Below are 247,653 nucleotides of genomic sequence, written 5' to 3'. Positions count from 1 at the left end.
TGTGCCTCAGCCACCTTTCCCAGATAAGGTAGCAGGGATATGGGGCGGTAATTAATTGGGGAGGAGGGGTCAGCCCCAGATTTCTTCAGAATGGGGATGATGGTGGCAGATTTGAGCACAGTGGGAACCAGGCCATTAGAGAAAATGTCATTTATTACTGTGAGGGCAGGAGTAGGGCAGGTCAAAAACACCTGAGCCAGAATGTGAGCAGGACACACATCTGACGGAGACCCAGATTTTATGCGCTTGAGAAGTGGAGGCAAAGACTCACTAGTTAGCTCAGGTATGTGAGTAATAGACTGGGTATTTTGTGGGGAGGGACAGTCCAGGAATGACTTTGACGGGGGCGGAATATGTGCTTTTATTTGTGCAACTTTGTCAATGAAAAAATCATTTAGAGAGTTGCACAGTAACTGGGAGGGGATATTCACAGGTGAGGGCCTGTCTGACGTTGCCAGTTCATGAACAGTTGCAAAGATTTCACGAGGCTGGCACTCTGCTGTCAGTATACGTTGTGAAAAAAAAGCCTTCTTAGCCTCTAGGATGGCTGTTTTATATTTAGATAGTGAGGTGGTATAATTAACCTTGCTAATCGGGCTATATTTTAACCTCCAAGCCCGTTCAGCCTGGCGGACCGCTAATTTAAGTACCTTCAGTGCAGGAGTAAACCACTTATTAGCATGGTGATGATGATTAATGGTAACCTTCTTTAAAGGGGCCTTTTCGTCACGAAGGTGAATTAACCAGCTGTCCAAAGTGGCCAACTGAAATTGAGATGGTGTATCAGTAAGATCAGGGCAAGTGGCGATTAATGATTCACAGAACGCGGGGACGTCAACACGGCTCCAGCTTCTGGCCCATAGCGTTTTAGAGCGACAAGAAGCATTTCGTAAGGGTAGGTCCAAGGAGAAAGACAGAAGATAATGATCAGACCATACACAAGGAACAATGGACAAATTAGTAGTGGATAAGTTAAGAGTCCATATTTGATCTAAAATATGTCCCCGGGTGTGTGTAGGGGTTTGGACATGCTGGATAAAATTTAAACTCGATAGTAATGAGGTAAAGTCCTTCGAGGTAGTGTCTTCTGCAGGATCGCTGGGCCAGAAATTAAAATCACCAAGTACAAGTACCGTGGCATTGTTAATCACCAGGGGGGCCAGCAGCTCTTGGAAGGCAAGAACAAACTGAGAGGGGGTTTGGGGAGGACGATAAACCAACACACAGGTTACAGGAGATTTCGGTGAGCCAGACCGTGCAACCAGACAATCCGCCACAGGTAAAGGAGGAGATGTCAATATTTGAAACCTAAGGCTGTCGCGAAAGATTAAAGCGACCCCACCACCTGTTTTGCCATCAGAGCGGTCAGCTCGTAAGATGGAGTAAGAAGGAGGAAGAGCCGCCAAAATACTGGGCTGGGAATCAGGGCGATACCATGTCTCCGTTAGGCACAATATATCAGGGCTGTCGCTGTCGAGGAGATTGAATATCTCCTGCTGATGCGCGACTGCCGACCTGGTATTTAATAGAGTTATAGTTTACTCTATGGAGAGTAAACTAGTTTACCGTAAAGCTCTTAAAGAGTACCGGAACCTGATTGTCAAATACAAAAGAGTTTTTTTAGCTGAGATTGACAAAGCCAGCAATGCTCCGCGAGAAATCTTCTCAATTGTCAGATCATTTACAGACCCCCAAGCTCTGATTAGACAGCAGCCTGTGTCCCAAGAACTCTGTACTCAGCTCTCTGAATTCTTTGAGGATAAGATTGCTCAGATTTACGCTTCCTTTCCCATTAGTGACAGTAATGATTCCCCTATGGAACAGTTGGAATTTAACAATCAAAGCCCAGTTATTTCAGAATTTACAGAAATACCAGAAGATTCTTCCCTTCGGGAATTATTAAAATGCAGGTCAGGATCTCCGAGTGACCCCAGGCCTGCAAAACAATATAAAGCGTTAGCATCTTTCCTCAATCCATTTCTCAACCCTATATGGAATTCTTCTTTAAGTACAGGCGTTTACCCGGAAACATGGAAACATGCCTTTTAGTCCCGATCCTAAAAAAGCCCAATGCGGACCCAGAAAATCCGGCCAACTATAGGCCGATATCACTTCTACCCGCTCCGGCCAAGATTCTGGAGAAATTAGCCCACCAGCAAATTGCCGGTTTCATTGAAGACCATGGTCTCTTTCACGACTCCCAACATGGCTTTCGTAGAGGCTATAGCACAGAGTCAGCCCTCATTGAGATGGCGGATTCAGTCCGTTGGACACTGGATCGGGGTCTAGGGCGGTGTTGGTGGTGCTGGATTTATCAGCAGCATTCGACACCGTCTCTCATTCCATACTGCTGGAAAGACTGAGGGCTATAGGAATTCAGGGTAAGGTCCTTAAATGGATTAGTTCGTTTTTGTCAAACCGTAGGCAACAGGTTCACCCCCCCCCCCCCCTTTGCTTCTACAGCTAGGCCATTGAAATGGGGTGTTCCCCAAGGCTGCTCATTAAGCCCCCTCTTATTTAATGTGTATTTCTCTCCTCTAGCTGATATGATTTCTCGGTCAGGCTTTAAAACAATGTCTTATGCCGACGACATTCAGCTGCTTTTTACTTTTGAGGAGCCCTGCCCTGCTACTTTTGACCCCCTTAAAACCTGCCTCAGAGAGATCGCCAAATGGATGGATCTCAATTTTTTAAAACTGAACGCAGGTAAAACTGAAGTGCTTTTTTTCAACCAGCTTTCCCCACTAAATTCGAATTTATGGTGGCCGGAAGATCTGAGCCAAGCCCCTACCCCCAAGGACTCCGTTAGAAACCTCGGAGTCCGTTGGGACCATCAGCTATCATTTGAGTGTCAGGTCCAATCAGTCTCGGCAGCCTGTTTCTCTAAGATTAAAATCTTGAAAAAACTCCTAAATTATCTGCCCTCCGCTAACAGGAAAACGATAGTCCATGCGTTAATAATCTCTCATCTGGACTATGCCAATGGACTTTATCTAGGGTTATCCATTGGCCTTTGCCACAAACTCCAAAGGGTACAAAATGCCGCTGCTCGCCTGATTGGGGGTCTCCCACGTAGGCAGCACCTCTCCCCATATCTGCGTGAATTGCACTGGCTACCCGTGAGCAAACGAATTGAGTTTAAAGCAATGACACTAGCGTATCGAACCACGCAGGTCAACGGGTCTGCCCACCTTAGATCCATTCTCCGCCCCTATTGCAATGCGAGAGCCCTTCGATCTAACACTAAATCTTTACTGGCTACCCCCAGATTCAAAAAAGCTCGCCCAGGAGGCAAAACTTTTGAATTACGTGCTGCCCAAAGATGGAACAAACTGCCGCTTGACTTGCGCATGAGTAAGACAGAACCCGAATACCGTCGTGCTCTAAAAACTTTCCTATTTCGCCTGTAATTCTATGCTTTGAGAGACCCTTCTGTTAAATCAATTAGCACCGGGACACCCCGTTGGGGTGGCTGCGCGCTTTATAAAAGACACAATAATAATATCCAGAGGTGTTACCAAACCGCTGTGCCTCTTCCTCAACAATCTTAATTGCCACTTTAGGATCGGTGGTGACTAGAGCTATATCATCCGCATAGGCTAGAATTTTTGTTTCATGATTATTAATCAGAATAGGTGGAACTAGAGGATTGCTATCAAGTTTGTGAATAAAGGAATCGATATACACAGCAAATAAGAGAGGTGAACAGGGGCACCCCTGTCCAGTTCCCCTCGTAATCATAAAGCTCTCTGACATAGTCCCATTTATCACAACCCTAGCACTCGGGTTGACATAAAGTCCATGGATAGCCTTAATAAATGCTCTGGTTATTCCACGGTTCCCCATGGCTGCCCATAAGAACTTCCAGGAGACCCTATCAAATGCCTTTTCCGTGTCCAATAGAATAAGGGCCATAGGGTCTCCTGTCGTGTCTACATGGTCGAATAGAGAAATCACTCTTTGTATATGATCGGTTGTCGATCTGCCGGGGATAAACCCATGTTGATGGGTTGAGACAATCTTATGGATAATCGGTGCTAATCGCCCTGCTAGGAATTTAGAATAAATCTTTGAGTCCCCATTAATCAAGGTTATGGGGCGGTAGGAGCCCATTTTCAGGGGGTTCTTATTTTTCTTCAGGAAGACCATAATCTTTGCGATGGACGAAGATGGTGGTGGATTCCCACCCTGGAGTATCGATTTAAAGAGCTCAATCATGATTGTTTTAAGTTGGTCTGAGAATTTCACAAAGAACTCGGTTGGAATCCCATCCACCCCTGCTGCTTTGCCTGCTGCCAATGAATTTAAGGATAACAATATTTCATCCCAGCTAAGGGGGCAGTCCAACCCAACTTGATCCTCTTGCTCAAGGCAAACACCCAAGTCTTGAGCTAAATATTCCTCGGGGTCCTCTTGATCCCTTTCTGGCTCCTTAAACAATGCTTGGTAATACCTCTGAAAAGCAGCTCTAATTTCCGATGCCTCTATTCTCAGCCCACCGTCAATATCTTTAATAGACTTGACCATATTAGCTGTCATCTCCTCCCTTGTGCGCACTGCTAGCTGGTGGCCCACTTGTTCACTCAGCTCATACGCTTTTTCTTTATAAATGCTAGCTTTAGTAATAGCTTTCTCCGTAAAGATCTCTGAGATCCTGTTTCTAGCAATGACTACTCGCGCTAACTCCTCCGTAACCTGTCCTGTTTGTACGGCTACTATCAGATCTGCCTCTGCTCTAATCAAGTTCTGTTGGAGCATGGCTACCTGTTGTTTGCCTTTTCTGTTAGTCCTGACAGAAAATTGAAGTGTCTCACCTCTAATACCGGCCTTCATCGCATCCCAGACTACCTCAATAGATGCGCTACCCACATTTATTGATAAAAAACGATTGTAGCCAAGCTCTCATATGTCGGCAGTACTCCTCATTTTTTTAGGAAAGCTCTTTCAAATGTCCAAGACCTTAAAGGGGGAGTTCCGCCGCTGTATGCTATATTTAGTTCTAATGGGTTATGATCTGATAGTACCCTCGGATGCTTCCTTACGGTACATGTGTCCTTTACCGAATTCGAGATGAGTATATAATCCAGCCGGGCATGACGTGAGTGTGGATGAGAGAAGTATGTGTATCCAGATTCATCGACAATTAATGGTGGTGTGTCTGAATAAATTGTTTCATTGATAAAACCATGGTAAAAGAATTTAAACTGCAGGTGTACATATTATAAATATTTAGTTTAGTTTTAGACACTCCGCTATGATTCAGCAGCTCTCCTTTGATTTACACCAATCCATGAAGTAGAGAGAAAGTATGTATGAGTGACTCGCAGTGTTATGGGCCCCACTGATAAGTATATGTATGGAAAGGTGATGAGGTTTTAAAGACATTTCCGGAGTAGCGCTGCATCAGTAGCTCAAACTTGTAAATGCAAGATCTATTCAAAAAAGTGGCCACCATTTTCCCCGGCTGCTCGGAAAGTGGAAGCATGCATGGCGTGTTAAATTTAGCAGGAAAGCATTTCGTGCCTGCAACAGGAGAAACTCATTAAAGAAAATAGTGCTTATAGACTAAACAAGACGCACGGTGTAACAAGTGAAGTAAAAGAGCCAGTCCTCATGGGAGGTTGCAAATGAAAACAAGGTAGCACTAAGGGGGGACTAACAAGCCTATTAACGAATCAAAAGCCAACATTTACGAAGGACAATGACACAAATGACAAATATGAGCAGAGAGGTGGGCAGGGCTTTTATTCCATACTCCAATAAAGCATGCCGCAGAGCAGAGGCGCAACTAGAGTCAAATTTCGGGGGGGCTAAGAAGAAATTTCAGGAGGGGCTGAATCTTTAGGCAATCGGCAGAGTCGAGCTGCAGGGGCTCTTAGAAGGGGTGAAACAACCACAAAGCCCCATTAACATGCACAAGGTCTTTTAAAGACCTGTGAAGTGCTCTGGTGCGGCTGTAAGCAGGCCTGAGAAGTGTCTCATCCCAGGCTGCCGCACACGACGGTGTGGGCTGAAGCCCTTTGAGGCCAATGGGTGTTGCGCGCCTGCCGCAGAGCAGCGCATGCGCTGCCCAGGCTCGATCTGAAAAGACATACTGTGTAAGGTTACAAATGAAGACAAGGCAGTACTAAGGAGCCTATTAACGAATCAGAAGCCAACATTTATGAAGGTCTATGACACAAGCCAATGACAAATATGGGCGAAGAGTGGGTGGGGCTTCGGTGCCATACTCCAATACAGCATGCGGCAGAGCAAGCATTGCCCAGGCTCGACCTAAAAAAAGTAATTGTAAAATAAATATTTGCTTAGGCTCACACAATTTCAGACCAGTTAACAGGTCAAGTACATTACCTTTTGGTCAAGTACATTATTAAAGTCACTAGACCTGCTAGTAAAGTTATGGATTTTCGAGGGCTGGGAGTATTTCATCAGCACCTACATTACTCTAAACAAACGCTTGGGACAACACGTGAACCATAAAATGACGCACAGAACAACTGTGATTTTCCTATCTCTACGTTCCTCGATGCAGCACCGGAGCAGCAATACTACATACCGCGCGGCACCCACTGTAGGTCAATAAACGACATCCATCAGCGGCACGAAATTTGCAGTGCAATGCTGTTCCTAGGTCGCAGTGCAGCTGCGCCGGCGCCACCCGAAGACACAGACGTTGCCAGGAAACAAATATTGATGTCACTTTTACCCGAATGAAACTTTCGAAGTCGAAGAAACGAATCCGGTCTCAGAATTTCTTTTTCGATGGGTAACACTTAGTCAACATATCGCCATGACAGCTTAAACATTATTATTAAGATTAGAAACCGTGATTTTTTCTCAGAAACTGCAGGAGTATGTTATTTCAATTTTAACTGTAAATCCAGGAAGTCATTGAGTCTTTCTTGTAGGTCTGACTATTCAGTTTCTGTGTCTAGATTATGTTGTGCCAGGTACCTTAATGTACACGCTCCTTTCCAAGATGGCGATCAGAAGCTCTCGTTAGTAGTCCCTTCTTTGTGTCGATTGCTCGCCAATGCTGTCTCCGAAGTGCCTCCTGATCAGCGAGAAGCTGATGCGTGCGGTCTCTGTGCTTCCTCGCTGAAGTGCAGGAACTATCCCCGTTCGTTCTATCCCCAGGAGCGGCCAAGGAGCTTCTTTCGTGAAAGGGGGAAATATCATTGACATCTTCAGCATCAAGATGGCATCGGTGAGCGAGGTAGGAGCAGGGGGTTGCCGTGTAGTCTCTTGAAGCTTGATCTGCATGTGTAGCTGCTTAAATTGTCACAATTGGTTTAGATCTCCCCAGGATATGAGACTAAAAATCCCATTCAAACTTAGAAAGATCATGTGAGCTACTTACCTGGACTGCTGTGATACATGTGGTAGTAAGCAACGTAATATCATGGTTTTTCATGGCTAAATAAGTAGTAGTGTTCTCCACCAGATGCCATTCATGTACGTTGTGCAACCATGACGTTAAACTGTCTAGCAGTATAACGCATAGCTAGTATTGGGCATTTCTGTAAAGGGAAAAACGTGGTAATTGCAATATAATAAATGGGATTCTGCACTCCCTGTATAAAAACCCGCCTCCAAATTTCTTTGCTATGTATAAAGGTAGATGAGCCAACACGTTAACAGACAGAGCCGAGCTAATGCTCTGGCTTGGCTTTATGATTCTGAGCACGAGCCAAGTCCTGAGAATGTTTGCCATGTAAATCATAGAACAAATATCACATACAATTTGATGAACTCTCTTCAAAATGAAAACAACTTGCAGAAGCTTAGACATTAATATGTCACATTACAACACTGCACTGAGAAGTACTTATTGAAAGTGATAGTTCTTGAACATAAACTTAAAACCATTCCTGCCTGGTGAGAGTACCATGATACGTGAACCAAGAGGTTAGACAGTTGTCATGGAAACCCTGTTTGTGGCTCACATTAGTATAGAACAACATTATAGCTAATGAACACAATAGGTTTTTGTACCATTGTTCTCAAATCACATATATGAAAGTGCTTTCATACCAGATGTGAAGAAAGGGAATTGTGTTAAAATATATCTGCCTATGGTCACACAATTTAAGCAGGCTATCTGCGATTTATCCAGGGTTTCTGTTTCACTTTGTACAAATTCAGCAACTAAATGGGTTATTGCTGTTGAGTTCTGACATCACAGGGCCTGCTGCCAGAGCCAGGTCATGGAGCATAATTAAAGCAGCTGTTTAAAAAACTAAAATGAAATGTTCCTTTCTTTGGCTCTGTTTTTCCAGTTGTACAGTGACAAGCAGAAAGTAGATATTTATGACAACATGTTTATTTATTGCAAGCTGGAGCACTGTGTTGCGATCTTTTTAATTGAAGAGCAGCGCTATAATGGGTCGGGCCAGCGCGACCGGCAGGGGAAGCAGATCCAACACATGATATGCTCTCTCAATCGAGAAAAGAAGTGTAAAAGATGTCACCCCAAACAGCTGGTTCAACATGTTCTCCATATATTCCTCCATTCGACCCACATTTATGGTTTCCGCAACTCCAATTATGCGGAGGTGGTTTCTGCTTGACCGTTCCTCGAGGTCTTCATTATTGGCTTGGATTGCATCTAGGATTTATTCCATATGAAGGACTTTTCCACTATGTCCTTTCGTTGTGTCCTCCGCATCAGACATGGACTGCACAAGTTGGCCAATACGGTCTCCGTGCGCGCCAGCGCATTCTTTAACTATGTCTTTGTGGTCTGTGAGGTGTTTTGTTTTTGAGTTAATTTTTGATAAGCTTTGCTTCATTTCCAAAGCAAATGCCATAGGTCTGGTTTGACATCCTTCTCGGCTGAAGGCTTGCCTGCCATGGTATGAGCAGTTTGCGTCTGGGCAGCTGCTCGCCTACTTAGAAACACCATCTTGAATTATGTGCCCTCATGCTTTCCCATGTTGTTGGTGTAGTAAATGGGAAATGCAGCTCTGTTCACACTGGCTGTAAATTGTGGCTAGCTGATCTTATTGCAATCACCCACGGTTCACAGGTGGTTCCGCCTTACCCCAACTGTTGTCCGTTTCTCTGCTGATGGCACAAACAGACCCCTAGATCAACAGTGTCGTCCTTCTCCTGCGGAAGTAGATACTCCTGCCAGAGTTCCAGGTAGGCCAAGCTGCACTGATCAAACTTCTATTTGGATGTTCGTTGTGGCCTCCTTACTGGCGTGTTGCAATCCATGTGTGGACCCACTTCTTCCTTGGCATCTAATGTTCTACCTCTAGGAGACACAGACAGACCTTCAATCCGGCAGCCATACCCCACTCTTGGTTGCACAGTCACCCCTGCCAGGGGGTACCAAGATAGCAATTCTTGCATAACCAGCTGACGCACAGCTCCTCCTCGTGGCCTCTCCACAGCCGGCACACCAGGTAGGCCCTCTCGCCAATACCACTCCTCTTCCCAATAAAGCATTTTGCCTTCAGTCGCCGGGGCCATCTTCAGTGTGGCGTCCCAATGGAGGGCAGGTGTCACCTCGCCACCTCCCATAGCTTATCTTACATGTGGTTGCACTCGGTCACCCCAGTAATTTCCCGCTGCGGTAATCCCACCCTAGGCAGCATGCTTTCCTAACGGCTGACTTGGACGCGCACCCCTCTTACTGGCAGTTTGTAAAATCCAGAAAAGAGACTGACAGGAATATCTTGGAAGGTAGTTTATTTTCCTTGCAGCACAGTACCCTGGTACAACACCAACTGCCTTGGTAGAGAATTTTATTTATTTATTGTTTTATAGAGCGCAAACCAGACCCGTGAGGGTATCAGAGCGCTTTACAGTAGTATCGGGTGGGATAACAGGACAAAAAGGGGAGGGAGAGTTGCAGGGATAGGGAAAACATAGAAAGATACAGTACATGGCAAGACAAACAATCATAATATCCGACTACCTATTGGGATAGGAACAAAATGAAACAATAAGCTAGAAAAGCAGTCTCAGCACCCTGGAAGATTGTTCGGAAGGACATAGGGCATGACAGTACTAAACTGTGGATGTAACACACCTTTTCCCTATATAAATTAAAAAGATAAAGCAAAACTATTTACAAAGAGCATACAATACCCAAAAAAGAAATGAAAACTAATGATAAAAGAGCGTAAAGAATTATACAAAATCAGCATATCTGGTAGGACAACGATTGCCACGCGTTCCCAACTTAACTCTAGATGCTACAGACTCTTCAGCAAGGTATTCTCTAGAGTTCTCAACATCAGGTACATTTGAACCCAAAAAAGAGTAGTTTTGTGTCAGATCAGTTTCACAAAAACCAGAGTCAAATTGTTCTCCCAAATTCATTCCCAGGAAAGATCCATCATTAAAGTTTTCATTGATTTCTGGATTACACTTAGCCAAACGTCTTACATTCCAGACTTTCCCATCCTGAGTCGCAATACTCTTACCAAAAACTTTAATGATCTTCATAGCTCAGCCAAATCTTTGCATACTCTTTGTGCACACACCAGGTTTCTTCACTTTCACCCAATCACCCACAACAAATGAATGACACCTGGTTTTCCATTTTTCGTCTTACAATTGCTTAACCTTATCTTGCTTCATCTGGACTCTCTCCTTGATCTCTTGAACATTCACCCCACCTTGAAATTTGGTCTGTTCCTTCATGAACCTCCATGGACACAAACTCTGATATGGGTGGTCTACCTTTCAACAGTCTAAAAGGACAGACCTATACAATACCACCAGAGCTTTTTCCTCAATTTGTCCTTCCACAAACAACCAAAATCACGTGCCCAAACAATACCCCCCTTAAGGACTCTATTAAACCTTTCAACTGGTCCATTACCTTGTGGTTCATACAGAGCAGTGATTGCATGTTTAATATTACTAAAAGAGAAAACACTTTGCATTTCTTTGGAGACAAGTTGAGTACCATTATCAGATATAACCATTTCAGGATAACCCTCTTTGGCAAAAACTTCTTTGAAAAACTCAATAATAGCAGAAGAAGTGGCATGAGGCACCAATTTCACCTCCAGCAATTTCGAATGGTAATCAACTAGTACCAAAGCAAAACGACAATCACACGGAGGTGCCTAAAAAGGTCCAGAAATATACAACCCCACCTTCTGCCAAGGAGGGGTAGGCCAAGGTATAGGTTGAAGGGGAGCTGGAACAGCTTTCAACGTTTTGTAATTATTGACACACACAGGACATTCCCTCACCACTTTTTCTGCCATTCTGTCCAAACCAGGCCACCAAAACATCGTGCGTTTAGCCTCTTCATTGAAGACATACCTGCATGTCCTTCATGAGCCAATATCAAAATATCATTCAGCATACCTTTTGGAGGAATGCATTTTCCACTTTTAAAAACGAGTCCATTTTCTACAACCAATTCTTCCGCCATTATAAGGAAGTGAACAAGTTCTTCATGCACTTTCCTCCTTCCAGGCCATCCTTCTTCAACAAACCTTTTCACCTGACACAGAAGCTGATCATCCATATCAGCTCTCACCCACTTGTATTTCTGGAACCCCTTAAATTCATCAGAAACATAATCAGACACAGCAAGTACAAGGTCCTCCTCGACAACAGTTAAATGATTTGCTATGTCAGATAAGGTTAGACATAACAAACATTCAGCTATTACATTGCTTCGTCCTGGTACATACTCCACATCAAAACAATACGCTTTTTTTTTTCTTACCTTCTTTATGGAGAACTACAATAGTTGCTAGTCTCTGGTCGACACAAAACAAAACTCTGGAAGTTTCGAGACAAGTCTAGCAATCCGAGCAGTGGCATTCCGACCCCCACCCGGTGAAAGAATCCCTACAAGGGGCTTGTGATTAGTTTTGAGAATAAATCATGACCCCCCAGATGAAATTACGGAAATGTTCAATTGCCCAAACACAAGCCAACAACTCCTTCTCTATAACAGCATATCTTCGCTCCTCATCCGACAAGGTGCGTGAAGCAAAGGTAATATTCCATTCTTCCCTACCACATCTTTGTGACAATACGCCACCAATTTCCTACATACTTGCGCCCACAGTTACAATTCATTGTACACCCATCCTCAAAAGTTTAAGTGTAGAAGCATGGGCAGTCTCTTTCTTAATCTCCTCAAAAGCAGTTTTTGTCTTTCAGTCCATAAATATTCCACACTTTTCCTCGTGAGTTCACGGAGAGGTTCCATTTTGGAAGCAAAATTAACAATGAACTTGCAATAATACTCACAAAGTCCCGCAAAAGACAATAACTTCTCCCTATTGTCAGGAGCCAGAGCTTTAAGAATGGCATCAACTAGGCATTTCTTAGGGACAACACCATCCTTGGATCCTGTGTGACCCAGGTACTCAACAGATTTACAAAAGAAATGACATTTGTTACCTTTTAGTGTCAAACCATTTTTCCTCAAAATGCCACACACTTCCCTAAGATGCTTCTCATGTTCCCCATCATCTTTTGAGAAAATCAAGATATCATCTTGGAAACGTTTGACACATTTTTCCATATCCTTGAAAAGATGAAACATAGACATTTGGAAAACAGACGCCGCAGAGGCTAATCCAAAAGGCATATGTTTAAATTGAAATAGCCCCTGCGGTGTAATGAACGCAGTCAAATGACGAGAATCCTCAGTCAGCTCAATCTGATGGTATGCTGACCTCAAGTCTAGAGTAGACTGGGGTTAAGAATGATGCCAAGCTTCCATTGATCTTTCCAACCAAGAACATTCCCACCCTTAGGTGGCACATACAAATTAATTACTGCTTCTCTGACTTTAAAATGAATGTCAGTGTTAACATATCCCACTATGTCAATGACACTACCATTAATACCAGCAATAATGTCAGATGGAATCAAACATTCCATTTTCCATAAATGTCCTCAATTTTGAAGATAGTAGTCCGGGGTAACAATCGTCCATGGCGATCCAGAATCAGCCATGCGTTCTAAATCAACTCAATTTTTGTTCACAACACATTTAGGAGAACTTTTGACACCTTCTTCTCCGGTCTTATCCTCTAAAGCCTCCCAGATGGAAACAACAAAACCTTTAATTTTCTCAGTATCTTCCGAATGACAAATATGCACAGTGTTTCCCTCATCACTACTAGCTCCAGTAACCAGATACAACACTTTATTCTTGTTGTTCACATTTGTTGGAAAGGCGACCCCAGGGGAGACAGAAGGTGTCTGACTGTCCGCCCCGAGGCCCACCTCTCTGTATGGAATAGGCCGAGCGCCGTAGGGAGGCCTCCTTGGCGAGGCTCCTCGCCTACAATCGTAACAGCAGAGCAATCACACTACTTACAGATAGACACTACACAGGAAGGATGTTCACAAGAATCTTTATATAAGTACTCAAAGCAAGTTCTTGGCAGGGTAGCGGCAAGGATCGAGGGATCCGTAATATCGTGGTCTCGGGGGAAGGGGGTAGCGGGACAGTCTTGGCACCCACTGGTGCGTGGATAGTTCAAGGGTTCAGGCCGCGACAGCGTCAGCAGGGCCTCGAAGGTGGTTCAGCTTGGTCAGGCCGCGACAGCGTCAGCAGGGCCTCGAAGGTGGTTCAGCTTGGTCAGGCCGCGACAGCGTCAGCAGGGCCTCGGAGGTGGTTCAGCTTGGTCAGGCCGCGACAGCGTCAGCAGGGCCTCGAAGGTGGTTCAGCTTGGTCAGGCCGCGACAGCGTCAGCAGGGCCTCGGAGGTGGTTGAGCTTGGTCAGGCCGCGACAGCGTCAGCAGGGCCTCGGAGGTGGTTCAGCTTGGTCAGGCCGCGACAGCGTCAGCAGGGCCTCGGAGGTAGTTCCAGGTGCAAGAGTTAGGATCAGGATCAGCCGCAACGAGGTCAGCAGGGCTTCGACTCCAGATACAACTGCTGTCTTGATCCGGGGCTGGCCCAGATATAGGACTGGAGGGCTTTGATGTCCGGACCCTCGCGCCTGGGGGTCAGAGGGGCCGGGATGAAGGGGTCCAGACACCCAGCAGGGGGGCGGAGCCAGCGCCCAGGGAGCCGGGAGAGCGATCGATACCAGGCGTCCGGGGGCGGTGGAAGGCCCATCGAGACTCTCCTCCTCCGGGGTCTGGTCGAGTGGCCACTTTACCACCTGGTAGGATCCTGGTGCCTCAATGTCTGGGCTTCGCTGGGGCCGGGCCCAGGATGGCTGCGGCCACGTGTCCGGGCCGTGAGGGTCCCAAGATGGAGTCGGGCCGGAAAGGGTGGCCTGGTCAGGGTGCCAGGCTGGCAGCGTTGGCGAGCAGGTTCTGCCGGGGTACCCGGGAGGGGGAGAGCTGCAGGTGGCCGGGGAGGCTGCTCGCGCCGATGGTTCGTGAATGTGCGTGTCAGGGGGGTCAATAGTAGGTAAATGGAGGGCCGATGTCGTCCCGGGCCCTCCATGCGGATGGGGTCGGACCACGCCACGAGGCCGTGTCCAACACACGTCCCCTCCAGCTGAAGGCGGGGAGAGTCACCCATCTTCCTGGGGGCTCTCCTCGTCGAGGCGGAAAAACCGGGACAGGCCGTCAGCGTTGGCGTGGTCACTGCCAGGGCGATGCTCCACAGTAAAATCCATGCCTTGGAGGGAGATGGACCATCGCAGCAGTTTGGGATTTTCGCCACGCATGTGCATCAGCCACCTTAGGGGCCGGTGGTCAGTCTGCACCCGGAAGTGGGTGCCGGAGAGGTAGGGCCTGAGTTTCTTGAGGGCCCACACGACAGCGAAGGCTTCTCTCTCGATGGTGCTCCAGCGCTGCTCTCGGGCCAGCAGCCGCCGGCTGATGAAGGCCACAGGATGGTCAGTTCCCGCGGAGTCCATTTGCGATAGGACCGCCCCGATGCCGTGTTCCGAGGCGTCGGTCTGGACCACAAACTCTCGGCTGTAGTCGGGGGCCTGGAGCACAGGGGCGGTACACATGGCTGCTTTCAAGGTCTCGAAGGCCACCTGACACGCGGGTGTCCACTGCACTTTCTGTGGCCGGTTCTTCGAGGTCAGTTCCGTGAGGGGCCCCACAATGCTCCCATAGTTCTTGATAAAACGCCGATAGTACCCCGTGAGCCCCAGGAAGGCTTGGACGGCGGTCTGGTTGACCGGGGGTTCCCAGGCTAGGATGGCGTCGATCTTGGGTTGGAGGGGAGCCACTTGGCCGCTCCCCACTTGGTGTCCCAGATAGGTCACGGACCCTTGGCCTATCTGGCATTTGCTGGCTTTCACAGTTAGCCCGGCCCGGCGGAGGGCGGCCAGGACTTCCCAGAGGTGTTTCAGGTGCTCAGCCCAGTGGAGGCTGTAGACCGCAATGTCGTCTAGGTAGGCGGCACTAAACTCTTCTAGCCCCGCCAGTACTTTGTTTACTAGTCTCTGGAAGGTGGCCGGGGCGTTTTTCATGCCGAAGGGCATCACCTTGAACTGGAAGTGGCCGTCGGGCGTGGAGAAGGCGGAGCGCTCCTGGGCGCCAGGGGTGAGGCCGATCTGCCAATACCCGGCGGTGAGGTCGAAGGTACTGAGGTACTTGGCGGACCCCAGGCGGTCGATCAGTTCATCGGCCCGGGGGATGGGATGTGCGTCGGTTCTCGTAACAGCATTCAGTCCCCGGTAGTCGACGCAAAACCGGAGTTCTGGCGGGGTGCCAGGTGCGGCGGCCTTGGGGACCAGAACCACTGGGCTGGCCCAGGGACTGTCGGAGGGTTCGACTACCCCCAGGGCCAGCATCTTGGTGACTTCCGTATGGATGCAGGCCCGAACTCGGTCGGGGACCCGGTAGGCCCGGTGTCGTACTGGCTGACTGTCCCCGGTGTCGACATCGTGGACACACCATTGGGTAACCCCGGGGGTGAGGGAGAACAGATCGGTGAATTGTCCCAACAGCTCTTGACAGTCCCGGCGCTGTGCGGGGGTCAGGTCGGGGGAGAGAGAGATCCCTTCGACGGAGCCGTCCTTCTCCGTGCACTTTAGGAGGTCGGGCAAGGGCTCGGAGTCGTCTTCGGCCCCATCGTCGGTAGCGAGGAGTAGGCTCAGTTCGGTGCGGGCAAAATGAGGTTTGAGCCGGTTGGCGTGCAGAACCCGGAGGGGGTTCCGGGGAGACTCCATATCCACGAGGTAAGTGACGGGGCTCTTGCGCTCGATCACCTTGAAGGGCCCCGACCATTTGTCCTGGAGGGCACATGGTTCGACCGGGGACATGACCCAGACCCGCTGGCCCGGCTCGAACTCGATGGAGGAGGAGTGCTGGTCGTACCCGCGTTTCATGTCCTCCTGACTGGCCTCCAGGTTGGCCTCTGCAAGGGCCCGGAACTTCCGAGTCTGGTTTCGGAGGGTCAGGAGGTACCGGTAGACATCCGGTGGTGCGCTTTGGACGGTAGTTTCCCAGCCCTCTTTGACTAGGCTGAGCGGACCTCGGACAGGGTGTCCGTACAAGAGTTCAAAGGGGCTAAACCCCAGGGACTTCTGTGGTACCTCCCGATAGGCAAACAGGAGGCAGGGCAGCAGGACATCCCATTTGCGTCGTAGTGGCTCTTCTAGGCCCTGGATCATTCCCTTGAGTGTCCGGTTGAACCGCTCCACAAGTCCATTCCCTTGGGGATGATACGGGGTGGTGAACTTGTATGTGACCCCGCACTGTTGCCACAGGGACCGCATATGCCTAGATATAAAGTTCGTGCCCCGATCGCTCACGACCTCCCGGGGGAATCCTACTCGGGAGAAGATCCCCATCAAGGCTCGCCCCACCACGGGAGCGGTGATGGTTCGGAGGGGGATGGCCTCAGGATAGCGGGTGGCGTGGTCCACTAGGACAAGTATGAAGCGATGCCCTTGCGAGGTTTGAGGGTCCAGGGGCCCCACAATGTCTATTCCCACTCGCTCGAAGGGGGTGGTCACTACTGGAAAAGGTTGGAGCGGGGCCTTCACCTTCCCCCCGCTCTTTCCGCTGGCTTGGCATGTCGAGCAGGTGCGGCAGTGGTTATGTACATCGTTGCGCATTCTGGGCCAGTAGAAATGGGTCACCAGGCGGCTGTAAGTTTTGTCCTGCCCAAGGTGCCCTGCGAGGGGCACATCGTGCGCCAGGTTCAAAAGGAAGTCTCTGAATCGCAGGGGAACCACTAGCACTCGGCTGGCCCCCAGCTCGGCAATTTTCTGTTCACTATATAGGAGGTCGTGGTCCCAGTAGACCCAGTGGGACCCTGAGGTGTCCCCGGTAGCTTGGGCAGCGGCTTGTTGGCGGGTCCCCTCGATGGAAGGGCAGGTCTTCTGTTCCTGCCGAAACTGTTCTCGGGTGGGACCACCCTCTTGGCGCCATTGGGCGAGTTCGGGGATGTCACTGAGCTCGTGGTGGTTTCCGGGCTCCGAGGGCCTGGTCTCGGAGTCGCATTCTTCATGGACGGCAGAGGGTGGTGGCTCGGGCCACTCCGGCTCTTCGGTCGGGGCGGCCTCGGTCGCTGCCGGGGCTCGGGCCGCCATAGATCGGGTCGTCGCACAGACCCACTCTGGTAATCCCATCATTCCTAGGTGCTCTCTCCGCTCGACTTGGGCCCAGGGAGAGCTCTCGAGGTCGTTCCCAAGGAGGCAGTCCACGGGGGCGTCGTCCCGGACGGTCACCTTGAGGGTGCCCGACACTCCCCCCCCATTCGAAGGGAATTCGGGCCATCTGGCATAGAGTTTCGGAGTTGTCGGCGGCCCTCACGGGGCAGCGTACGTTCGGGATGATCTGTTCGGGGGTCACCAAGTGGCAGCGGACGGCCGTCACACTGGCTCCCGTGTCTCGGAGGGCCTCGGTCCGTCGTCCATTGATGTGGACCCACTGACGGTATTTTCGAGTGTTGCTCGGTAGTGGGGCCTGGGGGACCAGATCTCTATTGCCCAGGCAGGCTAGGGCCATGGCGGCCGGTTCATACTCGATTTGATCTTCCTCGTAGACTTCTTCGTCTTCTTCTCTCTCTTCTCCCAGAGCTGCAGCAGCGAACTGGCGGGTCGGAGGCCCAGTGGTGCCGGGACGCTGGTTCATGGGGCAGAGGGGGTCACTGGCATAGTGACCGGTCCGCTGGCATCTGTGGCAAGTAATGTTCGGGGGGGGCCCTGGCCGTGCTGGGGGGTCCCTCTTCCGGGACGGCGAAGTGTTACTCGGGGGGTTCCCTGGAGGGGGACCCCGGCCCGAGGCCGGCGGGAAGCTTCGGCTCTGGTTCTGTCCTCCTCCGCCCCCCCGTTGGCGGGGGTGCCCCCAGCCGCCCTGACCGGTTTCTCCAATCGGTGTTCGGGGGACCCGGGTGCTCACCCATCGATCTGCCTCGACGGCGAGTTTCCGGGGCTCGGTTAGCTTGCTGTCGAGTAGATGCTGTCGGAGCTCGACAAAGCAGTTGTTGGAGAGGTGCTCCCAAACGATGAGGTCGAACAGCTGCTCGTAGGTGGACACTTTGCTGCCCTTTATCCATCCTTCTAGGGCCCTGCTATAAAAGTTCACGTACTCGACCCACGTGGTACCGGGGATTTTCTTGCAGTCTCTGAATCTCTGCCGGTACATCTCGGGGGTGAGGCCATACCGGACAAGCAGGGCGTCCTTCATGTGGTCATAGGAGGACATTACGTCGTCGGCCAGCTCCAGCAGGGTGTCTCTTCCTTCGCTGACGAATCTCCCCCATAAGCCGGCACCCCAGTCTGTTCGCGGGATGCGGTGCGCGGTCATGGCCACTTCGTACGCCTTGAACCATTGCTGGATATCGTCATTCTTGTAGTACTCCTTGACGATATCCTTCGGGATGTGGACCTTTGGGTCGGCAGGAGGTGAGGGGTTCCGGGCTACCGTGGCGCCAGCTTCTTCGAGTTTGGCTTTGATTTCGAGTTCTTTGAGGCCACGCTCGTGTTCGTATGCGAGTTTTTTTTCTTCCAATTCTCTTTGCCGCCGCTTCTCTTCCAGATCTCCCTCTAATCGCAGTTGTTCAAGGGCCATTTTCTTTTCTGCTAATTGGAGTTCTCCGTCCAGCCGTAGTCGGGCGAGCTCTAGTTCATGGAGCCGACTCCTCTCTCGCTCCCGGGCATCTTCGTGGGAGAGGCCCGGGTCCCAATTGGCGGTTCTTTCCTCTATGGGGGCTATGACGGTACTCACGGGTACTTCTCGGACAATGTCATCGTTCGTTTGGGGTGGGGTCTCTCTGGTCTCCACCCAGGTTTGCAGCGCTTCTTTGAAATCGTCCTTTGTGCTTAGTCCAGTGGTAGCGATACCCAAGTCTTTGCAAAATTGTTTAAGTTCTTTATGGGTATACTCCTCTAACAGGTCTTTCTGGAATTCTGCGGTCGTTCCGGCTTCCTTAGTAGTCATCGTGGCTGTGGGTCTCTGTCAGTAGTGACGTGTTACTCGCTGTACGATTTGCGTGGGCTCGGATCTCGTCGCTTGCCACCAATGTTGGAAAGGCGACCCCTAGGGGAGACAGAAGGTGTCTGACTGTCCGCCCGAGGCCCACCTCTCTGTATGGAATAGGCCGAGCGCCGTAGGGAGGCCTCCTTGGCGAGGCTCCTCGCCTACAATCGTAACAGCAGAGCAATCACACTACTTACAGATAGACACTACACAGGAAGGATGTTCACAAGAATCTTTATATAAGTACTCAAAGCAAGTTCTTGGCAGGGTAGCGGCAAGGATCGAGGGATCCGTAATATCGTGGTCTCGGGGGAAGGGGGTAGCGGGACAGTCTTGGCACCCACTGGTGCGTGGATAGTTCAAGGGTTCAGGCCGCGCCAGCGTCAGCAGGGCCTCGAAGATAGTTCAGCTTGGTCAGGCCGCGACCGCGTCAGCAGGGCCTCGAAGGTGGTTCAGCTTGGACAGGCCGCGACAGCGTCAGCAGGGCCTCGGAGGTGGTTCAGCTTGGACAGGCCGCAACAGCGTCAGCAGGGCCTCGGAGGTGGTTCAGTTTGGACAGGCCGCGACAGCGTCAGCAGGGCCTCGAAGGTGGTTCAGCTTGGTCAGGCCGCGACAGCGTCAGCAGGGCCTCGGAGGTGGTTCAGCTTGGTCAGGCCGCGACAGCGTCAGCAGGGCCTCGGAGGTAGTTCCAGGTGCAAGAGTTAGGATCAGGATCAGCCGCGACGAGGTCAGCAGGGCTTCGACTCCAGATACAACTGCCGTCTTGATCCGGGGCTGGCCCAGATATAGGACTGGAGGGCTTTGATGTCCGGACCCTCGCGCCTGGGGTTCAGAGGGGCCGGGATGAAGGGGTCCAGACACCCAGCAGGGGGGCGGAGCCAGCGCCCAGGGAGCCGGGAGAGCGATCGATACCAGGCGTCCGGGGGCGGTGGAAGGCCCATCGAGACTCTCCTCCTCCGGGGTCTGGTCGAGTGGCCACTTTACCACCTGGTAGGATCCTGGTGCCTCAATGTCTGGGCTTCGCTGGGGCCGGGCCCGGGATGGCTGCGGCCACGTGTCCGGGCCGTGAGGGTCCCAAGATGGAGTCGGGCCGGAAAGGGTGGCCTGGTCAGGGTGCCAGGCTGGCAGCGTTGGCGAGCAGGTTCTGCCGGGGTACCCGGGAGGGGGAGAGCTGCAGGTGGCCGGGGAGCCTGCTCGCGCCGATGGTTCGTGAATGTGCGTGTCAGGGGGGTCGATAGTAGGTAAATGGAGGGCCGATGTCGTCCCGGGCCCTCCATGCGGATGGGGTCGGACCACGCCACGAGGCCGTGTCCAACAACATTACTATTTCTCCTCAGATCACGACAAACCTTTGCAAAATGCCAATTTCTACAACATTTCGTACACGTCCTCCCAATGGCAGGACAACGAGGTGAGGGAGCAATGTGATACACACTCCCACAGCGATAAAATACAAACTTGTCCTCCCTAACAAATCTGTTCTCTTCAGACTTGTTGAATCTTCCAGAAAAATTCTTATTATAATCACCAAATCTCTTTTTAAAGACATCAACCCTTAGAATTACCATCTCCACCAACTGCTAGCCTAAAAGTGCTTCAGCGCCTCGTCAGGGGAAGTAAGTGCTATATAAATGTACTTTTTTCCAGTTTAAATTAATTTATTATCATTTTATTAACACATGTACATCAGTAAGTTTTGTTGTCGTTTGTGTGCCGCTCGCCATTTTGTTTTAAACCATTGTGTTTCTCCTTAACCACCAACAGGTGGAAACCTCTGGACTAGAAGCTTAGAGGTTGCCGTATTATTTATAGATGAACCTGATAATAGTAAACTCGTGTCAACTAGTAATGGGATGATATAGGAGACTCCTATAACATAATGTGCAACTCTAAAAAGGAAGTGAGATCTAGTAGGCAATAAAAGGGATTGTCATTTACCATACCAATAGGTCAAACTTTGCCAAAAGCGAGACCTATTGTATTGCAGAGCACGGTGTCCGTTAAGCGCATGCCACGCTTCCCATTAAAGTAAAGCAGACGCTGCGCTGAGCAGTACAGTAAAAAAAAAAAAAGGAACAGAGTGTGGTGTCCCTGAAGCAGGCACCGCGCTCACTAGTGAAGTAAAAAAAAAAAATTAAACTGAGCACGGTGTCCCCAAATAAGGCACTGCGCTCAGCAGGCAATTTTATTAAATAAATAAAGGTAAAAGAAAGTGCGGCGTCCTAGAAGCAGACGTCGCATTCTTCTTAAAAGTAATTTTAAACAAGCATTAGAAATGCAATCGGGCTCGGATTTATTTGAGTTTGAGCTAATGGCATTGTAAATGCCAATGTCTTTTTGCCATGTGTTATGGAGTGTGTGCATGTGGTGTGTAGTGGAAGTATGTTGGTTGAATTGTAATTTTACCAATGGTGGCATGCTGTGCTTTATATGAATATGTTTAAAAGTAAAGTGTACCATACTGCGATTGCTTGGTGGAAAAGTGCACTGCCGGCTGGAGGTGTGTGTGCCTGGTGGAAGGGTGCACTGACGGCTGGTGGGTGTGTGCTTGGTACTCACTGTCACTCTGCACTCACTGTCACTCTCTGTCACTCACTGTCACTCTGCACTCACTGTCACTCTGCACTCACTGTCACTCTGCACTCACTGTCACTCTGCTGTCACTCTGCACTCACTGTCACTCTGCTGTCACTCTGCACTCACTGTCACTCTGCTGTCACTCTGCACTCTGCTGTCACTCTGCACTCTGCTGTCACTCTGCACTCACTGTCACTCTGCACTCACTGTCACTCTGCACTCACTGTCACTCTGCACTCACTCTGCACTCACTGTCACTCTGCACTCACTGTCACTCTGCACTCACTGTCACTCTGCACTCACTGTCACTCTGCACTCACTGTCACTCAGCACTCACTCTGCACTCACTGTCACTCTGCACTCACTGTCACTCTGCACTCACTGTCACTCTGCACCCCCACTCTGCACCCCCACTCTGCACCCCCACTCTGCACCCCCACTCTGCACCCCCACTCTGCACCGCCACTCGCCACTCTGCACCGCCACTCTGCACCGCCACTCTGCACCGCCACTCTGCACCGCCACTCTGCACTGCCACTCTGCACTGCCACTCTGCACTGCCACTCTGCACCACCGCACCGCCACTCTGCACCGCCACTCTGCACCGCCACTCTGCACTCTGCACCGCCACTCTGCACCGCCGCACTGCCACTCTGCACCGCCACTCTGCACCGCCACTCTGCAACGCCACTCTGCACTCTGCACCGCCACGGCACCGCCACTCTGCACTGCCACTCTGCACTGCCACTCTGCACCGCCACTCTGCACCGCCACTCTGCACCGCCACTCTGCACCGCCACTCTGCACCACTGCACCAACATTGCACTGCACCGCCACTCTGCACCGCCACTCTGCACCAACATTGCACTGCACCGCCACTCTGCACCGCCATTCTGCACTCTGCACCGCCACTCTGCACCGCCACTCTGCACTCTGCACCGCCACTCTGCACCCCCACTCTGCACCCCACTCTGCACTCTGCACCGCCACTCTGCACTCTGCACCGCCACTCTGCACCCCCACTCTGCACCCCCACTCTGCACTCTGCACCGCCACTCTGCACCGCCACTCTAAATGACAATGACTTATATTTATGTTTTGGTTTTAAAGACACAAATAAAAAGGCATTGCCATTTACAATGCCAATAGCTTAAACTCACATAAATGCGAGACCTTTTGCATTGTAACTTATTTCCCCCCCCAATCAGGCGCCCAGATCTACAAAGCAACACTTCAAGATAAAGTCCAGAGCTGGGCTGTCCCCTAAAGCAGGAAGCAGCTATTAACGCGTTTCATGGTAAAATCAGGTTTCCCCAGACTAAGCATCTTGGTTTAGAAAGATACCCAAAGGTCATACCCCTGCTCACAAGGTTATGGTGACTGCCAGCTCTAAGTACCTGGTCTGACTGAACGAATTCAATATAAAGGATTCAGTCGAACTCAGATAGCTCAGTCGGGGTAAACACCCGCTGCCGAGGTCTGTGTTAAACATAGGTGCCCAAAATAGTTAAAATACATGTCCGATTTTCACTGTTTAGAATAATATATATGTGAAACAATGAACCCGAATGGAGCGCATATATATATATATATATATATATATATATATATATATATATATATATATATATATATATATATATATATATATATATATATATATATATGTTAATCAGTTATAGAGCTACTCACTCAGCAAGTCTAGCCATAGTGCAGTCCTCCTGGACTTATGTTGGACGTCCCTGGAGTACACTTTGCAAGTTACATTGACCGAACCCACAATAACACTTCAGTAGGTTTAAGCTACAGTTTAGAGCTTTCTATGTAATGTGTTGGTTACATGATCTAATTCAGGAGCGTGATAAAGGCCTCCCAACTCTTCAAGGGCCCCCCCATTCAGTCCAATGTCACTTACAGTCTCTGAGACACTGGAGACTCGGGCACCTCATGACATTCTGCGGGGGAAGAGGGATTTGTTTTGCGTTACGCCGCCGATCCAATTCTAATAAGACAGCTCCGTGGGTTTAGCCTACTCCAAACATCTGTGCAGCCAAGTTGGAGGGTCCGGGATCACATCTTTCAACAAATTTGGGATGTCAAATAAGGGATGTCATCAATAAAAAGTACAATAAAACTAGTGCTGCTTGGTTGAGTGATAATACGTCTGTGCTGCTCTTAAAAGCATCGGCACAGAGGCCAAGGATTGCATGAGCATAGACCCTGAAACACTGCCTACGCATGAAATTAAGACCCCAGCTGGCAGCTGCTCGGATGGTGTGGGTTTACAAAATCAGATGTATAAAAGTGATTAGAAAGGGGACGAGATAGTGCTGTGCCTATACAAAGCCCGGGTTCTGGTTTACAATGATTTTACTACCATGGAGCAGGTTACCATCCCGGAGTCCTCTTTCCGAGCATCAGTGCCAACAGCTAAAGTGGCGTACATAAAACGCTGCCTGGTAGGCACCAAATCGCCCTTCACCAATCAGAAGACGGTGTTGTGCACCACAGAGAAGGGGCTGCTTTTGCCAGAGAGGTCGCCTCAACACCAGTGATACTTACTCCCCATTCCTCCGGAGCGGCACCTCTGAGACTGGCTGCTCACACCGCAAAACTCCTCTTTGAGGCAACGCCTATGAAGGCGACGGTTAAGAAGGCCGTTTATGTCAGTCACTTCGGGCCGCACTGCAGAGGTGCTGTCTTGCAGTATGATGGTGGCCGAAACCCGAATAGGACGAGGGGCGTGTGGAAGTGTGCGGATAGGATGGCGGAGCCGAGAAGGGCCGCGTAGAGACCCTGAAGGATGTTGGCGGGGAGGCAGCCGAATACTGGAGTGTGAGCGACAGTGGGCGCTGTAAGAAAAAGAAGCGTCCACGGGACCACTGTAATGAATGTGAAAAGGGAGGGGCAACCTCTCACAAAGAGGTTTGCCAGAGCTTAAAAATCGAGAAAGAACCCAACGTCAAAAGCTTTCGGGAACACCAGAAAGCTTTACCTACTACTTTTTTGTGGCAACGGAGGTGCGATTCAGCCCGCGATTCAGCCAGTCAAGCAGGAAGGAAAAGGAAACTAGTTGAGAAAAGCCTAGTATTGCAGGAAAAACACCGGGCGCCAATCATGATGGGAATTGTAGTTTGTAGAATGACGTACAGAGCCACGGTTCGCGGCTGCTATAGGTATGCAGCTCTGGGGAAATAATACCAAAACGCAACTTTACTACATCAATAATAGTGAGTATTCAACATCTATTGAATCAAGCCCAGCAATCAAATATGACGCAGTGCACTCTCTCGAATTCTTACAAAGTGAAGTGAGGCTGATGAAGCCCTTTCCCGGCCTGGCCTGCAGCAGCTGCGCGCTGAGCGCTGCTGAATGGTGAACGCGCCCGGCCATCTGGATTCACTTACGGAGGCACCCTGACAGCTCCTAATTATAATTAATGTACTTCTTTGCGCGAGCACGAACGAAATATGCCCAAGATGGCGGAACAAAACTACATTTACCCTATCACTTCAAGCCTATTAAAACGACAACACAACGAAGACGAATCACTGGCCAGATGACAGAACACGCAAAGGAATGTGTGGAATTTGTCTCGGCCAAAGCCCTAGGAGATACTTCTTTTTTTTCTTCTTTAACATTAGTTCTCGAAACTCCTCCCACTTTCAGTGGGGAGGAGTCCGAGCCCTAAAAAAAGTGTTGCCATTGTACTGTGGAAGCAGGGGGCAGGCACTTTTTAATTTTTTTGAAAGATAAGCTAAATAGGTGGCCGTATAGTTAAAAAATGTTTTTTAATAAATTCTTTATTAACGTTTTCTTAAACCAAAGAGACATAAGTAGCATACAGTACATTGGCAGTGTTGTGCAATCATCGCGTATAAATTACAATATCACAGCCTGTCTGGCCAACATGTAATCATAGTTGTCTGCTTTCCCCACAGTACATTATGTTTAATACAACAATACTTCCATCTCTTTTCCCTTATTCCAGGGCACTTTTCACCTCCTCAACCTGCTAATGCAACAGGGTCTGACGCTCAGTCAGACGATACACAATGGTCTTGTTAGGCAGACTTCCCACAATAGCGCCCACCCTCGCGCGCATTAGCCCTCTTCCCCGTGTGCAGGAGTGGCCTCGCTCTCAGCGTCCTTTTCTTTAGTCAATAGATATGTCTTGTGCAGTGCCCAGAAGTATTTAGGTCGGCTGCTTGGCTGGAGAAGCTCACTATAGTTCTCAGTCTGCATACTACAATACATCATGTCCTTTGACCAACTTGCGATCGTAGGGGTCGGGCCACTTGCCCAGCTTATCCCTACTCTGCGCCTGGCTAACAGCAGACCCATGTCCACCAGTCTTCTAACTGCCTTTGATGTGGGCTAAGAGTACCCTAACAATGCTAATGTTGGATCAGGGACAAATGTTATATCTATGATCTCTCCTATTTCTTTAAAGACTCCCACCCAAAAACTGGCGATGCCTGGGCATAGCCAGGCCAGGTGAAAGTCCGCAATGCATTCGCCGCAACGCTCACACTCCGCAGTGTTACATAGCCCATATCTACACAGTCTCAGTGGCGTATAGTACACCCTATTCAAGTATTTAAAATGTATCAACCTGTGTCTGCCATTCTTAGAGATACGCTTTGTACTCTCGAAACAGGATTTCCATGTTGAGTCGTCAAGGTCCCTGCCCAAGTCAGTTTGCACCAAGCAAGTCGAACTTTTGTATAGAAGTGTTCCCGGTACATCAGACACTGTTTGCAAATCTTAGACGCTATTTGAGTTGGGGAGTCGGCTTTGAGCACATATGTGAGGGGAGCTAGTTCAGTCGGTTCTGCTAAATCACTTCCTAGGATGACCAGCAGGGTGTGTCTAACTCTATGGAACTGGCATCTGTGAAGCAGAGTGGCGTTCTCAGCGGCGGCTCCTACATCTTCCCATTTCTTTGCGGTACCCTCTGAGAACATATCACCTATTTTCTGGACGTTGAGAGTGAAGAGTGCCTGAGTTACCCCCTTTTCCCTGCACCGAGGCAGCTAGTGGCACCATTCTAACGGAGTCAACGGGGAGTACAAAATCGCTCCAGCTTGCAATTTCAGCAGGTGCTGCCAAGCCTGTGTAGTCGCATTGACAGAGTCCAGAATTCCCGTTCTGCGGTCCGGCGGTTTAAACAACTGTGCCGGCAGTTCGTGCAGGGGGGCAGGCACTTTTAAAGTTAGAGCGCCATAGCGCTCAATACGAAAGTGTCTGCCATTTTCCTGTGTAGGCGTGCTGCAAATACAACAAAAAGCAGTTGCCATTGTCCTCATTATACAGCATGAAAAAGTGGGGAACCAAATGGAGGCTTGGGTAATGTATGTACTAGCTGGTAAATATGCCTACAAGGGATTTCTTTCTATGCACTCAGTTTAACAATTGAACAAATTGAATTACTGATTGTTTCACTGTAGGTTACCAGTTGGAACCTATATGCATTGTTGTATGTTTTAATTATTAAACTGACTGCGTAGAAAGAAATCCCTTGTAGGCACATTTACCTGCTAATTGTCCCCATTAGTCAGTAATTAACTAAATAGTGCTCACCTACTTATAACCCACACTGTGTAACAAGCCAAGTAAAAGGGCCAGTTTCCATTGGAGGTTACAAATGAAGACAAGGCTGTACTAAGGAGGGACTAACAAGCCTTTTTAAGAATCAGATCCAGCATTCACGAAGGGCAATGGCACAAGTCAATGAAAAATATGGGCGGAGAGTGGGCAGGGCTTCAAATGCATACTCCAATACAGCATGCCTCGCACAGCAGCGCATGCACGCTGACTCTAGGCTCGACCTAAAAAGCATGGGTATTTTCTGTCTACATAAAATTCAGTCTTTCTGACCCTGCTGACCATTTAGACCCGATTTATGGTTTTGAATGTTGAAGTTATTTGTTGTACATTCGTATTAATAGTCAACAAATTTCTTGATTTTCTTTTTCAATTATAAGATATTCATTTGGGTACCTGTTGCTCAGGCTTTTTACACATCCTACTGCAGGGCTAGGGGAAACTTGGGGGCAAGGAATTGTGATGGAAGTTGACTTCCATTCTCAGGTACAACTGTTCAGTTTTGCAGGAGGCCTACATGTTGATTGACTGCAGGTAGCATAGGGCTCGAAAACTCATAAAAAGTTCACTAGACCTGCATGTCTGGTAAGTTGAATAATCTTCTCAACCTACCTGTTATGTACTTGACTCGTGAACTGGTCTCCACGCGATTGTCACATAGTTCACCTTACAAAAAACTCTCTAACTTCAGTCACGGAAATAAAAGTAAATGTAGGAAGACAAACTGACTTATGACCTCTGTCTCTGAAACACGAGCAAATGTGACAAGATAACAAGATTTAAAGGCATCTTTATTGTTCATTCATGTTGTGAGCAAGCAGAGCACCTGTTATCAGCTGCCAGAAAGGGTGCCTAGCCCCTAAAAAGAACTCTTCCTGATTAATTCTGGCTTGCTATAGCAAGTGGACTGAGGCAAATAATTGTAGGAATGGTTTGAGTGGATCTATTATTGTCTACTGATTTTGTTTGTACATTTATTTATGGACATATCTTGGGTTCCTCATTTTAGGAACCTTCTAAATGCTCTCAAATGCTTGAATATAAAATATAAACCTGTTGGCAAAGGTGGGAGATTGCGTATTTTTGCCATAATTTGCATAATTACAATTTTAATTTTGTGACTTTGTTTTCAGAGCATAGATGATGTAGCAAAGTTGGTGGAAAGGAAGGCAAACATCAAGAGTGATGAAGGGAAACACAAATTTGTTCTCAAAACACCAAAGGTGAGTTTCTCAGTTCTTTTTTTAATAAAATATGAATGTGCCAAGGAGTTTTCGATAAGGTTTGAATAATAATTCCCACAGAGCAGCTGATTTGTACTGGAGTGCAAAGGCACTGATGGTTCTAGAATTAAATCATCTTTGTTGTCACTGCTCCGAATTTGGGTTACAGATTATGACTCTGGCTTTGGAAGATGCTTTAGTTTGTGGTAATGTAGTTTTTTACAGTTTGAAGTAGCGCATTGCACAAAACATAAGATTTGATTGTAGATGGTTATGACTAGTGTCAGCCAATCCGGGGTGAGCACCTGACTCCCCAGACCCTAATAGGACTCCAGTTTTACCACGGGTCTGCAAGTATAATTTTCCCCTAACTCTGACCAAGGACTTTTTTTTAATCAAGTCTAGATGTTTTTGTCTACTTCATTTCTGCTGGAAAGTTATGCTCTCTATATTTACCACTCTTTTCATGAAGGTAAATATTTCCTTCTCCTACCCCTGTTCTGTACTGTTTCAGGTAAGGTTGACAGGGTACTGTTTTGCATCTCTTGGCAAGATATTGCTGAACATGACCCTCTTTGTGCAAAATGTTAAATCATGTGTTGTTTCCATTACCTTTCAAAGTGGTAGCATGTTTGTCCTCTTCCTATTGATTGCTGGGCCCAGTCTGTGGGTCAGGATCAAACACCCTCTTTGGATTACATACAATATGCATTCTACTTCTATTTTCAAACTATCGTTCTTTATTCTGTATAGTCTCAAATAGTCTCCTAGATTAAATTGCAAACAAATATAAAAGCTTACAGTAATTTGCCACTGAATTCTGTCAGTTTTTCTTGTTAGAATGTTGGCTTGTTCTACACCTTCAATTGCAGCTCTTATCACCTTGGCAGTTCTGAACCACCATTTAAACTGAGATTGGTCCCAAAAACTCGGTAACGTCTGCAGCCCTCACCATGAAATGGCAGCTCTTCAGAGGTGGAGTAGTTGGCATTCTCTTCTACAAACCCATTAAGACTGCCCCCATCTTTACACCTATGACCCCACCATTCTCCTCCGAATACCATTTAACAGTACTATGCTCCACATTCAAGGCTAATTTGCTGACTCTTGGCCACCTCGAGTACTTTAGTGTCTGACATTTGTACTCAGTATTCTCAACATCATAGTTTGAGACTTTTATCTGAATCTCAGAAATCAAATTGAGTATACGTTTTGCCCATGGATAACTCTAAATCTGCCTACTTTCAAAACACCATCACCTATCTTCAACGTTTATGACTGACATAGACAACAATTTTGTTTCTTCATTTTGGTGGACAATAATCTGTCTGTCTAGTCTCTCTGCAATATGCTTTGCATTGTACTTCTCTTCATATGATCAGACTAACCATAAATGTGCTGCTGACCGCTTCAGCCTCTCCTCTTACATCCCTACGACTCCACAACTGCCCTCTGTTGTGCTAGACGACTTTGCCTCTACTTCACCCAGAGAACTCATTCCAGTACTCAACGTGCCCACCCAAAATTTATAATCTCGAATTTATAAAACCTCTGTATTCAACCTATAAGGTATTACTGTATATGACCTCTTTATTCAAACCCTGACACCTAATTGATATTATCTCTTATGCTTTAAAACCGCAGTGGTTCTATTGTTCCTTTAAAATGAAAAATAAAATAAAAAAGGCTGATTCCACCTGGCCCTCAAATTAATGCCCAGTGTCTCAACCTTATTTCTTTCCCAAAATACGCGAAAACCTGATCTTCAGCCACCCGAATCTCTATCTCGGTTCTAGTGTGATGATGCCTTCTTATCCGCCTTCTGTGTAAAAGTCATCACTTTGGCTCATCCCTCCTCATACTCCCTTTTCTGTCCTCAGCGTTTGGCACTGCCAACCAGTCTACTTGACTGTGTAGCATTAAAATCCCTTGGGATTGCTGGCTCCATTCCAGACTGCTTTTCCTGCTACCTGTCTGGCGGACTCTCTGTTATATGTATCTATGTGGTATTTCTATATAGTATGAACCTTAACACAGGGCAGCGAAGCGCTGCACATGGTGAAAGGAAAGCATAAACTCATTGGGTAATGGGAGAAGAAGATGGGTTGTGGGTGGTTAATGTATTGTGATGTAGTGTTGTTTAAAGAGGTAAGTCTTCAACTCTTTCCTAAATTAGAGTAGCGGTGGGGCAGTCCTGATGAATGCAGAGTTGTTGTTCCTGATCCTGGGTGCATTGATGGAAAAGGCCTGCTGCTGTCTTGTTTTTTTTGTTGTTTTTTTACACTTTTGTCTACAGTCTGATGTTGTATTGGTTGTGGGTGTGCTGAGATAGTGAGCTTGTCTTGTACGCAAGATGAGCCGTGTGCTGGTCGTGTTGGCTTTTAAAATGATGCAACTTGTTTTGACAATGGTGTGGGCCATCATGGGGAGCCAATGGAGTTCCCTCAGGATGGAGGTGATCATATTTCTTCAGTCCCTAAATGATAGGGCTGCAACATTTAGGATGCCCTTAAGGGGTGCCAATGTTTAGTCTGGAAAGCTACGGAGTAGAAAATTTACACCGTCCAAATTCAAGAAAATGAAGGCTTCAACAGCAGTTCTGAAGTCACTTACTGGAAGAAACAGTTTGACTTTATTTGGATTATAGAGCTGGTACCAGCCTGTCTGTTTTTTGGGGGGAAATGTTTCCTGAGGATGAGGTTGGTGCCAAGGGGCAATTCAGATGACTTGGCATTCAGTGAAAGTTGGGGTTCATAGACGTCATAGTTCATGTGATTGAGCCAGGTTTGTACTCTATCTTGTTTGCTGTTCCAGGAATTCTATCTTGTTTGGGTTCACCTTCAGAAAAGAGGTCTGGATAATGCGCAAGCAGTGTTTGAGGCGGGCAGATCATCTCACCCTCCATTACCTGTTAATAACCCAAAGACTTTGGTCTGGTCTCTTTCCCCTACTTTCTCACTATACCACTTCCCTCAGTGACATCATCACTTCTTTATTGATTATTTTACCACATATGTATGACAGTCTTATTGCCATTTGTTGGCCATACACATCCTCAAGTTGAGTTCATCAAGGTCCTGTACTCCTCTGTGACTAACATTACTTGTAGCTCTGTCAAATTTCAGCAGTACACACTGATATTTGCAACATGTGCTGAAAAATCTGGGTATTATGTTTAATCACTCCGTGCTGTTATAGACTTTCATTACCACCATGGCCACTGCAGCCTGATAGCAAGTCCCAAATATACACAAAATACATCCTTTTATACTCTTCCGTACTGCCTACATACTGATTAACTCATCGGTTATTAAACCGGACTGTTCAAATATTCTTGTAGTGGGCCTACCTTACCACTCCTTCACCCCACTTGTTACAGTCATAAACTTCACCACTAGAGCTTTATAGTATTGCTCCTTCATCACCACATTGCTATCAAGCCACTGGTTTTCCACTTGCAATACAACCGGTTTCAAACTTCTAACACTAGTTTTAAAGCCATTAATGGGACATCCCCGAGGTACCTCTCTGATACTTGATAAAGATACATCCCCTCACCCAACACAAGATCAGACAATCAGCACTTCCTAGCTAAACCAAAACCACTGTGATGTTGTCTGGATTCCAGCATTTTGGCCTTCTTGGACTTAGAATGGGAAGCTTCTGACTATCGGAGATAACCCAACACAGCAGCAGTTTAAAACAGCAATCAAAGCTTCCCTCTAGAAGCTTGAATGGCACAGTAGTTAACTATTTGCACAGAATGTTCCTTCTAGTTTTGATTTTTTGTAAGGTTTTAGTTAGGACTCCACTCACTCCATCTATTCGCCTGTGTACAGAAATGAAAACCTGTCTTAATGTGCAACATTATTGATATAAATGTTGCTATCTATTAATTAATTAAACCAGCTCCATGATAAGAGTCGGTTCTCAGGCTACATGGCTCTCAGTAACTCTAGGAAACCTAATAATTAGGGGGTATAATGTTTTTTACCATGCACACACTGCAACTACAATAGTTTCTTGCTGTTCCTAAGTTTCTACCCAACTAAAACCACTTTCATGTTCACTCTCTTAGCCAATATTTGTAAGATAAGGACAAAACAAAGAGACCGGCATAGAAGCTGTTAGTCTCAAACAAACGGATGCTCCATGTTCTGAATATCTTTGTTACACGGGACAAAATGGAAATCTGTTTTATAACTCTTTGCCCTGCATTCCCCTGTTAAGGTGACCCACACAGGGGAGCTCACTGTCCCAGCTTTCAACCGGGCGGTGTGCTCAATTACTTGGTGTTAGTCACAAATGCCTCTTTATTTAGCATCATTATTTTAATGTTGAACGATGAAGCTTTTACTTTTATTTTCCTCAAAAGCATGAACTTGGTAACATAATTATAGAAACATAGTTTAAATGACATAGGCAAATGAAAACCCATTCCATCATCTTAATATTTTACATGTTTACACTGTAGCTATAAGCAGTTTTATAAGTGTGAGCAAACAATTATGACTTGCCCAGTGAGTTGGTTCCTAAATTTATCATTTTACTTCATTCAGTGTTTTTACATATAGTGGGCTTGTAGAGGATTTAGTGTGGAACTTAAACCGAGACCCTAGCCATTTATTTACTAAGAAACTCACTAAGAAGTCTTCACGTTCCCGAGATGAGTCTTTAAAAACCTCCTGATGTTGATTTCCTTATAGTAGCTGACTTCCATGGTAAAGTGCTCAATTGTGTTATGTCCTGGTTATGGACCAAACAAGACCCTATTAAAGTCTGCATGGGGCTGTTGATGCTGACCGGGGATAGAGCACTCCCTGAGGTGTCATTCGCACAATAATGCTCGAGTGAAAATTGATGTTTCTCTGCTACGTACCTATCGGACAGTCCAAATAAATTGCTTCCTACTGTTCTTTTCTGAATTGAACTTGCTTTATTTATTAGCAGTTCTGCATGTTTCTGGGATTGCCATAGGATTAGTATGGCTAAGATCCTCCAATATCTTATCACTGCTTTCTTGAAAACAACAAATAATCTAGGGTTGGTGTCAGATGCCAGCTTCAATTTTGAAGCACATATGTGGATCCTGATCCACAGAGCCCTACTCGTTCTAAAGCAAACATTACTCTATTTTGAATAATGTTGGTTTTCATCATTGAAGCCAGTGACATTCAGATCTGCTCAACTGCTATTTAAGTAACGGAAGGGAAATGTCCAATCTCTCTACGGGAGAAAATCATAGCATTGACTGATACAGTTGCTGCATTTGGGCAGACAGAAACTTCTGAGAACTCCCAAGAACCATGTTTTATTGGAAATGGTCCTGCAGATTGCTGTCTTGCATCTATTAATATTGAATTCCATTCCGGAAGAGATTAAATGTGAAGCCCACTCCATTGTTCACTTCCTAAATAAGTAAAATAAAGAAGGTTCTGGGTCCCTTTAAAAAAGCGCCCAGGTTTGTGGCGTGTTTCTTTTTTATTGTACAGTGTGAACTACTATATCCAATGGCACAGCAGAGGGTTTAATAGTTGAAATTATGTTACATAGGAAATGTCATCAGTTAGTGGTTTGGTTACATTGAAAAACATCAGCAGTGATTTACTTAAGTGTAATAATTTCATATCGTGGAAGAAAACAAGGTGCTTATTTGCATGATCTATTTTACGTTATTGGGGAGGTTAAGACGAGCAATAAATATGTATTAAAGACAAATTAGCATATAAGAATGTCACAATATTTGAAGGTAAAAATCCAGGCAAGAGAACAAGTTAAAGCATCTAGGTGGGGGATTAGGTTGCAATTACAGGCAGCCCTAAACCTATGGGTGGAGAAGGTGGGTGGAATTCAATTTGCTAGGTATTTGCACAGGACATACTTTTTAGCTTGTGTTTGTTGAGAAGGATTTGGCAAGTCTGATTACAGTTGGAAAAAAGAATTCTGCAGCGTAGGTGTATTGTCAGGTTTCCAGTGGTTCAGAGTAGACTTAAACACCAGGCATACGTGATAAGTATATTTTCTCCCTGAAAGGGAGTTCATTGTAAGACAAGCATTTGCAATGCAATAGGTCTCGCATTAGGAAAGTTTGAGCCATTGGTATTGTAAATTACATTTTTTTTTATTTATGTGTTGGTTGTGAAAATAGCTAAAGTAATAGCTTTGTCATTTACAATGCCAATAGTTTTAACTTTCACAAATGTGACACCTATAGCATTTGTAATGCAATATGTGTTGTATTTTCACGTACATCCAAGAACAGAAGTGAAATATTAACATTTTTTCGTGACATTTATAAGACAGACGTCATTGTTGTTCGAGTACTTTACGTTGGTATTCTGCAGCACAGCACTGTGTTAGCTATGCTGCTCTGAGTGTCAGAGCTGCCTTCCTTGCTCTGGTCCATGCAGTCTTGGCCTGCAGGACTCGGTCTTGCCAGTCACCTACCTAGTGGCCTACCACCTAGCTGCCAGGTGTCCCAAGTCCATGCATGGTAGGATAGGCTAGTCCCAGTATTTCGTTTTAAAATGCTGGGACTTGTAGTCCTCTTTTCTTAGAATGCTTGGACTTGTAGTCCAGGTTTCATCCTGGACACAAGACTAAGGGTGACCAGGCGTCCCAGATCTCCTCGGACATTACCTGTTTTCAAAGGTCTATCCTGGTGTCCCGACACTTTTGTTAATTTTTAATACATGTCCCAGTTTTTAGTAAAGGGGTCAGGTCACCCTGCAAAGCAGAATTTAAAACTAGGATCTCTTTCCGACGCCTAGAAGTCTTTTTTTCGTTTCACAATTCTTTAAGTAGGTTTTCCAAAAAATCCAGAACAAACAACTGTCATATATCAATCCAAAAATAGAAAGACATTATCATGAACAAAATTTACAATAGGAATAAGAAAAACAAAGGAGAGTAAAGTAGAAGATCAAGAAAAAGAGAGAAAAAAAAAGGAATAAAGAACACCAAAAAGCAAAAACAAAATTCAATACCAAGGTCTGAAATAATCTACATTTCTGCTAGGCATCACAGGAGAAGTTTACTGTGTGTTTACCGAAGAGAGGCTTAGTGGGAAGGAGGGGGCGCAAGGTGGCGGTCCAGCTGTTGCTATTTGTAAACATAGGCTAATAAATGTGTATGCGTGTATACAATATTTACCAAGATGATATATATGTACACACACATACATACATACACACACACGCGCGCACGCATATAAATATACACATACATTTACATGGCTGCGCAAAAAAGGGGCAGGCCAGATATACAAGTAAAACTGAAGGCTACTTTAATGTCTGCCATGTCTCAGTTATGCTTCTCCAAATCTGGTCACACTAATAAGACTACAAGTCCCAGAATTCTAAGAAAAAAACCAAGACTGCTCAATTTAGTCAGGCATGGACCCGAGAAACTTGGCAGCTATGCTACCCATCTGCCTTATATGAGCTGATCTTATTTGCATTCTCTCGATTAAGCATTCCACGGCCACTTTCATGACTGTGCAAAGTTTTAGATTTCTAGTTCAAGCATCGACTGGGCGTTACCTTTTGAGTCCGCGTCCTCATGAATACCTGCAGGGTTAATAATCGCTCACTGACTGAAGCTTCACAGGGCTCGTTGTCCAGGTGCCGCCTACAGAGAGTAAAGCAAACAGCAGGGGTCTGTCTCTACACGGGCCTTCGACGCCCATTTAAAATACTCGCTGCAGCGTATGACTTTACACATTTCTGCTGGATGGCTGCCTAGACACATTCCAAGGGGGCTAGACAGGTGCCCTGTGCGGCTTCATCGTGGATTAGCACAGGAATCACCTGTGCAGCCTGGAGCCAGGCACCCCAGACGGAACTCGCCGCAAGGGCTCTTTGACAGCAGCAGATCTAACAGTCAACTGTACTTACATTCTAGCACATACCATGAGACTTTATGGGTACCTCCTTCAGATGTTTTATTTTTCGTTTATGTAGCGCTGGCATGAAAGTTGTTTCATAGCGCTCGAGTACCACAAAATACTGTAGCAGCACAGCAGGAGAGTTTTCATGAATTGAACGCTGTCCTCATTTCTAAGAGAGCCGGTCGAAATGTGAGCCTGCACAACACAGGTTCACCATAACTTACATGGCATCCCAGAAGCGCAACCGCGCAACGCCGCCGGCCTGCGACCAGGAAGTCAGGCAGGCCGGGCGGGACAACCGGAAACAGGAAGTAGGAGGGCGGGAGCCTACCCCGCCTCCCACGGAAGAGCCGCGATTGTTTGCAGCACCGGAGCAGGCAGGAGCCTACCCTGCGCCCCGGTGCCGAGGAAGAGTCCTGCTGCCGGTGAGTGGGGCTTCGCTTTGTGGCTGGCCTGCGAGGGCGGGGGGCATGTGTGTGCGCGGCGGCGGGCTGTGTATGTGTGTGAGCGTGCGTGCGTGCGTCTTGGAGTCTGTGTGTATGCGTGTGTGACTGTGGGGGAGGAGGAGGGGGTTGCCTGTCTGGGTGCCTGCGTGTCTGTGTAAGTGTAAGTGCGTGTGCGTGCGTGTGTGTGTGTGTGTGTGTCTGTCTGTCTGTCTGTCTGTCTGTCTGTGTGCATGCATGCGCGTTAGGCTGGGAGTATGGGAGGGCGGCGCAGGACGGAACGTGCGCGTTCGCGCACACGAATCCAGCCTGAAAAAGCTTGTGCACCCTCTTGTCCTCCTTCCCCCGTAACAGATCGCTATTGGTCTCCAGCTGGACAAATGCATCCTTGCGGATGCATTGCCAGCGAGACCCAAAAACAGCTGCTACCTAAGATATTAAATGTTGAAGGTGAGAACTGAAATAGTGTCACTGGTGAAGTGGGTCCACTCTGGGAAGGATGTAGGGGTGAATAGGTTATGTAGCCTGGAATTTTAACCTATTCTACTTTTTTGCACATATCAGTCCATCAATCAGCCTTGCACATGTTAGATTGACCACACCAAACAGTCCTGTACATGAAAGAGAACACCTAAAATTGTTATCACAAGGCTCACAGTCTGTGTATGGAATTGTTAAAATGCTATGGACTCTTTCCAGATAATTGTATAGGCTAGGAGGCCATTCTGATTACATTCTGTGCACCTTACAGACACCCATAATATAATAACAAGAAGTTCATCCTCCTTCTGGGGCAACTTGCCCCTCTGTGCCCGAAGAACAAAGGAATATATGCTGATGGCAACTGCCTCATGTGGTAGGATTTGTGTGCTGGTGAATTTTGGGCTTTTCACCCCTAGTAACAAAGTGAATTAAAAAATAAGTAAATCTTTTCTTTTTCATTTTCCCCTATAGGGTACAAGGGATTACAACCCAAAACAGATGGCGATCCGAGAGCGTGTCTTTAACACCATAATCAACTGTTTCAAGCGCCACGGAGCAGAGACCATTGACACGCCTGTTTTCGAACTGAAGGTACGTGATTGAATTGTTTAAATTCAGACGTGGCTGACAGACTCCTGATTTAGAGATGCCAATATTACTTCTTCAATATTAAACATGAAATAGCCTTTTTTAATGCATCATTTGTGGCTCAGAGTATACAGCTTCATTTGTCAATCTGTTTCTTCTAATCAGCTATTTTGTTTGTCCTCCGTCTTGGTAATTTCTTTAACATTCATAATTCGTTGAATAATATCTTCTTCATGAATAGGATCCTTAAATTCATTTAATCTGGCACATTTATTTGTCCAAATCATTTTATTTCATCAACCAGGAAATCAGTGGTCATGAATCTTAAATATTCTTAGGAAGCCCTCCTTTATTCCCCCATTAACAACCCTCTTCCTTCATGTACCAAAAACAACCAAATGTATACGATATCATTGAATTTCATATCTGTTTGCCATTTTGAATCACATTGTTCTCTTGGATTCCTCCCTCTTTAGATAATGAGCATTTCCTGCTCACCTGTTTCATTTAGCTGTGGCCCTTCCCCAATCGGAAAAATAACTCCAAAACTCTTAATCTGGAAAATCTGGTTTCCCATTCACATACAATCTACCATTGGTTTCTAGCCCCAGTCAAAATATGACTTTCTCAGTGTTAAGGTATCAGTAATTTGTTTCCTGGCTAAAATAGTCCAGGTGCTGTTGTGCGAAAGATCATGGGTCCAATTTGTGTTTTTGGTTCTATAATTGTTTTAGATGCTGTCATATCAAACTGTCTCAATGTACAGCCTAGTGTTGGGTCCCTCAACCAAACAACACAAAATTATGGAGATCAGAAGGACCAGCATGTCTTTTATGACACTGCCTTTTGATATTTTCAGTTTAAGACATCTCCACCATGTATGCAGTGGGTATCCTAGTGCTCTGCTTTCCTCCATTTTGGGTCTGAGTTTGTCTAGGGTCTCGTACCAGTCATACATTCGTTCATTGTCTACCTCACTAATTTGTGTGCAACTGTAAGAGAGTGGCGCCGTTTTAACTCCTTTTCCTAACCGTTAAGCTGTGCTTCATCAGTTTGTTTCAATAGGCTTGTCCCATGTTCTTCATGTAAACCCATTTAAGGCATGTCATGATGACATACATACTTTAGAACTTGTTTACTTCAGACCCTTGTGTCTGGGGCAGATCAGCAAAGTCGTTATTACTGAAATCTCTATTCACTGCTTCCCTTAGGGATTATTACCAATGTCTCAATTGTACGTAGTGTCATCTTCGTGTTTCTGTAACCTTAAATGATGTTTGAATTGTTTGAATGACTTTCATTCATTTGCAAGTGTATGTCAGCAGGGCCCTTCGACGAAAAGGGACCTTTTGCAAGTTATGTTCGAAAGTCATCTGAGAAATATGTGGGCAAAGATGAAAAAGAGGTCAGACATTTTTGAAAAACACTTTACCCGTCATGTGAGGTATTGTCCTGTGAGGACTAATATAAGCTTTGTTAGATATTTGCTTTTTGTGATACAAGTTGTGCTACAAAGTGTCCACACTGCTATGGCAGGGGCTATATTATTTAGATTTTGTTGTTATACTTTGGGCAGCAGATGTGTCCTCTTCACTTCCAAAAATGATGGTCACTTTTGAGTGTAATTGATTTAAGAAATCTGAGCTTACTGTAACTGGGACAGCTTGAAACAAGTTGAATAGGCAAGGTAAGACATCCATCTTAATGGTATCTATCCTGCCAACTCGGGTCGAAGGTAACTGACCGCACAAATGGAGATCGTTCCTGATGTCAGCAAGAAGAGTATGGAAAATGGCATTACTCAGTGTAAATATTTAGTTATTTTCATCCCTACATAAATTACCTTGTTAGCTGTTATGTTATTAGGGACTTATAAAACGCACAGCTACTCGATTGAGTGTCCCGGCGATACGGAAACTGGGTGTGGGCTAACGGAGCACTCAACTTGCTGATATCGCATTATTGTTGGAATAGCCAGATTTTCAGCAATTTCCTAAAAGGAAGATGATCCTTCATCTGTCTAAGTTCCAGGGGGAGGCTGTTCCAGAGTTTTGCTTCTGGTACCTGGAAGGAGCGACCTCCAATTCGAGCATGAAATGATTTGGGGATGCAGGCTAAGTGGAGTGCTGCCGACCTCGGATCACGACGCGGGTAGTAGAGTTGAATTCTCTTCCTGAGGTATGGTGCCCCCAACCTATGAAGAGATTTGAATTTCAGGACCATGGACTTGAATATAATCAGCTTGCGGATCGGTAGCCAGTGCATGGCTTTCAGGTCCATTACAGTGGGAAAATATGAACCATCTCTATAGACTAAGGGGCAAGGATATATTCCCAGATCTTTACATATGTTTATTTTAAATCCACCTACCTTTCTAAAACATTCACTTGTAAGAGCAGGATCCGTAGTGTCTGATGGGAGTCCAGGATAAGTAGTATGTTGCTTGCAAAAAGTGTGAGCTTATAGATACCTCCCTTTACCCTGGAGCACCACACACTTGGAGCAAATATCATTCCATATCTGCAGGGCTAGTGGATAGGCACCCTGCAGAGTTGGCATCTCTGCAGGGTGCTTCTGCTTAGCTAAATCTACCCAGATGCATAGCCACTAGCATGTTCATAGATGAATTGGCATAGCTAGCCAGCAGCCATTTTCTATACACTTGGCCAAAGATGGCTTTTCCTATAACCTGGATATTAAAAGGTTAATGTACTCTGTTAAAGGCTTTCTAGACATCTGACGATACCAGTGTAGTGAGTGTCTCCTTCCTCTCGACCATATCTGTCCAACCTTGGGCTTAAAGCCAGATTCAGATCACCACCCCAGAAAATGGTTTCTGCTTCTGTCTGTCTCCAAATGTCTAGGATTTTCTCAAATATTTTGGGGTTTTCTTTTAAGGGCTTTAAAGGCTCATACACGTAATACAGTGCCCCAACATAGATCCAACCAACAGTATGTATGTACCTTTGCGGGTAGTCAGGGATCTTTACCATTATAAAGTCTAATGACCTCTTAATGAGTACACATACCCCAGTGAGTGTGGCAAATATCTATCCTGGCCCCATTTTATTGCAAACTGTGTTGGCTGCCTAGGATTCAAATGAGGTTCCTTGAGCATAGCTAGGTCTACATTATGCCTATCTAAAGTACTAGTACTCGATATGCCTTTTGTGGGTTATTAAGGCCCCTGACATACCAGGATAGTTGTGTGCTATTTCTGACTTTATGCTGTGTTATCATGCTGTTTGGGAGATACCGCTATCCATAGTGCCAAAATGTATAATACTCTGTAACATGTCAGCACAGAGAGGTTGTTCATGACAGAAGTAGTAATAGAATTAAATAACACTCACTTCCACCCACACCATTGTCCCTAACCGAACACATGCAGGTGTGGAGGCGCTGCACCATCCCCAGAGCTACATTTGCATCACCATGCATGTGCCTTATTTTATTCCCTGCCAAATTCTCTAGTGATTTATTCCAAAGTGGAAGTGGAAGCTGGAGCATAGCATTTAACCTATTCAACAACCGACTTAACAGGCTTGATGACTCAATTTTGCTTTCCCTATCAGAGGTGTAGGCAGCTAGCATCACCTGGTACAAGCCTCCCTTTCAAGTTTGTTTTGGTGCAGTGCATCCTTTTGCAGGGCCAACCATACCCACTTTCGACATTTTCAAGATGTTGAATGTCTTCGGCCCCTCTAAAACTGGTCTCTGAGGACTGGAGGTGTGTGGGGAATGTACTGCCATGGTAATCCTAGTGTCCATCCACATCTATCACTAAAATTTAGCAGCAGTCACTGTACCAACAATAAAACCAGAGGCAGAAGACTGTCAGGAACAACAAATGGGGTTTCCAGCAACCAGAGAGTGGATGCACAAGAAGTGTTTTGTCATCCTGTTTCCCTTTTTTTATGTGCAACCCCAGTTTTATATATTAATAGCCATGGAGCAGAAGGCTAGTAGAACAAAAGTATTGTTTTCCAACAACCAGACTGAAGGTACACAATAATTGTTTTGGCATCCTGTTTCCCTTCCCTTTGTACATTGCGGTTGTTCTAATTGTCATAGGGTCCAGGGTTAAGGAATGTAATAAAATATCTACTTGTCCATGCTGCATAAATCTACTTGTCCTGTATGGCAGTAATCTAATTATATAAGGGCTCTGATATATCTTTGATGATTAAGCCAGGGCTCATGTCCTAGTAGGGTTTGAATACGAACAATACCCTTATGTTGCCGTGTTTCTTCAGATCTACATATTGGGGCTGAAGGTAGTGGTAAGCAATAGTTCCAGTGTTGGAATGCCATTTTGAATCTGTGCAAACCTACTAGCTTGTATGTTTTAAGGGGTTTCACTTACTCTTATCAAATTTTTTCTCACACTGAGAAAGGTTGGAAATTTACTCTGGACAATGGCTGACGCAAATCTTCTTCCAGTCTAGGAGTACAATTTATTGGCCTACATCTGTGAATTCATGAAAGCCTTATATCTGCACTTACCGCAAAGACATATACCATGGGTACACTTTGAGACTTTCTTTAATAATTGGGCCCCTAATTAGGTCTTGCGTTAACCATGACCTTTTGTGTTGATTAAATCTGTCTCTCGCCTGGTCTATCGGCTGGCTTCGCTGTGTGACAGCCTCCTGCTCTTTCACAAGAGGCATATTGGCACACAAAGTAGTTTTGTTCAGTGCCAGGAATTATTGTGGCAATGTGTGATTTTTGAGACTGAAAACTATTTTTGCTTTTGCCAATGTTTGTTATAATGATGAGGGCCCAGCAGCTCCCACACCAATAAAGCTTTACAAAAACCACGCTAAAACAAGTCAACCAGTGACAAAACCAAAAAGCTGACCACCAATTTGAGACCTATGGGTATGCCACTGCTTGTTTATTTTTATGTTTCCTATAATCTTATTGAAACTGGTTACACATATTTTACATTATGAATATTTTTGGGGAATACTAGCATACATTCCCACATTTTACTAAATGATGCTGCAAAGAAATGGTACCTAAACCTTTACAGTACTTTAGCTAAATGTTTTTTTCTTACACGTGTTTTTTGTGAACATTTTATTGTGAAAGCACATATATTCATCCATCTTGCTTTCAAGCTTCTTCAAATATTTGCATCTTATCCGAGAGCATTCTGGGAGCATTATACATAGCCCCATATTGCTAAACTTTGAAAATGTGTGTACACATTTTATACTGGAACCAGTAAGTAGTCAGTCGGAGCTAACAACATTTACTTAGAGCGCTCAACCTACTTATAAAGGATTTGCATTAATGAACCATAAATACAAGTCTGAACAACATTAACACATGGATACAAATATTACCTTCCTGCAGACAATGCCCTTCCCTGATCCACAATGTGTTACTGTAAACTGGCAGCCAAAGGGTTTGTGCTGTAGGGGTTGGGCCTACTTGTCCCAAGGACAAAATGCACATGAAAACTTGTTGCCCTTGACCCCAAACAATGTGTCCTGGTCGTCGGGCTATAGGAATTCCACATCCCTGCGGGTCATGCTAACATATATGCCTAACACATTTATCTGTAGGACAGGGGGTTACTCGTTCTCTGGTTATGCCACCTTCCATAGCTCATTGTTTGTGTTTTCAACCCCCTCCGCCCTTCCCCACTGACTGAGCCTGCCAATGTGTCCAACAGGGCCACATCCGCCAATGTGTCCAACAGGGCCACATGGTTACATATGCTTTTCTCTGACAATTCCTTAAACGTCCCTCCTGAAGATCTCTTTAAGTAAAACAAAAATACTGTTATATTCTTGCATAGTATACCAGATTCCTCTCAACTCCCTGTTTTCTCTTGCCCATTCTCTGTCTACACCCATAGAGCAGAGAAATAGAGTGTGAGCAACATATATCACTCAGTGACAGACGATAGTACATTGTTTTTTCTTTCATTTGAAATTGCTGTGTACATTCACTACTGTTCAGTATTCATTGCATGATTGTTGGAGTACCATGTACCACGGTACTAATCAGTATGTACTGTAATACAAACTCATGTTTATATGATGCCTTCCACCCTTGAGAAAGCACTACAGATAATGCCACATAGAATGGAACGCATGTTGGCTGAAGCATGTAACGGACCCACCATATGAACTGCATCTCAAGCAAGAAAATAAATAACGTTCTACTGTGGAACTGGAATTTTGTTGTGTTCTAGTAAAAAAAAGACAACAAAAGATATATTTGTATCATCACAACAGTAGTGTTTATGGGTCCTTATACCGAAATCATGACCTTAATGTCTTAAAGTACTTTTGAATTGTTGCATTTCTGTTCTTCATTGCAGTGTTGTATGCCTTACTCATACTACTGTTTGACTGAAGTGCTTTAATCTTTCACTAGCTACACATCCATTCCCTCCTTCCTCTGATGTATATAGAAACAATTCAATGTGTGCTGTAAAAGACAGCTTACTCTAGTACTGGTTGTAGAATTCTGCCTCTGTGCTACCAGCTTTGAGGAAATCACTTTTAGGCCAATCTATCTTTTTGAGTTTGCAAGGTTCATAGATGCTTCTCTTGAATTGATTATATCTTCCTATCTTTGTTTATCAAAGGAGACACTAACTGGCAAATATGGAGAAGACTCAAAACTTATCTACGATCTCAAGGACCAGGGTGGAGAGCTCCTTTCTTTACGCTATGACTTGACTGTATCCTTTAACTGGTTGATATGTACATGCGCTCTGCTTCCACTGTATCACTTCATGCCTGCAATCCATATAATACCTGTAAATCAGAAATACAGTTTGGATGTTAAAAGTGCTTCCATTCAAGGTAAGGTCAATTTTATTTGTTAATAATACCCCTTAATATCACGCACCTCATGTACAATATCTTCTGCGTCTAAGCACAGTGATGACAGGTGTTACTATTATCCTACTGAGTGACTAGAGAACGTTTCTATAAACATGCAAAAGGTTGTTTCTTTGCCCAATAATCAAAGGGGACTTTGTTATCGACATGATTATTTCCTTTGAGGATTTTGTTCTTTCACAACAGATGAACAAATATTTTTCTGACCAGGTATGAAAATAATTCATACCACTAAGATTTGTGACAATTTACCAGTTTTCCAGTTTTCCTTCTACTTTTTTTCTTTGGGGTATCTGTTTAGTTTGCTCACTCTCGGTGTAAAGAATAAGTGAAGGCGAGATCACTACCTAGTGTGGGTAAAAATCCTTTCCCCAACTTTGTGTTTGTCCTTGCTGGTCCACTCTCCACTTACAGTGTGTGGAACACCTCTGAATCTGGACCTCCCTACTGGTTGTCAAGACTCATCACTACTGTGACTGCCTTTGTTATTCCATGTAATCAGAGTCCTTTGTCATCCCTCAGAGATAGGTCCAAAATCCGTTGGTTACAACGAAGCCCACCCTATTACGTGTTGTGTATCTTTTTTTATTTCTATCAGCTATAGTTTTAAGAGTAAGCCTAGCGAAGAGGGTATGTTCCTGAACAGTGCCTCCACACTTCTCCTATGAGGGTGTCTTTTCAGCACAAACATGATGACCTTCCATACTGGATTGAATTAACACCGTACTTTATTTATTTTTGTATCTTCTACCCACTTGGAACAACGTTTAGAGGCCAGCCCGAAGTTGTTTTAGCCACACATTTTCTATTTTCGTTTCTTCCCACACTCACATCACCCTGGTAGAGACCCCCAACCCCCCTCATCTTTCTCAGAAGTTTTGTAGGCCACAATAGCACCCTGGGTGAAGATGGTGTGAGGAAGGGCCATATGATGAAGCATGCCACTGTTGGGTCTTTGAGGACATTTTTCCTTTAATATATTTGACGAACACTACTGAGCCATAAGTTCTCAATTATGACAGTCTACTATCCATTTTTTTTTTAAATTAAAAAATACCTTTATTTAAGAGAAATACAAAATCTAAAGACAGTGCAGGGCCTACATCCTCTAGGGCCGGCCGCTTCAATAATATGTTTCCTTCAGCATTGTTTGTTGGTACACAGCCATAATACCGACAACCCTGAGGTCTGGCGGCGTATCATATCGCTTTGATATATGTTTCAGTCTGGGTTTTGTTGAACAATTTTTAGGTCTTTCATTTTTTATTTTTTATGTTATGAACCATAACTTTAACTGCGGTCAAGATGTATAATCACACAAGTCGACAATTACAATGCCTGCGCCTACCCACTAATTAGATCCATATATGTACAATGAAGCAGCTATGAGGTACGCCCTATTCCTGGTGTTTCCCCGGTTCTCCCCATTAGCCTATATTACAACCCCATCTCTTCCTAGTCACCCTCCTCTTCCTCGTCTGAACTCTGACTGTCATCTTCTGGTAAGGGATCACATAATTCTCCCCTGTAAACATTCCATGCTGACCACACTTTATTCCATTTACGAGGGCAGGACCTAAGCACGTAGACAGCCCTCTCCGTGATACTATCCATTTTTGCATTATTATGATTAGGAGGACATACACCTTGGGTGTTTTGCCCACCTCATTCCCACTGGTAATTACTCTGGTTCGCATTGCAGTCCATTGTCCTATTGGTGCAGACAGGACTAACTTTATACAACAGGTGTCTGTCTAGAAAGGCCAAAAAAGAGTGTCTGGAATGCACCCTTCGTGATCACCAGTGGCTGAAATTCATTCAAGCATTCCTTTCATCTCCTTTTTGTGCGTTTTAGGTTTGTAGCCATTTGTTTGTAGAATGTTACATTGGCAGGTTGAATTTATCTGAAATGTGCAGCAATTTACAATCTCTACAGTTTTATTTGATAATTTCCAAACAATATGGAGATCCAAAAAGTTATCAACCTCCACATTGAGCTGATGGTGCTTCTATCATTCCCCCCCCCCCCCCCATTACCTGGTACATGTGGAAAGAAATGATCTTTTTACTTATTACATGTGTGTTCTGTTTTACTGGCTTTCTATTTTACTTGTCTGTTGCTTGCATTTTACGTGCATTGAAATAGATGTGTTGGCATTCAACCGTTGAAGAGTGTATGTAGGTTTTGAATAATATCAGTTAGGATTGTGCTGAAGTTGTGTTGTTCTGAAAGAGAAAATGCTAAGATGCCTGTTGGTAACCTTCAATACTCTTATTCTGCCTTTTCTTAGTAGGTGTCATCATACCTCCCTCCCAGGAATACTTTAATCACGATCCTCCCCTTCATGCTTGAATTAGTACACAGCATTTGGTAGGGTCTACAAACTTTTCCTTTATGGATACTTCCCAAGTCAGAGGAGCAGCTTTTTGGCAAAGGGAGCGGTCTTGAATAGAAAAAACATTTGGAGCGGGGGGCAACAGGGTGCCTATGGTAGAGCTGCACACAGCTCATAGGAAGTGAAAGGCTTGGAAAGAGACTCAGAGTAATTAACTTTATCAGTAATAATCCAAGCAGTAAGTTTTTCCTCATGTGAAAAAGATGTAGAATTTGACAAGTTATCATGCGCTACATGTTCACTTGTATTCAGACAGTTCTCTCAGTGCCTCACATTAATTACCCTACTCAGTTATCTGTTTTACAAGTCAACTGGAATTGGAGCTGCCGGTTATATGATGTAGCCAGGACCGACTAGTGCCAGCGGGCTAGGTCCACTCTTCAATGCCAGACTGTACTTCATGGTTTCCTTATGAAATGTGGAAGCGGTGTGCCTAGCTATACATTTAGTTTTGTCCATATTACATTTAGACATTTGGCTCGAATGCCAAATCATGGTTGTATGATTTGATTGCCCTATTAGAGTTCAGTGCCAAAAATATGCAGCTGAAAACTCGTCTACCTGTCATAACATTACCAAGTCTTTCGAGAGAAAGTTGTCATTATAAATAAAATTATATCTTCTTCTACAGCATGGCTGGCTTAGTGTTTGTACAGTTCTGTCTATCTCTACTTAAAAAGGTAAATCTTTTCCTTCCCCCGCCATCCGGTGGTGTTTCTTCCTTAACATTTCTGTTCCCAGGTACCCTTTGCACGATACCTTGCTATGAATAAAATCACCAACATCAAACGTTACCACATTGCCAAAGTGTACCGAAGAGATAACCCTGCCATGACAAGGGGCCGCTACAGGGAGTTCTACCAGTGCGTGAGTATCAGCATTTTCATGTCTCTGGGTTAGTCATTTTAGCCGGCAGAATAGCCTAGGCATAATTTCTGACACTTTTTCTGCTTCTCCAGAAATTAGTTTTAGTGATAGATGGCAAAGATACTGTGAATGATTTCTTGCACACAGTGCTGACACTGTGTTGTGTATGAGATGCATCTCACAGACTTACACTTCCTTCATATCTGGGATCAAGGCGCTGTTTCTGCCTTGTGTATAATATGTTACCTATATTGTAACTCATATCTGCTTCTCGGACATTGTGTACTTTTATGGTATATGTACAGTGTAAACATTCTACAAAAACCCTGCTCTTACAGTTGTCATACTTAAAAATATTGTCATGACTAATTTAATCTTTTGTTTTCTATTGTGCTGTTCGGTTATATTAATCATAGGAATTTATGGGATGAGATGTTGCCTATTGGCTAAATAGCTATACATGGGACCTTTTCTCCAGCATTGAATATTTCATATAGTAACGATTTTGAATCATTTTCTTTAGTTAAGCAGGTAATTTTTGGTAGTAAGGTCTGGTCTACAGACACCTTTAAGGTATTTGATGTAGAAAGACCTCATGTGGACCATACCGAAACTTACAGTGGGCTTAGAGTAAGCCTATTGCTTACCATTGGTTGGCTTTCATGTCTCTCACATTTGCGTCCTTCTTATTTCATGGCTTTCTTTCCTCCTCTTCTTTTTGTCTATTGCCTGGAGAATAGCTTCTTTACCATTCCTGTGATTAGATGACACACGCTCACATTCAGGCAACTACTTTTTTCTTTTTCTTTGAGCACTCAGTGAGAGTGCCTGTGTTTTCTGGCGCTTAACCATGTGCTGGTTGCACACCCTAAAGTCACTACCCACAAGCTCTTTGTTTTCCTCAAACCATGCCAGTTTATCTGTAAAAGCACAAAAACAAGGATCTGCGCCTCTGAATGACTAAACAGCAGACTTTAATGTTTGTTTTTGTTTTATCTACTGAATTCCACATATTGCATGAATGTGCAAGCCTTGGGGCACACAGATTTCTATAGCACAGGAAAAGGGACTAACTCCTGCACTCACTCAAATGCTGTTTGAAGCAGAAGGTGTATTTAGCTTGGCTGTAAAAGGCTGTCTCTTTTCCTGAAGGCCCATAAATATGCTCCCTGGGCTACAGCAAGGACTATAAGGCTGGAGAATGTTTTGGCTCCTTGTTCTGTGGATAGTAAGTTACTCCTTCGCAAAAGTAACTGTAGTGGGTTTAGAGAGTACCCATTGTTTCAATTGGTTAGCTTTAAAATCACCTGGTCGTAGCCTCTTTATCGTGTTTTTGATGTGGTGACCTTTGTCATTCCACTGCACTGTTTTAGGGAACTACTTTGTTTGTGGCCTAGTTGTAGATGCACATGTTCTGCATACTCCTGCCATCTAGTGTTGGGCATGGACATGTGCAACTTGTTTTGCTTCGAAGAAATCTTTCGAATCGCGAGGTACAGTGACTCCTACTATGATTGGTAATGTGCATGGGCATTGGCTCCATTGTTAGATTGTTTTCCTTATATCGTCCGGTTTGTTAGTGTATCTTTTGAGATCTGGGTCGACGCCTTCTGGCACTCATTATCGTACTCTTTTGGTTCATCCAGTCCTGTTTATTTGTTTCTTTTTAGGTCGAGCTGGCGTTGGAGCGCGAAGCGCTCCCGCCAGCGAGACTATAGTCACCTTCCTCCCTGTCAAGGGAGTAACAGCTGTGAACGAGCCCGATACAGACCTGGGTACGAGCCGACCCAGGTCTGTGAACGCGCTTCAAGGTTGAGCAGCTTGTGCACGTTTGTTGGATGTCAGGCGCTGCAAGCCCGCCAGACCAATTATCCCAGCATGAAACTCTACTTCCTGAGGCCCCACAAGAACAATTATCCCAGCAGGAGTCTCCACTTCCTCAGGCACCGCAACAATTATCACAGCATGAGACCCACTTATCACAGCATGTCAACAGGCGCCCCAAGCTGCTGGAGCACTCAACTATAATTAATGTGCAGTTGAGTGCTCCAGCAGCTGCATGCTGTGATAATGATCACTTTGGGGCCTCATGCTGTGATAATTAGGGCGGCATGCTCTATTTGCAGCACTGAACATTTTCAAAGAAGGCGAAGCAGTGACATTCATTGGAGACACTCACCCTCACGCCCTCACCCCCTCACCCCCTCACCCCTCACACACCTCCTCACACACCTCCTCACCCTCACACCCTCACCTTCACACCCCCTCACACACACCCTCACATACCCTTACCAGCACCGCAAAACACAACACAACACAGCACAGCAAAACACAACACAGCACAGCAAAACACAACACAGCACAGCACAGCAAAACACAACACAGCACAGCAAAACACAGCACAGCAAAACACAGCACAGCACAGCAAAACACAACACAGCACAGCAAAACACAGCACAGCAAAACACAGCACAGCAAAACATAACACAACACAGCACAGCACAGCAAAACACAACACAGCACAGCAAAACACAGCACAGCAAAGCAAAACACAGCACAGCAAAACACAACACAACACAGCACAGCAAAACACAACACAGCACAGCAAAGCACAGCACAGCAAAACACAACACAGCACAGCAAAACACAATACAGCACAGCAAACCACAGCACAGGACAGCACAGCACAGCAAAACACAGCAAAGCACAGCAAAGCACAGCACAACACAACACAGCACAGCACAACACAGCCCAGCACAGCAAAACACAGCACAGGACAGCACAGCAAAACACAGCAAAGCACAGCACAGCACAGCAAAACACAGCACAGCAAAACACAGCACAACACAGCACAACACAGCACAACACAGCACAGCACAACACAGCAAAACACAACACAGCACAACACAGCAAAACACAGCACAGCAAAGCACAGCACAGCAAAACATAGCACAGCAAAGCACAGCACAGCAAAACACAGCACAGCAAAACACAGCACAGCAAAACACAGCACAACACAGCAAAACACAGCACAGCAAAGCACAGCATAGCAAAACACAGCACAGCATAGCAAAACACAGCACAGCATAGCAAAACACAACACAGCACAGCAAAACACAGCACAGCACAGCAAAACACAGCACAGCAAAGCATAGCACAGCAAAACACAGCACAGCAAAGCACAGCACAGCAAAACACAGCACAGCACAACACAACACAGCACAACACAACACAGCACAGCACAGCACAACACAGCAAAGCACAGCACAGCACAGCAAAACACAGCACAGCAAAACACAGCACAGCAAAACACAGCACAGCACAGCAAAACACAGCACAGCAAAACACAGCACAGCAAAACACAGCACGGCAAAGCAAAGGACAGCACAGCAAAACACAGCACAGCACAGCAAAACACAGCACAGCAAAACACAGCAAAGCACAGCACAGCAAAACACAGCACAGCAAAACACAGCACAGCAAAACACAGCACAGCAAAACACAGCACAGCAAAGCACAGCACAGCAAAACACAGCACAGCAAAACAGCACAGCAAAGCACAGCACAGCAAAACACAACAAAGCAAAGCACAGCACAGCAAAACACAGCATAGCACAGCACAGCAAAACAAAGCACAGCAAAACACGGCACAGCAAAGCACAGCACAGCAAAACACAGCACAGCAAAACACAGCACAGCACAGCAAAACACAGCACAGCAAAGCACAGCACAGCACAGCAAAACACAGCACAGCACAGCAAAACACAGCACAGCAAAACACAGCACAGCAAAGCACAGCAAAGCACAGCACAGCAAAACACAGCACAACACAGCAAAACACAGCATAGCAAAACACAGCACAGCATAGCAAAACACAGCACAGCACAGCAAAACACAGCACAGCAAAACACAGCACAGCACAGCAAAGCACAGCAAAACACAGCACAGCAAAGCACAGCACAACACAGCACAGCAAAGCACAGCAAAACACAGCACAGCATAGCAAAACACAGCACAGCAAAACACAGCACAGCAAAACACAGCACAGCAAAACACAGCACAGCACAGCAAAGCACAGCACAGCAAAACACAGCACAGCAAAACACAGCACAGCAAAACACAGCACAGCAAAACAGCACAGCAAAACAGCACAGCAAAACAGCACAGCAAAACACAGCACGGCACAGCAAAACACAGCACAACACAGCACAGCAAAACACATCACAGCAAAACACAGCACAGCAAAACACAGCAAAGCACAGCACAGCAAAACACAGCAAAACACAGCACAGCACAGCAAAACACAGCACAGCACAGCAAAACACAGCACAGCAAAACACAGCACAGCAAAACACAGCACAGCAAAACACAGCACAGCAAAACACAGCACAGCAAAACAAAGCACAGCAAAACAAAGCACAGCACAGCAAAACAGCACAGCAAAACACAGCACAGCAAAACAGCACAGCATAGCACAGCACAGCAAAACACAGCAAAGCACAGCACAGCAAAACACAGCACAGCAAAACACAGCACAGCACAGCAAAACACAGCACAGCAAAACACAGCACAGCAAAACACAGCACAGCACAGCAAAACACAGCACAGCAAAACACAGCACAGCAAAACACAGCACAGCAAAACAGCACAGCACAGCAAAACACAGCATAGCAAAACACAGCAAAGCACAGCACAGCAAAACACAGCACAGCAAAGCACAGCACAGCAAAACACAGCACAGCAAAGCACAGCAAAACACAGCACAGCAAAACACAGCACAGCAAAACACAGCACAGCAAAACACAGCACAGCAAAACACAGCAAAGCACAGCAAAACACAGCACAGCAAAACACAACACAGCACAGCAAAACACAGCACAACACAGCAAAACACAGCACAACACAGCACAGCAAAGCACAGCACAGCAAAACACAGCAAAGCACAGCAAAACACAGCACAGCAAAGCACAGCAAAACACAGCAAAGCACAGCACAGCAAAACACAGCACAGCAAAACACAGCACAACCAAGCACAGCACAACCAAGCACAGCACAACCAAGCACAGCACAACCAAGCACAGCACAACCAAGCACAGCACAACCAAGCACAGCACAACCAAGCACAGCATAACCAAGCATAGCGTAATAAAGCACAACAAAACATAGCATAACAAAAAATAGCATAACAAAACATAGCATAGCATAACAAAACATAGCATAGCATAACAAAACAAAACATATCATAGCCTAGCAAAACATAGCATACCAAACACAACAAAACATAGCATAACAAAACATAGAAAAACAAAGCATACCACACACACACAACCACACACACACAACCACGCACACATAACCACAACCACACACACAACCACAACCACACACAACCACACACACAACTATCTATCGATCTATCGCCCTCACTCTGTCTATCTATCGCCCTCACTCTATCTATCGGCCTCAGTCTATCTATCTAATCGCCCTCACTCTATCTGTCTATCTATCGCCCTCACTCTATCTATCTTATCGCCCTCACTCTATCTTATCGCCCTCTCTCTATCTATCGCCCTCACTCTATCGCCCTCACTCTATCGCCCTCACTCTCACTCTATCGCCCTCACTCTATCTATCGCCCTCACTCTATCTATCGCCCTCACTCTATCTATCGCCCTCACTCTATCTATCGCCCTCACTCTATCTATCGCCCTCACTCTATCTATCGCCCTCACTCTATCTATCGCCCTCACTCTATCTATCGCCCTCACTCTATCTATCGCCCTCTATCTATCGCCCTCACTCTATCTATCGCCCTCACTCTATCTATCGCCCTCTATCTATCGCCCTCACTCTATCTATCTATCGCCCTCACTCTATCTATCTATCGCCCTCACTCTATCTATCTATCGCCCTCACTCTATCTATCTAATCGCCCTCACTCTATCTATCTAATCGCGCTCAATCTATCTATCGCCCTCACTCTATCTATCTAATCGCCCTCACTCTATCTATCTAATCGCCCTCAATCTATCTATCGCCCTCACGCTATCTATCTATCGCCCTCACGCTATCTATCTATCGCCCTCACTCTATCTATCTATCGCCAGCACTCTATCTATCTGTCTAGCTATCTATCGCCCTCACTCCTATCTATCTATCTATCTATCTATCTCGCTCACTCAATCTCTCTATCGCCCTCTATCTATCGCCCTCCCTCTATCTATCTATCGCCCTCACTCTATCTATCTATCCCACTCACTCTATCTATCGCATCACCACAGCATCACTAAGGGGCACAACAACATCACTATGCGCTACCACAGGATCATTGAATGCCACAGCATCACTAGTCGCCACCACAACATCTCTCAGCCCCACCACAGCATCAATCTGTGCAACCATTTACCAACAACTGGGTCAAATATGATCTCTCAATGTTTCAAGCTTTATTACAAATGTCACAAAAAGAGGTTAGTATTTCACTTCTGTTCTTGGATTTTCGTCACAATAAAATACACTGAACATATTCTTCACAAAAGTTATTTACAAAAGTTTAAGCTATTGCCATTATAAATTACAATAACTTTTATTTAAGTATTAATTATTAAAAAAATTCAAAGCCATTGTTATTTGTAATATCAATACATCTAAGTCACGTGAATACAACACATATTGCATTACAAATGCTATAGGTGTCACAAGTTATAACTATTGGCATTGTAAATGACAAAGCTATTATTTTTGCTATTTTCAAAACCAACACATATATAAAAAATGTGTCATTTACAATACCAATAGCTCAAACTTTCCTAATGCGAGACCTTATGCATTGCAAATGCTTGTTCGTTTAGTACTCCATGAGAGTGCATGTGTTTTCCAGTGTCCCCTCGCCTCCCCCCCCCCGGCTCCTTGTCGCTCTTTCACTCATGTGATGTTTCCCTTACCATTATTCCATTTCACACCTGGTTAATGTTTATTTTATCTCCTTTTCATCCACCCAATCCCCTTTGCCTTCCCCCACGCACTCCTCCATTCCTCGTCCACCCTTTAACACTTTTATTTTTCACACCTTGGATGGAAAATAAATGTTCTTTTTAAACGGCTCTGCGTCATTTAGTAGAGTAGATCATGGATGGTGACGCAGATGTGCATAGATCATCACACATTTGTGCACCTATTGAATGACATGAGCGCTAGTAGTATTATGGAGCATACACGTGCCTCTGCATGATGCTTTTTATAATGTGCACAACGTAGCTGCTGCTGGTCAAACAATATAAAAAGTATGGTGTAAAAGTGTTATAGGTTAGCATATTTGATTTTTTTTAAGTTTGTTAAATTAATAAATGGCTTCTATATTTTAAAAATGTTAGGGATTATTTGATAATGTTGTCAGATTCCTTGATAACGTTTTTGCATATCCGGCTAAGTGTATAAAACATTAATACCATTTGTTTTTTTAATTGCATAACCTGTATAACTTCACCTCCTGTTGGCATTACTCACCTTCTGTCTCCACCCTCCCTCTTTGAACCGCCAAACCTTATTAAGCTTGTTTTTCAGTTGTGCACACAGTAGTACTCTCAAATATGGTAGAAAGTCATCACCCCACACTTTATAATCTCTCTTCTGTCCTCTCGCTCAGTTTATCAGATCTTTTGTCTTAAGATTCATGATCTACGCTAATGATACTCAAGTTTTGGTCTCACTTGACATCGACTTTCATGCTGAATATCAGGACTTTTGTTACTGCATGATTGAGTTCAAGGAATGGATGAGACATAACTATTTGAAACTGAACATAGACAAAATGGATAGTCTCTTGATTTCAGCCAGTAACTCTCCACTCTCTTGCCTTGCGTTTGGCCACCTGAGTTAGGTTGCTCAGTGTGCAATTTGGGCGAACTCTTTGATCGAAATCTTTCGCTCTCAAGCCACGTTTAATAAACTGTCTTCCACCTGCTTTCTTGTAATAAAACTCATCTGCAAGATCTTGACTCCCCCCCCCCCCCCGCCCCTCCCCACCCTCGTCAACTAGTGATCCAGGCCACAATTCAATGGGGGTTATATTATTCTAATTTCCTTTTCCTTGGTTCTTTTGCTTTTATTCTACTTCACCTCCATTTTATCCAAAATTCAGCCCTGCTGCTTCCTAACTGTGCTTCCACCTTCTTTGCTTTGAGAAAACTGCATTGGTTACCTATCACCTAACAAGTCACATGTAAGACTGTGTATAGTGTTTAACACTTCCCCAAGAATGGCTCTATATACCAGCAGAAAGTTGTATTATTATCATTCTGCTTGACTGCTGCTTTCTACTCTAATGCACACCTTGTAAAGATCCCAAGGTTTTGCCTCTCTGAGGCAGGAGGGTGTGCTTGCTCAGTGATAGCAACCAAAATCTGTGACTCTCATCTAGCTCATCATGACCATTTAATCCCCAATCCCCTTCAGCAAAATGTGTTATTTTCAACTTAATCTCCTTGATTTACTTGGTACTCCGAAATCTGTTTAATCCTTCTGTGCCAAGGAACCTTCTAGGTAGCAGTGCTCTGTACAAGTATATTTACATTACCCTACATCTCCTACACTTCAATACATCCTTTGTCAAACACAATGGGGGCTTGCAGGTTGGCCTTGTATGTTCTGCATTAGCTGACTTTTCTGCTTCTTTTCTGCTGAGAAATGATTCTGGTATTCTAATTGTGTTTCAGGATTTTGACATTGCGGGCCAATACGATGCTATGATCCCTGATGCAGAGTGTCTGAAGATTGTGCACGAGATCTTGAGTGAGTTGCAGCTGGGAGACTTTCTAATTAAGGTAGGCCCCTCAATCTACACCTCCTACAAATACTTTAATTCAGAGTTTACTGGAAAGTTTACAGAGGTATTTTCTTTGGGGCATTCAAGAGAGTAACAGTTGGACTCCAGTGTTGCCACTGTTGAACATCTGGAGGTGATAGTATGACAAACCTATCTATTGGTTCTTGTTGCTAGGACTGAAAAAGTTGTCCAACTTTACCTACGCCACTTGGGTATTTTTGTTTTTAACTTTGCCAGCTCAACAAAGTTGTGACAAGGCCACAAACTTCACAACTTTATGAATTTGTGATCCTCATCGAATTCCCCTGGTAGGGGTGGCTCTCTGTGGCCTGTGTGTAGTGAATTTGAAACCGTGTTGAAAGACTTTAATATGCCTTATGACGTACCTTTCTTTTGTAGGTGAATGACAGGCGTATATTGGATGGAATGTTTGCAGTTTGTGGCGTCCCGGACAACAAATTCCGAACCATTTGCTCATCTGTTGACAAACTGGACAAGGTAGCATGTTTATATTTGCTTTTTAAAAATTTGTTTTTAGCTTAATGCTTGAATAGTGACTTAACCATCATGTGTGCTTCGGGGCACATATCGTATTTGCTGCTTTGATAATTCTGCTTTAAAATTCCTGGTGTTCCATATAACTGGGAGCCTAGTTTTACTCTAGAGTTAGGTGCTTAGTTATTGTTCTTTGTGTCCTGAAACTCTGATGTTCGAGGCATGTGGGCTGCTGAATTCATATCTACAGCATAGATCGCCGCCTAGTGTTGGGGTCCGGATGATTGCACATTGTTGTCCTGGAAGAGTCTTCGAAGTATCACGAGATAGGTGGCTCCTCCCCTGGACTACAGTGCGCATGGGCGTCGACTCCATCCCCAGATTGTTTTTTTCCGCCATTGGGTTCGGATGCATATTTGATCACTCAACATCGGAATAGATAGAAACTTTCCTTAAGGCCCAAATGCCTTTTCCTATAGCGTCGGTATTGTCTTGCGTTCGGTGCCCAGCTCTGTTCCGGCTCAGTTCCTGAGTCGGACTTCCAGAGGAGTCGCGTGACTCTTCGGTGCTCGAGGCCCAGTCGACGCAACCAGACTTTCGACGACACATCATGGAACGGAGCCCGTTCAAGAATTGCCCGGTGTGCGGATCGAAGTATCCCCACATCGACGTCCACCCGGTGTGCAACAAGTGCCTGTCGCCGGATCACGACGAAGCCAACTGTATGGCTTGTTCCCGTTTTCGCTCGAAGAAGACGATTCGACTTCGGTGCGTGGCGCGCCAGGAGGCCCGGCAGACGGCCCCGGCACCGGTGGACATTTTCGAAGGGGAAGAAGCGGATGAGCAAGAAGTTCGAGAGCCGCTTTCTACTCCGGCAGTGGAGATCGACTACGACGCAGACGTCGAAGTTATCGATGCAGAAGAAGTCCTCGACGAGGTAGGAGACGACAATGAGGCCTATGGGGCCACGGAAGATAGCTCAGGTGAAGAGCTATGCCCCGATCGAACAATCACTACGGCTCAGGACGAGGGATCGCCACATGGCCTTACCCAAGACCTTACACCTGGATCCACGGTCTCGCCTATGGGCCCGACTTCGGACACTTCTGCGGAGCCGCCATTGGTGAAAACGAAACCGAAAGTGAAAGCTTCGGTATCGACGAAACCGAAAGTGATAGAGACGCCGTCGAAACAGAAGACGTCTGTCGCTCCGGTCGCCTCCTCGTCTTCCGCCATGTCGGGGCAGCCGAAGCAGGGTGTCGATCCGGTTAAGTCGCTCAAAGGCGTCGATCCGAAGTCGCTCAAGGGCGTCGAACCGAAATCGCTCAAGGGCGTCGAGCTCAAACCGCTCAAGGGCGTCGAGCCGAAGACTGGGGCACCAAAACCAATTGTCAAAACCGCCGACCCGAAACCGTCAGCGCCGAAGGCCGTCGTCACAGACGGAGGACATGATGATCCAAAAGCGGCAGTTCCTGCACCTCGGACGGAGAAGGCCAAGAGTTCGACGCTCGAGTCTGCACATGCTGGTAGACCGAGAACGCCTGTCGGCTCGACGAAACCGTCCGCCTCCTTCACGAAGCAGGTGTCGGACTCATTGCAACGCATCAGGAACAAGGCTTCCGCGGTCGATCCGAAGGATACTTCCACCCCGAAGCCCGCTGCAAAAACGCCAAAATCTACGGCGCCGATCCAGTTCACGCTGCCGCCTAAAGTGGCGCCGAAGGCGTTCGCACCCAGGACGGTCGACGACGCGCCCATTAAGGTGTCCACGGGGTCGAAGCCTCCACAGCCAGTGGTGAGCTTGAAGCATCGACAACCCCCAATGGAGGAGCAGTCGGAACATTTTATCGACGCCGATACCGGTAAACTTTCACTCTACAAGAGAAAGATCACGCCGGCACAGCCTATGGAGTCCTACATAATTCCCTTGAAACGCAAAAGGCCTTCTACGGATTCCCCAGATCTGGTGGAGCCGATTGATCCATGGCCTCGGACCATTCCTCCATCCTCACCCACTTATTCAGATGTGGAGGCTGGGAAGGGGGATGATGAGGAGGACAACTTCCCTGCCAACACTGATCCTGAGGATCATCAAGACTCATGGGCAGATGCAGGGGACCCTGATGATCCGCACACTGCCCAGGACACTCAAGTGTACACCGTCAATACCTCCCCCACTGAGGACTCTGCGGCATTCAATGCTCCCATTGAGAGGGCGGCTAAAAATTATGATGTCCAGCTGCATGCTGACCCTGTTGAGGTGGACTTCCTGTTTGATACCTTTTCCACCTCTGAAAAGACTGTCAAGACTCTGTCAATGCTAAAGGGGGTTCTGAAACATGCTGCAGACATTTTTAAGGAACCTTATACAAGAGTGAGAGTTTCCCAGAGACCAGAAAGGACTGGGTACAGAATAGTTAGCAAAAAAAGGTTTCCTTTCTGTGTTATTAGGCTTTCATAATAGTGACCAACAGGCCTACATATCAATTAAATAATTTTTGTTTTTAGACTGTGACATTAAATGTTATCATAACACCACACTAAGTTTTGATTTGAAAATCTCTCAAAATTAATTTTATTAAAACAAAATCATTAGTCTTTAAAACATTTTTAAAATATTTCTGAAGTATAAACGTACAGTGCTCTGGTACAATATTGGCATCTATCTCTAACAATTCCGGGTTACGGTATTCTAGCTCAGAGTCACTATTAATAACAATTCAAGCTTAAATGTTAAATAAGGCAAGCAATTCACAAATTACTCAATCAACATATTTAATATACACAAACAATAAAATAAGTCCTTTGTTTTAATAAAATTAATTTTGAGAGATTTTCAAATCAAAACTTAGTGTGGTGTTATGATAACATTTAGTGTCACAGTCTAAAAACAAAAATTATTTAATTGATATGTAGGCCTGTTGGTCACTATTATGAAAGCCTAATAACACAGAAAGGAAACAACCTTTTTTTGCTAACTAGACATTTTTAAGGAACCCACACGTGCCAGGGTTATAAACCCCAGGATTGAGAAAAAGTATAAGCCGGCACCTGGCGACCCTACCTACATCAAGGGCCAGTTGCCGTTGGGCTCTTTGGTCGTTTCTAATGCCCGGAAGAGGGCAAATTCTCAGACCACTGGTGATGCTCCTCCCCCTGACAAGGAATCGAAAGTGCTAGAAGCATCAGGGAAGAGGGTGGCGGCTCAAGCGTCCAATATCTGGCGTATTTCAAACACTCAGGCACTCCTGGCCAGATATGACAGGGCACACTATGATACACTTGAGACCCTGTTACAGCACTTGCCCGATGAGTATAAAGAGGCAGCGGAGATGCTCATTCAGGAAGGGAAGCTCATCTCTAATGCTTCTATTAAATGTGCTCTGGACGCAGCGGACACCGCGGCCAGAGCCATTAAAACGAGTGTGATGTTGCGACGTCAGGCCTGGCTCAGAATCTCCGGGTTCAAACCAGAGATACAGACCACCATCCTCAATCAGCCTGTAAACCCTGATCATTTATTTGGACCTGAGGTGGATACCAAACTGGAAAAAATAAAGAAAGACACAGAGACTGCAAAGTCCATGGGGGCTCTCCAGTCCCAGCAGTTATGGGGTAGTACTTTTCGTCGCTCAAGCAATAGAGGTGTTTCCAGAGGCCAGATGTCCCAGCAAACACAGTACAATAAAGGTGGGGCGCAGACCTCTTAAAACAAGCAGAGTAGAGGCGGCTATCGTGGCAACAGCACCAAGGGCAGAGGTCGTGGAAACAACAACTCCCGATCCTCCGCCACCAACAAACAGTGACGCCTTGTCACTGCCCCCCGACCATACAACACCTGTCGGGGGGAGACTCCAGCAGTTCCTGCCAGTCTGGAAATCCATCACCACAGACAGGTGGATCAGAAAGCTTATCCAGTACGGTTATTGTCTGGAGTTAACATCCACTTCACCCAACATACCCCCAAAACACCTTCCTATGTCCACAGAGCATTTGCACTTATTGCAGCAGGAGGTACTCGTCATGCTGCAAAAAGGGGCAATCGAGCTCGTGCCGGTGGAAGAAAGAGGCACAGGAGTGTACTCCCTGTACTTCTTAATCTCAAAAAAGGACGGGTCCCTCAGACCCATACTGGACCTCAGACCCCTAAACCAGTACATTCTATCAGAACACTTTCACATGCTAACACTGCAGCAGGTTCTTCCGTTGCTCAATCAGGGAGACTTCCTCGCAACATTAGATCTCAAGGATGCATATTTTCACATTCCTCTACATCCGTCACACAGAAAATACCTCCGATTCACCATTCAGAATCAGCATTATCAATTCAAGGTCCTCCCTTTCGGAGTGACCACAGCGCCCAGGGTGTTCACAAAATGCCTGGCGACTGTGGCTGCGCACCTCAGGAGGCAGAACATACACGTCTACCCTTATCTGGACGACTGGCTTGTCCAAGCAAAGTCGGCCCAGCAGTGCGCTGCCAACATGTCCCACACCATTCACCTTCTTCACGATCTGGGATTCTCACTGAATTATCCAAATTCGCACCTTCAGCCAGCCCATGTGCGGCAGTATCTGGGCGCGACAATAGATACTCTGGCAGCCACGGCTCAGCCAAATTCTGTGAGGATCAACCGCATTCAGTCGCTGATCCAGAAGTTCAGACCGCAGCACTCGCTTCAGGCACGAGTGTTCATGCAGTTGATAGGCATGATGGCCTCCTGCATTTTCATAGTCCCGCACGCGAGACTACATATGCGTCCGCTTCAGGAGTGCTTGGCACATCAGTGGAATCAGGCTCAAGGACAGTTGAAAGACCTAGTGTTGGTGACCGGTCGGGCATACAACTCTCTGCATTGGTGGAATCCACACAACCTTTGCAAGGGCCGACCGTTCCAAGAGCCTGTGCCACAGATTATCCTAACGACGGACCCATCTCTCCAGGGTTGGGGAGCTCATGTACTCCACTACACAGTGCAGGGACTATGGACAACGCAGCAACAGAAGATGCACATCAACTACCTAGAACTGATGGCAGTCTTCATGGCGATGAAGGCATTCAAGGTACATCTATGCAACAAAGTTGTGTTGATCTGGACGGACAACATGACAGCCATGTACTATATTCAAAAGCGGGGGGGTACACACTCTCCACAGTTGTCTCATCTGGCTCAGAGCATGTGGAATTGGGCCATTCAGAGGAACATCTTCCTCATGGCGGAACACCTCCCGGGCAAGGACAATCAGATGGCGGATCTGCTCAGCAGGTACAGCCACCAAATGCACGAGTGGGAGATACATCCATCAGTACTCCGCCCGTACTTCCAGCAGTGGGGTCATCCAGAGATAGACCTGTTCGCCACAAGGGAAAACGCAAAATGCCAAAGCTTTGCCGCCAGGTTCCCTCACCCACAATCGCAGGGCAATGCGATATGGATGAACTGGTCAGGCAGATTTGCGTACGCTTTTCCCCCAGCACCTCTCATACCGCTGGTGGCACGAAAGCTAAAGCAACACTCGATGACCCTCATCCTGGTTGCTCCAACGTGGGCACGCCAACCATGGTACATCACGTTTCTAGAACTCTCTGTGGTACTGCATCAAAGGCTGCACCTCACACCCAGACTTTTGACGCAGAGCCATGGCGACATTCAGCACCCAGATCCGCAGCAGCTCAACCTGGCGATCTGGCCCCTGAGGTCTTAGAATTTGGCTACCTTAACTTGCCTCCTGACTGTATGGATATCATACGGGAGGCAAGAAAGCCCACCAACAGAGCATGCTATGCAGCGAAATGGAAGCGGTTTGTCATTTACTGTGCAGAACACAACATCAACCCGCTAGATGCATCTACTCACAACCTCATTTGTTATTTGTTACATCTTTACAAATGCAATCTAGCATATGCTTCCATTCGGATACACTTATCCGCCTTAGCGGCTTATCTCCAGAACAGGCAGCATCTCTCAGTTTTCAGAGTGCCTGCCATTAAAGCCTTTCTAGAAGGACTGAAACGGGTCATTCCTCCCAGAACCCCGCCAGCTCCTGTATGGAACCTTAATGTGGTCCTCACCAGACTGATGGGTCCACCTTTTGAGCCTCTACATTCATGCGAAATTCAGTTCTTAACATGGAAAGTGGCTTTCCTAATAGCCATTACGTCACTGCGACGTGTTAGAGAGCTCCAGGCGCTCACCGTACAAGAGCCATTCATACAGATTCACTCAAACAGGGTGGTGCTGCGCACTAACCCTAAGTTTCTTCCTAAGGTGGTTTCACAGTTCCATGTCAATCAAACTATTGAACTACCTGTGTTCTTTCAGAATCCAGAGACAGTGGCTGAAAGAATGCTCCACACTCTTGACGTCAAACGAGCTTTAATGTACTACATCGATAGCACCAAAGATTTTAGGAAGACAAAACAACTCTTTGTTGCCTTTTCTGCCCAGCACAAAGGCAACCCCATTTCCAAAGCAGGTATAGCCAGCCGGATCGTTAAGTGTATTCAAATTTGCCATCAAAAGGCTAAGCGCACTTTAACGGTCCCCGCCAGAGCCCACTCCACCCGCAAGTTGGGGGCCTCCATGGCTTTCCTTGGTAATATCCCTTTGGAAGACATTTGTAGAGCAGCCACATGGTCTACCCCACACACATTTACTAAACACTACTGTGTAGATGTGCACTCCAAGCAGCAAGCAGCTGTAGGGCAGGCTGTTCTAAAAACACTTTTTCAAACGTCTGCAGCTGGCACAGGCGGCCGCCGCTAATGGAGGGACTGCTATATATTCTATGCTGTAGATATGAATTCAGCAGCCCACATGCCTCGAACTGAATATGCTACTTACCAGTATGCATCTGTTCTTGGCATGTAGGGCTGCTGACATTCATATCGCCCGCCCTCCTCCCCGGCGCCTGTAGCGGCTGCAGAATTTACACTTACTCTTAGCATGGCCATCACTCACACTGTTACACTCCATCTTCGCCACAATGGCTAAAAACAATCTGGGGATGGAGTTGATGCCCATGCGCACTATAGTCCAGGGGAGGAGCCACCTATCTTGTGATACTTCGAAGACTCTTTTTGTAGACAACATGTGCAATCATCCGGACCCAACACTAGGCGGCGATCTATGCTGTAGATATGAATGTCAGCAGCCCTACATGCCAAGAACAGATGCATACTGGTAATTAGCATATTCATTGTGATTTGCTGTGATCTGGAAATTGTGAATTTGGCTAGCAATGCCAAGTGTTTTGAGCTTTCTTTGCATTTACTCCATTTCTATCATCTCCCTTTCAAGGAGTAGGATTGAGATATAGCTTCAATTTGAGGGGCCATGTTCAGTAAGAGATAACTCTTTCCACTATGTTCCCTAACACTTTAGCAGGATTGTGAACTGGTTTGGCTGTGGAATTTAGAAAATACATTTGGTCCATGATGATCAGTCATTGAACGAGACACATAAAACTATGTGAGTCCAATTTAACTTCAGCTGACCAGGACACTTGCATAACTCCACTGACTGAATGAATTTTTTTTCTAGTGTCACCCAGGTTGTTCCTCGCCTTGAGGCGATGTGAGAATGTGCATATTGTAGTAGAGATTAAAGACGTACTTCATAAGATATATACATAAATATCTGTTGTGCTTATACACAAAATGCATTAGTAATAAAAACCCATATTTCACAGGCCTTTTGGTCTATGATATTGCCAGAATGCCTCTATGGTAATATTAGACCATATTGCACGCAGCCCTGTTATACTTTCTCTCACTCACTCGCTCTTTAGATTATAAATTCAGAATACATGGAATCGGTTGCAAAGTAGAGAGATTGTGGCCTGGAAAGGATGCCTTCTAAAAGAGTACATTTTATTACTGTCTTAGGCAGCCAAGATTGTTTTACTCGTTTGTACTGATAATGGTCTAAGCAAAGGAACCTGTGGATTTTATTGGAAGTGTCTGTCCCTTCTTTGATGGTCATGGCGTTTTCTGACTCTCTAGCTACGACAATGGAAAACAGAAGTCATTTTATATAGCGGGTAGGCTATAATTGTAATTTGTTTTGGGACGTTTGGATGTACTAACTCATAAGGACATTTAAATTTCTTCTTTTGCCTTTTAAGGCCACAGAGATCTTGCTGTATACTTTTACTCTTTTGATTCTGTAAATCTCCTTTCTATTTTCAAATAATGTCCATTTTATGCTGCATACCATTTGATTATTTACTGTGGCAGTCTGTTCTCTTTTATGAACAACTAAAAGTGGGCTGATTCCAATTATGGTCAAAGTGATGTAAATTTCTAGTGCCTGTAAAGGAGCTGTGGTTCTTTGAGGCTTTTAAAAAAAAAAAAAAGTTTTTATAATTTTATTTTACAATAAACAAAAAGAAGAAAACCTATTGGAGTAGCACAATAGCTCTATATTCTGTGTACAATGATGATTACAGATAGCACATTATTTGGAGCATTCAATTATGGAACAGTGGGGATACAGGGAGAGGAGTGACCACACTTCAGGGATATCCAAACAGAAGTACTTTGTACAGCCTAGTGGGAGGCTCCACGAATAAGGGCAAGAGGAGGGGGAAAGCACAGCGAGACACCTCCAGTTCCAACCACAGCAAAGGAGGGTGGAGATCCAACATCTCGACCCCACCAGCTCACGTCCACATGACCCATAATCACCGCTAACTGTACACTTGGCTTGGGTGTGGGTGTGGGTGGGGGGGATGTGTGTGAGGGCACAGACCTTGCACTACGTCAGTTGGTCTTCGATTCAGTCATGTGGAAGGGGAGGATCTATGGTAACTTGGAGTTGGGAGGGTCCTCAGCGGAGTCCTCTGCCTGCCTCTTGGTCACTTCATACTCGGTCCAACATATTGTCCCATCTCACAAGGTCTCTCTCCGCGTGGTTGTCCTGCAGACTCCGTGGAGGCACACCGCTCCCACGACCACCCACTCTAGTACATCCATTTATCATCTGTCATGGGTCAGGGCTTTGCCGACGCCCAGTGAATAGCTCCACTGTATCTGGCTAGCACCAGACCTAGGAGAGCAAATCTATGATTAATTTTTCTGCCTTCATTAGGGAGTGGAAGAAGGCTGATGAGGCAGGGTCGAATTGTCCGGGTCAATCGGAACCCCGTTATCCACGTCACCGATTCAGTGACTTGAGTCTAGTACAGCCGTGGAACCCCGCCACTCCTCATAATTTGATGAGGCTTTAGAATTAGGATATTTTTCTGTGGGAACTCTTTACCCTAATTTCTTCAGTGTTACTGAGTGAAAATAGGGGACTATTTAAGAAGGAAATCTGGCTCCTTTAATTTCCTTTAATTAAATGTCATATATATTGTAGGAGAGTAGGGTCTGCAATCCTATGATCACCCAGATTTTTGCTTTTTGCTTCACTGGTTTACGACTTTCCCTGGCTGTGGGCCTGCTAATCAGACCCACAGCCTAGCTGTTCTCTCTAATCCAAATTGTACCCAGGTACTGAATTGACACTGGGCCCTCTCAAGTCCCTGTACCCAGGGCTGAGGTGCACCCAGAAGTCTCCCAGGGGCTGCAGCATGTATTATGCCACCCCTGGACTGACTAACTAAATCTGACACAACTGGCTGCACGACAGCTGGGGCAAGGTGGTGTAATCACCCCTTGCTGTAGATGTAGTATTCCTATATCTAAACCTAAATGGACACACATATCTCCTATCAGTCACTCCTATGGCAGGCCTTAACAATCCTGAAGGCAGAGTGCTTGGAATCGTGTGAGATGGTGCTCTGGCATGAGCTGAGCCTGTCTGCGGCTTTCGGGATCCATCCCTTAGCCGTTTCCATGATATCGCATACCATATACTCTTAAGTGCATTATAATCCTCGCGGTTATATGCCAACTCTGGTATCGCTTTATCAAAACATGTCGAGTAAGGTGTTATACGAATTGGAATACTAACCCCTCGCCAATTCTGGCGACGGGGTTAGCATTCCACCCTTCTAGAGGGACACGACATGGATGTAACCTGTAACCCCGGTTAAAGTCAAACAGAGCCTTAGCTCCACAAAATGGATGCTGCCACCGAGACACAAGTCTGCCCTCCTGCTGCTGGGAGTCCTCCCAGAGCAGGAGGCAAGGACAAAGGGTTTCCTGCCAGGGGCGGTGCCAGCACCGTCCCAGACAGGATTTTGTGTATCCTAGGTAGGCAGGGCTTCAGAGGAAGGTGACTGCAAGTGGCACCCCGGTGCTCACTGTGCATAGGCCGGCTGAAACCAGTTCCAGGGGCACTCCAGCCCCTGGCCTGGGGAAAGCCCGCCAAAGGAGAGGGGTGTAACCACCCCCCTCCTAGTCCCACCCATAGGGCAGGACTTAGTTGCGTGCCAGCCCCCTTTTTCATGATAAAGGTAGGAACTGGCCCCCTTCCAAATTAGATCAATCTTTGAATCCTGAACCGACCTTCTACTCGAAGAACTCAAGACTCTACTCAAGATTTTCTCCCTTGTGACTAAGGAGTATTCACCCTGCAGCAGCAGGCACCAACCAAGCTTCGCGGTTTGTTGCCAGTCTCTCCTTCGGATCAAGACTGCTTCATCACGACGAGAACCGGCTTCCCTGGCACCTCTGACCTCTACCCACATCATCAGCCCAGCTGTGACCCGTGGGTGCGACGAGACCTCGAGGGACCGGCCATCTTCTGAACTGCACGACGCTTGCACAGCACGACATCCGAGTGACCCTCGACCAAGTGCTTTGGGGTAAGAGAAGCCCCGACCCCGAGCAGCTCCAGCACCGAAGTTCAGCCCCCCTGCATCCACGAGATCTGCGTGGGGCCCTTCTGCTTTTTGCTGCTCACCGCGTTGTCCAGGTCGCTTGCCCGTTGGCTAGTGGCCCCTTCACGACGCTCCACATCGACAAACACTGCTGGTCTGGTTGCTCCAGACTGGCCCTTGCTTCCCTCCATCAGAGAAGTATCCTGGACCCTCCTGGTCCACTCAAGACGCCATTTTAGGTCCACCGCGTGGGCCTTGCATTTGCCAAGACTTGTTGCCCCAATCCTGGGTCCAGCGACGTCGACAGCAAGAACCTTCGTGGGACAGCTCGCACCTCCATCCTGGTCGCCGACAACGCCTCCTGGTCCGAGAGACTGCAGAGCCCAGCAGCGCCCACTCACCTGACTGCGGTGACTTCGCCCGGTGCCATCCTGGTGCCCACTTAATCACTGGCTAGTGATTCAAGAACTTGGTCCCCTCTGCTTTCAGGTTTTCTTCTTCCCTGATCCAGGCTTGGATCTCTTCGAACTTTTCTTCACTGGCCGCCTGCCAGCAACTTCTTCTTCAGGCTCCTGGTCCGTCAACGTGGGTTTCCGACGCAACTTGGACCCTATGCAGCCACAGCCTGGGCTAGGTAAATCCAGCACTCCGGTGCCCCAGCATAGTCCAACACTCCAAGTGTTCGGATCCACTCCTGTTTTCGTCCCAGCTAGTCGGGTTCGCCCGAGAACAGTAACTTTGTGAGTTCTAGCTTCCATAGACTTTTTCCCGCCTTACGCGTGAGAGTTCCCACTCTGCACGTGGCGTCCCTAGGCCTCCTGCTCCTAACCTGAGTGTTCAGTATTGTAGGCCTAGCGTTTCTAAAGTCTCTGAGAATCGTTACTTACCTGCTAGTAATTCGCATTCCACTTTTGTAGTATATGGTTTTTCGTGCCCCTCGGGCATTTGTGTAAATTGTGCGACTTGAAGTATTTTTATAAGAGTTTTGTTGTGTGCTTAGCTCCCTGTCTCATAAAGAGCCAGGGTAGTCTTGTTATAAATAAATACACTGTTTATTTTCATAACAACTTGTGTGGTGTCCTTTCACTGGGTGTTCAAGGGGTAATGTGATGGTAAAACAGCTGGCTTAACACGCCCTCTAGAGTCTTAGCCTTAGACTGCTCGTATCCATGCTACTAGGATAGCTGGTCTATAAGGTTGACTTACAACCAATCATCAATAAGGGTTGTTTGGACTGATACATAGTGATCACTAGAATAGTGAGCACTGCATATCAGGCCAACTTCTCACATATATGCATTGTTTTTTGTAGACCCTTTACTGCTCCATGATTAAGGGAAAATTACCGCCCCACTAATTTCTAAAGGACTGGTAGTATTCCATGATCTTTCTCCTGTCTGGGAAAGTATGGGGATCTTTAATAGAGAGCCATGCCATAAAATTGAGGTTTCAAGGAAAGTAACTTTTTACACAAGTATATTTGAAACAGAGGTATTTTTCACTTTTGTACAATCAGGTGTTCGGGGAGGGAGGGCATGTGGTATTGCCTAAATAGTAGATTTGCTTGAAACCATTCCCGAGTAGATAAAGTATGAAGTATGTAATATTTGAATATATAGTTCTGGGTTTTATCAGATTGTGCCCCTCATTAATAAGGCTGTTCACTTGTTTTTTAGACTCCTTGGCAGGATGTAAAGAATGAAATGGTAGGGGAAAAGGGGCTCCCTCCTGACGTTGCTGACCGGATAGGAGAATACGTTCAAATGAATGGTGAGGCAACTGTTTGCAAATGTGTTTTGGCAGTCCTATTTTTTCTTCCACTCCAATTTTCTGCTCTTCCATTTTCTTATTTTGCAAGTCACATGTTACTACCTCAACTAATACAGAAAAATTGGGGTAAAAATAAGGTCAAGCCTCCTTCCTAGCTCATCTCAGAGAATAGCTGAATGTTACTTTTTCCCCTCAAATTTGCGAGGAGTCAGTACTCTCATCGCTGAACTCTCTCCCTCCATTCTTATTGAGACAGAAGTGAATTGTACCCTGAAGAAGGCTAGATGAATAAAGCAGAGAAATATATATATATATATATATATATATATATATATATATATATTTCTCTGCTTTGGAGCGTGAATATATATATATATATATATATATATATATATATATATATTTATATTATCTTTTTGGCAGAGCCACAGTCCCTCCGTGATAATACACATGGACCGCGCTAGACATCACAATACTTCAACAAATCAAAAAACATAAAAATCCTCTTAATTTACCCCCCGCCCCTCCCCGACACCAGCGAGCGGGATATGGTTACTGAGTCCCAGAGTCATAAAATAGCAACTGCAACATTTTCTCTATGTAGTAGCTAGCTATTAAGATTGCATGCTTTGAACTCTCAGTACTCCGCAAACGTACTGTGGCAAAAACTGAACAAACTAATACCAAATCACAAAAAACACATTCTGGATCAAGACCTACCTTTTTGCCAAATCTGTGTAATCCCATTCAGCCGTTCTGGCTGTAGCGGTGTTTAAAGGTCCTATGGGAAGTTGCATGTGGATGCCTTTTGGGACCAACCCACCTCTATTTCTTTGCCTCGTTTGACAGATCTCCTCAAAATTTTCCAGGAAAGAGCTGAGGTGGATGAACCATTTTATTTGGGGGGGAGTGTTTTATTAAGATTCCTCATACAGCACCATCGGTATTAGCAAACTAAAATAATAATTTCCTGTGGAAACGTAGTTTTAACTATAATTTCACAGTTGCGACTGCCACTGTGTCATATATCACACAGTGGCAGTCGCCACTATGTACTTCTCAACATATGGGTACCTCCAAACGTATATTTTAAGGTTTGGAAACGGGGAAAGAATAGCAGCAATGAAAAATAATACTTCCCACTCACACAGTGGCAGTCGCCTCTAAATCTGCCATTCAGCTTTTTTTTATTTTAAAGTAGATGAGCACCTCATATACCTGTTCTGTCACTATGAGTGGAGAAGTGTGGCTCAAATGGTTAGAGCGGCAGACCCTGATGCAGAGGTCTGGTCTGGGACCAGGGTTCAATACCCGCCTCGGCGGGTCTTGGGCTCAATTTCCTCTGACCTGATAATTCTCGCCTCGGTGCCTATTCTAATCATGGGTCCCACTCTGCAACTCTGGGCAATAGCTTGCTTAATCTCCACAACGGCCCCAACAGCGCTGGGATGCCTGGCTTCACCTTGGGGGTGCCCAGGAGTGGACATTTCTGAGGGAAAAACCAGGAAGGGTTCCTAAGCGGTATACGGACAGCGCCGGGACACTTCCGTTGGAGGTAGCTGTGCCGTTTACAAAATGCTGGCATGACAAGAAAGGAATAATTGGAGATCTTTCACCTGAGCTCATAGGTAGCCGTCCGGTTTGCATTTAAACCCCCAGCCAGGTCAAAGAAGAGTACAGTAGTCCCATTTGAAAGATATGGACTGCAGCAATTTTTCAACCTGGTTTTCATTGTTAAGAAAAGTATTAGATAATTATTCATTTGGTACTGTATTGCAAAATAATTCTATGTTTAATTTATTTTTTACTGTATTTTTCTTTTTCAAAATAACAATATACAAAATACCTCTATAGAACTAACAGACATATGTCTAATTATAATAGCATGTCGCTAGTCAACCATAGATAATGAGTGATTACAATAAAAGTGCACGTAGTGGTAGTCAGCTGATTACATAAGGGATGCAGGTTACCCAGACAGTTGCTCGGGGTGTTGGTCCATCGTCGGCCATATAATGGGTCCAAAAAAAGAGAACATGCTAGACTAAGGGGATACAACCACTAGGGGGAAGGCCCTCCATCAGCTCAATCCATTACATCAGAGTCTAATGTCAACAATAATCGCACAATGGCTGGCATGTATCTTTAGGCTGCAATGCGGAGGATTGTAGTGCAGTGTATACTTCGCTAGTTGTGTCACAATAGATCGTATCCTTCAGCCAGTCGGCATTAGTGGTGCAATGCCTGTACTCAGACGATTTTGGGCGGGCTAGGGGTACCTGCAGTGGACTGCGGTGCTGTATACCTCGGCGATGGCTAGAGTAAAATCGGGCGCGTTTATCTCGCCACAATACTCAGTGGAACGAGGCACGAGACAGGGCTGTTCACTGTCCCCGTTGTTGTTTGCGCTGGCTGTGGAGCCCCTCGCAATGTCAATCCGCACGGGAGCCCATTATGAGGGAATGCGGAGCTTGACGGGCCAACAGTTCATCTCGTTGTACGCTGATGACCGTTTGCTCTTCCTGGAGGATGCTGACAGAGCCCTAGTGAGAGCCGACAACCTGTTGACCACCTTTGGTGAGATTTCTTGTCTCAAAGTAAACTGGTCCAAGACGTGCTTGTTCCCAGTACGCAAAGGAGAGATCCAACCCACCACAATCAGGGCAATCAGGTGGGAACCCAGTTGCCTGAAATATTTAGGAGTCTATATCTACCACTCCCCGTCTGATATACTGGAGGGTAACATTTCCCGCAGTATCAGAGCACTGAAGGGTAGCATGTCCTTCTGGGCCACACTCCCACTATCGGTAGCGGGCCGAATAGCACTGCTAAAAATGGTGGCGCTCCCTCGTCTGTTATATTATTTTAGGACGCTTCCCGTTGGGGTCCCTCCTGCCACCTTCCGGCTCCTGGAATCCTTGATAGTATCCTTTCTCTGGGGAACGGGCCGACGCAGAGTAGCTCTCACAACGCTGATGAGGCCTAAACCGGAAGGGGGGTTAGCTTCCCCCGACTTTGAAGTGTATTACTTAGCGGCCCAATTACAGATATACACCCAGGAGATAGCACGCGAGTTCCGAGGACCGGAGGATAAAAGAGGCCTGGGAATACCTAGACATGTGCTCTCTTATATAGCAATGCAACAAAGATTGGTCCTTCGTGAACTCACGCAGGAGGAACGAACGCTCAGACTGTGCTGGAACCGGACGCAACGCAGAGCGGGCGTATCCCACCCATATGCCCCCGAAATCCCACTGGGAATGCTAAGAGCACTGCCACATGGCGGAGACTGGTCGCAGCTGAAGTCCTGGGAGGAGGCGGGGATCCAAGTTCTGGGAGACCTTTACGAGGACGGAACATTGCTGTCCTTTCAGACGCTCTTGGACCGTTATGACCTGCCTAGGGGGGACTTTCTACTGTATTCGGCACTCACACGCGCAATACAAGCACACTGGAAGAAGGGGCTCGACGAACCAAAAACGACGATGGCCTGCCAATATACCATGATGGCGGCGAGAACGGTCAAAGCAGTCACATGTCTTTACATCAGAATGATTAACGAGGGATTGCCACCTCTAGAGATGCTAAAGAGTAAATGGGAGGCTGACATAGGGAGAGACATTCCCGAGACAGTATGGGCACAACTGCTGCGACGAGCTTGGAAGAGCACGCGCAATGCGCGATTTCAACTAGTCCACTTTTACATCCTTCATAGGGCTTACCTGACCCCGGGAAGGATCAGGAAATACTTTGATGTAGATTCAGCGAGTTGCCCCAGATGTAAGGCAGCTGGTGTAGAGCTTGACCACATGCTATGGACATGTCCTAGTTTGGCCCTTTATTGGAAAACATTGGGTGATACACTTAACGAGGTGACAGAGCGAGACTTGCAATTCGACATGGCTGTTGGGGTCCTCCATTGGTTTCCGCGTACCCCTAAAAATAAGATTACCAGCAAATTCATAGACATGGGGCTCATCCTTGCGAAGCGCGAAATCACGCGCCACTGGAAAGCACAGACGTGTCCAGCGGGTGCTAGATGGTGCAATGAGTTCCTTAAATGGGCTAGTGGGGAAAGCACACTGAGGTTCCAATTGGCACGACGACAGCAGAATGACAAGGCTTTAGAGATGGCACAGGCATGGGAGGCCCTGGTACAAACACTATACAACTATGACACACGACACAACCTGGAGGACTAATACTATGTCTAGACTATACCCCTGTACCGTGACAGGTATATTGCAGGATCCCTTACCTGACGGCTCCTGTGCTTCAGAACCACAATGACTGGACTGTTAACCATGCACCGATGGGGGGAATCGGAGGGGGGGGGGTGTGGGGGGGGGTTAACTTTAGCATCTCCAGGAACTTCCAGAGCAAGTTAAGTAGGACTGCCCTTATTGAGATTTTATACCCATGACCCTGTATAAGCTGGGGGCCACTATTTAGGACTTTATTGTGAAGGCCCACTTACATAAGATTGGGGGATAGGGGAATTGCTACAATTGATGTGTGTTTTTTGTGACAAAAACTCAATAAAATTTGTTTAAAAAAAAAAAAATTAGTGGGGCAATGCCTGCTGCCCTAGTGTAGCTCCAGACCTTGGTTCGCAAGCAATAGCACATAGGTGATGAATCTACGCATGTGTGGCAGGATGGTCTTACGTAGCCCAGTAAGGCCATTGAGGGGTCGGGTATGAGGACGATACCTGTCATGGTGGATAATATCAGGGTGAGGATTTTCTTCCAGTATTTTTGTATACAAGTGCAGGCCCAGGCCAGATGTATGAAATCAACATTATCCCCCTGGCAATTTGGACAGTGGTGTTTTCGTGTAGGGTCAAAAGAGGTGTGGTGGAGACATGTACAATGCAGAAGCTTGTGTCTATGGTTAGAGGAGATAAGCTTTGTTTGGGTGCAGCTATAGTGCCAGTTCTTCTCGGGCAGTAGATGTCCTAGAATAGATCGTGCTCCCATGCCGCCCTGACCTTTCTATCGCATTCTGGCTTTAAGGCAATGCAGAGCTGTCATAGCCTGGAGACCAGGTTCGCCCCCTCTCAAGCGGTGATCACCAAAGTCAATGGGGGGAAAGACTTCTGGCTCCAGTAGATACGAGGGTAACCTAGCCCACAGTGTTATGAAGTCGTTTGAGTATAAAGTGGTCCATATGTGTGGCGTCCCCAAAATCGACAGTGTCTGAGTGCATGATAACATGGCCGTCTGAGAAGAGACCCTCAGCTGTGTGTAAGTTATGGGATGGGATGGTAATGTACGCTGTACTAGTTTCTTTTCCGTAAGAGATACCTAAGGGTTATGCACCAGTGGGAGGACAGGAGAAGAAAGCAAGCCCCTTCCTAGGCAGTGTTTGACCCATGCCCAGCTAATGGAGGATCATTTCTGGATATCAGAGGGGTCTCTTGCTATGCCCAGTGGGAGAATATAGGACAGCAGGTTGCGCCCCGCCTGGTCCCTCTCCGGTTTTGTGTCAGGTAAACGGATATCTGTATGATACCAATAGCATGCAAATTGGCACTGCACTGCCAGGAAATAAACCTGCAAGTCCAGCAAGCCAAAGCCTCCCCACTGAAAAGGGAGCGTTAATGTGTCCCATTTAATTCGACGTCTATGTCCCGCCCAAACCAGACAAAGCATAGGGCTCTTCATAGTGGCGAAATAAGTTTTAGTTGGGGGAATTGGTATGTTCATGAACAGATATATAAAAACGGGGAAAAATTGTTATTTTAATTAATGGCCTGCCATAAACAACGGTAATTTGATACAACGCTCAATTTACATGGTCACCTTGTCAATGGCCGGTCCATAATTCAAGCAAATGACCACTTCCTTCTGCTTCTGCAGTATGATGCCTAAATATTTAGTAGAGTCCTTGCATCAGGAAAGGGGGTGATCCAGTACACATCTTGCTGTAGCTTATGTGAGAGAAAAGAGTTCCGACTTGGCCCTGTCGACAGAGAGACCAGACAGGTCACCAAAGCACTCTTTCAGGGATAGGCAGGTTGCCGCAGAACCCCCGGTCAGACACAGCCCCAGTGAGCAGATGAGTTGATCGTGGGAGGGCCCCCGGGCCGTCCCTCAGCCGCAGGGGAGCAACCCCACATAATCCAGTGGGCCAGACCACCTCGGCAGCAGTAATGTGCTGTACGAGAGCCACGCAGTCGTCCCCCACTAGGCCCAACAGCAAATGCCGTGGGCTCACAGCCACCAATGAGCATTATTCCCCCCCTCCCCCCCCTCCCCCTCCCCCACCCCTCCCCTCATTGCATCTCACTGCATGCACCCAGGTCCTGGCTTCAGGGGCCTGTCAGCACTGTCCTCAGCTGCATCGTGGGCAGTCACAGCATTTCAGATCCTGTCACATCATCAAGGGTGCAGCTGGCCGGGCAACCCAGCGAGGCTCGGCAGCCTCAGGCTCACCTATGGCCCCTGTCGCCTTGGACCCTCTGAGGAACGTACTGGGGTGCACCAGCCAGCTTCCTTGACGAATCCTTCTCGGCACCATCACGCTGCAACCAGAAGTCATAATCAGGACCGCCACCAATCAAGGCATGATTCCTGCCGTCCCTGATGGGCCTGGATGCAATCCCGGCATTTGTGAGCAGCCGGTGCTGGAACTTTACAGCCAGGCAGCCATCTTGTGTCTTTTTATTTACTTTTTTTTACTGCTAGTAGGATTCTTTCTTCCTGAGTCATAAATTCAGCTCCTAATACCCCCATCTTTGCAGCTTGAGCAAATGATTGGAAAATTGTATGTTTTTTTTAAATTAGTTATTGGTTCTGTCCACATTTCCAGCAGTGTAATGATATCATACATCTTCATGAATTCAGAGGTCTCTCCCTGCTCCTAATTGAAAACAAGTTTAAAGTCTGCTATGTTCTAATTAACTGTTTTATGTTTGATTAATTTTCTTAAAAAGTTAATCAAGATATCTTGTGCTAAGCCTGTCAAAACATGGTCATGTATCCGATGCTAGATTAATAAAACCATATTGTGCTCTCCTTTTGCCAAAGATGAAGTACGCTTACCAGCAGAAGTGGTTTCATAATGGCCTTCTTCACCATAAGATCCGCTGGAATATGTCTGTTCCTCCAGAACCACCGATACTGACTTGCAACAATCACTAGTTTCATTTGCGGTGCTGTATAACCCCTCAATGGTTTTAAGGGCAGATAGTCACTTGACTTTATACTTAAATGATTCTTCTTGTTCATCGTGGAAAATCCTAAATGCACTGGACTACATGACTATATGAATTCTTTCTATATTATTATGTTGAGAATCCTTTTTAATTAGAGCACAGTCATGTTTTAGTTGTACATCATACCCATCATTTCTAGCTATGAACTAGGTTAACGGCTAACTCAAGTAATCTATTCTTGCATCTTTGCTTTCGATACGCTCTCCTCAATTAGCATTGTTTTCTGTGGATTTGTGAGCTTGATATGTGTTGAAGGTCGTTCAACAGTCCTTCAGTGGTCATTCAAAGCCTTCAAGTAGGTGGTCCCTGGGAATAACTGTGCCCTGCTTGAATGCAACAAAGTGAAATATCTTCTTTGACAACTGTTAGGGCCCGGTGGACTTGTTCATCCCCGAACATTAATTGTGGTGTACTCAAAACCTTAAAGGGAAAGGGCAGGCCTTCGCTCTTAACAAGTTTTCACATCTACTATGTCCCTCATAACACATTTCACTTTATCTGCACCTGTAATGCACCGATTGCTACCTCATATATTTTTGCCGTTTACAGTGGTATTATATATATTTTTTATATTCCTAATTGTATCTTGCACCGATTGCTACCTCATATATTTTTGCCTTCTACAGTGGTATTGTATTTGTTATAATCCTAACTGTATCTTGCACGTCCCACTTTTTCGTCACCTGTAATGCACCGATGGTTACCACGTATATATTTTTGGGCTGCTCACAAGTGTCACTTGTCTCATGTGACTTTTGTTTGCAATTGGATTTAGCTACTGACTCATGTATCACACATATTTTTGACTACTCACTATTGTCACTTTCGATTCAGGTATTTTTACTGTCTACATAGGTATTTTATTCCAGTATATTATTAGTATTGTACGTCTACTTTATTCTGCATTTGACTTTTGTTTGCAATTGTATTTTGCTACTGACCCATGTACCTCACATATTTTTGACTACTCAATATTGTCACTTTCGATTCAGGTATTTTACTTTCTGCATAGGTATTTTATTTTATTCCAGTATATTATTAGTATTATACGTCTACTTTACTCTGCATTTGTTTTGTAACCCACATCGTATTAACCTTTATTCCTGTAATGTACCAACGAATTTCTCATATAGTTTTGTCACATTGATGTAACCTGCACCCATTACACCGTTCCCTCCAGTACACACTGACTACTACTGCATATATTTTAGTTGCTCTCCGGTGTCGCCCCTGTTCCATGTAACTTATTGTCTGCATCTATATTCCCCTCCTGCTACAATTTTTTTATCCCTGTTTGCGTTGACTACTACCTCATATACTTTGGCTGCTCACTAGTGTCACTTTATTCCCTGCAACCGGCGATTACTGGGCACCATCACGCACCTACCTACTCCGTCATCCCAACATGGAGCTCTTCGGCAAGCACACATATAGAATAATCTACCCACCCGCACTCACCAAAAACGCTGCAAAACGCTTTAAACACAACTTACTGAGGTCCCACCCTGAAACTCCCTTTGCAGACACCTACTTCTCACCGGTCAATGGTGCCGTAAACATTGATATCATCTTCCACACCACACGCAGAGCTCAATGGAGAAAAACGTTCCTCTCTTTACTCACCGTCTCCAATTCCAGGAAATTCGCTCATGGCCGAACACTCACCATCACACCTTCCCAATCCTTCCCGGGCAGAACCACCATCACTATCTATAACAACGGGATTGTCCTAACCCAGTCCACAGACAGGAACCTGGAACTACTAGACAACCTGTTCCCCACTTTCATACAGCACCTCTCCAAACCGCGGACCCCCACTCGCAGCACTCTCAGTCCTATCACCCTTGACCTTACAGCCCCCAACCACAACCTTTCTTCTATCCTAGCTCAGCCCCTAAATGACACGCACCTCTCCTCTACCCCCGGCACCATAGTCATTCATCCACTTACTGTAGCCACCTCACACTCCTCAGTCACAGACTCAGACCTCTCCCCCACATACACCAGCCGCACCCCCTCCCCCCCTCCAACACCTTGACCCCCACTCATACCACTCCCATTCCGCTCACCCCTGACACCTCAGCCCACAACCACAACGCCTCTAACCTAGCTCAGCCCCAAAACGACACGCACCTCTCCTTTACCACCGGCACCTTATTCATGCACCCATCTACTGCTGCTACCCCACACCCCTCAATCACAGACATAGATCTTTCCCCCAAATACACCACCCGTAACCCCTTTCCCCATACACCAGCCCACATTCCCATTCTCTTCACCCATGACATCACAGCTCCCACCCACATCCCGCCTATTCAAGCTCAGCATCAGATCGACACGCACACAGACGAACCCCACCCTTTATTCCCCCCATTCTCAGCCCCCACTTCCACACAATAACCAATCACACAGAACACGCCGCCTCTATCAATTCAACTCCGCCTCCTCAAAAAAGAACCACATACAACCCAACTCCCCCCCCCATTCTCACCCCCCACTACCCTACATGCGCCCCCATCACCACTAACATACGCCCATCCTCCACCCTGCACTCTCCGCCTACCACCAATACCCTCTTCCTTACCAACAACCTCCCCCCTATGTCATCCACCCCCAACCCTCCCATCCCCACCACCAACACATACCCCACACTAGAGCACGTTATGGCCTCCCTCCACCAGCTCAAAGAAGACATTCACATCATCAAACAACTACTCTGCACACACTCCAGTCACTCCTCACCCACCACCCTCCTCAAGCTCAAAGAAGACATTCACATCATCAAACAACTACTCTGCACACATCCCAGACACCGCTCACCTGCCTCCCCCACCAGCACCACCCCTCCCAACAGGACCTCCACCCGGTCGGCTGACTCTCCTACTCAACGCCCCTCACACTGGACCTCAATCCCCGTTCGCGATCGTGAAAACCGTCCCCACCGCTCCTGCAACCGACTATCGGACCTCGACACAGTCACCCTCATCCGCTCCTACGACCCAGCTCCCCATAACAACACACCCACCACCCTCCGCGCCATTCCAACGATTCATCCAAACCCCCGTAGACCCCCCACACTGAACAACAGAATTTCTATCCTTAGTAACCTGAGAAAAGTCCCCCTCTCGCTAGAACCCCCTTCCACCTTCGACGCACCCCGTCTCAAATGTACCCTCCTCAACTGCAGATCGGCCTCTAGGCACTCCTCCGCTATCGCTGATCTCATCCTAAAACTGGACCTTGACCTAATCATCATGACGGAAACCTGGCTAACTGAATCTTCTACACCTATAATGGACATACTGGTTCCCCCCAACTACCACATCACTAGACTAGACAGGGTTGGTCAAAAAGGTGGTGGTGTCGCATGCATATACAGGAGTAACCTCTCTGTCCTGAAAGTAACCTCCCCTTCCCTACCCTCCCCAACCTCCTATGAATACATATGCCTCGATATTATCAGTGAGGGCAAACCGGTATTCACTCTGCACGGCATTTACCACCCACCAGGGGATAACCGTACCTTCTCGCAACAAATCATGGATTTGATTTCAACCAATTCCGGTCGACAAATCACACAAATATACCTTGGTGACTTCAACCTCCATTGGAACGATCATGATGACGCGGTGGTAAATAGTCTTAAAAATTTCCTCAACGCCCTTGACCTCACCCAAATATGCGACAGCCCGACCCACGAGAAAGGCTCTATCCTTGACCTTATCATCTCCAAAGAAGATTCTATCCAACTTGAATCTATCCAACCCTGTGACTGGTCAGATCATCATATTGTCACATTCTTCGTCAAGGAAAAAGTCAAATTTAACCCGGTTCAATCTATCAAGCCCAAAGACTGGAAAAGAGACCTGAAAAAACTCAATCCAAACTCTCTACCCCCCAACAGCTGCAACCTCCTACTTCCTCCTACCGGCGTCACGGATGTCCAAGCTTTGACTGATCACTATCTCAACGCTATGACCTCAATAGTTAATGAAGCTGCACCTATGCAACTAAAAAGAGCCTCCACAAAAATGTCCAATCCCTGGTACGACGGGAGTCTCAATGACGATAGACAGGCTATGCGAATGGCAGAGCGCACCTGGAGATCAGCTCCCTCCGCACTGCACCTAAAAGCGCTGAAGAAAAAGAGAAATGCTTACTTTAGGAAAATAAAACGGTCTAAATCAGATTTTTTCAGCCGTCAGCTCGACCAAGCCAAAAATCGTCCGAGAAAGCTGTTTGAGCTAATCAGAACACAATGCAAGGAACAACCCCAACCACTCATCACTGTGGACAAAGCACCCTCCTGTGAAGACTTCGCCTCTTTCTTTATCCAAAAAAACGATAACATAAAGAAGGATCTCCTCATTGACGTAAGTATTTACTCCAAACCCCATTGCACAGCACCCACTGAACCAAAAAGCAATGCTACATGGTCATCCTTTGCCACCTACTCGGAAGAAGAAATTGGTAGACTGCTCAGCACTGTGAAACCAGCCAACCACCTCACGGACCCCCTTCCTGCCAACGCTGTCAAAGACCTTACCCCGTCGCTCCTCCCACTCTGGACTAAAATTATCAACAGCTCACTCCAACAAGGGACCATCCCCGACTCCCTCAAAGTTGGACAAGTCACACCACTACTAAAGAAACCTACAGCCGACCCCTCTGATCTAAATAATTACCGTCCCATTACCAATATTCCGACCCTTGCCAAACTGTTGGAAAAATGCGCACAAACTCAATTGACTAGACACATTAATCAGTTTGATCTACTCAACCCTCATCAATCAGGCTTCAGAGCGGACCACAGTACAGAAACTGCTATGATTCACATAATTGACGACGCCCTCCAAATCCTGGATCAAAACGATACCTGCCTCCTTATCCTTCTTGATCTCTCTTCTGCATTCGACACCGTCAAACATGAGAAGTTACTCGAGCTCTTAAACACAAGAATGGGTATATCTGGAACTGTGCTCAAGTGGTTCACGTACTTTCTACACAACAGAACGCAGAAATTCAAGAGTAACAACTTGATGTCTTCTCCTATACCGGTATCGCTAGGCGTCCCACAAGGATCCTCCCTATCCCCAACTTTGTTTAACTTAGTTATGGAACCTCTCACCACCTTGCTACAAGCATCCAATGTTCAATTCCACATTTACGCCGATGACACCCAACTCTATCTCAAAGTACAATCACCCAAAGACATTATGCTCCTGAATTCAACGATCAGAAGCACCCAATCATGGTTGGCCGCTAACCATCTCAAACTCAATGCTCTTAAAAAAGAGTTCCTCCTGATCTCACCTCCTGCGAAGTCCAATACCACTCAAATCTGGCTTAAACACCTAACCGCACTCCATGTTCATCCCACCATCGTGGACTCAGCAAAATCTCTAGGCATAACACTTGACACCAACCTCAACATGCAGGAACACATCAACAAAGCAACTAAGGGGGCGAACTACCAGATCAATACCTTAAGGAAACTCAAACCCTTCCTCCCAGCCAAAGATTTCCAAACTGCGGTACAAGCTCTAGTCATCCTCCGAATAGATTACGGCAGCATCGCCCTCTGCGGTCTCCCACTAACTACCACGGCACCCATAAGAGCTTCTCTAAACGCCACAGCGAGACTCATCACCGGATCAAAAAAACACTCACACATTTCCCCTGACCTGAGAGCCCTGAACTGGCTGCCTTTTGAAGCCAGAATACATCTGAAAATCGCCTGCATCACGCACAAGGCTGTCCACCTGAGTTCACCCGGATACCTCGCCCAGAAGCTGACGATCTCCGGAGGCTCTAGAAAGACCAGAGGCACAAACAATCTCCTGCTAAAGCCCCAAAGATTCCGCAAGGAAACAACGTATAAACGCTCCTTCTCAGGAATGGCACCCAGGATCTGGAACTCACTCCCCCCTGAAATCAGGCTCATCTCCTCTACCATACTTTTTAAGAAAGAAGTAAAAGCTATCCTCATGGCTAAATACACTTGAATTATTATTGGGGATGATTTTACAGACGTTGTACCATTCAGTTATACTGATCTTTTATGCTTTTTTGTATGACTCGTATTATTGACCTGCCTGAGTGTTTACGCTATCAATTATTTGTACCTGTTTCATTAGTGATGTATCTGGCTGACTATGTTCCCACATGTACCTTCCCCACCCCAAGTGTTATTTACTCACACGCTGTTTCCTTTCGTCTGTAAAGCGCTCTGATATCTGCAAAGATCTTGTTCGCGCTATATAAAACTTTCTAAATAAATAAAATAAAAATAAATAAAAATAATGGCTTCACAAAATACAGAAGAGCAATGCAACATGTTTTGGGTGTTGGATGCTTGTGCTACTTTAAATGTCTTAATGTGGCTAGGATGTGCTTCCATGTCATGTGATAGAATATAAATCCACTTTCAGGTACCCTATACTCTATCCTTTGTCTGGTCAAATAGAGTATCCAAGTAATGATTTGAGGGATCCATTTGGCAGCAAAATCCACCTATAGGAACTCTGGTGCTCCTGCGTTACACTGTTCAGCTTATTTTAGATAGTCTCTGAACTAGTAGACACTGATCTTGTGTGAGGTTCATACTCTAGAGTCTTTGCCCTAATTGCATCTACTGACATTAAGGTGGTACTTACCTCAGATATGAGAATGTCCGCTGGAATCACTCATGTTTAACTACCAGAGCCTTTGCAATATTTTGTGCAGACGTTGCCACTTATGGGACTTTCTCCTCATTTTTGTTAAAGGTTCATTCAGATTTTGACATAAACCTGGGACACTTTCTTGCTACATTTTCCTAAATCCTACCTCTGATACTACCCTGGACATCACAAGAGCTCTCAGATTTTAACACTACAGTCCTTGTATAAACCTTTTTGTGTTCTGTGACTCGACACAGGCAAACTGTTCCTAAAGTAGTGTGCTCAGAAGGAAATTTCCTTCATTGAAAGTCCTTGTGACTGGCTTTCAGTGGCCATTGAATGTTATGTTACTAGCATTTGAATAGAGTATATCTGCCATTTGTGAGCCTTCCTAGCACTCTCTGTACAGTTCTAGGCGCTCTCACTGACCAGTCGCATAGTCATTAGGTATCTTTTTGTGAGGGCTGTATATTGCTGAGATAATGAAATACCCCTTTTTGAAGCATTTTGGGAGTCCCAAGGATGACAGCAGGGAATTATTCAAGCCGGTGGATATGACAAAGATACTAGTGCTGGAGAACTATAGTTCTATGTAAGTAATTCATTTATTGCTCATGGCACCTTGAAAAAAAAGCTATGCAGCGTGAACATGGCCTGCCAGAGGAGAGAGAGGTATGCTCTGTCTGATGTGTGAATTGTCACTGCAGTACTGACTTCTCCCCGGACCTTCTGGCTCCTGCAAATGAACTCTTAGGTAGTTGCTTTGTGCATCAGCTCGTTTTCAGTTATGAAGATGCATGGCTGCTCTGGCACAGCGCGGCACAGCTCTGCAGAGAGCGTGCTTGATGAAGGGAAGTATGTATTCATTGCGGATCATCTTTCGGTTTAAAATTGGGCCTACCTCCAAAAGAAGAGAAGAGCCCACTCAAGGTTGTGGCAGTGATCCTGGCCAGGCATCTGGAATTAAGATCCAGTTTGGAGTTTTATGGCACCAAACAGCACCGCCAATTGTGGTTAAGATTTTCCTAAACGCCAAATCTTCACAGCTACTTCTCACTGATTCTGGGCCACAGTGCATGGTACTAGAGTAGAGGCACTTAAACTCACTGCCTGACAGTTCAGATCCTTCCTTGAGCTACAGTGGGCCTATGTGCTGCTTCACCTGCCTAGCTCTTCAATGGCATCGTCTTCTAATAAGCGTTTTCTTTTTGCAGGGAAACCTCCAGTTCGCTCTCAAGCAGTTAGTGAGCCCCTTCCTTTAAGATGATTGCAAGGTAGCTCTTCCTAACAGAAAGGTGAACTTCAAGGTTTCTTGCCAGTCGCTGACCCAAACCCTGGAGCTTCTGAGGTCTTCCCCCATCCCCTTTAGTGAGGGTTACTCATTCATGAGAGATGCTGGCACAAAGACTGTTGCTTTCTGCCCAGCACTTATTCCAAGTTTGCAGCCAGAGGTTTTGTATCCCACAGATCCAGCTCTGCAACCGGTTTCAAACAGGTGCTTACTTTTGCTTATTCCTGCCATATTAGTCAACTCACACTCTTTGTCTTCTAGTGTTTGATGAAAAATGTGAGAGCTTGGAGCTCTCTTGTCAGGGGAGATACAAAATAAAGACAAAAAGACGGAAAAGCTTCCTTACAATCTGTTGGGTTAGGCTCATATGAGGAAGGGCCACGAAATGTCTACCCTTCAAAGGGACTCTATGTTTTTCATTTACTACACCATAGAATTTGGAGAAACTCACATTGCTCTCTCCAGCCTCCATCTTAGGTTCTATTCATGTACAGAAATCAAGATGAATTCTGGGGCTTCCATAGTTAGGACCATCACATATACTCCACCTTATCCTACTACTTATATAGGGTAAACAGACGTGTGCTGTCTACGTCGCACATGCGTTGAGCAAATGTATCGCTTGCAGAGGATCGAGGACTAATTTAAACAGGGGAGGCCAGTAGGCAACTGTTCCCGGATATTGACTGGTCAGAAGGCTTGTCCTGCCACTGTAATCTATTGGTGCATCACTTACAGGCCTCCACTTCAGCGAGGTAACGTTGGACATGCTCAGTAAAGTGGCTGTGCACAAGCAGTGCCCTTCAAAAAGACAACCCACCTCTGAGTGCATTCTGTGTACCAGAGAACGCTCAGCATACATGCATGACTGCTGTGTGCACTGGGGCCAGAAATTAAAAAATCAGCAGGAACTCACTGTGGCCACCTCAAGGCGGGGACGCAAACCCTTCCTAGCCATGCAGGGAGATTTTACATCCAAACTTAAGTAGTGACCTTATTATGCTTCAGTTTGTACTTATTGTGGTGTGTGTTTATGCCTGTGTAAGTGAGCCATATATCTTTGCTGTTTCTCTCATTCCACTGGGAAAAGAGTTGTTTAGTGCCCAACAATATCTGTTGGCGTGTGCTGTTAGGAAATGTCCTGTTTCCAATCATATGGCTTTTGTCTTATATTGTGTGTGCATGGGCATGCAGCATGATCAAACTTGTCATGCTCTCTGGGGGTGAGATCAGTGAATTTTTGCTGGTTGAGAACGCTGATGTGCCCAATATGTGGCAATGGTTTCTATTTAACAGCAGCAGACTGGCACATCTCAAACATGTGCAACAGTTGCAGAAAGACAACTCTGAAATGTGTCCAACATCTCTCAAGGATATGTCAAAATTCTTAGAACCGTAATGCCAGAATAATGGCAGGATGGGATAATTGGATTAAGAAAAGAAAGAATGGGACAAGCTACACAGAATAAGTGAGGAGCATTGCCGGTGGAATAGTCTTTCCTAAAATAACAGCAGTTCACTGGAAATGGAGATTGTGCTTTATTATTAGCAGCCTTTAACTTCAGACCGTCAGGAATGGATACATGTTTTGAGGTGAGAGGGCAAGAGAGATGAGGACAGAGAATTGGTTACGTCTCCGCTGCGCATGCTTGACTGTTAGAGGAAGCAGGGCCTCCCACAGTTAGAAACCATAGTACCCTGATCCAGAGAAACTGGTTAATGCCAAAAGGAGCCGATGGTGGGTCAAGTACTATCTTCTCCTTCTCTTACCACAATATCACAGGAGGGCTTTGGGAGTGAGAACGATATGGTTCTTTATTTTTCGCTTGTGAGAGTCAGGGCACTGCCTCAGGGTCACAATGAGACCAGCTATACAAACCCCTCCCTATTAGGCAAATTAACTTGTAGGCCCACATTTTGAAAGTGCAGGAGCGGAATGAGAGCCAAAACAGAATAGTCATTCTGGTAAGTGCTGGGTACAACAGAAAGTTAGTATCAGGGAGGGAATCTCTAGAGGGTCCTGAAGACATAGCCTGCAACCACTTTCAAGTACTATGGTTGATGAGGGCTGAGGCCTGCATTGGGACATGTTTGAGGCAATTGGCAGCTGCATGATGGAGAATTCTTCTATATGTGCTCTGGAATGTTTGGGATAACTGCAAGAAGGCAGATCACAAGATGTGGGCCTCATGACTAATCAGTTTCTGCCATAATAGTGGGACTACCTTTGCACATCACTGTTTCAAATAAATACCTAACATGCCAGGGAAGTCTAGCTAATGTAAATACAAGGGTTGCTTGTGGTGATATCCAGTTGGGTTTTGTTTGTTCCCTCTAAGGCTGTTTTCTGTTATGTCTCTTCTGGTATCTTGCAACAACTAGCTATGCACCCTCTCCTAATAGATGTTGCATTAAGATCAGCACTTCATAGTCTCCTATACACCTTCCCCCACTCCATCCTTAAAAATGCACCTACATAGTCCTCTAGAGGTATAGCCCTCAAGTTGCGACCTCCTTTCTACAGAGTGACAGTCACATTGTGCCAGGAATTCTCTGCCAAATTGCTTTACATTTCCTTTTGAATGAAAGTGTTGTGGTTGTTACTCATGTGATTGTGATTGGTAAATCAGCTGTATATTCATGCCACATGTGTTTTTTGTTGTGTAGGGCGCATGTCAGCTGTGGATCTAATAGCTCAGTTGTGCTCAATTAGGTCACAAAATACTTCTGACTAGGCTTCTAAAGCCTCTAAGTTAACTTCCTGGCCCATCTTAGCTAATTAAGGCTTTGAAATCCTCCCGTGTGTGTTGGAAAGGGGCTCCTCTATTCAGTAAAGATAGTACTTCTGCCATTGCTGCCTTCTTTCTTCCTGTATGTCTGTTACTGTAAAGTGGGTGCGGACATGGTCTCTTATTCGGCCAGGTTTCTGAATCAGAATTGGACTTAAACTGAAAGCATTAGCCTGTTCCCCTAGGACCAGGACTTCATGTGCCTTTATGTAACCATTACCCAACAAATACCCTGAAATGCATTACAAATCCCGGATTCTGAATCAAATTCTACCAGAAATAAAACCTCCTTAAAAAATATAGAGAACACAAGCCTCCTTGATTGGTCTATAATCTCCCTGAATTTTAGTTTCTTAATAAGGTTGGTGGCATATGTCCCATGCTGTATGGCACAAGGGAAGGCTGGTCAGTAGAGTGGACGGCAGTTTAACTGAACTTGCAGTTGCTTATTCTTTTAATACAAATACCTGATTTTTGCGTGTTTAATAGCTTTGTAGTAGTTGATTATCTAGCTACAGCTTACTGTATCAGTCCCTTGTTTGCACCATGATGTTCACATTTGACTGTAATATCTGCTGAAGTGGTATTCCTTTTTAGGTCGAGACTGGCGTAGGCTGCGCACATGTGCAGACTCACCAGCGAGACTTAATGACTCTGAGTAGCGAGGGTAAACCCCACCCCTCTTCTCCATTGGCTGGGCTCCTAAATGACGGCCAGCCACTGGAGAAGAGGTCTCAGTGTCGTCATTCTCTTGCTGTAAGCCCCTCCTTTCGGATTGGGGGCGTGTTTTTTCGGTTTGTTCTTCCCTCTTCTCCATTGGCTGGAACAGTAAAAAAACACGCCCCCCCGTCTGAAAAAGACGGGGCTTAGCTCTGGGTGGTTGTGAAACAACGTGTTCATGCGGGTGCCTACCCCGCTTAATTGCCGCTTTTATTATTAATTTTGAGGGAGCCTACCCCGTAGTAGCCCCCTAGCGGGTGCCCACCCCGCCAGGGACTGTTGCATTTAAACGGGTGCCTAACCCGTATGGTAACGAAACTCACCGCAGATCGGCCCAGGAGCACCGCGCTGGCTTCCTGCTGATGTCAGAGGGGAGCCGCGCTGTGATTGTTGCTCACGCCGGGAGTGCCCAGCAACAGAGGAAGCGTCCTCAAGGGCGCCCACAATGGCAGCCTAATCGAGGCTGCCGCGTCGGCCCCACGTGCATTAGGTCTGGGTCCCATGTGAACCGCGGCCTATAATAGTGCTGTTGCCCCCCGGGGGCTGAAAGGGCGCTCGAAAGGATGGAGCCGGTACAGATGCGGAGTCACCCGCGTAGGTAAGAGCAGAGCCCGGAAGCCAAACTACATGAACTAACTGCACCGTTAGTATGCAACTGCATAGCCGGAAACGAGTCTTTTACACCACCCCAGTGCAGGTCCTACCAATGTCTGTTCAACAGCCCTTCGGGGCCTGGCTACGCGTGCACATTTCTGCCTTCTTCAAACTGCCGGCGTCCTTAGAGTGCTTTCTGCCACTAAACTCGCGAACTTGCAGGGTCCTCCTACTCAGTCGCTTCCACGTAAAGACTGCCCTGAACACCTTGCCCCATGTTCAGATTTTGCTCTGCTTACTCATTCCATGCCCCTGCCTCGGCTTACTGCCCCTGCAACCCAGCACAATGCTCCTTCCAACCCACACTCCGTCAAATATCCTATACACACTGCTCCAACAACTAACTGACCATCACACATATTCCCCAGCCCAGCACGTACTTTCTAAGCACTGTTTACCTTTCCTTGCACTGTAAGTGCCGCACTTGCCCTACATGCTGTGCCCTGGATCCCTGCAAAACGAATTCCTGTTTAGGTTGCCGCCATACTCAGAGTAACTCTGTGTAGCATCTTTGCCACTAACGTTTTACCCAGACCTTTTAAATAACCTGCCCCAAGTTCCCTACACATACAGTGTCTGCCCAAATCACGTGTATGACGTAAGATTGCCTTGTCCAACTCCCACGGCACATTTTGCTCCATCCCAAATCCTCAGTGCACTGCAACATTTTCAATGTTCATTGTGCCCCAAGGGCTTCCTGTTCGTGCCCCCTCCCTATGTATGCTCTCTTGCCAAGGTCCTCAACGCACTTTCCCCTTGGCCATACACTACCATGGGAGTTTGCTACTCCGCTCTGGCAATCGAATTAAGGTTATTGATATTAAATTAGGGAGTAGGTATGTTTAGAAAAGTGTATGAGGTAATGGGAATGCCCGATGGTCTTGGTAGGCAATAAAGTGATGTTGAGTATGTACAGCTTAATTTGACTTGGTGAGGCCTTCAAGTGAAGGAAGAAGCAAACCACTTTATTGTGGCAGAGTCCAGGCTGGACACTGAATAGAATAAGAATGAACAGCAAAGTGGCACAGCCAATATCAACAAATCTTAATTTGTCACCACAGAAACCTTCATGGACCATCTCTTTTCCATGTGTAGGCCTAAAGCCTGATAGGAGAGATGGTAAAGCCAGTGATATTGATCATAAAGTTTTGAAGTTGTCGTATTATTACCTTCTTTTTCAGTCTGGGTCGAACTGGTAAGTTTGTGACGGCATTAATTGCTTGGTGTCCTAGTATGGTTTCTTTAGTGAAGGTACTACTAGGTCTTTTTTTAAGACTGCTAATCGCGAGCTGATAGGCATATTTTTGAGAATGCAAGCATCTAAAGTGGATATTTTTGGTTTGAAATTGGAAAGTCATTCAAAGGAATTTAGTCATCAATAGGTTTTAAGGAGAGGTGGTGAACCAGCAGTAGTGGGTGTAGTGAAGAAATAAGAGTTACTAAAGAACATGTCTGCTAAAGAAAAGACAATATTATAGTTTCACTTTAGGTTATAATTAATCTTATCTGTGGGTTTGTGATGGTTGCTCCATCTCGCCTATAGTTTGTGGCTGCACCGGGTTTGTTTTTGTTTTTTCTGTTCCCGGTTAAACGGGAGAAAAGAATGAGTTTGATTCTTGACTAGAGTTTATGTACCATGCTTGCCAATGATGTCACACTTAACTGTGGAATTAGTAAATCTAGATAATTGAACCGTTCCTGGCGTTAAGACTTGCAGAGATGAACTGTCATATTAAATGATTACTGGACAATATTATTTCGTTGTCATTGTTGCATGAGTGAGATCTTTTTGGTATACTTTTGTGAATTCAACAAGACATTGATAGGGTGTAATGTTCTATAAGGACAAGACAAAAAAGTGTGCATTCCAGGAGTGACGTTTTACATTAGGTGGTTTTATTTGAATGAATCATTTCCCATATCTGCAAGGATAGATTAATAAAAAATAGGGTAAAGGGTGGTCTGAATTTTTAACCAGAGTTCTCTTATGAGGCAGCAAATGTATGCACAAATCGAACACTGTGCCGTTACAAATTGAATGAGTGTTAAAGATTTGATTAGCACGTGTTGCATGGCCTCCACTGTGATTCAGTGAGTGTGAGTTGCTACCGGCGGTGTGGGCTTGATGTTCTCTTGCAAAACAAGGTGATCTCAGTGACAGAAGCAGGGTGGTCTCCGACTCATGTCGTGCTCTCAACTTTTGTTCCTAATTGGGGAGAGATTGAAAGGGGCTGTTGACGCTTGTTTCCTTCATAAACTCAAGGGTTCTGGACTATGGGGATTAAACATTTAAGGCACTAGTAGTGTTGCTAAATGTCCATTGTAAAGCCATTTGTATGCTATTTTGGGTAAGAGTGTGTGTGTGGCTCTGTGTGTGTGGCTCTGTGTGTGTGGCTCTGTGTGTGTGGCTCTGTGTGTGTGGCTCTGTGTGTGTGGCTCTGTGTGTGTCTGTGTGTGTGTGGCTCTGTGTGTGTGGCTCTGTGTGTGTGGCTCTGTGTGTGTGGCTTTGTGTGTGTGTGGCTCTGTGGCTGTGTGTAGCTCTGTGGCTCTGTGTGTGTGTGTGGCTCTGTGTGTGTGTGTGTGTGTGTGTGTGTGTGTGTGTGTGTGTGTGTGTGTGTGTGTGTGCAAATGCAATAGGTCTCGCATTTGCGAGAGATTAAGCTATTGGCATTGTAAATGACAATGCCATTTATTTATCTGTTTTCAAAACCAACACATAAATAAAAAGTTTGTCATTTACAATGCCAATAGCTCTAACTTTTGCAAAGGCGAGACCGTTGCATTGTAAATGCTTGTTCTGAATAGTAGTACTTCATATCTAAATCATTTGCTGTATGTAGGAAAATCCCACCTATTCTGTGTGGTTGTTCCATAGTGTCCGCCTTTTGCTGGACCTTATATTTTTTGTATACTTTAACCCTGCTCACGAGTGTTCTGCCTGTTCATGTGCTCCCCCTTTTAGCATGATGAAATATATATGCACCTAATTGGCATATTTAACTTACCTATAAGTCCATATGATATGGGACAAAGTGCCTGGAAGGTAAATATTACCAGTGGACTGCAGCACCTAATGTGTCATCCACTCCAGTGGCAGTACAAACATGTTTTCAGGCCTACAAGTTTAGCCAAACTGTAGCAGTGTAAAAAACGAAATTCAACCTGTCCATATAAACCCTTTTGACAGGTCAAAACTTCCCTTTTAAAAATTAATAAGTCACCCTTACATAGGCTTGTCGTCCACAAGGCAGGGTACATGGTATTTAATGCTAACATAGCCTCACAGTGATTAGCACCCAAAAGCTCTTTTTGACTCTAGCAGTACTAGCTGTCCTATGTATAATGCCAGAGTACAGTTTAGAAATCCTAATCCTATACCTCGGGAATGGAACTAGCTAGAAACATAATGAAGCAACTTTTTTAGGTGACGCTGAACCAACGCGCATGTGTTGTTCTGCGAGAGTATAGTAAGGGGGCTTTCAAAAATGCTCCCAAAGTCTGCAGGCGGATCGGGCACAGTGCATGTGCGCCGGGCGTGTGCACCATTTGTCCGCCTACAGCCTTTGGGAGCATTTTCGCGGCAGCGTCGATGTTCTCAGTGAGCCGCGTGGCCACTGAGAACATCAAAGCGGCCGCGAAATGCTCACCATTTGCCACCCCCTCCCTTATCCCACTTCCTGCTTGTTACTTGTTATGTACAGGCTCTGTAACATATCGATGACGCTTTGCAGTGCTGCAGGTCCCACTAGGGTTCTCATCACTCAGATAAAAGCCGATGTCGTTTTTCCATTAATTTAGGTGACTGCAGCTCCTAAGAGATTATTTTTGTAGCCAAACCCCTATACTTTTATTGGCTTCTTATAATACGGTGTTCTGTCCAGTTTAAACAGCGAAGATTACAGTGTTTTAGCAGCTTTTAGAGTTTGCGTGCAATTGATAAGGCACAAGCGCCACCTGCTGGGCAAAATTTAGATTGATTTTACTTTGGAATTCATAGTAAAATCCATCACCATTAGTTTGTTTGGTTGCAGCAGGGTAAACGTTTAGATTTCTCAAGTAAAAGAAGGCTAAAATAGTTTTTTTTATTTGCTCTCCCTGCGCAACCACCCTACCAGTTGCTCTTAGATTCCTGGCATCATTCAAGGTTGCTGTGACCCTGTGATTTAAAGCCAGCAAAACTGTAAGGTATATAACGAAATGCACCCAGGTTTTCTCTGTGCATGAAAAAGAGCTAGGTTCGACTTAGTGGAATATAATACTGCCATAACCGTTTTTCCGAACATATCTGATCTGAACAAGTGTATAGACGTTTACGGAAAGATGCAAGCTTATGTTTTCTCTCAGATGGACAGGCAGCATATTGGACTCATAAATTACAAATTAGAGAGTCTTTGCCAAAGACCATCTCTGTCGGTTTCAGCATTAATCATTCATTATTGCTATATGCAAACCCTAGAATAAAGCACTGATTGTAATCTAGTATCGGTAACAGAGATAAGGAACAATATTTCATTAGATCGCACACAAACTGCAAAAGTACCAAAATCAAGCCATATAAATACATTGCAATTTGTGCTCTTTGACCTGAATGTGAACATCTTTTCTCTGAGGTCTTCACTTGGCTCTCTCTGCTGGCGAGTGGGTCTATGAACCAAACGCTCTCGCTTTACTAAAAATCATTTTTATGTCCAGATTCACTCGGATGGACACACAACCCCACTGCCACACACAACCCCCCCACACACACAACCCCCCACACACACAACCCCCCACACACACAACCCCCCACACACACAACCCCACACGCACACAACCCCCCACGCACACACAACCCCCCACGCACACACAACCCCCCACGCACACACAACCCCCCACACACACACAACCCCCCACACACACACAACCCCACACACACAACCCCCCACACACACAACCCCCCCACACACAACCCCCCCACACACAACCCATACACACACAACCCCCCACACACACACAACCCCCCACACACGCAACCCCCCACACACGCAACCCCACACACATACACAACCCTACACACACAACCCCACACACACAACCCCACACACACACACACACACAACCCCACCCACAACCCTACACACACAACCCCACACACAACCCCACACACACACACACAACCACCCCATGCCACACACAACCACCACACACACACAACCCCACACACAACCCCCCACAACCCCCCCACACACACACATAACCTCACACACAAACCCACACACACACAACCCCACACACACACAACCCCACACACACACACACAACCCCCCCCCACACACACAACCCCCCCACACACACACCCCCCCACACACACAACCCCCCACACACACAACCCCCCACACACACAACCCCCCACACACACAACCCCCCACACACACAACCCCCCACACACAGCCCCCCCCACACACACAACCCCCAAACACTACACACACACACACAACCACACACACACACACACAACCACACAACTACAAGCACACACAACCACTACACCACACAAAACCCCACAACCACACACACAACCACACACACAACCTCACACACTACCACACACACTACCACACACACTACCACACACACAACAACACACACAACCCCACACACACAACCCCACACACACCCAACCCCACACACAACTCCACACACACAACTCCACACACACACACAACTCCACACACACAACTCCACACACACAACTCCACACACACAACTCCACACACACAACTCCACACACACAACTCCACACACACAACTCCACACACACAACCACACACAATCATCTATCTATCTATCTATCTCTATCTATCTCACTCACTATCAATCTCTCTATCTATCTATCTATCTATCTATCTATCGCCCTCACTCTATCTATCGCTTCACCACAGCATCACTCAGCACTACCACAGCATCGCTCAGGGGCACCACAACATCACTATGCGCTACCACAACATCATTGTACGCCACAGCATCACAAGTCGCCACCACAACATCACTCAGTGCCACCACAGCGCCAATCTGTGCAACCATTCAACAACAACTGGTTCAAATGTGTTCTCTCAATGTTTCAAGCTTTATTACAAATGTCACAAAAATATGTTAATATTTCACTTCTGTTCTTGGATTTTTATCACAATAAAATACACTGAACATAATCTTCAAAAAAGTTATTTACAAAAGTTTAAGCTATTGCCATTATAAATTACAATAACTTTTATTTAAGTATTAATTGTTAAAAAAAAAAGCCATTGTTATTTGTAACATATTGCATTACAAATGCTATAGGTGTCACATTTGCGAAAGTTATAACTATTGGCATTGTAAATGACAAAGCTATTAATTTCGCTATTTTCAACACCAACACGTCAATAAAAAAATTGTCATTTACAATACCAATAGCTCAAACTTTCCTAATGCGAGACCTATTGCATTGCAAATGCTTGTTTATTAGTTATTAAAGACCATATTAGATGGTGAAGTCAGATAAAAAAAATACAAAGGAAAAGTAACTTCTAGAAAGTTACCTTTTCCCTGCCTGAAGTTTCTGGAGGCTAATTTGCATTTACTCTCAAAACTTCTCCGAACCACTGATTAGGACTTGGAGAGATGTGAAAAGGTTGTAAAATGCTTCCCAGGAGCAAACAATAGGCTGACCTGAATGGCCAGAGATGACTCCTCTGAACCATACAAATGATATGCAGGGTAGCGGCTGTAAGCATCTTTTTTAATATTACAGGGTCAAATCTTGCATGAGTGTCAAAGCCTGCTTGCCAGGTCTCCTGGGTTTCTGTATATCACGTTGAGGCACACTTGAAAGTCAAAGAACAGGAGACCAAGATAAGTCTTGTGTATCCACTGTCTCGTTGCTGAAAGATCTACATTGTCCAACCAGACTTCTGTCTCTGTGTTTCACATATAACACTGATGGCACACTTGAAAGGAAGGAAAACCTAATGCCCAAACAGTTCTTAAGTACCAACTTTCTGCTTGCTTAAAATCCTACTTTTGCTCTACTAGACATATGTCTTGGTGTACAGTGGCTATCCCAAACTGGACCTTAGTGTTAAATGTGGGAAGGATACTACGACTACCATAGTACAGTCCACACACACACACACACACCCACACCCACACCCACACCCAGCCCTCTGAGTCAAGTTTGGTGTTGTTGAAGACTTTTGCCATCTTGATAAAGCCCTCAGTGGGTAGAATTAGCCCAGGGAACTTTTACTCCATTGGTTAGGTGTGCCCAGGAGTCATTTCCACCCTGTACCTCATCCCAGGCATAAATGTTGCATCCTAGGGCACCTACTTTAGAACACTCTTAGACCTGAAGAAGAACAGAAGAGTACCTGACCTGCTGTCTGTGACCTGAGAGGAGCCATGAAGGATGGGACCTTCTCCCTCGTGTACACAGTATCAAGAAGTAAATTCTAAGGGTCATAAGACTGCCCTCCTGTTCAAGATACAGGTATACGATAAGCTACAAGAGGCTTTTCCTGCAACTGCCCAGCTTACGATTGGCAACTGGACTTAGACCGGACCCTGCTAATGACACTCTCTCCCTGACACCCTGTGAGTATCTAAGTGCCTCACTATTAGAAGTGTACTCCTCCGGTGGATTGGGACTTAAAGACTAAAGTTACACTAGGTTAAACCAGGTTGGTATATCAGACCTGTGTTCCATCGCAGCTAGCCTCTAATTGCCCCGAGGTCCCCATCTGCTACGACCATCGACTTATCATTGGTGCTTTGTGCTTTTTTGTTCTATTTCTATGTAAAGGTAAAAATTCTTATATCCGGTTCCCTTTATTAGATTTTTCTATTTTTTTGAAATTGTACTTTAGTTTTCTAATTTGCTTTGTGATGTTTATGGTTTGTATTTCAACTTTATTACTGTTTTTATATTGCATAAATAAGATACACATTGCCCTAAGTTAAGCATGTCTTCTCTGTGCCATAGCAGCCAGTAGGTTGTGTTCAGGTTAATTTCGTTATTTTGAGAGTTCACCCTGAGAAGGATTATGATTATAAATTGAGATGGGTAGTGACCCCTGCCTCTCCCAAATAATCCAATTACTTACACAGTACAAGCTGCAGATCGTCAAAAAGGAGGCTTGAGCAAGTGAGTTATGCTTTAATTGGATTTCGTTTCATGTGCTACTGGTGGCTCTATGAGGCCCTACGATTGACAGAATGTGTGCACTACAAAACTAATATCAAAGGCTTATGGAAAGGTTATTTGTGTTAAATCATGGGCAAAACATAGTACTTCCACTAATCTGTATTCCTATCTTGTTGTGCTAATAGTCTGCAGCGTGAAATGTCAACATGATCAATGTAGCTGTGCCAGTACCTCTTGTTGATAGGGGTGGTATGGATACAGCCTCACTGTAGGCTTCGCCTACTCCACAGAGTATTCAGTATTTTGGGATATGATTCATATGGTTTTTTTTCGGGAGCTCATAATCCGATCCCAACTGCTCTCTCCCTACTCGGTCTGCTGGGTTCGTGTGTCCTGCTAGTGATGCACGTGTGCTGACACATTAGGACTCTCCAGGGGTAATAGCCTTTACAACGTAGTCTTTACCACGCAGTGCCTTTTCTACGCAGTTAAGTACCACGCAGGTAAGGATTTGTACCTTTACCCCAAATGCCTTTATCACCAGATATGTATTTTTTAAATAACATAAGTATTATGTTACTTAAAATTAAAAAGGGTTTAGGTGAGGGTAGTGGTAAATGAACATAAGGATGATTTTAGAGTTTAGGTTTGGAAGATAGTAAAGGGAGGTAGGGTTAATTATAGGGTTTAGGGCTAGGAAGGGATAAAGAGAAGTAAGGATAATTTTGGAATAATGGGGTGGATAGAGGTAAAGGGAAGTAAGGGTAATTTTAGGGTTAAAGAAGTGGTAAAGAGAGGTAACCGTAATTTCGACTTGAGGGGTTGGTAGTGGTAAATAGAGGTTTTGAGTAAATTAAAAACATGGGAAAATAGATAGTTAGATAAGGGGATTCCCCAAACCCCAATAAAAATCCAGTTATTTAAAAAATGTTTATTATATATACCTGCTATACAAATACTTACCTTATGTGGTAAAGTCTACTATGTGGTAAAGGCTGTGTGGAAAAGGCATCTGTGGTAATTGCATGTATATAAAATCGTACATTCCCCTCCAGTGGTGCTCCACAGGCTGTGTCATCGTGATATCCAGAGGCTCTGCAGCGTACTTCAGCTGTTGGGAATGGAGGGGAATATGTCTTGAAGGAGGTTCTTCTGCCCCGCTGGCAGTGACCAAGGTGGTGGTGGACGCAAATCTTGGAGAACTTGAAATCAAAAGCCTATGGTCACCAGAAGAACAGAGATTGCACATCAATCTGCTGGAACTCCGGCCATCTGCATGGCGCTCAAGCCCTTCCTTCTTATGCCTTAGTGGTCAATCTGTCCACAACTTGATGGACAGTATAACTGCAGTGTAGTATGTCTGCAACCAGGAGGAGTCGGGGGTCTCACCTTCTTGGTCAGGAAGTACAGAGCCTCTGGAGGTTGGTACACCAACAGATGCTGTGGCTTGTAGCCAACCATCCGGCAGGTTCACGCAAGGGAACAGTCAGCCGTCTCAGTTGGTATTATCGTACTGACCCCGAGTGGCACCTCCACCCAAAGGTAGTTCAGGTCATCTTTGATCTGTGGGAAGCGCCTCGTGTTGATCTTTTTGCGGTTTGCCCAAACACTTATTGCCAAAAATCCTATACCCTCCTGCATCCATCGCAGGGTGCCTTGAGGGAAACGATTTGGTTGAAGTGGAAGTTTCTGCTTCTGATTGCATAATCTCCCATATCTTTGATTCCTCAGGTTCTTAGGAAGATCCTCCAGTTCCGGGCCCATGCCATTCTTATCACCCTGTAATGGCTGAGAAGCGTATGGTACACAGACCTTCAACACCTTTCCCTGTGTGATCATCTTTGTGTCCCGCACAAAGTGAACTACCTTTTCTCCCAATCAGGGAGCAAGGTCTAGCACCCCAGCCGCCTAGGATTACGCCTTCATGCGTGTGGATTCAGTGGGGTAATCTGAGCTCTTTTCGGCTTCCATTTGAAGTGGTTGACAAGATTCTGTGAGCTCTTTGCCCCTCATTTAAGTTGGTCTGTTCAGGGAGCTGAAATAAGTTTGTGACATGGCATTCAAATTGATCCTTAGAAAGCATCTCTGGCTAACATTCTTCAGTATGCATTGTGCCTGGTCTAGCAAGGCTATGAAGTTGGTGTAGTCAAGGGGTATATTGTGACTTTGTAGGACATTCTGTGCTCCCAGACTAACCTTCCTTGTTCAAATCCAGTTGTAATCAGATATTGAAAGGGTTTAACAAACTTGTTTCTGCTAGTTCCATTTCTGATATCACAAGGAGACTTTAATTGAGTTTGATGATCTTGATGGGAGCTCTATTCGAGCCCCGGCACAGTTGTCAGTTACAACTACTAACTCTGTGTTCTGTTGCTGTGATCTCAGCTTGTCACACTAGTGAGCTTCTGGCCTTGAGTGTTAGGCCACTCTTCACCTGCTTTTCCTATAGATAAGCTCATACTGGTTTCTTTCCTACCGTGGAGTCCCCATTCCATCTGGGTCAATCTCTCACCTTAACCACCATCTAACTGGTGTTCCTCCTCCTCCTTGAAAGGGAGTGGCTGCATTTAGCTAGACCCCAGGTGGATGGTTAGTTATCATATTGGCCACATGAAGGAGATCCGGTCTGATGACCAGCTCTTTATCGTGCACATGAGCAACAAAAATAGTAAGGCAGGTCAAAATAGAATTGTTTTTTTTTTTAGATCTTGCTGTGCATCAGTTTCTGCTGTACTTTGGCAAGAAAAAACTACGTGAGAGGATCTGAGCCCATTGCGCTAGGTCACAGTCTTCCGTCTCTGTGTTGTCTGAAGGAGTACTGGTGGTAGACCTATCTAAAGGGGTGACATGGGCTTCCCTCCATCTTTCCAAAACACCATTACTTGGATTCTGAGGTGAGAAGAGATGATTGCTTCTGTCCTACAGAATTTTATCATTGGAATGTCATTTAGACCCACCTCTTAGTGTGATATTTCACGGGATCCTTTTCTAATGCAAGTAAACTGTAAGTAGAAATATCCATCATCATAAGGATAGAGTGCCTTCAGTATCTATCTTCCTGGTGGATATTGTATTTAAATGCAAATTCCTTTCCAATCCATTTCCTGAAGGAAAGTTATAGGCCATATAAAAGAGATTCCAGTTTAGTTTGTTGCACTGCAACTGGTTTGTGTAGACTTTTTTTCTTGTCCCCGCCCTGACATGGTGAGGAACAGATGAGAACTGATGTTGGTGCACCAGAGTGGGTGCTATAAGGCTCCAGTGACTTCATCATGACTCCACTTCTGGTATCGAGGCAAAGGCAGTGACCCCCTACTGGCGCCGGAGAGATATGCCATAAATTTCAGATCCAGTTGAAATAGAGTTCTGTACCAGACTCCAATTTTAGATGTACTTAGTGTTAGCCTGACTTTAGTTATTCTCCTTTGTCTGCTTTAAATGAGATATTTACATGTTTTCAAGATCACGAAAGCGCATTCAGCTTGAACAACTAAGTTTTCTTGTTAGTTTATCAGCAGAATAACAGTCATGCGTCTGATTATGATGTCCTAATTATCTATATTTAAGGCCGTCTGCTACACATATGAGATATAATGATGTTTTTTTGCACACAGGTGATTCATGTAAATGATACTGGTTCTCGCTTGATATTTCCACCACGTTTTTGCATCACTTGTCATTCACAATTAGTTGGAATATGCAGTGGTTAGTTTATAATATAAACACTGACATTGGGCAATTCAGGCCTTCACATCCCAGCTGTCCAGAAAAAAGTCAGATTCCAGACTGCTGGTTGCTGTTCTTTTCTGGAACAAGATTGGATACCCATGCAGAATTCAGTGGAGCCATGCTGACAAAGAGCTCTCTCCTCCCTTCCTGCTCGTCCAGCTGAAAGTCTGGTAAAGCAGAGGCCCGCTGTGTTGAAGGTATACAGGTCCAGGTTCTCACTGGCAGGCAAAGATTGTTTACTTTATGCTCTCAGTGTAGGACGTAGGAAGAAACTTGGGGAAACTGGTAAAAATGTTTGTTGTGTTCACTTTCATAGTAACCCTAATACTAACAATCTACAAAAGATTGGTTTCCTGAGTACCACTGCGTCCCTGAGATAGGGACAGTTTTGTTTACCAGAAAGTACTTCTTCCATGTAAAACTGGGCAGAGTGCAGGTTTGCAGTAAACCAGATCTGTCTTTTTCTTACAGGAACACATTGAACTGAGTCCTTGTGTGATAGGGCTAGGGGATCTACACCTGTAGACTTCAGGTATACCCGTAATATACATAATACAGTCAGGCACCCGGGATAATCAAAGGTGAAGAAACTGCACGTAGATAGAGTATCCACAAGGAAGATTCCTAGCGAACAGAAGTAACTTTTTCTTCAGAATTTGTCCAAAATCAGTCAGTGATTGAATTTTCTTCCAAGTAGGCTGCAAAACCATGCAATTTGTGCAGGGGTTTGTTTTCTAAGTGACCATTTGTTAGTTGAAAACTGAATGAAGACCGAAAAGTCGTTTCACAATTTCTGATTACCTTTTTTTCATAAGGGCTTCAGTTATTCTCTTCAACAGAAATTATACCAAAAGCGTTACATGGCACTATCCCCAGAGTGTGCTATAAAAAAACAAGACACCGTTTAATGGGTGGCTAGTGAAACAGTACACCGTGAAACATCGGCCATGTTGTTGTCCTGAGAGTGATCATGATGGATTTTGTCCAAGCAGCGTGGCCTTGGAGGAGAATTTATGTGTAGGTTGGGGTTGAGGGGTGTGGAGGTGTCATCAACTTGGGGGACTGAATTTTCGCTGCTTGACAGTTTTTAAGTATGTTACAGGAGACTGTGATTTAAATTGTGAGATGACCCAGCTTAAGGTTTTTTTTCCTCTTTTCTTTCTCCCTTTCGAAAAATTAATTGTGCTTTCTGAGGGCTGACACACAGGGCAGTGCTTAATTTGCCTTGTGTGAGAGGTTAAACCGCCTCATATTGCGACGCACAAGCTTACGTTGGGTTGGTTCAATAATGGAATCGGACTCCCAGACATACGGAAGTACTATTGGGCATCACACCTCGCGGCGATCAGACAATGTACGTATAGACCACTGGGTGACCCAGCCTTCCAGATCGACAGGTAGCTCCTCCCGGGAGATAGCTTTGAAGGGGCTCTTTATGTACGGTCATTGAAACCCACCCTGACCGGCCCTACTGGGCACGCGGTTTAGGTGTGGAAGGCGGCTACGAAAGGTTTGGGATGGGAAGGGAAAATTACGCAGGCTACACCACTCTGGTATAGCGAGCAATTGGGCAGGTTGATCCGCTTGAGGGGTTTTGATCGGTGGGACCTTATCGGTATATCCAAGGTGGGCGATTTGTGGAAGCCGGGTTATGTGGTCCCTTTCTCTTGGCAACAACAGGAATATGAGCTAGCGCAATCTGAATATTTCTGGTATCTCCAAATTAGACATGCTTTGCTGGCGGTGCTCCCTAAGGGTAGTGAAGTCCCTGATTCCTCCCGCTTGAGGATAGAGTGCCAAATGGTGATCTACCAGAGAAGGCCATATTACTCATCTACAAAAAACTGGTCAACAATATGGCAGACCCCCTGACTCATTTGAGGGTTAAGTGGGACCTCGATGTAGCGGGGTTATATGACGATGAATGGTTGGCAGCGGTGGCATCCCCCGGGAGGTGGCTATATCTTCCAGGCTGCGCCTTGTGCAGCTGAAAATTCTCCATTGAATCTATCTGTCTGGGTCGGTATTGGTACGCATGGGATATGGCACCGGCGGCTACTGTGTAAGGTGGTGTGGACAGGAGGAACCTTTGTTAGCACAATTTGGGAGTGCACGACCATCCAGAGATATTAGGAAGCGGTAGCGAAGCTTATGCAGGAAGTGTTGGGGCAACCGATAGATTGTAACATTAAACTGGCCCTCTTATACATTAGGAGCCGTACGGACCTAAATTCCAGGGAGCGTACTTGGGTCACCTTGGGGCTGATGGTGGTGAAACACAATATTGCAAGATTATGGAGAGCTCAGAGCCCACCGTGTATTGAAGATTGGGGAAACGATATGGACTGGTGCATGGTCACGGAAAAGTCCGTATATGAAGCCAGGGGGTGCCTGAAAAAATGGACGCAGGTATGGGGGCATTGGAACACCCACAGGAGGGAGATATGTGAACCTCCATGATCAAGAGAAAATGTAATAAATGGGGCTTGATTTTAACTCACAGGGGACTCGTGTTGTTGGTGACCGCTGTGTCTTCAGTATCATTTGTGATATATCAATATTGCCATTGTATGTGTACCGTGATTTTATCATTGATCATGCCTTGTTTTCAATAAAAAGATTTATTAAAAAAACAATTTGACTTGTGCTCAGACCAGCATTTATTTGTAAACACCGGCACCTGTCTATGAGAACCTTCACATGGTGGCGCCGTGTGTATAATCGTTAAGCAAAGTTTATTACTGGAGCATTTAACTGTTTAATGTAGCTAAAAAAAATGGTATCACTCACACTTAAACCTGAAGTTTAAGGTGACATGTAGGTTGTGCCAGCTGCAGTGGATCCATGTGAAATACCTTGGGCCCTGGAACTTAATTAAAAACAATTAAGCACTGATGCAGAGCATTTCAAAACCCGTGTAATATAAGGAAGATTTCTAAATAAATGACCAGATGGTATGCAGTCATAGGCCCACAGCCTGTATCATGTTTTCACTGAGGACCTCTATATGAAAATCTCTCTCATCGTAAAAAAAAACATTAAGCCATCCTGCTTCTATGCAATATCTATTGTGTTCAGTTTCCTTCTGTCTTTGGACTTGCAGGTGGGTTAGAGATGATCGAGCAGCTGCTGCAGGACCCACTTCTCTCCCAGAACAAGTTGTCTTTGGATGGGCTCAATGACATGAAGACGCTGTTTGAGTACCTTACGCTCTATGGTGTGACAAGTCAGGTATGGTTGGTTGATTAAGGCTGTCCTACTGTAGGAAACTACTGAGTTCAAGTCTGCTAATGGTGTTTGTATTCTGCAGATTTCCTTTGACCTGAGCCTTGCCCGTGGTTTGGATTATTACACTGGGGTCATCTATGAGGCTGTCCTGTTACAGGACCAGAAGGAGGTCCAGGCTCAGCAGAATGACCACTGTGAGGAAACTCTAAGTGTGGGGAGTGTGGCTGGAGGCGGCCGCTATGACGGACTGGTGGGAATGTTCGATCCAAAGGGCAGGAAAGTGCCATGTGTCGGTGTCAGTATCGGAATAGAGCGGATTTTCTCCATCATGGAACAGAAAGCAGAGGTAGGCTGCCTTTTTTTGTTTTCTTCATGTTCTTACCTCTGGAAAAGAACACTCCATGCTTTGACATTGTGTAAAAAACTGTGATCTCTGTAGCCCTTACTGCAATATTCCATGTTTCTTTAGCCCCTATTTAAAGGTTTAAGAGGATCAGTTAAGAAATCACACCTTTTTGTTTGTTTTGTGGTTCTGCAAGCATTGGCATGCTAGGCAGAAAGAAGTGTATCTGTCAAAACGGAATTCTTTTGTATGATTTTCTTTTTCACTTGGAAGTTCTAAAGGCAATGCAGAAATTATCACTTGGTAAACAAATTAGCCATGTCAAGTTAGGATCCTCCTTCCAAATGGAATCTACTGACTTTGTTTTAAAAGGTCATCCTTGTTTGCAGCATAAAAAGGTGCATTTATTTAATTTAATTTATAGTGCACAGTGTTTTGTGTAGCACAAGAACTACAAGTTGGTATGTGCTCATCACAAATTCATTGAAGATGCATTATAAAAGGTCAAGGGATACAATAGGCCTTTAAAGCTTATCAACCCTCTAATCTCCTTAGAAAAGATCTGATGGCCAACCAGTGATGTGTTAGCGCACTGCACTCCACTCCCCCAGAGGCCACCATACCTCACATTTTCTACTGCACATCTAAAGGAAGGGAGTCCCTTTCTGAACTCTGCTCAGAAACCTTTTTCCTTCTCTTCAGACTGGTTTTATACAATTTACACTGGTTTTCCATGTATCCTAGGACTCTTTCTCTTTGGATATTTCCTGTTTATAGAATTTGACTTGTAGAGTACCTTATTCATAACAGAAATACATAATGTGTTTATTCAGGTCTTTTTCTTCTGTGGCAAAAAGAGCTTATGTACTAATGGTACTCAGTGGAAGTGTATTTACTGTCTTTATTCAAAACATGGCTAACGGTGGTAAGATTTGCTATGCTCTGTCCATAAATTCCACTAATGATCAAGAGAGCCACCTTCTCAGGTGGCTGCAGCAGAAAAATTGTCAGAGTAACCATATCAAGTGTGAAATCTTTCCCCGAGGTAAAGTAATTCCTCGAGAAAGATCTGGAGAGAGGTGAACAGTCTGACGAGGCAATGTCTTACAAACAAATGCCCTCCACTTTTTATACAGTTCTAAAGAGAACTGTATAAAAAGGCTACAAAAAAATCTGATAATCACATTAGCTTTACAAAGCGTCACCTGAGTTGCCTCTTGCATCAAAACAGAAATCCAGGTTATTGTTGACGATGGCCGCCATTGAACCTACCGTGATAACACAACCTGTCGACCCTGCTCATCTGTCTACAGAAAGGTCATAGTCAGCACCTCTAGCGTACACTCAGTTTGTCAATGTGCCATCAATGATAGGACCCTTGTCTTCTATACCGCCTCCGGCATCAATAACTCCTCCTTTAAAAAGAACGTAAATGACGACCATGTTGTCAGTTGCAGTGCTGTCAACGACTCGATCTGGAAAGCTGCTTTTAAAATTTGCTGCCAAGCTTTTTACATCCTTAAATGCTATATTTGTAAGTAAGGTATTCCCCTCTTTGACACTGAATGTGAATCTCAGTGTTGGTTGATTCAGACTACTACCTGGCCTGGCCAGTTTCAGCTTCACATGAAATATCAGGAAGATGATGAGGATCATTATGATCAGAATAGAAATTACAAGGGGCAGCCTGACCAGTACTATGAAGGAGAGGAAAGACGAGAGTCATCTTGGAAATATGGCCTTTCCTAGTGTGACTGATCAGACGATTAATATTATGAAGTGTCACCGTATGGTAGTCAACAAATGGATGAGTGTAATGCATGAACCTCGTCATATGTTCTTAAACTATTGTACACGATTTCTGTCTCTTCCCCCCCCCCCCCCGCCCCCCCAATAGATCTTGCGACTCCCCTGACATTGCAACCCCTAGCATCTCTTTGGCAGCCTCAAATGGCCCCCTTCTATGCCTGATCTTCTAATCCATGCTTATCAACCCTGGCTATGACTATTCTGGTACCACAGCCACCAATTCAGGCAGCTCAGTACTCATCTGATGAGGAATATGAAGAGGAAGGAGAACTGTTAGATCATCATCAGGCTATATTGCATGCACAACTGCAGACCCAACTCCACCCATGTAGCCTCCTTGTCTGATGAATGTCGCCGGTTGAATTCACTAGTGGAGAGAGGGGCTTAAAAAGAGTTCAGTTACCGACCATGGTAAAGTATTGTTTCTTGTATGACTGCTGGAAGCTTTCCAGAAAGTCAATGAAGGCATTCCCTACAGTAGACTTTATCTGGCAGGTGGGAACATGCAAGCTCCGTCTTCTGTTTCAGCTATACTACCTCATCTACTCAAAACAACCCGGCCTGTCTAACTGGACATCCATGTGCTGCTTCTGTCATAATATGAGCTCAGAGTCCCTTCCACAATCCAACCTCTTCTGACATGAAGGAGTGAAAAATGGTCAGTTTTAGTAAAAGAGTATCTACTGTATCTGACTACCACCATTAAAGCAAAGAATGCTCTGTGGTATACGATACTAGGACAGATAGATGTGGGCAGATATTGCCCTTTACCGAGACTTGCTACCCAAGGACAAGAGGCAAAGGAAATCCTACAGGAAGAGAAGAAGGCATTAGAAGCTATGACTTATGGGTCAGTTGGCATGGCTTCCACAGTTGTTTGCTAGATGGAGAGAAAGGTGCCCAGATTAGCTGTGTTCCACTTCTTTTCACCCCCGAGGTACACTTTTCACTGCATCCAAGATATAAACTTCAGTTCGAAAACATTGACAGATAACGTGTACATGAGGCATCACAATCAATATAATAAGACACAGGTAAAGCTCAGTCCCCTGGAATAGTGCAATATAGACTGCATATTCCTTTTTCAGGACAGAAGGGGCAGAGGAAGTACCATTTTATTGAAGCGGTAACCTGCCAGAGCTTTCAGTAGGAGTAACTGCGCAGAAGCCTTATTTTCATCAGTCCTGCTATGCACACCTGCAGCTTTACGCATGTCTGCCTCCTGTACAAAGTAGCAGCCCTGCAAGAGAGGTAGTGACCAGTCCAAGCAACTAAATACATGGGGCTGACATTGACATGCTGCAGACCCTGGCTACTTTCCATTTTTCCTACCTCTCTAAACCTGATGAGTGTGAGAGTTTCCACTTCAATGTGCAGCAATTATGTGGGTATTAGATCTGGTCCTCTATGGACCTAACGCATGACTTTCTAAAGACCAGCTGATGCTGCTGAAGACCATCCGTCAACATCTGCGATTGCTGCAAGTGAAAATTCTTTCTGTGATCACCAAAGGGGCTGTGAAATCTGTTCCCAACCCCCGGATAAATACACGCTTTTATTACAGATTTCTTTCTTATTCAGAAGAAGCTGGATCAGTGGTGGTCTTTGTTAGATTTTCTGCAGTTCAGCAAGTACCTACTGTAATTATCATTGTGAATGATCATGCTTCAGGAGTACTACATATTCTCCAGATCAGAGCACATTGTGTTGCTGAATGCGCAGGATTCCTACTTTCATATTTCAATTCATATAAAACACAAAAAACATCTGCGCTTTGAATAGGTCGGGTGAACACTGTTGGTTCAGGGTACTGTCCTTTGACTTCAGGCAAGCACCAATAATCTTTACAAAGTGTATGGCCCCTGCAGCAACATTGATAAGAAAACAGGTAATCAACTCTTTCCCTTCTTACACAACTGGCTAGCCCTTTGTCTTTCTCTCATTATGGCCAAATTTCATAAATACGCTTCCATAATCAACCCTTTCTTTGGAAGGTATTCTGGGTACAGCTGTAGGGGAGAATTTTCCGTCACAAGAAAGAGTTCAGTATTTGAAAGCCTTAGCTACTTGGATTAAAGAATTAAAGAGTGTTACAGTTTGCGGTTTCTAATCATCGTTGAGCATGATGTCCTCTTGCATTCTGCTGCTTCTTCATCACAAGCTACATATGCATCCTTTACTGGAAGAGTTCGATGTTCTGTGGCTTCTAGGGTCAGGGTGTTTTGCGGCTCAAATTGAGATTCCTCCCAGACTTCAGACTGCATTCAATTGGTGAATTATGACATCCGCCTCGGCAGTAGGCCTATGTTTTCAACTCCAGGTATCTGAAACCTCATGACTATTAACATTCCTATGGACAGATAAATCGCTCACCTGCAGGGTCAAAGGCCATTGGTTGGAGAGTGGAAATCAACTCCATATCAACATTCTAGAGCTCAAGCAGTATTTCTCCCAAGACTGACCAACACCTCAGTTGTTATAAAGGCAGACATCACAATGATATTTTATGTCAACAAGCAAGTACACACCAACCCCTCTGCTCTTTCATAGGAATCCTAACATCGTTAACACTTTGGATCAGTCATAGCATTAATGCTAACAGCAGAGCACTTGTCGAGTCGGTAATACCTGGGCAAAGGAATTCTAGCATTAGTCATGAGAAGGAGCTCGATGAGATGGTCGAGATGATTTTCCATCAATGGGCCATCTAGTGCTGGACAGTGCAACAGTGGAGAATAAGAATTGCCGATCCTTTGCACGCAAGCAGTGGCACCCAGGATTGAGGGAAGGGGGCAGAAGCCCTATCGATGTCCCGGTTGAATACCTTTGCATACACCCTCATTCCACGACTGATCAGTGAGATCAAGAAAGAAAACTCTGCATGCTAATTGTTATGGCTCCAGCATGAGTGCTGGTTCATCATTCTCCTGCCCTTTGCATTCTGTTTGGGCAGGTGACAAAGCCATCTATGTGGAGCAGTAGTAGGTCAGATATTTCACCGCATTCCTTGGTCTCTCAATTTCTACTGAACACATCTCATGGCTAGGCATTCGTACACCTTCCACAATCAAAACTGATCAGACCGGATGGAAGGAGGAGATGTGACTTAACAGCTAGAGTTGCTGACCTTGGAACTGGGGAAAGCAGGTTCAAATCCCGGTCTCAGTTCAAAATCCTGTGATTGTGGATGAATCACTCAAACTTCCTGTGAATATAAATGTGTAATGTCTGGTTCTCATGTAAAGCATTCTAATGCCCTCAGACCAAGTTTGTGCTATGAAAACTAAAGCAGAAAAAGAAATGGAGATTCTACGTCTGGTGCCAATCAAAGTGTTTGCATTATGGATTCTCACAACCACATCAGGTGCTACTGTACCTGTTGAAGCTTGCAAGGTCAGGTCTTAAGCATACTTCCATGAGGGTCCACCAAGCGGAAATTTCAATATTTCTGTTCCTCCGATTCAGTTTCTCTTTTGGCCATAAGAATCATCGAGTTTTTGTATTATTTTTTATAAATCTTTTTATTAAACAAGCGTTGAAACATAAGCAATTTCAAAATTTCACAATATTAATCAAGGCATGACAGTGTGAGACAATAATCAATTACGTTACACACAGTACGGATCATTCAGGGAGGGATCAGATCATCTAATTAAATACTCTGTGGGGGGGGTGCAAATATCTCCACGGTATGAGTTCCATTGTGTCCAAATGCGAGACCACTTTCTAGGACAACCACGGGCAGCATATACAGTCTTTTCCCTGAACATACACCAGTCCACACTCTTTTCCCATGCCTCCAACGTAGGGGGAATCGTCGATCCCCAGGCCTGAGCGATGTTTCTTTTTACTATTGCGAACCCAAGGGTGGCCCAATGCGTTTGATGGGTATTTAAGTCAGTTGGTTCCCATTTGTTCAACAGGCATCTGGTGCTTCAGGGTGAATAGTGATACCAAGGACTGTACTTAAGACTTCATGTACTTCCGTCCAGTATATTTGAATATGCATACATTCCCATATGATGTGCATAAAGGTACCTATCTGTCCACACTTTCTGCGACAGGTTCCTCTTTCCGCTCAGCCCATCTGTGCTAGTCGGGGGCCTGTTATATATAGTTTATGCAGTATTTTAAGTTGAACTAGTCTTAATCGTGCTGGGATAGCCACCACTCGGAGAGAGGACACCCCTTCTCTCCAGTCGTCATCATCCATTTCTATCCCATCCGCCAACCATTTCTGTTGAAGTCCCAATAGGGGGTCAGCCATATTATATATCAACTTATTATAGATCAGTGAGATGGTTTTATATGGAAGGTGCCCATCCAGAATCCTAACCTCTAATGGGGATGACTCTGGAGGGGAGGAGCCCCTTGGGAGGAGTGAGTGTAGTGCATGACAAACCTGCATGTATCGAAAATCTCCGAGTTAGCCAGCTCATATTGACTCTGGACAGTGGCAAATGGTTTTCACCTCCCCTTTATCCCACAGATCTTTAATTTTCAAAATGCTGATCATGTCCCCCCTATCGAACCCTTTTGATGTCCATAAATTGCCTAGTTGTGCAGAATCTCATAGGGGAGTGGCCAGTGTCACTTTGTGCTCCCATCCGTGGGATCTATTCACTGCGTGCCATATCTTAACTGAGTGACTCGTAGCACCCGTTAGTCGTTGCCGGGCGGAATTTGAATAGAGTGATCTATTGGAATTCCCACCAGGGAGGAGCCATTTATCCATACGATAACCTGAGTTTTCAGGGTTACCATAAGTGCTGTGGTTGATAGCCGCTAAGTGTGCGACCCAGTAGTATTTATTTATATCCGGGAGACTGATGCCTCCATCACACCATTTTAACGTGAGCTTACCCAAGGCTATTCACAGCACGCCGGTCCATAATAGGTCCCTCGGAAGGTGTTCGATTTCTTTGAAATATTTCAGTGGAACCGGATCAAGTGAATTTTGAAGGACATAAAGGAAGCGGGGGAGGGACATCATCTTAAAGAGTGCAGCCTTGCCTAATAAAGGAAGGGGAAGAGATTTCCAATTGGCTATGTCTCGTTTCAACCGTTGTAGTGGAGTCAGGAGGATTCACTCATATATAAGTAGAGGGTTCAAAGAGAGAAAAATCCCCAAATATTTGAATCTCGTGGCATTGATTTGGATTGGACAGTTGCGGGGCAGGTCTGGGGGACTCCCCCCCCCCCCCCCCCCCCCCCCCCCGCAGGACATACAGGTGGGACTTAGTCCAGTTAATCGTGAACCCAGAATATCTGCCAAATACCGCAAATATATCTAGAACTGCCGTTAGTGATCGCTTGGGATTGGTTAAGTAGAGCAGCACGTCATCTGCATATAACGCAATACGGTCCTCCCACTCCGGTGCCCTACGCATACCCCACATAACCGGATCCCGTCTGATCCACGCCGCCAGGGGTTCCAATGCCAACGCAAACAGGAGGGGAAAAAGCGAGCATCCCTGACGGGTACCCCGACTCAAATTAAATGTGTCCAATTTTTTTATTATTAACCACGACTAAATGAGGCGAATCCACCGGATAAATTCTTGGCCAAATCCCAGTTTTCGAAGGACCGCTATAAGATAGGGCCACTCCATTGTGTCAAACGCCATGGTGGCATTCAAAGAGACAAGGATAGCCGGTTCCATAATTGTATTCGCTCTACCAATGACCCCATGGACTCGGCGTAGATTTATTGCTGTGTTCCATTATGGTGTAAAACCAGACTGGTCTGGATGCACCAGGTCAGAGATGATTTTGATTAGCCGATTGGCTAATACTTTGGCATGGATCTTTGGTTCGGCATTAAGGAGGGAGATCGGTCGATATGAGGCACAGTCTGTTTTGGATTTGCCTTCTTTATGAATAGTCACTATATTTGCTATTCGTTGATCAATAGGTAGTTCCCCTTTTTCCCTGGTCTCTTCAAACATGGCTTTTAGATAAAAGGCTAGTTTATCAGGGTGAAGTTTATATAATTCAATAGGAATAGCGTTAGGGCCCAGAGCTTTTCCTGATTTCAATGATCTGATCGCCTCCACAATTTCGTCTGTTGTCAAGGGACTATCCATTAATTGCTGGTCTGATGAGGAGAGGGTAGGGAGTGTTATGTCTTTCAGTAATTCAGCCGAGTCGTCTTCGGTGTACGGTGCCACTGTAGTATACACCGCATCAAAATGATTAGCAAAGTGATTTGTAATTTCTTGAGGGTCAGTAATGTCAACACCATCAGCATCTCACAGAACCGGGACAAGTCTGTTACCCATTCACGCTTATCAAGCCACGCTATAAATTTCCCTGCTTTATCTCCCAAGTCATAAAGCCTACCAAGCTTCTCTCTCCCCAGCGCTTTGGCTTTTTCTGTGACTAACGCCCTGTTTAAATCGGAGTAGGTGGAAAGATGCCGGTGTGGTCGTTGTTTCCATGTCCCTCTCTAGGTGGTAGATCTCGTCCTCTATATTAGACACCTCCCTTTGTTGTTCCTTCTTGTGACTAGATATCAATGAGAGCCTCCCCCCCTGACTACCGTTTTAAATGCTTCCCTGAATACATGCGAGGAGTCCACTGTGCCCGAGTTTTCAGTAAAGTAAGTGTCCATAGTTTTGAGAAGACCTTCACGATCGAGTGGTTTGTTAACTGACTTTTCAGAGCATTTCCAGCCAGTGCAGTCGGCGCCACCAGTGTGGTAATTTAACATAGTCTTTACCACCTTTGGGGCCAATACATTCCGAAAACATTTTCTGAATCACAAAATGGTTTATAAACTCATATCAAATCGTAATTTCAAAGGGGCCTGTTAGGGCCTTCTTTCCGATTGTGAGTTGGTCAAGTGTGTATCAATACTTGGTGACTGTAATATCAGTTGCACACCATGGATCTGTTATCGACTCCCAAGTTGGGGCTGTAGCTGATTCGCCAGTAGGTAGCTATAGTTAGGACCTAGCTTATATGTTTGCAGACTAGAGGAGGCTAAAAATGACCCGATTTCTTACATTTTTATTTTAATAAGAAGCCAATTGTATAAAAATGCATTACTATAAAAAGGTGACCATAGACAATTTTTCATGAACCTTTTTAAAAGGAAAAGGAATGGAATATGAGACATTGTTTGCTAATAGGCTGTAAGTCAAAGCATATAATAAACTGGTACTGTGCCTTTAAGAACCTCACAGTACCCTCTGTATCCCATCATGCCTCAAAGGTGACAGGTCAGTTAATTTTTCCGGATCCTGGAAATAGGATCCTGAGGAACTGAGCTCTGTCTTTTTGGCAAAAATCTTTCAGAAATCTTTCCAAATCTTATATTTAGAGTTTTCACTTGACAACGTTTGTCATTTGGGGCCTTTTTCTGACAGAAAAGTTATCTTTTTTTGTTGTAAAAATGCCTTTATGGTTTGTGAAGTGCACTTTGTGTGTGAAAAAGAAGGCACAATCAGACCCTCAAAGACTCTGTATCATGTGTCTTCTGGAAAATAATGTCCAAGATTCCTGTACTCATTATCAATCCTTCTCCAGAAGAACTTTGAAGGCCAGACACAAAGTTAGACTACATGGATTGAAGCAAAGGAAGGAAGAACATACTGCCAGACTTCCTAAAAGCTGTGGACAAGGTCAGTCTTGTACTAGAGCGTTTTCTTCCCACTCCAAGGACTCCCCTAGAGGCCGACCCAAGGAGGAAAGACATCAGTGGAAGAGGCCCCGCTCCTCTTTGACATAAAGGAGCATAGCTTTGAAGACTAGACCCATAACCTGTTCGCTGGCCGCCATCCGTTATGACGTCAAGACACTCGCCGGCTTTAGAACCCAGATGGTCATTGTCGAAAACACCTTCATCGACACTAAGACCACAGTCGTCGATGTCAAAAACACCGCCATCGTCAGTGAATCTACCCCCGTTGACATTGAGACTGACTGTCTTTACCGACGCTGACACCACATCATTCCACGTCAAGGCCACTATGTCGAAGCCAATTCAGTTTAAATCAAGATGATCTCAGTCAATGCTCAAGCCTCCTTCCCCAACGTTAAGACTTCCAACTTAGACTTCCAAGCCATCACAGCCTCCAAAAGGGACATCTAGGGCAAAATCTTTGTCACCATGTATGCTTCGATCTTCTAGATGGCCACAGGATCTTCGACCAGAGAGATCTCCCACTCCAGGTTCTAAATGCTCCCAAACATATTCTCCATCACATCACATGCCAGATAGAATGCTTTCTGGTACAGCTTCACCAAAGGGAGCCACACCACCTAACTTTTCTTTAGGTTCAGTAACATCGCCTAGGCTATCACCTGGAATATCCCCGGCTTCTGCTTCTGTCTTTCAACATCTTCCGTCAGAGATTTTTCTCTGACTCTCTCTAACACACCTCCACCAAGGGTTTCTCCAACTGATGACTTGACAACTTTTTTTGAGGTGCTTGTAAAAGGTGAAACGAAGATGAACATTCCCATGCCAGCTCCCACTGCATCTCTACAACTGTCATCTTTGAGACCTTACATCAAAGAATGTCTGTAAGACTCTCCTCCCTGTGGTCCTTGGTCTTTTTGAGCCATCAATGCAGTTATTCCTGACACCTGCATCTATAAGGTTGGCTTCATTTAGGCTCTTAAAGAAATATAAGCCTCCCAATTCTTTCTTTCTCATGGCAGATCCACCACTGGGTCCAGTAATTGTGGCTGCAACAAGAAGTCACACATAGTAGCACCATCGTCTTCCGTACCACTGGATAAGGAGAGCAAATTAATACTCTTCTGGAAGGAAAATGTGTGGCACTAACCAATTCCACAATGAAGCAGCAAGTGCTGATGCCCTTTTAGAGAGATATGATGGATCACTTTGGGACTCCCTACAAAGGTTTACGGATAACCTTCTTAAGGAAGACTGACAGGATTTTCAGGAGTTAATTATTGAGGGAATGCTGGTATCAAATCAGATCATTGGTTCAGCTGCTGACATTCAAATGTATCCACCCATAATTGTTGCCATGGTATTTGTGCTAGCTTATAGCTTAAGCTAAAAGGTCTAAAACCAGAAGCATAAACTAGAATCCTGAACCTGCCATTCTCAAGAAATAAGCTGTTCGGATCTGGCACAGATGACAAGATATCACAGATAAATCTTTAAATTTCGAAAGAGATACGGGTCTTATGACATGCTCCATTATACTATTCTAAAATCCCACATTTGGTCACCGCACCAGCAGCAGCACCAGCAGAAACAGTCATACCCTCAACGCAGATCCTCCAGAGGAAAAGGGGGCCAACATCAGCAATCTGCAATGGGAAAAACGCCTTCCAAACAATGAGACTTGTCTTCCCCCAGATCAATCAGTCACTCCGGTGGGAGGAAGCATTGTAACACACTTTTCAGAGTGGCTGACAACTGCACACATTTGGGTTCTGAATATTGTGCAGAATGGCAATTTTCTCTGTTTCAAGTCCCTTCCTTCATCTCTTCCTTCAACCAAAACATTGTCTTATCTACAAGAGCTATTACAGAAGGAGGTGAACCTTTTACTACAAAAAAGTGCAGTGATACAGTGAAGGAGGTTCATTCATATCAAAAAGGATTGGGAGTGTGATCCTGATTTTTGATTCAGAAAAAAAGGACTACATCAGGATTTCAGGCTGTTTCTCAACCTCAGGGTACTGAAAACGTACATAAGAAAAGAGTAATTCAGAATGCTCACATTAGATCAGATCTACCTTCAACTACATCAAGGGGACTGGATGTCTCCAATAGATCTTCAAGATGCCTACTTCCACATTCCGATCATAAAAAAGCATCAAACGTTTTTAAGGTACACAGTAGGCTCAAGCATTTTCAAAACAAAGTCCATCCCTCCGGTCTAAAGTCAGCTCCCCAAAGATTTGTGAATTCTATGGCCATCCTCACAGCACATCTGAGAAAACAAAAAAATATTTTCTACCCTTACCTATACGTCTGGCTCATAAAAGGAACATCCTCAATAGAAAACCAGAGCCATTGTCAAACATGTCTCCACACTCTCACCAAGTTAACCTCAGAAAATGCACCAGCGCACCTACACACACGCACGCACACATACAAAGACCCCCCTCCCCCCGCCGCCACCATCGCACACATACATACACACACACACACCAGCACCGGACCCCACTCACCGGCTACGCAAGTTTCTCTTCTCTGGGGCGGCGGTAGCGGGGCTCTCCCGATCCCTGGGAGCCCCGCCCGACAGCGCCTCTGTTCACTTGGGGCGGCGGTAGCGGGGCTCTCCCGATCCCTGGGAGCCCCGCCCGACAGCGCCTCTGTTCACCCGGTCCCCCATCTGGACTCAAGGTGGGGCGGCCCCGGGGCTCTCCCTAGCTCACGGGAGCCCCGGGCCGCGGGAGGACTCGGCCTCTTTGCTCCATCCCGGCGGGCAGCCAATCATAGCCCAGCAGCAGGCGGGACTTCCTTCACTCTTCTGGCCCGGCCCACGTCTTCTCTCCCGTTGCCTGGCTTCCTGCCTCAGGGGTCCGCCAATGGCAGCGCGGCCCCGAGCAGGGAGGCGGGCACAGCGTTTCCTCAGGAATCCCGGGCCCATCGGCGGTGATAATTTATTTGCGGACATTACAAATATTATTAAATAAGTTTTGCGCGCGGTCAATCAGTTGCCTGCCCACAGCTGAACTGTAGTTTTCAAGGACAAGGCGCTGCGTGACAAAGCATTTTTGAGCCGGTCAGGTGAGTGACTCTCTTTGGTGGCGGGCCGTCCGATTCAAAATAAACATTAATTTCAGAACTACTGCGTCACTTAGATCAGCAGAGCCTTGTGTAGCTCGCTGTAACAGCCTGCTAGTGGTGTGATCTGAGGGCCGAGCAGGTAACGTTACGCCGCCCAGGGTATAATCATTTATTTTTATGGCGAGTCAGTCGAGTACTACTCCTTTTTTTATTTAAATAATTATAGCGCTCTGGCTCCCGGCTATAACCTGTATGCCAGCCTCAGGCTTGCCAATCAATGATGTCTGGTGCCCATCTGCGGCGTTCGTTTATCAGCTGTGTTGACTGACACTGTTAATTTGAATATATGCAGCTCATCTGTGCTGCGGGGCAGGTAGTTGTGTGCCGGCCGGGGTTGCCGAATTAGGATATTCATGGGTTAAAGGTAGTTTTTCAAAATAATACACTACAGTACACTGGCTGTTACTGACTGTGTGTGTGCCTGTCAGCCTGAGGCCTGCTCAGTGCCTGACTGACTGCGGCGGCGTCCACGCGTCAGCTGACTTTTATTAACACTTCATTTTAGTGCCCTTCCATTTCTGTGGCTTTGCAGCAGTTTGATCAGCTTCGAGTTTCTCCTTGCTAAAATGGGGAGAATTTGTGAGATTTATGTTTCCTTCCACTTTCTTGCTTGATTTTCCTCGGGACAAAGTGTCACTCATAGTCGTTGAAATGTCACTCATAATTACACTGAAATTATAAAAATGTCACTCGTACAAATCTGAAACCTTGGCAGCTATGGGCTTTCACTGCAGGCAGGCCTGGGGGCCGACTTGAATTACCAGGGCTCAAGCCTCACGCAGCCTTCAGCCAGCTGTAGGCCACAGACATCGCGGCCTGGAGGCCAACTTGAATTGCCACGACCCGCGGTGGCTACAGCCTGCCTTCAGCCACCTGTACACCAGAGTCTCCCTGCAAATATACAACACGAAACTCCAGAAATAGTTTAAGACCATACTTACGAGCGCGGAACCAATCTACTGCTTCTGAAGGTGTACAGTGGACTCTTCAGCAGGCATTTGATGGCAAGATCATTTTTTCTTAAGTTGATATGGTGACGTGCATAGTAAGATGTGCAAACCTATTACTTTGCAAAGGAAAGGTTGCTGTTTTCCCAGAATAGAAATCCCAAATACGGTGACTGTTTCATAAATTAATGTAAAGCAAGATCTGTATTACATTTTATTACCTCTTCTGCTTTTACATTCACAATCCTGAAGCACTATGCACAAGAAACTATTTAAAACAAACAGTGCACATTACATTTTATTCCCCAGCATCAGTCCACAGACCTGCAGGTACCGAAACTAACTTTCTGTCGAGTGCTGCTCTCTTTGATACTCTCTCTGTGATTGACGGTCATGCTGACAGCTCTTACCCCCGCAGCGAAGGGGCTAAGCTATTAGCATTGTAAATGTTTAAAAACAAAAACATAAATAAAAAGCATTGCCATTTACAATGCCAATAGCTCTAACTTTAATAATGCGAGACCTATTGCATTGCAAATGCTTGTTTTATCTAGGAACTATAATAGATACACTGTCCAAAAAAGTGCATCTTTCGGAGGAGTTACTGTTATCAATCCCAGTGAAGTGTTGCTCTCCATTGCAAACTTCTCATCCAACAGCTTGACAGATTTCACCTCTGTTGGGATTGATGGCCTCTTGCATTTTTCTAGTTCTTCATGGCAGTATCCACATGATACCTTTACAGCAAGGTCTGGAGGATCAGTGGAACCATTTCATGAATAGTTGAGGGAAGAAATTGACTCTATCACAGTCAGCCATCCAATCCCGCCATAGTGGACCAAATCAGTAAATATAATGAAAGGGACCTTATTCCGTCAGGATCTCCCAGCTCAGACTATAATCCCAGATGCATCCCTACAAGGGTAGGGAGCACACTTGGACCATTTAAGGACCCAGGCAAATATGGTGACACCAAGTGAAGACTTACCATATCAACCTACTTCAGTTGAGAGCAGTTCATCTGGCTTTAAAAAAGAAATCTTTCGGCAATTAACATTACTTCCCTGATTGTTTAGACGGACAAAACAACAACAATGTCCTACCTGAACAAGCAGGGATGCATTTGAGAGTGAGACCTTTATACATAGAATCACAGGCCAATAGGAAATGGCTTATTGAAAGGAACTGAACAATTACAGCTGTCTATTTCCCAGGTGTTCAAACATGGAAGCGGACACCCTTGATCAAACCTTCCATAAAAAAACTCGTCTATATTCTAAACGACAAAGTTGTTGAAGAAATTTTCCAGGAATGGGAATATTCTCAAATAGACTGAATTACTGACATAAAAAACAAAAATTGCCAAGACTGCGCCTCCAGATATTAGCATCCAGGAACGATAGGGAATGCTCTTTTGATAGACTGGTCGAAGAAATGCATTACTACCAATTCCTCTTATTCCAAAGGTTCTGGCCAAATTTGATATTTCTAAAACCAGGCTGATATTGATTGCTCCATAACACCTTGTCGGTGGTGGTTCACAGACCTTCACCTATCAGAACGACCACACAGGAGCTTGCCGTGCAGACAGGATCTCCTGTACAAGTTTGGGGGCCAGATTCTTTACCCCAACCTTCCATCAATGAACTTAGCGGCATGGCTCATTAAATCAATATGGCAAGAGTGGCTCCTGATCGCTCATCCCGCATGGGAATATCTGGTGCCCTCGTAGGAGGTCCCTCGACAACATAAGTGGCTGGAGTGGGGAACGGTGGAAGAGGTGTGGCGCCGCGGCCAGGGCGATTGACGCTGGAATCTGGGGACCACGGTTCGATCCCCGGCTCCGGCGGCAGGTTAGCCCAGCACCATGTGACTCTGGGCAATAGCTCGCTTAATCTTCCCGACGGCCCCCCAGCGCCTAGAGACCCTTACGGGTGATTGTGCGCTTTACAAATGTGGACTTTACTTTACTTTTCTTTGCCCTGACTGAGCTCCGCTTGCGGCGATCTAAGATGGCGGCTGGGGCCTGACGGAGGTGGGTTACAGCGGCCCGAGAGTCGCGGACTACACCCGAGGAGCAGTTCTGACATCCAAAAGGAGGTTTGCGGACGATCCGCCGTGGGGACAGCGCGCAGAGGGACTAGAGCGCTGCATCGCGTCCCCAAGATGGCGGCCCGTGACGGAGCAGGGGGGCGTACTGAGTGCGGTAAGAGACCGCTGAGCCCTTGTGGGCGGCGGAGTGGGCCCAGTGCCAACACACCACCAGGTACATGCTGGTAACCGGACAGTGTGTGGAACTCCTGCGGGGCAGTGCTTGACTGGCAGGCAGCCCCTGAAATACACCTGGGACACTGCTGTTTGTGGGCAGCTGGGCCTACAAACCTCATTGCTGCATTGGGGGCGAGCTGCGACAGCGTCGGTGGGCTGAAGGGCCTTGTTAAGGAGCATTCTGAAATGCCTATGACAGGGATGTCGCCCTGTCTCCTTCCCGAGTTGCCCTGCTTGGACGGCACTCTTTTCCTTGAGGCGTGACCTATGGAGAGCATTGGGATTGTGGGGGAGTGCTGACCGTCCTGGTTGCTGTGGCGGTGGCGCAGCTTGGGCACGCTTCTAGAGCCCCTGGACTAATTGCCCTCATGGCTGCACCCGACCCCTGCTGACTACTTGAAGGTATGTGGAGCTCTTGCGAGGCGGCGCTCACATAACAGGTGGGCCCTGAAACTCACCCGTGTCACCGGGTGCTGTCTGTGGGCTGCTGGACATCCAAGACTCATTGCTGCATTGGGGGTGAGCTGTGGCAGTGACAGTGGGCTGGAGGACCTTGATGAGGTGCACCCTACACTGCCTGAGACCGGACCATCGCCCTGTCTCCCCCCTGAGTTGCCCTGACTGAGCTGCGCTTCCTTCCTGATGCGCAACCTGTGGCGAGCGTGATAATTCGGTGGGAGTGCGGTCCGTCCTGGTTTCTGGGCTACTTGCCCTTAAGGCTGGGCACCATTGTCCAGCACGCATTTTCTTGGCTGGGGCCCGCTCTACCTCTGCTGATCTGTTTGCTAAGCAGGACCGCGCCAACATTTTGGCACTGCTGCTATTTGCGGAATCCCGGCCTAGGTGGAATACTACGCGGCCTCTAGTGGGCAGTTGTGATGGGGCGCGTATCCAAGAGAAAGGGTTTCGCAACCCTCCAGGAGGAAGACGGGGGACACCAGTCTGGCGATGAGGGTGACGAGAGGCGGAGCTCCAGTGCGGCGGTCCCGGGAAGCCTTACATTGGAGGACATAATGCAGGCCATCACTGCGTCAAGAGAGGCCCTCGAGACAAAAATCGACGTGATTGGGTAAGATCTTGCTCTGCTCAAGGATGACCATAGGAAGCTAAAGGAGCGAGTAAAGGTGACCGAGAAGACATTGGAGGAGGTGCCGGATAAAATGACCACCTTGCAGCAACCACCTTGCAGCACTCCCTGAGGTATAGTGGAGGAAAGAGTTTCAATCTTGGAGATGAAGGTAAAGACAGGGAAGGGCGCTCTCGCAGGAATAACCTCCGCATAGTGGGGGTTCCAGAATGAGCAGAAGGGGACGACGCTGTTAGGTATTTTTGAGGGATGGCTCAGGTCTGAGGTTGCCGCGGAGGGGCTTTCTCAATTTTTTGCCCTTGAGAGAGCCCACAGAGTCCCGGCAAGGCCTCCTAAGCCGGGCGCACCCCCGCAACAAATGGTGGCAAGGCTATTGCACTACCGTGACAGGGACCATCTCCTGCAGCAGCCCGGGAGAAACAGCATCTGCAAATTTAAAACTCCAGGGTGATGCTCTTTCCGGACTACACCAGGGAGGTTCAGAGACAGCCTCCTTTGTTGCTCTCAAACGGAAATTGCGTCAACTCCACATTCCTTACGCCATGCTCTTCCCTGCGTAATTGCGAGTGGTGGACAGCACAGCCACTCTCTTCTTCACCAATCCGCAAGACGCGTGGCAGTGGCTGGAGATGCGTCAGATGAGGTCCAGGCGGAGTTCGGCAGTGAGCAACGCAGAGAGGCAGTCCCCTGAGACTATGAGTCCGTCGAGGGCCCTTACACTACCGGATCTAGCACGCACACTGCATGATCCCTGCAAGACCATTCACGCCACCGCTTTTAAAACGCGAGCGGCGGAGTCAAGGAGGTGCCTCCTTAACGTCTGGGAGCCCACTGATCTTACCTTGGTGCAAACGAAATGGACCACACTGGGCTATATGAGACCGCGAAGAGAAATGTAGCTCAGCTTTGGGGATCCGAGCGTACTCTTGCCCTCGAGGGATGGAAGGAAGACATGGATTGGTGTATGTTTCGTGAAAAGACTGTTTATGTAGCGAGAGGCCGACCTCGAAAGTGGGCATCAGTGTGGGAATCTTGGAACCAATACAGGGGGGAGATCTGTGAGCCACCCAGAGATTCTGTGTTTGATAGTTCCCCATCCCCGTGAATCTTTTGAGTTATATGTATCTTGTTCCCTATCCCTGTCCCCCCCCCCCCCCCATTCCCTCACAAGATGTAAATGTGGTGGGAAAGTGTTTCCTTTGTATTGTGATTTATTTGTGATGCCTTGCGTTAATAAAAAGAAATTTAAAAAAAAACACGAGTGGCGCGAAATACGGTCATTTCCAGGACTCGCCACTAGGAGGGGTTGTAGTTTTGTAAAAAAGCATGACAAAACAAGGATTGAAAAAACAGAATACTGCCAGCCAGACGTATGACTGCCAGTACTTGTTTAAATCGTATTTTGTTGTCAACTACAACTAATAGCAGATTTATTCGGTAAACATAAGCAGTAACCCATTTGTTGCGCAAATGCCTTCGATTAACTCTGAAGCCAGCATCTCTATTTCAGAAGGAAGTTAGACGTTGTAATTAAGTATCCTTTGACCCAGGTCTTTGTACCGTAAAACGTCCTACACAGTTCCCAAATAATTCAACACGTATTCAAGACTGTTAGATCCATCGTGGTGGAATAACCGCTACCAAAAAGCTCAGAACTTCGTCCCTCTTTCCTCACACGGGCTGCTAACACTTTGGCCAAATTGTACCCTTCGGGACTCCTTGACGTATGTATCTCTTGAATACAAACGTTAACTATAGAGATTTTAAGGCACAAAATACAAACCTTAAATATAGAGATTTTAATGAACAAAATGTAAAATGAAAGAAAGGTTAAAAAAATAATTCGTTTGTAAACTAATATAATTGAGAAGAAAAATGCAAAATGAATAAACTCCACTAAATGCGCAGCTTATTCCTCTTGCCGTTAAAGTACAGGTGAGGTAATGAGCGAATCGAGTGATTGTACCAAATCACGTGGAGAGATCGTGTAAACATCGCGGTTTCATGGTTCTGAAGCCATGAATTTAGCCACGGGGAGGAAAAGGTTGAAGAAAAACATACCCTTTCATGTCAGTTTACCGTGGAGTAAGCCCAGTGTGTCTTGCTCAGCAAAAGACGATTCACAGCTCTCTGAGAAGAGAGGATTTCAGTGCCAATGACCCGTCAATCCGCCGCATAGCGAGCAAGCCACTATTAAATATAAGAGAAAGTAAAAATGTAATTCAAATTTGATTTGCGGTGGCCTATGTTTTTAAACACAGTCGAGAAGTCCTAATCCGTGGCCAGCAAGAGATCAATGCGGTGTCAAGGCCGTGTAATGCCAGATCAATTGTAGTGCCTAGAAATAAAGAGCTTGTCGAAATTGGAGATATATTTGTCTGTATCTGAGTGAGGAAATGAGGTCCTAATGACAAACTGGATTTTGGAAAAAAGAAATCTTGTTCTTCCAGGTCGAAGTATGAAGGGGGCATAGCGGATTTATGCTATGCATTAGCGGCTAATGCAAAAATAACAATTTATGGACAGACTGTAGAACAATGTCATACATTCACCCCAGTACAGATATCTGGGACTAAATCCATCGTTTTTTTGCTCACCATGCCATTCCAGTTTGAACCCAGCCATATGTACACCAGCCTTGACCATGCGCCCAATGGGAACAGTCCAGCTCGAACTACCAGGTCAGGTCCTCCCTGGACTAGAAACAAGCATCCGAGGACCAGTTTTGGGCTTTCACTGCTCATCAGCCAGGATAGCTTGACTCCAGTGGCATGGAGAGCACGGGACCCATGTCTGGGCATACCCGTCCCCCAGCGTGTGCGCTGCAATTAAAATGAATACTATTTCAAAGGCCCACATCCGCCTCACAGCCGTGCACTATTAGGAACATTAATGTAGCAAATCTAAAGCACGACGTGTGCTTTCAGGATTCTGAAAACACACATCGTGTTGGTTGACTTTCTGAATTTATTTTCTTAATAGTGCGCTGTTGCGGGTCTGATGTGTGCCTTTGAGATAGTATTTATATTAATTGCAGTGCACACGGGCGCTGCAATTAACATGAATACTATTTTAGAGGCCCAAATCAGCCCCGCAGCCCATAGCTGCCAAGGTTTCCGATTGCTTTGTGTGACGTTTTCATAATTTTAGTGCAATTATGAGTGAACTTTCAACTAATATGAGTGACACTTTTTCGGAAGCAAAATGCACCGAAGACTAGGAAAACAAATATCAGCAATTACCCCCATTTGAGCAACAAGACACTCTAGGAAGGTGTTAAACACTGCTGGAAAGCACCAGAAACTGAAGCACTTGCTTCCCTTCTAAGCTGATCGTACTGTTAAAAAACAGACGAGGAGTCAGATCTGCAAATCTCTCATTGATAGTGTGCGCCACTGCGAACAAAAAACCTTTCTGCAAATTTCAGAAAAGTCAATTATTGTAGTAGGGTCAGATTATCTGTTTTGAAACTCGGCGTAGCGTGCCTGCCACTTGCTCACCTCAAGTAGAGAGAATGCTTAATCTCGCACTTACAATCACCCCTCCCCCCGTACATGCTCTCACAATTGCAGGCAGCAGCCCGGCCCCACCGGCGTCGCAGGTCGGGTCGGGTCCGAGTCGGTTGAATGGTGAGCAGCAGCTCTCTTTTCTTCAGGGCGGCAGCAGGCCCACAACGGCGAGTCAGCAGCCCACAAGGCCGAAGCAGGCCACGGTGGTGCAAGCTGCGGTGTGCGTGTCACCTCACCTACCCCGGTGATATTTGGCACTGCCGCACAAGCGCGGTCTGGTTCCTGGCACACATAGCCTTAATTGCAGTGCACAAAGACCTTTTACTGCCGCACACAGAGGAAAAAAATTAGAGGGAATATTGCCTGTGAGGCAGGGATTCGGATAGGTGGTGCGGGAACTCTGATTGACTCCCTGAGTATTTTAGCGACCGGCGACATGCTTGGGAGGGAGGTTGGGGTGGGGGGGCTATGCTGGGGTGTTTAAGACTCTAGAGGGAGGGTTGGGGTTCGGGAGTTCTTTGTCGATTTACAATATTGGACTGGACCATGGGTGGGACACAGTGGTGTGCTCCTGGGATCCCTGGAAGAGCTCTTTGGATTGCAGTCAACCCTGGGAGACCATACGACTGCTAATGTTTACAATTGTACTGCCTACTACCTTCCCAACTGGTTTTTCATGATGCTCACGGGGCTGTATATATGCTTTTCGAAAATCAATAAAAGTCTCTTTAAAAAAAAAAAAAAAAAAAGACCATTCTAAGAGAAGCCAAAGGTTCTTTCACAAAAAAATCATAGGCTTTCAAGTGGAAGAATTTTTGCATTTTATACTTCCAGAACAGCCACAATCCTTTCTCCTGTCAAGAAGATGCACTGGTACCATAGCTTCTTCATCTAGCAAGGTCTGGCTTGCAGTTTTCTTCTATTAAAGTTCACCATGAGGCTATAACTACCTATAGGAAGTCTCCTCCACAAACCTCTTTTATTTTTTAAATACCTCTGATTAAAGATTTTCCAGAAGGTACTAAAAAGGTTTTTCCACCAGTTAAGTCCATTTCATCTCCTTGGGAACTTAACATTGTTCTCTCTAAATTGATGGAACCCCACCTTTGAACCTGTACACAATGCCACTTTACAACATCTTACACGGAAAGCAGCTTTCCTAGTTGCTATTACCTCTGCACATAGAGTTAGTAAGATTCCCGCTCTATGTGCCACTGAGCCATACACCGTATTCCATAGTGATAGAGTGGTCATGAGAACACATCCCAGTTTTCTCCCTGAGATGGTTTTGGATTTTCACATTAACCAAACTATTTCCTTAACCACTTTTTCACTAATCCATCGGTGCCAGTAGACACATCCCTTATTTTCTGGACGTTAAGAGTCCTGAAATTTTATCTACACTTAACTAAGGATATAAGACAGTCAGACCGTATTTTCATAAACTGTAGTCCAACACGTACAGGCCTGCCACCTTCTAAATAATCTATTTCTAGATGGATTATATCATGCATAATTCTTTCATAAAAGATAGCAAAGAAACCACTACCTGGTAAGCCTTAAGCAGGTACACGGGGGAATGTTGCTACCATAGCTCATCTTAAAAATGTTCACATTTCAGAGCTGTTAGCCAGCTACTTGGAGGTTTGCTCATGCATTTACTAGCCACTGCCTAGATTCAGACTCCAGAGTGAATACTCAAGTAGGGCAGGCTTCTTTGACCCCTTCACTGCAGCGGCTATTCCCCCGCAGTGCTAAGGGGGCGGGGCGGGGCGGCCGCATGCTGGTGACGGAACCGCTCCGTCATCAGCCGCGGTTGGGCTGTGCTCATGACGGAGCGGTTCCGTCATGGCCCCGCCCTCTCAATAGAACGCGCCACGCAGGCGCGAAATCAGCGCCGCGCATGCGCGGCGGCAGGGCCATGACGGAACCGCTCCGTCATCAGCACAGCGCCACCGCAGCTGATGACGGAGCGGTTCCGTCATCAGCGTGCAAAGGGTTAATGTACCTTTGCGGGTAAATGTTGGGGCTGTTTTTATTTTATTTCAACCTGCTTATGGGATAGGCTTGCTATTCTATTCAGTGTTTATGACTATTGGTGAGGATCCCCTGGAACAGAAGTAAATGTTACCCGGCTTTAAGCCTAATTCTCTTCCAACGTAATCCTCATTAAAGGCATAAGCAACCCTCCCACCTCGCTGAACAGGAACTATTACAGCTCTCAACAATCGCTTCACCCAGGATACCTAATTTCAGTGAAAATAACCTGACATAATTGTCCCCTGTGAGGCATGATAGGATACAGGGGGGACTGTTAGGTTCTTAACAGTACAGTACCAGTTTTCTATTCTACTCTTTGCATTGCAGCCTATTAACCAACAATGTCTCAAATTCCCTTTTTTCCCTTTTAAAAAGGTTTCTGAAAGAGTTTCCACAATCCCCTTTTTTATAGTGATGCATTACTATGCAATTAGCTTCTTTTAAAATGAAAACTCAATGAAATCTGGTCATTTGCAGCCTTCTTTAGGCTGCAGAAATACATATAAAGTACTATGGTACACATTCTTGTTATACATATATGTATACGTATTAAAGTGCTCCAGGATCCCCGCACACGGGAAGGACTATTCAGTGATTATGACTTTGATGAGGATTCCCTTGGAAGAGAACTAGGATTACAGGCGAGTAACTTTTCCTACCTTCTTTATTTTTCGTTTTTTAAATGCTTTTTACAGGGATGTTTTCACTAAACTGAACTTTAATATGATTCACTAAGTTAAATTGGCTGCACTGAAAATTATAAAAATGCTGCCTTTACAGATGTATATTATTCATTTTGAACATGAGGGCTTGCGTGCACCATGCAGCATGTTTCGTGGCACGCCAAGGCGTGCAACAAAATACATCAAAATACTATATGAGTGGTATCTCTACACTTATGGCAGACTCAGTCATCTACAATAAAACCATTCCTCTTTACTGAGCCCCAGCTCATCATGCAGGCCCAGGTGAAAGAGGCACTTTGAGCCTCCAGTGTCCTACGTCACTACACAACGAATATTAGGTATTCAGTACCAGCCTCTTCTTCCTCAGAACTCCAAACTCCCTCTCTTGTGGTGATGGCAACTTCATTGAAGGCCAAGATTTCATCATTCACCGTGTTCTCGGAGGCTGTAAGTCCAGAGTTCTGTTGGAAGATGATGTACTGGTTAACATTTATTCGACACCACCTAGATTCCATAAAACACACAGAGGTGAAAATGTGTCTACATTCCAGTCTGTACTACTGGTCAGCAGCAACATGTATTATAACAATCACACTTGCACAAATACTACAACTTCCATGAATGTAGTAGTAGTTTGTAGTTGACTTCGACAAACCCTCTACCAGTCCGCACTCCTCATAGTCCATAATGTATAGATGAGCTCCACCTCTTCCCTTTTTCTATGATGTGCGATAACAATCCCTGAACTTCCACCTGTAACTTAAATGTAACCATCATTGGCATAGATGAAAACTGCTCTTGACTCTTTTTCTCTCATCTCATTTGTTCATTTTGCTGTCTGATTTTCTCCTAAACAAAAACAGTCAAAGATCATCAATCTAGGAGAAGCAGAAAAATCCAGCACCCGATATGCCACGCAGTATAACATAAATGTCAGCTATAAGGCGTAAATTACTCTTATAATTTGTATGCAAGTGACAGTATTCCCTGTCGTGTAATACATTAACAACCTTGATTCCCAAATTTCATTTTTTCTGCTTGGGGGCCATGATAGGTCAATTGTCGCCCAGTGCCTTTAATAGAATCCAGAATTTCTTTAACACTGTCCAGAAAATCATACTCTTGTAGCCTAGTTAAAAGCTTGTTTAAAGCATTACGAGCAAAACTTTCAACTGGTTTAGAATAAACCATCTGCCCAGTCTGCCGCCTTCAATATATCTTTCAAATGTGTACCCACCTGGCACGCCATTGAAGCTGAAGTGCTTCTAACAGCCTCTAACTGCATCAAAATACCCCCTCATCCTTGTTGCATTACCCACTTCAACCAGCACACTAAAGAGGGAAAAGCTACTGGTCCTATGGTTATTTTCTTGCTAATAGTAATTATCTCACACCCATCGGTCCTGGACTCGTGTTCCTTCAAATGAGCTAAATGAACAGCTTTGGTGTGGCTCAGAAGGCTGGTTATGATGCCCTAGAATTTATTTAAGTTCTCCTAGATATAACAAATGTGACACAGAAGTAAAACATCATCTTACCACGTCTAGAGCTCCAATATCTGATGCCCGCTTGCACGATATCAAACATAGGTGGATGTATGACATTACAACGCATGCTTTTACCACGCATGCTTTTACATAGCAAGTTTTACAAGCATGCCTTTACAACGCATAGCGCTTTGGGGTGCTGGATAGTGAATAGTTTAATTTACTATTCCAACTCCAATCCCCGTGGATAGTAGGGAAGGTGTTGGATAGTAAATTAAATCTATTCCCTATCCTAGAGCGCCCCCCAGCGCAATGCGTTGTAATGGTTTGCGTTGTAAAAGTTGCGATGTAAAAGTATTGCGTTGTAAAAGTTGTGTTATAAGTGATGTTTCCCAACATAGGTGCATGTCTAACTTACTTGAAAGCTCTTTCAGGGACAAACCCTCCTTATCAGGCAACATTATGAATAAGTGAAAAACCTTGTTGATATCCCATAAAGACTTATTCTGCAGTCCAATGAGAGGCTGCAGTCACACTCCTTTTAAGAACCTGCACACTAATTGGTGTTCATCCACCAGTGCTCACTCAACATGTGTGTTCCGTCGGAATGGCCGAAGTTTATGAATATATTTTTCCGTAAGCCTTGTGCTATTTTGCCTGACAGAAATTTAGGATATGACTATAGCTGCTGAAGAGGACTGCAGACCCTGTTCCAAATACCAGCCTGATCACCTCTTTCAGGCTTCGCTCAAACTTTGAAAGACCTCCGATACCTCATCTCTTCCTGAAAGACGTCATGCAATAGGAGTTAGAAGATACTAGAGGATGTAGCTCTCTTAATGGATTCTTCAGCATTGTCTTGTGATTTGGTAATAGAACTTACACTGCAGTGGACAACTCCATGAGATCCAGACACCAAACCTGAAAAGTCCAGCACAGAGTGATCAAAACTAATTCTACTTTCTTTCTCCTGACTGTGGAACCCGATCTTGTCAAAACGCATCTGTTGCAGCCACTTATGGTTCAAGCCTCCAGCTGAAACACTGCTGCATCTAAAAAGTTAGTCTGGTTGCAAACAGTTCTTTCGTACACTGTTTTAGTGGAATCTGTAATGTCTGCCTTACACCGAAGCCAATTTCCAACTCGTTCTATCAACAAAATGGTGTGGCTGCCAATTTGCCACCTGGTTTGGCAGACTTGGCAGATCTTCTGCTATCACCAGAATCCAATACTCCATGCAGAAGTGCCAGAATCCTTTTGGTACTGTGCCAGACTCTTTGACATTATACCGCTCAAGTGGTTGCGTAACGTACTGCTAATATGTTGTCCTGTCACAATAGATCAACACTGTATCTGTATTCTGTCATTGGCCAATGTCTTTATTGGAAATGGTGCTGCACGCAACTCCAAATAATTGATATGTAGTTGCAATTCTTGGTCTTACCAACATCCTCCCATTTCCAGAGTTTGACCGCAAGCTCCCGAGCCCATCGGAATCCACCAATCCTCACCCAAGTCTGCATTCTTATTTGCAGGGGAGCTGTCTCTCATTGACTTCTTGGATTGAATACATTCATCCCACCTGAACCCCATTTCTGTCTCCGTGATCCCCTGAAGGCTATTTTATGTTCCTCATAATGCCTTCTGATTCGCCGTGGGATATATAATTATCTCTTCCTAGCTTCTCTGTTTTCTCCTACCTTTAGTGGGAAACTCGTGCAATTCAGAATGACCTCCAAAAAATATTTCCCTTAGTTTATCAACTGGATTGCCCTCCAAAGAGGGTCCTGCCTGCATATCACCATCAGCCCCTGTGTCATAGGCTTCCTCAACTTGTTTGAGCTTTTGGCAGAGCTATTCATAGTGGGGCCTCCTGACGACCCATGCCTCCTTGTATGTAAGCTTCCTCCATTGCGTGCGCTCACCATGCTCTCCAAAACCTTCTACTGACTAGTTCTCTCAAGGTACCCACCAGGAAAACTCAAAGGGCGAGTCACCTATTGTGAAAGGCACTCTAGCATATCTTTGATAGGCTACAGTGCCTCTGACACTGCTTAGCACCCAGTAATGTGTGGCCCCATGACTTGCTTAAAGCTTGGGTGTTAATGATAGATCTCACTCATGACACACCATCCATTTTTGCTGAGTAAGAGTATTAAAGTACACAAAAAGTGATGGATGGAATGCTTGAATTAATCTCAGCCACTGGGAATTACTCGGGTAGCATCCCAACCCATCATTATTTTGCACACCATGCCACCTCCGTTTGGACCTAGTCCTAGCCACTGGAACCAAGTTTTACTCGGCTGATAAGCGCATAACTAGGGTGAAACCAGTCCTGGGTTGCTTATGTTCCGGTTCAGGGAGGCCCTGTCTTGGCGGTTAAGGCCGGACTGTTGTATTGGAGCAGGGCCAAGACTGATTTGCAAACTATTACATCATTCATGGGAGTTGTAGTATTTGTTCAAATGTTATATTACATGTTGCCACTGACGAGTAGTTGAGATTAGAATGTAGGAATATAGATTTTACGGGTTTCTTACTAATCCAGGTTAATGCCAGCGTCTGCATGGCCAGCTACATCTGTAACACGAATTTGACCATTATACCTCTATGCTCATAGGTTGTAATTAACTTAGGGGACAATCATTCAAACAAAAACTGATGGCATGGGGCCCTTTTGACACTGCCTCCAGGACCACAAACACTTTCCTGTGTATTGGGTGATGTTTTTAGCCCTGGAGCCAGAGATCCAGAAAATATTACCCAGACTCCTGTTGTGTGGAAGAACCCTGTTCGACCACTCCACCAGCAAGATCTTCCAGTGACACAAGACTTAAAATCGTGGTTAATTCAATTAGGGCCATTTATGCAGTGCCAGCCAGGTCACAGTTTTCTTTCCAGCTGGTGAAGACTTTCAAGCCTTCTAAAGTAAGAGACTTCTTTTGCTCCAAGACTTATTTTGTCCAGACATGTTGCCCTTCAAACACCTCCTACCCTAGTTCACCAGCTTTAGTTTGGGGGCCCTTTTGCGGAAAGCCTAAGCCCATTCCCCAGATTTTACAAGAAACAGGTAAATATTATTGACTTCCTCAAGGTAACATTATTCTCTTCAGCATCATGCAAGTTGGGGTCAGGGTGTTTTTTTTTACATACTCTGTTATGATGGGGCACGTAAGTATACATCTTTAGTGGTGCAAAACATCTCTGCTTTACAGTTTCGGTGGGAGACTAAACCCAGACAACTTCTTGCTAGAGGTGGGGAGACTTTTTAAAGGAGGCTGGGGTGCTGCTGCCACCAAATCTAGTAAGAAACCGCTTGAATTACTCTGCAAGGCATTCTGGATTTTAATTGGTCTTAACCTGTCCCCCTTCATAGCAGGAAGCGAGTACTACCATAACATGTCTAACAAGATGCTCCCCTTTGGGGTAATCGCAGCTCTGGGTTTTCAGTCCGATCCTGGGCCAGTGGCGCCCTATCTGGATGGCATTCGTAAATCACAGTCTAGAATGGGTCACATAAACTAGAAGCTCTTAGAGGGTATTACACATGATTTTAAGTCATTGACTGATATTCCAAGATACAATGTTATCCTGAGGATCAGACACATGCTCGATTATGCAAACTCCCTTCACAAAGCTCTGATTAGTTAAATACACAGGTTGGCACCTATGTGGCCCATACTTGAGAATTTGAGTAATCAGAGCTTTATGGAGGGGGTCTGCAGACCTCAGCCTTTGTCTGACCCTCAAGACTACATTTTACCTTGGAATTTCAAAAGAGTACCTAAAGTCATGCCTCCTCTCCCAAAGGTAAGACATTCGGTGCTGGGATGGAAGTAAGAGTTCTGCATCCATCATACTTGAGTGGCTGGTTCAGGTGGACATTGACTTTGACCAACTTACTCTCTTCCTTTTTCGAGCTCAAAAGTCTTCAAGCAGAGTCCTTTAGGTTCAAGTTGCAAAGGTTCTCTTTTTTGTCTTTCAAAACCCTATCGATCTGCATGTGTCCATGCTGAACATTGTCATGTTCTACTCCAAACATCTTGCCAAATTTGGTGTGAATGTTGAGAACTGTATGATCGGTCTTTTAGCCTTTGGAACTTATAGGAACATCTGTTGAAATTCTACCCCAAAGTCATTGAGGTTGTCAAATCACATCTGATTAGCCGATTGCGCCTGTTCCTAACAGCCGGTGATGTATTGCAACCTGAAGCAGATTATGTTCAGATTGATGGGCAAACCCTTTGAGCCCATCATCTCCCGTGACTTGAAACTCCAGAAAATATCCTTTCTACCGGCTGCACCGTTGCTTTGGCCATGTGTGTTAGTGAGCATGAGTCTTTTTTTTTTATCTCTGAACTGTACACAATAGTCCATTGGGATGAAGTGGTTCTTGGGAGTTATCACACTGTTGACCCCAAGATGTGAATCACATTTCACTAAGCAATAAAAATGTTCTACTTACTTTTTCACAACAGTTTCTCTCCTTACCTGGGGTAACACAGCACAATCGCAACGGTTTTTGAACTTTGGAGGCAGTGGGATTTACAGCTAAGGTCAATAGTTATGGATGGATCACGTCAATTTTTCTCACCTGTGAAAAAAAGCCTCCATCTGCGAACACTCAGAGAGGCACGACGGCTCCAGCGCCATTCTCCTGAGTCCTGCCCTTCCTTTCAATGAAATACGACATTAACTTCAATCTTGGCATTTCCGAGATTCTTGGCGAAGAAAATAATCTAGAGTCTTGGCTACAGCCTACACAAAGGGGGTTTAATAGCCTACTCTCGTCCGGTTTCACTAGATACACCCCTCCCCCAAGAGGAGAAAAATGTAAACAACCAGCACTTTCCGGCTCCGGCCACTAGATGGCAGAATATGCACAGTATGTGAACCTAGAAGTACTTCATGCTGCAAAACCACCGTAATAGGTAAGTAAATAGTTTCTTTTCGATCATTAGCTTAAATCTTAGTCCCAGAGCAGTGCACATTTTGTCTAGGAGGTTCTCCAGAACTGGTTTGCTGAGGCCTAGGATTCTCACTGTTTCTTGATCCTCGTCCCTCTCTGTGGCAATGTCACCTTTTCTGTTCGGTGGAATCGAATCTACCGATGAGAGCGGTGCAGGCAGGACATTGGAATTCGGTAAAGCTGCTTTTATTGTGACTCTGTTAAACAAAGTCTGCAAGCTCTCTCCTGTTTTCAGCACCTCTCATTCAATAGGCAAAAGAACACCAGTTTGCCCTGTGTTTAAGAAGGGAACTAAACAGAATGGGCACTTCTGTGGCAGAATGGCGACGTGTCTGTCTGCACACGGCATGCAGGCACGTGTATGGTCCCTTGTGCACAACTCCCAACTTTACAGGCATAGAGGCTGTTTTCAGAACCGGTGGTGCTGGTTGAGAATGAAGAGAGAACCTACTACTATGTGTAACAGTCACCAGAAAGGCACCTTTACCCTCGCTTATCCTAAAGGCTTGATTGACCAAGGTTTAAGATTCGTGTAAAGGTTGAGGTTGAACCATAGCTTAAGCTCTTTAATATGGATTCTTTTGTAAACATTTTAATCTCAGTAGGACTCTGAATGAGGCGTAAACATCAATATTTTCCTACTTATTCCTCAGGCTTCTGATGAGAAGATTCGCACAACTGAAACCCAGGTCCTAGTTGCAGCAGCTCAGAAGAAGCTTTTGGAGGAAAGGCTGAAACTAATATCTGAGCTTTGGAACGCTGACATTAAGGTAAATCACATATTGCACCCTTCTGTTGGATATGTTATTGTGTGTGTGTGTGCTTATAACTAAGTTGTCTACAAACGCTACTGGTTATTTGTTGTTTAGGCTTTACTTTATGCAAAGGCCCTTAGATAATGGGTTAGAGAGCCAGTGTTTTATTACAGCGGTTGAGGAAATCATAAAATTGTCCCATCTTACATATACTTGCTTTGATTGTTGGTGTTCCTCACACAGGGCATCATTTACTTCCTGGAGATGCACCACTTTGCTCCACTGGCCCCTCCAGCCAGAGCCAAGCAGTGAGATTATAATCTTTTTAATGTCCACTCTTAAAGCTGTTGTTAACTGCATGGTGCCATGTGTGGGTGCCTTAAAGTCTCTAGCTCTTTCTTGCTTTTGCATCACTCAAGGTCACCTTCTTAGCCATCTGTTTTTCCTTCTCTGCCAGGGTGGAATGTGACTTTTCAACCCCGTCACCTATCTCAATTCTTTTTACGTACCCTCACTGTGAGAACGAGGTTTCTCATGGATAACACATTTCTGATTCTCAACAGAAATTGGAATTAAATTCGTACGTTTGTGTTCTCCCACTCAGACATCTTGCTGTTGATCTCATGGACCATTCCCTCATTTAAGGCATTGTAAGAAGGTGATCTTTTGGGCTGTGTCCCACAGTGCAGTCCAGTGAGTTAAACCGGCCACTGTTGGTGATGTACAGCCTGAACCATTAAAAGAGATAATAGTTTCCATTGCTCGACTCAACGTTACCTAACAAAACCTGCTCTGGAATTGAAGGCTGTTAGCATGAAGTTAGACCCAGAAGTTTGGAAAAATCAAGCTTCCTGTGTATACCTGTGGACAAGTTCTTAATTTCCTAAATAGATGGTAGCACCATAAGGATTGTGAAGCCATGATTTTTCTCTGTTTATTTTGAGCTGGTAAGCAATGGTATGGAGGCCGACTGATTTGATAATATTATAGCGTGGTGGACTGGACTTCCAGCAAGCAAATGCTCTTGTGAAATTGTCCAGGTGTGACTTAACAGTTAAAGTATAAGCATGAAATGCATGGCTGAGATCGTCCCTCCAAATAAGACCCAGATTAACGGGTCATTATATTGCTGCAAATATGTGTACTGTTTTAGCCCACATGCAGATGCCTTTCTCCCTAGGAGCACTTCTAACCAAAGCTCTAAATGATTTTGATCACTCTTACTGATCAGGAAGAACCCAGCCTGCCTGAGTTGATTCTGTTGGGGGATTTATGTGCTCAGTATTTTTAAATTAATTTCTCCTGTATTTGATGTTTATTCGAATGACATGCTTGATTTATTTCAGTTGTCAGGCTGGGAATCTTTGTTAGTCAGTCTTTAAACAGCAGTGTTTATATACACACATTTAACAACGTGTTTTCCATGCACTGTGTTCATTCTTTCCACCTCGTTTTGTGGCCTGAACTATAACCAACAAGGCAAACTCCACTCTTCTCACTGCCTCTTCATCTGTGAGGAAGCAGAATGACATTACTGGTTGACACTCCCTTGGTCTAAGAGGACCTCTTTATCAAAGATCACAACACAATTCAGCTCTCTGTTGATGTATCTATTGACCGCTTCCTTGCCATTGAAGATAATATCACCAGCTCTCTTGCCAGTGGCCCAACCAATGTCAGACCTGAGGACATCACCATTATTGGCAGTACAAAGTATACAAATCAATTGTCAACTAAAGTAACTGTCATAGAAAAGGTACCAATCCCAGCCACCTTTCATTACAGTCTAGAGATTTTCCCATCAATGGTGTTCTCAAATTTCCATTACCGATTCAAGAGAAGGCCTCTTCCACAAAGAACAGCCGAGTACAATGAGGATGATGTGTAAAAAGACCCTCTAGTAGTCTTCAGCAACTAAGGTTGATGATGAACAGGACCATGTGGCAACTAAACCTCTAGAGTTACACATTCACTTTTTGCCTGCTGACACCAAGGCCGAGTGCTGTAAGCATCGCCAATATGAAGATGAGTGCCTTCAGCCTAATCGGCTTTAGTAGAATCGAAAATTCTCAGTGCATCCGCTGGTGCCAAATACTCTCTGTCTGGCTCCACACAGGGTCCAGCATAGATCCCATTTGCTTTTTCACCCCCTACTCTGCTACTCCTCATATACAACCACAGCCTCCAATTCCGTCAGGGCGCCCAAGGCTGAAGAGGGTGGTGACAACACAGATACTGACCATTAAGAATAGAGTGAAGGAGAAGGGGAAAAGTAAGAGCGTGTGAAGAAAGGGATAGAGAATTTATTCCATTTTGTATACGTTATACCATATTCTGTGACAGTTATTTATGGATCGGTGTTCGTTGGAACCTGATTGTAAGAAACTGGCACTATATATACTACACCAAAATGAGGTATAGTGTGTATAGAGTCCAAATGTCCCCAGAGGTAGCCAGAGGTTTAAGTTCGATAGAACCTTACTCTCAAATAGTGGTAGCTTGGTTGAGCAGCAAGGCAATATCATAGGACATTGTTAAGCATTTGATGTACACACTCAGTCAGCATATGAATTCACACACTCAAGAGCTGAACTCTAGGCCAATTGTGTTTGTATAAAAATATACTGTTTATTTCTAGAACCAAGCAAGCATGGTACAGGTAAGCATTAAATACCTTTCAGTAATAAGTTACTGGATATAGAACAGTTTGAAAATGCAATAGAAATTGTACTTTGTTTGATTTACAGGGGAGCAGTAGTATGCAACACTTCGCAAATACAGTACATTGAAATGAATAGGCTTTTTCAGTAAATTACAGGTAAGTTACTTTTTACGTTGCTTTTCTAACTCCGTGCCGGATACCTAGATTCAGCACTGGGACATTTCCTAGAAACGGGTAAGTAATAACGTTTTAGTTATTCGCATGATTTTTAAAGAATATTTTCAGTTTTCAAAACTCCACACTTGGAAACTTTTTGGAGCAGTACATTGAAATGAATGGGCTTCTACAATAAATTGCAGGTATATTACTTTTGATGTTACTTTTCTAACTCAGTGCTGGATACCTAGATTCAACACTGGGACATTTCCTAGGAACAGGTAAGTAAACACGTTTTGGTTATTTGTGCGATTTTTTAAAGAATATTTTTAGGTTTCAAAACTCCACACTTACAAACTTTTTGGAGAAAAAGTGTCAATGTTATCCTATGGAGGGAAAACGGGTTAACGGTTCTCAGTTAAGTAATTGATTGTGGGAGTTAAGGTTCTGGGGTTAGACTCCGGGGCCTCCCATGGTCAGTGATGCACTGTTGTTGCACCATCAGCGGCACTAGGGCGGCCGGGTGCAGAGTGTTGAGGCCCAATGTTATCCTATGGCGGATAGGGGGTCTCCGTTTGGTGGCTGTTGGCAAGCAGGCCACGAGGCTCTGGGAGCAAAGCTCCTAGGGTTTAGCTCAGGGCAAGTTGGGGACCAAAGTAGCACCAAAGGTGCACCCTCAGCGGCAGTAGGGCGGCCGGGTGCAGGGTGCTGTTTTGAGGTCGGGTGCCCTGTTGTTTCCAATGGAGAACCTCCGGGACAAAGAAACACTGCAGGCTCATGGACGAGGATCTTCCAAGTGTGACAGCCACTTCGAGGGGTAAGTTGGGATGTTGAGGATTGGTTAGGCACCGTTGGTTTGGGCACACAAGGCCGCGGGGTGTCGGGTGCAGGGGTGCCTTGGGACGTCCGATATTCTTACCCGCTCTGGTCGTGGTCGGGGGGGTCCTCTGGATTAAGGCTGCAGGCATCGTCAGGAGGCTTGAGGTACGTCAGGGGTCGCCGGATCTCCGGTCAGGATCCCTAGGGGGACCTCCTAGTGGTGTTTTTCCACTCGAACTCGGGCCGGGTTCGGCGGGTGCAGAGTGGGCTGGATTTGCGGTTTTTGGCTGGCACCAGAAGCTGCAGTTTAAACACGTCCGGTGTTCACTAGAGTAACAGTCTGGAAAGTGAAGGCAAGCAGGTCCTCTGGGATTTGTGAGGTTGCTGGCTGCTGGACACGCCAGGATTTCGCAGGAGCAGGTTTGAGGGGAGACAGGCCTGAAGGGCTGGGGCCAAGTCAGTGGTCGTCGTCCTCTTGTTAGCTCTGCACAGCTCTTCGTCCTTCTTCTTTTCTTCTTGTAGGTAGGCTGGATCTGAGGAAGGAATGTTCAGGATGCCTCCTAAATACTACATTTAGGGGTGTTACAGGTAGGTAAAAGGCAGGGACCAATGGGCCCCTTCCCTGGGGTGGGTACACCCCCTATTCTACCACTCTGCAGTGGGAGGGGGCACAAGCCTGTTCCCTGGTTGGCTGGGTCCCCCCCCCCCAATCCTCAAGATGGCGGGGACTCGAGGTTGTGCTTCACCTCGCCTCGACCGCCTGAGGGATGGAGTTGGCAGAGGTGGGTACACCTCTCTTCCTCACTTGTTTTTCCTGCCGGTTCTCCCACCCAAAGTGGGGGGTAGACCCAGTGGAGAGCAGTTGCTGAAAGCAGCAAATGGTAAGGAGAGGCTCACAAAGGCGGCATGCCTTTGAAGCCTCTCATTCGTGAACCCTGCCCAACCTGGGGGAGGAGGCTTGGCACCTCGTCCCAGGATGTGCATTGTTTCATGCCCCCCGAGAGCAGCAGGCTCTCGCCCCAGGGGTCCAGAAACATGTCTGGTGGTGGCAGCCTAAGCAGCCACTCAGTCAGGTCACAAGGAGTTGGTCGAGTTTCAGGGGGCATCTCTAAGATGCCCTCTGTTGTGCATTTTACATTAAATCCCACACTGGCATCACTGTGTGTTTAATGTGCTGGGAAGTTTGATACCAAACTTCCCAGTCTTCAGTGTAGCCATTATGGTGCTGTGCAGTTCATAATGACAAACTCCCAGCACCATATACTCTTAATGGCAGCACTGCACTTACAGTGCCCACAAATGAACGTGGGCACTGTAGGGGTACAGGGGTCATGCTCCTGTACCCTCGTCACTGGCATAGGGCACCCAGCTAGAGGGGTGACTGATGTATGCCAGGGCAGTGATTGGTGGGCATGGCACACAGGGATGCCATGTCGACTCTGGGGAACCTGGTTCTAGACTCTGCATTTGCCCAACGTCTGATGATTCTGAGAAATCTCTAACGTTTGCAGGTTGATTTTCTTCGAAGACGTGTTTCAAGTTATGAGATATAGTGTGGCTCCTCTCATAGTTGGCAATGTGTGGGCGGTGGCCTGGCAGCCATGGAGTGAAGTCGCACTGCTCCTTGACCCGTCTGGTCAATATACCGATTGATTCTGGCTGCCCCAGGAATTTTAGTCCGACGGCCCGCTCACTGACGTTTGTGGCAGTGGCCTAGGAACAGGAGCAGATTGTCTGAACCCGCTGAAGAGCCTCCCAAGAGAACAAAGGCTGGCTGCGAGTACTGACAGTGTGTCGCGGGTTCAAAATTGCTGTAGTTGAGCCCCAGCATAGTCTGGGGGCGAGGAGATGATGGTCGTCAAGCTGCTGCTCTAGCAGGAAAGCCACCTGGGCCCTGCCAAGGAGTTTTGGTGCGGACCCTCTGCAACAGCGGGGGTCCCCTGCAGTGTGAGTTCTGACCTGTTTCTGTAGGTAGTACATGGCAGTCATGTCGTCCGATATGATGACCACTTGCCCTGAATAAGTGGAAGAAAGACTTTGAGGGTGAGGAGCACAAGATAGTTGATGTGGTGCCCCTGTTTATGAGAGTCCCACTCTCACTGTACAGTGATATGGTTGAGATGACCTTGCCGATCAGCTTGAGGGGTGCCCCTCATAATGGTAACTTGTGGAATGAGGTTTAGGAAATGCCTGCCCTGCAACAGATTTCAGAAAGTGATGTGAACTGGCCTTTAACTATAATAGATCTTCAATCTGACCTTCCGCCTATGACCACTGGGCTGAAAGGCACAGGTGCAGTGGGAGCATGTTTAGGCGGGAATGGAGCCCTATGGCAATGCATGAGGCCATCAGACCTAGGAGGCGCATAAAGGTTCTGACTGCATGATGACAAATTGGCTGACAAAGATGTAAGTGCTGCCGCAATGCCAGGATGTTCTGCGAGCTGGGGTAGGCTTTGCCTGTCACTTAGTTCAGTACCTCCCCGAAAAAGGTGCAGCAGGTGCAGTCTTCTTCGTGCAGCCTCTCTTGGCTAATCCCTGCTACAGCAGGACTGTCCTTCATCCAATTCGGTTGAGATCTGAGTTCTGGGTGCTAGGGTGGGGCCTATTTATCTTCAGGAAATGCTCTCAGGGCAGGATGTGATTGGTAGCCAATGGTCTACCAGATTCTCTCTCTCTCCCGGTGACCACTTCCTGGGAAGTATGACATCTGGCTATCCTAGGATGCACCATTCTGCTGACTCCCAAGATGAAGAGACCCCTATCTGGATACTAAGAGCTCCCTAGCCCACCCCTTGAGGTGTGGCTACCAAGGGGCTACATGCTCTTGGAAAAACCGGCTCTACACCTGGCTTCTCCTCTCCTGTCTCAAGTACTAGCCTATCTGCCTAAACAATAGAGCAGCCCCTCTCCAAAGTGTTATCCATGTGCCCCTTAAAGGCGTCTTCTCCTTAGAAGCTCACCTTTTGGGCTAACACCTGTGGGAAACAGCCTTTACAACGAAACTTTTACAACGCACTGCCATTACGACGCAACTTTTACAACGCAAACCATTACAACGCATAGCGCTGGGGGGCGCTCTAGGATAGGGAATGTATTTAATATACTATCCAACACCTTCCCTACTATCCACGGGGACTGGAGTTGGAATAGTAAATTAAATAAATCACTATCCAGCGCCTAAAAGCACTATGCGTTGTAATGGTATGCGATGTAAAAACCGCGTTGTAAAGGCATGCGATGTAAAAGTATGCGTTGTAACGTCATACATCCAACACCTGTGTGCCTTCCTGCTGGAGGAAGGTAACAACTCTCCCCCATGCCGGCCCTTATTGGGTCCTTTCCTGGGAGTCGTTAGTATGTCTCTCTGGGTGTGCTGAAAACTGTCTGCGAGACAAGCCCCTTGTACATCAGTAAATGGACACTGGAAACCTTGCGCCTGTTGCTGTAGTGCCTTGCAGCATAACGGTCACCAGCGGAGGGTCTTTGGGAGGATGTTGTGTTGATCTTGGGCTGCACTCATCACTCTCTGAAGTGTTGAAACATCTGCAACCTTTTGCAGGGATGCCCCTTTCTCGACCCAGTTCCGCAGGTGACTGTCACAACAGATGCTTCCCTCTCCTGGGCAAGGGTAAATTTGCACAAGCTCACTGTCCAGTGTCTGTGGGCACCTCACCAACATGGTCTCCATATCAACTTCCTCAAGCTGTTGGCTATCTAGCTAGTACTCAAGGCCTTCCTCTGTCACATTCGCAACAAAGGAGTCCTCATTCATACTGGCAATATGACCACCACATACTATAGGTAAAGAAATGAGGCGGGACAGATTCACCTCAGTTGTCAGGGCTGGCTCAGGACATTTGGCAGTGGGCACTCTACCGCAGAGTTCATCTAATATTTGATTACGTTCTGGGAGTGGACAGCGACTCTGCAGACCTGTTCAGCGGGATCCAGCAACAAGTCCACAAGTGGGAATGCCACCCACAAGTCTTACTCCCATACTTATGCCATTGGGAGTTTCCCAACATTGTTCTCTTCACCATTGCCGAAAACACAAAATGCCCAAGCTTTCTCTTTAGGTACCCACACCTGCAGTCCCTGGGCAACTGCATTTTGGATTAACTGGTCAGGGATACTTGCCTATGCTTCCCCCTCCCTCCCACTTCTACAGTATGTGGCGCGGAGGCTCCAGCAGATATCTCTGACCCTCATCCTGGTGGCTTCCACTTAGGCCAGGCAGCCCTGCTTCACCACCATCCTTGACCTTTATGTTGCTGCCACGAAAGGCTGCCCAACCGGTCAGACCTCCTCAACCAGAACCACAGGCCTGTCTGGCACCCAAACCCCAGGCAGCTCAATCTTGCGATTGGGCTTAAGGGTTTAGTTACCTTAACCTTCCTCTGGATTGCATTGTCATCCTCAAGGACCCACACAGGCCCACCACCCACGCTTTCTATGCTGCAAAATGGAAAAGGTCTGTGCACTACTGTCTCTTAAGGTGTATAGGCCCCTTGCAGCCGTTCAGGACATCGTCTGCTATCCGCTTCACCTGTACCTGTAGACCACAGGCCTCGCATACACTTCCATTAGGCCTCACTTGACTGCAGTAGCCGCCTCCTTTCAGAACAGGGAACACCTCTCACTCGTCAGGGTCCCCGCCTGTAAGGTTTTAATGAAGGGACTCAAGCGAATCATCACATCTAGGATTCCACCGATCCTGGTGTGACATCTTAATTTTGTCCTTCCAAGTCCGATAGGCCCTCCATTTGAGCTGCTACACTCTTGGTCCTTACAATTTATTTCCTGGAAGGTATCCTTCCTCATGGCCATCACTTTCCTTGGACATGTCAGTGGTCTTCAGCCTTTCTTCCAAGCCATAGGAATGGGGTAGTCCTCAGTAGTGATCTTCAATCTCTCACTAAGCTCAACACTAGAAGTCAGGAGTCTGCACAGCATGCAGATCTGTAGTACTACATTTCACAAACGGATGCTTACAAGGTAAGTAACATTCTCATTTTTTTGTCTTCTGCACTCCACTAGGGTGTGTGTGCTCTTTCCACCTTAACCAGACAACAGAACTAACTGTGTTCTTCCCTTCCCCAGACTGTGCAGCAGGGAGGGCTCTTCAACACGTTATGTCAAAATCTCCTTTTCAAAGCCACAAAAAGGCAGTGCTCTCTCCTAAGGCGGTAGAGCAAGCTGGTTAGTCAAATGTGTTCATATCTGTTACTCCAAAGACAAACAGTGTTTGCCTGTCCCTGTTCGACGCCTCTACCAGTAAGAAAGGAGCTTCTACGGCTTTTATAGGTATCATCCCTATAGCTAACATCTACAATACAGCTACATGGTCTACTTACAAATTTTCACTATGCATTACTGTGTGGACATTCACGCCAACAAGCCAGTGTTGGACAGGCTGTACTCCATACACTTTTCCTGCCCTCTACAACATCCTCTGGCTAGCCACCGCTTAGAGTAGGACTGCTTTACAGCCTATGCACAGCTTATGCATCTACAGCTACACATGCCACACATGAAAAATGTTACTTAACGTGTAAGCATCTCTTAGTGGTATGTAGTGCTGTAGATTAAGATGTACCCAGCATCCTCCCCGGAAGCCTATGGTTGTTGTAAATGCTTTTCTTCCTTTGTTTCTTCGCATTGTCATCTTCTTCTATATCTCTATGTCCTGTTTCCATCCTCACCTGCTGTGTGTAAAAACAATCTAACTATGGAACCGATGCCCATGCGCATTAGCAACTATAGGTGGAGTCACTATACCTCGTGACTCAAAGACTACTTCAAAGAAAAACAAGCTGCACTCATTGGAGAAAAACACTAGATGGCAGGAGGAAGCGACATGTGAATGAATCTACACCACTTCATGTCACAAAGAGATGCTGACAAGGTGAGTAACATTTTCCTTTGTCTTACGCATTCCACAAGAGTGAATGTGTGTTCCAGCTGTCTCCCTAAAGTGATTTTCTTCTCTACACTCACGCTCCATGTTGCTCTAGCTTGTCAATGTGTTTCTCTCCTGCCCACCACCATGGCGGACATCGGCTCGCTTTCGTGTGTTTCTCCCCCCAGTGTTGCTTTCTCACCCATGTACTTCTCAATCCACTCCCCACTCAAACTCCACGATGCTCTCTCTTTCGCCTGTTTGCCAACTCACTGGTACATAAAAAGGAAAAGCAAACAACTGCCTTATTTTGCTTCTCAACTGTCATCCTACACACAAGCAAACAACCTTTTGGATTCTCTCCAATCAGCCTTCTGTCAGGACCACAGCAGTGAAACTGAAATTCTTCAGATTGTGGATGAGGCCCTCCATACCCTAGATTCTGGAAACTCATGCCTTTGTGATCTCTTCGACCGCTGTGCGCAATTTGAGACTGTCAACCACCAAGCTCTGATTTACACTCCGAAAGTAGCGAATGGGATGCAATGGCGTAGTCCTAAACAGGTTCTCCTAGTACCTAACAAATGGCTCCCAAATAGTGGGGAAATCAGGATTTCTACCTCAAAGCATATTGGTGTGCAAAAAGGGGGTTCTTCAGGCTTCGTCCTCTCCAATACCTTTCAACCTCTACCTTGTACCCCTCCATGTGATCCTTAGGAGCTCTGGAATCCTCTTACCCCTGTACGCTGACGATATCCAAATCTACCTGAAATTCATGTCCCAGGGCGACATCCCCCTTCTTTCCATCCCTGACAAAAACTCAACCCTGGATGACAAATCACCACCTCAAACTTAAGCCAACCTCCATTATTCACAATGCCAAGCCACACTGCTTTATTCTCGACAACCATCTCAAGCTCCAGAGCCACATTGCAGCCAGGGCCAAGAGTGCACGGTCCCTCCTAGGCCGCTATGGGCAATCAGGCAAATGATCCCCAAACAGGGCCTAAAATGTGTTGTTAAGGCCCTGGTTCCCTCAAGACTGGACTGCGGGTCGCCCATCTAGCAGGCATCCCCAGGGCCCATCTAGGCCTGCTCGGAGCATTCTTGCATGTGGCAGCTAGCTTTGTGACTGGTCACAGGAAATTCGACCACATGCCTCCTATCCGGTTAACCCTTGAGTGGGCTCCTTTAGCGGCGAGAGTCCAATTCATAACCACGTGCAGCTTCCACAAAGTGCTGTACTCGTCCCCCACTGCTCACCGAGCAGAGAAAATGGACATTTCAGTCGCTGGCTTGAGATCGAGATAGCTCCATCCATTCTCCGGAAGCAAGCCAGCCTGCGACCGTTATTCAGGGACAATTCGTGAGCCAATCATTCTCTGGAAGTGACACGAGAATTGGGAACTTCCTACTCTGCCCCTACGCCCAGCCATATGCCGTGCCACCTTCAGAAGAAATCTCAAATATATATATATGTTCCGCTTCTTGCCTATTCACAGCGTTGGAGCAGGGCGCTCCGCTGTATCTCTCCCCTGCTGCCTGCAACTACAGAAACCTTCATTATCTGCCCAGTAGCTGCTGGCCCTGCCTTGTAGTCCCCCCGCCGCCGCTATTCACAACTAAGCGGCCGCCGAGTGGGGGACTACCTGTTCCAGCAGGCAGAGCGGCAGCGACGCCAGCCACGCGCCAGGAGGCGCCTTAAAACATCGACATCACCCGCGTCGCGGGAGCGCGTGGGAGCGCCCGGGCGAAGCCCGAGCCAAGGGCGGGCCCGTTGTTGCACGTTAGTGACCGGTAAGGACCGAACCGAGCCCCCCCTCTTTGAATTAACTCTAGAAATATCTACCTGAACGGTTGCCAGTCTTATAAATCGAGTAAAATGACTCGTGGAACCAGGAAAAATGCTAAAACTGTCCAAAGTGTAACACAGCTCACTGGTCCAATAGACCAATTCATCTCACGAACAAACGAGGTCATTGACCAGAGTATCACCTTATTGGAGCGGAGAGTCTCCTTAGATCTTATAAATGCCAAACGATCCTCTTTGGGTCTCTTGGCCACCGCGGCATCTCCTATCCACCATGGCCCTACTACTACATCAATATTGACCCTTCCACCTACGACTGCTGCTGAAATCCACACAGTTCCTTGTTCTGTGGATCTTTCAGCAACTCAATCTATATCTGATTTAATCTCGTTGGAGGATCTAGAGACCACCCCCAACCTAGAGCTTTGCCAAACACTGGAAACTTCATTAGACAAGCGTCTTCGGGGGATGAGGGAGGGTACCGTTCCAAAACGGGGAAATGGGAAACAACAACAATATTGTAACTCTCCCAGACCTGAGGCCCCATCGGAGTTAGAGGGGGCTCATTTAATTCAGCTACCCCAATCCACTTCCACTACTAACACTAACGTACAAACTGTCATTAAACCCCCAGTGAATAACATTAATATGGAGAATGAAATTTTTAATACACCAAAAATCTTGCATCCTGAAAGCCTCTGTACAGTTTGCAATACCACTCCATTCCTAATATCAATTATTAGGGAACTCCTTGCTGAGCACCTAAAACCTTTGGAAACTAGTCTGAGGCAGTTAGGAAAGCAGATAGCACAACTATCTATCAATCCACCCACACAGTCTACTGTCGAACACACAAATCAGATGAAGGGGAAAAATATACCCTTAACCAAAGTTCCACAAGTGATCCAATCGGATGCTGGCAGTAAATTATTACCATCAATAAATTCATCTATCATACAATCTAAACATCCTACTCCAATAGCACTTCCCCAGATTACCTCTGCTACAGGTGTGACTTTGACAGGATTTACTCCTGGGTCGTCTCAGGCCGCCCAAAGCACTGTGACTAGTATTAAACAAACTGCAAATACAAAACAGACATTACTACCACCTAAAACGCAGGCAATCAAAGTTCCAGAGACAGTAAAAAGGGGAGCGCGTCCAAGGCGACCCGTATATCTTCCACCTGAGGCTTCTCCTTATGTAGTTATTCTTACTGGTGTCCCCGAACTTTCAGAAGGTACTAATGAATCCTCCTGGTCCCTTAAGAATAAAGTTACACAGTGGTTAAGTTTAAATAGACCTCTACAGCCACATCATTCTAGCGGAATAACTTCAGTTCGTAGAGTAACTTAGATAGGGGAGGAAAGAAAATCCATGCAGGGCGACTGCGTTATAGTGAACTGTGTAGACCCAACGACAGTTAACTATATCTGCTCCTGGCCATTATTGGAAAAAAGGGGAGGCATTGATGCTTGCCACCTCTCTTTTTTCTACCCCCCAAAGAGTACCCATCAATATTTCCCTACTGACAACTGGCAACAACCCTCTGAAGGGCACTGGAACCAGGTGGCTTACAGCCACAGAACCAGGAACAGAGATTGGCACCCACAGAATTGGCAGCCCCAGTATAGGCCCTCAGGAGGGCCCCTTTTCCCTACGGAGAGTTGGCAGGGTTTTCCAACCAGAAATCGTTATGATTGCCTCGAAATGGTGGATTGACCGTTAGCAACTGTCCTAACTACGCCCCAGGTCTCAATAATTCCTGAAGCCCATAATAGTCCCGAATCATTATCATGTAAGGCTGCAGATAAATTTTTCGTCCAACAACCACGTCCCACTCAAACAATAGCCGAAACTGGTCTTTTGTTAGAACCCTCTCGTGCTTACATAAAAACAACGACAGATGAAAGTACGGAGGCTCTGCTTGAGGCTAATGCAACAAACTTACATCAGATTAGAATTACCGACAGCAAGCAGTTCAATCAACCGATTTCCACCGTTTATACGTCTAATCGACATGTAGTTTCCTCAGCCTCCAATATTCTAACAGCCCAGTTACATGATCCATCACCAAGCACAGACCTGACCATCTCTATACTATACTGGAATGTAGCAGGTCTTCGAACCAAAATATCGCTGCAACCATGGTTGGCTACAATCACTAAACATCAGGTACTCTGCTTTCAGGAAACCTGGTCAATCAATTCTCATCACCTAGCTGGTTATAAAACATTTCATATCCCAGCCACCCAGGGAGCCATGGGCAGACCTAAGGGGGGTCTGGCCGTTTATATCGCCAATACTCTGCCTCCAGTAACCATACAAAAGCTTAAAGAAGATCCAAGCTACCAAATACTACGATTAAATTTTAATAAAAACTGCACTTTTATTCTGGTCAATTATTATAATAATTCCGTAATAACGGATTGTATAAAATTGCTTAGCGAAATTACCACTTTTTTAGAAACATTGAAAAATGATCTCCACCCAACTATAGTATATGTGATTTGGGGCGGTGATTTTAATCTTTCACTATGTCCCAATCATAGAAACGGGAATTGTGGATTGTTGGATGAACAAGGTAACCCGCTGTCACATTTTGTACACTCTTCTTGCGGCAACAAATTAAACGAGTCCCTATTCTCATTAGAACTTGAGTTTGCAAACGACTTACTAGAAATTCCAACAGACTTCTCTCCAACATTTCATGGCAGGGGTTGCTCAACTACCATTGACTATATTTTGACCTCGCAGAGCTTAAAGGGCCAAGTGATTAACTTCTACACAGGGTCAGATGTGAGTAGCGACCACTTCCCTATTAGTGTAACAGTCACCCCTAAAAATGTTACCCTTCATTCCACAATTACTAGCCACCTAACGCAAAATCTTCTATCCATGAATAAGACAAATGGGTATACGGTTAAATGGGCTAAAGTTGATCCACATGAAATCACGGAACGGGTTCTTGAGAAAACCAGAACATGGGTTCTTGACTGCCTATCGATTGATTCCTCTCCGCAGAAAATCATGGCCAGTTTCCAGAAAGTTTTAGAGGTTATCAAAGAGGAGTTCCTTGGTAAATCCGGAAATAAAAAATCCAATGCCGAGAGATGGTTTAATGTAAAATGTCGCAAGGCTCTCTCGGATCTAAAGGCTGCTCTCTGTAGACCCCTGAGGGACCCACTGGAAATCTCTAGCTTAAGAAAACTTTATAGCGCAGCCAGATCGGAACGTAAGAGAGAAATTAAGAACAAACTCTGAGCCCAGCTACATCTCAGCTGCCAGAATAAGGACAGTCTTCTTTTCTGGCAAGTAATAAGATCTCCATTTCTGGCTGATACATCGAAGGACCAGCACCTAGATGTAGCTATCACGGCAGACGAATGGGTTTCCTATTTTTCTAAAATCTTCGGATTCCTTCGACCAGATTTTCCTCAAGAACTGCCGAGAAGTGACAATATGTTGGAGAAAAACATCTACCCAATTAATATAACATTTACGCATGCGGAGGTTGTAAAGGCACTTAAGGCATCTAAATCTGGAAAGGCTCCTGGGCCAGATGGTGTTCCTTTGGACTTCTTTTTATACAACTTTGAACTTTGGTCACCTCTCCTCACTCAGGTCCTTTCTGCTGCAACATCAACTGGGCTGATAGAATCATGGTCGAAGTCCATCTTGCTTCCAATCTTTAAAAAGGGTTACCGAAATGATCCTGCCTGTTATAGGCCTATTTCCCTTCTGGACTCCATGGGTAAAGTTGCAGGACGGGTGGTATTGGACCGATTACAAACTTGGGCCCAGACTAATAACATCATGACTGACCTGCAATATGGTTTCCAGAAGGGCCTTGGAACCGTGGAGCAGGCCTTGAATCTTGCCCTTATGATTGGGAAGTACGTTCCAGCAAAAGGAGGCAACATCTTTCTTGTGTATGTTGACCTAAGCGCAGCCTTTGACTGTGTCCTGCACTCCAAACTTTGGACTATCCTTAGTGACCTTAAGGTAGACCCATCACTCATCATTTTTTTGCGAGAACTTTACTCGGACGCAACAGCGTGCGTTAGATTTGGAGTAAATGGCGAATTATCCCCATCTTTTTCCATTCAAAAAGGGGTAAGGCAGGGATGTGTACTGGCGCCCTTCCTGTTCAATCTTTACACCAATGGACTTGAGCTGGCCATGCAAGAAGGGAGCCAGGACTTACCCCAGATCAATCACCGCCCCATACCAACGCTGCTTTATGCATATGACTCAGTCATCATAGCCAGAACACTTGTACAACTACAAAAACAACTTAACAAGTACTGCTCCTTTATGGGCTCGTTAGGCCTAAAAATTAACATAAAAAAAACGTTTACCATGCATATTGGCCCAAAGGTCAAGAACCCTAAAGCAATTTACGTTGAGAAGTCAAGATTGGAAAAAAACCCTGCATACCCATACCTAGGTATCCTGGTGGACGATTCTTTGAGCTGGCGGCAGGCTGTGGCTAGCAGAAAACTACTCTTTCAGCGAGCAACAACAGCTTTGATCTCCTTTTCTAGAAAACGTGGCAAACCGGCACCCCGAGAACTCCTAAAAATTTATTACGCAAAATGCCACAGTGTGGCCACATATGGTGCGGGTGTCTGGGGCTATGGCCCAGTCGGGCCAATTCAAACAGTAGAGAACAAGTTTGTCAAATATTTACTGGCCCTTCCACAAAGCGCTCCCATCTATGCCTCCCATAATGAGCTGGGTATGGACTACATTATTGACTATATACGTTCCCAACCAATTCTTCTATGGCCACGCATATGGTCCAAACCAGAGTGTCATCTGACCCGCTCATTGATTACGGACTGTATGGCTTTAACGAATTGGAGAAAGATACCTTGGCTAGCATACGTGGAGAACTTCTTCAGAGACATTGGCCGTAGCTCATACTTCGACGATCCACCAAGTGTGGAGGACATCTCGAGAAAAGAACTAAAGGAAATAAGCATGGCCCATCTAAGAGAACTCCGTAGTTCAATCGAGATTGTAAAACCTCTCAATGCCCAAATTCAATCATTTCAACCCCTCAGAAACATCCAACCTTATTTACTGTATTATTTGTCAAACTTTGAAAAATACCTGTTAACAAGATTTCGTTTTCACACTTTCTTTCGCCTGGTTTCTTTTCCACGGAAACAGAACTGGTCGCGCGACATTCTGAACTGTCCATGTGATGAACTATCAACTCAATCAACAATGCATATTACCTTTTTCTGTACATACTACAAATCATTGCGAAAAATTTGGATTTTACCGCTTCTACGTTCACTCGGCCTTAGGTCATGCCAGCAAGCATTTTTTTCTTTGCAACTCCTGGACTCAGTTCATTCGGCAAAATGTATAGCCACATTTTTAAAATCCGTCATCAAGCTACGACAAACTTTTGATGGATAATATGTTATTTTGTTTTTGAAAAAATTATTTTTAATTTTTTGTTTGTATATATAATAATTTTTATTTTTCCTACTGTTATTTTATTGTACTTTTTATGGTTGCAAACAAGTGGTAACCGAATAAAAGACTATGAAACTGAAACTGAAATATATATATATATATATATATATATATATATATATATATACATACACACATACATACATACATACATATACGGCCGCACTCGCGTGGTCGGTTTAGCAAATCATACATTTATTTGCACGAAAAACAGGACACGTTTCGGCATACGTGCCTTTTTCCACTGTGTCAACATAAGCAAAAAGCAACCGCCATTTTATACATGTATTTCTCGCGTTACTTGCTCAGAGCCTGCTGGAGCCTTAACATAGAAAGTGGACTGACGTTCGTTATCAATATAGGTGCCATCTTTAAATGTCATATATACAATATTTACAATAGAACAATTACACACATTTGTTCGTTTTTCAAATAACTCAAATTTCATTTTTTGCTACATGACAATTTGATGGCACATAATTGAGCCTTTTATAGGCTAATTAAATCAACACAATTTTATGCTGGAATTAATGTTTTGCATATTTGCTGCAGTTCATTCCGCTAGCTATTTACATATTATGTACATAATTGAGCCCTAAATGGGCTGTATTGCATATATATCCATATATTGCAGTATTACACCTTTAATTGTACTTTGTTTTCTCTTGTAACCTGCACACATGTCACTTTTTCCTCCTGTATTGCACCGTTTGCTACGTCATGTATTTCGTTTGCTCACAATTGTCACTTTTGCCTCATGTAACTTAATGTTTGCTTTTGTAATTTGCTGACTAGTAATTTTCTCCTCATGTATCATAACTGTTCCTATTGTGAAGCGCTCTGACGCCTTTGGGTAAAGTCCGCGCTATATAAAAACGCATAAATAAAAAAAATACTCGTGGATAGGCACTTGAGCTAGTTCCTCCAATCCTTTCGCGCACCTGCGCGTACGTGTAATCTGTTTGAGACTTTGCTAGTCAGGATTGATGTCTTTGTTGTGATCCTTGTGTAATTGTTACCAACAATGTGACCTATGGTCCCTGATCCTGTTGTAGCTGTTATTCGTGCTGTGACTGTTTCGTTAGGGTCCTATTGTAAGTTGTTGTACTGATGCCCTCGGGCCAAGTCCGCGCGTTATAAAATCACGAACATAAGTAAACAAGTCATTCTCTCGGTGCACTCCAGCCGCGAGTCACAGCAGTAATGGGGACGGAACACACACAGACCCATCAATAACACCAGGCCTTCCCTAAGTACACAAGTAAACACCTTCACTAACCCCGATCCTGCTCAGTGTCACGAAAAGAAACCAGTCATTAGCAGTTCGAGAGGTCGGGGCAGGGAGCCTCCATAGAAGGGGTGATTTACTGCCCTCGAGGGGCCTGTCACTTTTATGGGGAGGGCCTGTGAACAAACCCTGTGTAAAGGGACTGTGGGGAGTTTATTTACTCAGCAGGCGTGGGCAATAAATTAAACCAAGTGGTGTATAATAAAAGATCAAAGCTAACAGCCAAAAGGCTATATGAGCTTATTTTGCAATTAGTGCACGAACATGTACTACCCAGAAGCATTATTCAGTCTCTTCAGAAACCATAGTTATGAATCTGTAAACTATTCTGTGCAGAGTATAAACTGTGGTGTTAAGCAGAATATCCGTGGCTTGTGCCAGGGAGAATCGCGCCCATCGCCTATCGCGCATCGTGTGCCTAATGATAAATGAATCATCTCAGTCTTGCGCCCTAAGCACCTGTCAGTGTGCAGAGTGCCAGCTCATCAGGTGCTGTCGCGGAGAATTAAAAAAAAAATCTTGTCAATTCCAATGGCAGATAAAGGTCCCCCGTTACCGTGCCACGGAGTTAGAAGAAGAAAACGGCAGGTAATGAAAACATCGGGGATATGTATTTTCCCTGTTGACTTGTATTGAAGGAGAGGGGATTTCAGGCGGGAGAAACCTAAGATAAACACATTTTAGTTTTTTCTTTTGTTTTTCAAATAGAAAATCGTGAGTCTCCCGCCTGCACCGGGTCTGTTGGCGTGTATGTTCATTACTGTGTCACGGAATGCTTGTATCGAACATACACAACGTGCCAACATATTGAAGTTGATAGTCCCGTCTATTTGCCCCATTTCCTACCTGTTCTTGTCCCTTTCGTTACCTTTCCTCTCTCAGTGCTGTTGTTCTCCTGTGCCTTGCAAGAGGCACGTTTTCACTTTATTAAAGACTGCTGCGAGTTCCACCCTTTCTGCCCATTTCCTGTCTGCTCTTGATACACGGACCCCGCACGGGCTCGAGCATGTGTGCCTTTTCATTGCTATTCTTTGACATGGAAATCTTCTCCATGTGAACTATCCTCATTATTAACACCCTGGCCCTGGTGATCACCTTCTCACATTTACCGCAGCTCGGACCCCTTCCTCAGGGCCAAGGGCTCTCAATAATAAAACCGTTTCAGTTGTGCCCCAGCGAAGCAATTTGCACTGTCCCTGCAGATCTGCCTTTGGAGCCAGCCCAAGGACTAATGGTAACTCTGCCCACATGGAATTTAATTTCAGAGAGTAGTTATGAGATGATAATCCAACCCCAGAGCGCCCCTCTCCGGCCCCTGCAATCCACAGTGGCGTTCATGCTGGAAGGGTCCACCTGCTTCAAGGAGTCTATGTGCAGTAGGAAAAACTCATCACCAGACTTACGGACAGATTCTGGTCTACTCAGCTGTACTATTTTACATATATATATATATATATATAGATAGATAGATAGATATACACATGTGTGTGTTTGTTTGTTTGTGGGTGTTGTGTGTGGGTGTGTAGACATACACACAAACGGGTGAAAATGAAAGTACATCCTCTTAGTATTTTGTGGTTTTACGTATCTGCCCTTCATCTAGTCCTCGTCAAGATTTAACCGTAGACAAGTCTAAACTCTTATTACATGTAACACACCCATTTCACCTTGTCATTATTTATTAAAACACTCAGGAGCCTTCTGTGCCAAACCTGCACCCAGCGATGAGTAAGTGTGCAACCCCCCTTGGGTGCATAACTTGAAGTGAGCAATTCATGTAAGAGTTCCTCCATAACTCACATCGCCTCAGAGAAATTCAGCTCCATTCCTCCTTCCAAAACTGCTTTAAGCTAAGTGATGCTTGATGGTGCTTGTTTAGGTACAGTTTCCTTTAAGAAATATTTATTGTATTTTATCAGACTACATGCATGAAGTTGTCTAAAACACATTGCAATATTACAGCACTTTAACAAAATGGTCGTTTTTATTCATACATAATAGTTTGAAACGGCGTTTATGGTGCGTGGTAAAGCCTGGTCAGTTCAGACGTACTTCTGAACTGTCACCTAGACTAGCTAATAGTGTGAGTAAAATGGTGTTTTTGGGCCTGGGGGTGGTTATTGTATGATGACTAGCTTATTATCCACGTGTCCCAGGACAGTGCTTTTTCTCGGTCTCCTGTTCTAGCACTGATATACCTTAGAGTGCTCCTTTCAGCCTCTGTCCAGGTGACCACATCAGCAGTTCCCTGTTTTATTGCAGGGGTGCTGCTGTATTTCCAGGACATTGCTGTATTGCGTTTGGCTAGCACCATTGCTAGGTCTACAATTTGCAGTGTTAGTTTTTCACCTACCAGGCTGTCATTCATTACAGCCAAACAACTCCACTTGATTTCAGAAGTCCTGATGTTCATTTAAGGGCTGTTTTGGAAACTTAAGTTGTCCAGTGGTGATGCTTTTGGACAGGAATTGTTTCTCATGTCTACTCTTCCACATAAGGCATACCAGTTCATATTTTTCGTAATAGCAGAATCATCAACTCAAATGTTTACCTCATTGCCAGAGGCCTGAAGATCACCAAGTGTCGTTTTGGGGTTCTTTGCTATCCCTAGGAGCATCATTCAATGTGATTTTGCTGGGATGCCCACTCCTTTGTAAATTGTACACTGCCTTTAAGTTTCTCCATTTGCAAAAAAATAAAAATTCCCTGTGAAATGAGGGGCTTCATATTGTTTCAAATATATAATTGTAATGTTTCCCGTTCCGTTGAGCAGCAAGAAATCGATCTCTGAATTGAACACAGAAATCCCTGTCATGTTAGACCCAACATGTTGTGGAACGTAGAATACATTGGTTCCTATCATTGGAACTGTCAGTTGCAGCTGGTTGCTAGCCTCAATTACCACATACTTCCAGTGCTTCTATTGTGTGTAACGGGTGTCTTTTATGTAGCAAATCTACTTTAATCTTTTGCCCGCCGTGCCTCTAGTCTGTCTTGCGCTGCGAAACTAGCAACAAATGGGCCACGAGCAGCAGACATCCCTGTACCTGTGTGAAGGTTCTCTTTCCCTTAGTTACATGCTGCTCGTTGGATCCCTCCTCCTTGAGGGGCATGCTGTTACTGCATTGGCTGTCCGATCCTGTGTTTTGGGCATTGCCTATGACTTTGACTTCTGCACAAGGGTCTTAAAGAAGGCTCTGCAGCACTTCCAAGGTGGGAGCTTCCATTGTCCCCAAAGGATTTCAGGTGCACGGCACATTTTGAAACAGACATGCATCGGTACACCTTCATCAAGGCCTTTATATACATGCCTCGGTTGTGGTGAGTGATGTTCACCTTTAGGGCTTCGGATGCCACACACGGTTTGGCAACACATCTGTGACATGTTTTCATCTCTTCGAGTTAACTTCATATGTTAATGATTTACAAATTGAGGCTGAGACCTTTCTCGCCACACCCAGCATTAAAAGGGGATATAGTGCCAAGTGGTGCTCTGTGAAACTGATTACGGACATTTCGTGCAAAATACATAGAAGAGTAACTGAGATTCCATTGCCAACTTGGGCACGAAACAGCTATGTGGAAGATAGATATTACTGTACATTTAATTTATTTATTTATTTATTATAGTGTTTTCTATAGCGCGAACAAGACCCGTGGGTATCAGAGCGCTTAACATCAAGAATGGTTACACATTGGCAGTACAATAACAATTATAGAATTATAGAACAAAACCTATAAGAGGTAGAAGAACTTATGGCTAAGGGGGGGTGCATAAATATATATATTCCAAACGCATGTGCACTTAACAGTAAAAGGTGGATAAGACATAGCTTATATCCCTATCTATACAGATAAATAAGAAGAGGTAGAGGTTATATAGTTTCTGCTATCACATAGTTATCGGTTCAACTAGTCGGAGATGGCAGTGAGGACAAAGTTCAGTTCAGGTATGTGGGTGGAGACATTCACTCATCGATGATATCGTTCATGAAGATGGCCTCCCTTCATCGGACTAAGAATATTCGACCAAGAGTTCCGTTGGCTTCCCTAATCAAGGTACATCCTCAACATATGGCTTTTCAATTCCCGTTTGAATTGAACAATATTTTGAATCTTCCTGATGCTTGGGGGGAGAGAGTTCCAGACTCTAGGGGCAGCTCCAGAGAATGATCGATCATAAGACTTTTTCTTTCGGAAGATGGCTGGCCGCAGCAATAACTCCTTGGCACTTCTGGTTGGTCTGTTTCCTCCCGATAGCTTGATTTTCTTGGCTAGATATCTTGGTGTGTTATAGTGCACCGCTTTGTGGGTAATGCATGCTATCCTCATTTGAATTCTAGCCTCGTAAGGTAGCCAATTTAGTGCTTTCAGGTGAGGAGAAATATGATCAAATTTCCTAGACCCCGTGATGAGTCTTGCCGCTGCGTTGAGACAGGCTTTTAGAGGTGCTGTAGATGTTTTTGGTAGGCCGGCTAATGTGGAGCAACCATATTCGATCCTTGATATAACTAGTGATTGAATAGCCAATTTTAAATCTGCTTCCGAGATGAATGGTTTTAATTTTCTTAAGTAACTTAGGTGGAAGCGGGCACTTTTCGCCATTGAATTAATATGGGCTAATTGGAACTCCAAGTGCACAAACTAAGATCACAACTGTGTCAACCAAGCTTATCCCCGGCTTGAAAATACTGATCATAAATACTCGGTACAGGGGTGACAATATTGAAAAAAGCCCTGAAGAAGTCTCTAGGAAGAGACGAGATGCTTTGACTACATGTGATCGATAACATATGACAAAAGAACAATATGAATAAAGAGGAAAGATTGTAAAAAGATGTAGAAATATTTTTCCTAATCACATTTGAATGAATGGAGTCTGTGCACTATTTGATTTAAGCTCCTCGGAGTGTACAATCATCTTTGTAAAAGAATAGGCAGTGGGTGCTGATCATTTTGTCAAATTAACTTCTTATGTTGTTAAATTCATATGCTGGCCAAAGCCCACTCTAATTCCTTCTTCCACCACCATAACCCTGGGGCACAGAGCTTAACCCAGTATATAGCTATGCACCTTTTCACCAACACTGTTCCGAATGCCCACATTTTCAGTCTCATTTTACAATATTTTTGTTTCAGGCATATGCCTAGCAAATACGTTTTTATAGACCTAACCCCAACCATAGCCGTCACTGCATTCATTGTTGTTGTGACATCACTCGAGAAGCACACCAATCTTTGGCCCACCCAAGTCATATGCAAGAAGTCTGCCTCCGATGCACTACATCCGACCACTCCGACACAGGCACGGTCCCCTTGGATAAATCAGGCCCACCTTACAGGGCTTTAGGTACGTTTTATGCCAGTAATGACATTGTATTCGTTTGAAACGGGCATTAGGTGATATCTTCCTGCTTACATGCCTTCCTCCACGCACGTCCCGTCAACTCCTTCGAGCAGTCCGCCACTCCGTTACGTAATGATGTATCCCTTTCCACATCCTTAAAAGGCTTAAGAGATCAAATAGTAATTTCCATACCATAAGGGGACCTGCTCACATGTTGGTATTGTTTATATATTCTGTGCACACTCAGATCAGTGACTAGACTCAAGACTGTGGAAAGTACTTTCTTTCTTCCTATTTCAGGATTCTGTACCATCATTGACAAAGACTTTGTAAGGAAACATGCTTTTTGCAGGTTTACCTCGAGTTTTATCCTCTCATTTTGACTACTAGGTACTGGTGTAATGGCTTTAAAATGCCAGGAGCCCTGCTAAACAGGACTCAGTGCATGTGTTCTGACCCTTAAAATGGTGTATTTAATTAGCATATCCCTGGTTGGCATATCCCTGGTTGGCATAGCCTAACTTATTTGTAATTACCTAGGAAATGGTACCTGTGGTGCCCAGGGCCTGTAGGTTAGAGTGTCCCCCCAGTGACTGTAGTACTTGTTGTGCCACCCTGAGTGGAACACGATAAAACCTAACTCCCCGTCTGCCGCTGCAGACTGGCAGTGCAGTTTAAAACTGCCAACAAATCTTTTCCATTTAAAGTAATGGCAAATCCCAAACCTCCCTTTTATTGTATGTAAGTCACACATAAGGCAGGCCTAACGAGCCCTGAGGCAGGGTGCTGTATATTAAAAAGTGGAACATTTACCTTTTATATGTTCCAGCAGTAAAAACGCTGAATTGTGTTTTTCACTGTGAAAGGCTAGTAGCCCCATTGGCGCAAGTACAGCGTTGCAGGTTAGCATCTCAGCCCAGCTAACTCGTAAATGGGACTACTAAGGTTGACACTTATGTATAAAAAAATCAGGTAATTAAATCTGATTTAATGGTTAAATCGAATTTATTGTCATTGGTGGGCAGCATGCAACTTAAAAAGTAGCCACTGAGGTTGCGTAAGGTTTTCAGTGCCCGTTTACTGATGTACATGGTGCTGTTCTGCAGACCGCTATCAGCCGTCCTGGGGAGATGTGCTAACGACTACTAGGAAACAACACAATAGGGGTCTGCATGGGATAGAGGGTTTATATGAACAGAACCATATAGGAAACACAATACAAAAGTGGACTAAATACTTATATGTACACACCCATAGGTGTATATTATTCAAAATTCATTTTGTATTCAATATCTTATGTTAAAAAGAAAGGAAAACAATTTTTATATATATATCTATCTATTATTAAGACACAAAGTCTTGTATCAATCTCTTGTTGCGACGATTATCAAATGATACAATTCCGTCTATACAGTATAGTCAATGATCTATACCTACATCATCTTTTCAATCCAATATCTATATTCATATGTCACATTTACAATGAATATCCCAAAAACAGGGGGGGGAGAAAAGAAAAGATGGAATTCATATACATATATCTTTCATGGCTAGTAATAGAGTCTACGCGCGTTTCGGCCTTGGGACTGCAGGAAACCACACTGGTGTTAGCCCAGAAGGCGAGATTCAAAGGAGAAGCTGCATTTGAAGGGCAAATGGGTAAAACTTTGGAGAGGGGCTGCTCCATTGCTAAGGCAGGCTGTCTGGCACTGGGGACAGGAAAGGACAAGCCAGTTGTCAAACTCCAGGGGCGTGAAGCCCCTTGGTAGTCACACCTCTGGGGTGGGCTAGGGTGCTCTGAGGGTCGAGAGAGTGATCTTGCCATCTTGGGAGTCAGCAGAATGATGCATACCGGGATGGCCAGATGCCACACTTCCTAGTAACTGGTCATCAGGAGAAAGGGAACCAAGTAGCCCATTGGCTACCAACCGCATCTTACCCGAGGGCATTTTCAGAAGATAAATAGGGCACCCAGAACTCAGATCTCGACCGACTTGGAAGAAGGACCAAAGAAGGACTCTCCTGCTGCACCGGGGGACCAGCAGAGAGAGGCTGCACTGACAAGGAGTGCACCTGGTGGCTAGCGAAGAGAGGGTCTGTGCCTGCCGTGTCGTGCTCAGGGAGAAGCTGTCTCTGGAGCCCAACCCAGCCAAGCCAAGAGAACTCCAAGAGCCAGCTGATTGGCCTTCTGTTTGCAGCCTAGGAACACAACTTGTAGATGAAGAAGCCTGCTGGGTCAAGTTGGTAGCCCAAGCCTTCAAGTCACTACCACCTCTGCCATACTGCACAAAGGACAAAGACCAAATGCACAAAGTTGCACCTGAGTTCAATGAGTTGGAGAATGCCGTAGAAGAGTTGCTGGGTCCCTCGGATGGAAAGTTATTTAGTCAGGAAGGATCTGTCTGTTACCGCGACAACGGGCGACAGAGAGGGGCTTCATGGGACATCGACACTGTAACCTGGACCCCCACCATCTTCGTGGACTGAGGATTTCCTTCAGGAAGATCCTGTCAACCGTGTGGCATCCACAGCATCCTTAGAGCATCTGCAGCATTCTTCATCTCCTACATCAGGACCACTCCATAGGAATCCGTTGGTACGTGTATTACACAGTGATGTCGCACAATCACACTATATAATACACCCTATTTCCTCACAGAGTGGTTTCCCTCAGTAACACGCATTTGTCAATTTTCATCCATTCTTTATATATATATTTTTTTGCTTTACTGAAAGCGGTAACCAACTTATTAGTTTTAACTTAATGTTTTGGGATAATTCAGCAAACTCCTTGAATTTCCTGGAAACTTAATTAGAATATAGAAATGACTTCTATTATTTTGGGGTTCATTGAATTGCTATTGCCCTCATATTTACCATTCTATCTAATGTCCAGTATGTTGATGGCACCCCCCCCCCCTCCCCCCCACACACCTGGTAAGCTGTCAGTTGAATAAAAAATACGATTTGTCATGTTCCTAGCATTTGTGGGGGCTTTAGAAGGAGGAGAGTGAGTGTGTACGACATTTTAAACTGTTGCCTCCAGCTTGAACGTACATATTTACGCAGTGAAATAATTACTAGGTATGACCAGAGAATGCATATTATCACAGAACATTTTAAGTTGCACCCAAGGAAGCAAAGTGTGTATGAGTCTATTAGGACTAAAGTGCATTGTCCAGATCTCTGCTGTTAAATTGTGAATTTGAGAAAATTAACTAAGATCAGGTCCTAAGAGACCAAATACTCCTGAAGACCAACAGTGAGGAAATAAAGGAAAGGTTTTGGACAGTGTCTGATGTTAAAGTTTATCAAGCATGCAAAGTTTATTGAGTAAATTAGATGATTGTCCAGGGAGGTGAGTCTAAACATTTGACTGCCTTTGTGACTCCTGAAGGCATGTACCAGCATTAACATACGCCCACTGGGCTCACTAGTGTTGTCTGTTTTTCACAGACTCAGGAAGGAAATATTAGATGTTGAGGGGACAATTATGTTTCAGGATCATAGTCTTTTCTTTAGTTGCATCAATCTTGAGAAAGTTCGCAAGGCGCTTGAGGAGAAGGGGTTTACACTCAAATTGGAAAAGTGCAAACTTAAGTGTGAAGAGTTGGAGTTGAGCGATGGTATTTAAGCCAAAGAAGGGTCATGTGAAAGCAGTTTTAGATGCGTCTAATCCAATTTCTGGAGAACAATTGGTTTATTTTCTCGCTCTCATGGAGTTTAATTCTAAGTTTGTATGTGACTACTCAAGCAAGGTAGAGCTATTGAGGGTTTTGATTAAAAAAATAATAAAACATTTGTTTGGCGCACGAAACCGGAGAAAGCATTTCAGTCTTTGAGGGATGGTACAGGGAACACGCCCTGTTTGAAGCCTTATGTGTTGAGTAAGCAACTGTGGTCTGGGGGCTATATTGCTACAAAACCATTGTCGGAGGGTAGGGATTGTGGATCGGGTCTAGAGCATTAAAGGAGGTCACATATTCAGGCATTGAACTGGAGCTTTATGTATGCACCGTGACCATTGAGCATAATTGTAGGTATTGAAAAGGGGAGTTTGACACTAAGTCAGGAAAGTTCTGGAGACCATAGAGCAGACAAAGAAGCAAAATCATTTAATAATGGGCACCCATACCTACCACAGTTAGGGGAAGGGAGCTCCATATTTCCAGCTCCCGTTTGGTGCAGGATAACAAGGGAGCTATGTTCAGCTTCCACGCCTGCAGCCTGCACTGTCTAATCCATATCCCCAGATATGTCTCCGGCCTATCATAAATTAATCACTGCCCTGATCTTGTCAGGCCTGCCCCCTACTGGAGAATATGTTGATTTGGTCCAATCAACATTTAGGTCTGAGGTTTCTTCATAGATCCATTATATTTATGTTTATCAGGGGAATAGAGGGTTCCGGCTCGATGATATATAAGAGAATTGTCATCCAGATGCTATTCTGTCTTCTTTCATTGTTGAGGAATGCGTTTTCCAACAAGGTAAAAAGCCCCCAAATGCACTCCAGTACTTAAAATTCCGAAATTGAAACCATTTTGTCCTTGATAACTGTGTTTCAGCTTATTTTTTATTCACGTTTCAATCATTAGCAGTTATTTCTCAGAGCATATGTAATATCATCACCTTACATCATCAATACATCCAAAGTTGTACTCGTAAAAAGTGGCCGAATAAAAAATACGTTGAAACACTGTTACCATGGACAAAATGGTTTACATTTCTGAATTTTTACTTCTGGAGTGTAATTGGGGACATTTTTACGTTGTTGGAAAACACATTTCTCAGTAATTATTGCTCTGCACACCTCACCATCAGGAGGTGATACCCAAAAGCACCCTAAGAAGATGAATTGGAATAATTTCCGTAATACAAGGAATGCAATTATCATCTTTCTTCTTTTCTACATTCCTTCATTGTTGTCCACCAGAATCTGTACATTTCTGTGGACCCTCTCCCCAAAGGATCTGATGACCAGGGCGAATAACAAAGTGCAGAGCGGGCATCCCCGAAACCTATCCTGTGCAATAGAGAATGGAGGCAATAATTCCCCGTTCACTCTAACCCAAGCCCATGGAACCATATTTAAAATGTTGGCATATCCTCAAATAAGTGGGCCAAAATGAATTCACTCAAGTAGACGAAGCATAAAGGGCTATTGTCACCAGCTCCTCTTGCACCTGTCTGTGATCTGTTCCCAGTAGTTGGGAATAGTGGAACCAACAACCGCCTTGGAAAATGCACTGTCATCATTTCTTGAGTTTGGTACTGTCTAATGTATTACAGTCTCAAACTCACTTTGCCTATTGGTTTTCAAGAAGCAGTTACGTGAATTGTTGTGGGGCCTCTGTGGATTTTTGAGAGAAGGTTAGATTGGGTACACATAGTCGCCATACATTTTAGGCTAAAGCTCTTACGCAGTTTCTCATTTTCTACCAATAAAATTGAAGTTCAGAAGGTTTGATGATTCTGAAGAGCCTGTACGATGTGAGTATTGGAGTTTGTGCTGGTGGGTACCTTTTTCACATTTAACGATCATGGGAATGGCCTACATTTGGAAGACTGTGTGCTCATTTTGTTGGCATTCTCCTTCCTCGGGAGGGAAGAAAGTGAGGGAGATGGAGTGAGGGAGATGGAGTGAGGGAAGGAAGTGAGGGAAGGGGAGGGAGTAAGGGAGGGAAGGGGAGGGAGGAAAAGGGAGGGAGGGAGTGAGGGAAGGGAGTGAGGGAGGGAAGGGGAGTGAGGAAAAGGGAGGGAGGGAGGGAAGGGGTTGAAGTAAGGGAAGGGGGTGATGGAGGGAGAGAGGGAAGGGGAGTGAGGGAAGGGGAGTGAGGGAGTGAGGGAAGGGGAGTGAGGGATAGGGAAGGGGAGTGAGGGAAGGTGAGGGAGGGAGTGAGGGAAGGGGAGTGAGCGGAGGAGTGAGGGAAGGGGAAGGGGAAGGAGTGAGGGAAGGGGAGGGAGTGAGGGAGAGAGGGAAGGGGAGTGAGGGAGAGAGGGAAGGGGAGGGAGGGGGTGAGGGAGGGGGTGAGGGAGGGGGAGAGAGGGAAGGGGAGGGAGTGAGGGAAGGGGAGTGAGGGAGACAGGGGAGGGAGTGAGGGAAGGGGGTGAGGGAGTGAAGGGAGGGAGGGAGTGAGGGAGGGAGTGAGTGAGTGAGGGAGTGAGTACGGGAGGGAGGGGAGGAGGGCGAGGGGGAAGAGGGGAAGGGGAGTGAGGGAAGGAGAGGGAAGGAGAGGGAGGGAAGGAGAGGGTGGGAGGGAGAGGGAAGGAGAGAAGGAGAGGGAGTGACAGTCAGAGTGAGTGAGACAGAGGGAGACAGGGAGGGAGAGAGAGGGAGATAGAGGGATGGAGGGAGGGAGGCAGATATATATATATATATATATATATATATATATATATATATATATATATATATATATATATATATATATATATATATATATATATATATATATATATATATATATATATATATACATACATACATATATATGAGTGTGAAAATATCTCCTCCAAAGAAAAGAATAGAAGCCGAATTGGGGAAAACAAAGGAGCCGTTTATTTCTCGTGAGTGCATCAGGCAAATGCATTTCGGCCGCAAGGCCTTCTTCAGTGCCCAGTGATGCAGAAATGAGCAAACCCCTTCCTTGAGCTGCTATACAAGTCCTGCTCAGTCCTCATAGGTAGTCCCACATGCCTCCTCCCACTCCGGCCGGAGCGGGATGTCCAACGTGCAGTCCTCGAAAGTTCAACGGCTGCACGTCCCAGAATGCTCGATTCCAGCAGAAGGGATCACAGGGTAGGGAAATGCCACACAGGATGAAATAACTGGCAGGTAAGTCAAGGAACGGAGCGTGTCCTCAAAACTATAGTTTCTGGAGTTAACGGCGCTCCCTCGGGTCCCCAGCCCGCAACAACCTAAATCGCCCAGGTTTCCAATCTGCGAGGTTCCGAATGACAGTGCATCGGGTCCAGGTTGAAGCCGGTTAGCCTCAACATCGCTTCTCCTCTTCCTGGGGTCATGTGGTGGACTCTGGAAATCTGCTGCCACAGAAACGCCAAACAGGCAGCCGGAGCCGCCGCCGCTGCCAATGAAACCAGAGTCACTTATGTTGCGGTGGCTTCTCAACCGTGTCACAGAGAAGGGGAGGGAGTGAGGGAAGGGGTGAGGGAGTGAAGGGAGTGAGGGAAGGGGAGTGAGGGAAGGGGAGTGAGGGAAGGGGAGTGAGGGAAGGGGAGTGAGGAAAGGGGAGTGAGGGAGGGGAGTGAGGGAGGGGAGTGAGGGAGGGAGTGAGGGAGTGAGGGAAGGGGAGTGAGGGATAGGGGAGTGAGGGAAGGTGAGGGAGGGAGTGAGGGAAGGGGAGTGAGAGGAGGAGTGAGGGAAAGGGAAGGAGTGAGGGAAGGGGGGAGGGAGTGAGGGAAGGGGAGGGAGAGAGGGGAGGGAGGGAGTGAGGGAGGGGGTGAGGGAGGGGGTGGGGAAGGGGGAGAGAGGGAAGGGGAGGGAGTGAGGGAAGGGGGTGAGGGAGAGAGGGAAGGGGAGTGAGGGAGAGAGGGAAGGGGAGGGAGGGAGTGAGGGAGGGGGTGAGGGAGGGGGAGAGAGGGAAGGGGAGGGAGTGCGGGAAGGGGGTGAGGGAAGGGGAGTGAGGGAGACAGGGAAGGGGAGGGAGTGAGGGAAGGGGGTGAGGGAGTGAAGGGAGTGAGGGAAGGGGAGTGAGGGAGGGAGGAAGGGGAGGGAGGGAGGAAGGGGAGGGAGGGAGTGAGGGAGGGAGTGAGTGAGGGAGGGAGTGAGTACGGGAGGGAGGGGAGGAGGGCGAGGGGGAAGAGGGGAAGGGGAGTGAGGGAAGGAGAGGGAGGGAAGGAGAGGGTGGGAGGGAGAGGGAAGGAGAGAAGGAGAGGGAGTGACAGTCAGAGTGAGTGAGACAGAGGGAGACATGGAGAGAGAGGGAGATAGAGGGATGTAGGGAGGGAGGCAGATATATATATATATATATATATATATATATATATATATATATATATATATACATACATACATACGTCACACGGTGTAATCACAGGAAAAACAGAAGACTCGCACTCCAGGGTCCGTGTTTGAAAAAAGCGTTTATTGGCGACGCGTTTCGACCAGGCGGTCTTCTTCGTTAGCCATACATACATACATACATACATACATACATACATACACACACACACCGGGTCTGGTAGCTCAGTGGACGAAGGCGTCCGCTGCATGGACCTGTGTTCAACCTCATGGTCACAGTTTTTTTGTTGCTCTAGCCCCGCCCCCTCCCCCACTGACCCCGCCCCCACCGGTGCGGCCCTCGGACAAAAACCACACCGAAAATTTGGCCCCTGAGAGAAAGTTTGTGAGTACCCATGCCTTACATCATCAATACATCCAAAGTTGTACTCGTAAAAAGTGGCCGAATAAAAAATACGTTGAAACACTGTTACCATGGACAAAATGGTTTACATTTCTGAATTTTTACTTCTGGAGTGTAATTGGGGACATTTTTACCTTGTTGGAAAACGCATTTCTCAGTAATTACTGCTCTGCACACCTCACCATCAGGAGGTGATACCCAAAAGCACCCTAAGAAGATTAATTGGAATAATTTCCGTAATACAAGGAATGCAATTATCATCTTTCTTCTTTTCTACATTCCTTCATTGTTGTCCACCAGAATCTGTACATTTCTGTGGACCCTCTCCCCAAAGGATCCGATGACCAGGGCGAATAACAAAGTGCAGAGCGGGCATCCCCGAAACCTATCCTGTGCAATAGAGAATGGAGGCAATAATTCCCCGTTCACTCTAACCCAAGCCCATGGAACCATATTTAAAATGTTGGCATATCCTCAAATAAGTGGGCCAAAATGAATTCACTCAAGTAGACGAAGCATAAAGGGCTATTGCCACCAGCCCCTCTTGCACCTGTCTGTGATTTGTTCCCAGTAGTTGGGAATAGTGGAACCAACAACCGCCTTGGAAAATGCACTGTCATCATTTCTTGAGTTTGGTACTGTCTAATGTATTACAGTCTCAAACTCACTTTGCCTATTGGTTTTCAAGAAGCAGTTACGTGAATTGCTGTGGGGCCTCTGTGGATTTTTGAGAGAAGGTTAGATTGGGTACACATAGTCGCCATACATTTTAGGCTAAAGCTCTTACGCAGTTTCTCATTTTCTACCAATAAAATTGAAGTTCAGAAGGTTTGATGATTCTGAAGAGCCTGTACGATGTGAATATTGGAGTTTGTGCTGGTGGGTACCTTTTTCACATTTAACGATCATGGGAATGGCCTATATTTGGAAGACTGTGTGCTCATTTTGTTGGCATTCTCCTTCCTTGTCTGGTGCCTTATGAATGCAGAGATCCACTATACAGATGTTTCCATGTCTTTGTTTTTCCTCAGGCTGAGATGCTGTACAAGAAGAATCCCAAACTGCTGAACCAATTGCAGTACTGTGAGGAGACTGGGATCCCTCTGGTGGCCATCATTGGGGAGCAGGAGTTGAAGGATGGAGTAGTCAAGCTACGTGTTGTGGCAACACGGGAGGAGGTAAGGGCCACATGCTGAAGCCAGTTTGAAAGCAGTTAATCTAAGTTTGACTACTGTATAATGTATATGTGTCACATGTGACTTGAAAACAAGTTTTGTGTATGTGCTAAGATTTGTATGAAGCTACCTTCAGAGCAATACCTGTGGACTAGAGGCGAGAAGGTGGCACACACTCGTTTTCAGTCATGGCTTGACAGTGCAGCTTTTGCCAGAGCTTATGTGCTCAACAGAAAAATAGATGTAAGAGTTACTGCCGAGTGAGTGGCCTTTGCTCTGCCAATATGTTGATTTGTTTGAGTATACTATTTAATTGGGCAGATGTTGTGAGGATCCATTGAAAAAGAGAGGGCCTAGCCTACCTATTGGGTCCTTCAGGGCTTTCCTTCTCCTAACATGGGCGCCACTGTAAATGTAAAGACATGGCGGCATGTAATGGAACAACAATCCACCATGCTGGCATCCTAGTACCCTCTGACACTCACCTACCCTTCTTTCTTGAAACCCACTTTCTGAGTACAGGATGAGTTGTGTGCCTGAGTCAGTTCAGGGTGAGTGATGTGCCCATGAGAATGCAGGGTGAGTGGTGTGCCTGTGCGAGCGGATCGACATCACTCCTGGCTGAGTGGCTCATCCAAAGACTTGCAGATCTCAGGTTTAAAGTCCTTTGCTTATCCTTCTTTCTTCTCAGTGATCAGATGAGCTTCACCGAGTTTGGTAATATTGACCTTTTTATTACTGCATCAGCATACTGCATTGCTCTTGAAGAGTTAAATAAATAGCTTCAGACACACATTTTCCAGTAGTTCTGATAGACCCAGTTATGTAGTACCGTTATGAAGTTACTTTTGAATTGGTCTACCCCTGTAAGCAGTGCTGCATTTCAAGAACTTGGACTACAGGTTGTGCTTCAAAGAAGTTTGTGCCCGATGAAAAGATTCACATTAAAATATCCATGATAGTCTGTTGTAAAATGTAGCCAGGAAGTTCCCTTTCTCACCTTATTAAACAAGGCACTTACAAAATTAGATTCATCCCTGCTATTGGTGTGGTATAGTTACTAACGAAGTTAGGTAGTTGGGGGAAAAAGCATCAATGAATTGGTCTTGTCAAAGTCTGACACAAATAAACAGACTGTGGATAATGGTCATGAAATAATGGTCTCTGATCATCTTGGATCATCTAAACTTGTGAGTGGTCATTTGGATTGAGGGCAGATAGGCATAACGGATGGCCATTATACAGCAGCAGGGTGTCAGGTTGGCTGTAGTTTGTGGACAGAACTCCGAAGCAACCACAAATAATCCTGCCTTTTTTAACCGCCTTACACGGCATCTTAACTTTTTATGTACTCCTAACGGTGCAACACGTTAAGCTTTCTAAACTGTGGTTATGAATCGGACTTTGGAATACGAAATGCTATATAAATACTACAGTACAATATATTACAGGATTTTGTTAGCCACATAAGTGGAAAGATGACCTCACCTAAGCCTGCACTTCAAAGCAAAATTGTCTGCTTTTTTCCATCGTGGGATCTTCATTGCTATTCATAATATCTCGGTGTAAATGTGGGAACCCGCAACACTTTTTAAACAAATACAAATTTCTCTTTCTAAATAAAACACTGTATGCGTAAACATAATATTCTGTTTGTGCATTCCTCACTTTTATACCCTAAAACTACATCTGTTACAGAAAATCTGAAATAAATTAGAAACAGGCAGGGGCGGCTCCTGATAATGACAGCATGTTATCATTTTATTTTTAAGTATTCCTCTGTTGGTGCGGGCTGGACTGCCCACCGAGTGGGGGGAGGATTGGTGCGCACACTCTAAGTGCACATGACTTTTGGCCAGCCGTCTTGGGCCAGCCAAACTGTCATGCGCACTTGGCTTGTTCTCCACTGAGCTATATTGCACATCCTGGGTGTAAAACATGCCCAGGCTCCCAGTTCCCATCTTAGCGCCGAACCAGATTGTTTCATTTCTGCCAACAGGTCCAGATGTGTGCTTCCATGCTCCAGGTCGGCTCAGTTGTGGTGATAATTATTGAGATTTCTTGTTCCCTTTAGCTCCATCGGTATTGTTTACAATTGCGTTTGCCCCCTTTCTCGCTTATTAGGTCCGCGTTTCCAGTTATCCCCCTGAGCAGTACGCTGATTGACTATGGCCCCCGGTGGGTCCTTGACGATCGGGGCTTCTTTTTCCTTTGGTGCAGTCCACTCTCAATATGTCTTCCCTATGATGGAACGGATGCTTTTTTGATCCTTACCACAGTGTCATGTGAAATACCCCTGTGCCAATTGTAGGAGACTCTTTATTCAATGTACCAAATGAGGTATATGATATACCAAAAATGAGTTATATTGTGCAAAGAGTCCAGGGGTTTCCTTATAAGTGGGCATAGGCTTGCTCTAGCAATCCCAAGGTGCTCTTTTAGGGGGTAGTGTGATGGAGCAGCCTTTGGCTTATCAGAGAGGAGTGTTTGACATCTGCAAACACACATAATAGTCAATAAATGATGCACACCCCTCAATAAGGAGATCTACTCCAATTTATACATATAACGCGTATCTTTATATATGTTAGGCACCAGAATCAATACAATCAGGTAAGTACATTTTGCAAGAGAAATACTTATAGGATTAAAAAGTTGACAGTGCATCTTTCAGAATTTGCAACGTTAGCCTGTGGGAGAAAAAAAAAATCGTACAGTACAGCGACTTACGAGACCAATCTCCTGAACCTAAGGTGAGTATGGGGCAAGGACCAAGGCAACACCAGAAAGTCACCTAGGGCGTCTGGGTGCAGGAGTGCAATACAACATTGGGTGCCCAATGTTAGTTAATGGTGATCAGCCTGTGGGAAAAGAGGCTACAGGTTTTGACTGGGAGGCCAGTCAAGCTGAACCAGCAGGGAGGCTCAGACCTCATGATGCTCAGGGATGTGGGGACACAGTCAGTCCTCTTCTACACAGACCATGGGCGACGGGTGCAGAGGTGACCTTAGGCGTCGGGTCTTTGTCACCGGGGGCGGTCATGGTAGAGGGGGCCTACAAACAGAGGCTGCAGGCATCATCGAAGTCCACAGCGGGGAAACCCAAGGTGGACTTTGAGTCTGGAGTAACTGGGGACAAGTTGACACAGTTCGCCCAGTTCAGGCTGAGCATCTTGGGTGCAGTGGTGTTTGGCGATTGGAAGACCAGCCCACGAACCATTCAGATCGGTCCTTTAGTAATTACAAGAGCAGCTCAATGACCAACAAAAACAGATTGTCATCCGCCCACAAACGGGCCGTATTCTCACAGAGCCTCCAATACCATATCCTGGCCTTGCAAGAGACCACTCCGTTTTGAAGGAGCTCTGGAGTCCCATCCTCTTCAAAAGCTGTGAAAAAACAAGATAAAGCCACCAATACTCTTCTGGACACTGGACTGCGTCCGCCCTCTTAAACTCCACCCAGACCATCACCTTCCCCTCCATCTTCTTTATCTAACCCACTATCCTACACTCCACAGTGGTCACCACACTTCGACACAGGGCCATCCTTGCAGACACTAATCCAGACCTCTACCTCTACCCTGCTTGGACCTTCCCTACTAGATGATACCTCCTCTTACTGTGCTGCTTATCACAACATAGAGATGCATAAGGAGCCCATCGAGGAGGACTTTCGTTTTTGAGACCCCTTCCTCTGTACATCCAATTTATCCAATTTATAAAGCTTTATTCGACATTTGTCATAAAAGCATTCACCTAGCCCTATACAATAAATACTACATATAAAAATACTTCTAAAAATACATATTAAACATTAGACGTCGAATAATACATAGTAAAAAGTACATCAAAATTACAACACATTATTACATTTTAAAAAAAAGTAACATTCCTCTAAGTTAAAAAACAAAGGACAATAGTCCATGTCGCAAAAGCAAGATTAAGGATATTCATAATTTCATTGTAATGCAATAGCCGTTAATGATCGGGTACGGATTAGCCATGACCAAGCCAAAAATTTTGCTACACCAATCACAAACAATGTTGAGCAATCTGTTTCGAGTATCCTAAGGGCTTCGGAATGGCTTCGGGTACCCAACTTTGAGCACACCGGGTTTAACCACTTACGTCTAGGGGACAAGTACAGTGGACAACAAAACAAGAAATGGGAGATGTGTTCAGTTTCTTCGTTACAATGGTGACAATTCTCATCCCATGCCGGGGACCAATGCTTCTTGAACGCATTCAAAGGTAGTGTACCAATGCGAAATTGAAAATAAAGTTTTCTATCGTATGGTTTTTCAATTAGGTCCCAAAAAGGTTCATAAGAGGGGTACATTTTTGTATTTAAAAAGCGAGATGTTAGATTTACGCTTGTGCTGTCACTAAACATTGTAAAATATACCATTTCCCAATATAGATCTTTTAGCTTTTCCTTAGTAGGGAAGCAAGCTAAGTCTTTGTTGTCCCATAAATAGTCCAATTTCAATTTTGTAAGGAGCCCCCGCAACTCCCTTAACCATGGGATAGTATGGAAACGATCAAATTTGATGACATCCATCAATGCTGCTGCATAGTGGCTTAATTCTGGGGTCACCATAACTCGTCTCCAATATAGGAGGGGCCGGAGCCTCGCTATATCCTCAACAGATTTTCTTCCCAGGTCTAATTTTAACGGGATTGTTGGTGTGCTTTGGGGGACCATTGCGATCCCTCTTAAAAACCTATTTTCTGCTCGGCCCAGTTCACTCAAGTTTGAAAAACCCCATAGTTCCGAACCATATAAACAAGCCCCCAGGACTTTCATGGAATAAATTTCCATCACACAGTTTACAGGCTTTGTCAGTGAGATACGGTGTTTTAACGAAATAGCGCCTGCTAGCTGTCTAAACTTTAGTAGGGTTGTGGTTATGTGTTGCTTCCAGCTCATGTTTTCTTGCAGAGTGATACCTAGGTATGAAAAAGAGTCCACTCTTTCTAATGGTGTTCCTTTGTATTTTATTACACCCTTAAAAGAGGACTGCAGATTGAGGCACATGAATTTCGTTTTAGTGGTGTTTAATTCTAGGCCCCTTTCATCACAATATACACCAAAGGCATCAACTACTTTTTGTAACCCACTAGGGGTGCGGGAAAGTAAAAGTGTATCATCCGCAAACATGAGGACTGGCACACGGGAGCCGGCTATTACAGGGGCGTCACTAGCAATCTTCTCTAAGTGTTCAACGATACCATTTATATAAATAGAGAAGAGGGTTGGCGCTAGGACACACCCTTGTCTCACCCCACGTTCAACCGGAAAGGGATCAGTTACATCTCCTTGTTTGCCCCATCGTATCCTTGCAAAATTATTTTCGTGTAGGCGAACAAGGAGTGTGAGCAGTTCCTGGTTTAGGCCTGCGTCCGCCAAGGTCTGCCAGAGTTTTTCCCTGGGGACCAGGTCGAAAGCGGCTTTTAGATCTACAAAAACTGCGTACAATGTCCCCTTCTTCAAGATGACATTTCTCCAATAGATTGTTAGGAAATGGAGGACTTTGTCGACGCTACTAGTTAGGGGCCTAAACCCAGCTTGATAAGATGACAGAATGTTGTTTTCGTCGATCCATTGTTGCAGTTTATTTTGCAGTAATCGGCCCATTAGCTTTTGTGCTGTATCAATCAGGCTAATGGGTCTATAGTTTTTAGCCAGGGATCGGTCACCTTTCTTATATATGGGAATTATTTCGGCTCCCTTCCATGAGGCAGGCACTTTCCCTCCCATAGCCACTGCATTAGCCAGCATTGTAAAGTAGCTGCACCAGGACTTCCGATCAGATAGGAAAATATCAGCCGGAATTCCATCCATGCCTGGTGCTTTCCCCCCTGCTACACAATCCAGTACAATACTCACGTCCCTCTCAGCAAATAAAGGTGCTTTGTAGTAAACTTGTGGAGGAAGACTAACATTATTAAACATGGGGTTACAGGCATACTGTGGTTGAAAGTATTCTATCCAACTGTTTTTTGCGACATTATTAGCAGGCTGGGGTGCTATGCCACCCTTTGCCCATTTTACTGAAGCCCAGAAGCGCTTAGAATCCTTGGAAGCACATACCTCCTTGAGTTCTCGCCAGCAATCCTCGTCCCAACGCTTCTTTGCTAGTTTTTGAACCTGTCTATACTGGTTTCTTGCCAGCCTTACTACTTCTGGCCTTCCTGATCTTAGTTCCCTGCTAAGATTATCTCGTGCTGCCCTACAGCTCTTGTCATACCACCCTCTAGATTCTTGGGCTTTCTTTATTTTATTTGTGGATATTTTTTTAAGAAAAAAACTTTGGATTCTAGAAAAAAGTATCTCATGGGCAGCCATCATATAATCAATAAAATCAGTCTGTCCATAATGAGACTTAATCTTAGCAACTTCGCCCACCACTACTTTCTTTAAAGTTTCTATTTTAGCAATATCTTCTAGGAGCATACTCCACTTCAAATATCGGGTGTTATTTGAGCTTACAAGGTCCCGCGTAACCATGTGATCCTCTATAGGATGTTCTGGTTTGTCGTGGTAGGTATGTAGTGTCATGCACAATGGATTGTGATCACTTTCAATCTTATCCTTCACTTCCATATCTACCAATTTATCCCAGGCCCTTACATCCAGGAGTATATAATCTATCCTACTGGCCGACCGACCATTGTCAAAGGTATTTTTCCCCATAGAATCTGACAATGCCCGACCATTGGCTGCTCTAAGTCCTCTAGAAAGACAAAAACTTTTCAGTTGGATTGCTACCGTGCTCCATTTCCTAATTGCTGGGATATCTAGTTGGGGGATTCCCCACTTGGTATCCTCATCTTCGGCCAGGATCTTATCCTCCTCACCCAAGGGTTCAAAGGTAGTGTTAAAATCCCCGCCTATTATTATATGGGTAGGGTCTGGTAGCAATTCAATATGATTCTCGAGGCACTTTAGGGTCTCTGATGGTTTGCCCCTGGCAACTCCCCTCGAATAGAGATTGAACAGGGCTAATTGTTGACCATTTTGCCAGGTAATATCGAGTGCTAAAATGTCGTTTGAGGGTATAGACCTTTGTTTAACCGAACAATTCAAAGTTTGGCGTACCCAAATTAACAGGCCCCCCGAGGGACGTCCCACTCGATTTCTTAATGCCGGGACGTAAAAGTTCAAATACCCTTGCCTGAAAATTGGTGTAAGCGACCAAGTTTCTTGGAACATGTCAATGTCGTAATAGTTAGTAAAGTCGACCCAGTCTGGGATGTTTAGTTTATTAATAATTCCAGCTATGTTCCATGAAATAATTGATAATTTCGGTTTAGCCTTTTGGGGGTATGTCTGATCAATATCAGGGGTTTTTAATGTTTCTGTAGGATCTATTCCTAGTATTACATTATTACTCAATGTTGGTGACATCTCAATTTCCTCCAATATCCTTTTCTGTTCCACCTGGACCCTATTTACTTCTTCTAGGACGGAGGTACGAAATGCATCTGGGGCTAGTGTAGATTCGTCTAGCATGGAAGTCTTGACATGTCCTTGGCCCAACTGCGTATCTAGGATGACGGGGGAGGCACATGCGAGTCAATCACACTCATTTAGATCAGTTAACACAGAATATTGGTTGTCCAAGTTTAGCCCCCACTCGCATACTGGATTAGACCTGGCCTTTCTATTTCCCACAACTGTCCATTTTGTTCTTAATATGCTCGGTTTGGCTACTAGACCTCTTCTGCTATAGAAGAAATCCAGTGTCAGTGGAACTATTTCAGCTGTCCTACGTTGTGGGGGGAGGATGTTCCGTAGGACATCAGGCAGGACTTCAGGGCCCTTAAAGTTCAAGACCACACAGTCCCCTTGAAATTTCTTCGCCTTAGTACCTATCCACCTAACCCTTCTTGCTGTAAGCAGATCGTCAGATAGTTTTTCCTTGCCCCAGGGAGTTATGTGCATATTACTACTGAGCCACTGGAGAGCCTTGTTTCTTAAGAAATCTGGTGACTCGATCTGTCCAGTTTTCAGCAAGGGTGTGTTTGCTAGTACTAAAATAAGGGGCGAGGCTTCAACAATTAGTTCAACTGGGGCAGTTTCTGGGTTTAGAATCTCAGGGATGGTATTGCCCACTAGTTGGGCTGCATCTGAAACTAGGGCCATGTCAGGAGTGTTATCGAGCATGGAGCTGGCTTGTTGGACTTGCTCAGAAGGAGCTTGTAGGCCAGTATTCATGTTCACCCCGAGTGATTTTCCCGCAGTCTCCAGTTGTTCAAATTTAGTTACTACTAGATTTGATATTTCTCCCACCCCCTCGTTAGTTTTCCTTAACAGGGACTCCAGCTTGTTGACCTTATTAGTTAATTGGTCAACTTTTGATATAAGGGGTTTCATTAATCCTAATAGTTTGGACTCTAATGTACCCATAAGCTTATTTAAGAGGGTGTCCTCCCCTTCTTCATTTTCATACTCTTCTTCCCTTATCCCATCCTCTGTCCCTTTCTTTGTTCGTCTAGGTGGGGTTGCGGGTTTGTTTTTACAAGAACGTAGGCCACCTCTTCTAGGAGGAGCCTTTGTAATCCCTTTTTTGACTCTTGGAGCGTGGACCGGTGTGGGAGGGGTATTACTCTCTATAACTAGCTCCTCAATTGTTACAGATTTATCTTGATCTTCTAAATTGATTAGATCTGTAAAGGGGTCAAGTTGTTGGCCAGTAGAGGCAATGGATACATCAATTGCTGGGTGCTCATTTGGGACCTCAATAAGATCGGAGAAAATGAGATCATCAGCGGTAGACTGAGTTACCCCTGATTGATTGATTTGAGCACAAGGTGGCGAATCCCCAATGCCCAGGGAGGACCTCCGATTATTATTAATTTTTGACACAACCTGGACCAGGTAGTTGTGCATTGTATTCGCCGGGGTGACAGGCGTTTTTTGCTTGGACATAGTGAGCAAACAATAATTAGCAGCGAGACCCTGTAGATTTATATAACAATAATAGACTGGTTACACTGTGGATATAGGTGTGTTTTACCTTGCCAAAGTTCGGTTTAGAAGATGGGAGTAAGAAGGGTGGCCCAGTCCAGTCTCTCACTGTCTAGAACGGGCTAAAACGGGCCCGCCCTTGGCCCGGGCTTCGCCCGGCGTCCCGCGAGACGGGGGTGTCGCGCAATTTGTACGCCTCCTGGCGCATGGATGGCGCGGCGTGCGCCGCTTTGGCTGATGGGAGTTGTGGTTCAGGCAATCCCCCTCGGACCGCGCTCCGCTCGCCTACAGGGCTCAGATGGCACCAGAGCCGGGCAGCGGGAGGCGGGAAGAGGACTGGCAAGGTTTGTTGGGATCCAAAGATTCTCTCCAGCGGACAGGCGATAAGGCAGGTAGGCGGCAGAGATTTCCGCTTCAAAGGGCTTCCCACCCCTCGACCGGGGTGTCGCGCAATTTGTACGCCTCCTGGCGCGTGGATGGCGCGGCGTGCGCCGCTTTGGCTGATGGGAGTTGTGGTTCAGGCAATCCCCCTCGGACCGCGCTCCGCTGGCCTACAGGGCTCAGATGGCACCAGAGCCGGGCAGCGGGAGGCGGGAAGAGGACTGGCAAGGTTTGTTGGGATCCAAAGATTCTCTCCAGCGGACAGGCGATAAGGCAGGTAGGCGGCAGAGATTTCCGCTTCAAAGGGCTTCACTCCATGCAGTATCTGCCTATGCTAAAGTGGATGCTCTCCCCAGCCGCATATATTTTCAAGGAGCTTGTTAAAGCCGAAGTCATTACCCTATGATCCTATTTAAAAAAATACAAGGCCTCCGCTTCAGACCCTCTATATATTAGAAGCCTGCTCTCACCAGCTTCCCTAGTGGTTCATAACGCACGTAAGAGAGCGAATGCTCAGGTCACCGGTGATGCTCCTCCACTGGCAAAGAGTGTAAAAGAATAGATGTGGCTGGTAAACGAGTCTCGGCACAGTCTTCCAACCATTGTCACATCACCACGTCCATTGGTTTACTCTCCAGATATGACTGGGGCCACTGGGACGAAATGACGGAGCTTCTCTAACACCTCCCGGCAGAGCACCGAAACCGGGGCAGGAAGTTGGTCACAGAGGGCAAACTGATTTCTGACACAACCATCAGATGCACCCTAGATGCTGTTGAAACTGCTGCTCAGGGGATCAACTCAAACCTCCTCTTTCGGCATGCCTGTCTCGGGCTTCAAGTGGACTGTCAACAGCATCTCCTGCTCTTTGATGGGGAGCATCTCTTTGACCCTCAGTTTGACGAGGTACTAGAGAAAATTAAAAAAGATACAGAAACAGCAAAAGCCACCTTACAGACGCCGTCCTTACATTATCAGGACTGAGAATATGGCTTTCCTACTATACAACAAAAACGAATTCCGCTTTTAAATGTGGTAAATTGAGATGCATGTATTTAAATTTCCCTTGGTTGCTTCTCTTTGAATTTCTTCCTTTTTTCCGGTTGTATGTTTCAATCGCAGGAGCATGCTCAACTAAATCTTAGTCTTTCTTTAGTGTCAACACACCCCTCACCCAAAATGGCCTCCGTAACTTCACCTGAGATCACGTGTGGTCTTGCACGCTATAAACTCTAAGGTGCATTCTGCCCCTTCGTATCCAAGCCATCGAGCTTATGATCGGAATCTTCCACTATCGGTAAGCGGGTATACCTCGAGACTGATCGTTTCTACACAATCTGATCAGCACTCCCTTTTCCCTAGGTTGACAGTGTAATTTTCGCCCAGACCTAGCAATTACCAGCTAGAGTTCCATAACCTTCTCCCCAATTAAGACTCCATGTGCAAACCGCATTTGTACAAACTCAAGGTAAGCGGTTAAACTGATTTCTGCCGGCGCCCACTGCGGTCAACCTATCCTTCTCACTGCTTTATATATATTTTTTCACCAGGACCGCTCACTGCAGCTAACCCAAAAGGTCCTCCAGAGCGTCCACGCTCTTCCTCAATCCGCCCTTAAATGGCATCAAGGTTAGCAATTCCAAATTACCGCCGCTCTATATTGTTATACTGCACAAAAGCACAGCACTCGCAGCATGTTCCGCTACCTGCCGACCTGGCAATTTCCTTAGGCACAGCGACCGGCTATTTAAATGCACAATTGGTTGCAGCCAGTCTCATATATGCCTTCCTAGCGGTTCAACAAGCACGAGAGCAAGACGTTTTTAGGTTTCGCCTGGCGTCCAGGCGAAATCTTATGTTTTTACCAGTCTGGGGCTTTGTCCCGCCTTCTCTTCCATTGGCTAGCTCCATAAATGGAGGCTAGCCATTGGAAGAGAGATCTGTCCGTCATTGCCGGACCAGATTCGTGGGCGTTCCGGCGATTTTTACTCATCCCGCCCCTTTTAGAACGTCATGCGCCGGTGGGCGGATGTTTTTTTTTTTTTCCAGTGATGTTTTGGCCATTTTGGACGTGTGCTTTGCAGGGGTGGGTTGCGCGATTTCAGTCCTCTCCTTATCAGGTAAGCAGCATTTTGTTTATTTACGTCTTTGCGTGTCTCGTTGCCGTCGTCCTCTGTTCCCGGATTGCCCGCCTCCTGTCGATAGCTCCCAGTGCCATCCAGCTACATTGCCCAATGCCCACCCGTCCAGTATCAACGCTTGTTTAATGTTCCTTTGGGTAATGTCCGCGCTATATAAAAATGCCCTAAATAAAAATAAAAAAATACTGCTGTGCTGGTCCTTTCGGATCTCCGACCCTGCTGCCCTTCCCCTAGTACCTGCGGAAGTCGTTCCTGCCCGTTGCAAAGCCATAAGCTGTCTTTGAGCTGGAGGGGCGCAGTGTGCTCTGGGCCAGTGGTTTTGTGTTACCTGTTTTCGTTACTTTTGGTAGATATGTGTGTGTGTTTGGTGCGTGTGTTTAGTTTGTATTTGGTGTTTTGCCATCCGTGTCTTGTATGCTAAACTGCATTGGTGCGCCTTTGAAAGTTTGTGCTTGCTGCTGTCCTGCCCCCCCCCTGTTCGTGCTTGCTGTCCTGCCTTCCCCCGCCCCCCACTCCCGCTGTCCGTGTCTCCGATCCCACCGCCCCTCCATTGCTTTTTTAATGTTCCTCTGGGTAATGTCCGCGCTATATAAAAATGCCCTAAATAAAAATAAATAAATACTGCTGTGCTGGTCCTTTCGGATCTCCGACCCTGCTGCCCCTCCCCTAGTACCTGCAGAAGTTGTTCCTGTCCGTTGCAAAGCCATAAGCTGTCTTTGAGCTGGAGGGGCGCAGTGTGCTCTGGGCCAGTGGTTTTGTGTTACCTGTTTTCGTTACTTTTGGTAGATATGTGTGTGTGTTTGGTGCGTGTGTTTAGTTTGTATTTGGTGTTTTGCCATACGTGTCTTGTATGCTAAACTGCATTGGTGCGCCTTTGAAAGTTTGTGCTTGCTGCTGTCCTGCCGCCCCCCCTGTTCGTGCTTGCTGTCCTGCCTTCCCCCGCCCCCCTTCCGCTGTCCGTGTCTCCGATCCCACCCCCCCTCCATTGCTTTTTTAATGTTCCTTTGGGTAATGTCCGCGCTATATAAAAATGCCCTAAATAAAAATAAATACTGCTGTGCTGGTCCTTTTGGATCTCCGACCCTGCTGCCCCTCCCCTAGTACCTGCGAAAGTCGTTCCTGTCCGTTGCAAAGCTATAAGCTTTCTTTGAGCTGGAGGGGCGCAGTGTGCTCTGGGCCAGTGGTTTTGTGTTACCTGTTTTCGTTACTTTTGGTAGATATGTGTGTGTGTTTGGTGCGTGTGTTTAGTTTGTATTTAGTGTTTTGCCATACGTGTCTTGTATGCTAAACTGCATTGGTGCGCCATTGAAAGTTTTATAATTGTGTTCAATGTATGTTTGGGTATGTGCACATTTCGTTTTGATATGTACATGTCTATGTGACAAAAGAGTGTTCCGTGTGTGTCGAATGTATGCATTATGTATGAGTGATTGGTTGTGCTTCTATCGCTGTGATTTGTGTTACATATGTTTGTAAGTTTTTGTTTGTGTTTTGTGGTTGTGTGCCTACCCCGAATGCACAGGAGTTTGTATTGTTATAGGCGTGCATGGTTTGATTGCTGTATGTGTGTGCTTCGGTGAAGTATTCCTGTAATTGTGTTTTGGGCTCACACGTCCTTTTGAGTGTGTGTACTTTGAGTGTGCGTGTTTGCGTGAATGTTGGGTGTTCATGCTGGTGTTGTGCTGTTTGAGCGCCTTGCTTCTGTGGCCCTGTTTGTGTGTGCGTGTGTGTGTATGTGGCAGAGAAAGTGACGCGGGAGCAGGGATGAGGTGTGCCTCGGCCCAGGGGCAGCAGAGCTGGCCTTGTTTCTGGCCCTGCAGTCCCCTCGACACCACCCCAGAGCTGACATTACCGTAGGCATTATCTGTGTAATTGGGTTTGCTCAGTCCATCTCAATGGGTTTAAGGAAACGCAATAACAAGGACACAATGGATTGATTATGGAGTGGACCTGGGAACCTTAAGATTAGGGACAGGGGTAATAGGCATCAGGATTTGATTTCATTCCCCTGCAGGCAATGACACTTTGGGAGCTCGGGGTTGACTCCCATGTGGTAATTTGCTTCACACCTCATATTTTCGCAAGGGAAACAGACCCTACAGCTCACACACAAAATTTGGTTTAGTTTATGTTTGCTTCAGTGAGTATGTTAATGGGAGGCCGAATATGCCAGACCACCTAGCTAGAGTGGTCTACGCATTATTCACACATTCAAACTCTAATACACTTGTGCATTCTTCCACAAATGTGCACAGACACACACTTACACGAGTGCACATGCACGAACACACACATACATTTTGGTTTATGATTGCATAGATGAGCAGGAGAATGAGTTGCTGACATTTGTTGCATATTGACACCAGCCCTTCAAGGGCTTTTGCACACTATCTCTCTCTTTCACACACTTACCCTCACACATGCACGAACCACTTTCAACACATTGCCACAGATAAAAACATATGCATTCTGACATTCACTTGCTTTCACTCACACATGCAGTAAACATTGTTTCTGGTCCATGATTGCCTCAGAGGGCATGATGAAAAAATCCTTGCAGACCAACGAACTAGAGTGGCACATACATTTTCATGCCTTGTGGATCCATGCATATGCACACTCACTCACATGCGCACATTCATACACACTCGTGAACGTTCATTCACACAATGATCATGCACACACACCCGTGCACATGTGCATACTCACGTGCACATGCGCACACACACCTACAAACACACACACCATCACTCAGGGAGCTCCTAATTGAATGTGAGCATTGCATGTCAGCAATACACACGTGCACACACACACACACACCTACAAAACACACACCATCACTCAGGGAGCTCCTAATTGTCAGCAAGCTCTTTAATGACTGCAACTTAAGGCAGGGTTTTTGGTCCTTTGATAAGAAGGTTAGTTATTATTAATCATTGTTACTGTTTGCGAGAGATTAAGCTATTGGCATTGTAAATGGCAATGCTATTTATTTATCTGTTTTCAAAACCAACACATAAATAAAAAAATTATCATTTACAATGCCAATAGCTCTAACTTTTACAAAGGCGAAACCGTTGCATTGTAAATGCTTGTTAACTTTATACCAGCACTTCAGTAGATTGTTAAGCTAGTGGGCCGCCAATCCAAGAACAAATTATTCACGGCACTCACGTAGCCTACTCCAACACCAGCACACCACTTTTTACGTAGTAGCACTCACCACCATTATGGTTCCTTGTTCCAAATACCCTAGCCCCATTAAGCCTTTAAATTCAATTTTTCTGCACTTGTCGGACTAAAGCAGTTAAATTCAGCATGCACAGTAGTTTTCACCAGGCTGTCACCTTTAGCTTCTTAAGTACGTGTCTCCTAATATCTTTTCGTTTTCTGCCTTCCTTCCTCGTTTTTCCTTTGTTCCACAGGCAGTGTATAAATTCAGGCTTGTATTATACCCGTCCTGATTATGATCCTAGTAATGGTTTAAAAAGGATTGAAATGTTGTTGACTTAACAGTATGTCTTCGGGGTCTGGCGCAGGGGTATGCAGGTGCAATAACTGGTGCCTAGCCAAGGAGGCGGTGTGCCATTTCGCTATCCACCCTCCCCCCGTGACCCATGGCGCTCAGAATTGTAGCGCCCAATAATAAACTCGGTTCCACTCCAATACTTTGGAATCTTTGAAACCATACAACTTTTTGGATTTTTAACACTAGTAACCCTGGGTCAGGGTGGGCCTTAGCGCGCTCACACCGCCAGGGTTCAGACACAACTTTATCACTCGCATCTGGTCCTGACGAATGCCTGATTAAATTACATCACATAGGCTGAAACATGTTGACCTAAAGCACTACACTTAGGGGTAAATCTGGACTTGTAATTTCGGTCCTTTACCCTCCACTGTTTTTATACTGTCCAATTAGCAAACAAATAAAATACTTTTTTTGACCTACTTGTGACATTTTAAATTTCTCACTTCACTTTCACAAACCAGCTCCACAGTAACTCTGGCGTTGCAGCACACTGGGGTGGCATTCGGCCACTCCCGGTGGGGCCCAATGATGAAGCATGTCACCAACTAGTGGTGAGTGAGGGCCTTCTATAGAAACCTACAAGGTTCTTTCTATATTAGCACACTTGCTGACAAACTTACCTGGTTTTGTCCTAAAAGTCACTTTTGTGACGCTCCTTTGTTGTTTATGTATTATTAAGATAGGGGTATAGGAGCGCCTTTTTTCCTTCCCTCACTCTCTTGTTGGTACAAGTGACTTAACAGTATGCACAGCAATCCAATGTGTTAAAACAAGTGCACTAACAGTTTTTTCTAAATAAAAGCTTGCCCTATTATTCCCATTGGATACAAGCTACTCTTGTCTTGCCTGAAATGTTTTTTGTCCAAATGTAATTGTTTTGTGTTTGTGTAGGACTCAGGACTGTGTCCCACTGTAACATTGTGCTCTTATTCGATTTGCATTCTTTGATTCATTAAGTTGTTTGTCCGGCTGGACATCTTTAATATAGCGCTGATTCCAGTAAATATTTACCGTAATTGTATTGTGTTTTTTAAGGACCTTTGTTTCTGTAAAAAACTGTGAAGAGAAGCGGCTGTCTGTTTTTAGAGTGAAAGTGGGATAATAAATAGAGTGGGTTGTGGGTCCTTGAATAAAATACCCTGCGTGGATCGTTATCGATGACTGCTCTCTTCATAAAGGTGTCAGGAAGTGGCAGACTGAGGGGTTGGAGAGAGGGACATGGGACTGTTGTGATTTGTGTGTTTTGGAAGTGACATCTGAACCTGGTTTTATTGTTCTGACACTTCGTGTGCTTTCCTTTATTGTAGGTAAATATATCCAGGCAAGATCTTGTAGAAGAGATCAGGAGAAGGACCCACTCAGCCTGCTAGACCCTGGCGAGCCCTTTATCTCACAGTGGAAGAACCACCATTGTGGGCTGGATTAGAGGACATCGAAGAAATCCTATGATTGCAAATAATATATGTTCAGAGTTCACTTCAGAGAACACCAGCTCACCATTGTATTGCGAGGCATATTTTTACAGCGATTTCCATTATCGTTGCTTCTGTCTAGAAAAAGGCTGTTGATCCCCATGACTATATTGGAGAAGAGTGGACTCTGCAGCGACCACTTCTATAACCAAGACCATCTGCAGGGCTCTAGTAATGCAGCACCTTTCCAGCGGAGATCGGTGCGGACTGGCTTATGAGGAAATTGGGGGGTTTGTTCGTCGTATACCGAGCCCTAGAATTCCTGGCGAGGCACCAGACTATCTGTCGCCCTGTCGCGTGACTGACCCTGCCCCATCCTTTCCATTCTTTCAGAGTCACAAGCCCATGGAGGATAGTCGTCTCCCTATTTCCTTATACGTCAGTCCTCCTCTGAGATTTAGGGTATTCATGTACGTTGGGCCAACTAGCCTCAAAATATATTTCTCCCAATTATTACTTTGTTTCCGAATGGCTTATCTGCCCATTGGTCGTATTTTCCAAGAGCATGGCGCTCCCTACCGCCTTTTACTTAAGTTATTGATCTAATAAACTTCCAGGAATGTTTAAGCAAGGAGAGTATTTTCTAGTCTTCACAATCAAATGTGTACATGTCGATGGGAAAAAAAAACAAATAAAATGATTGCTTCTATTGAATGAGTGCTCCGGTGGTATAGTATCTCTATGTGGACCTCCTCAGTGGACAGACTGGATTTCTATGTTTTTTCCTGACATCGTCTGTCACCAGCTCTATGGGGCGCTGATGATGTCAAGAGAAGGGCTGTGTCGACTGAGAGTGCTTGTATACTATCTGCATTTTTCCCAATATACCACTTCAAGTTCATTTGGTCCCGCTGCTACAGCAAAGAAGGTGTTCTGGGAAGAATGTTTCGAAGTGCCATTTACATCTGACCTGGCACAAGTTGAGCCATCTAGAGTAGAGGTGACCGACCCAACAAATGTATAGGTGGAGTCGGACCAGGGGTCAGGTTTGGCTCTAAGTGTCCATGCATAACTTGAGCCTTGGAAATATATGGCATATATACTGTGCAACAAACATAGCGTAAAAATATGATAAAGTCTTTTCAACCATCAAAAATGTCGGCTCCCGATCGGGTGCTTTGGAGGACCACAGCGAGCAGGTCGCGGCCACGGTTGGCGGTGGTGCTGGGAGCACCCTTCGCTGGGTCCAGTGGCTCAGTGAACTAACAGCCAGATTCATCAATGTCCCGATTTGCGAGTCCTTAATAGCGATTATTAAGGAATCGCTATTAAAGACTCGCAAAACGGGATTCATGTAGAAATCGCAATGTTATTTGCGATTTCTACAGCTTCCTTATTTGCGATTAGCAAATTGCGCAAATAAGGATGCGATTTCAAGGGTGCCAGGGGTGTCCAAAGGACACCCTGTAGCACCCCTGAAATGTAAATGTAGACTGAAGTGTAGACTAAAGTGCATTTTTCTAAGTTTTCGCTATTTACCACGAGGTCAGACTTCGCGGTAAATAGCGGCCAAAAATAGCGATTTCGCAATTCAAAAATGGTTCATGAATTGCATTTAAGGAATCTCAAATAGAGATTCCTTAAATGCAATTCCTCGCAGTTTAGCGATTTTGCAATTTGCGATTTTGCAATTTGGGGTGATGAATCCCAAATGCAAAAATTGCGCTCGCAAAGTGCTAGATTCTCAGAATCTGGTCCTTTGCGAGCCGATTTTCCGTTGATGAATCTGGCTGTAAGACCGCTCTTGGGAGTCCCTGACACCGGTTCAAATCCCATCGGTGGTACTCTAGCCGGTACTTCAGTAAACATCTGTACGTGCTGCGCCGAGGCTGCAGAATGCCCGTAGGGGAGGGATCACAGACAGTATTTTTTATTTTTTTTTCACTTGTAAAGCGCGGCTGTCACCTGGCAGGTATCCTGGCGCTGAGAAGCTTACTCCTGGGTTAGAAGCGATGGGAGTTGAATAGGGGAGTGGTAGTGGAGGGGGAGAGCTAGGGGAAGAGCCATGTTTTTATTCGTTTCCGGAAAGGCAGGAGCTGTGAAGTTTGGCGAATGTCGGCAGGCAGACTGTTCCAAAGCTTAGCAGCAGCTACTCTGAACGATCTTCCCCCGATCCTGGCTTTCTTAAATCTGGGTACTGTTACAAGGCAGGCAGTCGCGGATCGCAAAGTTCTGGTTGGGATATACCAAGTAAACATTAGTTGTAGGGGTCTTGGTCCTGATCCGTGTAATGCCTTGAAGACCAAGCAAAGGGCCTTGAAGGCAATTCGTTGCTTCAAGGGAAGCCAATGTAGCTCGGCTAAGGCAGCAGTGGCCGAGGATCTCCTGGTCCATCCAAGGGCCAATTTGGCTGCTGCCGACTGGACTCGTTGGAGTCTGTCCAGCAGTACCGTAGGAGAGTCGAGCAGGAGGGCATTGCAATAGTCAAGGCGACTAAGAATAGTGCACCTGACTATCAATGCTCGAGCCGGAGGTGGTAGTAATGGCAGGATTTTACGTAATGAGCGCATAAGGGCCGAGCAGGTAGCGACTGTTCTTGTTACCTGTGTTTCCATGCTAAGTTTGTTATTTAGCATGACGCCCAGATTGCGAACACTGGCAACAGGTAGCGGATTATCTGGGTTTTCCGGGGGCCAGAACTCCACAGGCAGAAGGCGAGGAATTCGGCTCGCAGGACAGAACAAAACCTCGGTTTTAGAGGAGTTGAATTGGAGAGAGTTGCGGTGTAACCAGCCTGCAGTGTCTTTCAGGCAGTCGTGGAAGGCTTCTAAGGTGATGGAATCTTCCCCCTCCCAAGAGAAAATGAGCTGGGTGTCGTCCGCATAGTTTACTGTAGTCATATTATGGGTTTTGATTAAAGTGACCAGTGGTTTTAAGTAAACATTGAAAAGGATCGGACTGATAGAGGAACCCTGGGGTACACCGTGGGGGACTGGGGAGAAGGCAGATTGGAAAGGGGGGAGAGATACAGCCTGTTTCCTATCACTGAGGTAAGAGTGGAACCAGAGCAGGGCTGTGCCGTCAACCCCAGCCTCTCTCAACCTCTTTAGCAGGATCACGTGGTTGACCGTATCGAATGCGGCAGACAGGTCCAGTAGGATCAAGGCCACAGCTTGGCCCCTGTCTGCCCGCACTCGAAGTTCTTCAATGGCAGTAAGTACTGCTGTTTCGGTGCCATGGGCTGGACGAAATCCGAATTGGAAGTCGTCCAGAACGTGATTCTGCTCAAGGTGAGTTGATAGGCAAGTGCTGACCCATCGTTCCACCACTTTCGCCGGAAAGGGCAGAAGTGATATGGGGCGAAAGTTGGAAAGGCATTCTGGATTCAGAGATGGTTTTTTCAGTAGCGGGGTGATGAGAGCTTGCTTCCAGGGGTTGGGAACGAGTCCACTGCAGAGAGATTGATTACAAATCCTCCGAAGGGTGTGGAATAGCTCGTTCCCACATGCTTTCCAGGTTTTCGGGGGCAATGGGTCAAGGGGAGACCCGGAGGTGATGCCCAGTGCCAGTCTCTCAAATTCTGCTTCGGGGATCTGGGGAAAGGCCAGGAGACTTTCCCTGGGAGGGCATACTAAACTGGGATAAAGGTTGGTAGAAACAGCTCCTGGGGAGGTTAGAGTGTTTTGCGATGGGGGGGTTGCCAGGTTGTTAATGATGGTCTTGATTTTGTCCATGAAGAACTGTGCGAGATTGTCACAGAGGATCTGAGATGGGGGGATAGTTTTCTTGGCACAGTCAGGGTGTATGAGATTCTCTAGGATCTGGAATATGCTTTTTGAACTATTAGCTGCGTTAACTATAGTGGAGCAGTAGTAGGCCGATTTGCTCTCTGCAATAGCAGATTTGTATTCACGGAGCTTGTTTTTCCAGAGGGTTTTATTGTTATCACAATATCCATGTCTCCACTTCCTCTCAGCCTGTTTGCAAGCTGACTTGAGAGTTTTCAGGGAGCCATTGTACCAGGGCGCAGGTGCTCTGCCTTTAGGATTACAATGTTTTAATGGGACAATAGAGTCCGTGATGGATGTTATCCTCATACTGAAAGCTCTATAGTTGTTTTCCACCGAGCTAGTGGAAGAAAAACTATCTTCCACATCGAAGACTTTGGTGGTGGAGCTGAGCTTTTCTAGGGCTTTCCAGTTTCGGTACGTAAATTCTGATGGAAAGGTATTTTTGGGCTTTCTTGTTGTGGTGCTGGTGATGTAGAATTTAATAAGTGAGTGGTCCGTCCAGCTCATAGGCAAAATGTCGCCTACTTGTGTTAGATCAGGACTCGAGAAAATAAGATCTAGTCGATTGCCTGCAGAGTGGGTGGGTTGCTTAACCAATTGGTGAAGCCCCATACTGTCACAGGATAACAGGAGGTTGTCTAGTCCTGTATCTAGGCTGCCATTTGGCCAGAGATTAAAGTCTCCTAAAATAACTAATTTGTTATGGGAAGTTGCCATGTTTGTAAAAGTAGTGAGAAGTGCTTGCTGTTGTGGGATGGAAAATGCCCCTGGAGGACGGTAGCAAATGATCACCGTGAAGATATCTCCTAGGTGGCGATTAATGGCCAGACCAAAGAGCTCAATCCCGGGCACTGGGTCTATGTCTATGGTATTTATTTGCCAGGAGGCTCGGAAGATAATGCCAACTCCGCCACCGCGGCCTTTGGGTCTGGGGAAATGCAGGATATTGAAGTTTAGAGGGCAGGCGGATGCTAGATCAATATCGCAGTCGGCCTGTGTCCAAGTCTCAGTTAGGAGAAGGACATCAAGATGGTGTGATTCTATAAGGAGGTTGATTTCGGCAGCGTGCTTAGGTAGAGATCTGACGTTCTGCACTGCCAGCCCTGCACTGGCATCTGAGATGTAGCTAAATCGATAGCAGCCTACTCACTCATCCCGTACCAAAACTGGTTCGATCTCTGGTGGGCCCTTGAAGCAGGATACTACTCAATGCAGCATTCTCACCTGAACACGGAGCGGGTGCGATTGCGTGAGTTTTGAAAGATGCTAGTTTACGACTGTGACGCCATTACAGGCTGGGTGGGCTGCAAACCAGCACACTGCCCGCACAGAAGTTAGTGGCCATGCCGCCACCCAATTGTAGGGCTGAGTGCAGTCTTCCGGGATCCCTCAACAATCATGAATTTGCAGTGTGTTGCAGCTGGTGTGCGGGGAAACCGTGGGCACGCTTGCATCGGGCGCCGCGTGGTCTTTGCCAGCATCAGGGTTCGCCCCCCCCCCAGTGATAGCCAGCAGAGGGGGTGCCTGGGCCCAGCACAATTGGGGGGCACCGTGTACAGTTCACCGGCCGTGGGTGTGACCGTGCAGCATGCCTGATGCGGTCCAGGGCTCACCTTTATTTAAATAAATAAAATGAAAAACCTAGGAGCTACGAGGTTTATTATATTAGCTCACAGGGGTTTTCATCCTTGTTTGTTTCTGGAGGACTCAGGTTTGAGTCGTGCTGGCTTCCCTCGAACGTTAGCAGGGGTCTGCAACATTAGCGCTGCTGGGCCCCACCCTGCCTTGGAATGGTGCGCGCTTGCTTTGCCATGTTTCATGCTGCACTGTCTTTGGCTTTCAGCTGACTACCCTCGCCTTCTGATGCACTGCTACAAGCCTTTAGTTGCCTATTGAAGGGGTGGGGGAGCCTGGTACCGAGCACGGCGTCTGCCGCACCTGTGATCTTGGGCTGGACGCATTGTGCTTGTCGCGTGCGTGACACAGAGTGGTGTAGTGGCAGGGGCCAGGAGACTGCGTCTATAATTGCGATTGGGGAGCCCAGAGCGACCCCCCCCCCATTTGGTAGGCTTGCTATTGCCTCCTGGCAACCATCTTTATTCTGGTGGCGCCGGTTTTCAAGGCTGCCCGGGGCACGTGAGCTGGCGTATTACTGAGAGTAGTGTCCTGGCCTGCAGGAGTTTACATAGCAGTGGTGTAGGCTATCTCCTCCCTGTTCGCCACTCGTGACTCGTCCCACCTGGGGGAACGGATTTAAGGGGGCGTTGTTGATCTAATGCGCGCTTTTCGGAAAATGCCCCAGATGGAGTGACTGGTGCACGCCTTTCCCTGGGTTTTGTGCGGGTTTGGGGGGCGGTGGATTCAGGGATGCGAGGAGACTGCAGTGAGCGCGTGGCTCCTGCCCCCCTGTGCGAAGCACTGGGCCCACCGCGCAGCCTCCTGGCTCCAGTTCCGGAGACAGATTCCCTTGTTGGAAGGTGGCACGCTCCTTGCAGCGACAACGCCGGTTTCGCAGGACCATGATGCATGGGGTGACAGTGTTGTAACCTGTTATGTCAGCCATGGATTGTGGAGCACTGTGCCTAGTGCGTTCCACATTCTCCATGGGCTGATGGTTCTATCTCCTGGCAGTTGAGAGCTGACCAGCCAGAGAGGAGGCCACTGACTTTTCCACTCGAAGACTATCCTTGAATAAAGCTCCTACCTCTTTACAGTTATTCTCCGTCTACCTTACTTCATTTTGGCGACGTTCTGGCTGTGGTCTTCGCAGTGGAAGTGGCCAGAATCCAGCGTGCTGCAGCAGTATCCATTTTCCCAGAAGAGCGTATGGATAGATTGGGCAGTTTTTTACAGCAGCAGTGACCTGCAGCGCAGTGACTTTTCAACGACCCGTGAGTCACATTTTATTGATAATTCCAGCTTGTTCCTCACCCAAAATTGTAGCCAGCCAACTGATAGCGCGAGCGCATTCACGCGCGAACAATCCGTTTAAAACAGCGCGAGGGCCGAAGATAACAAGAGGGCTGAAAGGAGCGCGAGGGCTGAAGGAAGCGCGAGAGCACGAAGACTTGAACATAACACTGCGCCCAACTCACTTTGAAAACAAAACGCTAGCGCGTCATCACGCTGCTAAAATAAGACCCATCTTCCATAGAAAAAACGTACAAACAACGTGGTGGCCATTTTAATTCACCGCAAATCGGCTTCTGACAGGAAATTTACCGATCAGCACCAAAGCATCAATCTCACATCAGGACATACTACAGTGTGAAGCATTTAAAAGGTATTTTGTATTCCCTCTTACTTCTTGATCATTTCCCAATTATTTTAGTCCAAAGTGGGAAATAACAAAAAAAAAAAAAAAAAAATTTTTTTGGTTTTGTCTTAAAATTGCTACAATTCACACTTAGTGTTGTGAGACATCTATAAAACGACTATGGCAACTCAAAGTTCAGTAGTCACTCCACCTATATTTTTAGCCTCTCCAGGACCACTTGCAATAGAATGGGAGGACTGGTTGCCTATGTTTGAGACTTATCTTGATGCAATAGATGGATCAAAATTCAGTGCTGATAGGAAAAAAGCCTTATTGTTGAATAATCTGGGAAAAGAAGGACAGCGCATTTTTAAATACTTACCGACAGCAACCCTACCTAATGGTAATGCCATAGAGAATATTTTTGATGAAGCAAAAAAACGATTGGAGGTAAGATTTGCCAAGGAAATTAATTTAGTGATGAATCGTCATCAATTCTACACTCACAAACAAGGTGAGAATCAATCTATTGACGAATTTGTGTCCAAATTAAGAGAACTTTCCTTGAAGTGTAAATTCGGTGCCATGACAGACGAAATGGTGCGCGATCAGCTAATTGTACAGTGCAGGTGTAGGAAGACCCAAGAAAGACTATGGGCAGCCAAGAATCCGACCTTGAAAGACGCCATAGAGATAGCGAAAGTTGTTGAACATTCACAGATTTGTATGCGTGAGATGAGTAAGAAAGAAGATGTAGCTCACGCCAACGTTTCTTCAATACAAAATATGGAATCTGAAGTTGCGGCCATATCAAAACCTGGAAGATATTTCCAAAAGACAAATTTTCAGAGAGGAAGACAGCAACATAGGTCATGTTACAAATGTGGAGGATCTCATAATCCTGACTATTATAAATGTCCAGCCTCAGATAAAAATTGCTTAAAATGTGGACGGAAAGGCCACTTTTCTAACATGTGTAGGAAATCTTTCAAACAGAGAGTTGCGACCATTGACAATGACAATAATACTACATTTGATGACATTGAAGGTGCTTTTGTACCCTCAGATAAAATCTTGTGTGTAGATGACCCTAAAGACCAGGTTGGTAGAAGAAATAGACCCAAAGCAGAATTTAAAGTCAATGGAGTTAACGTAGACTTGATGGTAGATTGTGGTTCAATGTATACTATTATTCCTAAATGCACATTTACTAAATTATGGCCTAATCAGAAATTGCTTCCTAGAGACATTAATCCAGGTGGATACCAAGGAGAAACCATTGACATAATTGGATTCATGGAGTCTACCATTGAGTTTAAAGGAAGAACAATTGATGGTAAAGTTTATGTATCAAGAGATGGACCACCAATTCTAGGGTGGGTGCACCAGTTTGATTTATATATTATTATAAATCCTAGAGCACCTACACAAGTGTTAGTGGTAGAAGATCCTTCATTAGAAGACATTTTAAATGAAGCTAAAGAGGTGTTCAGAGAAAACTTGGGTTGTTTCAAGGGTTATGTGCATAAAATATTGTTGAAGCCCAACGCTGTTCCTGTACAGCACAAGGTGCGCAGAACACCATTAGTAGCTAAAGAGGCAGTTAAAAAAATGCTCCAGGACATGCTTGATTCTGGAGTGATTGAACCAGTTGAGAGTTCTTCATGGGTTTCACCTGTAGTTATCACGGAGAAATCCGATGGCAAATTCAGGGTTTGCATTGATCTCAGGTCTCTTAACCAGAATGTGATTGTAGACACGTACCCTCTCCCCAATATCAATGAATTAGTTTTAGCATTAAGTGGTGGAAAATTTTTCTCGAAGTTGGACCTTAAAAACGCTTACCACCAGATAAAGTTACATAATGATTCCAAGTCATTGATAGCATTCATAACCACAGAAGGTATCTTTCAATGTGTCAGAATGCCTTTTGGTCTATGCTCTGCTGCGAGTATATTTCAGAGAATGATGAATGTGTTGTTTAAGGGACTTAAGAACATCATCTTCTTTCAAGATGATATATTGATATTTGGGGACACAGAGGAACAACACAATCACACACTTCGAGAAGCGTTATTTAAAATCAGAGAATCGGGTCTCACACTTAAGCGAGAGAAGTGCAAGTTTTTAGTAGATAAGGTGGATTATTTAGGGTATGAGATCTCAGAACAAGGTGTCAAACCCAAACAGAATCTCCTGGATGCTATTCGATTGGCCCCTGTTCCGTTAGATAAGGATAGATTGAGATCCTTTTTGGGGTTAATCGAATACTATTCCAAGTTCATCAAAGATTTTTCCACAAAAACAGCTGATTTAAGATCTCTATTGAAAAAAGGAGTTAATTTCACATGGGAGAAGGCCCAACAAACCTGTTTTGAAAATATTAAAAAAGATATTTGCAGTGCAGAAGTCCTTACACCGTTTAATACGAAGCTAAAGTCCATACTTACAGTAGATGCAAGTGCTACTGGTCTGGGAGCAGTTTTGGCCCAAGTTCATGATGGTGTAGACAGAACTGTAGCATTTGCATCAAGAACGTTAACTCCCACAGAGACCAACTATTCTGTTATAGAACGCGAAACCCTAGCAGCTGCTTGGGCCTGTGAGTATTTTAGAACTTATCTCTGGGGAACCAAATTCACACTTAAGACGGATCATAAACCCCTTATAAGAGTGTTGTTACTAGGAGGTGATGCAAAATGCTCAGCTAGATTAGCTAGGCTAGCCTCCCGTCTCCAGGAGTTTTGTTATAAAATTGAACACATCCCTGGTTGGAGAAACATCCAGGCTGATTGTCTTTCAAGATTGTCATTAGATTGGGAATCTGTTGACAAAGATGCTGTACTTAAAAAAGAAAACGAAGGTGCTGTTGCTTTTGTTCGGGATGTTTTGAACTTGTGTGAACCTCAAGCTTTAGACAAGGAAGTGTGGATTAATGCCATGCTTGCTGATAGTGCCATGGTGGAACTCAAGGATATGATAAAGAAAGGGTGTAAAAGAGAGAGTACTGTTTCAGTTACGAATAGACCTTTTGTTAAAATTCTTGATGAGTTATCGATTTGTGAAGACAAAGTAATTATGAGAGGGGATACTTTTGTTCCTCCTGTGTCTCTCAGACGGAATTGGATCACTATAGCTCATGAGGGACATTTAGGGCAGACTCGTACCAAACAGAGGTTAAGAATGAACTGGTGGTGGCCAGGCATGGATTCTGATGTGGATCTCTTCATTACGAATTGTTTAATATGCAAGGATGGTGAGAAACGATTAAAAGTTGGGTCGCAGACCTTCCATGGTCATATATCTGATCCTGGTGTACCCTGGCACACGGTGTGTGTTGACTTTATAGGTCCGATGAATTGTTTGAAAGAAAGTCTACGCTTTGGCATGGTATTAGTAGATGTACACACGAAATGGTTGATAGTGAAGTTTTTGAGGGATATAACTACTTCAACTACTATAAAAATCTTAAGAGAGGTTTGGAAAGATGAAGGCTTACCTTCTGTTTTGTTGACTGATAACGGCACACAGCTGACATCCTTAGAGATGAAAGAGTTTTTGTCTTCATGTGGCATTAAGCATACCCGCACGTCCCTCTATAATCCACAAGGGAACGGAATTGTTGAGAGGGCAAACCGTTTAGTCAAGGGCGTAATTCAGATGGCTATTTCTAGTAGTCAGGATGTAAGTCTTATGGTGTCAGACATGGTTTGGGCTTATAGGTCCAGTGTACATAGTGTAACCAACAAAACACCCTTTGAGATGATGCGTGGGAGACTTCCTAACACAAAATTAGTTCCCACGTGGTTGAAAGAACTTGTAAGCAGAGATGTTTTGCCTAATCCATCTCCAACTCACGTGCAGAGTAAAGTGAGTAGTGAGAAGGTCTTGTCAAGGATGATCTGCCCAGGGGACTGGGTAAAAATACGGACTGGAAGACCTGGGGTATCTTTTAAGAAATTTTTGGGTCCATTTAGAGTGAGGCTTACGTTACCTTACTGTGTAGTTCTAGAGAATGGTGAGAGGTGGAACTACAGGCGGGTAGCACTGTACCAGAAAGGAAATCAACAATCAACAAACTTAGATAAGAGCTGGGTAAAACATGGTAGCAATGGTAGCAATAGTAATGTATATTTGTCTATGGCTGATCGTGATTTGACTCATGATGATGGATCTCATGACCTACACTTCTCTGATAGTGTATTACAGGGGGGAGGTGATGCATCCGCTTCAGCTCTCATTTCTACTTCTACTTCAGCTTCTGCTTCTACTTCTACTCTCACTCCTGTCTCTGTAAATTCCAACATCGTGAGTCAACCCAGTCGGGAGGTAAGAGTGTTTAGAAACCGTTTTCCTCCTGGTTATCTTAAAGATTACGTATGCAAATAAATGTACATGCATATTTCTAATCTGCTTTATGCCCAAAGTGTTTCCAAATGATCACATTGTCTTTTTGTTTAAGTTTATTTCCACTGTATTGTTTTCTGTAATTTTAATTTATTAAAGAGAGAGGATATGTTGTAACCTGTTATGTCAGCCATGGATTGTGGAGCACTGTGCCTAGTGCGTTCCACATTCTCCATGGGCTGATGGTTCTATCTCCTGGCAGTTGAGAGCTGACCAGCCAGAGAGGAGGCCACTGACTTTTCCACTCGAAGACTATCCTTGAATAAAGCTCCTACCTCTTTACAGTTATTCTCCGTCTACCTTACTTCAGACAGCAGAGGGTGAGGGGCATGGTTTCGGGAGGAAACAACTGCGCTCCTGAGAAGAAAGGCCTCATTTCAAGTTGCAGACTCTCTGCTGCATGTCCCCTGTGCACATCATCTCCGGTTGGGGAATGTGCATCGCCTCGGGTCGGCCCGGGAGACGTGATCAAGGGATCCACGGTCCTGGTGATTGGAGGGGGGGGGGGGGCAGTCCGAGCACCAATGGGGGATCGCGAGCTTGCTGCTTGTGATGCCCCTGGTCATGGGAGGCTTCAGTTTGCGTCGGAGTGGGGCTTTTGTGGAACGTAGATGCCTTAGGAAATATTTGATGGATTCATTCATGACCCTTACGTATGTATCACATTTACAGTGAATTGTTGGTCATTTTGCCCTACTACACAGGCATATCCAGACAACTCCATACTAAACAAAGCAGTGGGCAGGAGGATTGAGAAGTAGCTACTTGGCTTCCTGGTTGTACTGCGTGGAGACGTTACTGTGTACTAGCAGGAGGAACATAGGAAGGGTGCTTGTTAACCATTCTTTGTCTATGCTGTCTCAGTGAAGAGGGGACGATGGCTAATAGTTAAAACACGTGGCACGAGTCCCTTGGCTTAGTGTTTGTTAATGACTCATCTTTTAGATGGATGGGATGAGTTGCCTAATAGCGGTTATGACCCTTCTAGTACATTTTGAGTTTTATACTCAGTCATGCCCAGCTTGTTGCAGTTAGGCTGGACGAGTTTCTGTATCCGGGCAAGTGAGTTGGGATCGTCAATGCTTTTATTTTAAAGAACTATTTTCGCCTGAATATCCCAAAGTATCACTTGTATGTTAATGTCACAAACATGCACACAGGCTCAAATGTACACCCCTAACTCAAAAATGTCGCACAAAAAGCAGCCTTAAACGTTGGTCTTCTTAGCGTTCTCGATGGTCCAAGGGGTGAAATTACGGATATCGGTATGTCTCCCTCATCTTCATGGATGTGGCTCTTCCGAGGTATATTACGCCACCTATTAGATTATGAGACAAATGGCAATAACAAGCCAGAGACGGTCTCTATTAGAGAGATGGAGGATGCCTTTTGAGTGTATTCAAGGCACTCGGTGTCATTTGGGCCAATAATTGTTTTAAAAATTTGATAAGGACTTAGGGGTTTGCCCACATGAAAGAATTTACAGTTCCAACATTCACTCACGTGGACCATGCCTTTCTCCGGTGTGAAACGCACTGTGGAGGTTGTAATGTAGGCAAATTCAGATATTTGGGGGGGGTTGGTGGTGAACTGCCACCTACACAACAGGTCTTGGCTGTTCCCTTGGGTCACGTAAGTATGATTGAGTAAAAAAGATGGTCATGTTAATGCCAAACTGTCTACCAAAGGTTGACTATGGTTAGCTCCATGCCAGATATTCAGGATATCCACATAAAAAAATTACTTACTTGAAACTCATTTATGTGTTACATGGTTATCCATTTGCGTGTTCTGCGGTTATCATGAAAATCTGGTGTGGATGCAACTATCATTGACACTACTCAGGATGCCACTGTCTCAAAAAGACTGTTTTCGAATGACTACTGCATGAAAAATGCTTCGCTCACCATTGTGAAGTTGGGAAGTATATTTGCTGTGCTTTACAAGACAAGTGTTCAATTATTCAGTCATTCGCAGAGCAGTCCTTGTTTTTTGTCATGTGATGGAGTGACTCCGGTACCTCATGGCCTAATCACTGCGCACCGGCCACTTCCAATGCAAACGGGGCGCAGATGTTGCAAGGGGCTGTCTGCTTCCAGGGGCTCCAGTGCCCCCAAGCCGGGCGAGGACACTCCTGCCCCCTCCTGCTTGTGCCCCCACCATTCCCCCTTCCTTCCAGGGTGTCTTGCAGCTCCTCTAACCCCGTCACCAAACCAAACGCTGCCTCTTCCCTAGGCACTCAAGCCAGTGCCCCCCCCACCGCTCCCGCTTGCACGCCCCTTCTCCCTCCCACCCCAGTCCCGCTGCGACCACGCCAGACCCACGGCACCAACAAATCCCGCTCCCCCTGCAAGACTTCACCAAGGGGGGGTGAGGAGGGGGGGCAGTGTGAGGCTAGCTGAGGACCGCTGATCATGGCCTGCAGAGAGACGCGTTCCCATTTCTTAAGCTGGTGAGACAACAAACTAGGTGAGCAGGAACGTAATGTGAATCCGCAGCAGTGGTGGAAGGTGAAAGAGGACTCCAGTGCTGGTTATTGTTAGCAGGTCAAGCAGCGATGCACCTTTTGGGTAACACAAGTAATAATAACTTTCTTTAGAGTTTTGTGATTTAGAGGTGCTGGCACCACACTTTCTCACTGCCCCCCTCAGTGCACAATACCTCCTTACTGCCCCCACAATGCACAATACCGCCTCACTGCCCCCCCCTCAGTGCACAATACCTCCTCACTGAACCCTCAATGCACAATACCTCCTCACTGTCCCCCTCAACGTACAATACTTCCTCACTGCCCCTCTCAGTGCAAATGCCTCCTTACTGTCCCTCTCAGTGCACAATACATTCTCGCATTTGCAAGATTAAGCTATTGGCATTGTAAATAACAATGCCATTTATTTTTCTGTTTTCAAAACCAACACATAAATAAAAATTTTGTCATTTACAATGCCAATAGCTCTAACATTTGCAAAGGCGAGACCGTTGCATTGTAAATGCTTGTTTAACCATACCGACCGGAGATAGCAATAAAATAGAGTATACCTACCAGCCAGGTATTTTTAAACTACACCACCACCCCCACTGCCCCCCCCCCTTTAACGCCATCATTGTATAAGGAAAATAGTGTGCCCACGCAATTCATAGGTCGCAGCATGCCCCAATCTGTAGCGGATCAGGATTGGACCCAATGATGAAGCATGTCACCAAGGGGTAATCCTGGTGGGTGAGGGTTTTACAAGAAAAACTTAGTTTTTTCTTTCTAGTGGAGAGTTATTATCTTTGTTCATGACAGAATTGAGTTTCTTTAAAATTTATTACACAGGGAGCAACATTATCCTCTAAAACACTACACATCCCAAACTTACATATTAGTAGCTACTTTTATGTGTGATGATAATGAAGAAAAAGGAGGCTTGGTGAAATAAAATATTTGCCTACAATCACACAATTTGGTTAAGCCGTTACACAGGATTGATCACAGTTTTTCTGGTTTCACTTTATGCAGTTCAGTCACTAAAATAGGTATCTGTTTCTCTTTCATCAAAGGTTAAAACTTTGTCTTTAATTCTTAGTGCATGAAGTTAGAGCATGGTGGCAGGCAGAAGTCATATGTATGCTTGGCTCTTTTTGGGTTCGAGGTGGCATGTGGGCCTCTAGCTGAGTTTGAGCTAAAGCCAGGCATCTAGCTGGAGCTTTCAGTGGATCACCCACCTCTCCCTTAGATAAGCTCTGTGTGTCCAAAAATCTGCAAAAAATAACTACTCAGGTGGAACACCACAGACATCCTCTAACTACCCTCCCCTTCTTAAGCAAAATAAATAATAATCCTTCTTCCTAGTTGCTACAACTGAGCCCCAAGTTGAGTCCCCTTACATTTGTAATTGTCGCCTAGGTAAAGGGCCCGACACATGAACTAGAACCCCATAGCGGGAGGAACACCCTACTACAGAACTAAGAGTGATTCCGGTGTAGTGTAGTTCCTATTATCCCAATAGGCTCTGCGCATTGGAATAATACCTCCAATAGTATAGACCTAGACCAGACGTTAACTAGGTCTTCTACTGTCGATATTAGACTTAAAGTTTTGGGTTTGCCAGCTAGCTCAGAGTTCACTAGAAACTTTCTCGAATAGGCAAGGAGTTGAACCTCCCTGGATAGACAAGAAGGGATTTAGTTTCTGACAACCATAGAACATGACAACTTTGCTCTCCCCTAATCAATAGTGTATCTCTAGAGTCGTGTGAAAACAAAAGACAACTTATTTTACTCAGTCAGTACGTGCATTCTTAGTTTCACCAGATTGTAGAGAAAAGGAAGAGACGGGCGTGTTCAATAAAAGATGTTATTTATTGATCAGTCTCTTTTCTCGTACAAGAGAAATGGATCGATATTATCGCAATACTTATGGTTAAGTAAAGTGCATACAATAAAAGCAGAATTATAAAATAATACTGTAAAAACATTGATATGGTTTCTAAGCCATACGTTACTTAAAATGGATAAAATAGATACATACATATAAACATTTGACTAATCGTACTCAACTGGTGCTTCTAACTACGCCTACCCCAGTGTACCTGACCTAAGCCTAATACGTGGGCGGGGATAGAAAGTAGCAGTTTAAGTTAAGTTTGTTTTGCCAAGTGACTGACTCAAGAATTCTCTGCAAGGGGTTATTCAGCTCTGTACCGGAGATCTAGGATGGTTGAGGGATAGTATCTCTCGTCTGAGGTCTCGATATTCCAAGCTGCCTGCGAGGGCTGCTCGGAAGCGCCGGAGCTGGATTTCTCGGCAGGAGAAAGCAGCGTCTCGTTCTCAGCGCGTCAGGAAGGCGGGGCAGCGCCAGTGGGCTTCGCTCTCTGCTGGGCTTCGGCAAGTCTCGCTGCTCCGATCTCGTCACCACCGCGTGTGTTTGCTTAAGGCAATATCGGTAATATTTATACCTGTAAGGTGCCGAGATTGACGTAAGGATGGACATAGATACGTCAATAAGGATGTCATACGAGCTGGTCGTTAGCACATTCTTTTACTGAAGTTCTCGGTGAAATCAAAACAATGGCCGCAGGGTTTTTCCCAGGTTGTCATAGGTTTGATTTGTTTTGAGAACTCCGTATGCCTTATCAGGGGCTGGAGGAATATTGCTTTTGCCTAATTAGATGGCAAGCGTTATGACCTAATCAGATAACGCGCTCCTGTGCCGTGGTCTGGCGTAATCAGATAACGGTTTCTGCATCATGGGATGGCTGCTAGTTAACTTGTTAACCAGAATAGGGTCAGGAATAGGGGGATCGATACAGAACCTATAGGAATACATCACACCCACTCCACGCTAACTATGGCCATATTTACGAATCTAGGCATAGTAAAACATACTGTAGAGTATCGTGTATACCTTACCACCCCAAAATACATATAATGCATTTCGAAATTATGTAATATACGGGAAAAAAATAGTCACATGTACTACATTAAGCAGTAGAATAATGCTAAATTAATCACGCATATGTATACATTATTAGTAATCGAATATGAGAATTACACATGAAATGGCTCTTAATACAGAAGAAAAGTTCGAGACCACTTCATCACAGTTCAAGAAAAAAAAAAATATTTATGAACATACCAGCGGGCAGCTAATGTCTATGAAGTTTCTAAAAACAGAAATTATTTCTCCAAGAATAGTTCCTACTTTAAGCAGAAGAAAAGTGTCCCGTAAAATTAAAAAAAAATATTTTGGGGCTGCTAAAAAAATTGCTGTCCGTGGACTGGAGGAAAAGTTGATCTTGCTACTTTATTATTAAAGTTGAAGGCCAAATTCAAGGTGTCTGGAACGCCGTGTGCTAGCTTGTTCAAGAGTCATTATTTCTGCTCTGGTGAGAACATCATATCATTGAGACTGCTGAAAAAGCTGTCAACAGCTTCCTGTGAGAGTTCCACTAACTCGGAAAAGGATGTAACCATGCATTCATGTGCATGATTGTCTCCATTGACGTTTTGAGTAGTATTGCTGACAGAAGGTTGTACCTGATCGATGCTGCTTTCATCTTGATCTTCACTACCCCTTAATCGTAGTGGTGAAGTTTCCACGAATGCCGTCATCAGGATTGGCAGCCGTTGAGGGCAGCACAATGCATGAGCCTTTACCGGACCCAACAATGTTTCTGCATCCATTGGCGCATCCGATTGTAGCGTCGGACAGGTGTCCAACACGCATTCTTCTCCGCACAGCATGCACCTTAATACAGGTAAAACACATCTTTGCCATATCGGCCGAAATGAAAGAAACCAAGTCATGTTCAGGTCTCTAAGCCGGGTTAGTCCCAGGATTTTTGATATCCGGTCCCGGTATCCAATGGCTCGGATTGTTTCTTCCCTTGTCGCGGGTGTTTTGTCTGTGACATGGTTTGCCATAACGAAATATAAGGACCAAGAATAGGATTCCTGCAATTAGTCCCAAAATGAGGGGAACTCCTCCAAAAATCGAATGGACGAAGTCTGGAAAAATACCCAGTATGGCTTTGAATGGTGTTAATGCCATCGAAAATACTGTCTTAAATACATTTGAGACTCCACTGGTATCAGAAATATTTAAGATTTCATTCAGGATTTCTGCGAAATGTATGGGGGAATTAGTTGATAACAATGAGTGAATCTCTGCAGTCGTCCTTGCGACTAGGAGATCATACGTTTCTTTTGATGACGTGAGCCTGGTCGGCGTCTGAAGAAGCACTGTTTTCATTCTGCTTAAAGTATCAACTCGAATAGAAGTAATTTTCAAGTTAGGCCATGCCCTTGTCTCCCTGTCTGGAAAGGAGCTGGGGAACAATAAGCGTCCACAGCACATGACCTTCGCAGTCGTACTAACGAGATAAGGAACCCCGGGCAGTAGACTACAACATCTGCGATCCACAATTAGAATGTAACTCCCGTTATAGAGTTTTTTAAAGAATGGTTCTATCTCTGTTGCAGGTGTGCCTAGCTGGTGACATGAAAGGTTATTTGAGTTCCCTTCACAGGCTCCATGCAAACTAATTCCATTACACAGAAGTGTACCGCTTAGTGACCTCGCACAATTATTGCCACTAAGAAACACTTTCTGTCCTTTATTACTGACACATGCATGTGAATAGGGCAAGTTCCATGTTGTCTTAATGTACCCTTTTCCCAATTTTTCGTACATGCCAGCCTGTATATATTTTTGGCAGTATTGAAACCTGAAAGTAGATATCGGAATATTAATTATCCCATGTATTATCCATTCAATGACTGGTCGTTCTGACATTGTCAATGGTAATCTCTCGAGTTTCTCAATGCTCAGGATTGTATAATCAGCACCCTTCTGTGCCATACTGATTTGTTTATCAGTAAGGTTAAAGATATTGAATAGTGACGTTGTGTTGATTAAACGCCAAGGCACATAGCCTGAACGCAGATTTTGTAACGTCCAGCCAAGCTGTACAATAGAACGCAATTGAGACTGACCGTGTTGTAACAACAGTAAGTCTTGCGATATTATGTCGATTGCTGATGACACAATGCTGTCCAATGAAAAGATTCTGGAGGACAGAGTCATTAACCCATTGTCCACTACAGAAAGCGATTTTTCCAAATTAATACGGTCAATTTCCCGTATACTTTCTGCTGTCTCAATTTGAGTTATCTTCCAGGCCTCGTTGTAAGCTGCATATATAGAGGCTGGTATGAAGCGTTTTTGACGCTGTTTGCGCGGTCCCATAATGAAATCACGCAAGTCAGCACCATCAGTAAGTAAAGTTAGGTGTTGCTTAATTTCTGTCAGTGTGGAAGTTTTTAGCCATTGAAGGCAGAGTTTGCCCACACTGTAGGTGGTGATTATCCCTGGGTGTTGTCTTTGGGAATATCTAGGGTCTGGCCTGGTCAATGTGAACCCCTGTGTTTTGTTCAGGAATCTGTCTTGACAGTTATTAGTATCTGTGGGCCAGATCAACCATTGTTTCCAATCAGGATTTGTTCTGTTTTGGTTTAATACAAAGTTTACGTCTATCTCTTCATCTGCAGAGTTATTGCTGTTCATTGTTGGCTTTGGAATAGACGGTTTATTTAAGTCTTTGATTTTGGCTAATCCAAGACAGGTAGTTTGTTGAATAGTTTCATTCAAGAATATAATTTGTTCTGGGATCATGCAGGCTCTAAACAATGATTCTATACCTTGTACTTGCCATTCTTTTGTACCCCAAACACTTTTTACTTCCACATTTTTATCCCAATAATCAAAACCAAATGTATTCATCTGTTCAAAAAATGAGTCCGAATATATCAATTTTGTGTTTGTAAGCATGGTTTTTGTTCCTGTCTTAATTGACAATTTAAAATAAAATGTTTCAGCTTTACTTGTATTGAACCCTGAAAAATATGAATATTTGTCATAAACGGTTCTTGAGCTTCCTTTTGGAGGGGTTGCACAATGTTCCCATTGATTATAATTTAAAACATTTCTAGGTTGTGCAGATTTATGTAGAAAATGGTTACCATAGTGGTTGTAGCAGTACATACTATCATAATTAGATGAACCCTGCAAATAATCATGTTTGGTAAATTTAGCAGACATCACTAGGTCAGACATCATGTCATTAATACTTTCAAAGTCCCAAATGTACAGGAATTTATATAGCGCAAATCACCAAGCGGTTTCTAAGCGCTTGCTTAGGGAACCCGTCCTGGTATTCCCCTGTGAGATAACCCCGGCAGGGTATCCGCAAGGTGAAAGCCAGGCATCCCGCCGCGAGGGGCCGTTGTGGAGATTAAGCAAGCTATTGCCCAGAGTCGCAGAGTGTGAACCCGTGAATCGAGTAGGCACCGGAGCGAGAATTGTCGAGTCCATGGACATTTTAGGACTCAAGACCCCGCCGAGCCGGGAATTGAACCCTGGTCCCGGGCTGACCTCTGCTTCCAGGTCTGCCTCCTCTAACCAGTGAGCCACACTTCTCCCAATCATCAGCAAATGAGTTTGGTTTTACAAAGTCACTCAACGAGATCTTGATTTGGTGTGGATATTTGAGGATTTCAACCGGACCATAAATTTCATAGTCAGTATTGTCCCATGCTACCCCACCCGGTATAGGATTGGCTGTGAAATTGACTGAAGAAAGTTCTCTTTTCTTGACGTGTGAAGACGTGTGTGGCTTGAGGATCAAGTTGATTTTCTGGCTTGCTGTGTCCATTTTAGCATATTTTTCCTCAATGAAGCGTCCCAAACATAGTATCATGATGAGCCAAAGTATCAGGATAAATACACCAAAGGACACCCAAAATTCAATCCATGGAGAAATCAGATAGGTTTCTTTCAGCTGTTTCAAAAGTTCCTTAGCTTTATCTTTAAAAGTTTTTGTTGATGGCTGTGTCTTTGATTCACTTAGATCTTCGGAAGAATCATCAAAGTTGATGAAGTAGCCGGATGCCGTTCTGTCTATTGTTCCAATTGCTTCAGGATTACTGTTTGTTGCAGCTTCAGCATATTCATTTGTTACTTCATTGTAGGTTGGTGTGTCTCTACTAAACGTTTTTATTTGGGTTTTCAGAGGTGTGAGTTCCATTGCATTGTTGCATAGTCCTTGTTGTTGTTCTGTAGGCGTTTCAAATGTGATTAGCCTTTTAGTTAGCACCTCTGTATTTGTAGCAAACCTCGGTGTTCTACTACTTATCGGGAGTCCACTTGGCCTACTGTTTGTTATCGGCCACATGATTGTGGTTTTACCAGGTCGATGGATACAACTCGGTTCTCCTTTTTACCAGCAAGTGGCGGTAGTACAACTGATCTCGTCCCGTTGATGGACAAGACAGGAACTGCTTTTCTGTAAGAATGCCCAAATTCCTTCTTTACCGCGATCTTTTCTCTGACTAGATCCCCGATTTTTGGAATCCAGACAGGTCTTGCTGGGACAGGTGGTGGTTCTTCAGTGGTTGTTGGCGGCTGTTTCAACTTTATGTTGCTCAGGTCTTTTCTTGTTTCGTTTAAGTCCTGTAAAATAGCCAAACGATCTTTGATATCAAAGCTTTTTTCTTTCACCACTGAAGTCTGACTGTCAAGATCTAAGACTAGCATCCTAGTCCCAAACAGTAATTCGTACGGACTGAATCCCTTCAGAGAATTTCTTGGCAAGTTGTTTAGACTACGTTGTACACTTATTAGATGTTTGACCCACCCAGCTCCCGAACCTAATACCTTTGCTGTTATAGATTGCTTTATGCCTTGGTTTTTTCTTTACACCATCCCGTATCCCTCAGGAAGGAAGTGAGAAGAATCCCGCTTCGCTATGCTCATTTGGCCGTGCTTTCCCACAAGCTTGAGGGCTAAAGTGAAAACATTGGTCAAACGTAGCATGCTCCTAGCGTATATGCCATTTAGACTCGCAAATCTTTGTATAACAGTCCCGACGTCAGCCGAGTGCTGGGGTCTACATTTATAAGTGGAAACTAGTCTTTATTTGTTAATGGGACGCATTATTTACACTTGTTTCACTGATTATTGTTTAGCCCTTATTGAGTGAAACGCCATGGTATTACCCCGTTCCTCTCGCCGCTGCGATCTCTGTTGCAGCCCGGGCATTTTTTTACAAAAATGTGATGATGCAGGCTCATGCCTGGCCACCAATACACTGATTGTAGTTCTTCCAGAGAATCTTTTAGTTTGAGGTGTCTGAGACCCTCGCCCATATGTGCGTCTGCTATTAACAAAGTTCTCCTGTCCTTGTTTGGAATTACTCTATCCCCCACTCCAGGGATTCGAGCAAAAGGAACGGAGTTCGCATCGATTATGTATGTATATTTGAGTGGATAACTGATCGGTAACGCTGAGCAGTCGCCTTTTGATGACGTTTTCACCGCCAGCATTGTTTCACCGTCAATGTGTTTTACTGCACGCTTTTTTCTAGCTACGGAAGCCGATTTAGTTGCTACCGCTGTGGCTTTTTCAGCCAATGAATTCCCTGCAACGTGAACGCCATCACGCTGATGACTCAGTGAGTGTATCACGTGAGTCTTTGGTAGTTCTTTTTTTAACAGAACTATTTGTTCCCAAAGCAGTTTTTGCTTTATTGTTGCACCTGTGTCATCTTTGTAACCGTTTTGAATCCATTTCTGTAAATCGCTGTTATATGATATGACGCAGTAATACGAATCGGACACTATGAGTGTCGGGAATTCGCGATCTGCATTATCTTGCGCCATTTTCAATGCTATTATTTCAGTCTGTTGTTCTGAATTAGTTTCTACTGAGTGTGTTTTTGTTAATAGAGGTCTTAGTATACCTCCGCGCCACACTTCTTTTGTAATCTCACATGTGGGGTTGTATGCTTGTTCTCCCCAAACGGATGGTTGAGCATGTCCGTCTGTATAGATTACACAAGCGTACTGTCGTAATGGCAGAATGTCGATTGGCAGAGGGAACATTCTTTCATATGCTAGATATTTTAGTTCCTCTAGTTCTGGATCAAAGTAGTATTTTACTTTGTCCATTGTAATGGAATTCACCCATTGTATCCATTCCGGATTCAATGCTGTTGTTGGTAAATTACACGGGGTTGTTAATGCCTCAAAGGCTGATTCTGCTGTTCTGACTGTGATGTGTCTACCGTCAGCTTTATCTTTTTCTCTAGCTATTGCGGTTTGAACTGCATGAACAATGTTTTCTTTAATGCTGAATTTCTTTTCAGCTTCTGTGTACAAGTGTGATTTGAATGCAATTGATACCTTTTCTCCCTCATTAGAAGTCAGGTATGTGAATCCGCATCTTCCTGGGATGACTCGAATCACAAGGTTGCGTGTGTTATCACGTGTTTCTAATTTTGTTTTAATTAACATATCTGTTTGTAAGGATCTCAGAATTTCTGTGTGTTTTTGAGTCCAATTGTTTTTTTTAAAATCTGGTTTTATTAGATCATAAAGGGGTTTGACCCTTTCTGCGTAATTTGCAATGTATGTTCTTCCGAAATTTAGGAAGCCTAGAATTGACTGTAGGTTTTTTAGTGTTCTAGGTGCTTGGAGTACGGCACATTTCTCTAGGAAATTGTCAGCCAGGCTTTTGCCTTCACTTGATAATTCATATCCTAAGAACAGGACTGTTAGATGGGCAATTCTAGATTTTTTAAAGTTGAATTTGTAACCCTCTGCCGCGAACCCAAGAATTATGGTGTTCACTCTCTTCAAGTGAGTATCCAAGTCATCGTCTGTTAGGTATATGTCGTCGACATACGATAATGCTTCGTCATCATATGTTTGTAGTAACTCTGTTACTCTCGCTGAGAATAATCCTGGGCTGTTCTTGTACCCCTGGGGTAACCGACAGAATTCTTTTTGAGCGCCATTTATTGAGAACGCTGACAAGTATCTGCTCTCTGGTGCTATATTTTGACAAAAGAATCCATTAGAGATGTCTAATGTTGTTTTATATTTTTTGCGCACTATGTTATTCATTAGTGCAGCACTATGCGAGTTTTGTACTGCAAAAGTTTTGCAACATGAGTTAAGGTGTCTGTAATCCAAAACTAGACGATATGAATTGTCTGGTTTGGAGACAGGAAACAAAGGGTTGTTCATTTGTGAGGTGCAAGTTTCAATCACCCCCTGGTATTCTAGTTGATCTAGAATTTCTTTTACCTGTTTTTTAGCTTCTTGCTTGATTGGATACTGCCTTTGTGCAGTAGGTGGTGATTTTAACTGGATTTTGTGTGGAGGAGATTCCTCATCCCATCCCACATGATTTTTATATAAAGCAGGAGCTTGAGCTACTGCCCACTTTCTTGCAAGTGTATATTTTTTATGAATTGGAATATGATTTGAGAAGGCAGGCATAATTATTTCTTCGCCATGTGGGCACTCCCTGACAAACTCTGGTGGCCAATCTTTTTCAGCTAGAAGGATGTCATAGCCCTTGGAGAGATTATCCCAAAAAAGGCCCCTTATTTTTCTAGTCTTATCCCCTTCTATACGTAAAGTTATTTCATATATTTTGTGAGGTTTGCTAACTCTGGTGTCTGCAGTTTCCACTTGAATGTATTCATTCGTGTCCACTGTCTCCAGATGATTCATAAGGACTTTGCGTGCTATGCTCACTTCTGCTGCGCTGTCTAGCATTGTCTGAGCCCACTCTCCGTTTTTCAGCTGTGTCCTCAGTATTCTCGGCATTGTTGAATACTTTAATACTGGCTACCTTCTTTTTTGGAAACTGTAATTTTTTATTTGGATGAGCAGGTTCCTTGTCTTTGGACTTGACGTGCCCTTCCCTGGGTTCCGATCATCCTCTTCTTTCCGATTTCTGCGAGGAAGTCTGAAAAGATTGAGAGGGACGTGTATCAAAATCTTGATATCTATCCGGTTTCTTTGTTATCCCTATTTCTAAGGTTGTATTTTTTCACAGAGGGCTCCCTTTGGGGAGACTTGGGTCCTTGGTCCGGAGATCTTTCTCTCCGCCGAGGAGACCTTCCTCTGGACTGGAATCTCTTTTCTTTTGGATTGGATTGTTTGTTTCCATCCCAGTTCTTCTTTTGACTGTTTAGATTATTTTTAATAAATATTTTTTCAGGACTTTCAATTAGTTGGGGCTTTACTGGTATTCCACCCAAACTATCTCTACCTAGTTCTTCATAGGATTTTTCTATAATTCTGGCAATTTCAGCTGGCTGGTCAGCTATATCTGTCTCTTTTAATCTCTGGCGGATCGCCACATTCGCTGCTTCTCCTTTTATGTTGGCTAGTAATATTGCCGAGACCTGCTTGAAGTCTTTTAGTAATTTCATACCGAGAGTTAAAGCGGGTTCTGGACCGTATTCGTCTTGAATTTGTTTTAGCACATCTGGTATTACCGACATGGATGGTACACCATGTGTTTTTGTGTAAATGGAAGCAAAGACTGTACCCCAAGTGTCACAGTCCTCCACGTGTGGTGCGATTCCCATTGGAAGACAGATAGTCAGAATCCTGTGTTTATCCACAGGGGTGGTGTCTGGAAACACCGCCTCTATTTGGGTGATTTTTTGTGCTAACCAGAATGGTATTTGTTCCCGTTTAGCTGGTACTTTACCTAGGCAGGACTGTATGTTCTGTGGTGTAATTTTATTTGTGTTCCCCTGATGAGGTGTCAGCTGTGGAATTTTAACTACAGGTTGGATGGTTGAAGTCCGCATTACATATTGGACTAGTTGTCTATATATTTTAATTAGTTGTTTTAGTTGTACTAAAACATCTGCTGCAGACATTCTTTCGATGTCTGGATGTGGTGTGTATCCGGCTAGGACCGGCCATGTTGCTCCTGGTCTACCTAGTGGACCGAGCCTGGTGATGTGATTATTATGTTTTAGGGCGCCATTAAACAAGAGCAGGTGCTCTTGGAATTTGAGTGGTACTTCCACTTCCTCGAAAGGAGTGTAGGTATCCGGTGGTTCCTCTATTTTATAATAGTGGAACTCCTTTGTTACAGCATTTGCTGCTGGAAAGTTTATCCATGAATAGAATACCTCTGTCTGCCGATATTCATGTGCCTCAATTACGAATATGACTGTACCACCTCTTGGTGTCAGTCCATTGTCTATAAGTTTTAACGTTATAGATCTTCTTATGTTGACCGGGATGACTTTTGTATCCGGGTCCGCTTCTTGCATAGTATTATCAGCTTCTATTAGTTCAGCTGCTAATCTAGCTCTCTCTCTTTCATCATCACTGTCTACCATTTTACCGACAGGAAGGTTTTTCTGTTTGTTTGCAGATCAGGTTTCTTATGGAAACAAAGATTAGATGCACAATATTTTGGAACAGTGTATCCTTCAACGTTGATTGAACCAAGAACCGTACATAGGAGTTCCCTCCTGCGAGGTTTGGCGGATTTTACCTCTCACCCACTCCAGACGTCTTTGGAGTATTATGGGAAAAAGGGGTCTGAGTGAAAGAGCACGACTGAGTTACTCTAAAGTCTTGCGTTAGTTTTATCGCCCATCCAAACACGTTGGGCGCCATGTAGTGTAGTTCCTATTATCCCAATAGGCTCTGCGCATTGGAATAATACCTCCAATAGTATAGACCTAGACCAGACGTTAACTAGGTCTTCTACTGTCGATATTAGACTTAAAGTTTTGGGTTTGCCAGCTAGCTCAGAGTTCACTAGAAACTTTCTCGAATAGGCAAGAAGGAGTTGAACCTCCCTGGATAGACAAGAAGGGATTTAGTTTCTGACAACCATAGAACATGACAACTTTGCTCTCCCCTAATCAAGAGTGTATCTCTAGAGTCGTGTGAAAACAAAAGACAACTTATTTTACTCAGTCAGTACGTGCATTCTTAGTTTCACCAGATTGTAGAGAAAAGGAAGAGACGGGCGTGTTCAATAAAAGATGTTATTTATTGATCAGTCTCTTTTCTCGTACAAGAGAAATGGATCGATATTATCGCAATACTTATGGTTAAGTAAAGTGCATACAATAAAAGCAGAATTATAAAATAATACTGTAAAAACATTGATATGGTTTCTAAGCCATACGTTATTTAAAATGGATAAAATAGATACATACTTATAAACATTTGACTAATCGTACTCAACTGGTGCTTCTAACTACGCCTACCCCAGTGTACCTGACCTAAGCCTAATACGTGGGCGGGGATAGAAAGTAGCAGTTTAAGTTAAGTTTGTTTTGCCAAGTGACTGACTCAAGAATTCTCTGCAAGGGGTTATTCAGCTCTGTACCTGAGATCTAGGATGGTTGAGGGATAGTATCTCTCGTCTGAGGTCTCGATATTCCAAGCTGCCTGCGAGGGCTGCTCGGAAGCGCCGGAGCTGGATTTCTCGGCAGGAGAAAGCAGCGTCTCGTTCTCAGTGCGTCAGGAAGGCGGGGCAGCGCCAGTGGGCTTCGCTCTCTGCTGGGCTTCGGCAAGTCTCGCTGCTCCGATCTCGTCACCACCGCGTGTGTTTGCTTAAGGCAATATCGGTAATATTTATACCTGTAAGGTGCCGAGATTGACGTAAGGATGGACATAGATACGTCAATAAGGATGTCATACGAGCTGGTCGTTAGCACATTCTTTTACTGAAGTTCTCGGTGAAATCAAAACAATGGCCGCAGGGTTTTTCCCAGGTTGTCATAGGTTTGATTTGTTTTGAGAACTCCGTATGCCTTATCAGGGGCTGGAGGAATATTGCTTTTGCCTAATTAGATGGCAAGCGTTATGACCTAATCAGATAATGCGCTCCTGTGCCGTGGTCTGGCGTAATCAGAGAACGGTTTCTGCATCATGGGATGGCTGCTAGTTAACTTGTTAACCAGAATAGGGTCAGGAATAGGGGGATCGATACAGAACCTATAGGAATACATCACACCGGGTGAGCAGAGGCGACTCGCCCACAACTATCCTGAACCACAGAACTATTCTGGAGGCGCACGGGAACAGTTCAGAATTCGTGAGGAATCTTGACCAACAGCGGCAGTCTTCAACACAGGCATCAACCACCGCCCCCTACAACCCAGCTGCAGTCTGAACTGCATTTGAGCCTTGCCAGGGGCAGGCTATATGTCCAATTGAGAAGGCATATGTTCAAAATAAAGTTGTCCTCAAAGTACTGTCAGCTTTTGGGCCTTGTTTGCGCTGTATGAAACTGCTAGTAAAAGTGTGCTTCCGCCCTCGCTTCCTCCCCAAAATAGCACTGCAGGGGCTTACCTCTTACACATGTGAAATACCTCAAACGGTGGGGGGGTCTAGTTATATCTCCCATCCCTAAAGGTGCCTCTGATAAGATTGCCTGAAATTTGGCAATCACCTCTGAAATTGTGCTAGTTAAATTATTTTGAACTCAAAGTTATTATGTAAATAACTTTGAGTTCAAAATAATTAAACTAGCACTAGCACTACCACATGTGGTGGTGCCAGTTATCTTTGTTAAAGCAGTGCATTCTCAGCTGGGGGTTCTTTTGTGTGGATCGGGAAACGGCCTTCAAACGTGAGAAACCATCTTTGATAGAATATGTTGTTTTAGTGACGTTTGGTAGTGGTTAGTGGAGAGTTTATTTAATGGTAAGTGTTGAAAAGGTTTGAATGAGTTCATGCTGGAGTAAAGTGAGTTTACTGGAACATCTTTTGAAGAGTCTTATAGGATATAGTGGGGCCACCATAAGTTATATTTGTTTTTTTCCTCCTTATTTGGGTGTTAATTGCCCATTGCTGAGTTCGAGCGTGTTTTTTTCTGTAGATGCATCACAAGGTCATTATCTAATGTCATGTTATGGTGTGATAAATGTATGCTTTTTGTGTGTGGTGGGCTCCTTTGATTTGGTTGCTCTTTGCCAGCCATAGGATTTTGGACTTGTGCGTATGATGGCAAGAGAGCTCTTCCTATGTCACAGTTTTCATATTAGGCAAGATTGGAAGCAGGGTTTGGTGGTGTTGGGCACAGCATACTATTGCATGTCGTTTAAAGCCCAAATATGATGTATTGAGGGGTGTCAGAGGTGCATGGCACTGACTGTCTACAATGTACTCCTTAAATCGTTGTGTGGTGAGTTTTGGGTAGGGCAGTACTTGCATTTAGAATTATCTATTCTCTAATCAAGAACGCCACCCGCAAACACCCCCAACTGATCCGATCCACCAAGAAATCAGCATTCAAGGATCGACTCGACAACAACGCCCACAACAGCAAGGAACTATTCAACATCGTCAAAGAGTTTACCAACCCCACCGCCGGCACCAACGACATCACTCCCTCCCAAGACCTCTGCGACTCTCTAGCCTCGTTCTTCCACAACAAAATCGCTGACATACATAACAGCTTTGGAGACCAGTCCACCCCACCCACCTCCGAACTAAAACCCCCCTCCAACAACCTTTATGCCTGGAACCCAATCACCACTGAAGACACCATCCGCCTGATGAACACCATCCACTCAGGATCGCCAACCGACCCATGTCCCCACCACATTTTCAACAAAGCAGACTCCATTATCGCACCCCATCTCCGAGAAGTCATCAACTGCTCCCTCAACTCCGCTACCTTCCCGGAAAGTTGGAAACATGCCGAACTCAGCGCCCTCCTGAAGAAACCCACAGCAGACCCCACTGAATTTACCGCCCCATTTCGCTCCTCCCATTCCCTGCCAAAGTCATTGAGAAAGCCGTCAACAGTCAGCTCGCCGCCTTCCTCGAATCCAACAAATCCCTCGACCCTTCACAGTCTGGCTTCCGAGCCAAACACAGCACCGAGACCGCCCTCATCGCAGCAACAGACGACATTCGAACCCTACTGGACAACGGAGAAACAGCTGCCCTCATCCTACTTGACCTCTCCGCAGCCTTCGACACAGTCTGTTATAGCACCCTTATACAACGCCTCAGCAACATCGGAATACAAGGAAAAGCACTGGACTGGATCATCTCGTTCCTCGCCGGAAGAACCCAGAGAGTCCGCCTCCCCCTTTTAGATCAGAGGCCACCGAAGTCATCTGCGGCGTACCACAAGGATCATCTCTCAGTCCCACTCTCTTCAACGTATACATGAGTCCCCTCGCATCCATCGCGCGCCAACACAACCTCAACACCATCTCCTATGCAGACGACACCCAGCTGATCCTCTCCCTCACCAAAGACCCAAACACCGCCAAAACCAACCTACACGAAGGGATGAAAGAAGTAGCCGAGTGGATGAAGAACAGCCGTTTAAAACTGAACTCTGACAAAACGGAAGTCCTCATTTTAGGATCATCCCCCTCCGCCTGGGACGACTCATGGTGGCCACCGGCCCTGGGAACCGCACCCATACCAACGGATCACGCACGTAACCTGGGCTTCATCCTGGACTCCTCCCTCTCGATGACCAGACAAGTCAACGGCGTATCATCATCATGCTTCAACATCCTACGTATGCTCAAATAAATCTTCCGTTGGATCCCCACCGAAACAAGAAAGACGGTCACCCATGCACTGGTCACAAGCCGACTGGACTACGGAAACACCCTTTACGCCGGAACCACAGCCAAACTACAGAAAAAACTCCAACGCATCCAAAACGCCTCAGCCAGACTCATCCTAGACGTCCCCCGCCAAGCTCACATTTCCGGTCACCTGAAAGACCTCCACTGGCTCCCCGTCAACAAGAGAATAACGTTCCGTCTCCTCACCCACGCACACAAAGCCCTCTACAACCTTGGACCTGAATACCTCAACACACGCCTGTCCTTCTACACCCCCACCCGCCAACTTCGATCGTCCAATGAAGCCCTCGCCGCAATTCCATGCATCCAAAGATCCACCATGGGGGGAAGATCCTTCTCCTACTTGGCGGCCAAGACCTGGAATCCCCCCCCCCCACCTCTGCCTTACACAGAACCACCTCTCCTTCAGAAAACAACTAAAAACTTGGATATTCGATAAGTAAAGTACCCCCCCCCCCCTCCCTCAAGCGCCTTGAGACCCTCTGGGTGAGTAGTGCGCTATACAAATTTTAAACTTGAATCTAAAGTGTATGTTTACAAATCTGCGATGTTAATTTAAACACAACCTCCTGGGTAGCCCCCAACCAACTCTACCTCACTAAAACACTGGTTCTCTGCTATCTTTACTAAGCAAGTGGTATTTGTAGACTGGAACATATTACTTGGTGTTCAGAGCTCCCAGAAGTCTAGTGCAGCTGATCTGAACCTTTTGACTTCTGTGGACCCCCACCGAATACCTTCTGAATGCTATGGGCCCCAGCCTTAGTAATTTCTTCAAGCAATACTAAAAAATAAAGAAAATAGTTCACATCAAACAAATACACAATTTATGAAATATTTTCTGTACTTCACAAACAACAACAAAAACAAACATCGAAATTTTAAGTTCGAGGCATGTGGGCTGCTAAATTCATATCTATTGCATAGATCGCCGCCTAGTGTTGGGTCCGGATGATTGCACCTTGTTGTCCTGGAAGAGTCTTCGAAGTATCACAAGATAGGTGGCTCCTCCCCTGGACTACAGTGCGCATGGGCATCGACTCCATCCCCAGATTGTTTTTTTCCGCCATTGGGTTCGGATGTGGTTTCGACGTCTCCATGTCGGAACCGAGTATATTTGTTCTTAAGGCCAAAAGGCCTTCGTTACCTGCGTCTGTATTGTTTGCGTACGGTCTCGAGCATCATCCGGCTCTCTGAGTCGGAATTCTGCGGAGTCGAGGAACTCTTCGGACATCGAGGCCCTCTCGTCGCAGCAAGACCCTGACGTACTGAACATGGAGCGGAGCCCGTTCAAGTTCTGCCCCGTCTGTGGATCTAAATATCCACATATCGACGTGCGTCCGGTCTGTAATAAATGCCTCTCGCCGGACCACAACGAGGAAAACTGCATGGCCTGCTCTAAGTTCAGGTCAAAGAAGACGCTCAAGCATCGGCGCGCGGCGCGCCTCGAGGCCCAGCGAGCGACTCCGGCACCCGACAACCTATTCGACGACCCCGCAGAAGAAGGCGGTAGCCATCATCTTCAGATTTCACCACCGTCGACGGAGGTCCAGGCCGATCCCGAAGAACACGTCGGAGGACAGGCCCAAGACCTTGAATACGTCGAGGAGGTAGGGGACGACGAAGAAGTTTATGGGGCCGCAGAAGATAGCTCAGAGGAAGAGCTATGCCCCGAAAGCTACATGACTCAGGCTCAGGTCACGGGATCGCCACTCGGCCTTACCCACGACCCTGCACCGCTATCCCCGGCCCCGCCTTCTGGCCCGGCCACGGACACTCAAGCGGAGCCGCCATTGCCCGTATCGAAACCGAAACCAAAACCTTCGGATTCGACGGCACCAAAGATGGCCGACGTCCAACCGAAAACGAAACCGAAACCTTCGGATTCGACAACACCTAAAATGGCCGACGTCCAACAAAAAATATCGAAGCCTGCTCCTTCATCGACTCCGTCAACCTCCGGTCCACAGAAGTCGAAGAAGGCTGTCGAGTCGACAGCGCCGCAAAAGGTGCCCAAGGAACCTTCCTCTAAGAAGGCCGTCCATCAAGTGTCGAGCACGGTTGCTCCGGCGCGGACTTCCAAGACTGTTGACGCGCCTTCGGAATCCACTGCGGCGCCTACAAGTAAACGCACGGTCGAGTCAAAGTCGACTAAAAGCCACGACCCGAAGACCGGAGGCACTGCGCATCGGCACAAAGATGCCGGATCTGCAGCGACGGCGTCGGTGCCAAAGGCTACAACGGAGACGCGACCCGTTGGAGCCGAAGATTCGTCCACGGAATACTCGTCGACACCGAGGGACTCCGACACTACCGAACATCGGTCGTCGGTTACGAAACCCTCTGCTTCCTTCACAAAGCAGGTCACCGACTCCCTCAAACGTATTCGGGAGAAGACTTTGTTGTCAACGGCTCCCACGCCGTCGGCTCCAACATTGGTGGACACACCTCCAAAGGCCTCGACCAAGCTTCTCTACACTCTGCCACCTAAGGTGGCACCGAAGGCGTTTGCACCCAAATCGGTGCCGAAAATCGCTGTCACGTCAGAACCTTCAACGCAAAAAAGCCGCTTGGATCGACATCAAGCCTCAGAAGACCAATCTGAGCATTACATCGATGCCCAAACGGGGAAGTTGACCCTCTACAAAAGGAAAATCACTTCCCAACCACTGGAATCCTATGTCATTCCACTAAAGAAGAAAAGGCCGGCACAGGACATTCCTGCCCTTGTTGAACCTATTCTCCCAACACCAAGACGGAGCCCATCACCTTCCCCCAACCAATCAGGAGGAGAGGATGAGGACCCAGATGACCAGTACAATTTCCCAGTTGACAATGACCCTGATGTTCAACAGGACTCATATGACGACACTGGGGACCAAGGTGGACATCAGGTGGTACAAGATCCACAGGGTTTTGGGGCACGTACATCACCAACAGAGGATTCTGCAGCATTTAATGCTTTGATAGAGCGGGCAGCTGCAAATCATGATGTGGACATGCATGCTGACCCGGTGGAGGAAGATTTTTTGTTTGACACTTTCTCTGTTTCGGAAAGAACAGTTAAAATACTTCCTATGCTCAAAGGTGTCCTTAAACATGCCCCAGAGATCTTTAAAGAACCTACCAGGGCAAGGGTGGTGAACCCACGTATCGAGAAGAAATACAGGCCAGCACCTGGGGACCCTGCATATATTCGAGGACAGTTGCCCCTGGATTCGTTGGTGGTCGCCAATGCCCGCAAAAGGGCGAACTCCCAAACAACGGGTGAAGCTCCTCCCCCAGACAAGGAGTCGAAAGTGCTTGAGGCATCCGGCAAAAGGGTGGCGGCGCAGGCTGCCAATATCTGGCGTATAGCAAACACACAGGCACTATTGGCACGATACGATAGGGCGCATTACGACACCCTAGAACAGCTCCTTCAACACCTACCTGATGAATTTAAGGAAGCAGCCGAGATGCTCATACAAGAGGGAAAGCTCATCTCAAACGCTGCAATAAAGTGCGCACTTGATGTGGCTGATACAGCGGCTAGGGGAATTAACACTAGCGTCATGTTAAGGCGACAAGCATGGCTTCGCATATCTGGATTTAAACCCGACATTCAAACAACAATCCTCAACCAGCCTGTCAATCCTGACAGACTGTTTGGTCCTGATGTTGACACCACCCTTGAAAAGATTAAAAAGGACAATGAGACTGCTAAGTCCATGGGGGCGCTTCAGTCTCAACAATTTAGGGGAAGCACTTTTCGTCGCTCAGGAGCACGTGGTGTTACCAGAGGACACTTGGGTCAACAAACACAATTCGCAAAAGGTGGTGCACAATCCTCGTACCCCAAGCAGGGTAGAGGGGGTTACAGAGGTAACAGTGCCAAGGGCAGGGGCAGAGGGAACAACAACTCCCGTTCCTCTGCCGCCAACAAACAGTGACTCTCTGTCACTGCCCCCCGACCATCCAACACCTGTCGGGGGGAGACTCCAACAGTTCCTGCCAGTCTGGACGTCCATCACCACAGACAGGTGGGTGAGAAAACTTATCCAGTACGGTTATTGTTTGGAGTTAACATCCACTCCTCCCAACATTCCCCCAAGACACCATCCTATGTCGGCAGAGCACTTGCACTTATTGCAGCAGGAAGTTGTTGGGATGCTGCAAAAAGGCGCAATCGAACTCGTACCAGTGGAAGAGGAAGGAACAGGGGTCTATTCCCTGTACTTCCTCATCCCAAAAAAGGACGGATCCCTCAGACCCATTCTGGATCTACGCCCCCTCAACCTGTATATACTGTCAGAACACTTTCACATGCTCACACTGCAACAGATTCTTCCCCTGCTAAACCAAGGGGATTTCCTAGCAACCTTGGACCTCAAGGATGCTTATTTCCACATACCACTCCACCCATCCCACAGAAGGTACCTCAGGTTCACCATTCAAGACAGGCACTATCAGTTCAAAGTCCTACCCTTCGGGGTGACTACTGCCCCCAGAGTGTTAACGAAGTGTCTGGCGACAGTGGCGGCGCACCTCAGGAGGCAGAACATACATGTCTACCCGTACCTAGACGACTGGCTTGTTCAAGCAAAGTCGGCACAACAGTGCGCCGCGGACATGTCCCACACTATTCACCTCCTTCACAGTCTGGGGTTCTCGCTAAACTACCCAAAGTCGCACCTTCAGCCAGCCCATGTGCGGCAGTATCTGGGCGCGACAATAAACACCCTGACTGCTATGGCTCAGCCAAACCCAGTCAGGATCGACAACATTCAATCGCTGATCCGGAGGTTCAGACCGCAACACTCCCTACCAGCGAGAGTGTTCATGCAGTTGATAGGCATGATGGCCTCCTGCATCTTCATAGTCCCGCATGCAAGGTTGCACATGCGTCCGCTCCAAGAATGCTTGGCAAATCAGTGGACACAAGCTCAAGGACAACTGACAGACCTAGTGTTGGTGACCGGTCGGGCTTACAACTCTCTGCATTGGTGGAATCCACACAACCTTTGCAAGGGACGACCGTTCCAAGAGCCAGTGCCACAGATTATCCTAACAACGGACGCATCTCTCCAAGGGTGGGGAGCTCATGTGCTCCACTACACTGTGCAGGGACTCTGGTCCACTCAGCAACAGAAGTTGCACATCAATTACCTAGAATTGATGGCAATCTTCATGGCGCTAAAATCCTTCAAAGTACATCTGTGCAACAAAGTTGTGTTGATCCGGACGGACAACATGACAGCAATGTACTACATCCAAAAGCAGGGAGGCACTCACTCGCCACAGCTGTCTCATCTGGCTCAGAGCATGTGGAAGTGGGCCATTCAGAGGAACATTTTTCTCATGGCGGAACACCTCCCGGGCAAGGACAATCAGATGGCGGATCTGCTCAGCAGATACAGCCATCAAATGCACGAGTGGGAGATACATCCATCAGTACTCCACCCGTACTTCCAGCAGTGGGGTCATCCAGAGATAGACCGGTTTGCCACAAGGGAAAACGCAAAATGCCAAAGCTTTGCCGCCAGGTTCCCTCACCCGGAATCGCAAGGGAATGCGATATGGATGAACTGGTCCGGCAAATTAGCGTACGCTTTTCCCCCAGCGCCTCTCATTCCGCTGGTGGCAAGAAAGCTAAAGCAACACTCGATGACTCTCATCCTAGTTGCTCCAACATGGGCACGCCAACCGTGGTACACCACGTTTCTAGAACTGTCCGTGGTACCGCATCAAAGGCTGCATCTCACATCCCGGCTCTTGACGCAGAACCATGGCGACATTCAGCATCCGGATCCGCAACAGCTCAATCTGGCGATCTGGCTCCTGAAGTCTTAGAATTTGGCTACCTAAACCTGCTTCCGGAATGCATGGACATCATCCGGGAGGCAAGAAAGCCCACTACCAGAGCTTGCTATGCGGCAAAATGGAAGCGGTTTGTCATTTACTGTACAACCAACAATATCAACCCGCTGGATGCATCCATTCCTAACATCATCTGCTATTTGTTGCATCTTTACAAATGCAATCTGGCGTACGCTTCCATTCGGATACATTTATCCGCCATAGCGGCTTATCTCCAGAATAGGCAGCATCTCTCTGTTTTCAGGGTGCCTGCCATTAAAGCCTTCCTAGAGGGACTGAAGCGAATCATTCCTCCAAGAACACCACCAGCTCCAGTGTGGAACCTCAATGTGGTCCTCACTAGGCTGATGGGCTCACCTTTCGAGCCACTGCACTCCTGCGAAATTCAATTTCTAACATGGAAAGTGGCTTTTCTCATTGCTATTACATCGCTCAGACGCGTTAGTGAGCTGCAAGCGCTCACAATCCAAGAACCATTCATCCAAATACATTCCAACAGGGTAGTGCTCCGCACTAACCCCAAATTCCTTCCTAAGGTGGTGTCACAGTTTCATATCAACCAAACTATTGACCTACCCGCATTCTTCCAAAACCCACAAACAGTAGCGGAAAGAATGCTTCATACATTGGACGTTAGGAGAGCGTTGATGTACTACATTAACAGAACACAACACTTTAGGAAAACACAACAACTTTTTGTTGCCTTCTCAGCACAGCACAAAGGCAACCCCATTTCCAAAGCAGGGATAGCCAGATGGATTGTTAAGTGCATTCAAATCTGTTATCAAAAGGCTAAGTGTACTTTAACAATACCCCCAAGGGCGCACTCCACACGCAAGTTGGGGGCCTCCATGGCTTTCCTGGGAAACATTCCTTTGGAAGACATTTGTAGAGCAGCCACATGGTCTACACCACACACATTTACCAAACATTACTGTGTCGATGTGCATTCCAAACAGCAAGCAGCTGTAGGACAGGCTGTTCTCAAGACACTTTTTCAAGCTTCTGCAGCTGGCACGGGCAACCGCCCTTAATGGAGGGACTGCTATGTATTCTATGCAATAGATATGAATTTAGCAGCCCACATGCCTCGAACTGAATATGCTACTTACCAGTATGCATCTGTTCTTGGCATGTAGGGCTGCTAACATTCATATCGCCCGCCCTCCTCCCCGGTGCCCGTAGCGGCTGCAGATACTCTCTTGCATTCATCATTAGCATGGACATCCTTTACACTATTTCACTCCATCTCTGCCACAATGGCTAAAAACAATCTGGGGATGGAGTCGATGCCCATGCGCACTGTAGTCCATGGGAGGAGCCACCTATCTCGTGATACTTCGAAGACTCTTCCAGGACAACAAGGTGCAATCATCCGGACCCAACACTAGACGGCGATCTATGCAATAGATATGAATGTTAGCAGCCCTACATGCCAAGAACAGATGCATACTGGTAAGTAGCATATTCATTTTAATTGGAAGGTTGAAGCTTTTATAAAAAATTAAGTTTAATTTCTAAAAGACGAATCGTTAGGCTGGACTGTTGCAGATCACTTTGTCAGTTTTTGCTCCTGATTTTGTCGGCACAACTAGTGCTTTAATTGAGGCCACCAAATACTCTTTCTCGACTCTGTTAGACGTACTTGGCGCTGCTCCCAGGATTCAATCTACGTGTACCTTCTTAATATCTTAGCTTCTAAATTTAAAGTCCTATACATTTACAGAGCATTTAAAAAAAATATATTTTTCAAATGTCTTTTTATATACACATACTTTAAAAATCTACTAATTTTTAATTCTGTGAGTACTCCCTGATCACCTGAGTAGGTACCGCAGACCCCATGGTAAGAACCACTGACAGGGTCTAGTTACCTCACTGCTTGCGGCTAAGCAATCCTTGCAACAGTATAGTATGTATGGTAACTGTCCTTGGAGGCAGGAATCAGGTGCTGCTGATCAGACAGCACATTTATTACTTGCATTAGATATATACAAATTGTGTTATTCTTTTGCGAAAATATATAAGACTTTTATAAGTATCAAATAATTCTTGTTTTATCTGTAAGTAGAACTACAAAACAATCTATTGGCAGAATTGTTATAATACATAAAGCAGGGACCAACGGGGAAATGAGAAGGAAACAAAGTACCACATTCAAACACACTCTTAATTTACAGCAGGGGTTTTCAACCTTTTCTGTAGTAGGAGCTACTAATGGTCCAAGGAAATCATCCTGCGAGAGAATTAGTGTTGTAATAGTAACCACAGTAGACAAGTTTACCAGTGGCCAGCATATGCAAGCCTATTAGCAGTCGCCACCTTACTGTAATAGTCAAGGTTGCTAGCAGTAATGTAAAAAAGGCTTTGCCAACTTGGATTATCTTCACACGGATAATACATATCACATAACATAGCTACTATGCCCCTGCAGCAAGGTATTAATATTCTTAATAAATCCCCAACGCCACATACTTTTTCACTCAAATATTGGCTTTAAATGGATTTAGAAATTCAATTGTTTATCTCCAAACATCACCTTACGAGTTCTGAACAGACACACTTTTTCATCTTAAATACTCACAATTTTGGAGTGCATCTATTAATTATTTCAACCAAGCAAAAGCTTCTAATTTAGGAGGCTGGGCTTGTCAGAGGAGAGTTAGTCACATGTAGCTGGAGAGCTACCAATAGCTAACTAGAGAAGCCTGGTCTACAGCTAGCCTCATCTGGCCATTTCATAAATCCCAAAAGAGATATCCTTATGTTTTCAGGGGGTGGTGGTCAGTTGCATTTTTGTGAGTTCTAGCCATCATTTTAAGATAAGAAGTCAGAGAATGTTGTTGAAGACCTAGGCCAGGCAATGCCTGTTTCCTTCAATCTCTCCTCGAACAAGTGGCTATTATTATAAGTTAATAAAAAAAAATGCAACTCATAGAGGGGGGTTGAGTTGAGAAGAAAGCACAGATCATATCTGCTGTGGTTTTGTTAAATCTTTGCATTGATTCCAGCTGCCCAAGACTCAGGACTGAGCCACTAGTTACAGTAACATTTGAGACATTTAATCAGCATTGTATGTTCACTTCCCTTGTATTGCCCGTGACTGTGAGAAACGCATGACTTATCGGACTACTGACTGAATATGAGGACGATCCCTTGTCCAGCAACTTTGCCCTTGTGCTGTGCCAGTATCTTAATCTACATCAACCAGCAGCCAACACCGTATCCTCACCACTCTGCTTCACCCCTTCATTTACACTTCTGCGTGCTGCATTGATCAAGTGATGGGAGCCTTTTTATGCACTAGGCCTGCTCATCTTCTTCCAGCGAGTTAGCTGGTAACCATGGAAGTAGCTTCCATTAGTGCAGTAGGTGCAGTGGCATTGTGCCCAGAAGCCCTAGGGACCTCCTGAATCCTTATTTATGCAGTGGCGGCAGTTCCTGAGAAGCAGCAGCGGGGTTGGGGGTAGCGGGGGAGATGGGGGTTTAAAAAATAATAATAAATCACTTACCTGCCGGCCGGCACTTCTCCTCTTCCCGGCTTCTCTCCTGCAAACAGGAAGCAACTGAGCTCCCAGGCTCCACATAGTAGCGGTGTGATTGGTCCGAGCACAGTGGTTCGGCGCTACGCCAGGAAATGGGACCCTGGGCATGTTCTCCACACAGGCTGTAATCGGGCCGGGCAAACATTCATGTGCACTTAGATATTGTCCACCACCCCTCCCTGCTCTCAGAGCAGAGCATATCAGCCTGCCAAGACGCCGCAGCAGGAACAAATAAAATAATATTGACTTATATTTTTTTCACTGCTTTAAGTAGTGGGGCGACGCTCCTCCACCTTAGCAGAGGAGCCGCCACTGGATTTATGCTATATTTTATCATTCAAACAGCAGCCAGGGGCCCATTTCATTCCTTGCACTCATGCCCATAATTCACGGTTACCCTACCGTTGATGGCACTATGTGAACGACTGGGAAATAATTGTTGATTGGTGCATTTGAACTCGCTGCTGAACCAGGGGCATGCTATGGCTGGCGAGCGGGAAAGGTGTGGGTGCTGCGGTGTGGGTAACAGCACTAATGTTAATTTTTGTCCAGTTTATTTGCACTCGTGCCGCCCTACCTCCCCACCAACATGATGCAGCTCCATGTGCCTAGTTTGTGCTTACGAGTGGTCGGTAACCTGCCGCCACCTACAGTCACATTGTTGTTGCCGTCACTAATGAGAAGGCCACAAAACCACCCCCACATAGAGCTACACAACTGGCCCATCACGCAAGTAAAGCCACTCACCACACCAAAAAAATACAGGTTTTCTGGAACTGTCACACAACATAGCAACACATTATTCTCTATAAACTGGGACTCTTAAATCCCAAAAGAGATATCCTTATGTTTTCAGGGGGTGGTGGTCAGTTGCATTTTTGTGAGTTCTAGCCATCATTTTAAGATAAGAAGTCAGAGAATGTTGTTGAAGACCTAGGCCAGGCAATGCCTGTTTCCTTCAATCTCTCCTCGAACAAGTGGCTATTATTATAAGTTAATAAAAAAAAATGCAACTCATAGAGGGGGGTTGAGTTGAGAAGAAAGCACAGATCATATCTGCTGTGGTTTTGTTAAATCTTTGCATTGATTCCAGCTGCCCAAGACTCAGGACTGAGCCACTAGTTACAGTAACATTTGAGACATTTAATCAGCATTGTATGTTCACTTCCCTTGTATTGCCCGTGACTGTGAGAAACGCATGACTTATCGGACTACTGACTGAATATGAGGACGATCCCTTGTCCAGCAACTTTGCCCTTGTGCTGTGCCAGTATCTTAATCTACATCAACCAGCAGCCAACACCGTATCCTCACCACTCTGCTTCACCCCTTCATTTACACTTCTGCGTGCTGCATTGATCAAGTGATGGGAGCCTTTTTATGCACTAGGCCTGCTCATCTTCTTCCAGCGAGTTAGCTGGTAACCATGGAAGTAGCTTCCATTAGTGCAGTAGGTGCAGTGGCATTGTGCCCAGAAGCCCTAGGGACCTCCTGAATCCTTATTTATGCAGTGGCGGCAGTTCCTGAGAAGCAGCAGCGGGGTTGGGGGTAGCGGGGGAGATGGGGGTTTAAAAAATAATAATAAATCACTTACCTGCCGGCCGGCACTTCTCCTCTTCCCGGCTTCTCTCCTGCAAACAGGAAGCAACTGAGCTCCCAGGCTCCACATAGTAGCGGTGTGATTGGTCCGAGCACAGTGGTTCGGCGCTACGCCAGGAAATGGGACCCTGGGCATGTTCTCCACACAGGCTGTAATCGGGCCGGGCAAACATTCATGTGCACTTAGATATTGTCCACCACCCCTCCCTGCTCTCAGAGCAGAGCATATCAGCCTGCCAAGACGCCGCAGCAGGAACAAATAAAATAATATTGACTTATATTTTTTTCACTGCTTTAAGTAGTGGGGCGACGCTCTTCCACCTTAGCAGAGGAGCCGCCACTGGATTTATGCTATATTTTATCATTCAAACAGCAGCCAGGGGCCCATTTCATTCCTTGCACTCATGCCCATAATTCACGGTTACCCTACCGTTGATGGCACTATGTGAACGACTGGGAAATAATTGTTGATTGGTGCATTTGAACTCGCTGCTGAACCAGGGGCATGCTATGGCTGGCGAGCGGGAAAGGTGTGGGTGCTGCGGTGTGGGTAACAGCACTAATGTTAATTTTTGTCCAGTTTATTTGCACTCGTGCCGCCCTACCTCCCCACCAACATGATGCAGCTCCATGTGCCTAGTTTGTGCTTACGAGTGGTCGGTAACCTGCCGCCACCTACAGTCACATTGTTGTTGCCGTCACTAATGAGAAGGCCACAAAACCACCCCCACATAGAGCTACACAACTGGCCCATCACGCAAGTAAAGCCACTCACCACACCAAAAAAATACAGGTTTTCTGGAACTGTCACACAACATAGCAACACATTATTCTCTATAAACTGGGACTCAGTACAATAGACAACTCCTGAGTGATATGTACACTGTACGTTTGTTACTTTGATATACTTTTATGAAGCTGTCCAACTCAGTCATTTGTTTTCATTTGTAACAACCTCTCTTTTATTGTTTATCATTTAGCTATCTGCATCTTAACATTCCTTGGACTTTTTTCTGCTGCACTGTCACATCGTTTACCCACTTTAAGATCATCCAACGTGGGCATTAAAAGAGTTTAAATGGCAAATAAAGCAGTATGTGTGTGTGAGTTTGACACTGCGGTTCTCTATCCTGTAACTGCCCTGTGTATGTAGTTGAAAGTTGTTTAGCACCTGCACATGCTATAGGTGAGAGCTTGCATGGTTGTAACTGCTCTGTGTATGTGAGGAAATCCGCAACTGCTGGTACATATGCTAGAATGCCCTGCTTCTTTATAGGTGCTCCTCTTCTCAGCCAAGGTCATCGAGAAGGCCATCATCACCCAACTCTCTGGGTTCATTGAGCCAACCACGTCCTGCAAATCCCCCAATCCAGATTCCAAAGCAACTACAGCACTGAGACTGTCCTCCTCTCTGCCACTGACGACATTCGCTCCCTCCTCGTCCGGGGTGAAACAGCAGCCCTCAACCTCTTGGACCTTCTCAGCCACCTTTGAACTGTCAACCACTGCACCCTAATTACGAGACTCCATGACGCCGGCATCCGCAACAAAGCCCTGGACTGGAACACTCCTTCCTCACTGTTCAAACACAGCGAGTTAGACTACCACCGTTCCTCTCCGAACCAACAGAGATCTGCTGCGGAGTGCCCCAGGGCTCCTCCCTGAGCCCCACCCTCTTCAACATCTACATGGCCCTACTTGCAGTTATCGTCTGGCACCATGGACTAAACATCATGTCCTACACTGACGACACCCAGCTGATCTCCCTCACCAACGAAACCACAGCTGCCAGTGGCAACTTCCACAATGAGAGGAAGGCCGTCTCCATCTGGATGAGAGACAACTGCCTCAAACTCAACTTGGACATGACCGAAGTTCTTATCTTGGGACCCACCCCCTCAGCTTGGGACGACCCCTGGTGGCCCTCAGCGCTGGAAACACCCCCCATCCCCCACGCACCACACCTCGGCATCATACTGGAATCCTCACTCACAATGAACCGCCAGATTAGTGCTGTTTTCTCATCATGCTCCACCTGCTTCACAAGACCTTTAGATGGATCCCCTCCGATCCCAGAAAGATGGTCACCCACCCACTCATCTGCAGCAGACTTGACTACACAATGCACTCTATGCCGATGTCACCCAGAAACTCCTCAAACTACAGAAAGTTCAAAATGCTGCATCCAGACTGGTCCTCAACATCCTCTTCTGCAGCCACATCACCGAATACCTACGAGAACTCCACTGGCTCCCAAGAAACAAGAGTTACTTTCATGCTTTCACACACATCTACTAAGCCCTCCACGATACAGGACCAGCAGATATAAACCTCTGCTTCAAATTCCACATACCCACCAGACACCTCCGCTCTGCCCAACTTGGTCCTGTGTAGGAAGCTGGGTTCCTGTTGCAGTAACCCCCCCCCACTTTTTCACCAGACTACTGATGCAGTTTGACTTGATATGCCCTTGGTCGCTGCCAATCAGGTTCCCAGGGCCTGTGTTCTTTCTCACAAACTGTACCTTGTACCCCCAATTGGCACCATGTATGTCCCTTGTAAAAGGTACCAAGGGCATTGTGGTCAGGGAAGGCCTCTAGGGGCTGCTGCACTCATTGTGCCACCCTTAGAGGCCCTGTACCTTTACACACACACACTGCTATTGCAGGCTGCGTGTTTTGGTGCAGAACATAGTGAAGAGTGAACATGGCACACATCCATGTGTGCCATGCCTACAACCCACTGCCCCGGCATAGGTCAGCCACCCCTCTAGCTGGGTGCACTATATCAGTGGTGCATGAGCCCTGTACCCCTACAGCGTCTAGAACAATTCCTATACATTGTAAGTGCAGTAATGCCATAAAGAGTATATGATGCTGGGAGTTTGTCATTACGAACTCCGCACCATAATGGCTTTTCTGAAAACTGGGAAGTTTGGTATTAAACTTCTCAGCATATTAAACGCACACTGCTGCCTCTGGTGGGTTTCCTGACTGGTATACACCAGCCTACCATCACAAGGCATGTTTCTGGACCCCTAGGGTGGGATCCTTCGCTCCCTGAGCCCAGAAACAAAGCCTTTCCTTGGCAGAGGTGTTCACACCTCCCCCAGGCCAGGAAGAGCCATCTGCGGCAGGGGAGCGTCAAAGGCCTTGCAGCCTTTGTAATGTGACCACCAGCCTCTCCTGCTATCAGAAGCAGGCCCCTTTCCAGTCTCCCCTCATTTTCGGCAGGACAAATTAGCCAGCGCAGAAGGTGTGCCCACCTTTGCCAACCCCACCCCTCAGATGTGGGAGGCGAGGTGAAGCCCACTCTCTAGTGCACGCCATCTTGCAGATGGCAGGCACGACCCAATCAGTATTAGGGATTGTGCTAACTCCCAGGGCCGGACTGGGTGTCAGTTTTTGTTACCGGGGTCGGCAATATCAGCCCCGGTAACAAAATCTGCTGAAACCGGCCCTAGCAAACGACTTGAGCAAACGGCCTGGCCCCTTCCCTCCAGGGGGGACGGCTGAGCAGTTCGTCAGGGCTGGTTTCAGGTTCCAGTCTGGCCCTGCTCACTCCCCCACGTGGGGTAAGCACACCAAGGGTGTAGTCACCCTAAGGTCAGTAGCCCGTTGACTACTGACCTTGAGACCCCTAAAACGTCCCCTAAATACAGTATTTAAGAGGCAGCCCTGAACCAAGAACTCAGACAAGAAAAACACAAGGAGAAAAGAAGGACTGAACAGCTGTGATGAAGCTAAGAAGAGGAGGTCGCCCACTGACTTGGCCCAAGCCCCACCGGCCTGTCCCCACCTCGAACCTGCAGATGCAAAACTCTGGCTTGTCCAGCAGCCTCGAGAACCCAGAGGACCTGCCCTCAAAAGAAAAGACTCAGTCTCCCGTGAACACCGGATTTGTTCACCCAGAGACTCCGGGTCCAGCAAAGTCTGCGAGACTGTACCCGACGCCCACGGCCCGAGTTCGAGTGGCCCAACACCACAAGGAGATCTCCCTGGCGATCCTGAGCCGAGATCCGGTGACCCCTGACCTGCCTCAAGCCTCAGGCCGACACCTGCAGCCTCAAACCAGAAGGTCCCCTCAACCGCGACCAGGAGCTGGTAAGAAGATCCGACCCTAAAAGGCACCCCTGCACCCGATGCCCCACACCCTTGGATGGCCTAGCTTACGATCCCTACCCAATCCACAGCAACCCAACTTACCTTTCCAAGTGGTGGTTGCACCCAGAAGACCTTCGTCCCGAGCCTGCAGTGTGTTTGCAAACCGAATACTCCCCATTAAAAGCTACAGGGCGCCTGACGGCAAAACAGCACTCTGCACCCGGCCGCCCCAGTGCCGCTGAGGGTACACCTTTTGTGCTGGCTTGAACTCCCATTTGCCCTGAGCTTAAGTCCAGGAGCTTTACTCCCACAACCTTGTGGCCTGCTCATAAGCAGCCACCAACCGGAGGCCCCCTATCCCCTATTGGCTAACATTGGACCTCAGCACTCTGCACCTGGCTGCCCTAGTGCCGCTGAAGGTGTAAGAAGAGTGCATCCTTGACCCTAGGGGATCCCGGAGTCTACCCCCAGAATACAAACTCCCACAACCGAATACTTACCTTTGAACCGATAACTCTATTTTCCTCCATAGAATAACATTTACTGTTTTTCTGTGAAAAGTTTCTAAGTGTGGAGTTGGAAAACCCTCTTTAAAACTGAAACCGAAAAATCAAAACGCTTTTACTAACCTGTTTACAAGAAATATCCCAGTGTAGTATCCAGGTATACTACACTGTATAAGAAAAATAATCTGAAAAGTAATTTACATGACCTGCTAGTGAAAAGTCAATACAAAGTATATGTACAGTATTCCGCAGTATTGCATTACCAGTAATTCAAATTGTAACCAAAACAAAGTATACATATACACTGGAATCAAAGCTGTATTATTACTGCAAAGTATTTATCACTTAGCTGTGCCAGGCTTGCTTGGTTTTAGGAAAATAAAATAACTAAAAGAGTATTTTTTATACAAAACCAATTGGTCTGAGTTCAATCTTTGAGTGTGTGACAATCATTTGCTGATTGAGAGTGTATAACAAAGGCTTAACACTACCCTCTGATAAAGCCTTACTGCTTGTCCCTCTGCCACAAATAGAGTAAGGTGTTATCTACTTTTACCTCTGCCTACCTTTGGGGTTCATCTGGACACTGTGCACACTATACCTCATTTTGGTATAGTATATACAGAGCCAGCTTTACACCCTGCCTCTGCTCCTCAGGCAAGCCCCGTCGCTGACCCAATTCAGGAAGGATCTCAAGACCTGGCTCTTCGACTGAATCCCAGCGCCTAGACGGATCAGAAGCCCCTCATCCCCCCCGAGGCTTGACACCTTCTCCAGTCACTAGCCACGCTATACAAACTCTGATTGATTCATTGATAGGTGTTGCCTATCTCTTTAGCTGTCTGTAGGCAAAAGCCTGTTGTGGACCATACCACAAACTTACAGTGGGCTTGAAGCTTCCTAATGTAGCCTCTTTAATTTCTTTTTGGTTGGTTGCCTTGTATCCTTCCAGTGCTCACATTTAGGGAACTGCTTTTTCTGTTCATTCAATACTCCATGAAAGTGCATTTGTTTGATTGCTCTCCATCCTGAGTTGCCCCACCCCTCCCCCCAACCAGTCTCCCAAATATCTGCCCTCTCTGCTGCTCCCCACTTTTCCTAGAGTGTCAGTTAAAGCAAAGCTCCATGTATATTTTTGCAACGGTATGTATAAAGAGCAGATTTGTAAGGTTGTTTGTGTTTTATCTCTTGTAATAAATCTAGTTTACAAAGGCTCAACCTTGGCAAAAAATAGCCTTTTATGGCCCTGTGAGAGGGGACAGCTGCTGCACTCACGAGAGGTTCGAGGCAGAAGATGTATTTAGCTCGGAATGAAGAAGAGATGTCGCTTCTCTTGGAGGCTGATTCTGCAGAGAACCAAAGGGCTGGTGCATCTTTCAGGTCTGAGCTCCGAAGAAAGTAAATTAGGCCTTGAAAATCAGTTTAGTTTAAACTTCCTTATCCTTTTTTAATTCTGTTCAGTTTCCTGAGTGAAAAGTAATCGAATAGAAAAAATGTAAGTTTGTATTCAGTGTAGAGTTGTGAGACACATTAAAGTCTTTGCTTTTCCTTAAGTATTTTGAAATGTTTTTGATTTTTTTAAACAACGCGTAGCAAACAATTATTGGCAAACTACTATCTTAGCACTCTCATTATATTGCTGAGGCCTGTTGGTTTTGCCAATGCTTGCTTTGTGTTATAACTAACCTTTCCTGGTTTATCAGGGAGGTTGCACTGTTGTCTCTGGCTGTGTTGTGCTGCGTGTCTAAGGGAAGTTTTTTTTTTTTTTTTAAATGTCGCCACGCAAAAGCTCAAAGATTGAACTTGTCAGCTCATATATTTTTTAAACAACACATTTTATTTGGTTTTTATTTGGAAAGATGGGCAACAGCCCTACAATGACCTGTAGGAGAAAATGACTTCATATCACAAACATTTCAGCATTTTGACCAAATTCCAACACCTGCCAACATGCAGGGCATAAAACTCAGAGAGTGCAGACATTACTAGATCTCAAGACTTGCGTACATGGTAAATTAGTATAGGGATCCATTTCCAATCAGTGCGGGATAATCCAAACAGTATACATTAGGAAGCGAGGCAATAATCAGGGGTCGGCAGGCAGCAAGGAGGGGAGCTCAATTCCTCGATATGACGGCCATTGGGTCCAAATTTTCCTATTTTTAACGGGGCAACAGCGAGTGAGAAATACTGCCATTTTGACCCCCAAACATTTATTCATTTTGGTCTTCCATTTACCCATCGTCGGGGGAGAAGTCCCTTTCCATAATTGTGCTATGTCTCTTTTGGAAATTGTGAGAGCTAAAAACAGTAAATGTTGCTTAGACACATTTCCCCCAATGTCGTCTGTGCTATGTAAGAGGAAGAATCACGGGTCCAGCGGGAGTTCCCACGCTAGTACCTCCTGGAGGCAGGACCTAATTCTGCACCAAAAAGGTTGCAACACTGTACAGCACCAAACTGTATCTAAGAAAGTCCCCTCATCTCAGTCACACCGCAGAGATGCAGAGGATTGAATTACTCCCATCTGCCAGAGCCTATTGTACCGTGTATAGTAAGCCCTGGGCAAATATTTAAACTGTATCAGGCGGTATCTTGTTGAGACCGCCACACCCCGCGGGCTAGCTATGGCTTCGGCCCAGTTGTCGTCCGTCAAGTCAGGGATGTCGGCCTGGCACGCCTGTCGCGTCTTGTCTAGCGGTGTCTGTGTGTGGGTCGTTAGGGTCTGATATATCTGCCTAATCTTGTGGAAGCCTAAATCTCCCATCTGCAGACGGCCCTCTAATGGATGGAATTCTGGAAGGGTCTCAAGCGAGCGAACCAGGGGGGTGAGTGCATGGCGGGTTGGAGAAATTTGTAGAATTTTGTTTTGTGCAAGTTGTACTCCGCTTGCAGTTGCTGGTAGGATTTCAGGGTAGTGCCCCACATCACATCGCCGAGCGTCGATATCTTCACCAGGTCCCTTCCCCGGAACCCCCCCAAGGCGGCCACTGGACGGAGGTACGTTCCCTGCCATAGTGGGGTTGCCCAGGTGAGCTTTCCGTTCCAACCCATCTGTCTGACTTTAGCCCGCCCTAGCAGTATTACGACTTTACCTGCTGGAGGCATAAAATCTAGGCGTGTAGTGCTATATAAAAGTTGGAGGAGGGAGGTCCGTTCCGTTGCTGCATGCTCAATTACATATGCCGGGTCCGTAGGGGAGTTATACCACCATTTGTTTACCACAAGTAGATGCAACACTGCGCAATATGAGTATATGTCTGCCGCCGCGATGTCTCCGCAGTACATGGATTGCACACGTACAAAAAGCGACTCTGACCGCTCCACCGTTCCAGACAAATTTGTTTTGTATGACGTTGACCTCTGCGAACCAGGAGCGTGGGATGTGATAGGGAAGTTTTGCAGACGATATAACATCCGGGGCAGCGATACCATCTTGAAGATGGCTGAGCGCCCATTTAGGGACAAGGGAAGGAAGAACCATATTGCAGTTTCACTATTGAGGCTAGGTAGCATTGGAGTGATATTATGCGCCCAGGAGGTTTTGGGGCATGGTGACACGAAGATGCCCAGATATTTAAAACCGTCTGTCGCGTGGGATAGCTGCGATGCCCAAGTATCTCAGCCTTTATGACCACACACTGGAAATAGTATTGATTTGGTGGGGTTCGTGTGTAAGCCCGTAGTTCCCCCGAATATCCTGAGGATTTCCAGGATGCGAGGCCCGGAGAACCAAGGGTCTGTGATGTAAAATAGGACACCTTCCGCATATAACGCGATACGGTCCGAGTGCGACTGCGACCATTCAAAGCCCTGTAAAACCGGGTAATTTCTAACCCACACTGCCAAGGGCTCAACCGCGAGGGCAAACAATAATGGTGCCAGGGGCAGCCCTGCCTAGTGCCTCTTTGTATAGGGAAGGGGGGCGAGCAATGCCCGGCTATTTGCACCAACGCCGTTAAGTTTGTATAAAATAGACATATATATGCATTGAATCGTGGTCCGAAATTGATTGCCTCAATCAATTGAAAAAGGTATACCCAACTAAGGGAGTCAAAAGCTTTGTTTATATCCGCCAATAGCATTGCTGCCGGCCGGCCCAGCGCTGGGGCAGCTGTTAAAGCGTTCTGTACTCTTTGAATATTATGACGGTGGTTCTGTGGGGCATAAATCCTGACTGGTCGGGATGGAGCAGATCTGAGACACACGTACGGAGACGATCTGGAAGGACCTTCCCCAACAGCTTAGGCTCAAAACTAATGAGGGAAATAGGGCGGTAGGAGGAAGGGTCTTCCGAAGGGCGACCGGGCTTGAGGAAAAGAACTATTTCCATGTGTCGCCAATCTTGGGGCAATATGGAGGAGTCCACGGCCTCCTGGATCACCGCCAACAGGTGGGGGCCTAAGAGGTGTATGTTCGGCCATAAGAATTCCATAGGGAATCCGTTAGGACTGGGTGAAGCGCATTGAGGGCTCCAGTCAGCTCGTCCACTGTGATTGGGGTCTCCAATTGTTCGCATAGTTACTCCTGAAGCCTTCGTGGCGGGATATCTCTTAGGAATTCCGCAATTAGTTGGGCCAAGATCTGTTCTTGTCGGGTGCGTAGGGCCGTAAAGTGCTGCGCAAATTGCCTGTATACACCCTTCGGTGATGTACATAAGGACCCATCTGCGCCGCGAATGGTGGGAATCATCGCTGGAGATTTATCCGCCTGACACAGCCGGTGGAGCATTCTACTCGATTTGTCTCCCCATTGATAAATCCGGTGTTGTGACGCCTCCCAGATTTCTTTGGCCTCTCCTATTAGATATTGCTGTAGTTCCTGTTGCGCCTGTAACAGTTTGCGCCGTATAGCAGGGCTAGGGTCCCTGTTAAGCTGCAAAGCGAGGGCCGTCGGTGTGACTCCAGGGCCACCAATTGCTCCCGCTGTGTGCGTTTTTCATTGGTGCGATAACTAATCTCGGCGCCTCGAATGGTAGGCTTAAGGGCTTCCCACAGAATACATCTGGATGGGGCGGAGGGGCAGTTGGAATCCAAATACAGGGAAATATCTGTGCGAAGCATATCCTGGTAATCCGGACACCGGAGGTGCCAGGGAGACATGCGCCAGCGAAAGGGGGGTTTGCGAGAACGCATGTGAAATTGCAGGGTGACTAGAGAGTGGTCAGAGAGCCTGCGGGGATGGTGAGTTACTTGTGAGAAATGGTGGAGGAATATGCGAGAGACGAAGAAGTAATCTAATCGAGGTTGTGACCCATGAACTGTAGACAGGTATGTGTAGCCCTGCTCGGAAGGGTCTTATTCCCGCCAAAAATATGCCCAACCCAGGGTGGATGCCTGGGAGCTCAGCTTAGTGGGACCCAGTGATGATTGATGGTCTGTACTGCGTTGTCGGTCCAGTGGTCCCATCGTATCATTACCGTCGTCCCCTAGAAGTATCAAACCCTCCTGGAGGTTCCCCAGACACCCGTAATCCTGTCTATGAAAGCCGTTCCCAGCGGGGAGGCATATATACTGCCAATAGTAACCCATTCGCCATGCAGCGTGCATGTGACGAAGAGGAGTCTGCTCCCGGGATCTGTCCCGTGGGATGTGTTGGAACTGGACCCTGCTATGTATTAAAATGGCCACTCCCGGGAGCCCCTGATGAACCTGCGTGATAAACGTGATGGAAACCAAACCTGGCAAGGCATGGGGCCTTGGTGCCTAAAAGGTGGGTTTCCTGCAATAGGAGAATATGCGCCCCATACCTCTTAGCCTGGCGCAGGACCGCACCCTATTTTACTTTATTCTGTAGACCCGAACATTCCATGAAACCACAGTAGGTAGTTATATCATCTAATGCCATTAACCTATGTCGCAAAAGGTGTAGCAATGGAGAGATTGAAATCTGTGTAGCATGTCTGCATATAACATGTAAAACAACCTAACACTACATTCCCCTAAGTCCCCCCTCCCCACCCAACGACACTGCCGTGAACTAGAAGCATCTGTCGCGGCATGAGGCACACTAGGCCCCCAACAGGGAAACCCTGAGCCCTCACACCAAAAGTACCCAACCCAGCCACAAAACATAAGAAACAAGCGGGGGCCCAAAGAGTCTTTGGCCTGGAAGTCTCATGGCCTGGCAACCACGCCCACTCAGAGGAAAATGCATTTGGAGAGTCTTGGCAAACAACGAATAATGTCAACTTGCGGTTGGCAGCCAGTGATGCATCAAGCAGCTCAGGGGGGCTGTTCTGGGCTCGTTGACAGTCTGTTGGATCCGGAGCCATGCCGTCTCTTGGATTTGGTCCGGCGGGACCTATTTTGTCGCGATCTGCGTGAAGAGTCTGAGTCCAATAATGACGGTGAGCCTGGCCGGAGTCTTGGGCGCTGCTTGACCCAGGCGAAGACAGCCTCCCGAGTGTCAAAGAAAAATGACTTGGAGTTAAAGATCTCTCTCATCCTGGCTGGATATAAAAGCACATATTGTAAGTTCATGTCGCGCAACTTGCGTTTTGCAGCTGAGAAGGACTGGCATTGTTGTTGAACCAAGCATGTGTAATCCAGGAACACCATTATGGACCTCGATTCTTGTTGAATGCGGTCTTTGTGTGTCCAGGCATATCGCAAGATTGCATCCCGGTCTGCGTAGTTCAGTATTTTGGCGATAACCGGTCTGGGATTTTCGCCAGAGGGAGGTTTTTCAGTCAAGGCCCGGTGAGCGCGTTCCACCACAAAGCAGGAAGACAGCAGGCCACTCAGTGATGAAGCGGGTCATAGAGGCACCTTTGCACCCCATCAACTGGCCTACAAAGCGCAGATTGTTGCGTCCCGCCCGGCCCTCTGCGTCCTCCACCTTGGAGGCCAGCTATTTCCCCTCTGTGATGCAATCTACGGCCTTATGGAGATCCTGCCGCAGGAAAGAAACCCCCGACCCCACTGCACCAATCTTGGCATCCATCATGTCCCTGGCGTTGTTGATTGCCGCCAGGAGGGCCGCATTATAGGGCGTCGAGCACGCCCCCTCACCCTCCGTAGAGGACCCCGGTGTGTGCAGTGTACTGGTCCATGGTGTCCTGTTTGGTGCCAGCACCGCCCGGCTGGTCCCTTCCCTTTGTGTAGGAGGTCGAGGTGGTCACAGCGGCTCGGTGAGAGTATGCCGTTATCACAAGGCCGTATGTGCGCCTTAAGAGGAGTGCAGGAGCAGGACTTTTGGATCTCGGAATGCCTCACCCAAGGGCCTTAGAACGAAACCCCATAGGGGGGCCACCGGCCCAACGGGATATAGTCTGCTGGAAGTCCGCCACCTCGCACCAGCGCTCCTCTCGATGCGTGCCGGCCCGCAAGAGGTCAGGCCATCCCCACCACGCGGGGCACGGCGGTCACTCCATGCAAGTCACTGACTAAAGAGGGGCTACAAGTCAGGTGGCGCCGTGCAACACAGCGAGGATATGGTCCACGGGGGTGACTCCCAATGGAGATTATGCCCTCCTGTTAGGATCTTCTCCGTGCCCGGTCCAGCCAGGCACAGCACACTGGGGAGCACCAACAAGTCGATTCCACAGCAGCCGGTCCAGCAGTAGCAGGGCCACACTGACATTCAGGCACCTCCCCTCCTCCCGGGGTTGACAGGAGGATGGGCAGGGCTGTGCCAGGGGATCTAGCAGCAGTGGTTAGCGGGAATGCTCCAGCATAGGCCCATCCGCCATCACGGTATTCTGCCAGGCTGGTAGGGGAGGGGTGCGTCGCTAGCAAGGCATGGGCGCGAGATCGATGATGGCCATGCGGGTGGAGGGGGGGTGCTTGTCAGGATTACTAAGGACAAGAAGTTTCCTCCAAGTGTAATTGGTGTCATTCAATCTCAAATACGCAGCAGAGACAAGAATACTCTAACCTGGAGCGAGGCATGGAGAATTAGTATCTCCAAGATGGCAGCCGCCTCCAGGGAGTTACAGTACTAGACAATCTCTCCCTCAACGTTCTATGAGGAGCGCTCAGTCTGAAATGTTGGCGCACTTCACTAGAACCCGTGAGTGGAATAAGATGCGTTTCGAGTGTTTCCCTAGATAGTAAGTCAGGGCTCTGTAGTTTCTTCGTTTTGTTCCGTCGGATTGTTTTCCCCCTACCGGATTATTTCCCGTTGCCAAGCGACTGTAGGACGCTCAGTGAAAAGGTGGGATTATTTCTTTCCAGGCAGTAGCGTTCATCGGACAGCACATGCGCATAGGGGAAAAATAGAAGCCTAGTGCGCAACAGTTCTCCTGCCAGCGATTTTGAGAAGCCTGTCAGAGTTCCAAGTCTTTGAGAAAAGAACTGATAAGAATTTCAAAGTACCCCTCAGAATTAAATTTACAGTCATCAACTGTGTAACCAGAGAAGCGGAATCTATTCTGTTCCGTCACAAGCACGCGCAGGCGCTCCGACACAGAGCTAAGTGATAATCATCATTATTTCTCATAGAATGTTATGTTCTGAACTGAAGATAATAGTGTTTATAAAAGAAAGGTTGTCATTTCAGAATTTCCCTTAGAAATAGAGTCACTGGTCTCCTCTTCGATAAAGCAGAAAGAAAGGACAGAAATTATAGAAGGCTTCCTTACTGCCTCTTGGTAGGTGTAGGAGGGTTGGGGTACAGACGATTTATATTCTGTTAGATATCAAATGAACAGAGGATAATAAATTGTCTATGTCAGCTTGTCAGAATCGAGTGAGCATTGAGGGGGCGGTCTTCTTTAAACAAGAAAAAGAATAGAGAAGACCGAATTAGAAGAGCAGGTATGTAGAAATAAGAATACACCAGTTAGAGAATAATAGAGTAAGAGTAGAATATAAGTTGTTGATTCTGTTGTTGTTGCTCAGTTTCTAGAATCCAGATATCTGCAAGTCTTTCCTCGCGGAAGAAAAGATGGAATAGAAACAATAAACCTTGGCAATCTCTTCTCTCTTTTGTTATTTTATCCACTCCCCTTTCCCCCTTTGGGAGAATACTTGAGGCATGTGAAATAGTAGTGTTTTGGGTTTCTCCTGCGGGGGCATTGGGATCAAGCATCATCTGTTCCTGCGCAAGTGTTGGGATTCACGATCTAACAGAGTGAAGTGCCCACGTGTTGAAACTTGCGCTTGAACAGAATGGCGGAGGGGTTACATTTACAAAATTTGGGCGAAGCCCAAGGGTTGATACAGAAAGAATTGGCCGCAGTTAGAGAAGAAAACAGAGGGTTTAGACAAGAAGTTATGGATTCAAGAAGAGAAACCATGGAACTAGTGTCTAGGATAACTAGTATGGATAAAACATCAAATATTAGGCTTCCAGAGGTCCGAGGCGATGATGAAGGTTCAACTGCTAGAGTAGCTACCCATGTAGTGCATTCATTGTCCCCAGTGATTCCATTGGCCCCTCCTGAACGATATAGTGGAGATTCTCAGAAGGCTCAAAACTTCTTGTCCCAGTGTTCATTACACTTTACTTTATGTGTCGACATGCCATTTTTCCGGATTCAAAGACCCGCGTGGCTTTCATGTTGTCATACCACAGTGGCGATGCTGCAAATTGGTCCTGGCCCTTGGTAACCCAAGATGGTGCTCTCCTTTATAATTATGAAGATTTCAAGAAAGAATTCCTTCGGATTTTCAACCGGCGAAAAGTTTCACAGGCTACAGATAATGAGTTTTTAGAACTAAGACAAGGTAATAAAGACCTTGTAGCTTATCTGGCCCAATTTAATAAATTGGCTGTAGAGTCTGACTGTCTAGAAAGTAAAAGGGCAGCAGTTTTTTATCGTGGATTGAAGGACGAGTTAAAAGACATCTTGGCTTAAATTCCAAATAGACCCACTGACATTTCAGGCTTAATCGACCTGGTCCTAGAAATCGATTTCCGTCAAAGCGAGAGAGGGCAAAAAAAGAAAAGAATTCAAATTTAACACACCAAGATTCGACAGAGTCAAAACTAAGTCATCAAGAAATCCAGATGCGCAATCAGGAGTAGAGCCTTTGCAGATAGGAGTGGCCGGCGTCCCTTAACCAAGGAAGAAAAGGAAAAGCAACGTTTAAATCAATTGTGCATGTATTGTGGCACAAGTAGACACTTTGTTAAAATGTGTCCAAAACGACCTAAGACTATCTCAAAAGAGAAGGAAAACTTCAAGCACCACAAGTAAGTGGAGTTGGACTGGTGAGTGCAGAAGAAAAGACAACTACTGAAGGACATCTTTTGGCCAACACCTTACAGTCCTCCTCACCACATTTGATAATCTCTATGAGGTTAAAATTTCGAGATATAACCCTTACAGGAGTCTCCGTTATGATTGACTCAGGGGCAACCGCGAACTTCTGTGATTTGAAGTATGCAGCTAAGATCGGATTGAGAGCGATAATGAAATCCAAGAGTGAACCTGTCAGAGCGGTGGATGGGACAAGTTTATCTTCGGGACCCATCATTAGTCATACTGAGCAGGTCGAGTTAATGTTTCAAGAAGAACACCGAGAGATAATTCAATTTAATTTAATCGACGCACCTCAATTCCAGATTATTCTGGGGTTGCCGTGGCTCACTGAGCACAATCCAAGCATAGATTGGGAAGCAAGTACTGTGAAGATGACTTCCAATTTTTGTATGGAAAATTGTTTCAATTGAAGAATGAAATCTAATGACCAGGACCTGCAACCCTCCTGAGTGAACAAAGAGTCTCTGTGTGTATAATTAACACTATTGAAATACCACCGGAATTTGAGGACGTGTTCGATGAGAAGGAGGCAGAAAAGTTACCACCACACAGAACCTTTGATTGTAAGATCGAATGGGAGCCAGGAGCTAATTTACCGTGTAGCAGGGTCTATGCCTTGACCGAAAAGGAAAATGAACATTTGAGAGAATATATCAAAACATATTTAGCTAATGGCTTTATTCGTCCTTCCCAGTCCCCAGTCTCCTCGCCATTGTTCTTCATACCAAAGAAGGAGGGCGATTTAAGAATGTGTATTGATTATAGGGCATTAAACAAAGTCATCATCAAGAACAGATACGCTCTTCCTCTCATCTCCGTGCTCTTAGATCAAGTAAAAGAAGCGAAAATTTACACTAAGCTGGATTTAAGAGGTGCGTACCACTTAATCCGAGTCAGAGAAGGGGATGAGTGGAAGACAGCTTCCGGACCAACTTGGGTTTGTTTGAGTATTAACTGATGCCCTATGGGCTATGCAACGCCCCAGCTGCCTTCCAGCATTTCATCAATAGTGTATTGAGTGAGTTAATTGACCAGAGCGTTATCGTGTACATCGACGATATCCTAATTTATTCCAGAACAGAAGAAGAACACCCAGATCAAGTAAGGAAGATCTTACAGAAATTAAGAGAAAATACTTTGTATGTTAAGTTGGAGAAATGTGCGTTCAACGTAAAGGAAGTGGATTTCCTTGGATTTGTACTCACTCCTTCTGGAATTACCATGGATACCAAAAAGGTAGCAGCAGTTCTGGATTGAAAATCTCCCAATTGTGTGAAGGAATTGCAAAGTTTCATAGGCTTTGCTAATTTCTATCATAGATTTGTAAAATAATTTTCACATAAATTGGTTCCGCTTACCCGACTTCTAAAAAAACAGGAATCGCCTTCAAGTGGACAGAAGAGGCAGAAAGAGCCTTTTGGTTGTTGAAAGAAGAATTTACTAGCGTGCCAGTACTATTGCACGCTGACCCAACTGAACCTTTCTATGTGGAGGCGGACGCTTCCAATCTGGCTATAGGTGGAGTCCTTTCCCAGAGACATAAGGCTACTGGGCAACTCCATCCAGTGGCCTACCGGTCCAGGAAATTGACGCCCACTGAAGTCAATTATACCATCACAGAAAAAGAGTTACTAGCCATCAAGGATGCTTTCAAAGAATTGAGACATTACTTGATGGGTGCCAAACATTCGGTAACCGTATTTACAGACAACAGGAACTTTAATTTTTTTTAATCCGCTAAAACCCTGACACCACGACAACTTAGGTGGTCATTATATTTCACAGATTATGATTTCGTGATCACATATAGACCGTGCACAAGGAATGGAAAGGCTGATGCCCTGTCAAGAATCGACATGGAGAAAACAGAAATCACTCCAGAATCACAGGCGATTATTCCAGAATAAAGAATTGTGGGAACATTGAGCCAAGAAACCCTTGAGCAGAAGATAATGAGAGCTATGCCTCTGGAAGAAATGTCAGAATGGGCTAACCAAGAATCATCCAGAGAAATTCAACATGGATTACCCCTGCGTGAAGGGAAACTATATTTGCCTAATCACGAGCTGAGACAATTGATTCTTGAGGAAAATCATGACAGTCGTTTAGCTGGACACAATGGAATCCTAAAGACAGAAGATCTGATTAAAATAAATTATTGGTGGCCACAAATGACAAAAGATATTTATTCTTACGTGGAAGCCTGTGGGGTCTGTTCTCGGGGAAAATCTGAGAGCCAATCTCCAAAAGTTTTACTTCAGACCATGCCAACTCCTCCTCACCCCTGGCATACAGTTACTGTAGATTTGGTGGTAGAGCTACCCTCTAGTCAAGGATACAACACAATCCTGGTATTTGTGGATGCATTCACTAAAATGGTTCATTTCATAGCCTTAAAGAGAATTCCAACTGCCAAAGAATTAGCCATCCACTTTGGTGAGAGCATTTTATGAATCCATGGAACTCCCAAGGTGGTAATTTCAGATCGAGGCTCCCAATTCCTCTCCCACTTTTGGAAGTATTTTATGGAAGGTTTGTGTGTAGAAACAAGGTATTCTTCCAGTTACCACCCAGAGACGGATGGGCAGACAGAGAGGGCAAACCAAGAATTAGAACAATATTTAAGATTGTATCTACTTGATCAGGAAGGGGATTGGTCGGAGTTCTTATTGGCGGCAGAATTCACACATAATAATGCTAAAAATGTCTCCACAGGTTCTCTCCTTTTTACCTTAACTATGGTAGACATCCAAATTCATCTGTATTGGGGAAAGAAGTTTCAGTTCCAGCAGTACAAGAGTTAGTGACCAATCTAGCACAGATTCATCAAACAGCGGTAGAGAACCTGGTTCAGGCTAAGGCAAATTACAAAAAAATATGCAGACAGGAAAAGAAAGAAAGGTCTAAATTTGCAGATTGGGGACAAAGTGTGGTTAAACACTAAGAATCTCAGGTTAAAGGGAGCTAGGAAGTTTCAACCCAGATTGATAGGCCCTTACCAGATAGAGAAAATAATCAATCCAGTGACTTACCGATTGACCTTACCAAAAAGTATGAAGATCCATCCTGTTTTTCATGTATCCCTCCAAAAAAAGGTCTCTCCCAACTTGAGGATTTTACCTCCACCAAAACCAGTGCAACTAAAAACTGGGGATGAATTTGAGGTTAAGAGAATTTTGGATTCTAAAAAATTGAATGGGACCATCTGTTATCTGATTGATTGGAAGGGTTATGGTCCGGAGGAAAGGTCCTGGGAACCATGTTCTGATGTTCCCGCACCCTGTTTGGTGCGGGCCTTCCATCGAAAATTCCCTAACAAGCCTCAACCATCAGGCCCCCTCTTGCGAGGGGGTACTGTCAGGATACGCAGCAGAGACAAGAATAATCTAACCTGGAGCGAGGCATGGAGAATTAGTATCTCCAAGATGGCCGCCGCTTCCAGGCAGTTACTGTACTAGACAATCTCTCACTCAACGTTCAATGAGGAGCTCTCAGTCTGGAATGTTGGCGCACTTCACTAGAACCCGTGAGTGGAATAAGATGCGTTTCAAGTGTTTCCTTAGATAGTTAGTGAGGGCTCTGTAGTTTCTTTGTTTTGTTCCGTCGGGTTGTTTTCCCCCAACCGGATTATTTCCCGTTGCCAAGCGACTGTAGGACGCTCAGTGAAAAGGTGTGATTATTTCTTTCCAGCGCGTAGCAATCGTCGGACAGCACATGCGCATAGGAGAAAAATAGAAGCCTAGTGCGCGACAGTTCTCCAGCCAGCGATTTTGAGAAGGCTGTCAGAGTTCCAAGTCTTCGAGAAAAGAACTGAAAAGAATGTCACAGTACCCCTCAGAATTCAATTTACAGTCATCAACTGTGTAACCAGAGAATCCAAATCTATTCTGTTCCGTCACCAGCACGAGCAGGAGCTAAGTGACAATCATCATTATTTCTCATAGAATGTTATGTTCTGAACTGAAGATAACAGTGTTTATAAAAGAAAGGTTGTCGTTTCAGAATTTCCCTTAGAAATAGAGTCACTAGTCTCCTCTTCGATAAAGAAGAAAGAAAGGACAGTAATTATAGAAGGCTTCCTTACTGCTTCTTGGTAGGTGTAGGAGGGTTGGGGTAAAGACGATTTATATTCTGTTAGATATAAAATGAACAGAGGATAATAAATTGTCTATGTCAGCTTGTCAGAATCAAGTGAGCAGTGAGAGGGCAGTCTTCTTTAAACAAGAAAAAGAATAGAGAAGACAGAATTAGAAGAGCAGCAAAAACCCAAGGTTAAATAGGTATGTTGAAATAAGAATACACCAGTTAGAAAACAATAGAGTAAGAGTAGAATATAAGTTGTTGATTCTGTTGTTGTTGCTCAGTTTCTAGAATCCAGATATCTGCAAGTCTTTCCTCGCAGAAGAAAAGATGGAGTAGAAACAATAAACCTTGGCAGTCTCTTCTCTCTTTTGTTATTTTATCCACTCCCCTTTCCCCCTTTGGGAGAATACTTCGAGGCACGTGAATTAGTAGTGTTTTGTGTTTCTCCTGTGGGGGCATTGAGATCAAGCATCATCTGTTCCTGCGCAAAGTGTTGGGATTCACGATCTAACAGTCCTGGGCCACACCGCAGTCCAGCCCCACTGTGACACGCTCACCTCGGGGGCTGCGGCCCAGATCTAGTCACCCCTGGCATGCCTTACTCCGGCAGCTGCTGTCTATAGGATGTCCCCGTTGTCGCACCCCACACGCGGCCCTCGTAGGGAGGCGCTGCCCAGAGTTGGGTGCCGGAGTCTCACGCAGTGATGATAGCCTCCATGGCACGGCAACAGATGGAGGTTATGGCTCGGCTGCGGAGCCACGCAGGAAGATCCCTGCCACATAGTCTCGCTGGCAATGGCCAATGACTGAGTCCCAGGTGGGGGGAGGGCCAGCTCCCACCGACACCCGGCCGAATCTCTCGCCATCTCCTCCACTCAAGGGCGCCGGGTGTCAGGTCAACCCATTCTCTGCCGCACAGCACATGTCCAGGCTGGGTCTTAGCCCTGAGTTCTGCCGCAGTGACCCCACGTTGCATTCCGGGCACTGGAAGGGGGACTCGGCCGGCACCTCGCCGGAGCTTGCCCCCCAGACACCGCACCTTGGTAAACAAGGCTCCTCCCATGATCAGGGGCACAGTCCCCGCTGAGGAGCACCTCTAAGCATGATTATGGCAGGATTATTCCCGTAATTTGGCCTGGACGCACAGAGCCCGGTTAGGCTGTGTCTCGCCATGTTGGCTTTCCAAGCTACGCCCTTGCAGCTCATTTATAACACATAAGTAAGCGCATATGTATGGCATCACTGTACGAAATGGTGTCTTGAGACACTGTTGTCATTCACCGGCACATGGTTTTCATTTTCCCAGATCCTTGATCCAGATTGTCAGCCCAGGATCCAAGTGAAATTTGAGCATTTGATTTTTACCTGTCATTTCTTAGGCGCCTCTCCGTCTGAAAGATGCATCTGATAGAGACTTCTAGATGCAGATTCCTTACATTAGAATTATCTGCAGGCATCAGATGGATGCGGAAGGTTTTCATGAACAGTACCTCTGTGCGCCGGTAGGTGGTGTAATTTGACTCAATGTGGTGTCATTCAGTTCTGTATGGCATTGTCTGCAGCGGAAGTGACATGCACAGTGCCTATACAGGCACCATCCCAACATGCTGACATCAGTTATTTTATTTCCATGCCAATCAGCACAGATCCGGAGAGAGTTACTCTCAGTAATTTTTTGGGTGAACATTTTTTTTAGATCTTTCTTCTGATTTGGCAAGGATGTAAACTAGAAAGGTTGGTTTCAAGCCCTGCGGTGTCTGTCACCTACAGATGTCTGCCACAGACCATCATCTTGTCTGCCTCTGGTTGTCAAGCGCAACCAAGATTTGAAGACCTGCGTCAAGTGCTACTTCATGTGCCCCAAGGCCTTGAGGGAGGGGTCCCTCGAGCTCCTTGATGCTCAACGTGCAACAGTCTCAATCTTGGTCGAAAGGAAGGTCCCGGGATTAGTCTTTGAGTTGTTGATCTTCATCACAGTCGAAGTTGTCCGGGCAGTCATTTAAGTCCCAGAAGAAGGAAAAGAGTAAGAAGTCAAAGAGGTCTTTCACTTACCCCTGCCCGTTGAAATCATCCGACGAGATGGGGGAGCAGCGTCATTTGAGGTCTGGCTGTGCAGATGCGCCTCCCTGAGTTTCTGGGAGCCAGAGCGACCCCCGCCCAACTCTGCAAATTTTATTGGCCCATGCACCTCATATTTGGGAAGCCCGTCCCTGCTAGCGCTCCTTCGGGCCCCATAACTTTGCATGAGCACCCACTGTTTCTCCATCTACCGGTCCTCTCTCTGCAACAGTTGGGCCCCATGCACCCACTAATGGATACGGATCAGCACTGGTCATACCACCTTGCCCCTCTCGGATGCCGGTCCTGATGTTGATGCTCCCGGAGCTGCTGGCACCATCCCCATTATTATTCCTGATATGACATGGAGCCGGATGGGAATCATCTGATGCCGACTGGAGACATTCTCTCCAGGCTGGAGGCTGAGCCCTATTCCTATGGGCTAGGACTTGGGGAGTGGGAGGGGGCGGGTTATGGCATATGTGGGATCTGCAGTGGGACCTGATGTTTCAGTGGGCACAACATCAGGGGAATCTCTC

At 45.7% G+C, this 247,653-nt stretch overlaps 1 protein-coding gene across 2 annotated transcripts; it reads left to right on the top strand.

Moving 5' to 3' along the window:
- The first annotated feature begins 7,009 nt into the window (after positions 1-7,009).
- Positions 7,010-185,470, top strand: LOC144769393 (histidine--tRNA ligase, cytoplasmic-like). 2 transcript variants are annotated; one of them, XM_078653448.1, is made up of 13 exons: positions 7,010-7,207; positions 28,659-28,748; positions 38,034-38,153; positions 44,761-44,856; positions 48,157-48,282; positions 56,997-57,104; positions 57,506-57,604; positions 70,048-70,141; positions 104,467-104,594; positions 104,674-104,937; positions 135,176-135,292; positions 168,172-168,318; positions 184,652-185,470. In XM_078653448.1, the coding sequence occupies exons 1-13, from the start codon at positions 7,199-7,201 to the stop codon at positions 184,712-184,714; spliced, it is 1,461 nt and encodes a 486-aa protein (XP_078509574.1). In that variant the 5' UTR covers positions 7,010-7,198; the 3' UTR covers positions 184,715-185,470. The 2 variants fall into 2 exon arrangements, with proteins under 2 accessions (XP_078509574.1, XP_078509573.1); XM_078653447.1 differs by having other exon boundaries at positions 7,030-7,216.
- The last annotated feature ends 62,183 nt before the right edge of the window (positions 185,471-247,653 follow it).

Source organism: Lissotriton helveticus, chromosome 7 (assembly GCF_964261635.1).
Source record: "Lissotriton helveticus chromosome 7, aLisHel1.1, whole genome shotgun sequence".
Taxonomy (NCBI): domain Eukaryota; kingdom Metazoa; phylum Chordata; class Amphibia; order Caudata; family Salamandridae; genus Lissotriton; species Lissotriton helveticus.
Note: the sequence above shows the minus strand (reverse complement) of the source record. Positions and strands in the feature narration are given on the sequence as shown.

Excerpts from the sequence above, each read along its gene's own strand:
- LOC144769393 (XM_078653447.1), top strand. Across the intron at positions 38,154-44,760 it reads CGCCTGTTTTCGAACTGAAG|GAGACACTAACTGGCAAATA; the intron begins GTACGTGATTGA and ends TGTTTATCAAAG. Across the intron at positions 104,595-104,673 it reads TCTATGGTGTGACAAGTCAG|ATTTCCTTTGACCTGAGCCT; the intron begins GTATGGTTGGTT and ends TGTATTCTGCAG.